This window comes from Prionailurus viverrinus, chromosome B2, assembly GCF_022837055.1.
Source record: "Prionailurus viverrinus isolate Anna chromosome B2, UM_Priviv_1.0, whole genome shotgun sequence".
Taxonomy (NCBI): Eukaryota; Metazoa; Chordata; class Mammalia; order Carnivora; family Felidae; genus Prionailurus; species Prionailurus viverrinus.
Window position 1 is genome coordinate 144,771,997 of NC_062565.1, and position 241,866 is coordinate 145,013,862.

The following is a 241,866-nucleotide window of genomic DNA, read 5'->3' on the forward strand; positions in this document are numbered from 1 at the left end:
GACACCAGATCTTCATACCGGGAACAAGAGGGCACCAGGTGAGAAGCAAGATGAGTGTCGTTTGCCAAGGAGAAATGATGTTGAAATGCACCATGAATTACTTAGAGTAAACAATCAGATAAAGAGAAGGTAAGACCTCAGATCACTTACAGCAACTGGTTGCCTGTCGTCCACACTTTCCCATGGGCTAGGAGCACAGGCACAAAGCCCACAGCACGGCTGCCGTAACACCCACCCTTGGCAGGTGACAGACCAGACTCCACAGCAAAGCCACAGGCAGCTGAGCCACCGGACGAGAGAAACCACAGAGGGATATGCGGGACCCAAGATAGAGCGAACTCAGAATTTACAATTTGAATCTGGTCTCTTGTGCACTTATCACTTCCTGGGGTGTTGGGGGGTTGCTTATACACTCACAAGTATGATAAGGGGCTAATCTGATCCTATGGTGAATGATCATTTAATCCACATAATCTGATGATTATTATAATTAATATCAGCACTATTTCTCAATCTGTTATCAGGTTCTTTTGCAATGTAAATAATTATTGTCCCCAGGCTGCTAACTTCTGGAGGCACGGAGGAAGGCTGGTTGTGTCTACACTAACTTTCCCAGCTCTCCCCACGGGAGGACAGGGACTGGTTCAGGTGGGCAGTTAGACTCCTACTCGGCAACAAGCCAGGCATTGGGTCCTTGAAGGACGACAGGGCAGAGCCAGGTGACCCATCAGCAAGGGAGAGGAGGGTCTCTGGTCTTGTGTCGTGCAGGATGGCTTTAACACTAGATGTCTGATACAGTGAAAAAGCAAGATGTGGCCCTGGGTCAGTGCTGCCCCTCGGGTAAGTTGAAGCCTACTCGAGACAAGGATGACTGAAGACAGATTATCTCACGGTGAGGCATGTTTTGTTTTCTCTCCGTGACTCACAGGGATAACGGCGGGAGGCCAGGTGGGGCCAGGAGGGGCGGGGCCACGTAGATCATGGTCCGGCCTTGCCCCAGGGCATCTGTGTCATCCAGGAAGGCTCCCAACTCGTGAACTGGCTACTGTACCCAAGTCGGAGAGCTGATGTGCAGGAACACACGGGACTACCTTGGGTGGTTCACACTGGTCCATGTTGATTCAAGAGACCTTCCTCACTCCGTCCCTCGCTTCTCCCTGTTCCCCTCCTCCTTGTCCCCCCACCTTATCTTGCACTTGCCGGGGTCTTCTGCAATTCCCTGCTGCCCATGTGCATCGCTGCCAGCTGGTTAGGCATTGGGTCCTGTGGCCAGCCATGGTGGCAAGAGATCCGCTTGACCCAGAACATCGGATGGAAAGGACCTCAGGCGACATCAGAATAGCACCGCGCTTAAATTCCCCGCAGACATCTGTCCCAGATAGTCACACACAAATGCTTCCTAGGTCAGATGAGCACAGTCTGTTGTTGGATGTCACAGATTGCTGGAAAGATCTCCCGCCTATTGTATCAGAACTTGTCTTCCAAAATCTCCCACACACTTGGACGTTGTTCTCCTTTTTTGGGGTCAGGTAGGTTAAGTTAAAACTTTCCTACACAGAACGTTAGATGTTGGGAGATGACTTTCTTTGACCTTGGCCTCTCTTCAGGAGTAGACCTTCCCATTCTGCCGGGACAGGAGTTCAGTTGTCCCCACCCCCGGGGACAGCCCTGACGTGCAAGATGGCTTCTTTCTTCCCTTAACGGGCTGCATCCAGGACCCCACACAGCACGCGGGTGGGGTGGTATGTGTGTGCCACACAGCCAGCTGGTTGCTTTCCAAGCACGGTTGGGGCCACGGCAGAGGAGGCCACTGCTTAATCAGCCCACTGTATTTACCTTCCTGCTGAGGCTGGAGGCCCAAGGGCTCGTGGCAGCTCTCTTGGAGCTCCCTTCAATAACGACATCTTTTCCTCTGTTTACTGGTTCTCTTTTCCCTACGAAAGGATGGCTCTGTGCTTATTACTTTTAAGCATGGAAGTCAGAGTCAGATGGTGTGAGATCAGGAGGTCTTTGCCAGGAGGGGGAGGCTTGAGCGTCACGTTGCTGGTTCTAAGTCCCCTCCCTCCGGTACCACCTTCTCTCTCCCATAATGTGTCCGCCTCCACACCCAGGCTGGTAGCTGTCGGCCTGGCCTCTGCACTTTAAAATACAAGACACCCCGGGGGGCCTGGGTGGCTCAGTTGGTTAAGAGTCTGACTCTTCATTTCAGTTCAGGTCATGATCTCACGGTTCATGAGTTCAAGCCCCAGGTGGGGCTCTGGACAGGGCAGATCCTGCTTGGGATTCTCTCCCTCCCCTCTCTCTCTGCCCCTAGTCTACTTGCTCTCTCTCTCTCAAAGTAAATAAACTTAAAAAAATAAAAATAACATACCATTTTATTTCTTATGTAAAATTAACTGCAGAGTATTGGGGCTTCAGTATCCAGAGCTCCTCGATTTAGCAGCTCAGCACGTCCAGTTCTGTTGGCCAAAGCAAACACCTGGTTGATATCCAAACACCATTTAAACTGTCGTGGGTGGTTAACCTCTCCAAGAGCCAGGAAAGAGTGAACTTGGTTGGACTGCTTTCTTCGGAGAGATAGTGAATCCAGGTGGCATAGAAGGAACACCCTTTAAGTGTTACCTGGAGAACTATTGGAGACTGAGAAGAGAAGAATCGTTGAGATTTTAATTTCTATGGGGCGCTTGGGTGGCTCAGTTGTGAAGCGTCTGACTTTGCCTCAGGTTTGTGAGTTCGAGCCCCGCGTCGGGCTCTGTGCTGACAGGTGGGAGCCTGGAGCCTGCTTCGGATTCTGTGTCTCCCTCTCTCTGCCCCCTCTCTCTCTTTCAAAAATGAATAAACGTTAAGAAAAATTTTTTAAAGATTTTCATTTCCATAATTCTCAGCTTTTATTATTTTTTAAAATTTAGGATTAGTGACCAGTTTCTTCCTTGACCAAGTTATTGTTGCTTAAAACCATTTATCCAAAGCACAGAGGATAACAGTGTTTACAACCTCTCATCTGCTTATGATGTGGCGCAGATGCACGAGGAAGGAGGGAAGGAGGGAAGGAAGGACAGAAGGAGGGAAGGAAGGAAGGAGGGAGGGAAGGAAGGAGAAAAGGAGGGAGGGAAGGAAGGAGGAAAGGAGAGAGGAAAAGAGGGAGGGAAGGAGGGAGGAAAGGAGGGAGGGAAGGAGGGAGAAGACGACTGACAACTGGTACACGTCTTTTCTGCTTCTTTGTCCTTTCTTGCTTCCTCTGCCTGCAGCATCCTGATGCTCTTGCCTCCACCGTGGACCATGAAATTGAAGGTGAGGATGCCTGACCCCAAACCAAAGGGGACAAATTCCATGGTGGCTTTGTGGCATAGAGCCTCCCTGCAGGTACTATGATGATTTCTTTTGGCTTTTTCATGAGAAAGTAACAAATGTCTATTTAAATCATTGTTAGTTTGGATCTATGTTACCTTGCAGTGGAACCTAATATTTTTAAAAAACATTTATTTATTTTGAGAGAGAGAGAGAGGGGGACAGCACATGAGCAGGGGAGGGAGAGAGAGAGGAAGAGAGAGAATCCCAAGCAAGTTCCATGCTGTAAACCCTGAGCTCAACACGGGGCTCTATCCCACAAACCATGAGATCATGACCCAAGCCAAAATCAAGAGTTGAACGCCTAACTGACGAGCCACCCAAGTGCCCTAGGAACCTAATCTTAACAGAAACTCCTATCACTTAGAAATTCCAGGGGTGCCTGGGTGGCGCAGTCGGTTAAGCGTCCGACTTCAGCCAGGTCACGATCTCGCGGTCCGGGAGTTCGAGCCCCGCGTCAGGCTCTGGGCTGATGGCTCAGAGCCTGGAGCCTGTTTCAGATTCTGTGTCTCCCTCTCTCTCTGCCCCTCCCCCGTTCATGCTCTGTCTCTCTCTGTCCCAAAAATAAATAAACGCTGAAAAAAAAGAAATTCCAGATGACTTGGCTACTCATTTATCATGTAAATACCAATTTGGCAGCCCACAGTACAAACGGCCATTTGAGAAAAAATTCTAAGCAGATATCAGAAGAATTCATTATACAGTTGGGGCAATAAAATCAAATTCCACTGGATTTTGAAGTTATAGAAGTGATTTGCTGACCCCTAAATTAGAGATATAAAAGTCAGTGCCCAGCTTGGGGGCCAAAAGGAACCCAGTGATCATTGTGTGGTATAATGAAACATGTACTAGACTAGAAAAGAATCTGTATTTTGTCTTAGATGGGCTATCTCACCCAGTTACTTTAAGCTAGTCAGTTAATGAGTCTCAATTTCCTCTTCCATAAATAGAAGAGAATGACCCAGATTCTCTAGGGTTCCTTTCACATGCCATAATTTAAGGACTTTGAGATTTGCTGGTGGTAAATCCAGTCTGTTATGTCATGCACAGATAGACTCATAAAACTTATTATGCTGGAGATCTATCATCACAGCATAAATAGATGTAAACATTTCCCTCTTTCTCTCAGACTTCCACTTTAGCATAGGCAGAGCCAAGTTGGTTCGTGTGAGGCGTATGGTTTCTGAATCAACGGCCACCCACGTCCTCTTGGTTTCCTTGGATTATCGGCCTGTCTAATTAAGAGAAAAACTATCCAGCATATCACTGATATAACCACTTCCTCTAGAAATTCTTCATTTTTTTTTTTTAAAGAAAGACAAATTCAACTGGAAGTCTAGGAAAGACCTGTGGACTTCCTGCTGAAACGAGCGACCATGGGAAGTTACTGAAGTGTTGTGTTTGTATCTGAGATTCCCTCAAGATCAGCTCTCAGAGTTTTAGTTTCTTTGATTCAGGAACAGTGAGAACAGAGAGCCTAAAGTCATAGTTTTCATAGGATTGGAAGTCAATTAAGGGACCAGCAAGCTGTATTTCATTTACCCAGAGCAAGCAAGAAAGGAATACGATGCGAAGCGTATAACTGAGATTTAAAGTTTTTAAAAATTTTACTTCTTTTCTTCATATTAATGGGTGACATAATTCATTCTTTAGGGAAAAGAATGAATTTGTTCTAAAAGCTAAAATGAACAAGGGTGGAAATGAACAAAAACCACCCAAATGAGAAGAAGCAAATGCTGTTTATTTGGCGCTTGATGGAACAAGGGAGTCAGGCACCATCACTTGTGTTTCGGCAGAGACTCAAAGGCAGGCAGGGTGGGAAGCTTCTCAGGGAAGAAAAGAATGGCTTTGGGTGCGTGGTGATGGAGGCTGTGGGCATGGGGCTGCTGGGGGCAGCCGACGAGGAGGGGGGCATCCATGGGATTGCTTAGGGGCGCAGAGTTGGCTTTTCTTGGCTGCTTATAAATGGGAAACAGGGTCAAAAATGAGGAAAAGCTGTCAATTATTAATCAGGTCCTGGCCATTTTAGTTTGATTGCTACAAGTGGTTATCTGGCTTTCTGGACTGATTGCTGCAGTCAGTCTGCGTGTTTACATCTTCTGTCTCTCACAAACTAGTCATTTGTTAGAATAAGCTTTAGCTGCTCTGTGCAAAGAAACCAAACTGGCATTGGCTGGGGAGACAGAACAATGTGATGGGTTGTAGTCACAGAAAATGATATGTGATATCATGTTTGGGGGTGTGATTCTCAGACCTCATCAGAAAAAATCACCAGGAAAAATACAGATCTCAGAGCAGAGCAACTTTCTTCTAGACTCTCCTAGGCTCTACGGCTCTGAGATTGTAATGGTGCAATCAACAATCCAATTTTCCTATTTCATGGAAGAAAAACAGCTCTATCAAAGTGAGGGGAGAAGTCTGGTAGGGATCCTTATTCTAGAAGATTCTCTAACCTTTTTTCCTTCAAATATTATTTCGTTTTTCTCCCCTTCAAACATTATTTCTGTTCCATTCTCCCAACTGGAGTCTTTTCATAAATAATTTGGAGTTTTTCATTCTTTATTCATTTAAAAAAAAAACTTTTGGTCTATTTTTTCCGTCTCCTTATTTCTCTATATTAAATTCTGCTTTGTTCTCTGAGATATTTTCAACTGATTAGTTTCCTCTTCTGCTGTATTTAGCCTACAGTTCAACTTGTGTACAGAATTTGATTTTAATGGCTGTTTGGTACCTTTTCAATCTCTTTGTTGTTTTTAAGGTAATTCTGCATTCTTACGTTACATATTCAACGATCCATATATTTACATATTCAAACTTTTAAAACCTACTCATTTGAAAATATTTTTCAGATTCCCTTATTTTTGTGTTTTTGGGAGTGAGTTATCTCCCATCTTTAGCTTTATTTTGGGAACTCAGTTTCAGCTGCTCATCACAAGTAGGGCTTAAGTCCCTGACTTCTGTTTTTCCTTAGGCAGTAATCTCCAGTGACAAGGGGTGGATGGCACCCCATGGGCTCAACTCATGTTGAAACTCAAGAGCCATTGCTCTGACTTAGAATTCCTTCTGCGGACTCAATCCTCTAGGGATATCCTTCTCTTGCTTTTGAGCTTGGCTTTCTATCTAACAATGCTTCTATCCAGCATTTCTCTGAGCAAGGAGCAGTGAGATCTGCTACCTCTGCCATATTGACCAGTGGCAACCGATACTTATGATGTGTCTGCTGTATATCTACTGTAGCTAGGTGCAGAGAATGAGAAATAAAGCATGGGCTTCTTCCTCAGGGCAAGTAGAGTCCAGAGAGCCAGACAGACCAATGAAACATTTATAATAAATACAAGAAGTCTAGTGGTGCAAGGGTCCTGACGTATACCAGGGTGGGGGGCATCTGACTCAGGCTTTAGGGGAAGGGTGCAGGTCAGCAAAGAAAACGCGTATTCTTCTAAACAAAGTCTCCATTGGCAAAGATGAACGTGAAAGGGAATTTGGTGGGGAAAACGCTTTTGGCTTTACTTTATTTTAGAATCTATGTGTGGGCCCAACACCCACAATCACACACGGAAGGTCTTGCCTCCCTAGATCCCACAGCCTAGATTTTCACAAGCTTCCTGTTTCTTTCAGCACCAAAGATGTTATTTGATGAATCATTTATTTGGCAGACATCGTCCCAACAACTATTAAGGTAACTTCCCCAAAGATTAATTTTACTGCTGGGATATAGATTATATCCTGGAAGACTTTGAATCATTGTCAGCAGTCATTGTAAATGTTTTTATTGGGAAGATATTCCCAATGACTAAGAAGCTTTATTCTGTTGTTGTTGTTGTTAAACATTAAAAAAGTGCTTATTAAGCACTTATTTTTGGTAATATGTGAAATTTATTACTTACATTGAAGATAATAATTTGGGACAATTTAAAAATAAGGGATCTGGAATGGAAGAAATACATTGAACTATCTGCTGAACCACAGGATGTTTGCCCTGGATATTACGTTGTTGAAAATTCAGTCCAAAATAGTTGTTATCAGGGTTTCTTAATCTAGCAGCATCCCTGGCGTCTTACCCACTAGATGCTCTTAGCATCACCCCGACTGTAAGTCATGACAAAATGTTTCAGACAGTGCTGTATGTCTCCAGAATCCCAAGTCTTTTTTTTTTTTATTTTTAATATTTTATTATTTTTGAGAGAGAGAGAGAGAGACATGGAATCTGAAGTAGGCTCCAGGCTCTGAGCTGTCAGCACAGAGTATGACACGGGGCTCGAACCCACAAACTGTGAGATCATAACCTGAGCCAGAGTCGGATGCTTAGCCAACTGAGCCACCCAGGCACCCCGAATCCCAATTCTTTATTTTGAGATAAGAAATGGAGACCAAGAGAGGGTAAGTGATGAGCCTTAAATTACACAGCCAGTTGGAAACAGACTGGGGGATAGCCACCCTGGTCTTCCTTTGTCTGTCCTCCAGCGGTTTCCACAGAAATCACAAGAGCTGTTGGCCAGTATTAGTTAATCAAGCATCCTGTTTGTATCAGAGCTCTGGTTCAGACCCTCAAAATAGCGTCGCTTCTACTGAAAAACTCAGGCTTGGCGAGCCATTTGAGTTGTCTACAATTCACTAAAGAACCAAGATTTTTGTGAAATTTCAATGATGCTCATTGATGTGATTCTACGTAACCAAGACGTTCCTTTCAAGGTCACGTTTTCTTTTTGAGAAAATATCTGTTCCCGCCTCCTTTACTTGTGAAAAAAACAAAGGCCTTGAGCCAGTCTCCGAGGCTTTCTGTATAATCTGATCATTCTCTGGGGTACCGGTGCCTGGGTGACCAAGATGGTTGCCAAACAGCAAATAAATCCTTACACAGCCTTTGTCCGTTTGATGATTCGTTGTAATATATGCAAAGTTAGAGTTTGCTTCATGAAAACACCTAGTTTTATTGGAGGTCATTTCTTCTCGTCAGTACATTCAGATGCCCAGGGGAAAAAGAAACCTAAATTCGTATTTTGAAGCCCTACGGTCCTGTCATTCGCCTCTTACTACCATATTGACAAATCAGTAAAGGAGACAGCAAAGGGTGAATGAAAGCAGGCTCCAGAATGTTCTGCTTTATCCTTGGAGATTTGGATCTCTGTGAACCAGCCCTCCCTGGTGCGTGAGAAGCCCCCTCACTAATAGGTTGCTCAGGGTCACTCGGCAGGCCTAGCTTGGACTCTGACACTGCAGCCCGTTGGCATCGACTCTAGAGGCCAGCGGCTGGAAACGACCACCAGCGATATTCTAGCTCCACTCCAATCTATGTCAGTGTGCCAGTGACAAAATTCACAACTTTTCCTCGGCGCTGCTGGGGATCTGTCTGGCAGGGCACATCCTCGCCGACAGCCAGTGCCAGTGGCCTCCGCAGCTGTTCCTTGCCCTTCGCTGAGATGGCCGGCAGCTCCGGGAGACAGCTCAGGAATGCCGCTGGCGTCATCAGGGGCTCAGCACCCTTACCTGCTTACGCTGCAATCTGCCAGCCGGTAAGAGGAACCGTGTCTCCAGACTGTGGGATGGACGCACCGCACCCGGCGATGAATTCCGCGCTGGCTTTGCGCAGAACCCGGGAACACTCGCAGTGCACCTGAAGTCTGGGGGTGGAAACAAAATCAGGCCGATGCTGCGTAGTCAGGACATCCATCTGGAGGCCCCACAGAGCCCTCACTCCTTTGCCCTGAATTACTACCTCTTCTGCGCTGTTGTGTCTCAGTCCAGGTAGACAAGGCCTATCTCCTGGTCTCTTTTCGAGCACAGCACATGTCCGACGTGGCAGCGTGGGAGAGCAGGAAGATCACCAGTTGAGTCTAAATGTCTGGATTCCATTCACGCTCTGACAGTGTTTACGAGCTGGCGTAAAAAGCTCGGTTGCTGGGGGCCGTGTTTCCTCTCAACTGGCTGCAGCTGTGGTTTCCCACTGCTTCGGAGAGTCGAGGGTGCTAGTTCACGGAGCTGTGCGCGTCCCCCTGAGAATCTGGCCACAGGGAAAGTCACTGACTAGGCTTCTGAAAATGTGGTTAGCTCAGACACTCCGGTTCCTGAGATTGTACTTTAGCTGCTTTCTTTGATGCCTGTTCGGGGTCACATCGCAAATTTCACGAAGAGCCCACACGGTTGTTCCACAGAGCCTTTCTGTTTGAACACGATATACGTATACGTATGTATATGTGTGTGTATATTGGTAGTGTAGAAACGTGAAAAATATGTTGTCATAACAACTTCATTGTGAACCAAGATGCAGAACACGCAAACATCTGTGGCACAATGATGTATTTTCTGGGCACTCATGAGCAGGACCCCTTCCCTGATTTCTGGGAAGGCACGGTGAGGACAGTGAGGCCCGACTGGTGACCTCTTTGAGACTCTGGAATTCTCCCTGCACGTCCATTGTGATGACGTGTCTTGGCTTGAACAGCACCTGATCAGATATCACTGAGGTCACTTAAAAATATTTGGAATCGGGCAGCCGGTCTCTGCCCCAGGAGAGAGGACAGCAGAGATCCAGAGACGTGCTGTGTGATGGCAATTTTCCCAAGGACTGAAGTGTTCTGTGCGTGTACCGTTCAGTCTGACAGCAAGTGGCCACGGGTAGCTCTTGAGCTTTGGGATGTGGCAAATGCAAGCGAAGTACCACACTTTAAATCTTACTTAAGTTTGGGGCACCTGGGTGGCGCAGTCGGTTAAGCGTCCGACTTCAGCCAGGTCACGATCTTGCGGTCCGTGAGTTCGAGCCCCGCGTCAGGCTCTGGGCTGATGGCTCGGAGCCTGGAGCCTGTTTCCGATTCTGTGTCTCCCTCTCTCTCTGCCCCTCCCCCGTTCATGCTCTGTCTCTCTCTGTCCCAAAAATAAAATAAAAACGTTGAAAAAAAAATTATAAAAAAAAAAATCTTACTTAAGTTTAGTTAATTTAAATTTAAAGTTACACAGACATGCGTGGTTAGCCACGAGCGTATTGGACATCAGTTTGAAGAACCTCTCCCGTGGGCTTCCCCAGGGGCTGTGGTGGCCAGCTGGGGCAAGCCTGGAGCTCTTTTCTTCCCCCTCTCTTTTTTAAGTTTATTTATTTTGAGAGAGAGAGAGAGAGAATCCGAGCTGTCAGCCCAGAGCCAGATGCAGGGCTCCGACTCACAACCCTGAGATCATGACCTGAGTCAAAACCAAGAGCTGGCTGCTTAACCGACTGAGCCACCCGGGCACCCCAAGCCTGGAGCTCTTAACTGAACACCCCAAGCCCTGGTCCTGCACTGAAGACGGCCGGCCGCTCCCGTGGATTGTGCGGGCTTCAGTCCGGGTGTCTGCTCACCCATCTGGGCTCCAATGTCTCACTCGCTCGGTCCCCCAGCGTCCATGCGCACACGCACACACACCATCCCGGTTACCGTGTGTGACCCCATGCATGTTGCGGGGTTGGTGGACCGCCGGCCTCACCACCGACTTTACTTTGACAGGAAGAGAATTTGCCTCGGCTCCCCTCTCCCCTCCATCCCCTGAAGAGAGCCCTTTAGTCTCCTCGAGGATCCGCAGCTCCACAGCACCTGCCAAGCAGCCTGAGTCTTCCAGCCCTTCCCCCTCAAAGGCAGCTGCTCTTACCCCCACGCTCCCTCTCTCAGCTGCTCCCATCCGGCCCCAGAGATGGTCTAGCTTATCTTTCTTTGAGGCTCCACTTATTGGTTTTACGTGGCGGAAGCCACGCGCGAATGAAGATTAAATTATATAATGCAGGGTCTCTCCAAATATATTCCTGCAAAGTACTGTGTTGGCCCAAACTGGATTCAGTTCAGCTGCAGCTAAAACCAGATTCGGTCTCTCACCAGAAAAGAGCTTCTCAATGTCAGACTTTTTCTCTAGCACATTTTTCCCCCCCTTGGGCTCATTTGGCTGCTACCAATTTTCAAGCAGGTAGCTAATCGAGTAGCAGATGAATTCGTTTTATTTTTAAGCTACAAATATTCCTATTAACAGCCTTTAAACAAAAAACCAAGTTCATATTTTCAACTTTTGTGGGAAAAAAATTGAAGCAGCCAAGCTTTGTAAGACGAGACACCTGAACCGTGGATTAATAGCAATTCCGTTCTTCCAGTGACTCAGGACAAAGACCTTGATTTCCAACCCAGCACAAAGGGATCCCGTTTCTCCTCTGAGGCTCTCCTCACTGACTCTAGAGTAAGACCTCCACAATCTCCCCTGCTCCCTGACTCTGGCACACTGGCCTCTTGCCTAAGGTACAGCCTCTCCTGCAGGACCCGCCTCCTCATAACCCCTCCTCACCTCCTTCAGGACTCAGCAGTGCTCACCTCATCAGAGCAGACACCCCAGCGCAGGGTGCAGACACACAGCTCTTGCTTTAGTTTTCCTTTCCAGCATTTTGCTCTCGAAAGCATATTTTACATAGTTCCTGTGTTTCGTCTCTATCTCCCCCATCACAGTGCAGGTTCCTCAGGTTGGGGATTTATGTCTCTCGTTCCCTGCTCTGTCACCTGCCCAGAAGAGCCTCCAGCACTGGCCCATACTCATGAATGAGTCTTCTCCAGTGTAGTACCCACATTCTGTACTTTGGTGTCGAAATTGGCGTGCTTTGAAATGACTGTCCCTAACATAGATACACAATTCAAACCTTGGTTCCAGCCCCCCTCCCGACCCTACAACCATGGAAGGAGTTTCTCAAACTTAACATTGTAGAATCTTCTTTCGTCTCTTTTCTTTTCTTTTCTTTTCTTTTCTTTTCTTTTCTTTTTTCTTTTCTTTTCTTTCTCTTTCTCTTTCTCTTTCCTTTCCTTTTTCTTTTCTTTCTTTCTTTCTTTCTTTCTTTCTTTCTTTCTAATTGGTGAACCATAAACTGCACATATCTCAAGTGTAAAATTTGATGTGTGCACCCATGAAACTATTACTACAGTCAAGATAATGAAAGCATCTCTCATCTCCCCAGATTTCCTCATGCCCTTTGTAATCGTCCCTAGTGGTCCAGCCCCAACCCATTCCACACAGCCCCCTATCTGCTGTCACTAGAGGCAGTCTACATTTTCTAGAGCTTTATGTAAATGAAATCACACATTCTGTTCTTTTTTCCAGCTTTGTTCACCCAGCATATTATTTTGAGAACTGTCTATGTTGTGTAGATCAGTACTTCTTTCCTTTTTCCTGCTGTTGATGGACAGCAGTCTTGGGTGATTTCCAGTCTGGGGTTATGACTAAGAAAGCTGTCATAAACAGTCATGCATGAGTCTTTGTGTGAACATGTGGCTTCATTTCTTCTGGGTAAATACGTAGGAAGGAGGTGGCTGGGTCATATATGCTTAACTTTTTAGGCAATTGCCAAACTGTGTTTCAAAGTAGTCATGGATCATTTGACATTCTCTCCGACAGTGAATGAGAGCTCCAGTTCCTCCACATCCTCACCCACACTTGGTGTGGTCAGGCTTCCTAATTTTAGTCATCTATGAGGATGTGTAGCAATATCTTAATGTGCTGTAAATTTGTATTTCTCTAATGATTTGAGGCTCTCTGAGTTACAATTGAGATATAATAAATTGTACATTGTTAAAGTGTACAGCTTAGTCTTTTTGTTTATTTGCCACCTATCGTCTCTTGTGAAGCATCTGTTCACGTGTTTTGCCCATCTCTTATTTGTTTTCTTATTATTAAGTTTTCAGAGTACTAGATGCGAGTCCTTCATCAGCTGTGATTCACAAATACTTTCTCCCAGGATGTGATCCATCTTCTCATTCTCTTAATAAAGTCTTTCAAAGAGCAGACATTTTTTTTTATAAAGTCCAATTTATTAATGTATTCTTTTAGAGATGGTGATTTTGATGTTATACCTAAGAAATATTTGCCCGACACTAGATCATAAAGATTTTCTCTTATGATTTCCTTTATGAGCCTTATAGTTTTAGGTTTCGGTCATGCATATATCTATATACCATATGATAATGTATACGTTGGATCTGTGATTCATTTTGAGCCAATTTTTATAGCAGGCATGAGATATGTATCAGAGTTAATTTTTTGGCATATGGATCTATCCTGTTGTTCCAACATCATTTGTTGAAAGGCTGTGCTTTCTCCCTTTAAATGCCTTTATACCTTTTCAAAATTCCTTGTTCATATATGTATGGGTCTATTTCTGTATTCTCCCATTGATCTATTTGTCTATTTTCATTCTGGTACCACACTGCCTTGATTACTGTAGCTTTATAATACATATTGAAATCAATATGTATTATATTATATTATAATTATATTAATAATATCAATACTAATTATATTATATTATGTAGTGTTAACTCTCCAACTTTGTTCTTTCTCAAAGTTGCTTTGCTTAATTCTAGGTCCTTTGAATTTTAGAATTATTTGCTTGTGGAATTCTACAGAAAAGACTTCTGGGATTTTGAATCTGTAGATCAGTTTAGCAAGAGTTAAATAACAGTATTGAACCTTCCGATATATGGAAATGGCATACCTCTTTTTTTATCTGGGTTTTCCTTAGTTTCTCTCAATCTTTTAATTTTTCAATATAAAGAGTTTGCATATCTTTTGTAAAAAATTTTCTAAGTGTTTTTCTTTCTAGTGTTATTTTTTTGGTGTTATTTTAAATGGTGTTTAACTTCAATTGTTGATTATTGCTAGTATATAAACACTTTTTGCATATTTAGCCTGTATCCTGCAACAGTGATAAACTCACATTAATTTTAGTCGCTTTTTGATTTTTGTAAACTCCTTTAGATATTCTACATAGATAATCAATTCTGCTGCGAATGAAAACAGTTTACTTTTTCCTTTTCAGCTTGAATGCCTTTTCTTTTTCTTGCTCAACTGAACTAGATAAAATCTACAGTACAATTTTGAATAGAAGTGGAGAGAGGAAATATCTTGTTACTAATCTTAGGGTTAAAGCAAGTAGTATTTCACCATTATTATTTTAACCATGGGTAACTCATAGATCCTCATTATTAGATTGAGGATGTTCGCTCTATTCCTAGTTCGCTGAGAGTTTTTATTTTTAATCACAAATGGGTGCTGGATTTTGTTAAATGATTTTCTGCTTCTATTGAGATGATAATACGGTTTTCCAATTTGAATTTGTGAAGATGGTAAATTACATTGAAAGCAAAATTAAACTTTTAGGACTACACCAAAATAAAAAGCTTTTGCACAGTGAAGGGAACCACCAACAAAACAAAAAGGCGATCTACTGAATGGGAGAAGATATGTGCAAATGATACAACAAATAAAGAGTTAATATTCAATTTATGAAGAATATATACAACTCAACACCAAAAAAACAATCTGATTTTAAAATGTACAGAGGACCTGAATAGATACTTTTTTTTCCCCAAAGGAATCATACAGATGGCCAACAGGCACTTGAAAGGATGCTCAACATCACTAATTATCAGAGAAATGCAAATTAAAGCCACAACAAGATATCGTTTTACACTTGTCAGAGTGCCTAAAATAAAAAACCCATGATTTTTGAATATTAAACCAACCAAGCATTCCTTGAGTAAGTCCTTCTTGGTCATGACATATTATCTTTTGGCTATACAGTTGAATTTGGATTATTAAAATTTTGTTTAGAATTTTTGCATCTATGTTTTTGAGGTATATTAATCTGTAGTTTTCTTTTCTCGTGATATCATTGTATGTGTTTAGTATTGGGGTAAAGCTGGTCCCATAGAATAGACTAGGAAGTACTGTTTTCCTTTCTCTTCAAAGTTCCGGAAAAATTTGTATAGAACTGATATTATTTCTTTCTTAAATATTCGGTAGAATTTTTCAATGAAGCCATCTGGATCTGGAATTTTCTTATTGAGAAGGTTTTAACTACAAGTTCAATTTTCTTAATAGATGTAAGGCTATTCAATTATCTACATCTTCTTAAATGAGTTTCGGTTTTATGTCTTTCAAGGAATTTATCCATGTCATCTAAGTTGTAGGATTCATAGGCAGGAATTTGTTCATAATATTTTCTTATTATTTTTTTAATGTCTGTGGATTCTATAGTGGTGCCACCTCTCTCATTGCTGATATTGGTAATTTGTGAATTTTCTTTCTTTTCTAGGTTACTGATCAGTCTGGTTAGAGGTTTATCAATTTTATTGATTTTTTTTTTTTTAAGAACCGGCTTTGGTTTCATTAATTTTCTCTATTCTTTTTACTGTTTTCTATTTCATTGCTTTTTTGTTCTTATTAACGGTATTTTCTTTCCTTGGCTTATTTTGGGTTTAGTTTGCTCTCCTTTTCCTACTCTCTTAAGATGGTATCTGAGGTTTTTGACTTGGGACCTTTTGTCCTTTCAAATAATAGGAACTCAGTGTTATAAATTTCCTTCTAAATACAGCTTTGGTGTTATTCCACAGAATTTGGTTTGTGATGTTTTAATTTTTATTCAATTCAAAGTTGTTTCTAATTTTCCTTTCAAGTTCCTGGCTGATCCATGGATTATTCAAAAATATTTGAATAATATTTAATTTATATAAATTTTAATATTATATTTTTATTTTAATATTTTAATTTAAAACATTTTAGTATTTTAATTTAAAACATTTTAATATTTTAATTTTAAATTTATTTAATTTAAAATACTACTTAATTTTCAAATATCTGAGGATTTTTCAGTGATGCCTCTGTTATTGATTTCCAATTTAATTTCACTGTGGTCAAAGAATATACTCTGTGTGACTTGACCCTTTTTAAATGTATTGAGACATATTTTATGGACTAGAATATGACTGTCTTGGTAAATGTTGTGTATACACTTGACAGGCATGTGTATTTTGCTGTTGTTGGGTAGAGTGTTCAATAAACGGCAATTTGGTCAACTTGGCTGGTCGTGTTTTCACGTCTCATATAGCCTTTCTTTCCTGACTGCTTGTTTAATTGATTGTCGAGAGAGTGATATTTAAATCTCTGACTATAATTATCAATTCATCCATTTCTCCTTCTATAGCTGTCAGGTTTTTATTCATGTTTTTCAAAGTTCTGTTGTCAGTTATACGAACTTTTAGGATTATTCTACCCTCTTGATAAATTAATCCTTTATCTTACTGAAATAACCTTTAATCTCTGGCAATATTATTTGCTCTATAGTTTACTTTGTTTGATATTAGTATCTACTCTAGCTTTCTTTTCACTAGGATTAGCAAGTCATATCATTTTCCATCCTTTGGTTTCACCTTCTTGTTTCTTTACATATAAAGTGGGTTTCTTGTAAGCAGAATTTAGTTGGATGTTGCTTCATTTATGCATTCTGACAACTTGTGCCTTTTAAAACTCTTAACTAAGATCTTTAGATCATTTATGTTTAATGTGATGATTTACATGGTTAGATTTAAGTCTATCATCTTGCTATTTACCTTTTTGTTCTTTTTTCCTATGTTCTTTCTTCTTTTGGATTGTTTATTATTGTTCCATTTAATCTCTTTTGTTGACTTCTTAGCTAAAACTTTTTGTTTTGCTATGTTAGTGGTTGCTTTAGAGTTTACAGTAAACATACTTCAAGAGATATTATGTGACTTCCATATAAGCATTTATATACAGTAGTAGAACTCTATTTTCCTCTTCTTGCTTTCATGGTATTGCTGACATACATTTTTACTAACCCCTTCCAAACATAAAATAACATAAAATAAAAATGTAAAATTAAAAAAGTCTTTTTGGTTATTGTTAAAAAGCTTTAAAAGTTAAAAAGATTTTTTTTGTTTTAAAAATTGAAAACTTAAGATTTAAAACATTTTTGCCTAAAAACTTAACTATTTTTTAGAATTTTTTTTTTTTCATTTTAAGTAATCTCTATGCCCAATGTCAGACTGAAACTCACACTCCAAGATCAAGAGTCATGTCCTCTTCCAACAGAGCCAGGCAGGTACCCCCAAAAGTGAGCTATTTTTTGTTTATTTTTTACTTTGTAAAATATTTATTTATTTTGAGAAAGAGTGTGTGTATGCACAAGTAGGGAAGGGGCAGAGAGAAAGAGGGAGAGAGATAGAATCTCAAGAAGATTCTGCACTGTCAGCAGAGAGCCCGGTGGGGGGCTCAAACTCACAAAGTGTGAGATCATAACCTGAGTTGAAATCAAGTGTTGGGAAAAAAAAATTAATCAAGTGTTGGATGCTCAACCGACTGAGCCACCTGGGTGCCCCAGCTATCTTTTAAACAGATTTAAGTGATAAAAAAAAGTCTGACATATTTACCAATGTAATAGCATTCCGGGTGCCTTTATTTCTTTCTGTAAATCAGTGGTTCTGGGCTGGATGTGATTCTCAACTGGGTGTGATTTTGCCCACTAGAGACATTTGGCAATCTCTGGATAAAGAATTGTCCAGTCCCAAACGTCACCAGTGCCAGGCTTGAAAAAATGCTGGTGTGAACCCCTATTTTCATTTGGTTTCACTTCCTTTAGCCTGAAGGGCTGCCTTTAACGTTTTTTATAATGGGGCTCTGCTGGCCTGGAATTCTTTCAACCTGGTTAGAATTTGGTTTTTATTTTGCCTTCAGTTTTGAAAAGTACTGGGTGTAGAATTTTAGATTAAGGTTTTTGTTTTTTTGTTTTGTTTTGTTTTTGTTTTTATAGTACTTTAAAGATATAGTCCACTATCTTATGTACATTGTTTCCAAAAAAAAAAAAAAAAATCTGCCTGTCATCTTATCTTTGCTCCTGTGTACTTAATGTGTCCTTTGGCTGCTCTTCAGATTTTATCAGTGGTTTGTGCGATTTGAATATGAAGTGCCTCTGTATGATTTTTAAATATTTCTCATTCTCGGGGCACGTTTTACTGTGGGGACAGGCACCTTTTCTGGTCCTGTGTGAGTGCTTGACCCTCTTCTCTCCAGCTCTCTCAGACAGTTCTTTCTCCTGCCTCAGAGTTTCCTCGTGTGCGTGTGCCCTACCTGCATTCTGCTGGATTCTTGAGGGGTTCCCTCCACAGCTCTCAGAAATTCTCCCTCCATGCAGCTCTCTCCTCTCTGGTGCTTTATTCTGCAGACTTGAGGTACCTTGATCTCTTACACTTTCAGCTCTGTGTTTTCAGTAGAGCTCTGTTTACCCAGGGAGTCCACTGGGCACTACCTCGATTCCCCATCCCTGTACCATGGTCTGGAGACTCTCACGACTATGAGCTGGGGTGATCAGAGGACTCACCTTGTCTATTTCCCAACTCCCTGGATGGCTGTCTTTCATTGTCTGGTGTCCACTGCCTTGAAAACTGCTGATTGATACATTTCATTTGGTGTTTCTAATTGTTTCAGGAGGCAGTCTGGTCTCTGTTACTCCTTGTTTGTCAGAAGCAGAAGACGCAAATGAACCAGTTTTTACTTTCTTCTTACAAACATGTATGCATGTGGCTATGATTTTACACTGTACGGTGTTTAATAGCTATCTTCTTAAGCAAAATCGATCCTAGTTTTATACTGGAACTGAACAGGAACTGAATAAATCATGGGTTTGTTTGCTAGGTAAATCACGCCTTGCAGGTACTGAATACCTTGGAGTCTTCCTGCCCTGGTAGATCCGCCTGTCACTGATATGCATTCAGAACCCTCTTATCGCTTGAAGGGAATTATTCCCTTCTCAGTGAAGGTCTTTGTTCCTATTAACTACCCACTTGAAGTCAGGTCAAGTTCACTCTTTTCAAATCTCAGGTTTTTTTTTTTTTTTTTAAGTTTATTTATTTTTGAGATAGAGAGACAGAGCATGAATGGGGGAGGGTCAGAGAGAGGGAGACACAGAACCCGAAACAGGCTCCAGGCTCTGAGCTGTCAGCACAGAGCCCAACATGGGGCTCGAACTCACGGACCGCGAGATCATGACCTGAGACGAAGTTGGCCGCCCAACCGACTGAGCCACCCAGGCGCCCCTCAAATCTCAGTTTTTGCTCCCTTGAGCATGTTACAAATTGACTTCTCCTAAAGGGATCAGAGCACATTTCTAGTTTTAAAAATCTAAGCCTAAAGTAATACAAGTTCTAAAAATGTATTTACCGTGATAAAATCCTCAGGCATGGAAATGCCTAGATATTATACATAAATGTTCCATAAGTAAATAGTTGGTAAGTAAATGGTAGGATCTCCACGCGTGGTGCTTCCGTGTCTCCAGAGGGTACATGGGCACAGAGATCTTAAAAGCAGAAATAAGAGCAGGACAGTCTATCCCAACACAGAAATAGCCTGTTCTCCGCAGAAATGACGAGCAAGGCAGAGTCAGTACGTTTTAGGAAGCTGCAAATTTGTGCCAATGATTTTTTTCCCCAGCTTATTTTTGGTCTTCTTATCTTAAGGAGTTTCAACTTACAAAGGCGATTAAAATTTAAGTAGATGTTTTCCTTTTATTTCTTCCATTGCTTTTATGTCTTATTGTTCTTTTGTTAGGGGTGTGCGATAAGAAAACAATATGATATTTTCCAAAATGTCAAGAAAGTTTCCCAGCACCTTCGCTTTAGAGACTCGTCCTCACTGATTTCTGATGCCATTTGTGTACAATATAGACGTCTTATATATACTATGATCTGTTCATGGACTCTCAGCTCTATTTCTTTTTCTGTCTTCTACGTCTATAATGCTACTCTAAATTCTAGAAAAGGTCTTCTGTAGAAAAGACCTGTACTATTCCTATTCACTGATTATTCTTACTCCTTCAATCTGTCTTCCACATACAATTTATGTTAGCTTTTTCAGGTTCAGGGCGGAGGAAGAAACATTAGCGACTTCCTTGTAACGAGCATCCAACACATCCTAGCGATGTTCCACTTTTAACGTTACCTGTATTTTTCTCAGCAAGTGATTTCATCATAACCCCCTTTTGTCTCAAAATGATGCGCTTTATTTCAAGGCAGAAGTGGAAAGGAAGGTTCCACTAGCTCCGCCAAGCTGCTCTTCTAGGCTGTTTTCTAAGTGAGCAGCCTATTGCACTGGCCACATCTCAGGGAGTGTCTGTAACGGCCAATACAAACAAACTGTGAACCTTCAAGGAGAAACTCACTGCTCTGGAGTCGCGTTTGTCTGGGGGTTTGAGGGGGGTGCTTGGAACTCAGGGCAGCTCCATAGGAATAGATACCCCGATGGACTCGTATCCTTAAAACCACTAAACATGCTTGAAACTAAACATGTCTGCAATCACATACCCTGGAAGACCTGGCTATTCAGATCCCCTGGAGGGAGCCAGCTATGCAAAGTGGTTTGCAAATCTCTCGTCCTGTTGTGGCTTCAAAGCCCTCTGAAAAAATTCCCTGGGGGAAGAAATGAGCTTGACCCCAAGGGTCAGGTGCAGCCAGGTTCCCCAGAGGCTGAGGACACTCAAGTTTTTGCAGCATAACCTCCAAAGTTCACAAAAAAGGGGCATGGGAACTGGATCTCTAGCTTCACAGAAAACATTCGTTAACTTCTTCAACGGATCCGGAGTGAGCTGCTATGTGCCCAAGACTTTGAGTTACAGAGAATGCAGAAGATCTGGTCCCAGTCTTCAGGGAAATCAGTACCCAAGTGTGGGCAGGAAGTCGGGAGGGACCTCCACATTCAACTGCAGGGGCTTGTTACTTTCACCTGTAAGTGTCAGGGACCGAGCCAGATGCCCAACGTGCGGAATAGTTAGAACGGAGTAGGTTGTCGGTGAGCACAGAGGCTCTTGTACATGCATGTCACATGGGGAAGTTATGACGGGTGAAAAACAGTGAGCTATTTCAGAACACCAGGGCTCGAATCTGTGCCCTTATCACCTCTGTGGTCTGGAACACCCCCAACGTCTCTTTCCCCACCTGAAAAATGGAAACAGTTGTATCTACGTCATAATGCTATGGAGACATTTATGGAGAAAATGTGTGTGTAAGATTTTTGTAAACAGAAAGTCCTCCACAAATATAGCTCTGGGTGGTAGGTCCTGGTAAGAAAGTTCACTTCAAATTCACCAACATTTGCTGTCACCGTGCTAATCCCAGAGCGCAGCTAATGGAACTCTACAACGAGCAATTGGTATCATGAACATGTGTGACAATTTGTTTTTCTAACCACAGGATAAGATTATGATTAAATACATGTTTATTTCACAAGCCTACAGGGCATGTATATATAACCTCTATTCTGCAGGCTAAATAAAAATCCCCCCCAAAGAGCCCACATCGAGGCGGGGGGAAACCTTTGATTTGGGGGTTCAGAGGGAAAAGTGATTATGTTGGTGGTTGGTGGGTGTCTGTAAAACCATATACAAACCACACGCATACATGCCAAGAGGCTTCAAAGTGGGTTATGTAAAGCAGGATGACTCAGGAAGACGTGCCCGGAGAGGTGGTTTTCTGGCATCGCTGAAAGGGGACAGAGCCAGGAGAGGAGGAAGCCTGAGACACACACGCTCCCGCTAGGAGCTTTTCTACTTTTTTCTTGGGGTAACAGAGCAAGCCCTAGGTACCCTAAGAAGGAGTCAGTGCCCTGGTGATGGATTCCTTCCATGGACATTCGAAAAACAGATTCTCCTTAAAGACACAGGTATGCAGCAATCCGGGCCATCATTGTCCTCATTTAGGAAGCCGGAAAAAAAAGTGTTTCTGATGAAAACAAAGACCCCGCAGTGTGATTATGAGCCACCACTGGCACGGAGCCCTTCCTACTTGCAAATCTGAAAACTTCACTAATGCGTTTCGTGGATTACCAGAGACCTGGGCTTCAGGGTTCAAAGTCAAGAATTGCCTCCTCATCTGGGGCCATTAGATCAGATTGTTCCAAGGCCTGTACCTCAAAATATTTTTGATGAGCGTGTTAATATTCCACATGAATGCGCAGGAACATCTAAAGTGTGGGCACTGATTTTATGTTAGTACGCCCGTCAAGTGTTTGTCGAATGCCCACGCCTCCTGTCTGCTCACCTTTCCCTGGATCGTGAACCGCGCAGGGATGATGCGCGCGCTCTGTCGCTAACACTGTGCCCGGAATACGGTAGGTTTCCATAAAGGGATGAATGAGTGCACGGGCCCCGAGCGTGAGAAGGATGGAGAAGAAACACAGGGCAAGTTCCCTGTCCGTCGTGAGCTGGTGAGGCCTGGGCGGGGTCTGTTAGGATAGCTTTGCGAGTGTGGTCCGGGCTGCTGGGTGAGCGGGGTGGGGCTCCCCAACCCCCCACTTTCCGCGGCGTGCTTGAGTGAGATGGTCACACTTGGCAGGGAGACTGCGCTCTGATCTGAAGCAGAGCTCCGAAGCTGTCCTCGTTCTGAGGGAGGCTGAGCCGTGGACTCCACCTTGTGGTGTTTGCAGAGTCCTCAGGAACGTGACAGGAAGCAAGCAGAGGACAGCTGCTGAGCCGGCCGCGTGGCACCAGGCCACTCAGGGACGCACTTCCCAGGGCCGGGGGGGCTGAGGATCCGTTGCTCCCAGGAGCTGTGGGCTCTCCTCCACCCATCTCCTGCTCACAGAGCGGTGTCCTTGGGGAGACGGTCAAACAGGACAGTGGCGCCTCCTGGGAAAATGCTGTCTGATGTCCTGGATGGTCCAGCTGTGGACCTGACAGCCGGGAGGGTGGCTCTTGTGTCCTTGCTTTCCCCGTGAGTAATCCGAGGTTCAGAGGAAAGTGCCCAGGGAGAAACCCGCCCCCAGACCCCGGCCCCCCAGCCCGCCCCCCCATCCCCGCCACACTAACACCGCCTCTCGCCTCCCGTTGGCATGGGGCTCTGCCATCAGCGGGCACGTTCGTGTGTGATCCACAACCTAGCTGGCCGTCCAGTGGAGACATAAGCAGGAGTGTCCTTGTCCGCGACACCGGGGAGGGGCTGGTCAGGTGAGGTCATCCAGCTAGTGAACCGCAGAGCTCTCTAGACCCGGCCAGGGCTCTCCCACGTTTGGTTTGAAGAATAATACAACAGGTAAGGGCGCCTGGGTGGCGCAGTCGGTTAAGCGTCCGACTTCAGCCAGGTCACGATCTCGCGGTCCGTGAGTTCGAGCCCCGCGTCAGGCTCTGGGCTGATGGCTCGGAGCCTGGAGCCTGTTTCTGATTCTGTGTCTCCCTCTCTCTCTGCCCCTCCCCCGTTCATGCTCTGTCTCTCTCTGTCCCAAAAATAAATAAACGTTGAAAAAAAAATTTTTTTTTAAAAAGAATGATACAACAGGTAAATGGTACAACTCGGTCCACTTAGCCGAGCTCTGCGGGGGAGTTCACTTCCGTCCACCTCAGGGTTTGCACATCCCATCAGAGTCTGGAAGAAGGAAAAGGGAAGATGTGCAGGTTTATTGGAGGCACTTCTTCTCCCCAAACGAAGTGCTATGTTCACCCACGCTGAATGAACAGTCCAACGCAACCCAAACAATGAAACTACACGTTTCCAAAGCCTGGTTTATTCAAAACCAAAACCAAAACCAAAAACCCACGTCTGTGTTTTCTTTGGGATGCTCCTTGCGGATGCAGTGTTACAGCATCTCAACTCCCTGTCGCGTCATGCTCACAGAGCTGTGGGAAGTGTTTGGCTTGCTGTGGAAATGCCTCCAATACTCAGATATCACCTCACGCCAGTCAGAGTGGCTCAAATGAACAAACCAGGAGACTGTAGATGCTGGAGAGGATGGAAGCGAATTAGATGGGACCAAAAAGTGCAGGGGAAAGAAATCTCAGTTGGTGGAGGGGAGGGAGGATGAAGTTGTCTTGAAGAGATCACAGAGCGATATACTGGACAAAAACACGATAAGAGCAAAGGTATAAACTTCAGGACGAGTGGAACCAGAATTGATGGCTGGATTGTGCTCTCTGGCCATTCCACCCCAAAGAGAAGGGGACTCTCTGTGTCATTTCACAAACACCCTGTTAGGAGAGAGGACTGCCCTGCCCCTCATCATTTACCAAGTCCGGGTTTACCTAAAATGAAGCAAGAGTTACTGTGGCTTTCAGCTGGAATTAAGAAAACTCAGGAAACACTCAACCCTATAAAAACATTTGTTTCAGAAGAGCAAAAGTCACCAAATCTTTTTTCAGGAAGAAGTGCAGAACAAGTCATAATGGATGTTTGCTTGGACTGGGAACACATGGGATGATCAGGGTGAAGGCTTTTGTGTGTGCGTGTGCACACACACACGCACACTCACACATAGTCATACTGATTTGGGCGGGATCCTGTCCTTCTCAAATTTGTATGCAGAAGGTCCTAACTCTTAGTACCTCGGAATGATTGTATTTGGAAGTACAGCCTTTATGTTATGTTATGTTATGTTATGTTATGTTATTTATTTTATGTTACTTTATTCTATTTTATTTTTTTATGTTTATTTATTTTTGAGAGAGAGAGAGAGCACAAGCAGGGAGGGGCAGAGAGAGAGGGAGACACAGAATCCAAAGCAGGCTCCAGGCTCCGAGCTGTCGGCTCAGAGCCTGACACGGGGCTCGAACCCACAAACTATGAGATCGTGACCTGAACCAAAGTTGGATGCTTCACCAACTGAGCCAGCCACCCAGGAGCCCTGGAAGCAGAGCCTTTAAAGAAGTAATTATGTTAGAATGAGTTTGTTAGGGCGGACCCTCATCCAATATGATCAGTTTTTTTATAAGGAGGAAATTTGGACACATACAGAGACGCTACGGATGCACACGTGTGTGAGGAGAGACCACGTGAGGGAGGACACGAAGGTGGCCACCTGCAAGTCCAGGAGAGCCCTCCGAGTGAAACCGACCCTCCCGACACCTTGATCCCGGACTTCTGACTTCCAGAGCTGTGAGAAAATAAGTCCACTGTTTAAGCCACCTAGCCTATGGGGTTTGGCAGCCCTTGGTGACTAATACACGCATTGTTTCACACCAAGTACAAGATAATGATGGCTTACAGTGCACATTAAAGTTTATTTATTTATTTTGAGAGAAAGGAAGAGAGAGGGAGGGAGGGAGGGGCACTGTCAGTGCAGAGTCCGACACGGGGCTGGAACCCACGATCCATGAGATCGCGACCTGCGCTGGAATCAAGAGTCAGACGCTCAACCGACTGAGCCGCCCAGGCGCCCCGCACATTTAAAATTTTTAATGCAGTGGGGTACCTGGGTGGCTCAGTCGGTTGAGCGTCTGACTTCAGCTCAGGTCATGATCTCACGGTTTGCAGTTTCGAGCCCCCCATCAGGCTCTGTGCTGACAGCTCGGAGCCCGGAGTCCGCTTCGGATTCTGTGTCTCCCTCTCTCTCTGCCCCTCCCCTGCTCATGCTCTGTCTCTCTCAAAAATAAACATTAAAAACTTTTTAAAAAATTTTTAATGTAGCCTTTCTCTTATTTTTATGCTTGACTCGTTCTTCTGCCTCTGCCCAAGGTCACCTGTGTACAACTCATCAGGTTGGAGTCCACATTTCTCTATATCATCATGTAATCAAAGAGGCATTTACCCACCCCCCCCCCAAACATGTATATATTATGTGAGGGCAGGTCATTGTTTCACACAATTAGGATCATATATCACACAGCTTTCAACATCTTGCTTTGCGTTACTCATTACGTATTTTACATTTTGAAACAATTTCAAACTTACAGAAAAGTTGCAAGTATAATACAAAGTACCTGTTTTTGTCGTTGTTTTTAAGCCCTGATGCACGCCCTGATGCACGTGGACCAAGGTGTAGACCTGATGCCTCATTACGTCTGATTACTTTGGTCTGTATTTCCTACACAAAGGTAGGCATCGTTAGCAGGAATATTACAGAAATGATGCTGGCTTTTCACGTGGAACCCCATAGGTGGTGCACAGTTTCATTTACCAATACTTGCGACGTTCACCTTGACAGCTTGATCAAGATGGTGTCTGCCTGTATTTTTTTTTTTTTTTTACCATACGGTTACTCTTTTTCCCTTTGTAATCAACGGTTTGTGGGAAGGCATCGTGACTCTCTGCAAATATCTTGTTCCTTGGCCGAATTTTTGTTTACGCGTTTATGCATATCACATGGAATCATACTTGGTTTTTGTATTTATAGGTTATAATCTATTAACTATCATTACGCGTTTTGATGCCCGTGTCCGTATCCTTTTGGTAAGTCCTATCACTATTCGAACACCTTCCTGCTCACCGACGCAAGAAGTTTCAGGCCCGTCTTGCATTTTCCCTGCCCCAGCATGGAATCTGCCATTTCTTCTTCTTTTTTTTTAATATGAAATTTATTGTCAAATTGGTTTCCATACAACACCCAGCGCTCATCCCAACAGGTGCCCTCCTCAATGCCCATCAGCCACTTTCCCCTCCCTCCCACCCATCAACCCTCAGTTTATTCTCAGTTTTTAAGAGTCTCCCTTCCTCTCTAACTTCCTCCCCCCCTTCCCCTCCACCATGGTCTTGTGTTAAGTTTCTCAGGATCCACATAAGAGTGAAAACATATGGTATCTGTCTTTCTTTGTATGACTTATTTCACTTAGCATAACACTCTCCGGTTCCATCCATGTGGCTGCAAAAGGCCACATTTCCTCTTTCTCATTGCCACGTAGTATTCCATTGTGTATATAAACCACATCTTCTTTATCCATTTGTCAGTTGATGTGCATTTAGGCTCTTTCCATAGTTTGGCTATTGTTGAAAGTGCTGCTATAAACATTGGGGTACAAGTGCCCCTATGCATCAGCACTCCTGTATCCCTTGGGTAAATTCCTAGCGGTGCTATTTCTGGGTCACAGGGTAGATCTGTTTTTCATTTTTTGAGGAACCTCCACACTGTTTTCCAGAGAAGCTGCACCAGTTTGCATTCCCACCAACCGTGCAAGAGGGTTCCCTTTTCTCCACATCCTCTCCAGCATCTATAGTCTCCTGACTTGTTCATCTTAGCCACTCTGACTGGCATAAGGTGATATCTCAGTGTGGTTTTGATTTGTATTTCCCTGATGAGGAGTGACGTTGAGCATCTTTTCATGTGCCTGTTGGCCATCCGGATGTCTTCTTTAGAGAAGTGTCTATTCATGTTCTCTGCCCATTTCTTCACTGGATTATTTGTTTTTCGGGTGTGGAGTTTGGTGAGTTCTTTATAGATTTTGGATACTAGCCCTTTGTCTAATACGTCATTTGCAAATATCTTTTCCCATTCCGTTGGTTGCCTTTTAGTTTTGTTGATTGTTTCCTTTGCAGTGCAGACACTTTTTATCCTCATGAAGTCCCAATAGTTCATTTTTGCTTTTAATTCCCTTGCCTTTGGAGATGTGTCAAGTAAGAAATTGCTGTGGCTGAAGTCAGAGAGGTTTTTTTCCTGCTTTCTCCTCTAGGGTTTTGATGGTTTCCTGTCTCACATTCAGGTCCTTCATCCATTTTGAGTTGATTTTTGTGAATGGTGTAAGAAAGTGGTCTAGTTTCATTCTTCTGCATGTTGCTGTCCAGTTTTCCCAGCATCATTTGTTAAAGAGACTGTCTTTTTCCATTGGATATTCTTTCCTGCTTTGTCAAAGGTTAGTTGGCCATACTTTTGTGGGTCCAATTCTGGAGTCTCTATTCTGTTCCATTGGTCTGTGTGTCTGTTTTTGTGCCAATACCGTGCTGTCTTGACGATTACAGCTTTGTAGTAGAGGCTAAAGCCTGGGATTGTGATGCCTCCCGCTTTGGTCTTCTTCTTCAATATTACTTTGGCTATTCGGGATCTTTTGTGGTTCCATACAAATTTTAGGATTGCTTGTTCTAGCTTCGAGAAGAATGCTGGTGCAGAATCTGCCACTTCTAAGGATCTTCTCCCCCAGTCAGCAGAGTTAGAGATTTTATATGCATGTTCACACACACACATATATTCACACATATGTGCACACACCCATATGTACCTACGCATACACACGTTAGAATATGTATATCCGTTCTTATATATTATGTATTATATACATACGATAATTGTGTATATTGGCAACCATGAACTCACATTGATGCCCCTGCTTCCAATTTAAAACTGCTGGGTTTATCCCAATTTTGGAGTGTTCTTATCTGTCAATCCCATCTCTCACAGGGAGGAATATGGCTCTATCATTCTTAACATGTCATGTGATGGATCCCCTAGCATACAAACAGCCTTCCATTGTGCCTTACATCCTCTCCCATGTGGATGCTCTCCTCACCTGCTGCCTGCACCCCACGTTATGCCCCTGCTCCCCCTCCCCCCTGCTGGGGCTCCAGCACCCACACGCTGGGCTGTTCCCCCAGGCAGAGTCCCTCTTAGCCCTCCTGGACCAGTCACCCCACGCTGGGACACCCCCCCCCCCCACCGTGAGCACCTTCTCACCCTTCTGGGGCTTTGAGACCCCAGGCCAGGCTCCCACACTGCAGGACCTGTCTTTGCTGAGCCTCTGACATCTTGCCAGGGTACCCCCTGGAAATGGACACTCTTCTCACTCCCTCAGGCTCTGACACATCCATTGGGCCACCCCCTTATGTTATGTTCTCACCCTCCTCTCTCTGCTCCGGGTCCCCTGTGCACGGACACTCTCCATGCTCTGTTCAGAATCTGACTTGTCCTACAAGGATGCCGTCCTCCCCTGACCAGGCCCCAACATCCCATGTGTGACTGCCCACCCTGCTTAGCCCCGCCAAAGACGTTAGGGCTGAGCTGTTCTGGAAAGGATGGGAAAGGCAAGGGAAGGGAGAGCCCCATCTTGCTACTCTCACTCAGCAAGACCTCCGGCAAATCATTCCCAGTCACTTCGCGGAGGTGGGCAGTCCCCCTTCCCAATAGCACACGCGTTCCACGGTGTGGGTACGTCACAACAGCTGCGTGTGTGCCCCTCGATGGCATTCTCGTCGTCTTCAGTGTGTTACCACCGTGAACAAAGCTGCAACAAACATCCTTGTATATGACTTAAGCGTTGGAATGTGCTTTTATTTCTATAGGACGAGATTTCTGGATCAAAGGTAAAGATTTTAATAATGTCTGGCGACCCTGTGACGGTGTCTGAGAAACTGAGATTTGGTTCTTCACGTGGGGAAATGGCAGTGCTGAGAGGCGTCTCAGATCCTTAGCAGCCATTGAGCCTTGGCAGGTGCATAAGCCTGAAGATGTTGAATCTTCTCCAGTAGCCATGCCAACCAAGGAAGGCTCCCTCTAATCCTTGTAGGTCCCCATTAGGGGGCAGAGTGCACCCCCTGCCCCCCAACGCTCAGCAGACTGTGATTTGAATGCTGACTGAATGCTGGGCTTGGAGCCAGGTACTGGGTGCTCACCGCCTACTGGGGAGGTCGACCAGCAAGCCAGTCCTTGTCCCCACATGTGCTAAGGCTATGGGGACACAGGACAGTGGTGGCTGGGATACAGTGCCAGCAGGGAGGCCCGCAAGGGCTTCCCAGAAGAGTGACGCGTGACCCTGGTCCTGAAGGTCGGGGAGCTACCAACTGGACAAAGGAGAGGCAGGGCGTGTCCCTCAGAGGAAACAGTGACAGGGAGTGGTGTCCCACTCGGGGAACAGGTGCACATCCTCCACTGAGGTTCCAGGGCCTCTGCCTCCTTCATATCTCGCTCCACTTGGCCCCGCTCCTCACCGACACTCAAATGGGTTCGGCCCAGCCTCACGTCCCCGCCGCCACACCCTCCCAGCCTTTCTTCCCAAACAACACCACTTCCCAAAGACTCGGTTCCCAGCTCACAGGTGAAGCCTTTCCTGGCTGCCGCAGGTCACGTTCTGGACCCCGGAACAGCGAACCCCGTGCCAGGCACTTTATCAAATCCTTGTGGGACTTATTGACGGGAACACTCCTGTGCTGCGAGGGGGGGTTGGGGTTCCTGCTCCCCAACTAGACAGCTCGGTGAGAGGACAGCCCTCACCCCGCACAGATGGGGCTCAGCTGGCTGGGTGCTGACGAGGAGCAGCCCGGGTCGGTAGTCCGTAGAGGCTTCACCCGCTGAGAGCCCTCCACACCGGTGGGAGGCTGGGCTGGGAGGCAGGTGCACAGTCCAGACCCTCCTCCGGCCTTTGCGGTTTGCAAAGCGGTCCAGTGTCCACCTTTCCATCCGAGGGCTGGGGGAGGGGGGCAATGGTGCAACCATGGAAAGAGGACAGCAGTTTTCCTTCACGGTTTCTCTTCCCACCAAGGCCCTGGCGAGCCGAGTAACCCGGGTCTCTCGTGAGCTAGGAGTTTAGCCTAAGGATTTGGCTCAGGGAACTTTCAGGTAGATCAGGAGCACGTTGTAAATACAGCTGGAGAGACGGCATGGCTCCGAACGGCCGAGTGGGGGAGGCCAGGCTCCTCTGGGTTCCGGAACCTTCCCTGTGCGGTGCAGGCAGCCGCTGTGCTTCCAACATCTCACGGTCATCTGACCAGTCGATGACCACCACTCACGCTGCTGAGACAGAGTCTATCCGGCAGTTTTGAGGTCTCCCCTTTGAAAGAGTTACTAAACTTGTCAGTAGAGCTGATCGTTCGAGGCCACTTTCTATGGTCAGTATTTTATAGTCTAAACAAAAGTTGCTCTTTGTCTCAAATTGAAATAACTAAAATAAAGTCCAGTTTGGTGGAAAAAGTCACAGTATATTAAGGAAGAAGCTGTTTATGCTAAGAAGTATGTGCACCAGGGGTCCTGTGGTTTGAAATAAGTGTGTTGGCCTGCTCCAGGGATTAATAGATGAGCTTCCTGAAATTATTAGACATCAAAGGCCTGTTCTGTCTAGAAGGCAGACCATTTGCAGATGCAAAGTGTGTGTGTGTGTGTGTGTGTGTGTGTGTGTGTTATGGAAGGGGCTGTGAGTTCAAGGATCCTGTCGAGGCCTTGCCTTTGAAATGGCAAGCTCAGAGAAGTTGGATCCATTCTGGGAAGAGGCAATTTGTAGGAAACTATTATGCCTGGTAGTCAATCTCTACAAGGACTACTAAACTTTATTTTTTTTAATGGGGGGGAGGGGCGGAGGAGAGAGAGAGAGAGAGAGAGAGAGAGAGAGAATCTTAAGCAGGTTCCATGCTCAGTGCAGAGCCTGATGCAGGGTTTGATCCCACGACCCTGGGATCATGACCTGAGCTGAAATCAAGACTCAGAGGCTCAACCAACTGAGCCACCCAGGTGCCTGCCCCCCCCCCTTTTTTTCCCGTGAGGACTCTATCGAAGAGGTATCACCTAGTTAGCTTCTGAAAACACCCAGTAGGGGTTAGGTTGGTGCATTGAAACCACTGATATTTCTCCCGGGAATCTGGACTCGTGATGGGAGAGTGGCGTGCCCGATGTTACCAACACTGGCAGTAAGAGACAGGCGGCTGGGTCCAGTCCCTGCTCTTTCCTGAACCAGCTTGGTGACCTTGGGTGTGTCACTTAGCCACCAAGACTTTTTTCAGTCCTAAATGTTCTGATGTATTCACCGTTTGGAGGTAGATAAGATGTACTGGGTAGAGAAAGACATTGCTGACGAGAACCAGAGAAATACATATTCATACAATTGTTGCTTTCCATCATGAGCTGGTCCCATTTCTCCGCATTAATGTCATCAGGCTGCACTTAGATGACAGTGACTGGAACAGAGGGAAGCAATGCCGGAAGGGTTTGCGATAAAAGGCAAGTCTTCACTTGGGAATTTAGAAGGAAGGGAGGAGCCTCGCCTGGGATGGGTGGGATGTTCCAGGCGGGGATTAGCTTGTCTGGTGGCTTGGAGGGGCAGCGGCTGGAAGGAAGAGTGGGTGCTAGGGTGTGAGTGACAAGAGGAAGATTGAGGGACCGAGATCGTGGTAAAAAGGCTTTAATTAATTTGCCGACATAGATACCACACAGACTTTTCGGCCACAAGAACAGTAGACTCAAAGGAGAAATCCACACTCTAACAGTTCCAATTGGTTGCGCTTTATGGACCAGGACGGTGCATTTAAAACCTGCGATGACTGACCCGGAGCTGCTGGCAAGACCCTCAAAAGCAGAGCACAAACCGAAGCACTGACAGCAACAAATTTTCTCCTCTTGCCCTGACTTCAAGCAAAAAGGACACGCGGAGACTAGACATTGCAGGAATCGCAGAATGTAGAAATGGAATAAATGTAGCTTTAAAAAATTTGAATGACATTATACTTTCGTATCTTACCCCCATTTTGACAGAAGTCAGCAAACGCCGTGGGAGGCCAGCACCGCGATGTAACTGACCCATTTTACAGACAAACCGAGCCTGGGAGAGAGAATCACGCACGATGTACCTTCGCTTTCATGGCCTCTCTGACTTGCAAAGCACTTGAGCAAGATCCCCGAAAAGAGAGGAAGGTTGTGTCTTGCTTTTAATTGCAGGGGGATCGTGGAGAGGGACTTGGCGAGAGACCTGGATTGTTTACTGCCTCGTTAGCTCTAAACCCTGAAGTATAGGATAAACTCAGAACCTTTAGCATCAGGACTGTATAATTATGGAAATGCGAGAGACCCACAGGTCCGGTTTGTCTCCCGCTCAACAGATGAGCCCACGGGGGCTGTGGATAGACGCTTGTGACTGGTTCAGCTTGGTGCCGGACGTGGAGCTCGGCGCAGGGAAAGCCGGGGGCCGTGTATTGGCCACCCAGGTACATTCCAGTGATCATGATTAGCGAGAGTGGGGAGGGAACTTTTCTATGTGAACCAGATGGGAACTTTTCTATGTGAACGTTTGTTGCAGGAACATGTTAAATAGGAGCTAATTTAAAACTGGTCCAGCGGCACACGGCTGTCTACCGAAGAACTCGAAAAGAAACCCCCCGCACTGTCAGTGTGCTCCCCTCCCTTTCTGATGGAGTTGGCTGAGGACTACCCTGAGCGGCACAAGGGAGCCTGGGCACCCTCTGGCTCACCTGCCATGGGCCCCCCGGGGAGGGGAGAAGGACCCTGGACAGTGGGGGCAGGCAGGTGGCTCCACCGGGGTGCCAGGCTGGATCGATGCCGGCTCAGCCAGCCGGACAACACAGTGGGGCTTTTGAGCTTTCACGAGCACAGAACCAGGACGATCATTCTAGGGCTCCCCCCACGGACTGGCCATTGTTACTCACACCACATGCCGCTAAAGGAGGCCCTGCCTTTAAAATAGGACTGCTTTAAAAATAGCAATCATACCCCGTGCCTGGAAAGTATCTCTGCTCTACCAGACACCGTCACATCGCCTTCTTATTTGATCCCCACAATGACCCAACAGAGGTGACAGGGTGCAGACGCTGTCCAGGAGAGAGACTCACTCATTTCTGGGCCAGGTATCTGGCAGGAGTTCAGCTAATGCTTGAATAAAGGAAGAAAGGATGGAAGGAAGGGAGGGAGGAGTAGAGGGTGCGAGTGGTGTCTTGAATTTACCGGGGAGGAAACAGCTCAGGGAGAAAGGGACTTACCCAATGTGACACCACTGATTGGCTGGGTGGGGGGGTGCTGTGGACCCCTGGGCTAGAGCTCTTCCTTCCCGGGACCCCTCCAGTGTCTCTCAGCTCTTTGCTGACAGGTGCAGTTGGGGTGATCTTTTCAAAGTGAATCAGCCCACGGGGTTCTAGGTCTTGGACTGATGGCTGTAAAGGGGGTCAGGCTATGCCTCTGTAAAGTGCCCAGGGGCCCAGCCGCCCCAGGAAGTGTCTGAGAGAGAGCAGCAGGGTGGCTCTGTGATGTGACCAGAGGATCTCGGGTTACGTCCACTCTATAACACAAGCTTGGTGCCTCTTGCCAACAGCTGCCCCTCTCCAGGCCACAGTTCTCTCAGGGATATAATCAGGGTCTTCCTGACCACCGGACTTTTTCCGTCTCCATCTTCTGCCTCTAAAGTCCATCCTGGGTGCCTTCCAGAAGTTTTCCACCTTGCTGATGCCTGAGACTCACTCTGCCCAGCCTCAGCCTCAGGGGAACATGGTGGGATGGGGGAGGTGCTGGGGAGAGAAGGCTGCAGGAGCCCTGGGGTGCATAGTGCCACCACCCCAGAAGTGCCCTGCTGTTCTCTCCTCCCCTGTGGCCTTGTTGGCACAGAAGAAGAGATTCTGCAGCCAACAATCAAATCAATGATCCCTTGATAAGAGTGTTTAGTGTTTTGCTTTGTCCTTTTGAGTAGAAAAATGTGATCCCTTATGACCTTATTCTTCAGTTTTATTTTAAATACTATCCTCTCAGAAATAATTCCACAGTACAGAATTTTCTCCTGGGACTCAAGATATGTGAGGAAAGAGGGGAAGGAGGGACGAAGGAAAGGAAATATCTAAAGCAAATGGAGAAGATACGTGCCGATAGTAACTGGGTCAGCCCTGAGTGTCTAATCGATGTAAATGAAATGTATTCATTCAATAAACCTCTCCTGGATGCAGGGCTCTGGATGGCATGTGGCAACCTTCACCCCTACGGAGCCATGAAGTCTTTAGCCAAACAATAACTTGCTTGTGAACAGAGCAGAATCTACGAGCCTGGCTGAGCAGTTGTTGGGGACGATGGAAGATGGTAGAAGGTGTCCAGTGACCAGAGTCAGGGGCCTCCAGCCAGCCAGAGGAGAGAGACCCACTGAACACCCCAGCTTTCAGCTCACATACAGGAAAGGTCACACTTACAAGCACAGCTACTCTGACTAGGGTAAGGGCTGCTCTAGACTCATCTGATGAAGCTTAAAATCAAGCCTCGTTAGAAGAGCCTGATGTGCCAATAAATCAACTGCCTGTTGGCACAAAAATAGATGATTCCTGGATGAAGACATTACAGTGTGGACTCTTAACAATGCAGCATTCATAATTCCAGCCTAAAATTGAAAATCGATGAGCGTGTGACAAGGAGAAAAATGTGACCCATAATCAAGATAAGAAAAATCAATAGAAAATTACCTTGAAATAACCCAAATGTGATAACGAGAAGGAGACAAGGAATTTTAAAGAGACTTATAAAGATATTAAGGAATTAAAGGCAGCAATGCCTACAATAAAAGGACAGTTATAATATTTCAGTAGAGTAGTGGAAACCGTAAAAAGAACGAAATGGACATTGTACAACTAAAAAGTAAAGTAACCAAAACAAAAATTGGATGGGCCTAACAGCAGGCTATGTATGACAAAATAAATGGTCAATAACCTTGCAGATTGATTAATGAAAACAATCAATTCTGAAAAACAAGAAGAAACGGTTTGAGAAGATATTGATCTGTGAGATGAGATCAAGCAATTTAAAGTATGTAACTGAAGTCCCAGAAGGAGAAAATTGGGGCAAAAAATATTACTTGAAAAACAAATGATTTAAATTTTTCCAAGTTTGATGAAAACCCATAACCTTATAGATCCAAACAGTTCACTGAACCTAAGATGAATATATACAAAGAAGCCCACACCTCGGCATGTCATAGTCACACTGCTGAAAATCAAAGAGAACAAGAAAATCTTGGAAATGGTAAAACAAACACAAAAAACAAGCAAGCTCACAATAACTATAAGGAAGCAAAAATATGAATAATGGCTGACTTCACGGCAGAAAACTTGGAGATGAGAATATGATGGAGCAGTGTCCGTAAAGTACAAAAAAGTACCTGTCAACCTAGTAGGAGTGAATGAGTTAAGACCCTTCAAAAATGGAGGAGACCTTTGCAGATGTCTGACAATTGACAGAATCTGTGGCCAGCAGATTCACATTATAAGAAATAAAACAAGTTCTTCAGTCTGAAGAGAATTGACCCCAAATGGGAATTTAGATCTACAGGGGAAGAAGAGAGAGACAGGAAGAGAGAAAGCACCAGGAATAGTAAATATGTGGGCAAATATAGAAGAGTACATAGTTTTTATTCTCTTAACTTTTTTTTTTTCAACATTTATTTATTTTTGGGACAGAGAGAGACAGAGCATGAACGGGGGAAGGGCAGAGAGAGAGGGAGACACAGAATCGGAAACAGGCTCCAGGCTCCGAGCCATCAGCCCAGAGCCTGACTCGGGGCTCGAACTCACGGACCGCGAGATCGTGACCTGGCTGAAGTCGGACGCTCAACCGACTGCGCCACCCAGGCGCCCCTATTCTCTTAACTTTTAAAAAAAGACTTAATATGTGTAACACTGTGTGTGTTGACAGAAGACCATGGGGGAAGGGAAGAGGAAAAATAGTTTCAAACACAGAGGGAGGCAGACCATAAGAGACTCTTAAATACAGAGAACAAATTGAGGGTTTATGGTGGGGCAGGGGGAGGGGGAAATGGGTGATGGGCATTGAGGAGGGCACTTGTTGGGATGGGCACTGGGGGTTGTATGGAAGCAATGAACCATGGGAATCTACCCCCAAAACCAAGAGCACACTGTATACACTGTATGTTAGCTAACTTGACAATAAATTATATTTCAAAATAAATAAATACAAATAAAGTAAAAAAAAAAGACAATATGTGTAACACTGTGCGTGAAGTACGTAGATATAATACATGTGGCAGCAGTAGAATCAAGAACAGTGGTAAATGGAACCATATTGCTGCAAGGTTCTTACACGTTCTGAGAAGTGGAGGGATATGAACTCTGAGTGGGTTGTGAGGAGTTTAGGATTTGTACAGGAATCCGTACGGGAACAGCAGAAGCATGAAATCCAACGCGGGACCTGACGGATGCTGAGCTGCGCTTCCTACGATGCCCCTTCGATGAGCTGTTGGCAAAGGTGAGCTATAAAGAGCCATTTTGCCCTCCCCCGCCTTGGGCAGCATGCAGGATATGACTGATCGATTGAAAAGTATAAAGGTCTGGCTCTTTTGGCCCAATCAGGACTACTCTGAAGAACCAGTGTATTTCTAGAAGTTTCTGTGGGGTCTTTCTGAGGCTAATGTTGGACCTGCGGGCAGGTCAACCTTTCCCTCTGCCCCATTCTCCTTTCTCTTCTGTTCCCCTGGCATGGCCCTCCAGGGCACTCCCGAACAAGCACTTCACATGCTAACCTCCATCTCAGAGACTTTCGCTGGGACCCAGTCTGCAACAATTGGCAGCAGGAATGTGCTGAGACAGCAGGCCAAAAGAAATGGAGTTTGGAGTGGGCACACTCACGAGTCAGGGTGGTAATGAGGACCCCGTCATAGCCCCTGGTAGAAGGCAATAGTCTAATGATTTCAACCTTCTCTGGTGGAGGACTGGGGTGGCAAAACAGGGGAAGAGATTGCTACAATATGGCTGGTGTGATCTATTGGGGTTTAAGCGAAGAATACCTCCTGAGGTTGCTTAACAAGCAACGGAAAGCTACCTTGGTCACATACCAACACGCTTTCCCCTGGTTCTCCTGCAGCAGGGGGGACACAAAGCTGAGGATGAGACCCAAACTGAATTGCCAGAGTAGCCAAGGCCCAGAGAAGGATAAATGGAAACCAAGGTAGGATGTAATGCCAGACTTGGGGACCTTATGGGAAAGAATACGACCGGGGCTCAGGGAACAGGGACAAGAAGTTAGTGTTCCTTCAAATACTTTAAAAACATTTTTGAGATAAAATTCACCATCATATGATTTAAAGTCCGTAATTCAGTGGTTTTTCATCTACTCAAAATGTGCAGCCATCATCACTACCTGATTCCAGAACATAGCCATCATGCCCAAAAGAAAGCGTGGGCTCCCCTATTTCCTCTTCCTCCCACACCCTGGACACCACCGATTTACCTCTTCTGGGTATTTCATATAAAGGGAGTCTTACAAAATGTAGCATTTTGTATCCAGCTTCTGTCCTGTAGCATAATGTTTTATAGGTTCATTCCTGTTGAGACACGTGTCACGTGACTAAAAATTACACGTATGTTTCCAAGAAGTTTACAGTTTTAGTCTCTGGTTCATTTTTTAAAAAGTTTTTAATGTTTATTCACATTTGAAAGACAGAGAGACACAGAGCATGAGCGGGAGAGGGGCAGAGAGAGGGAGACACAGAATCCGAAGCAGGCTCCAGGCTCTGAGCTGTCAGCACAGAGCTGGATGTGGGGCTCGAACCCACAAACCGTGAGTTCATGACCTGAGCCAAAACCAGTGGCTTAGCCAACTGAGCCACCCAGGCACCCCAGGTCTCTGATTCATTTTGAGTTCGTTTTGAGTTCGTTGTTCGATTGAGTTCGTGAAATGAGGACCCAAATTCACTCTTTTGCATGTGGATGTCCAGTTATTCTAGCACTGTTTATTGAAAGATTATTCTTTTCTCTTTTGAATGGTCTTGGCACCCTTGACAAAAGTCGGTTTACCAGATGTATGGGCTACTTTCTGGACTTGTAACTCTATTCCATTGGTTTATGCATTGATTCAAAGCCAGAACCACATTGTTGTTGTTTTTTTAAATTTTTTTCAATGTTTATTTCTTTTTGAGAGAGAGAGTGAGAGAGAGAGAGAGAATGAATGAGTGGGGGAAGGGCAGAGAAGACAGAGACACAGAATCTGAAATAGGCTCCAGGCTCTAAGCTGTTAGCACAGAGCTCGATGCGGGGCTCGAACTCATGAACCGCAAGATCATGAACTGAGTTGAAGTTGGTGGCTTAACGGACTGAGCCACCCGGGCGCCCCAGTAACACATTGTTTTAAAAACTGTAACTTTTTAATATATTTTGAAACTGGGAAGTGTGAGTCTACTACTGTGTGCCTCTTTTTTAAAGGTTCTTTTGGCTATTTGAGGTCACTTGCATTTCCACGTGAATTTTAGGATCATCCAGTCCATTTCTGCAAAAAACATATTGGACTTTTGATAAGGATTCAGTGGAATCTGTAGATCAATTTGGGGAATGTTGCCTTTCTAACGATATTAAGTCTTTCAATTCACAACAAGGGATGTGTTTCAATTGATTTAGTCCTCCTTTAATATCTTACATTAATGTTTTATTGTCCCTGGTGTACAAGTTTTGGACTTTCTTGATTAAATTTATTGCTAAGTGTTTTATTCTTTTTGCAGCTATTGTAAACACAATTTTGTAAACTTGAAATCTGGGCTGTTGATTGTTAGTGTATGGGAATACCACTGATAGTTGCATATTGTTCTTGTATCCTGCAACTTTTCTCAACTCATTTATTAGCTCTTAATTTATTTTTTTTACACGTGCCTGTAAATGTTTTTGACACTTACAGATAACGGCTTTAGCTCTAGGGGGGTTCCAAGTTAGGCACTATAAAGGCAAGCATTTTGAGCTGGCCTTCCAGGAATCCACCAGACTGACCAAAACAAATAATACAATTCTTTGTGAATGTTTGTCCTGCTCCTTCTGGACTGGTGGCAGGGATACAGGATGGGGTTTTCAAGGCTATCGCTGAGCTGGGGCATGGTGGATGGGATTAGGCTGAATCAAAAAGACACAAAGTTTGCTTTTCTTACAGAGATTCAACTGTTTTTCTTGTATATGTGTTCCCTCGGTTACTGCAAGCTTTTGGTTAGTTTTCAGAGTTCTGAAAAGCTGATTCTGTTAGTTTTTGCCAGTCTTTTTTCATTGCTTTTATGAGGGGATGGGCTTTTGGAGGTTTTTGCTCCACCATTTTTGCAGACTTCAAGCTCCCCACCTCCCCACCCCCATCTTGAATCTGGATTCCTGTGGATTCCTCCGAATTTCTCTGAGTCTAGGAAGTGGCTTATCCCTCCCTCTTATTTGCATACAGTGCAGAGGTCACTGCCTCACAAGACACCATGTGGCCCCTCAGCTCCACAGCCATGCCTAACCCCCCCACCCCCCCCCACCCCCGTCACCTCCTAACACCAGGTCTACAGCTAAGGTTACATTACAGGGATCCAGCCAAGGATGCACTGATCCTGACAAGGGAGGAAAGGAATTACCCCCAAGAAGAGTGATAATAAGCACTGTCCATGTGGGAGCTGGAAGGGGACACATAAGACTGGATTCTGTGGGTGCTGATTCGAACAAAGAGACCAAAACATAAGGTCAGATAAGGGAGAGTTCATTGATTTGAGAGCAGTTTTCCAGGTTATGAGATTTAAGACTCTGGCGAGGACCTCAGAACGTAGTGTGAACTCACTATTAGGGTGGCTCTCAGAAGCCCGGAAATAGTGCTGGCCCATGCCAGGTGAGGAAGAAATGCCAGAATTACCATGGTTGACAGTGGAGAAGATGAAAAGGCTCAGAGAAGTGGGCAGACTGGGCTGGAGAGACTCTGTAAGACCAGAAAACCCACTAACTGCAAATGTTCCATGGAAAGGCTTTGAGAATTCACCCAGGCCACGAGGAGTGCACTGGTGAGGGGCACCAGCATCACTGAGAACTTTGTGATGGATCTCTTCTGTAAGCCAGGGCCGATCAGGGAGAGGCTATGACAGAATTTGGCTCACTGATAGCAATGGGGTAGGACCCAAAACTTGAAAGCCGGTGGGGTAGTTACTCACCCAAAGCCAGATGGATGCAATTACCACAATAAATTGCAACATTGGAGGCTTGGTCAGGGGACCTGACTGCCCAAGAGTTACAGAGATGATTTATACGCTACAGCATTCTTGGGAGAAAACCAAACATGCTGCCAACAAGGGTACCACTCAATCTGTGCCAAGAAAAAAAATCACGAATGAATGATCAGGAGGTTGAGGGCAGTTGCTCTAATAAAGCATGATTCTTTAAGGAGCTGCTGAAGCTGAACCAACTTTTTGACCTGAAATTCATCTATTAAAAAATGATTGGGTATCCAGGAGGAGGGATTCTGTTATCTCACAGCAAGCATACGTGATAATGATTACCCCAGTCTTTCCCCAAAAGGACTTATGGCCATTTACTCAGGAAACCGTGCACTGGAAAAGAATACCCAATATTTCAAGGATTGTTGAACCTGGGGTCAAAGCTGACATAGATATGCAGGAATTCAAAACATTATCATGGCCCCTATGTTAGAGAGTGGACATATTGGGGGTGGGAAATAAATCGAGTCGTGGCCAAGATTAGGTTAACAGAGTCCAATGACCATTTCCCTGGTCCTCAAATAATTATATTTGGAATTGGACTGGACATTATAATTGGAATAGACATCCTCAATGGTTGGCTTGACCTCCACGTTAGGTCCTTGGACTATGGGGTAAGAGCCCAAGTAAAAGCCTCTGAAGTGCTCTCCTCCCCATCTTGTCTCCATGAAGACAATAAATAAAAAAACAATATTGTATCCTTGGGGGAGTGATGGAAATTAGTGTGCCCCTTAAAGATCTACAGGGTGTAGTGACAGTGTTTTCCAACATATCTTTACTTAATTGACCACTCTGGGCCCTGAAAAACCCACGTGAAGAAGAACAATAGACTACCACTAACTTAACTGAATGGTAGCCCGACTTACAGCTGCCATGCAAAATGTGCTATGTTTGTTAAAATTTGCTGGAACAAATTTACACAGCCGCAGGTGCATGGTGTATGGCCATTCATTTGGCAAATAGGTTCTTTTATGTCCTTTGCAGAAAAGAGGGTCGGGAAGATTTCGCATTCACATGAAATGGTCCATAGTCTTAATTTGCAGTTTGTCTCAGATCTATGCTAATTCTCTCACTCTGTCATAATCTACTCCCAGGAAATCTGGATGGTTTGAACATCCTGCACATTGATCTACTATGTCAATGGCATTGTGCTAATGTGGCTGGATGACAAAACCTCCCAAGCACGTTGGAAGTTTGGTAAGGCACATGTCTTCCAGAGGGCATCACATAAACCCCATGAAGATTCAGGGACTGGCCATATCAGTAAAATTTTTAGGGATCCAGTGGCCAGGGATATGCTGTAACATCCATCCCATCCAAAGAACAGGACAAATTACTGCATCTTACATCTCTCACCATAAAGGAAGAAGCATAATGTCAACCCCTATACTGGGTGGCACAAAATTGTCACGTTGCAGTGGTATCTTAAGCAGGAGAAGGCTTGGGAGGAGGTCCAGGCTTTGTCACGTGGGCCATACAACCTGGCTGATATTGTGGTATTACAGCTGTCAGTGGTGGGAAAAAGTGCCGTGTAGAATTTAAAACACACATCTTAATGGGATATCATAACACTGACCCCTAAGTTTCTGGGACTCAGTCATGCCATTTGCAATAAGAACTGGGTGAATTCTGGAAGACAACTGGCATGTTCTTAGCCCTGGACAAGGAGCCCTGACTGTGAGGTACGAAATGCTGGCATGACAACAATTGCCCACCACAAGCTTGGTTCCATCAGACCAACCAAGTCATGAGATCAGGTGGCGGGCCCTTGTGTGATGGAATTAATTCACTTGGGGTTGAACAGGAGCTGAGTCAGAAGGCATAAGCGAGCTCACAAGCGTGTGGCCATGTGACCCACCAATGTTGCACAGTGGCTGTCACTTGCCTTACATTTATGGCTCTAGGGAGCATCGTCAGTGGCCAGCCAGAAGTGGGAAAAGGCCCCAGTTTGATTTACGGGTAGGCTGGCCTGATGTGTGGATGAGTTGACAGGAACAGCCTCACCACCCCTCCCAGTGGTAGTTTGGAAGGCCATGGTGAGAACTTTAGGTAGTATACCTGGTCACCCAATTTTTATAGGACGGTAAGTGGCCTGAGTTAGAATACAAGCAGACACATGGGCAGTGGCAGATGACTTGGCTGACAGGTCAGTGAACAATTGGAAGACTGGGGACAGAGAGATCTGAAGCAGATGCGTGTGGATGCAGCTACAGGAGTGTGAATGTCTTCATATTGTATGTTTTATGCTCACTAGAAAGTATCCATCATGGAAGAGGGACCAGCAACCATAGAGAGGGAATGGCTAGGCCAAATGATACTAGCCAGCCTCTGTCAATGGCCGCTTCAGGGCCAGCTTACTTCCCTGTCCTATTTTTAGAGGACAAAGGGGGAAAAAATGACCCTTTCTTCATTTTTTTTTTTATCAAAACATACTTTTCCAGGTTCAGCGTGGTGGGCTGAATGGTAGCCCCCCCCCCAAAAAAAAAGATGCGTCCATATTCTACCCCTAGAAGCTGTCAATGCAACCTTATTTGGAAAGGGGGTCTTGGCAGAGATAATTAAGCTAAATATCTCAAGATGAGATCTTCCTGGATTATCTGGATGGGCCCGACATCCACAAAGTGTCCTTCTAAGAGACACACAGAGGAGAGTCTCACAGGGAGAAGGGGTGAAGGCTACGTTAAGATAGAGGCCGAGAATGGAAGGGGGCAGCCACGGCCAAGCAATGCCCGCAGCCATCAGAATATGGATATAGTAGGACTGGGTTCTTCCCTAATGCCTCAGGAGGGAGCATGGCTTGGCCATGCTTGATTTTGGACTTCCGGTCTCCAAAGCCATGAGAATACATTTCCGTTGTTTTGAGCCACACATTTTGTGGTAATTTGTTACAGCGGACATGAGAAACTGATACACGCCACTATAGGAACCGGGTCCTCTTTCCATTTAGCCTATACTCTTCACTTCTTTCCACCTCTGACTTTCAGCTCTGTCCAGGAGAGGTTAAAAGTCTTCTCGGGTCTTCCTTTGTGAGTGTACCTCAAAGCAGACTAATACAAATGTGAAATACCAATTCCTGGAGGTGGAATAAGAGAGTCCTCCTCATTTTCAAGTGCTAGCAGCCCACGGAAAGATTCCGTTGACAATGGACTTGCGAGGAGCTCACAGGAGAGTCGGCGAGATTTATTACCCACTTAGGAGTTGTTCATTTCATCGTCCACACTGGAGGTCTTCTCACTCTTGACAGAGGGTAGTGAAAAAGGTGGAACATTAGGGATGGAGGGATGCCAGTGCTTCTGTGGTGGAGCCGGGAGATGCTGTCCAGGATTCTAGGACAAGAAATAGAGATGCATTTTATTTAAATAGGGAAAACTATAAATTATTCTGTAGTCATAAAATACTTAGAGGATTACAGGAAAGGAATAGTTTATCTTTTGCAGAAGAGCGTCCATGGATACTGTCAAGACTGGCTAAACAAGAAATAGAAGCAGAGGCTTAGAGTTCTATGTGACAGTGGTCGTGTCCAGTAGGATTGAAAATGGAAATCATTAAAAAATGGTCAGCTTGGGGCGCCTGGGTGGCTCAGTCGGTTAAGCGTCCGACTTCAGCTCAGGTCACGATCTCGCGGTCCGCGAGTTCGAGCCCCGTGTCGGGCTCTGGGCGGATGGCTCAGAGCCTGGAGCCTGCTTCCGATTCTGTGTTTCCCTCTCTCTCTGCCCCTACCCCGTTCATGCTGTCTCTCTGTCTTAAAAATAAACATTAAAAAAAAATTTTTAAAAAAATGGTCAGCTCTGGGGGACGTGGAAGGGTCATGGGATGAGAGCTTGTTGTTTCCTCATAGTCCCTTCGGTATCATTCAATTTTTTTCATGTGCATGTATTATTTTAACTGAATTTTTTGAAATAAGCTATCCCAAAAGTAAAGTGTATGCTCAAGGTAGAAGTTGGGGAAGAGTGAAGAAGGTCAGACAGGGGAGGCAGTACAGTCATGAATCAGGCCCCCTGGCCCTCCCTCCCAGTCCTGGGTATCAGCTGCCTGCCCCCAGAAAGGACAACTTGTAATGGGCTCAAGAATTCTTGGAAGGTCTCCAGTGTCATAGAGCCCTGGTTGTACTTATTCCTGAGAACCCACATCTCATAAAGCCACCTTTCGCAGCACCAGGGCACATCTGTGAGAAGCCCAGGCTTGGATCACAAATCTGTGAAGACAGGAACAACGGGAAAATTCACCGATTGACGAAAGCAGCACTTGAATCATCTGGGATGCTTTTATAAAGGCATAGCTACGCTGCTCCTGAGTTCATTCGAGAAGGTACCACTAACATTAGTATCTGTAGCAAGGGGCATAGCATGTTGTCAGCGTTCAAGGGCTTGCAAGACACCAGAGTCCCGTGGATATTGTTGGCTTTGCGAGGGCTTTTAAATTTGCTCAGAAAAGAACAATTTCCATCTGGTCCCACCCAATTTTCTCTCTCCCCACTCCATTGAGAGTTGGTTTCAAAGATGGATTTGGGGACATAATTTTAATTCTTTGGGGGGCTATGTAACTGTACCTATCGAACACTCAAATGGATGGTCCTTTCCAGTAGAGCTGGAGAAGCCCATGCCTGGAAGTGCAAGGAGCTATCTGTTGTGCAACAGTTTTTGGGGTGGAGATTCTATTTTCTATATTCTTGGCCAAGTTAACTTGAGAGTTCAGGCAGTGGCCATTTACCAGGAGGGCCTTTTCTAAGACAGACTTGGGAGCCAACAGAGTGTGGATGACATCAGCAGTGATCCGTGAGCTTTTCTTGGGGCTCTACCCAAGCACCTAGTGGTCAAATGTCAATTATTTTGCAAATGTAGAGGCAGAAACTTGGGAAATCCATCGTGAGGTTGATAAAGATATAGAATAGACTAAGGTAAAAAGGACTTAGAACCCTGATTGCAGGCTTAGGAACCTGAGTCTGAATCCCAACTCTGTCTCCTACTGATGGATAATTTGTTCTTGTTTGAACTTCACTCTTTCTGAAGAGAAAAAGGCAGCATGACCAGGTGGGAAAACCATCAGGTTTAGAATTTGACAGGCTTGGGTTTTAATTCTGTCCTTGTTATGTTTTGGGTGAATTCACTCTCTCCGATCTCGGTTTTTCTCTGTGAAAAAATAGCATAACAGTTTAAATGAGACGAAGTGTGTGAAAAACGTCTGCAACATTCTAGTTTCTATTTCCCCAAAAGAGGTAAGAGCCTAGGAAGTATAAACAAACAAACAAACAAATAAAAATTCTGCCTCCCGAAATGAGGTAGGAGAAGGAGAAAGAACGGGTAAGAGTAAGAGAGGGACATATTTGGGGACATGAGGTGACGAGGCTCTGCGTTTCTCCTGGACTGAGCAAAACTAAGCACCCATTAACTTTGAGGCATTGTATATTTGGGGAACATTTGCTACTGCAGCTACAACTACTTTAATATGAATAACTGAAGTTATGGGGTGGTTACGATTGCCCAAGGAGAGTTTGTAGAAAGGGAGGAGTGCAATTTGTGGGGAACCCTGTGGTATGCCCACGTGGAGGGAGTGGACAGGAAGAAAGAACCCACCAGCCCAGAGGTCTGAGGAGTGGGCTTTGGGTCTCTCAGAACCCAAGGGAAGGAAGGGCTTCGGGAAAAAGGAAGAATTCAGTAACATTGAAGGTGACCAGGAAGTCTAAGAGGAACAGATTTCTTATCAATTGGGTTTAGCCCAAAAAAATTTTTTTTTAATTCCAGTGTAGTTAACATAGGGTGTTATCTCAGTTTCAGGTGTACAATACAGTGATTCAACACTTCCATATGTTAAGTGTTCTCTTAATCCCTGTCACCGATTTCTCCCATCCCCCTACCTACCTCCCCTCTGGTAATCATCTGTTTGTTCTCTATAATTAAGACTCTGTCTCTTTTTTTTTTTTAAGTTTTAATTTTATTATTTAAAAGAAACTTTTTAATGTTTATTTTTGAAAGAGAGAGATAGAGCATGAGCGGAAGAGGGGCAGAGAGAGAGGGAGACACAGAATCTGAAGCAGGTTCCAGGCTCTGAGCTGTCAGCCCAGAGCCTGATGCAGGGTTCAAAATCCACGAACCATGAGATCATGACCCGAGCTGAAGTCAGTTGCTTAACTGACTGAGCCACCCAGGCGCCCCAAGACTCTCTTTCTTGATTTGTCTCCCCTCCTCCAATGTGTTCATTTGTTTCATTTCTTAAATTCCACTTATGAGTGAACGCATAGGGTATTTGCCTTTCTCTGACTGGCTTATTTCGCTTAACGTTATACTTTCTAGATCTAGACATTAAGGTCCTTAATGATCTTGCCACGATGGTCTTAGTGGAGTAGTGAGTACAAGGGAAATTATAGCAGGGGAGGAGATGGTGTAACCAGAGAAGGGGTGGGCGGCACCCTGGACGGCTGTAGAAAGCTGGGTTTCTTCCTTCTTCCTCCTTTCTTTTCTTTCTTCTTCTTCTCCTTCCCTTTGTTCCTTCCCCTCTCCCTCCCTTCTTTTCCTTCTTTGAGTAGAGAGACGTAAGCATGCTTAAATAATAATGGAAAAAGAAATGGAAGACATAGGCGAACAATTTCCAAAACCCTTCTCTCCTGCCCGGATGACTTTCTCATATGACCGGCAAGTTGCCAATCAAACAGCTCCATGTGGATATTCTCTGGGTACCTGAAGTTCAACAAGCCCAAACTGATTTCCCCCTCTCCTCCTAGCTTTCTGCTTTTTGTAGGCTCCTGACTGACCCCACCAGCTATTCCCTGAGCTGCCACGTCAAGTACCTGTCGTCACCCTGGATTCCCAGTGGCATCCTACGATCCCCTCAACATCCCTCCCATCCATCAGTCTCCTTTGTCCCCACTGTCACTCCTAAGGGCAGCTAGGAAGTTGCCACTTCCTCTCCCTCCAGCCAAATGGCCACCTCGCCTCACATCTCATACCTCAAATCCTCAAAGGGATTTTCCTCGATTTAGCAACGTCACCTTTGGAAGGAATTTCTTCATTCTGAAACCCAGCTGTAGGAAGTTTTGCAGCTTTCCAATGTGACATGTGGCTTCCTCGTCATTGACTCTGTCCCTTCATCCTCCTCAGTCTGGCACGCCCTTTGCCCCCGGTATCAGACCCAGCTCGAGGGGTTGTCTGACTCCCAGGAAGAACTGGCCACCTCTGTTCCAGCCTCTGATCTGATGTCACATGCCCCTCACCCTTTCTACTGTAGAGAGTAAGCTCTTTAAAGAAAGGGATACTGTTTTATTAATCTCTGTACCTCCAGCACCTGGCCCGATAGCAGAACCCAGTGAATGAATGAATGAATGAATGAATGAATGAAAATGACGACAGGGCTAATTGTGATTTTGTGGAACTGAGTCCTCGTCACTTTTTGGGCTCAGTTCTCTAACTGAGTCATAGCACCAAGTCATATCATCACCATCCAGCCACACTTCTCTCAGCCACAGGAGACCATCACAGACATCAGAAGGCCATTTGTTGCATCGCATATGTTTCCCAAAATGTGCTGCCAGGACACCTCAGTCCTTTAAGATGATCTGTGATAGAAGGATTCCACGGTGAACATACGTTTCAAAAACAGTGTGTACCACATTGGGAATACACAACGCACTTCGAGGGCTCTGAGAAGTTTTACAGTAAAAAAGCAAAATTTGTTTCCAAAGTCTACCCAAACTTATTTGAATCCTTTCTTCCTTCAAATCACACCTTGGAGTTTTAATATATTTTAACGCTTGCCTAAGATAGTCTTACAACTTACTAACACATTGGGGTTATTCTAGTAACATCACACTTGAGTCCTATATGACTCCTATGCAATGATTTTTAGTGCCGTCTTCTGAAAACAAAATGGCACATGACAGTTTTTACAACTGTTCTCCAATGATAATGTATTTTGAGTTTATGGCATGTTTTAGAAATTAATGCTTATTCCTCAATTAAGGAAATTCTAAAAAAAGAAGAACAGGAAAGAGAAAAATCTATGCTTATCTGAAAGATTCCACTTATCTTACGAGGTATGCATTTGTTTTGTACAAGACTTTTTGTTCTTCCTAATGCCTTGGGGGATTAAATGAAATAAGATATATAAAGTTACTATTTTGATTTCTGATTTGAAATGTAAGTGGATTAAAGTCAGGTCCTGCTTCCTCTGGGGCTTCACTCCAGGCTCCGTAAAGAAAAGCAAGAACTATTTCGAACATGCTCTGGATGGTGAGTTTTAACCTAAATATTTCTCGTTTTTAAATTTGAGATTTCAGAAACTTATGGTCTATCTCCACATGTCTCCTAGACTGAAATCCATACTTCTTTCTGTTTAAAAGTTAAAAGGTACCTTGGGGCACCTGGGTGGCTCAGTCAGTTAAGCAGCCGACTCTTGATTTCAGCTCAAGTCAAGACCTCATGGTTCGTGATTTCAAGCCCTGCCTTGGGCTCTGGGGTGACAGCACGGAGCCTGCTTGGGATTCTGTCTCTCTCCCTCTTCCTCTGCCCCTCCCTCGCTAATGCGCACGCTCTCTCTCAAAATAAATAAATAAACTTAAAACAAAAAAGTTAAAAGTTTCATCATCATTTAAAATATGCACCTGTCTAGTTGATTTCTACAGGTGAGTTTGTACTGTGTTCAATGACCTTTCTTTAATGTCACAACACTTCAGACTGTCTGCTATGTGATGTTTAGGGAACTGCGTTGTGAGCAGGAAGCACTCATGCAGTTCGTTCACGCAACATCTGGAACATTTACCACCACTCCCATTCATGAGTATTCTTTTCCTGAAAGGATAGCACGAATCTCAAATCTTATCGCAGAGCTGGTATTGAAAAGCTCAATTTCTCGTTCTTTTCCAAGCCAAATCTCCTAAATATTTGGATGAACTAATACCATGAAGAAGGGACTTGCCATCTGAGAAACAGCACTTAGAATTATGATTCCCAGGCTATCTGCGTCATTTCTCATCTGAGTGAGGATTATGCTAATCACTTCAGGCAAACATCTGCAGAAAGCTGTTTGATGTTCTCTAATGGAGGTTTCACAGTCATAAAATATCCAAGTGGGAAGATTTCTTTCAAAATCAGTCAGTTTGTCTATCACTCTTTCTGGTGCATAAAATGCATTCCTTTCAACAAAGGTCTGCCGACCGCGCAAACTGAACATCTTTTAGATTTTGTCTAACACCTGCAAGGGCGATAAATCACCCAGTGCCCTGCCAAGTTTCCTCTGTAACTGGTGTTTTGGTGTTACCAGCTCATGACAGGCAGATCAGAAGCACATCAGAAAAACGTCAGTGGAACAATAATTAGCAACTGCGTCAGGCATCTGGGCCCATTTTGATAATGTGAGATCATGGCGTTCTTGCTCTTGGATGAACAGTGAAGAACGGGTTTCTGGACACCACAGAGGACTTAATTTATTTTTCTCACTTGTATAGAGGGGAAAGTGTTCTTAGACCCTGGCATTAAAAAAAAAAAAGCGTTTCAGAAAAATGAATATTCTGAACTACTAACCTTATGAGTCATTAAGTTCCCCTTAAAGTGACACAGAGATCCGATGGGTTGACTGTGGACTGTCTTGTGAAATGTCCAGCATTACATTGGGAAAGACATGCATGAGAAATACATAATGCAATCCTGGTTGTTAGGAAGACCAGGAAGACACTAATGACTCATACGGCACAATTAGAAAACATACTTCCTGCTAAGTGGTTTGTACTGGGGGTGAGTGGTGTGACATGGGCATAAATACCCAAGAGTTAAGAGAGACAAACGTAGGGAAGAGGCACAGGGGAGATGGGATTAAGTGCAACCTGGAAGTGGAGAGCAGTTCGGAAGAATAGTTAACATTGAACCCTTCTTTGCGTCAGATACTATGGTAAACAGTCAACCTAACAGTGTTTCATTTACTGCTCCCTTCGGTTCTCTGGGCTTAATACTGCTCTTTAGCCTCATTTCACTGAAGAAGAAACTGAGATTCGCTGGGGATCTGTGATGTGTCTGAGACGCCCGGCAAGTAAGTGATGGAGGAGGAAACCCAGATCTGTTTCCAGAAGTTCGCCACCTTGCTCCAGTAGCTGGCAGTGTTGTTGTAAGAGATGTGGGTCTAGCTATGAATACAGATACAAACATCTATATATGGATAGAAATGGATATGATGTCTATAAACAGCGCACCTTGCATATAAATACTGGATGTGTGTGTATATATATATATATATATATATATATATATATATATATTGGATGTGACTTAGGCAGCAGACAACAATAGGAGGGTATTGCAGATGCTAGAGAAGAATGACGCATAACTGTAGTCGTAGTTGGCATGAGTTTGAGGAGGGGTCAACGAGGATACTTCCCTGAATAGCTGAAAGGAGGGCTTACCTTGGGAAGGGTTAGATGAAAAGGGGTTGGCTTATGGAAGACCCAGTGGGCAGACCGGTGGGATAGCATGTGACAGGGAGCTGGTCTGGAGCTGAGATTCAGGGGTGTACTGGCTGCCCGAATAAATAACCACCCTAATTTGTGTGCTTTGACAGAGTGTTTAGGGACACATGCCCGGGCAAGTCCCCTGATCTGAGCCCAGGAGACCCGTGGCAAAGAGCTAGAACCCTGACTGTTTGGGGAGGGGGGTGAAATATACGCAGACCTGAGGGATAAACCAGAGGTGGGGAGCAGTGGGAACGTAGGGGCTGAGGCTCAAAGAGGTCCCGTCCAGTCCCCCCAACCCCCACTTAGGGTCCCCTAGGGAATCTGAATGAGTGCGGTGGATCTGTTCTTCCCTGGCATTGGCCAGCCTCCCAGGGGCACACGTCACCATTCTCCTTCTGTAGTTTCAAGCAAGGTGATCCCCGAGTGCATGCCAGTCACCCCACCTGGTCCCTGACCAGAGAAACATGATCTGATCTTGTTCTGGGGTACTGAGAAGACTTTCAAGCCAGATTTTTGACCACACACTCTTTTCTCTGTGTGCTCTGCCTTGAGAACCAAACACGTGTGAAAGATGCACTTTCTCCGTGCACAGGAGAAGCCCCACCCACACTATTGTGGGCTTAGAGATTCCTGGGAGGTACCAGAATGGGAAAGTTCCAAAACTGCCAATAAGGCCTGTGGGATACACATAAAGACAAGCCCCAGGGATTCCCAGGAATGCTTGGGTATGTGACCTTCTGCAGCAAGGGGGGCGGTTAAAGCTGCAGGGATTCACACAGCCATCCTGAAGTGCTGCATTGGTGAGCACAGGCTGAAGATACCCAGGAGAGCCAGCTTGTCAAATACACGCTGTTCTGGTGTGCTTCAGGTGTGTTACCGGATGTGCACACGAAACCCTATGCACCACGTGTGTAAGCAAGACCACAGGATCGCAAACACCAATGGCTGAAACGGTAAAAGAGTAGAAGAAACACACATACCTTTTTTTTTTTTTTTTTTTTTTTTTTTGGTTGTAGCCTTCTTATAAGACTTTGGCTTTGGAAAAACATAACTGATCACTGATCACCTAATGGTAAAACTTCTTTCTTTGTCCATCCAAAGATGAAAGCTTATTTCCAAGCAGAAGAAATTTATAGCTCCGTGTGTTCAGTTTCGCTTGTACTCTGTGCTAAACTCAAGGTCACACTCAAGACAGCACACACACAAAACAATCCTCAATTTACAGATGGGCAGGGCCCCAAGAGAACACTTGTAAATTGGTTCCTGGAACACTGGGGCATTTCCCCAAGGACACAATGGTAGGAAGGAGTGCTTCACCCTCGGGACAGTCTGGAAAACTCTAGTTAACCCCTTGAGAGCTGAGGCTGGTTCCAAGACTCACCAGGCACCTGGGAGAGAGAGGATGGAGCCAGGGAGGTGGGGCTGGGTTTGGAGTTCAGGGACCGTCCTGTCCTTGAAAGGAAGAACTCAATGCCACAATCATTTTGGCCACAAAATGTTCAGGACTGGTTGTCATGGCGATATATCAATACTTTTCTAAAAATAACTTTTTATTTTGAAATAGTTTAGGACTCACAAGAAGTTGTAAAAATAGTACAGAGAGTTTCTGTGCACCCTTCTCCCACTTTGTCCCATGATCATATCTTACATAACCCTGGTGTATTGTCAAAACCAGGAGCCTGATACAGTCACGATACTTTTTACCCAGTTAGGGAGCTTACTCAGACTTGCGCAGTTATCTTTTTTCCCCCCCACACACAAATATAATGCTTTAGGATTATTAGATCATTTTATTTCTCCAGTGTTACAGATGCTAAAAATCTTCACTTTTGCAACAAAATCTCCCATTCTTTACTATAAAAATTTTTAACTATCTTATTTGAATGAAGATTGAGTAGGCTTTCTATTCATGCAAATTACTTTAATTCTGACATCAAAAGGCAAAGATTTTTAAAGTTTCTGAAATATGCTATATTTGTAGTCAAAGGAACAACTTATGAAATGACAACTTTACAAGATAATGAGTCGACACTTGATAATAGTGTGGGCCGGCCTCCTGCTCCCACTGTGCCACGAACTAAGTGAAGTCCTTTTAGCTGAGTTACTTGATCTCTTTGGCCCTTAATTACTTGATTGCGAAATAAGGAAATCAGACTACATGACTTCTAAAATGTCTTTTCGTTAAAAAAGAAGTCCTACAATGGCTTTTGTCAGAAGTGTTGTACAGAGATCATTATAGAAAGCGTAAGATGCTTTTATTTAAAACAAACAAACCAAAAAATGATCCCAGGTCTAAAGCAAAAGCAAAAAACGTCTTGTACTTTCATGAAGGCCATGGGAAAAGTACAAAAGAGAATGCAAAGGCAGCATCAGTGGCCCTGCGGAGACCCACCCGCAGGTGGCCGGGAAGGCACAAATGGTCTGCACTCCCCAGAAGCCACTGAAACTCCTGTGACATTCAGACGGATGATGTTAGCCTTTCCGAGCCTGTGTTTCTTCTACTGTGCAAAAGGACCATATTCCCGGGGAGTGTGATTCTGAGGACCAGAAGGGAGGGAGTGAGTAAAGCACACAGGCGCCCCAAGCAGGGTCCATGAAGGTTACCGGACAGCCCGAGTGTCAGGGGTGAAGGGAATGTGCGAGACAGGCTGGGAGGAGGTTTTCATTTAGGGCATATGACTGAAAGGAGCAGTCGGCTTGTCTTTAGCTCAGTTACCTTCAGTGGAAGCCTCTGTTCTCTGAGGACACTTCAGGAGGAGAACCTGTTATGGGGCTCAGACGGATTTGTCGCCCCGGCCACTTCCCAAAGCATCGAGCTGAGCTGAGGAAGGTAACGCGGCTTCCCCCCATGATGCACAAGAGAGACTCATGGTCTCAGCATCCCTGAACTGGCAGAGAGGCAGAAGTGAGCAACACGGAGAGCTCTAATCTGTTTTTAGGACAAGTAAACACGTCCCACGTATTTTTATCTCACTGTACGTTTGGGGTTAGGATCTAGACTCTGGGTTCCGGAGTCTAAGATGTCTTACTATGAAAATGAAGCAAAGATTTATTATTCTCTCCCCATCTTGCTGCTTGTTCTCGTTTCCTGTCGTAAACATCTTCTCCGCTGCCTGGCCTTTTCTCCTAATATTTACAGTGGTGCCTCAAACATAAGCCTTCCAATGGCTGCACTCGAGATAAATGGTAAAATCATCCAGACCACGATTGATTCGATAAACTATAGAAAAAAATAAGACAGAAATATTTGTTTTGGCTGTCCCCGCAGCCATGTGTCACTGCTATTTACATCAAAATTGCATAATGGGCATTCTTTTGGTTTTTTTTTTATTTTTTTTAATGTTTTTATTTATTTTTGAAAGAGAGAGACAGAGCATGAGTGGGGGAGGAGCAGAGAGAGAGGGAGACACAGAACTCGAAGCAGGCTCCAGTCTCTGAGCCGTCAGCACAGAGCCTGATGTGGGGCTCGAACCCACAAACTGTGAGATCATGACCTGAGCCAAAGCTGGAGGCTCAACCGACTGAGCCAGCCAGGCGCCCCTCATAATGGACGTTCTTATACTCCTGATTCGATTACTTCAGCTCACATTTTAATGTTTTTAATTTTTCATTTCATTCTATTTTTTTTCCAGGCCACATTTTTAAAAGGTTTCCTTTGGAGTTTTTCAGATTCTTTCCCATTCTTATGTTAAGACACAGCTTTAAAAAATCTCGCAAAATTGAATATTCCATCTGTCAACCTGGTACCGCCTGCATTTGAAAGCCTGTGTTCATACATAGTCAAAAATCAACTCTGGAATATTTCATCATGTTTTCCACTTGGCTACACCTTCTCCAAAGATGGCTTTAAGTCTAAGTTCCTTGATATCTCAAGTACAGAGTGAGCATTGATTTCAAAAGGATAATGGTATCTATAATGTTCATACCTCTGCTTGTGTCCTGGTTACAATAAAGAATTTGCATGGAAATATATATATGTTATTATACAAAAAATTAGATTTCGCATAGGATGCACTGTTACAACTGATCTGTGAATTGCTTCCCCCTGTTTGCAATCAGGTAAGTGCAGAAATCGGGAGTAAGCCTTTAGAAACGTTTCTACAACCTGACATCACCATGAAGTGTGTGCCTTGTAGACGGGTCTCCTTGAATAGGATGTAGACCGGTTCTGATGCTGTTGAATTCACCTTGCTGTTGTATGTGTTGTGAACCTCAGGCTTTTTTCATGCCCAGTGAAACCAGGAATTGGTCTGCAATTGATAGAAAACAGGCAAACAAACACGTCTCTTTTACCACAGATTGGTTGGGAATCATTGATATCGAACGCAGTCTAACAGGTAGTGAGCATCATTCGATTTCAGTGACTATGTGTCTGTAACATAATTTTCTTTTCTTTTTTAGAGAGAGAGGGAGCATGAGAGAGCATGCAAGCCGGGGAGGGGCAGAGAGAGACTGAGAACGCCAAGCAGACTCCATGCTCACTGTGAGCCCGTCACAAGACTCGATCTCAGGACTGCGAGATCGTGACCTGAGCCAAAATCGAGAGTCGACACTTAACAGGCTGAGCCACCCAGGTGCCCCTATAACATAATTTTCAGTGAATGTGTTATTCTTCAGTCTTTATGTGCAATTAGTTGAGAGGTGACTCAAGTTTTAATTGATGCCTGCCTCTTTCCCAAGACTGCCTGCTCCCTTTCGAAGATTGCATTAATGGGACTTTGGCACGCTGGCACTGAGATTCAGAAAGAGTGCATCTCTGTTGAATGCTCTGCCCAGGGTAACTACTCCCAAACTATTGAAGGCACCTCACTAAAAGACAATTTCATCTACAATTGGGATCCGATAGCAGAAACCTCTGGGCAATATTTTAGCAATTAATAGCACAGTGGCCTTTCACCAAGACCTTTATAAATCCCCAAAGTCATAGATGCTCTGAGTGTTGGAGACCCAGAGGACAAATCATAGCAATTTGGCACTGATTGGGCTGCGTGGACCAATAGAAGCATGAAAACTCTCTTACACTCATCCTGCCCACCCCCCTTCTCCTCTATCTGACTTTACTAATCAATCGTGGCCTGCTTTGGACTCAACCTCAAAGTTACCCTCGATAAAGTTATCCTCCAGAGAGCTTCTGCCAAATCACAGGGTGGGACATAAGAAGGAATCCACTGGTCTAAACCATTTGCCATGAAAAGGCAAGAGTTGCAACACACTTCACCTTGCACTTGTTAGAAGAGCACAAACCCCACAAATATTGAAAGGGAAGTGGTGAAGGGCTTGCTACCGTAAACATTAGCAGAGTAAATAGAACTCCACAAGGCTCTTAAAAGCGTCACTAAGTTTTCCTACCTTGTCAAAAACCAACACTGGAATATTTCATCATGTTTTCTGCTTGGCTACACCTTCTCCAAAGATTACTTTAAGTCTTAGTTCCTTGATATTTCAAGTATAGAGTGAGCATTGATTTCAAAAGGATAATGGTATCTATAATGTTTCCCCCTCAAACCAGAAAGTTTCTTATAGGAAAGTCCAAATCGTAATCAACCAGCAAGAGAATGGGTCAGAAAAAGATAATGATGAATACTGGCCAATCTAAATCAATGTTAGGGTCCAGTGTTAGACCATGTAATAATGGAAGTGCCCTGTAGCATTTACTACATTCATATGCTAAACTAAAAAATAGTTACTCTGTGTCAGATATGGTAAGAATGAGAATGCTTGAAATATTCTTACCCATTAATTAAAAAACAAAAAAGGAAATATAATTCCTAATTTTTTCCTTAGGCTTGAATACATGCACCAGTCCACTTGCCCAATTTTTTTTTTCCAGTGGACCTTTTTGAGACATTTTGTTTCAAGATTTATTATTTATTCCCAAGCAAACTAATGTCTCTTGGTGCCTTACGAACAGCATAAATGTCATTAAGACATCTTTTGGTAACTCAGTATGTGGTGAATATACCCTAATACTTGGTATGTCAATTCCTAAATGCAATAAAAAATACCAGCTATAAAATTTTAGATGAATAAATCTGAAAAATTACCTTTTCAGAAAGAATAAAGTCAGTACGTTTTACAAAGGCCGAAGGTTGTGGGCCAATTGATTCTTGTTATTTCTATTCAGTTAATGATCATGGTATCTGCATCAGCACTGCCCAAGAGAACTTCATGTGGAGAATGGAAATGTTCTGTATCTGCTTAGTCAATATCTTAGCCATTAGCCACATTGACTAGTGTGCAACTTGAAACGTGGCTCATGAGGAACAGGATTCTTTATTTTACTAAATTTTAATTAAATTAAATTTAAACAGCCACATGTGCAGATATAAAATAGACATCAGTGTGTTGGGATAGAAACATGAATTGATATGGCTTTTCTCTCGAAGACCTACAAAGTAATGGGAGAAATAAAATGTGTACAGGATTTTACATCACAGTCCCAACTGAATTTTTATGGACCTTAATAAATATAAATTTTATATGGAAGAAAAAAGCCCCCAAATCACCAAGATAATTCTGAAGAGGCATAAGGTTAGGGAGTGGAGGTGGGATTTAATATCTCCCAGATATTAAGACTTTGTACAGAGCTATTGTAATTAACAAGTAAATATTGGTATGGAGCTAGTGCAGTAAAACAGAATGAAGAACCCAGAAACACATTCGTGAAGGATTTCTTTTCTTTTTTCTTTTTTTGCAAAAGACAAAAAGCAGAAGCTCTCAAGAAAATTGATAAACTTTACTACAGCTGAACTTAAACTTTTTATAGTCAGCAAGACACTATAAACAAAGTTAACAGACTGAGAGGACAGAACCCATACCACTGATAAAGGAGTAGAATACACAAATATACAAATAACTTCCTAAAAATTCAATAAGAAAACACAAGTAACAAAGAGAACACAGGTAGAGGATATGAAAAGAGGCCTCTCCTGGAAGATAAAACCCGAGTAATGAATAAGCATGAAGAATGTGTTCTGTTTGACCACATACAAATTAGAACAGTAAGACTGCATTTTATACCCAGAGTATCCGCTAGCGGGCTTGAGTTTAACAAAGCTGAGCCATAGCATGGACATGGATAACTTCATACATCATTTGCAGGATGCAAGGTGGGACCACCCCCCTAAGAGCTACCTGGCAATGTCTGGCAAACTCCAAATCCGTACACTCTGCAGCCCTGCTAATCTACTTCTAGGTACTTACTTTCCATCAATTCTTGTACAAAGTGCACAAGGAAGCATGCATAGCACATTCACTGCAACGTTACTTGTAATTGTGGAAAATTAAGAATGAGCTAAATGTCTCTCAGTAGGGGAATGGATAAATCATAGTATGGTCATTCAAAAGAATGATCCGTAGCAGCTGGAGTAAATGAGCTAGATCCATGTTTATCAAGGCTAATGGGTCTCAAAAATATAATGTGCGGTGAAAAAGAGAAGTGACAGAAAAATATGTGGAGTGTGGTACCACTTATGTAAATATCAAAGCACCCCACGTACTAGATATTGTTTGTACGTGATACTTGTGTATGAAAAGGATGAAAACTGGACGAGATGAAAATTAACAATTTCACAATAGCTACACCTGGGCACGACAGGTCTGTGCCTTCGGGGGAGTCTGGCCTTCCTCTGTCTGCTCCAGCCCCAGGGCCAAGGGGTAGTACCCACCGGAGGCCTATCACCACTTTGTCTCTCCAGTTCCCCCCTGCTCTGGGAGCCAGGAACCCAAGATTCTCTGCTCAAGGGTCCTGAGCCCGCTTCTTGGGTCTGGGTGGGCCTTCTCCCTTGGCCCACCTTCTGAAGAAATGGCCTGGTGGCTGCCTTGGGGAGGGAGGGAGGTGACAGGGAACAGGATCTGAAGGCTTATGAAGGAGACTTCAACTCTGTGTATGAATGTTAGTTCTTTATAATGATATACCTAAAACAAACATAACAACATGACATTTGCTAATTCTTGGGGTGGGTGGTATTTTTTTTCATTGCTCTTTTTTTAAAAAAACTTTTTTTTTGAGTTTATTTATTTATTTTGAGAGAGAGAGAGTATGTGAGCGGGGTTAGAGGCAGAGAGAGAGGGAGAGAGAGAAGCCCAAGCTGGCTCTGCACTGTCAGCACGGAGCCTGATGTGGGGCTTGATCCCATGAACTGTGAGATCATGACCTGAGCCAAAATCAAGACTCAGATGCTTAATTGACTGTGACACCCAGGCACCCCACTCATTGCTTTTTTAAATAGCTGACTCACATACAGCACTTATCATGTTTCAATTATTCTAAATGATTTGCATTAAAAACGAGAAGGTTCATTATTACTCAGTTTTATGGAAGACAACCAAATAACTTGCCCAAGGTCACTCATTGCAAAAAATAGAAGGGGATCTGAACCCAGTAGGGGTTCTGTGATCTTAGCAATATACTAGGTCTACTTAACTGTATACTTCATTAAAAACATTAAAATTAAAATACCAAGTATATACAAAGAAAAAGGTAGTGAAATTCCATGAGAAGTTTCTTGGATGTGTTAGGAGCACAAACCAAGAGGGCATTACTTGGGAAGGAAGGCAGTTGCTATGGTGGGAAAGGCTTCACGAACCTGGTGCCACCTTTTAGGCCAGGCCTTCCTGGGCAGTGGGCAGGGAGGGGCAGGAGAGTGAACCACCAGGAAGAGGGAACTTCGTGTATACCCGGCTGCAGGTGAGGAACCCCAGGGGCACTGCGGGCAGAACAAAGATGGCGGCGGAGAGGAAAGGAGACAATACCTGTGTGTGTATAGGGGGCTGTGTCAAGAAGCACCCAGTTACCAGCACCTACTATGAAGCAGGCACAGTTGTGGGTGGTGGCAACCTAGAGTGAACAAAACAGAAATTTCTGCTTTCATGGAACTTGCAGTCTAGCAGAGGATCACAAGTAAGATAAATGAACAGATGAGACACATGGTAAACAAAGGAATACGGATACGCATCGCAGGTGGATAAAGCAGGGAAGGGAGCCGCCAGAATGGATCGCCCGTGCGTGTGTCTTCGCGTGTGTTGGGTGGTGAGGGGAAGGCTGACCGGTGGGGGCGGAGTGAGCGGAGGTGACTTTTGAAGAAAGGCCTGCAAAAGGGAGGGGTGTTGAGATGATCCAGAGATTCATTCTGGGGTTGGGCCTTGGTTACACCAAAAGGGAGGTCAGGAGGAAGAGCTGGGGTGGGGGTAGGGGGTGACAGATTGAGTCTGGAGTCCAGGGAGCCAGTTAAAAATATGGGCTAGGGGGATGCCAGGGTGGCTCGGTCAGTTAAGCATCCGACTTTGGCTCAGGTCACGATCTCCCGGTTCCTGAGTTCCAGCCCCGTGTTGGGCGCTGTGCTGACAGCTCAGAGCCTGGAGCCTGCTTTGGATTCTGTGTCTCCCTCTCTCTCTTCCCCTCCCCTGCTCACACTCTGTCTGTCTGTCTGTCTCTCTCAAAAATAAATAAATGTTAAAAAAGGGCTTTTTGTTTGTTTGTTTTTGTTTTTTTAATATGGGCTACAGCCTGGAGCAGGAGACACGTGGACATAGAAATCATTGCTAACTCGGTGGTAGATCTGCTTTATTTAGTAGCCGAGGGCAAGGAAGGTGAGGACAATAAAAACCGCCCATCGGCGAGCCCCTGCTGTGTGGCCTGCACACTACCAGGTGCTCTATCCTACACAGTATCTGTCACCCTAAGGACATCCCTGCACCCTCCATAGCATTAATTCGACACAAATAACAGTAATAGCAGCCAACACATGAAAGGGTATGCTCTGTGCATCAGGTGCTTTTCTGGCACTTTATAGACCCCAGGAGGGTTTTAGCTTCGCTTGACGGATGAGAATACTGGGCCGGTCAATGAGTTGCCGAAGGTCAAGAGCTGGTGAGGGGATGAAGCGGGCTGCATAGAGGCAACCTGGCTTCCCGAGTCCTTGATCCGGAAGGAGAAAACGTGTCTGTGCTCTACCCGCTTCTGGGAGCTTCCAGAAGAGCAACACGAGGATACAAAGCTTTTCTGAGGATGGGGTGGGGTCTGGGGAGAAGAGCTAGAGAAATTCTGAGAAAACACATGGCCAGATAGGCTAGGCCAGGGCTGGGTGAGCGCCGTGGGCAGTGTGGACCGGTGCGGCGTGGTCAGCACCGCCCCAGGCTGCGACCCCGCGCGGGAAGACCCAGGAGGCACGGGTCACGGCAGCCCAGGGCCCAGGACGCCAGGGGCCAGTGCGGTCACAGTCCTGCGGACCTCCGGGCGCGAGTCAAGAAGGTAAAAACAACGCTCAAAGCAACCAACACCCTCTCCGGGCGCTTTCGGGCCAAGAGTAGGTCGCAAAGGCCCGGGCTTAAGGAGCCCCAAATGCAGCCCGAGGTCCTCTCCCACTTTGAACTTGCGGAACGCGAACGAGGCGCTTGGACTCCGTAGACCGCCCAGCTGCCTTTTTGAAAAAGTTGGACCATCTCCGAGATGTCGCCGAACTCGAATCCCGCCTGGAGCCGGCTCGGCGGCGGGTCGCGCGGGGCGGCCCCCGAGCGCCGAGGGCTTGGAAGGCCCGAGGGCGTCTCCCGGGGCACAGGCGCGGGACCCGGAGCGAGCGGCGTCCGTCCCCGCCCCACCACTCGTCCCCCACCTCCGACGCCGCCCTCGGGGGCCTCCGAGGGGCCGCGACCGAGACCGGAGGGTGACCCTGCAACTTCCTTCTGGAGCGCGACCCCGGGGCCGACCGCAGAGCAGGCTGCCGGCGGGGACCGAGCGGAGCACGGCGCCAGGCCGGAGGCGGCCGCGGCTGCCACTTGCGGTCCCGGTCCGGGCCCCCGGCGCGTCCCCGGGGAGCGCGGCCCGGGCGGGCGGGCGGGCGGGAGGCGGGGGCGGCGGGCGCGGCGCCCGGGGGCGTGAGGCGGGGAGCGCGGGGCGGGGTGAGGCGGCGGCCGGCGGCGGGGCGCGCGCTCACTCGGAGGCCGGGCGGCGGGCGGCAGGACGCGCCCGCGGGGTCGCGCACCATGTCCTCGTTCGACGAGGCGCTGCAGCGGGCCGGCGAGTTCGGGCGCTTCCAGCGGCGCGTGTTCCTGCTGCTGTGCCTGACGGGCGTCACCTTCGCCTTCCTCTTCGTCGGCGTGGTCTTCCTGGGCAGCCGGCCCGAGCGCTACTGGTGCCGCGGGCCGAGCGCCGCCGCGCTGGCCGAGCGCTGCGGCTGGAGCCCGGAGGAGGAGTGGAACCGCACGGCGCCCCCCGAGCGCGGCGGCGACGCCGGCTGCCGGCGCTACCTCCTGGAGGCGGCCAACGGCAGCGCGGCGGCGGCGGGCGCGCTCAGCTGCGCCGACCCGCTCGCCGCCTTCCCCAACCGCTCGGCGCCGCTCGTGCCCTGCCGGGGCGGCTGGCGGTACGTCCAGGCCCACTCCACCATCGTCAGCGAGGTACGGGCGTCGGGGCTCGCTCGGGGTGGGGGTGGGGGAGAAACCCCCGGCGGGACGGGACGCCGCGGGGAAGGGCCGCGGGGGCGCCGGCACCTGTTGGTTGCCTCGGCGGGGGGGGGAACCGACCGGGTTCATCCCGCGCTCGGAAGCGCTGCGTCCCGAGTGCCCGGGGAAATGCCTCTCGTGTGTGTCCCTCTGCGGGGGGAGTGGACGGGGGGTGGGGTGGGGGGAATGCTTGGGTTTCGGGAGGGAACGCAAGCCGGGACGGATGCTGAGTTGGGAGACGCTCCGCACGCCCCTCCTGGGGAATCCGAGCGGCCAGCGCGCGTCGCGTCGTCGCCCCCCGAGGGGTTTGCGCCGCGGGGGGCGATGTTGGGTCGGCTCGCGGCGGGGAAGCGCAGCCCCGCGGGGCGGGCGGCTCGCTGGGGGCAGGGCCCGAGTGCTTTGTGGTCTTCGGGGGGTCAGGGAAGGGCGAGACGGTGCCTGGTTGCCCGAACGATTACGTGAAGCGCGAGGGCACGAAGGTCAAGGCTCTCCCGGGTCGCGATTTTGGTAAAACCGCTTTGGGGGCAAAGAGCAACATCGGAGCGAAGTTGGGAGAGCTGAGGTTTTGAATTGAGAGTTTGGGGGCGCCTGGGGAAGGGCTCGGTTGGTTAAGGGTCTGACTTCAGCTGGAGTCGTGATCTCCCAGTCCGCGGGTTCCAGTCCGGCATCAGGGTCTGTGCTGCAGCTTGGAGCCTGGAGCCCGGAGCCTGCTTCGGACTGTGTCTCCCTCCCTCTCTGTCGTTTACCCCACTCATGCTCTGTCTCTCAAAAATGAATAAACGTTAAAAAAAAAGAGTTTTAATTCTTTCTTTCTTTCTTTTTTCCCCCTGCTAATAAATTACAGGAGGGCAGCAGAAGAGGCTTCAAGCCTTACGAAGCAGACCCCCTCCCACCTTCCTGGGAGTGGCTGCTTGGGCCAGGTGGGGGCAGTCCCCCCATTTCCCTAGGTGTGTTTGGGCATGCAGTGCATTGGGGGTTGTGTGGCCCCTCAGCCCTGGCTGCACGGCCGTTCCTACCCCGGGCTGGGAAGGCAGTTTGGCCGTCTTTATCTGCGGGGGGCTGCCTCTATGGGGGCTGGGTGGCAGGAACTAGCAGTTTCATTGAACTTCGTCTGCAATCCTAGGTCAATTTAATGTCTGAAAGAAACGATTGAATGTGCTCAGGCAAATTAGGAAAGAAAAACTTTTGTCTTTATTGTCATAAACATTTTAAAGCACCTGCATGAATAATGGAGAAAACACTAGATTCAGCTCTAGCAGTGTGTCACTGTTGATGGTATTCTTTGGTCTGGTGTCACTGGTGTTGGGGTGATTGATCTTTGAGTTCATGCATATTCTTTTTTTACAGTTTATTTCTTTTTTTAAATTTTTAACATTTATTTATTTTTGAGACAAAGAGACAGCGTGTGAGCAGGGGAGGGGCAGAGAGAGAGGGAGACACAGGCTCTGAAGCAGGCTCCAGGTTCTGAGCTGTCAGCCCAGAGCCCGATGCGGGGCTGGAACTCACGAACCGTGAGACTGACCTGAGCTGAAGTCGGACGCTTAACCAACTGAGCCACTCAGGGGCCCCAAAAATCTATTTCTCTATTTTGAGAGAAAGAGAGTGAGCAAGTGAGCGGGGGAGGGGCAGAGAAAGAGGGAGGGAGAGAGACTCCCAAGCAGGCTCTGCACTGGGAGCCATATGTGGGGCTTGAACTCCCGAGCCTTGAGCCGAAATCAAGAGTCCCACGCTTATCCGACTGAGCCACCCAGGTGCCCCCAGTTCACACATATTCTGTAGAGTGCCAAGTGTGTGTGGTCCCGTACTATGTGCTGTAGAACTCCTGGCAGCCCAGCCAGGCAGTGTGTGTGCGTGTGTTTGGGGTGATTTAATTTCTACCTAACCTGTGGGTGATGCTGATGACTGCTGTATAAACTATGGTGGCCTTGTGGTTAAGGATCTCATAGCTGAAATGGGCAGGGGGTGGACTTCAGTAGGACGGGGCATTGTCACTAGTACTTGCTTAGAGCCTTCACCTGGCTGCTCAGTGCCTACTTCCCAGGCAAATCGGAAGATACCATTTGGAGAGAGGACACCTGATTTGTGAAGACATATAAGCCTCAAATGAAGAATCAGATGAGCCTCTAAAGCTAAAGGCACACGCACTCAAGCGGGGTTTCTGTGAGCAGACGTGATCCCTAGGCATCGGAGAGAGGAGACGTAAAAATCTGTGAGTTGGTGCCCCAATGCTTTAGAAACATTTTGGGGTTCTGGAGTTGTTTCAAGCGATCTGGGCTTATTTCAAGGAGGGACAGGTAGTTTTATGAAGGTCAGTGGCTCCCCAAAGGTAGCGCGTGGCAGGTGGAAGGGCAGGAGACCCGGAGTGGCACTGTCTGCAGCGAGCTGGGTGGCTCGAGTGGATCGCTTAACCTCCCTGGGCTTAGCTTTCTCATCTGTAAAATTGGAGGTTGGATGATGTCCTACAGATGCCGTCCATCAGCGGTATCGCTGGATTGCTGCTCCGTGCGCTTAGAACAATGATAAAAATCTTCAAGGAAAAGTTGAATGGTAGTCAGCAGGCACTCCTTAAGGCCACCGACAAGTCTTTGAAGCATGTTGGAGAGTTTTGTTTTGTTTTCTTTTTAAGTCCCAGACTGTTTGCTTCTTCTGGCTTGTTTGCTTTTAATGTATTGATTCTTTTTTTTTTTTTTTTTTTTTTCAAGGTTTATTTTATTTTTGGGACAGAGAGAGACAGAGCATGAACGGGGGAGGGGCAGAGAGAGGGGGAGACACAGAATCGGAAACAGGCTCCAGGCTCTGAGCCATCAGCCCAGAGCCTGACGTGGGGCTCGAACTCGCGGACCACGAGATCGTGACCTGGCTGAAGTCGGACGCTTAACCGACTGCGCCACCCAGGCGCCCCTAATGTATTGATTCTTAAGAGGAACCCCCACCTCCCCCCCTTCCATTTAGGAAGGTCCGCCATTCAGAGTGACTCATTCGCTTTCAGAGTTCTGCCTGGCTGATATTTTGCTGCCTTGGGTTTTGAATAGGATCTGTTTAGCTTTTGTGCTTTCATATTCTGTCAGCATTCAAGGAACTATCCTTCTGTGTTTGGTTAACATGGTGTATCCAATGTGTTTTTGTAGGCTCAGAGTCTAACGTATTAATCGTGCAAAGAGGGTGAACTGCAAGAGTTTAGAAGGGAGAAGGGCAGACCAGACTCCCGGATGTCTCTATCTGGCTATTCTATTTCATCTTTGCACCCCTGTGAGGAGACATCGCTGTCCCGGCTTTGTTGAAGAGGTACCTGAGGTGGAAGGACCTGCCAGAGTCCCAGACCTTTTAAGTAGCCCAGTTGGGTTCAGATCTAAGGGTCGTGAATGTAAATCGTCCTCCTGTCCTCCATACGGCGTTTGAAGTCTTCGGGAAAGTCCAGGCAATTTGGACTTGGTTCTTGGAAAGGCTTCCCCTTTCTCCTCATCCCCGCCAACCACTCACACTTTAGAAGCTGCAGGAAATCCCGGGGGCCTCTTCGTGTTGACTTCATTCCTCGGGCCAACCTGCCATTGTATTTCATTGCCCGGTGGCAGGAACGGGGTCAGCCATACAGCCAGACCGGCGGATGAGAATGGCTGTCTCCTCTTGATGTGGACATTGCAGAATGGACATTGGCACCTCACCCACTGTCTTTCCATCTTTTGAAGCAGAACGGCTCCGGGGAGTGAAGTCAGAAGCCAAGGCCAAGTGCAGGGCCATTTAAATCCAGCTCCCTCAGTTACTTCTCTTGCTCAAGGCGAGGCAGTAGATTTTCCACCTGCATGTAGCTTTCTCAGCGCAGACTTTCTAAGTCTGAACCTTGGCCTTGTCTGCTTGTCAGACACTGGCCAGAATTAAGCATGATATAATGCAGAGAAGTCCGAGCCCCCTCCCCCCACCCCAATATTTCAATTCATTGCCTAGGGAGTGAGTCTTTGAAATGGATGTTAGGACTTTTAAATGCTTGCTTGTATACCATAAATGGGAGAAAGAAAGGAAGGAAGGAAGGAAGGAAGGAAGAAAGAAAAAAAGAAGTTCCCTCTAGGGTCTCACTAGGAACTGGGCTTCAGAGCACCTTTTAAAAATAGTCTGAATCATGCTTATTTTTCCTTTCCAGATCTTTTTTTTCCCACAATAAAAGTAAAGTCCGTTTGAGGGAAGTAGCCGGAGAGAGTGATGGCTGCTTTGATCTGTGGGGCTTCACATGTCTCTGCTTTGCCTCTTGAATGTCTGTCCCACGACATAAGGTCAACCCACAGACATCAGTGCCGCCAGCATCCTGGCCTCTCTGTTGTCAAGCATGGAATTGCGCTGCTGTGGAAACTGGAGAGAATCTGTCCAGGCCCACGTTTTGGTCTGTGCTCAGTCTCTGATTTGCTCTGGGTATTTGAGAAAGATCTTGCTTCTGTACTGTTTTTATTTCTAATATGATTTGGACCTCCTTTTTTTTTTTTTTTTTTGGCTATATCAACCTCACCAGGAGGACATCTGTTTTATTACTACTTTGAAGACCCAAATATGTGGCTGTTCATTTTCATTTCATTAATTTCTCCTCTTTATTATTTGTTCTTGTTTCTTGGATTTACTTTTGGTATGCTTCTTCCGATTTACGTTCGATCCATAGCTCAGTTATTTTCAGACTTTCTTCTTTTCTACTATAAATATTTAAAGTTATGGGGCGCCTGGGTGGCGCAGTTGGTTAAGCGTCCGACTTCAGCCAGGTCACGATCTCGCGGTCCGGGAGTTCGAGCCCCGCGTCGGGCTCTGGGCTGATGGCTCAGAGCCTGGAGCCTGTTTCCGATTCTGTGTCTCCCTCTCTCTCTGCCCCTCCCCCGTTCATGCTCTGTCTCTCTCTGTCCCAAAAATAAGTAAATGTTGAAAAAAAAAATTTTTAAAGTTATAGATTTCCTTCTATGTACTTTTTTGACTGTATCCGACAAGTTTTGAAAAGCTAATTTTAATATTTCATTCTCAGTATTTGTAATTTCCCTTATTGTTTTCTCTTTGGCCCATGATTTATTTAGAGGCTTGTTTTAAACTTTCAACTGTGTGCTGATGCTTTTATCTTTTAATTGTTGACTTTTAATTGTTGTTTAATTGTTTAACTTTGGAATGGTCGGAGAACAAGGTCTGTGTGACACGGCCTCTTTAGACTTTATCGAAACTTGCTTTTTGGCCTTTAAGAGGTCGATTTTCATAAATGTTCCCTGCGTGCTCCACAAGAATGTACAGTCTTGGGACACGTGGGTGGCTCAGTAGGTTGAGCGTCAGACTTCAGCTCAGGTCATGATCTTGCAGTTTGTGGGTTCGAGTCCCATGTCTGCGCTGACAGCATGGCTCCTGGAGCCTGCTTCAGATTCTGTGTCTCCCTCTCTCTCGGCCCCTGCCCCCCTCCCTTGTGCTCTGTCTCTCTCTCTCAAAAATGAATATAAAAAAAAAACAACAACGATGTACAGTCTTTAGCTGTTGGGTGCAGGGTTTATAGATGCCCCATATTTGAAGCTTGTCACTTACGCTGTTAAACTTTCCATTTGCTTGGTCTGTCAAAATTAACTCACAGGTATTGAAATTTGTCATTATGTTTGTGGGTTTGTCAGTTCCTCCCTATTTTTCCAGCAGACTTAAAAAGTCACATACATGCTGCAGTTTTATTAGATGTCTGTGTCTACAAATTTAGAATTTGCTTTTAACCTACATACTGAATTGAACCTTTTATAGGTGTAGGGACCCTAGCTAAAATCCATGCTGTATATTGTTTTAAGGTCTCTTTTGTTTGAGACTGATGTAGCTACTCCAGTTTTCTCTCAGTTAATATTTGCCTGCTGTATTTTATGTTATCTCTGACTTTCAAGCTTCCCATGTTCTGATATTTATGTGTATCTTTTACAAAATGCATATAACTTTATTTAGTTTTTAACTGCTATGCTTAGTCTCTTTATGTTCATTGTATTAATTGGTATATTTGAGCTTGTTATACTACACTGTTTTCTTCGTCTTGTTCTTTCTATGCTTTTTTCCTTCCTTTAAAAGATGATTTTTCAATTTGTTTTTCTTACTCTATTTTGTGCCTTCGTTTGTTTGGAATTTAGATTTTTTATTTCAATTCTTTCAGTGGTTACCCTTGACATTTTACTATGTTTCCTTCACAGAGCCTAAATTTAATACTGCAGACTTCTCCTCAACAAGTTAGGAATCCATTTATTTATTTATTTATTTTTATTTTTATTTTTGAGAGAGACAGAGAGAGAGAGAGAGAGAGCACACAAGCAGGGGAGGGGAGAGGGAGAGAGAGAATCTGCTATCAGCACAGAGCCCAATCCCATGACCCTGGGATCCATGACCTGAGCTGAAATCAAGAGTCAGACACTCAACCAACTGAGCCACCCGGGTGCCCTGAGAAGATTTTATTTTATTTTATTTTAATTTTTTTTTTAACGTTTATTTATTTTTGGGACAGAGAGAGACAGAGCATGAACGGGGGAGGGGCAGAGAGAGAGGGAGACACAGAATCGGAAACAGGCTCCAGGCTCTGAGCCATCAGCCCAGAGCCCGACGTGGGGCTCGAACTCACGGACCGCGAGATCGTGACCTGGCTGAAGTCGGACGCTTAACCAACTGCGCCACCCAGGTGCCCCAAGATTTTATTTTTAAGTAATCTCTGCACCCCACATGGGGCTCAAACCCACATCCCTGAGATCAAGAGTCACATGCTCCACTGACCAAGCCAGCCATTGTTCACCATTATTCTTGAAAGATGGTTTTGGTAGGAAAATAGTTCTGTGTTGCCAATTATTTTTCCTCAGTGCTCTGAAGTTGTTACTTCTGTCTTAAGGCTTTCATTTTGCTTTGGAGAAATCTGTTGACCATCTAACCATCCTTTTTCTCTCAGGTTGTATCTAAGTGGGTACTTCTTTTGTTTACCCAGATTGGTGTACGTTGCCTCTGAAAGGCATCTGGCATATAATAGGCACTCAGTAAATATTCATTAAATGAACCAATTGTTGTATTTCCTTCAACTGTGAATTTTGGTTCTTTTTAATAAGTCCTGGGTAACTCTCAGCCATTATCTCTTCAGTGTTACCTTTTCCATGCTCTGTTTTTTCCTTTTGGGATTCTAATTAGACATAAGTTGGACCTTCTTTTGCTGCCCTTCCTGAATCTTAACATTATCTCATATTTTCCATTTCCATACCTACATGTATGGCCTAGATATTGTTTCAGACCTACCTTCCAGAACACTGCCTTTCTATTCAGAGATTTGGAATCAAAGGACTGAGGTGGGGTTTGGGAATCTTCATTTTTCCCATGGAGGTGGTCCATGGAGACATGCTGAGTGTTTCTTTATGAGGAGCATGCCGAGAATATCATGAGAGGAACAGCCTTATGTGTGGTTGAAGCAAGTGCCATTCCTCCAGACACTCTGAGACCTTGGGACAAAAGCATCATCCCTTTCCCTGGCACGAGTCCCAGATTTTATCTGGTGAAAAGCCGCTGTTGTTCTGCAGAAGCTTGGGGCTCTCCAGAGATGGGCAACTGACAGCAAAATCCCATAACTGACTGGGCTGGGGTGCCCACAGCTGGACCACACTCCCTGCGAATTTTGGCAAACCTGAATAGAGCTCTGGGGAGAGGCAGGGGCACAACCGAATGGGATATCCAACAGATATGGCATTGATATTTACACTTTCTGATGTATCTTTGGGATTTGCTAGATCTGGGCCGAAATGCCAGCTCCTCTGTATTTCAACTTTGAGGGCAAGTCACAGAATCTGCCTCAGCCTTGGTGTCCTCAGCTCTAGAATGGGCGTAATAACACCTACCATGATCATGGGTAGGTGTTATTACCTACCAGTAGGAGGAGGAGGGAGAGAGAGAATTAGTGGTGTGCCAGATTTGACCCTGCAGCTATAGTTTGCTGAATCCTGGTCTAGCATAATACATCACTAATAAACTTGGCTTTAAATATAAAGAAAAAAATCTCTCAGACATTAATTTGCCCTTAGGGCAGACAATACCCTGTACTTTCCTCCTGGACACACACGAGATTGTATTTCCCAGCTTCCTTTGCAGCTAGTAGGTCATGGGACAGAGTTCTGGTCAGTGAAGATGGGAGAAGTGATATGTGACTCTGCCAGGCCTGGAGCCCGAATAACCTTTCTCCGGGTAATCCCCGTCTCTTCCTTGCTTCCCTCACCTTCCAGCAGAGAATGCTGATGCCCTAAAACATGGTGGAGTCCTTAGATGGAAGGAGATCCATCCTTGAAAGCCTGTGGGGAGGAAGTCTACATGGGAGTGTGAAATTAATGAGAAATAAACTTTCTTGTATTAAACCACTGATATTGGAGGGGCTGTTTGTTGCATCTCTTAATGTGAGCCTACCCTGACTAACACACCATTTGAGCATATTTTCTGTAGGTTGCACATCCCTGATTAAATGGTAGGGAAGCTTGTTCCTTCAAGACAGTCCTCCCCTTGGTCTTTGCACAAGGCCACCCTGTCCCTGCCTGTGGGCATCTAGAGCCCTACAGGCCCCTGGCCTCTCTAGCACCCAGTGCTCCAGCCGCCCAGCTGCCCTCTCCAGGGTCTAGAACGTGCTGTTTCCTTTTCTCAAAATACCTTTCTTCTTTTTCCATAAGGCTGTTCCATTTTTTATGCAGCTTGGAGTTACCTATTCCAGAAGTACCTTCCATAATTTCCACCTGCCCTCCACTCCCCACCCACACACACACCTGCCACTACCCTGGGGGGTATCTGGATTCCTTCCTCTGCCTCAACACCCTCATTGTATGCTAACTGTGCTCATCATTGCCTCCTTTGTCAGACTACAGGTTTCTTGAGGGCTGAGAACGTGTTCAGTAAATATATGTGATGAAATTACATGGTGTGTAATTTTTTTTTAAATTTATTTGTTTAAATTCAAGTTAGTTAACCTACAGTGTAGTTTTGGTTTCAGGAGTAGAATCCAGTGATTCATCACATACATTCAACACCCAGTGCTCATCACAAGTGCCCTCCTTAATACCCATCCCCCATTTAGCCCATCCCCCCCACCTCAATTTGTTCTCTGTATCTAAGAGCCTCTTATGGTTTGCCTCCCTCTCTGTTATTATCTTCTTTTTCCTTCCCTTCACTTCTGTTCATCTGTTTTGTTTCTTAAATTCCACATGTGAGTGAAATCATATGACATTTGTCTTTCTCTGCCTGACTTATTTGCTTAGCGTGATATACTCTAGTTCCATCCACGTTGTTGCAAATGGCAAGATTTCATTCTCTTTGATCACCAAGTAGTGTTCCATTTTATGTATGTGTATGTATGTATGTATGTGCGTGTGTGTGTACACACACACACACACGCACACACACACACACACACATCTTTATCCATTCATCCATCGATGGACATTTGGGCTCTTTCCATACTTTGGCTATTGTTGATAGTGTTGCTGTAAACGTTGGGGTGCACGTGCCCCTTCGAATCAGCACTTTCACATCCTTTGGATAAATACCTAGTAGTGCAAATGCTGGGTCACAGGGTAGTTCTATTTTTAATTTTTTGAGGGACCTCCATACTGTTTTCCAGAGCGCTGCACCAGTTTGCATTCCCACCAGCAGTCCAAGAGGGTTCCCCTTTCTCCATACCCTCGCCAACATCTCTTGTTGTCTGAGTTGTTCATTTTAGCCATTCTGACAGGTGTGAGGTGGTATCTCACTGTGGTAATTTTTGTGGCTAAATTAGTGAGTCAGTGAGAAAAGGGTTGAGTGGCAAATTTGACCCCTGTTACAATTTTGGTCAAGCCAACCCTGAAATTGACCTTCGTAGATTAACGTCAGCTCTTGTCCCCAAACAGGCTGCCCCTTGTTCTTTCTCTTTTACTTTAATTTTATGTTTTAATTTAGGGAAAATGGACATTTCAACAATTCCAATATGTTGAACGTGATGTATTTGGTATAATTTGAACGGCTGTGTTGTTGCACTTTCTTAGGCATTATTCAGTTTCTCTCCGCAGCGTCTTGTTTTCAGTGACAGTCTTACACAGATGTCAGTGGTTTTATTCCTGGGTACTTGTTGTCCTACTGATGGCACCGTACGGGCCTCCTCCTCACCCCATGAGGTCTGACGAGTCCTCAGGTGGCCACGGCCCTGCAGAAACTGCCCCCATCCCCACCCCGAGGCCGAGGGGTGACAGACCACACCCCTGTCCCCTGTCTGCACAAGGGTGCTGCCATCCTCAGAATCCTAATTTAGGGGATGTGACCTGAAACAGGAAAGGAACCAGGGAACAGAACTTCTGGCTCTTCGGGGCCATAATTGTTATGTGCTGACGTCCGCTGGGCAGAAAAGGCTATTTGTTCAGCTGTCCTGGCACACTTTTTGGCACATGTGCGTCTTCGACCTAGCCACGCTCCAGAAGCAGCTGCACACGGGCGCAGGGCCTGGCTCAGCGAGGGGCTTACGGGGGCCTGGCTCTCAACGGTTCAGAGACCCAGGGCTGAGCCCCCCAAAGCTGTGGAGAGGGCAGACACTGCCTACCTTTCAGAACCAAATAAAACCTTTCTAACACTCTTCCTCATCTTTCCCTTTCCTGAACCACAGCCAAGAAAGAAAGTTTATTTCTGTTCTATGAGGAAAGTTCTCTAAAGTTCCTGGTATCGCTTTTTAGAATGATAAATAATGGTTAATGCCATTGTGTCCGGGTGAGAGATCAGTGACGTGGCTTTTCAAGGATTGCTGGGTTCTAACTGTTCCATGCTTGTTTTTTTTTTAATTTTTTAATGTTTATTTATTTTTGAGAGAGACAGAGACAGTGCACGAGCAGGGGAGGGGCAGAGGGAGAGGGAGACACAGAATCCGAAGCAGGCTCCAGGCTCTAAACTGTCAGCACAGAGCCTGATGCGGGGCTCGAACTCACGAACCATGAGATCATGACCTGAACTGAAGTTGGACGCTTAACCGACTGAGCCCCCCCCCCCCCCCCCCGATGCCCCTAACCATTCCATGCTTGCAATAAAGCAAAGCAACTTTGGGGCTGGCTGTTGAGTAGTAATAGAGAAAAACAGCGAGGGATGCGGTTTAGGGCCTGATAAGAAGGTGAATAACGAATGTGATTTTAACAAATTCTTTAAAGTTAAGCTCTGCCGACAGTGTGGGCCCTGGGGCAGCACATCATTCAAAGTGTAAGATTGATTCAGTAATTTCACCTCAAAAGCTGTGTTCGGGAAAATTAAAAGTGAAAGTCAGGGAACGAGCATAGCGATTGTTGTTGAATAGTTTCTGAAAGCTTAGACCGTGGTCTCTGACGAATCAGAGAAGCAGACGGCATGGTAGGAGGAGAGCCTGGTCCAAGATGCAGAACCCCGTCACAGGTTTCTGTGAGCCACTGGGGGCAGCGGGCCACATCTGTGGACCTCTGTCAATCAATTGCCAGTGGATTTCCAAGGTTCCTCCGTGTCTGTCCTTCCACAACCAAATCCGTTATCAGGCTCCTGATGTATTTAATCCCTGACCCTGAGCTCAGCGTCGTCACATTCCAGTGTCTTGGAGTGAAGCTAACTTAAAGCCTACAGGTGTTAGTTTCTGGAAATCAGGATGGATTCCTCCCCAGGGCGCCTTTCTTTCGGGTGGGCTTGCTGTGTGCTGTGAGTGATGTCCACAGGAGCACAGGGGAATGGGGTCGATGGGTGTCCCTGCACCCTGCAGAAGGTGCCCGTCCTGCCTTCTTCAACATTGATTCTAGACCCCAGGGCCTCGTGGAGAATCTGAAAGGGACGTGCCACGGGCCACGCACACAACGAAAACTCCCAGGGGGAGGCAGGGGGGAGTGCAAGCCTAGACTTCAGAAACAAAGGTGATTATGATGCTGTCTGATCTGGTCTTGGGAGGCAGGTGACTCCTGCTTTGGGGCAGGAGCAGGGGAGATGACCAAGTGACAGGTGGGTCTCTGGCTTTCCATTTGAACGGCGGTGGCTGGGGCCGGGAGTTGAGACAGTAACATGGGAAAATGAACAAGAGCTTCACAAGCCTGTCCGTACTCACACCCTTTGGCCTCAGTGATCTGATCATTAACGTTCAGCCATGAAACTTAACATTGAATGTCTGTGCCAGAACACTGAAGTATTTTAAGCAATCCTGACAAGGTTGCGTCCGTTGAAGGGGCGTATAACGTTTCTTTTATGGGGTTTGTTAACTTACGCTGCACTGATTTGTAATAAAACCCAAAGGTGAGTGTGGGAGACCATGTTTTCTGGTTCCTTAGAATAGAGTTCAGAGACCCGCTTTGACAGGCTTCAAAACACCTGGGAAGTTAGACGCGCACTTCCTCACAGGTGCAGGTGATGGCAAAGCAGAGCTCACGGTGAGAGAGTTTCTTTTGTATCATCGGTCAGAATTGTTTAATTTCTCTTGACTTCGTAACGCAGAAATAGGCGTTTCACCTACAAGACCTACATTAGCATATCAGAATATGGGATGCAAGTTTCTTTGGTCTGGAACGAAAGTTGACTTCATTACTGCCGGTGTCACACGGGGGCGGCTTTGGAAAGTGGCGGTGTTCTGTGAAACGCCACCGGCACCGCGGTGCCCAGCACGAGAGACCCAAGTAAGGGCCGTGGTTAGGTGAAGCTAGACGAAGCCAGGGCCTTGGCGGGTCCCGCTGGCCACAGAAGAAGGAAGCGACACAGAAAAACCAGTCCTGACTCTAAGGCACCCGGGCCGGTGACAGTGTTGGGTCCCAGCGAAGTCCGACGGCTTTGAAAGTTTTTGCCGGTAGCGTTATCGGGTTTCTGGGGTCACCGCCCGTGTCCTCGTGAGCCAAGGAGGCTGAGGGGACTGCCCCCCCCCAGGGAAGACAGCGCTTCCCCAGGGCAGCCTGGACCCCCTCCCGGGCTCCTCTCCTACACGCTGTCCATCCTCCCTGCTCGACAGCGGCTCACGTCTCAGACGCCTTTTTCAGTTGTGGCTTAAGTCCCACGTACGCACAGGGTGGCTCTGATTTCAGGGGCTTCGGCCAACTGGAAGTGCCGTGCGGCCCAAGGCACAGGATGAAAGACAGCGTGTGTGTCTCCGTCCCCGGGGAAGGGACGCCACCAGCTGAGGCCTCGGAGACGTAAGCAGAAGGGAGAGGCGCCAGGGCCTCTGGTTCTGAAGACGGTGGCACATTTATACGGGGGAGGGGGAGGGGGGGGCAAGGGCATGGCGCTCACGGGCTGTACGTTCGATGCGGATGCTGTTCTAACCGCGACACTCGGGAGACACCTGTTCCCGTGCACTGTTCTCAAGCGCGTGGTTGGCAGCCGACGCGCATGGAAGCCACGGGGATAATTGAACGTATTAAATATCGAGGGCCGAGGCGAAAATTAGGGGGAAGCTCATTAAAACGAATGCGGCACCAACTTTTTAAAAAGTCAAAGAGGGAAAGGAATTTCGGGGTTTCTGTCATGGATGGGAGATTACTCCAGGATCCCGCCCCGCAGCAGTTCTCCGTGTCGCCGTGTCTGAGCAACTTGGGAATGGTGTGAGAGATTTCTCTGGGGGCCTCCTCTCCTCTGTCACCCCTGAGCCCCTGTAGGATTACGACGGCACCCCCTCCAGGGTGGACGACTTTAAATGAAAGCAGGTCAGGTGTGTTACCAAACCATATAGATGATTAGATAATGGCCATTTATGGTTGCAAAATGCTGTGAAGAAATGATCAGATTTCAGACCTGAACCGGTGCGGTGTGGCCTGTCTCTAAAGTTGAATTCGTGGCTAAGGATATAGGCTCATTGGTTGTGTGAAGATGGCAAGTTGCTCAGTTTGACATGTGTCTGGGCTTGGATTCTTTTTTTTTTTTTAATGTTTATTTATTTTTGAGAGAGAGAGAGCGAGTTGGGGAGGGGCAGAGAGAGAGAGGGAGACACAGAATCCAAAGCGGGCTCCGGGCTCCGAGCCGTCAGCACAGAGCCCGACACAGGGCTCGAACCCATAGACTGCGAGATCATGACCCGAGCTGAAGTCGGACGCTTAACGGATTGAGCCCCCCGAATACCCCCCAGGCTCAGATTCTTACAAATGGGAAAACTAGCCACTGAGAGGCCGGCACGGAGTGCTGGCCCTTGGGAAGTGCTGAGTGCCTGGCTCTGGTGGTAGTTGTTGATTATAGATATTCAGGAAGTCTACACAGAGAGGCAGCCTGGGTCTGGGAATTAGAGGAAATGGCAAACCCTGGGTCCGAGGAAAGCTTTTGTCTGGCAGACCACCAAGATTCCAGCAGTGAGGGACATGGCAGGGGTCCACCGTCTGGAGCTGGTGCAGCTGGGGCTTAGCAATAAAGACTGAGGAAAGATCCAGGATACGAGGTCAGAGCCACGAGCTTTGACAAAACTTCCCAAGGCTCCTTTCTCCAGCTGTGACCTCCCCCCGTCAGAGAGCTCCACTGATTCCCTTCGTCTCGCTCTTGTCACTAAAGGTGGCCTCCCAGGCCTGGGTGTGCCTGGTCTGGTCTGGGGGTGAGGAGCCCAAACTGGCTCAGGCCCCACGCTGTGTTCTGACCGCAGGCAGAGCAGAGCACCGCCAGGCTAGGGCCTTGGACTTCCCTGAAACTGGGGAAATCTCGGGGCGCTGCAGGCTGCGGGCGGAAAACCCGGCAGCAGGTAAAGATGTTTTTCTCAAGTTTCACGTAAAAGAGAGCTCTCCTGATTGAAGTTATGGCTGTTTTATACTCGCCGTGGTGGCACTGTGGGAGACAAGTGACGGTGTGAGTTGTCTGTTGGTTGGAACTGATGCGTTCTGTGTCCCCAGAGAGCAGGCTGCTGCCAGGAGAGCCCCTGGGGAGGGAAAGAGGACGGCCAGAGGCACACACTGAGGCCCTGCGACCCCCCCGAGTAGAATGTGCTTCTTCTCTGGCCAGTTGAGGTGGCAGCCTGGCGTCTGTCCACTTCCCTGGGCCCCCTGTGGCTCTGGGTGGGGGGTGGCTCACTGTCCGTGATCACTCGGAGCCACACACATGGCTCTGCCCGCTCCCTCCTGCGCTGGCTGCTCGTTGATGAAGGATTTTGGAAAGAAAAGGACTAAGGCATCACTATACCACGAAGCCCTCTCCGTTGCGTGTTTTCATGCACAACCCCCTGAAATCCTTCAGTAAATCAGGACGGCAAAGCTTCCCCAGAGGTGCTGTGTTGGGACGCACCGCTGTGGCTCATGCCAACTTTCTGGTCGGGTCAATAAGACACATTTGCCTCATGTTTGGGGGCCGTTTTCAAAGTCTAAATGATATCACAGTTTGCTTGTCCTGTCATGAGAAAGTGGCCTCAGAGAGAAAAGACCAAAAGGGTACCTCCCCAGCCCCCCTGCGGTCTGTGAAATGAGCACAGAGCAGTGATGGGGGGGCAGTAATCAGGAATATCGGGATTCAGGTTGAGTGAATTTGGCTAAATTGCTCTCTATATTAAGCAGTCCAGTCCCCTGACTTTGAATAGGCATGGACATTTAATCCATGAAAGTAGCTTAATCCCTGATAGGGACACAAAGCCGTGCTGTAATATACTACGTGTAACTATAACCTTACAGTTATTAATGCACATTACTGCTTGGAGACTTTTTTCCTTACTAAATTACCAGAAAACGTAGTAAACAGTCAACTCGTCTAATCCTCACGCACCCTGGGAGGCAGGTGCTCTTTTGTAGGGAAGGAAAGTAAGGTACAGAGAGATTAAGTAACTTGTCCCATGTCTGGATCACTAGGAAAGATTTTTTTTTTTTAATTTGAGAAAGAGAGAGAGAGAGCAAGGACGAGCGAGGGAGAGGGACAGACGGAGAAAGAGAGAGAATCCCAGGCAGGCCCCCTGCCCAGCATGGAGCCCGACGCCTATACACAGATTTGCACCTTAGAGACTAAATACGTCTCAAGTGTACAGATATCACCTGTGTCTTCGTCCCCTGTGACAGCTGGCCTGAGATGTCCCCGGAGCTGTCTACCCGCAGGGATCAGAGACCCTGGGATCATGACCAGACTCCAACTCAAGAGTCAGACACTCAACCCACTGAGCCACTCAGGTGCCAGGAAAAGATATTTTTTGATGTCTGAACCAATAAGAAGTTAATCGATGTCTCCAGAATCTAAACGGGGCTTCCGTGAATCAGTAAGACAAAGGTAACAGGCCTGGTGGGAGAAGTGACAAAGGATGGAGACAGCTTTCATGAAAGTAGACCCAAAAGGCCACTAAGCATAAGAAGCAATGCAGATCCATTCGTAATCAGAGAAATAAAAATGGAACCAAGATAGCGCTTCACACTCATTAGGCTGGTTAGAAACTACAAGCCCAGCAGTGCCAAGGGTTGGTAGGTGGCAGGATGCCTGCTGGAGGGCACGTGCAGCTGTTTTCCATCACAGTCTGGAACCGCGGATGCCCGTCAGCTGTCCCCGTACTGTGACCCAGCAATTCCACTCCTGTGCATTAAGTCCCAAAGGAAGCTCTCAAACCCATCCATCAGGAGGTAGGTATGTTCTCTGCAGCATTACCTGGGTGACAGAGAGTTGGAGGCAGTCTGGGAGAGAGGGAATGTCAGATGTGGTGCATACGCCCCATGCGGTTGTCAGAAATTGTGTGTTAGATGTTCATATGGCCTGATGGATGGTCCATAAAGCCTCGGGAAGAATAAAAAGTAAGAAGCAGAGTGAGGTATAGGATACAATACCATTTACATAACACTAAACATATGTGGACACAAAAGAATATAGATTCTATAAGAAGACGAGCAAAAAGAGACACCTTAACACATCAGTATAATTCCTTTGTGGGGACGGGATGGAAATAGGAATAGCGATAAAATAGAATCGATAAAAAAATAAGGTAGGGGTCTTGTATAACCAATGACTAGAATACATTATAATTCACCCAACCTTCTTCCATTGAGGTCAAAAGGGACAAGGGGGTAAAAAGAAAGAAATGGGTTTTTCTGCCAAAGACACTCAAGGGCCTTGTAAGATGTCTTAGAAATCACCCAGCCCCTGGTCTGTTAAAGGGATCAGCCTGTAACCTAGGAATATCGACAGGGTCTCACTAGGGTTCTTGCAAACTGTGTTCTTGCCAATCCTTGGCTTTGCAACGCCCGTCCCTTTCAGCAAAGTAATTTTACTTTTGTCAGTTTTATTTTGGTGTTAAGATTGTTCTGTTTTCTAAGAGGGGAGCTAGAGTTCTTCTAAAATAATATTTGAAAAAACACAGAATAAATATTCCCCAGGATCCCTTCCAGATCTAAAACTGTATATTTTTTTTAAATTTTTTTCAACGTTTATTTATTTTTGGGACAGAGAGAGACAGAGCATGAACGGGGGAGGGGCAGAGAGAGAGGGAGACACAGAATTGGAAACAGGCTCCAGGCTCTGAGCCATCAGCCCAGAGCCCGACGCGGGGCTCGAACCCATGGACCACGAGATCGTGACCTGGCTGAAGTCGGACGCTTAACTGACTGCGCCACCCAGGCGCCCCTAAAACTGTATATTTTAAACAAAACAACCATCTTGACTACCAGTGTTTTAAAACTTGGGAGCTTGAAATGTCAGGTCCACGTGTGAGTGTATATAAGAAATTTTCCTGGGAACGTGTTGGGAACTTGTCATTCCTAAATGCTCATTCAGCTTTTTTGTTAGCTTTCAGTACACCATGGAACATCATGTAAGTCTCTGTGTAGATTTGCACCTTAGAGACTGAATACATCTCAAGTGTATGGATACCACCTGTGTCTTTATCCCCTGTGACAGCTGGCCAGAGATGTCCCCGGAGCTGTCTACCTGCAGGGATCGGAGACAGCACTGCTGAAGGACAGAGACAGGTGATTTCAGGGGTCACTGGGGATGCTGTGCCCCAGATGCAGACCATTGCGGCACAAGTGGGTCTTTCCTGTACGTGTCACATGGAAGATGTCCCTCAGATTCCATCTCAGAAGTCTAATATAAAATGTATTAATTCAACCAAGTCCAGTAGTGCATTCCCAATATTGCTTTTTAATCCACAGTTTTTATTATGCTTTTCTGCGTTCTCGGATATAGAATTTCAGGCATTGCTTTTGTCTTTCAAGATCATATCATCTTCCTATTTGGGAAGCAGAGGTAGCAGATACTGTGCAGAATCTTCGGGGGCACTAGGTTCTTGAAGTCCTGCGACTGGGTAACTCCGCAGGTCTTCCAGAAACAGGATGCTGTAGTCTGTCATCACTGTCCTTTTCGATTTGCCCTCTTTCCTTGTCTTTTGGTTCTTCGGTGAGGTGCCGTCTTCACCTGGGTTCCCCAGACAGCAGAGCCTGAGACGAGGGTTTGTATATGTGCTATTTCGTGCCTTAGCACAGCCAGGAAACAGGGGTGGGGGCAGGGAGGGTGAAGAAGGGGAGAAGGAAGCAGGCGGCCTCACCATTACACCCTTCACGCCCCTGTGCACCCTGCCCCCGAGAATCAGGTGGAGGACGAGGGACAGAGAGCAGAGAGGGTGGAAAGGGGAAGAATTTATCCCCTGGCTCCCGCCTCCCTGAGGTCAAAGTTTCCCGCCCCAGGCATTAACTGGCTCATGCTTTCAGGTTATCCTGCAGAGGGCACGTGGGGCTCTGACGTAGTAGGAGGGGGAGGTGCAGGGCAAGGGCAGGAGGTCAGGAGCTGAGAAGAGGGGGGGCGAAGGGGGGGAGGGGGTGGGGTGGTAGGAGGGGTGGGGGAGGGGCGGCCTGCATATGGCGGTCAGAGCTCCCACAGGGCCAGGTCAGGAGGCAAGTGAGGAATAGTAGATGGGAGGACTTCAGAGACAGTCTGATACTGGGACCAGTAGATCACTAGCTCCTGCACAGACTGGATCTCACTGGATTTTTGCCTCTCTGTTCCCAAATGCCTCCAGGTGGTGGATCCCCTCCCACTGTGTTTTGCCCGGCTTCATGTCAGAGATGCCCTTGCCCCCTGCCTCCTTGCATGGGGCCGCCTTGAATCCCCAACTTGTCCTGTGGAGTTTTCCCCTTCCGATACTGTGTTCTGCATTCTAGCTCCCATTTTCTTTACGGCTCGCAGATGGGGCTCTCCATGGGGGACCAGCTGTCCCAGTTTGCCTGCTATTGAGGGGGTTTTCTGTGATGTAAGACACTCGGTGCCGGATCTGGGAGAGTCCTTGGCAAGCCGGTACTGTTGGTCACCTCGAGCACGCTACAAGCAGAAAAAGTGATTCACAAGATGTATAAAAAATGAAAATTTGTAAACAACTTGGTTGTGTATTAGAGGGGAATATGGTTAAATAAACATAGTGTACCCATTTGATATGATACGGCAGAGATGATAAAACCATGTTTACAGCATCGTAATGCAGACATGCTGGGGAGACAATATTAAGTTAAAACAAAGGGCTGGGCTATCAGTGTGTGCATATTGCACGATTGCAATCGTATGTTTATTTATTTTTTTAATGTTTATTTATTTTTGAGACCGAGAGAGAGCATGAATGGGGGAAGGGCAGAGAGAGAGGGAGACACAGAATCGGAAGCAGGCTCCAGGCTCTGAGCTGTCAGCACAGAGCCCAACGCGGGGCTCGAACTCACAAACTGCGAGATCATGACCTGAGCCGAAGTCGGACACTTAACCGACGGAGCCACCCAGGCGCCCCTGCAATCGTATGTTTAAAACCTTTGCGTGCAAAATTGGTTGTTGTAAAGCAGGGACCGCCTACACCAAGGCATTGAAAGGAGAGACCTTTTAGTTGCTGTTGCTTACATTTTTTTTCTTAATGGAGATCTTCTTTTGCCAAAGTCAGTGCTAAAATACAGGTAAGGCCATATTAACGTTGTGGTCATGCTGCACTTAAAATTGGTGAGCAGAGGGGCGCCTGCGTGGCTCAGTCAGTTGAACCTCTGGCTCTTGATCTCAGCTCAGGTCATGATCTCAGGGTCGTGAGACTGAGCCCCTAGTTGGGCTCTGCACTAAGCATGGAGCCTGCTTGGGATTCTCTCTCTCTCTCTCTCTCTCTCTCTCTCTCTCTCTCTCCCTCTCCCTTACCTGAGCTCTCTCTCTCTTTCTCTCTCAAAAACAAAATGAAATAAAATAAAACAAAATAAAATAAAGTAAAATAAAACAGAACGGATAAACAGAATGCGCATGGTTCGTTCAAAGTAACCGCAATTGTTGTGTTCACCTTGATAGGATTGCCAAGAAATCAGGCAAATCTACAAAAACTAGAGCGTGCAAATAAGACCAGGTTTTCAGCAGAGGAAAAAGCTCTCCGTAAGGCCCACTAATGCGAGGTTGTGAAATCCTATAGCTAGTGAAAGAACAGTATTGATAATTTCTTATCCAGCACAAGTACTTAATGGCCTACCCAAAAACCTCCAGAAAAGAGGGGGCTGTTCAGGGAAAATCACCTGGGGAGAAGGAGCCTCTAGCATCAAGGGTATCTAGTCTGGAAACTGTTATAGGTGACAAGATGCCTCTTCTTCAACCCAACGCAAGGTCAGAAAACAAAGCTGGACCTATAATTGCCTCGCTTGCTCTGAATAATCAAAAAGGCGATTTTGCTCCGCTTGGCAGGAATTAAGGGTTGAATCTGACCCGGCTTTAATAGCTAGAGTCAGTTTACATGTGTTAGAGACCGTATTACATTTTGCATTGTCCAGTTTATATTGTTTTACATTAGTGATTTTTTTTTAACTGTGTGATGAGATGCCCTCACGTGATTCATGAACCATTTATTTATGTGTTTGAGGTTGTGTACCAGGTGGGGTTGTTTTGATCACTGACTTTTATTTCAGTCATAAAAACGTAAGAGCTAGATATGTTCTGGGTACTTTGAATGTATTATATTAGCATCAAGATAGCCTTATGACAGAAGTCGTTGTTATTTTCCTGTTTTCCGAAGGATGGGACTGAGGCCGTGAAGATGGGCCACTGTGAGTTGCATTCCTTCTGAGGTCAGCCTCACCCAAGCCGATGACCTGTCTTTACCAACCTGACTCCAGAACAGTGGCTTTCAGAGTCTAGAACCACCTGGAAGGCGTGTGGGGATTGAGATCTCTGGGCCCCACCCCAGAGTTTCTGAGTCAGTCGGGCAGGGGTGGGCCCGAGAATCTGGATTCCCAACTGTTGCTGATGCTGTGGATCCTTGGGACCACACTTTGAGACCCACTTGGTCTAAAAGGAGGTTGGCTTTAGCTCATGAATTTTCATGAGGATGGTGACCGGCTAACCTTATACTTGAATGGAAAACAATGACTGTCTTCAAGTAAGGTTCATATGAGGTTTGGTTCTTCTTAAAAATGCAGCTACTACTCACTGATGTGCCTTCTTTCTCAGTCATAGTCTCTTTTAGCCCAATGTCGCCAGATGGGTCTTACACACACAGCATATTGGTCACAGCACGGTTCTATTTACAGAGCAACCAAGGCTCCCTTTTGTCTATGAAACGAAGTTCAGGTACCATCGTCTGGCATTGATCTCACGTGCCTGGAGCAGACTGTCCAATGAAATGGGACCTTCCTGTGCTCTGCCAGTGTGGTCCCCCCCACCAGTCACCCCTGAAAGCGCCACCGAGAGTCCTGTCAGCCCCTGGAATGTGGTTCTGGAGGGGCTGTCTATGGAGTGGCCAGGGTGTGCCAGGCACATCGTAGGTGCGGGGGCGCCCCCTACCTTGTGTTCTTCCAGCTTTCTGTCTCTGTTTCCTCCCCTCGAAGGCCTCCCGGGCCCCCCGGGACCATCTCTCCTCTTCCTTCTCATCCTGTTTAGATTCAGGCCCAGTTCTGCAGCCCGCATCTTGCACGGCTCTGCTCCCCTGCTCCACGCCTGCCTGGCCGGCTGAGCACGGTCCTCGCCGGTCCTTGGGCCTCCGTTGCTGGCGGGCAGCCTCTCTCCCTCCGGAGACTCCTTCTCCACCGTCTGTCCTCCCCACACCCACCCTTGACCTTTCCTCCTAGCAAGTCCCTTCACTTTCCACTGCCCAGACATAGAAGACTTGGAACAAGAAGCTTCTTGAGTGTCCTGCCACCTATAGGAACTTACCTGTGCCAGCTCCCATCCTAGCCGCCTGACGCCCCTCCCCACGGAAGGCTGTCCCCTCCGCCGTGCCCACTTCTGAGGTGATCGCCCCCTCCCCCGCTGCTCTGTCTCCTGGTGTCCTTTACTGACATCTTTCCCTATCCACGTTTAAAGGTGCTCAAGTGTATGTCATCTGTAGGACACCCTCCCTGATGCCCGAATATCTCTACAGCTGAGGTCCATGTTTCCCCCCCAGAAGCTCATTTCCTGAAAGGCCTCTCGCTCTAATTGCCCCCACGTTCTCACTCTCCTCTCCACCCACTGTGCTCTCTCCATCCTCACCATCCAGAATCTGCTCTTACCGGGGCCTCCGGAGACCCCGGGGGCTGCTGTTCATTCAAGCCTCATCCCTGGTCCCATGTATCCCCCAAAGTGTCACCTGTGCTTGAGGGAGGGGCATGATTCATACTGTTAGTGACCCTGCTGTCATAGGGACCTGTTCATATTTCACTGTTTTGCTCATCCTGTGCCCCCAGGCACCTCTGTCCCACCTCTGCCCGCTAAGCCCCCTGTCTGCTGAAGCCAACACACCCAAACAGATGGGTACAGCCGGGCGGACCCCCATCTGCTGGTTCCTGCACAATTGCAGGAACCGTGCTCCGAAATCTGGAGACATCTGCAGAAAATATTCAATCTAGTAGAAATAATTTAGATTAACTCTCCTGTAACCCATTATCTCCACCATTGCTGTTATTTCCAAGTGCCTGCTTGGAATGTAGATGCTCTTGGGAGATTTTCATATTGGTGATTTCATTTTCTCATTGTTCTTTATTTTTTCAGCCACGCTCTGTCTGGAAAGAGCCCAAGCCTCAATGCCTGACTTAGCATGTTGACAAATTATCCCTGACTGCCTGTGTTTACTTGTTTAACCTTTTCGACATGAGGCCAAAATCCATTAGCATTTCAAAAAATCTGGTAAATAATGCTGTTGTAGCGTGCTGACATTTTCCAGGCTATTACGAAACTCTTCCACTCAAGTAAGTCATGGGAACCAATATCGGAATTTACTACTTTGTGGAACCATTAGCAGAGCAATTCCAGTGACATGTGCTTGTAATTCTCATGGGCCACTTTATGGGTATTTTATCTCCATCTTTGAATCCTTAAGAGAACCAAATAAAATGCAAATAGCCTTACATGTGAGTCTTTTAGATTTTTTTTTTTTTTTTTAACATCAACCCTTAGAAATTTACTGGAAATTTTGGCAATTTGTATGTCACGTTAGAAATACAAGTGTATTTCATGGGAAGTTTTCCGAGCAGGCCCAACGGGGAGTGCTTGTCTCTGTTCCGTGATGCACAGCCTCAGATAGGAAGGCTCACAGGCTGGGATGACCCGATGGCCCGTGGCAGGAGCCATCGGGCAGTTAGTATCCATGCCAGCTGGGACGTCATCTGGGCCTGTCTGCTGACACAGTGGCACCTGACCTCTCCAGGTAGCTAGGGCTTCTCACTGGCAAGGCGGCCTCAGACTTCCCACGTGGCGGCTCACAACTCCTTGTGTGTCTAGCTCATACTGCTGATGGCCTCCCATGGAAGTCACGCTGTATCACTTCCGCCGCGTTCCGTGGGCTCCAGGAGAATCGCAAGCCCTGCCTGGATTCCAGGGAAGGAGAGTTCGATTCTGCCTCCTCGTGACAGCATGACAAGGTTGTGGGGTGGGAACTGGGGTCCAGCCGTCCTTAAGTAGGCCACAAGTCCTCGGGGGCCCCCCACCGTTGTGGTGCCCTTCTGGTCCCTTTTTAATAGTCATCCTGCATCGGTGGGCGTCCACGTGAATTTCTTCTTGTTGTAGCTGTCTTTCTAAGAACTGACCACTGAGGGCCGTGGATATGCAATGTCAGAACCAGGCATCGCCAGTGCTCTCACAGTATTATTTATCAAGCAAGGGGGAAGGGGGTAGGGGAAACATGGCATTGATACATACCGTTGATGGAATTATACTCTACTTTCTGACACTCAAATCACTAGTAAAAGTATTCATATCTTACTTGGTGGAGTATTTGACGGTGTTTAAAGGACATTCACATTAATTCCTTTAGTTGAGGCCGCATGAAAACAAACTTGATTAGAATCTGAAGACTTAAGTATGTCTGTTGTGTGAAACAACGTAATGGCTGACCCAGTGCTTCGGGAACCGTCTAGAGCTATGGAGAGGCCCCTTGCTATAAAGTCCCGCAGTCACGCTTTCTGGTGAGCTGCTTATATCCTGGAATCCTGCCCTGTGCTGCCCCTCCTGTGTCTCCTGGCTGACCCTGCCCGCTTTGCTCCTGCTCATCTCCATGTGTCCAAATGCAACCAGCTCTTCCAGGCCTGGCTCAGATCCTGCCTCCTGCAAGAGACCTTCCCTGATACGTGCGCAGCCGTGTGGTGTGGCAGGTGGATCCTCTGTGAATCCCAGGTGCTGCTGAAGTGTAGACGGAGTCGTGCGGCTGCCCAGCTTCGGAAGTCTGATCTGCACCTCAGGTCAAATGATTATCAACTTTACAGTCACAACAAGGAAACGTTTTCAGAGCTGTGCTCTCCAGCAGGAGTATTAGTCAATGATCCTATTGTCCCCGGACTTCCCTGAAGCTCTCGACCACAAATCCCGGCCAAAACTCTCCCAAGATTACGCGTTTCTCAAATCTCTTTCCTGATTCTAAGCAATTGGAAATGTTATCAAAATAAATCTGTTGTCAAGTCCCATTTATTCTTGCTTTCACATACAAACCACCAAGAGAACAAAAAAACAAAGTGGAAGCAAACACAAGACACAAAAGGGGCAGAGACCATCCGCAGAGGCTGCTGAGAAGCTCAGATTTGGCTCAGACATTTCCATTTGTTTGAATCAGATCTAACCTTGTGGGAATTCGTTGACTTAACACTGACAATAGCTTCTACTCTTCTCGCTGGTTTATCGAATGTTACGTTTCTCCTCTGAAACTTTTCATCGTATGTTTGTTTCCCTCCTAATCAAATAGTAGTTATTTTAAGGATATGAGTAACCTGGCGTTTCTGCCCTAACACTCATTCCACATTCACAGAATCAGAAAAACACCAGAACAGGAAAGCACGGACCTTCAAGACGGTGCAGTGTGTCTAACTGGATGTGTGAACAAAACTAAGGCCCAGGTGGTTCTAGAATGGTGTGTCCACGTCAGAAAGGTGGTAATAGGATTAGAATGCAGCTTTTTGATATTCATACCAAAATGCAATGATGTTTAGAAGTTTAAGAAAGACATGTATTGAACTGGGAAGATTCTAGATGTTTAAAATCCGTAAGTTACTTTTCATATTCTGGAGAAGTCAGTTTTTTTGTGGCGCTCTTGCTGGTGTTTCATCAGCTTGGCTGACTGTGTCATAAGAGTGTGTTCTTAGAAAACATAGGCTTTGGCAGACTTTAAAAGGGGTACGTGTTATGCCATGTTCAGACTAGATTATGAAAATCGTTGGCAACGGTGGTTTCCAAGTGGAGAAAACGTGTTGCCAATGATTCTGAAAGACAGAAACTAAAATCTAGTAAGATGTTATGGGTCTCCTCCTTCTCTACTCTGGAATTCCTCTGCAAGGAATGTCCGATGGACATAATATATATCAGGAGACCTTTGACGTATCAAAATGGAAGGTTTCTAAAAGGGATTGGAGTCTAGGTGTCCTGGGAGAGGCCTCAATAGTTAACAGGACCCAAATCACACACTCACATGGGAGGTGGGGAAGAGGGGTCTGTCTTTCTCTTTAAAGGACAGAAAATGTTATGTGTTTACTTTCCTCAAAAGGAATGGTTAAGCTCATTGTGGGATTTATTATTATTATCACTCTTTTGGTTTCTTCTATCCGTTTCACCCAGCCTATAATCAGATGGCTTATGACATCCTTCCTGTACATTCCATTGGCTCTTACAGCCCAGGAAGCTGTCCGAATATCACTGTGTCTGTATTTGAGAAAATTTCCAGTAGCAAAATATTCCTTGATTCTGTTTTCAAAATGCCAAGTAGATGTGACAGAACTTTTTATACCAGTAAAGGTCCCCAAGTCTCTTGCTGCATATTAGGTTAATTTGGTACTTTCCTTTTCCCAAACCAAGGAGTCCTAAAAGGCAGCCAAACTTCTATTAATTACGATTAGTTTTGAACCTTAGAATGTTTCTAAAGATAAATCTGATGTGTTTTTTCCCCTTTAGTACTTACAGTTATCAAATAGTTGACCTACTTTTGCACTAATTGTTGTGCGCTTTCAAATTCAAGTCAGCCCCCATGTGTAACGGCAGTCTGAGTCTAAGAAAGCAGAGCGATGACCCATGCTCGGTACGTGTCACTGTTTCTGAGTTGTATCTCATTTATGACCTGTGCTCACAAATCATATGCAGATAAATGCATCTAAAATGTACATGCTGACTATGTTACCTGTTTTTATTTTTCTATCATCTAGCCTGGATAGCCTTGTTTCCAAAACGTTGAGTCATTTTATATACATTGATCATGTCCTTTATTTTTTTCACACTTTTAAAAAAAGTTTATTTACTTATTTTGAAAGTGGGGGTGGGGAGAGCAGAGAGAGAGAGAGAGAGAGAGGAGAGAGAGAGAATCCCAAGCAGGCCCTGTGCTGTCAGTATGGAGCCCGATACGGGGCTCGAACTCACAAACTGTGAGATCATGACCTGAGCCGAAATCATGAGTTAGGTGCTTAACCACCCAGTGGCCCCTGATCATGTCCTTTAAATGTCTTCATATCTTGTAAATAGTTCAGAAGGTTATTCTCATGTAAGGGCTACAAAATCAATGCCACAAAAAACCTGTGATCACTTTCATTAACATTGAGGCTAATCTAGATAGATTCCACATTTAAAAAAAAACTGGGGTTGAAAAACTTTATGGGGAAAAATGGATTTCTGTGAAAAATCATGCATATTTTATTTTAGAAGGTCAATGTAAGAGTTTTACCAAAGATTCTGTAATATATATATGTATTATATGTATTATATATATAATATGTATTTTATATATATATAATATGTATTATACGTATATATAAATTAGCAAGTTGCTTTACATAGTATTTTTAATTTGTTTTATAATAAGTTGGAATATGGGAACATATTTGCTTATTGTAAGAATACAGTACGTAATACATATACAAAATATGTGTTAATTGACTGTTTATGTTATCAGTCAGTCTGATCAACAGTAGGCTGTTAGTAGTTCAGTTTTGGGGGGAGTCAAAAGTTACCCATGAATTTTTAACTGCACAGGGACTTGGTGCCCCTAACCCTGCATTGCTCAAGGGTCAACTGTATATTCAGATTCCAAGGGTCATGCTTTCTGTGGTTCTCTTGCTTCTGGGGAAGCTCACTCACTTAATTTGTAGCTGGTCTGCCAGTTCAAAGCTCTTGTCTCTTATGTCTTTAGCCAGGAGGGCTTTGGCTTTCTATCACCCAAGCTGTACATAGGTTGGGACATGCACTCAGTTAATAAATGAAAAAAAGTGAATCTGGATTTTTGTTTTCTAAGACAAACTAAGTTGGATAAAATTGGGTATTAGCATACTGTGGCTCTAATGGGGTAATACCTCCATGATAATATTGAATTTTCCACATGTAAAGACCACACAAAATGAGCTTTCAGGCTTTAAAATAATTGTAAAATGAACATTTTATTTCATGAAAAAGACAAGATAGCTACTACTGAAAAGAATACGTCCTTCATAATTTTTGATTTTAAAAAGTGTCTCCATTCTGCTGGACTCCATTAAGTTCCACTTAAATGAATTAAGTGCTATTGTCGTTATGTGCAATACTGGAATCATGGAGTAAGAGATTTCTGACCACCAGAGGACCAGGCTAAAAGAGGCAGCTGCCAGCTAGAAGACTGAGCTGTTATTAGCTGCCATACATCACAGGGATGTCAGACTTGGTAGTCTGAATCCAGATAAGGTAACTTTCTACCAGAACAAGGGCCTACAGTTATTAGAAGAGCACAACTGGGAGCACCTGGGTGTCTCAGTCGGTTGAGCCTCCGACTTCAGCTCAGGTCATGATCTCACAGTTCGTGGGTTGGAGTCCCACATTGGGCTCTGTGCTGACAGCTCGGAGGCTGGAGCCTGCCTCGGATTCTGTTTCTCCCTCTCTCTCTGCCCTTCCCCCACTTGTGCTCTCTTGCTCGCTCTCTCTCTCTCTCAAAAATGAATTAAAAAAAAAAAAGCACAACCGGAGTGAGAGAGGCTGAAGTGACGATTATCTGCCAGCTTTAGGCCCTGTCCTTTGACACCTCAAGCCAGTAAGACATGCAGAGCAACAGGAAAGGCGATCATGCCAGGGGTGGTTGGGGTGGAGAAGGGAAGCCAGTAGACTGACTCTGAGTGGTCCTGGGTGTTAGTAAGTAGTCAGACTTCAACGTGGCTGTTGTCAGTACGTTCAGGCAATTGTATGATGTTCAAAGAATTAAAGGAAAAATGGTCTTAATACCGAATGAGTAGATAATCTCAATAGAGAAATGGAAACAATTTTGAAAAAAAAGGAAATTCTAGAGCTGAAAGGTACAATAACTGAGATGACACAGTCACTAAATGGGCTCAGTAGGAGATTGGAGAGGGCAGAAGGAAGCATAAGTTATTTTGAAGGTAGATCAGTAGAGATGACCCAGTCCCAAGGAGAGAAAGGAAAAAGCTTGAACACAAACAGTGCCCCCAGAGACCTGAGGGATAATATCACAGGGTCCATGTACAAAATCCCAGTTCTGCCTGAGCGTTAGGCTGCAGACCAGCCAGGAACGGCAGTGAGCGAGAGCTGCATTCTGCCATGAAAACTCACTTCCCAGAACTGGATTTGCCAGAGGTAAGAGTGGGAACTTGCCTTAGGCATTAGGGCTTTAGCTCTACTTTGAGAGAGATTCTTGATCTGTGTTTTTGCATCTTTAATTATTGCTTACATTTCAAGTGAAACTAAATATTATTGAGAAACTTTTTTTTCCCTTAGGTAGTCTCCGTGCCCACCCTAGGGCTTGAACTCAGGACTCAGAACAAGAGTCACATGCTCGACCTACTGAGCCAGCCAGGTGCCCCTCTTGAAAGACTTTTAAGAAGACATTCTTCCCGCCCAACCCTCACTCATCTCTAATTCCCTTTTGAATTATCTCAAACATAATTGTCAGGAAGAGCTCCCCACTCGACCCCATACCAGCCTTTGATAGATAGTTGCTCCCAACTCTAGAGGCCCCTTCTCCATCCTTCCCCTTGCCATGGTTACATTATTCCCTCAGCCAGTCTTTCCCCAACCTTCTAATATATGGCTTTATATTCAGTATACAATTTTTCAGAGGTGGATGTAATTTTATGGTTTTCTTTTTCTTTTTCTTGAGAGAGAGAAAGAGAGAGAGAGAGAGAGCATGCATGAATGAGCGGGGAGGGGGGCAGACGGATAGCACGGAGCCCAACGCAGGACTCAATCCCATGACCCCAGGATTATGACCTGAACTGAAATCAAGAGTTGGATGCTTAACAGGCTGAGCCATCCAGGTGCCCCTAATTTTATGTTTTTCTAGTAAAATACATAAAAATAATACATACTCAATGGAGAGAAAATTAAGAAAGCACACAAAAACGTATGAAAACAAGATCACCTACCACCCAACCACTCAGAACTTCCCCCCCACCCCCCCGCCCCCAGGCCTGTCCAGACTTCTGACCTCCAGAGCTGTGGGACAATGAGCGGGTGTTGACCGAAGCTGCTAGGTCTGTGGTAATTTGTCACATAGCGGTTGAGGACCGAGGCCCTACGCAAAACTGATACAGGGCCCCCGCATTCTCTCAAGAAGCCCGTGGTGATAGCTTGGCTTCCCTGAAGGCGGCCAGTTGTACGCATCAGAGCATCCAGGTTGCAAACTTACTAACGCAAGCAGGATGTCAGAGTCCGTGTTTCTGAAGCTTGAGTGCGCGGCCGAATCCCCTGCAGGACTGGGTCCAACGCGGGTTTCTGGGCCCCACCCCAGAGTTTCTGATTCAGCAGGTCTATGGTAGACCCCAAGAACTTGTGTTTCTCATAAGCTCCCAGATGCTGCTGCTGCTGCTGGTCCAAACACTTTGAGAACCACTGTGTTAGGTCACTTAATACTAGAAAAAGAATGATTTACCAAGGTGCGGTGATTTTGTTCATCTTCCCGGAACATTCATTTTCAGGTGACCTACTGAAGTATCTGAGATTGTAGACGCATAATCTCGCTTGGTTAAGAAGTCACGGGACTTGGTTCTGTACCACTGAGCTTCAGCCATGAGCCATTTTGTTTAAACAGTCTTGTACCAGTATTGAGCTCCTTCTACCATTTTCTTGGAATAACTGACCGGACCAGTCGGTGAACAAGCATCTATCGAGTGTCTACAGAGTGTCGAGCAAGTAAACATTGATTCCATCATTTAATCCTCAGCTCAACCCGCCTCGGGCCATGTGGTGGCTTTGGTGAGGGAGGACAGAGCTCCTTGACTGACAGTTCCCATACCTGTTCACAGCACGTGGGGGGGGTGAGTCCCCAGAAGTCAGCCTGGCCTGTGTCCTGCATGTGGAGTCTGAGGCACTTTTCTGCAATTCTGCCAAGGGGCTCTTCTATTCCGTGGGTCTAGCAGGTCAGATACGTGTTCCTTTCTGACCATTCTTGCTCCCGGTGTTGAAGGTGCTCATACCCCGAGGGTCGGAGCCAGGCTGGAGGCTCAGTTCTTAAATCATGTCCCACCCTTTCTAGAAAGGGACGCATCTGGTAATTCCAGGTGTGTGGCCACAGGACCTGCTGGTAAGCCTGGCTCTGAGGATATACTCCTGAACCTGGTTGGAATTGGCTCCCTCAGGGAAGGCGCGAGAGTCCAGAGAGTGAAGTCTAAAATAGCTGCACCTGGATGAGACTTTGGATGGATCTTTCCTTCTGGATGCAATTGTACTCAATCAAGGTGGCAGCTAAGGATGCTTAACTCGTGGAAAATAGGAGCCTGGCACTATTTGCACCGAACTCACAACTCGCCTATTAGGATGTTTCATTCTGAATAGACCCCTCCACACAGAGTCGTGAATTTAAAACAGAGTAGTGCTTGTTGAAAGGATCATGAGCTGCTTTGTGAAGCATTCCTCTACCTGGGTTCCCTAAATAACAGAGCCTGGGACAAGAGCTTGCATACTGACTCTCCATCAGGAGCCGCAGCCCCAGCCAGGGAGGAGTGAAGGGGGGAAGCGAAGGAGGGAGGGCAAATCCAAGGGAATGGAGCCCCAGGCCGGCCACAGCTCCGCAGCAAACACTGCATGTGCTCGGCCTTCAGTGTCTCCCCTGAGGCCTCGTGGACCACCCACATCTCAGAGCAGCCACGGCAGGGTGGGACCCCTCCCTCCTCCCTCCTCACTCCTCCCTCCTCCCTCTTCCCGTCTCCCACCTCCCGTCAGTCAGTCTGAACCAAGAGGCCTCCGTTCCTTCTCCTGTCTGAGATGTCAAGCCCTCTCTGCCTGGGGAGCCAGCACGTTTGGCCGCCTGCACACAGAAGGCCTCCACACTGAGCCCCTCGGCCCAGGCAGCAGTGGTGGCTGCCCCCCCCAGTGAGAGAAGGATCCACGCTTTCTCCGGGGCCCTACACCAGCAAGATGGGCCACCGAGGGAAACGGAGCTGTGCAGATCCGGATCCAGGATCCAGCTCACCCATGCATCCCAAGGAGCTAGGACCAGGAAGGAAGAGCTGTCTTTTTTTTTTTTTTTTAATCCTTCATTTTATACAAAAATTTTGAAAATATCCTGATTGATACGTGTATTAGTTTCCCAGGGCGAGCATAACACATTAGTACCAAGTGGGTTGTATAAAACAGCAAAAATTCTTCTCTCGTGATTCTGGGGGCCAAAAGTCTGAAATCTGATGTCAGATGTTCCGGGCTGAGATATAGCCACCATCACCCCCCGCCCCCACTGAATTCATATGTGCCTCAGACTGTGACTGTATTTGGAGACAGAATCTTTAAGGGCAAAGCAAGCTGAAATGAAGCGATCAGGGTGGGCTCTCATCCAAATGGCAGGTGACCTTATTAGAAGAGGCGGTCAGGACACAGACACACAGAGGAGGCCGGCGCAAAGGTACGGGGAGAAGGTGGCCATCTACAAGTCAAGGAGCCGCCTCACCAGCCCTGTGGACACCGTGGTCTTACGCTTTCATTCTCCAGATTGGCGAGAAAATAAGTTTCTGCCATTTAGGCCCCCGTCTGAGCTACTCTGCCATGGCGGCCCTGGCAAGTGAACACACAGGTCTGCTTGGCCATCCTGAGCAGTGTCTGCCTATGCCTTCCCATGCTGTTCCCCCTGCGTGCGTCCATGTCTCTGTTTTCTCTCCATATAAGGACACCCGTCATTGGATTAGGGCCCGCTCTGGTCCAGTATGACGTCATTCCAACTAATTACACCTGCAAAGACCCCACTTCCAAATAAGATCACATTCTGAAGTTCCAGATAGGGAAAAACTGGGGAGGGGCCCTATTCAATCCGGTACAATATGCAAAAGTAGTGGAAAAGTGGCAAAAGTCCATTATCCCCCAGCAGGTGTTTACAGAGCTGAGAACCGGTGGGTTTCGACCTCAGCAGATCACTAGACTAGATTTCGACTGAATTGGTCTGGAGGGGCCTTAGACATTTTTTTTCAGTTGTCCCCAGTAATTCTAATGGGCAGCCAGTGTGGAAAAGCACATTTTAAGACCACTAGTAATGCTATGGATTATCGTCATTATCATTATCATTGTATCACTAATCCTAATGCAAGAGGTAGCATTTATCAGACATTTAAGATGTCTCAAGCATTGGGGGAAGTACTTTACATAGTTTATTTCGTTGGTATCATTAGTCCTGTCCTTAACCTCGTTTTATGGATGGGGACACAGAGGGTTGAAGATGTTAAGGCCACACACCTAGCAATGGTAGAGCAGACACCAGGCTGGCTGACCCCAGCTCCGCGGTTCCTCTGCCCTTAGATGTGCACACACACACCCAGAGCCTCTCGTCCTCCTCCTGTCTGTGGACATTCAGTCATTTAAAGAAATCATCAACATTTCAAGATAAGTAACAGCCTGTCTTCTCCACAAAAAGGCAGAACGGTTTGAGCTCCTAAGATTAGAGGGTGAGTTGCGACAACCAGGCATTATTACCATTGAGGTAAATTCGGTTTTGTATTTTTCTTTACTTCACAAGCCCAGACGAAAAGCCATGTACTGAAAGAACACCTACTCATTCTATCTTGAGGGCGATATGCTTAGCGGTACCTTAAAGCGTGGCCGTTATTAACCTTGGAGGACAGCTTAGGTGACAGCTTATATTAGCCTGTTAATCAAATTTGGTGCTTCCTCGTGCCAGACCCGTGGCAGATCGCAGGTTCCCCTCCGTCTCCTGGTCTTGCTCTCATCTCCCTGGAATCGTGTTCTGTCCTGGGACCAGGACATCTGTTCTGGGCCTTTCCATTTGTGACCTTGCAGCTTCTCCCTCTGTCCTCTAGAAGTTCCTCCTCCCTCTGTCCTGAATTCCCCTGATGTCTCTGGTTTCCTGAGAAAGAAACTCACTGTCCCACACCCTGGGCCCACCCTGGGCCCTGTTGGGTGGGACAGAGGCAGGTGGTTCCCAGCTTAGGATCTGAGCTCGGCACCCCCACGTGCTGCAGGCAGAGCTGAACCTCACCGGCATTCATGGCCCCTGCCCTGGGCTGGCCATCACTCTGCTCCAGTACCCTTCCTCTCTCCCATTTTTCCTGCTAAGCCCAGCTCATTGCCGAAGGATCTGTTACATCCCACCTTCTTCTGTAACTGACTGCTCTGGGCCCACCTGCCATTTCCTCTGCTGAGGCCCTCCTGCATTTTGTGGCCCATCACTCTCAGCCCTGATCTCAGTTGTTCCACAGCTGCTTCACCTATGTTGACCTTGGCTCTCCAACCTAGGTACTAAGCTCCTCACAGAGGCAGAGGCCAGGCTGAGCATGCCCCTGGAAGCTGCCTGGGTTTCTTGCAGCTGCAGTTAGTTCATTGTGATGGTTCGTACCTACCAGAAAAGCTTTCATTGTTCCATGTTAAGAGGCCTATATAGGCCAGCAGATCACGTGAAAGAAATGTTCATTATGACTAGAATTACTTCTGGTATCCTCCACCCTCATGGAGGCCCAGCCCACATTTTTCTCTTTACGATTACAATAGTTTTTAATCATTCTGTTAGGGTGGCTTGGTGTTGATTAGAAATGGAAACCACCCGGGGTGCCTGGGTGGCTCAGTGGGTTAAGCACCTGACTTCAGCTCAGGTCACTATCTCATGGTACGTGGGTTTGAGTCCTGCGTCCGGCTCGGAGCCTGGAGCCTGCTTCAGATTCTTTGTCTCCCTCTCTCTCTCTGTCCCTCCCTCACTCATGCTCTGTCTCTCTCAAGAATAAAATATTCTCTTTCAAGAATAAAAAAGAAAAAGAAAAAAAGAAATGGCACCCGCCCGTGGAGGTTGACATGTAATTGGCCAGGGCTACCTTTAGCCAGGGGCACCCCATACCTGATGTCAAATCAAAGGTACGTTTGATGTTTTTGTTAACACTGATGAAGAGTTTAGTGGCCACTGATTTTGAACAAAAAGTTGATTAGGAATGGCTCAACTTAGCACTCATCCTTAGAAAATGCAAACAGTGAGAGAAAGAAAGAAAGAAAGAAAGAAAGAAAGAAAGAAAGAAAGAGAAAGAAAAGAAAGAAAGAAAGAGAAGGAAAGAAAAGAAAGAAAGAAAAGAAAAAATCAAAACACAGGCACATATGTCTGGTCACTTGACATCAGAGACTTCCCTTTCTCCCACAACAGTACAAAGAGCTAATGAGGGCTCTTCCTCACGGACGTGACTGACGTCGGATGCTGTGATGGCCTCTAACCTTGACCCTCTTACATGACAGTTTGTTCTAGAGACATCTGCAGAAAAGCCAGCAGCTGGTCATCCAGATCCACTCTCTGTGGCTTAAGGAGCAGGCAGGCCCCCTCTGACTTTCTAAGTCTTTTGCATACCTGCATTATTTGTACCTAATTTGTTGCCTTTGACCTTTATATAGTGGAGATATTCTGTTGCTCTAGCCTTAAAGGGGACTTAGAAATCAAAACTGTAACAGGTATTGAATGGTAACTCGTCCCAGCATTTTATCATTGTAGCTGAAGTTAACAGAATGTCTATTTGGAGTGTAACAACGAGGAAATGCTAAGAAACATCCCTAGGTCTAGAAGCCCTTCAAAAGTATCTAATAAAGCTGGAGTTGTGCTTTCTGTGAAATGAAGCAATGTGATTCAACATTACATGAATAGTTATTTGAGTCCAAGGGGAGTAAGTTCTCTTTGTGTAAAGGTGATTTTGAAGGTTAGTAACTAACAGAATGGGTACACATGGATTTATGAGTATTTAAAAATAATTTTAAATGTCTTTGTGTGGACTCAAAAAATAAAAAAAAAGAAATGTCTCATTTGCTCTTGATAAATTGCCTTAGAAGAAAGACATAAACACGTGTGTCTTTGATTCAGACTTGGGTACATTTGACAAGAGGTAGGTTTTAGGTCTGTCTGGGAACTACAACAAACTTTCAGTACTTTATTTTAGGAAAAAGTCCTTGGCCTGCGAAGCTCATCAGCTTCCGTGCCTGCTGACCTCTCTTTAAACATGAAAACATATCACAGACCCAGAGCTGTTGTGGTAGCAGGCAGTGTGAGCTGAGAGCTGATGAGCAAGCGCCAGGCCCAGGAGGCAGGAGGCAGGCTGCCTCCTGAATGTATGAGTTAGAGTCAAAACCAAGCCCCCGAATGCGTGTCCCTGCTGTGTTGGTCCCCGTACTGGAAACACAAGTGTATGTGTGCTTGTGTGCATTTCCTAACAGGTACATGATTTAATTTATTTTGTACTTTTGAAAGATAGCAGGCTCCCATCATAAAAGCAGAAACCAGGTGAGGTATCTCAAGCAGGAAGGGATTTAGTAAAAGGATTTGGATTTGAGTTGCTTTGGAAGGGCTAGAAAAGCACAGACGGGAGAGATCAGGAAGGATAGCGCCTGAAGATCCCTTGCCCTGTGTGGGGCATTACAGTGCTCACAGTGCCCGTGGGCCCAGTGCCCCTTTGCTCCGACGTGGACAGGGCATGGTTAGAAATGCTGGCTGACTTCAGCCACCAACCCCTGTTGTCACTGCCACGGTTCGAGCTGGAGCTGCTGCCATATCCAGAAGCAGAAGCCCCACTACCTGTTTCCAGCCTTCTGATCTTGCACTTACCTCCCCCTTCCCCCACTGGCAGAACCAGAACTCGGAGCCTTGCTGGCAAGGTATTCTGGGAAAATGAAGTTTTCACACCTCCAGCCCCTGGGATGCAGAATAAAGCACAAAGAGCAGGCAACACGTAGCCCAGATGGCATCACAGTCCTTTAGAAAATGTCATCACAGAACTTTAACCACTTAGACATTTATTTTCAATTAAAGTATGAAGAACATTTATTTTGGGGTGCTTGGGTGACTCAGTCGGTTAAGCCTCCGATTTTGGCTCAGGTCATGATCTCACGGTTTGTGGGTTTGAGCCCCACGTGGGGCTCTGTGCTGACAGCTCAGAGCCTGGAGCCTCCTTCAGATTCTGTTTCCCTCTCTCTCTGTTTCTCTCTCAAAAAAAAAAAAAACATTAAAAAAAATTTTAAGGAAAAATATTTTAATACGAAATATGAAAAAACACTTTTTGATAGTTTCTCTTACGGGAGGGTGAAAAAGATCATCAGTTTTCTATTGGAGAATCTTTCGTGGATTTAAAGAATATTTGGGGAGCATTTTAGTTCGTGCAATTCAAAAGCGGCTGCACAAATTCGTTGGAAGGATAGCTCTTGCTGGGCCTTGCCGTGTCATCTGTGCAGAGCTTGCCTGCACCCCCAGCTAATCCCGGTACCTGCAGCACAGCTGGAGGAGGCGACTTGCGCTCTCGGGGAACTTAGATTTGACATTGGTTGCTACTTTTCCTGAAGCACGGTGTTTTCTCTGGCAGCTAAGTTGCCTGTTTGATATGCTTTTTTCCTTGTTGCGTTCTTTTCTTTGTTTTTATTTTTATTTTTTAATGAAGCAAATTGTTTAAAACGTTCCTTTTATTTTTGAGAGAGAGCATGTGCACACATGCACACACCGAGCAGAGGAGGGGCAGAGGGGGAGGATCCGAAGCGGGGCTTCAGGTTGTCCGCAGAGCCCCTTGTGGGCTCGAGCTCACAGACCGGGAGATCATGACCTGAGCGGAAGTTGGACGCTTAACTGACTGAGCCACCCAGGGGCCCCTTAAGTTTTTATTTTAATTCCCGTGTCGTTAATAGACAGTGTTATATTAGTTTCAGGTGCACAGTATAATGATTCAACAATTCCATGCATCGCTCAGTGCTCATCCTGACTCGTGCACTCCTTAATCCCCGTCCCTTACTTCACTCATTCCCCCACCCACCTCTCCTCTGGTACCATCAGGTTGTCCTCTGTAGGTAAGAGTCTGCTTCTTGGTTTCTCTCTCTCCCCCCACCTCTCTCTCTCTCTGTCCTGTTTCCTAAATTCCACATGCGTGAAATCATATGGTATTCGTCTTCCTCTGATTGACTGATTTCACTTAGCATTATACACTCTAGCTCCATCCATGTTGTTGCCAATGAAAGTATTTCCTTTTTTGTGGCTGAATAATATTCCACTGTATATATACTACATCTTCCTCATCCATTCATCTATACGTGGACACTTGGACTGCTTCCATTGTTTACCTGTTGTAAATAATGCTGCAAAACATAGGGTTGCGTGTATCCCTTTGAATTATGTTTTTGTATTTGGGAGGTAGATACCCAGTAGTGCGATTACTGGATCATAGGGTAGTTCTATTTTTAACTTGTTGAGGAACCTCCATACTGTTTTCCACAGTGGCCGCACCAGTTTGCATTCCCATCCAAAGTGTAAGAGGGTTCCTTTTTCTCCACATCCTCGCCGACACTTGTTTCTTGTGGTTTTGATTTTAGCCCTTCTGACCGGTGTGAGGTGATATCTCATTGTAGTTTTGATTTGCATTTCCCTGATGATGAGTGATGTTGAGCATCTTTTCGTGTGTCTGTTGGCCATCTGTTGTGTCTTCCTTGGAGAAATGTCTGTTCATGTCTTCTGCCAATTTTTAATTGGATTATTTGTTTTTTGGGCATTGAGTTGTATCAGTTCTTTATATATTTTGGATACTGCCATTTATCGGATATGTCATTTGCAAATATCTTCTCCCATTCAGTAGGTTGTCTTATAGTTTTGTTGATTGTTTCCTTCACTGTGCAGAAATTTTTATTTTGGTGAAGCCCCAATAGTTTATTTTTACTTTTGTTTCCCTTGCCTCAGGAGACCTATCTACAAAAATGTTGCTACGGCCAACATCAGAGAAATGACTGCCTGTACTCTCTTCTAGGATTTTCAGGGCTTCAAATACACGTTTAGGTCTTTCATCCATTTTGAATTTATTTCCGTGTGTTGTGGAAGAAAGTGGTCCATTTTCATTCTTCTGCATGCTGCTGTCCTCTAACTGCATTCTCTGCATAGTTAATTCCAGTGGGAAATTATTTCAGTTAATTTTAATCGTCTGCAAGTTTACTTATAGTCAAACTGCCATGCCTTGAGAAACTAGTACCTGAATGGATGATAAAACTCACTTTAAGTTACCAAAATTACTATCCTCTGCATAGATGGAAATCTTTTTACTTTTTAATCTCCATAAAGCTTCTCAGCAACTCTGTGACATGGGCCAGCTACCAATGCTCCCATTTTCTCCCCAGCTGTGTTAAGTGACAGGTCATTAGCTGTGGAACCAAGACAAGGAGTTGGGTTCCGTAAATAAATGTGACAGTTTGCTTATGAATATGTATTTATGAGCGATCCTCAAGCTGGGGTGGGCAAGCCATTTGGAGGTATGCAAAGCCATTCGTTCACAGGGTGGAGGGTCTGGATACGTTGAAGGGACTCCATTGTCAGAGCCTCGGCTCATGTAGGTCCAGAACGGATCTGCCTGAGAGTATGCATGTGATGAGGACGCGGGTCCTTTTTCCTAAATGTCCCTCTCCCACTTGGCTAAAGGAATCCTACCTCTCTCCCGTCTCGCTATGATGCACTGACTTGATGTTTTAAAACCTGTGGGGACATAGGGTAGATCAATTTTTAATTTTTTTGAGGAACCTCCACACTGTTTTCCAGAGTGGCTGCACCAGTTTGCATTCCCACCAATGTTTATAGCAGCACTTTCAACAATAGCCAAATTATGGAAAGAGCCTAAATGTCCATCGACTGATAAATGGATAAAGAAGTTGTGGTTTATATATACAATGGAATACTACTTGGCAGAGAAAGAATGAAATGTGGCCTTTTGTAGCCACGTGGATGGAACTGGAGAGTGTGATGCTAAGTGAAATAACTCATACAGAGAAAGACAGATACCTTATGTTTTCACTCTTATGTGGATCCTGAGAAACTTAACAGAAGATCATGGGGGAGGGGAAGGGGGAAAAAAAGTTAAAGAGGGAGGGAGGCAAACCATAAGAGACTCTTAAAAAGTGAGAATAAACTGAGGGTTGATGGGGGGTGGGAGGGAGAGGAAATTGGCTGATGGGCATTGGGGAGGGCACCTGTTGGGATGAGTGCTGGGTGTTGTATGGAAACCAATCTGACAATAAATTTCATATTTTTAAAAAATTTTTTTTTCAACGTTTATTTATTTTTTGGGACAGAGAGAGACAGAGCATGAACGGGGGAGGGGCAGAGAGAGAGGGAGACACAGAATCGGAAACAGGCTCCAGGCTCTGAGCCATCAGCCCAGAGCCCGACGCGGGGCTCGAACTCACGGACCGCGAGATCGTGACCTGGCTGAAGTCGGACGCTTAACCGACTGCGCCACCCAGGCGCCCCTAAATTTCATATTTTAAAAAAAACTGTGGGGAATGAAATAGTGGGACAGTTTGGGCTATTGGTTTTGGTATGAAGAAGATCATGAGGAAAGAAAATAACTGAGCCTAATGATTTGATTCAACAACTTTTGTAAGTGTGGCGGTCTCCTTTTCTTTCCTTGCAGCAAGAGCATAGGACTGAAAAGGGCATGTTGGTTAATAGGCAAGTAAAACTAATTTTGATGATAGATTGCTCTGTGAGTCTTGGCACGTAGCCGAGAGGGAGACAGAAGAATTGAGTAACATTGCTGTAACAAAACTCTCTCAGTTCTCAATAATTTATTTATACACATATGTTTTCCTGGCATGTATATTTATAAAAATGAAAAATGGAGCAGAATTGATGTTTAGCCATAACTGACTCTAGTAATAAACAGTGTTCTTCCACAGATGACATGAACTGGCTGGAAAACCCCAGGCTTTCTTAACATTCTTCTAGAAACAGAGAGCCGCATTTCCAACAAAATGTTACCCCTGTGCAGTAATTCTTTTTCAAGATTCCTACATTTTCTATTTGCATCTGTTGCAGTCTAGTAACTGTAATTATAACCCCATCAGAAAGGATGCAAATATTTCGAGACGTTGTCACAGGGAAAAATTTGTAATTAAATGTCAATTTATATATATATAGTTTTTACACACAGAAGTATCTGTGTGCCTCACGGCTGATGCAATACGCACTGACACAAAACACAATAAAATATGTTCTGCTTATGATACGAGGATGTAAGTATGTGGGAATGAAAACAAGAATTCAAAGAGAAAAAAAGATCGACTTCAGATTGAGACCACTGAGGAACTGGTTTTTACTGGGTGATGGTAGGTGTCCGGTGGCTTCGGTATTTAGACTGTTGGAGACAGTGGGGACATTTTTGCCAGTTATTGAAACTGACCGAAAAACAAAAACAAAAACAAAACCCGTACGTATCAATATAAAAATATGCATGTGAAACGTTTGAAAAATGTAAGGAGTGTTTGGGCAAAAATGTTTAACGATCACAGATCTAGACAGAAGACCAGATGTCTTGAGGATAAGCATGGTCACGTGACTCCCATGCATTTCCTTTGTTTTCCCAGTTTGACCTCGTGTGTGTCAATGCTTGGATGCTGGACCTCACACAAGCCGTCCTAAACCTGGGCTTCCTGGCCGGAGCCTTCACCTTGGGTTATGCGGCGGACAGGTAGGCACGAATATGACAGCCGTTGACATGATGCATAAGTGTGGGGATGAAAATATTTTATGTTAACATTAGGAAACAATTTTTGTTAAACTTGGGGGGGGAACCTTATTTTCTCTACCTGTGACATTCTCACTTGTTTGGTTAGACTAATTCTCTCCTTGTTGAACTGCGTCTCCTTACTCCTTGAACTGTACAAACGGATGGGACCACTCCCCGTGGATCTGAAAGCATCTTAGCAGAAACACCGGCAAGGCAGTAACTTCATCATGGGACAGACGGATAGCTGGCTGGACACTGCGGACAGAGTTGATTCCCTGTGCTTCCATAACTCACTGGTTGTGGTCTGGATTAATTTAGTCATAGAGTCGGCCCCTTCCCAATATGTTTCGGTTACATTTTTTAAAAGAAATCCTTGTATCTTATTCTACAAGTTAAAAACTCTGCAAGAAAAAAAAAACCACAGTTTTTCCAAAGACCTTTAAGAGAATTTTATCTATTATTTAACGTTCATAAAGATATAGATTAATGGCAGACATGGTGAGTATGTATACTGAACATAGTAATTTTTCTATTCAAACATTCCTGTTTCGGACATTATTGATGTTGGTTATTATATCCATGCCTAACTATTCCTTTATCCCAATTCTAACTATGAAAATACATGCAGTAATTTAATAATTCCTTCTATACCCCTTAGGACAGGGGTGGGAAAGCTTTGGCCATTGACCGTGTCTGGCTGGATATCGCTCTGGTCACTCTAAGCCCAGCCTTGATGGGTCCCTGTGACCCAGCACACAGTGCACAGTGCTTAAGGGTACTTCTTGGAGAACTGCCCAAAGCAATTAATTAGCTAATTGGAGACAATAAAATGCCCCAAATGCTTTAGCCAGTTGACAATCTGAATTTGGCCGGATCAGGACTTCAAAGTATAACCTTTGTTTTCTTTTTCTGCTCCTTCGTCTGTCTCTTATTTTTCTCCTGCGGCCCCCTGCCCCCGTCTTCTGCATGTGAGTTTCTCCTTAATCCTTGTGTCTGATGCTCTTTCCCTGTCTTTTATCCGTGTTTTTTCCTATGGTTTCCTCTTATAGCCCTTCCCATTCATCTTTCTTTTCTTAATCTCCCCACACATCACTTTCTCTCCTAGCTGCTATGGCTTAGAATTGAGTGATGTGTTTTCAACACGTATTTCGTCATTTTAGTTGTTACTCTTCCTGATTTAAACATCAGGTTTTGCTTCTCCTTCATGTTCTTCTCTCACAGTCAATAAACATAATCCCCAAACAAAAGAACTCAACTAAAGGAGGGGGGCTTTTCCTACCTGTGTTCCAGCAGGGGCCTGCGCACCTGTCCTCATTGATGATTCCATGCTTTGAAGAAGAAGACAGACCCATGAATGATTCTGCCTCACCACAGGGCCACCCGTCTGTCAGCTCCTTCTCTGCTTTTATATCGTTGAAGGAAAGGACCAGAAACAATTTAATAGGCCCCCAATCTACCAGAGGACAGTGTAGGAAGGACAGACGGTGAATTTTAAAACCTGAATAAGTGAGAACTACTTCTGTCTCTGCTCTGCTGACCAAAGCAGGACACTGCATGAGTGAATTTGGTGGGAATTTCTATGGGAGAATGTTTTTGAATCAAGTCTCATAAAGGTCATTGACGACAGACTTTCACCAGCCAGTAACCTGGCACAGTTGCACTGAACCATTTAGCATCAGAATCCCAGGGTATTGCCCACGACGGTAACCTGTGCCCTTTGCCTACGCCTTTAGTAACAGCTACGTAAACGGTGAGACTCAAATGCGAAACTTAAGAACAGCTCGCCCTGCTTGTGAACTTTAGAGTTTGTAAGCAGCTTTCACATCATCATCGCATTTGAGCCTGTACAACTTCACTGTAGAAAGGGAGGGGAGAAACAAGCAAACAAACAAAATCTGAATCTTGGTTCCCTTAAGAAACAGACCCAAGGTCGCATGGTTGGTGGATGATTGAGCCACGACTGAAGCCCGCTCCTGGGGCTTTCTCCCTTTCTCCTTCCAACTCCACCCACAAAAATGCTAGAAAGGTATCAAAGCTGGGCCACGGGGGCGACCGTATGTGACAGAGAGGGTCATCTTTTTGGAAACTGCAATCCCCCCAAAAATGCATTCTGTGCCTTGCGTTTTGTAATGCCATTTCAGGAACACATGTCCTTACTTGCCTGGTTTTGCTGCAAAACGAAACGCAGAATTCTCAGCCATCCTGTACACGGTAGTAATAATGCAGCGTCGAAAACAAAATTTCTGTCCTGAAGCCTCTTCTAACAACACTTACCGATAGTGCTTTTCACTGTGTCGGAGAAAATGCCAAAGGTGACTTCTTCCTCTCTCTTTCTCAAAAAGGTACGGCAGGATAGTCATTTACCTAATATCCTGCTTCGGTGTTGGCGTCACCGGTGTTGTGGTGGCGTTCGCACCAAATTTCCCTGTGTTTGTGACCTTCCGCTTCCTACAAGGTGTGTTTGGAAAGGGCACGTGGATGACCTGCTACGTGATCGGTAAGACACTGCTGCGCTCCGTGTCTCTTTGACGCCAGGGTCAGGTGTCTGGGCGGTGCCGGCCGCTGAGCCTCCTCGGGCTCGCATGATGAGGCTTCGCGGCTGCCACATGAATGATCTCTGCAAATAGGAAGGTCGCCGCGGTGAGACTCTGACTCTGGCAAAATGAACTTCTCATTTTTAGGTCCTGGCCACATACGGAATATCACAAAATACGGGGGTGAACCACGCTCTTGCAGATAACTGCTGTACTGTTATCACAAGTTATTGTTTGCCTTCTCGGAGATTGACGTTTATGAAAAACGTCAGCAATTCTTTGAAACCTTTTTAAAGCATTCCCTGTGCATTTCTGGGATATAGTTTGAGATGACACTCCTGTGTTCTCAAATATTTCTATATCTATTCCTTGTGTACAAGTGGAGAGCTTTTTACTGTGAAGGAGATGGGACCTAAAAACGAGAAGCTCATTTGTGAACCTTTGTTACTTCCGTAACCAGAAAGTCTGACCTTTCTAGAAAGAAAAACTTCCCTTTGCTGTTTGCTCCTTTTACTGAGAAAAGTCCTGGATGCGACTTGGGCTCTGTTGCCAGTGATGTCCAGACCAGTCACCTCCTCTAAGGGTCACGGTGGATTCGTGACCAGGGAGAGGCAAAAGCTTCTTTTACAGTATTGCTCCGGATCTTTAGGCTTCTAGTCCCTTCCATCACTGGTAGATAATCCTTCCCCAAGCGGTGCCCACCTTAAGGACCCTCTGAAGGTCTTTGTATGGGCCGGGAAGGAGAGAGAGTGTCAGGAAGTTGCCTGTCGCTGGCTGGGGAAGAAGGGATAACTTTGGCATATGAAGCATTTCTAAGGAGATCTAAGTGTAGGTGAATTTTCAAAGCTGCGATCTTAGGACACAACCAAGTAGCGTAATCCCAAAATGATCGGAATAGAATTAATGACAGATAGAAATGGATTCGATTGGGTGGAGAAGGATGCCAGCAGTAAAATTCCCCATGTGACTTTTAAAGAGATATCACCTACTTGGAAAGTCTGACACTGTGGAGAGGACCATCATGTAATAGAAACTATCTCGTGATCTTGAAAAATGTAGAGTCTAATGCTCATAAAGAATCTCCTAAAGAGACTATAATATGCACACCTTTAGAGATACCGTGATAGAAATCTAGCCAGTTTGTTTTACTTCTGTATTGATACCATAGTCATCATTTAAGCCTTCCTAAAATCAACAGATACATTTTTTTGTATAACAAGAAGAGTGCTGGGCTGTGGGTATAAGATGAGTGTGGCCAGTGCCTGCCAATAACTGGCAGAGAAGAGAGTGAGCAGAAAACCCAGCTCCAGCAGGCATGGAAGTTTTAGTGTCCTTAAGAATGCGGTGGTGTTGGGGCACCTGGGTGGCTCGGTTGGTTAGGCGTCCGACTCCAGTCACGATCTCACGGTTTGTGAGTTCGAGCCCCACGTCGGGCTCTGTGCTGACAGCTCAGAGCCTGGAGCCTGCTTGGGATTCTGTGTCTCCCTCTTCTCTCTGCCCCTCCCCCACTCATGCTGTCTCTATCTCTCACAAATAAATAAACTTTAAAAAATTAAAAAAGAAAGAGAATTCTGTGGTGTTCTAACAATGCCGATGGATATGACAGATGTAATGTCTCTGTGTGTTTATTTTGGAGCTCAACTTGAGCTTCCCTAACCTCTGTGTTTGTTTTCCTTCAGTAACAGAAATAGTAGGTTCAAAGCAAAGGAGAATTGTGGGGATAGTAGTCCAAATGTTCTTCACCCTTGGAATCATAATTCTCCCTGGAATTGCCTACTTTATCCCCAGTTGGCAAGGGATCCAGCTAGCCATAACGCTGCCCAGCTTTCTCTTCCTCCTTTATTACTGGTAAAGTGGTTCTGGTCATTATTGAATTTATTATTATTCCACAGAAATGTAGAATCTGCACTTTCTAAACCAACAGGAAAATGAAAGCAATTAAGGAGATTTTCTGACATCTCCAGAGTAGCCGTGGGCTTTGAGAATTTCTAGAGTGTTTGAGAATTTATAGAGAGTGGTCATTAATTGACTAATAGTTCTCATTAAAATAGATTAATAAAGTACCAAAACGCAAAGCTCCAGAGTATTAGTTATGTTTTGTTATTTTGCAATATTTTCACGAACACTGTAAGGTAACAAACCCTATCTGCCGATATTTCAACATGCAAATTAAATGCAACGAAATCGCTTTGCTTCCCTGTGTGTTCTATTACGCAAATTAACATTGTTCAGGAATCCTCTGAGGAATAAAAATGTTGAGAGCATCAGAAAATTAAGTTACCAGAAAGCTACAGGTGTATACATTTGATTCTTACTGAAGCGAATACATTTTGATCATTTCTCTAATTTAATTTTAATATATGGGGAAATCAGTTTACATACATGCCTAAGTGCCCATTGAATTCTTTTCATGTGTGTAATTTCAGTTCTTTTCATGTGTGTAATTTAGGACACTGTATTCTAAGGTAGCCTGGTCTTACAAGAACAATGTAATATTGATTGTTTTTATTATGACCAATGATCCAATTATCAAGTGAGCATTTTTTCCCTCCATTATAAGCTTTCCAAGATAATCTGTGTTTCAAAGAGCATGTTCTAAACTCTCAGAATCTCCTAAAGTTTTATCTAATTGCAAGCTCTATTTTACGAGGGAAAGTGAGGTTGTTAATTAACTGTTAAGGTTTTGAAATTCCTAGACATAACTCAACAAAGTCTTCTTGCCAGGGTGGTTCCTGAATCTCCTCGCTGGCTGATTACTCGGAAGAAAGGAGATAAAGCATTAAAAATTCTGAGGAACATTGCCAAATGCAATGGGAAGTATCTCTCACCAAATTACTCAGAGGTAATTTCATTTATTACTAGTAATAAATATTATTCAAGTGAGTGAATTAATTTGTCTCATTATCAAACATCCGACTAAATCATTTTTAGTTTGGCTTTAAAAAAGGAAAAAAAACGCCTTGGGGAGAATCACAAGGTGCATTAGAGAAGACACACTTGGAAGCTGTGACAGCATTAAGGTTGAGCCCAACTGGCCACTTAGTCCGTATTTTCATAGTTGCACCTTGTCACTTACATTATTAAACTTTACCTACCGTAGGCCCCGTACTATGAAATCATTCATTCATCTTTTTTTTTTTTTTTTTTTTTTTATGAAATTTATTGACAAATTGGTTTCCATACAACACCCAGTGCTCATCCCAAAAGGTGCCCTCCTCAATACCCATCACCCACCCTCTCCTCCCTCCCACCCCCCATCAACCCTCAGTTTGTTCTCAGTTTTTAAGTCTCTTATGCTTTGGCTCTCTCCCATTCTAACCTCTTTTTTTTTTTTTTTTTTTCCTTCCCCTCCCCCATGGGTTCCTGTGAAGTTTCTCAGGATCCACATAAGAGTGAAACCATATGGTATCTGTCTTTCTCTGTATGGCTTATTTCACTTAGCATCACACTCTCCAGTTCCATCCACGTTGCTACGAAAGGCCATATTTCATTTTTTCTCATTGCCACGTAATATTCCATTGTGTATATAAACCACAATTTCTTTATCCATTCATCAGTTGATGGACATTTAGGCTCTTTCCATAATTTGGCTATTGTTGAGAGTGCTGCTATGAACATTGGGGTACACGTGGCCCTATGCATCAGTGCTCCTGTATCCCTTGGATAAATTCCTAGCAGTGCTATTGCTGGGTCATAGGGTAGGTCTATTTTTAATTTTCTGAGGAACCTCCACACTGCTTTCCAGAGCGGAAATCATTCATTCATCTTAATTGCACAAACTAGAGATCTTTTCTTGACATTCAGTGTAGTCTAAAGATTTGTCTTTAAATTGAGTCTTGGAAATACTGTTTCTGCGAATCAGAGCTTGAGCAAGAATGTAGTTTTCAACCTTTAGACTTACACATGCTGGCTGGCCTACTCCTCCCTCCTTACCTCGTTCCCTTCCTCCCTTCTTTTTCTTCTTCCTTTGTCCAGCAAAGCCTTTTGGGGTGCTTCTGTATCATTACACTAAAAGAAATGGGGGGGACTAAAGCTTATTCTTTGCTCTTTGGAAGGTTCGATATGCCTCAGATATATTTGAAGCCACACCTGAATAATTAGAGAATAATATATAAAAAGATATGGCAATGTGGGCGCCCGGGTGGCTCAGTCAGTTGAGTGTCTGACATCAGCTCGGGTCATGATCTCTTGGTTTGTGGGTTTGAGCCCCATGTCGGGCTCTGTGCTGACAGCTCGGAGCCCGGAGCCTGCTTTGGATTCTGTGTCTCCTTCTCTCTGCCCCTCCCCTTCTCATGCTCTGTCTCTCTCTCAAAAATAAATAAGATTTTGAAAAAAAAAAAAAGACATGGCAATGCTTTACTACAGAGACTAAGTGAATATAGAATAACAGAAGATTTCTTATAAAGGGATGTGAGGGAAGAATTTTTGGAAGATACGAATCTTGAAGAATATTAGGTTGCTAACATTTTTTTTTTTTTGGTAGCACTCAGTTTCGATAGAACATTCTGATAGAAAACAGGCTTCGTTGGTTTTATTATCACCTCCCCAACCCCCCAGAACTTGGTCGGAGATATTTGGTTTTCTACCTTTTTCCTTCACTCTTATGTTCAGCAACAAGCAGGAGCCTCCATGTTTACAAAGGTTTCAGTTGACCAGTTGTCACTGGATTGTGATGATGTACCTGGGGGTTTACAGATCATACAATGTGTGGTAAAGATAAAAAGAAAAAAAATCTGTTTTAACTATTAAGTTTAAAGCGATCCTGGTTCTCTGAGCACCTTTGGGCTGTGTATTCCTTTTAGGGAAAAAGTATCCACTGCCTTCACACCTTGCTCTCATCCCATTAGCCTTGGCCTTCACAACAGGATCAAACGTATAATAATCTGCACTCAGTTTTAATAGTCCAATAAGTATTTTTACTCCTCGCTCAGCAGTATCCTGAAGACACTGCACACGTAGTCCTGGCGTTAAGCATTTGTCAGATCTACATCAAGGTTTTAAAAAAACAGAAAAAAAAAAAAAAAAAAGAAAGAAAGAAACCAGTGTGTTCTGATGGCTTCCAGGAGAAGGCACCACTTGACGAGGCATGTGATGTGTTATTGTGAGTACTGCTAAGAGGCCCCAGCTACTTCTGCACATCCTCGGGGGACCAGTTCAACGCTGCGCCCGTAGACCCACTGACCCACTTCTAATTCACAAACACTGTAGAGACATTTCCCCGGGGAAGTAGTCCAATGCTCTACATGGTTGTGCTTGTGGAAGGATCGTGAATGATGGATCCAGTGGCTTCCAAAACATGTTAACTCTGGTTTTAAGCAATGAGATGATCTCCATTTGAAAGTCAGGTTCGAAGCCAGACATGAGTCTCTCGAGGACTTTAGTGCCCCAGCCACCACTGTCTGATGATTATATATTGTGATTGGCTCATAAGCCTCTTCGGTCTTTAATCTATAGGTTCCTGTTCTTTTCTTTTCCTTGCAACCTTGGGAATAAAGAATGCTAGGGTTTTTTTTTTTTCTTTCTTCCTTTTTTTTTTTTTGTTTCTGTAGACTTTTCTGCAGTCTAAATTTTGTTGATTACATCCTTAGGATCCTTTAATATGGCCCTCTGTCTCTTGTGTTCCCTATCAGTTGGTAGGTAGATCTAGAGCTTAATTAAGTTTGGGTTTGATACTTTTGGCAATCCTACTTCGTAAGTGGTTTAGTACATTTCCATTAAGAGATAGCTCGTGTCTGCCTGTTTCTTCTTTTGTGATGTTAGCTGCCACTGATCGTTGTTGCCTAGATTTATGAATTTATCAGAGGTCGCAAGTGACAGTATTCCCATGTTATCATTATTATTTCATTTATTGCTGGAATACTTACATAAAGACTAACTTCTCCCATCAATCATTTGGTGACTCTGACATACAGGTCTTACACGAAAGGCAGGAAACATGTGTAATTCTTTCTTTTCAAAATAACAAGTCGGTTCACTGCATTCTGCAAAAGTTATCAGTGAATTGTGTGTTGTGGGGTTTTTAAAAAAAATTTTTAAGCCTCATTATTAACATCTGGGTTTTAACCTACTATGAGTCAGCCCTTCTCAGTTATTGTCATTATCCTGATTTGTGATTAGATTGCCCCATCTTTGGACAAACAAGGCTCATCTTTGTTGGTTCCGGGCTCCCTCTGCCATATTCTAGGAGTTTCAGAATGCCGCTTTGCTCATTAGTACGGTGACATTTTCCCAGGCTCATCTTGTGGTCTCTGGTCTCACTCTTAGAATCACCCACTTCTCAAAGGGTGCTTTGAGGCTTGAAACAAATGTCTTCAAACTGAACCTATCCATCCCCAACCTTTTAAAATTGTACAACGTAAGCAGAAAAGCAAAGTATTGTCTTCAAGAAGAGAAGGAATTGACATTTCAGTTTAAAACCCCTTGCTAATAGAGGAATTCAGTCAAATTATAGACCAAACTACAATTTTCTGTTTCAGAGATGTTAATGTTCCCACAAAGCATAACCATGTGCAAGATACAGTTTATAACACTCAGAAATACTGGCCAGTGGTGGAATTGCACTCAAGTGCATTGGCTTGAGCCCCAATGCCAAAAGCAAAGCAGGATCCTGTTATGGTTTCTGTGTAACCCTGTCAATTTCTCATGTTCTAGTGACTCAGATAACTAATTGCCCATGTCAATGTCCGGGTCACCTTGAAACCTGATGTTTACATAGTCACTTCAAACCTTCTGTGTCCTTTTGCTGCCTTAACTGGTATCCCTGCTCTCTGGATATAATCTCAAGGACGCCCCCATGGCCCAGGATCATAGCCTTTTCTCTTTCCACAGAACCTTTTTGTCAGTAAATCCCGACTTTAGGAAGAAGTTATTATCACGTAAATTACCGCATCCTCCAAGACCTCTCCAATCCCCACCTCATCCTAAGGGTGCACATCATTGATTGCAGTGAAGCTAGAATCAACTAGAAAGAATCTGCTTGACGCACATTGTCCGCAGGAGGACTGGCAGCTATGCTGTCTTCCTCAGCCACCCCCAAACCCCAGCCCGTGCCATCGCTGGCACCAAAGATCCTGGTCTGTTTTATGGGGATCAAAAAACCTAGCTTAAAACAATGCTCTGTATCACAGAAGAGATCCTGAAATTCACCACAAACTAGGATTACACCAACCCCCTGGGCTTTGTAAATGGAAGGGGAATATGGGAAGAAATAGGTAGGGTGGATTGAATTCCAGCATTCAACCAGGTGGGTTATTCTAAGGTTTGGCTGGGTAATAAACCATCACAGTTATATTTCACATGGATGTTGCTCATCTCATGGGCCAATAAATTCTGGCTCTCTGTCTCACTGGTCCCTAGGCTTCCATTTGCCAGAATTCCCAGCTGGCTTCTGACTTTGTTAAAGCCACAGCTGGAAGGTAGAAATACAGGTGATGAGAACATCAGGCTCTCTGGATATATGAACAGTGTAGTTATTTTTTATTTTATTTTTTTTTTCAACGTTTATTTATTTTTGGGACAGAGAGAGACAGAGCATGAACGGGCGAGGGGCAGAGAGAGAGGGAGACACAGAATCGGAAACAGGCTCCAGGCTCTGAGCCATCAGCCCAGAGCCCGACGCGGGGCTGGAACTCACGGACCGCGAGATCGTGACCTGGCTGAAGTCGGACGCTTAACCGACTGCGCCACCCAGGCGCCCCTGAACAGTGTAGTTGTTATTTACTGAAAAGAAAAGTCCAAAAATATAAACCCAATGCAGATGAGGCAGGTGGGTGGAACTTCTAGGAAGCTGAAGCAATGTAGAAAACGGAAATCAAAGACCCCCGTGGAGGGTCAGCGGAGGGGCTGAGTGTGGAACACGAGGCACTTAGCCAATGCAGGAGGACAGTTGGCTTAGACACTTACGTGGGTGCCTTTGTACTGTTTAAGGCACAGTTGAAGAAATTAAAACCAAATTCTTGGCAAGACCACGTAGGTATAGCCCAGGCACAGCAATGGCACAACAGCGTCTCCTAATGTCATTCGGGGCATCCACAGCCATCATCTGACCCGGGGAGCATGTCGGTGATAGAACTGTTTCCTGCCCTGGCCATGCCGGGCAGACTTCTCACACGTTGCGGTTAAATTTGGCATCAGTCTGACGTTACTTCCGACCTGTCACTTGGAGTGTGTTGTTTCTTGCCTCACGCCTAGTAAGTTACCAGTCGATCCGACTTTCCATTCTCGTACGGTAGGCACGCACCAGTACTGTGTGTGTGATTGAACGAGGCATCGAATGGCAATGCTGGTCTGAAGAGATGGCCATTGCCCTAAAAACTGAATGTGTGTCAAAACAGCTGAGAAAGCGAGCAAGTATTTAAGTGGGCTCAGGCTTAGGTAGTAGTAGGCTTGGTCTGTTGGTACGTAGTGGAGAGCTGGGCTTGTTGCTTAGTGGCCTTTTCTCATCACGAGGCGGTACTACTTGTGATAGACCGTGTTTTTGTTTCCAGCTCTTCACCTCTCTCTGTAAGAGGATGACACCCCCCCAACCTGTGGCCGTGTGACTGGCCGCAGTGCCTCCAGGCAGGCAGATATACTTCCCCACTGAGGCTTGGCCATCTGACTTGATGGCCCAAGGAACAGAAGTGGCCAGGTACCCGTTCAGAGCAGAAGCTGTAAAGGCAGCATGCATTTCTGACAGCTCTCTGGCTCTTTCCTTCCGCCACAAGGACAGCATATCCCAAACTGGTATTGTTCCTTTAGCGTGGTCTCAGAATGAGAAGAACCACAACTTGGAACAGAGCTGCAGAAGCTGACCTACAGCCACTACATGGAATACAGCCCAAACCCAACTGTTTCCTCAGTCAACTCCAGTCCGCTCAATGTGTCTTAGTGTGCTCTTGGAGATTTGAGGGTGTCTGTTATGGTGGCCAAACCTAACTGTAGCTGATCATAATAGCACTGTTTCAATTGCCAGAGTAGGGTTTAGTGATTCAACACATTTTTGGTTACCTGGGTGACGGTGGATTGTGGTAGTTTATTGTTTGAAATATTCATGTCCCGGCCCTCATTTCCATTGGATGAAAATACTTCCTGGTTCCATTGATATCGGGCATGGCAGCGTAACTGGCTTTGGTCTCGTGGCAGGTGAAATGTATGTCCTGCCCTTTGACTTTGGCCTTGATCACGCCTTGACCATGTGAGTTGCTTTGGCCAATGGCAGGTTACCTACCACCAGACGTGGTGCAGTAGGCTCTTGAGATGTGGGCTTGCTCTCTGCACTTCAGCCATCACCAGGAGAAGAATATTCCCAGGCTCCCCTCCTGGCCCCAGAGGAGGCTGAGAAGCATTTGGAGTAAGGCTTATTTTACCAAAACTTCCCAAACCTAGATCAGCAGTCTCTCAGCCAACTCACAGATGTGTGAGGTAAACAAATGCTTATTATTTTATGCCACTGAGATCGATGGTTGTTATGCAGCATTATTTAACCAATACGCTGGTTAAACAGCTTTTGGCGCTCGCCGACCCAGATCGTACAACTGCATAGGTAGCAGCTGTGGCTGTGGTTGTGCTTGCATTTTTTTCTAAAGGATTTTAAAAGCCCTTACCCTAAAGCTCCCTCTCCTCCCCTACTCCTCCACATCTTGTCTTTGTATGCGATATGCTCATGGAAAAGAGTATGTTGCAATTCTCGTTAACAAAGAGCTTCTAACAGCGTAGAACTGAATATTTGTCCATATTCATTAGCGATGTTGTTCTGTGTTGGCCCCCAAAACCAATAAGTCTTGATTGTAATTTCCCTATTTTGATGCTATGCTTATATAGTTCCTTGTTCACAGCTAACCTACAACTTACTAAAATACAAGTGCCAGATGTTATATTGATGCCCATTCGTGCATAAATACACTCGTGGGCAGTGTCCCTGGTGGCATGTTTACATAACATCAGGAGCTAATGCTTGAGCTTTCTGATCCCAAGCCTTTAGGCAGGTATATAAGAAATAGAAAATAGAAAAGATTAAGACCTCATTAGATAGTGTCAGGCTAAAGTTAAGATTACCTCAGTTACCAGAGTGATTTCCAACTCTTGATAGCTGCCATCTTACCTGTATTTTAACGAAGTATCACACAGACGCCAATATCACTACAGAAAGGGACTTTCCAGCCTTGGGAATGTCTGTTTATGACATTTCCTTTCAATGGGGGATTTTTATAAACGTAACTCTTGTTCTTCCAAAGAAGGAACCACACCAGGATTCTGGCTGTCATGAAGCCCATCTGGGCTGTGCGGAATTTCAGCCCAATTATTGTACTGTCTTTGTTAATGCTGTGTTTAATTACCATCTCAGGACTTGAAAACTCTTCCTGGAATTCAATTACAGAGAAAGTAATTCAGGCCCAAGCAGTGCCCAAGGCGGGGCTCCAGTCCACTTCCCATGTCAAGAGTGGGAAAGGCATGAGTCTAGAAAATAGTGAAGGATATCGGAAAGAAAGTCACCGGAAACTCATACACCACTTTCCCTTCACAGAATTCCAGCTTCATTCTTTGACCTCACACAGAACTAATGGTGCCAATCATACCAGCAAAGCCATCATCCTTAAAAATGGCATGTAAAAATTACTGGAATATGCGTGCCGCCATGTTAACTTTCATTTAGAATATTCTCGAATGCATAAAAAATAGCATATATGCCAGTAAAAATACTGGCATATAAAAATTACTGGAATATGCATGCTGCCATGTTAACTTTAATTTAAAATATTCTCGAATGCATAAAAAATAGCAGGACACTTTATATAGCTAACATAGAATGGACCTTTGGAGCTGAGAGTTAATTTAATAGTACTCTACCTAAATACATTTTCACAAATAGCCCGAGTTCAACGAATGACCTATATTTAAATGGGTTGTTTACTTGGTTCCCGTGTCTTTAACCCTTTCAAAATGTGACCGTATTGCACGAAGAGGGTAAAATGTTGCGTGAAGAAAACTAATGCCTGCAAAGGGGGAAAATGCTACAATAAAAACAGCCACAAAAAACAGTCCTGATGGACTTTTGAATCCAGAGTGAGCTCCTTCCCCCCGCCCCAAAGTGGGTGATTAAATTTTAAGCCCCTCCCACGAAAGGAAATTCTGCCTAAACTCTTTCCAGGTCGGTGGACTCTCGTTTAACCTATACAAATATTGATGGGAGGATGTTCCGGAGCGTCATATGGCTTTCATTGAGCTAGGAATCTGAGTGACATATCTCTTATGGAATGAGATCGCAGCTTTGGAGCAGATAAGGCAGATTTTTCAGGACGCCTCCCCAAAGAACAGCATCTCGAGTGGGGAACCCTGGAGAGACAGGGCCCCCCACCCCAGTTCCTCACGCCCAACTTCCAGACTCCCTCTAGAAATAACTGGGCCGTACACCTTTGTCAGAACCTTAACTGTTTCATTTAAATACAAGTAAAAGCTTGAAAAGCATCCGTCAGAAGTATGAAGGGAAAGCACGCAGCGTTACTGTTAACGTGCACTCCGGGTATTCGATCCTGCGCATCGGTCCTGGTGTCTCATGACATCACTGACGAGTAATGGGACCTGCAGGACCCAGGACAGCGGACTCAGGCGCCAGTAGGGTGACCAGTTGTCCGCGTTTGCCCAGAACTGGGGGGATTCCTGGGACGCAGGAAAGTCTGAGAAAGTCTCAGGCAAACTGGGACGGGCTGGTCAGTCCTCGCCCACCCGGCTGTGTCAGAGGGAGATACAAAGGTTTACGTACGTGGGCTTCACGTCTGCCTGCCTGCCTGACGCCACTAGAGGATGGGCTCCGAGTTTGCTCCTTGGACTGGTCCCAAAGTCAGATGCAGGCCACCACGCCCCAGGGCCCACCAGACCCCTCTCTTTCTAGCCGTCTCTTCTTCAATCCCTCGCTTCTTTTCTCTCTCTCTTTGTCTTCTTCTTTTTTTGTTTTTTAACTTTTACGGCCTTTATTTGAAGTTCCGACATGAAATGATACTCCTTTTTTAAAATAACACTTGACTGACATCTGATAAACACACAAAAAGCTGCACGTATTTGATTTATTCAGCTTGCTTACTCCCCTTTCTATTCTAGTTCTTATTTGGTCTTGAACCCTAGCCTATTTGGGGTGCCTGGGTGGCTCTGTTGGTTAAGCGTCCGACTCTTGGTTTCGGCTCAGGTCGCGATCTCACGTTTCATGGGTCGGAGCCTCACGTCGGGCTGTGTGCTGACACCTGGAGCCTGCTTGGGATTCTCTCTCTCTCTCTCTCTCTCTCTCTGTCTCTCTCTCTGCCCCTCCCCTGCTCACTCTGCACACATGCTGTCTCTCTCATGCTCAAAATAAATAAACGTAAAAAGAAAAAGTCTGATTTGAACCCTAGCCTATTTGAGGGCCTGACCCCTGCTTAATGTTTGCCCTCTCTCTTGAAAGGAGGAGCCTGTTGCTTATATATCTGCTCATCGGTTCTCTGAAAGCCACTTGCCACATTCTCTTGATGACCGGCACCTGCTCTTTCGAGAGACCGCTGCCGCTAAGAGCCCCCTCTGCAGACTCGTCCCAGACCACAGACAGCCGTGTGCTCACGCAAGACCCACGTGTGCCCTCCCTTGCACCGGCCTCTCCACCTGCAGGTCCTGGTCCCATTTGTGGCCAGGCACAGAGCCACGGCCCCTCCGTTCACACGTGGCCTGCTCTCCCTCCTGCTGAGACTCCAGCAAATCTCTGTGGGGGATGATGGAGGTGGGGGGCGCAGAGAGCTCCAAGCTCTGGTGACCTTCACAGTCATTTCAGCGGGTCATTCGTTGTTACATAATCTGGGAATCAGGGACCCCTCCCTTTTTCCTTCTCAAAGGCTGATCCTCACCCTGGAGAGTAATGGCCCTCCCCTTCCAGCCGCAGCATGCTGTAGGATGCAGAGGGGCACTTGCCTCTTTCTGCCGAGCCCAAGCCCTGGTGGCATGATGAACAGAATGAATTCAAACATAAAAGAAAATGAATAAGCCACACGGGCTTTTTCTATTCTGTTAATAACGGTAGCTCTCTTTTGTGGGCATTGTGAAAATGCTTAATTCAATTATTTTAATTCTGAATCCCGCTCTAATAGAATAGGGGAGTGGGTTTGCTCTTTCTTTTTCTTTTTCAAGCATTTGCCAAGAGAACGGCCCTCTAATACCGTCTTTGAAACGTTCACGCTCTGTGTGAGCGAGAAAGATGCTCGGCTTTTCGAAGCATTTTGTTCCTGCGCCATTTGGCCCAGTCTCGTGTTTTTGGCAAAACCAGTTTGTGCAATCCCAATTGCTGTGCTTCCCCGCTGTGAATAAATGAGAAAATACTAGCTCTTTGTGAACGCGCTCCCTGCTGCGAAGGCGATGAGGGGTACAATGTCCAGAGCCCTGTGTGTCCAGCTCCCTGGCAGGGATTCTGGGCGTTACTCCTAATCCAGAGCTGCCGTTGCCATGACGATACTGGCTGCTCGACCTTCATCCCACCAGGAAAGTTGCCTTTGTTCACGAAATAATCCTAAGAAAAGAGGTGCAGCGTGGGGAGCAGGTGAAATCATTCAGATTCTCCAAGGCCAAGTTGATGCTGGTGTATACAGACGAGCTCCATTGATGCAAATAAACACGGGAGGAAATTGTGTGAGAGTAAAGGAGAAAGCACACTAAGGTCCACTTGTTTTTTCCTTCGCTCGAGGCCCCATCCGGGAAAATGGTAGGAAAGATGTCAGGTGCTAGATCTTTCATGGGATCAACCCTCTCTTTCCTGAGAGGGCACCCAGATGGCTGGATGAAGAATATCGATTGTGTCGCCTTCCCAACGCTTCCTCATGTGGGTGCAGATGCAAAGGGGACTAGGCGCGCACAATCCAGAGATGGCTGGATGCCTTGTTTTGGAACCAAATAGTATGGACCTGTGCTGTTTTCTTTTTTCTTTGAATTTGATGCTGTTTAAAGGGAACCTGATTGGGAGGAAGCCTTCCTTCTCCACATAGTGAATGCACCCTTCTTGATGTGGCCGGGTGAAGGAGGGCTGAGAGTGAAGTCTTTATGTCCTTCCCAGGAGAAGAACCTGGGGAATGTTGGGGGGAATGGCCAGAACCGAGGACACTCTTTCTGCTAGAGGAAACTTTCATGTAAAAGCAAAATTTGTCACCTTCCCTAGTAACGGGCATGGAGGGCGACCAGACAGAAAATCCTGATGAGCAGGGTTGCTAACACACTGGTGTCTCCCAGCAGCTATAACTTCAGCCCCATGGCAGATGGGATAATCAGGTGGCAGTCTGCCCCAAGGGGCCACAGACCCTTGGGGACCATGGAAATTCTGCACGACTCCTCAAACCAACCAAGCCTTATCTGTAGAGTGAATTAATACACCTTGGATAAATACGTACTAATTTTTCAGATGAAGGCGGATGCAATTGTTCGTAATAATAACTAATGGGTTGAAAGATCTTATTGGGTTGGTAGTAAATCTATGTTGTTATGTGGCCTCAATGAACAGAAATTAAAAGCACAACTTCTATCATGTGGGCAGCCGTTATATTCTTTGACATCACCTGGAAGTCGTAATATTCGGGAGGGATAAGAGTCACTGATCTGTCAGCATAAGTAGGATTAGTCTCCATCTGCTGCAAAACTGTTGTCTGAGCTGTCACAGTTAAAGTTACATGATGTTCTCAGGAAGAGCTGAAGGACCTCTCACATCGTCTTCATAAACATGGACTCTTGACAGCTTCCAAGATTCATTCATTGTTTTGATTCAGTAAAGTAAACGCAAGTGCATCGTATTCTGCCCTTTCACTGACCTTGTGGACAAGTTCTACATGTTGAGTAGGAAGGGTTGAGTGACTCGGTGTACCGTTGCCTTGCTACCTCGAAAAGGTGAATCCTGGTTTTATTTTCTGCTCACATTTCAGAACCTACACACACAAATAGTTTAGATTTTGAGGAAGAATGAGGGAGGCTTACAGAATGAATGCTCGGCATGATTATTTTATTTAGAGTGCCGTAGAGTGTAAGTACGTCTCCTCCTGTTTCGATCATTATGTGTAGTCTCCAGGCATAAATAGTTGTCTTTGAGACCTTAGAGAAATTTTGCTAAAGATAGTTGAAGGGACGCTTGGGTGGCATCCAACTCTCGATTTCGGTCATGATCTCATGGTTCGTGAGTTTGAGCCCTGGGTCGGGCTCTACGCTGACAGCGTGGAGCCTGCTTGGGATTCTCTCTCTCCCTCTCTCTCTGTGCCCCTCCCACACTAGTGCTGTCTCTCAAAAATAAATAAACTTTAAAAAAAGACAGCTGAAGCATTCACTCTGCCATTTATGATCATTTACATGCTGTATTTATAGAGACTGCTCCAAAATTAGGGGATGGACTTTTTGATGGCAGTTGAGTGAACCGTAGGGTCTGCTTCATGTAGTATTTTTTACCCTATCCTTTCTTCCCAAGTTCTGTAAACTATTTGGTAGACTTTATTGCCTAAACATAACCAGCTTCTTAAGTTCAATAAGTCATTGATCGTTGCCATGGAGATATTTTTCACGTTACAGAGTGAAGCACAGAATATTTTATTTGGTGGCCACATGTTTAGAAAAACCATTTAAGTTTAATTGACATGAAGCTGCGCAGAAGCAAAAGGACACTGACTCACCCGGTGTAGCTGGTACTCATTGTCATTTGTGTATCTATTTAGTCGGCAAATAATTACCAAGCGCTGTGTTCAAAACATCTGCTTTTTAAACAACCTCCATGTAATATTCACTTTCAAAAAATGTTTCTTGACAGGCATTCAAGATGCATTTTTTCCAATTCTTTGTGGTTGCTTTTTTGTTTCTTTTGTCTTTTTGGAGCTGTTTTCAGTTTCCGTGACTGGTAATTCCTTATCTCTTCAACTATACTCGCTTTCATCATATAGGGATGTTGAATAGGGCTAAATCTAAATTCTTGTCAGTTACAGTTGAAGGACAGCTTAGCTTTCATGGGCAGTGTTTGGAAACCATTTCAGTGTTGTTGGTTTTTTTTTATTTATTGCATTTGTTTATAAATAGGAAGGTATTCTTATTGGATCTCAGTCAGTATAGCTGTGAATGATGAAAACGAACATATATATTTGGTGAAATATAATAAAACAATTCACAGTTCAAATTTTTTTTTTCAACATTTATTTATTTGTGGGACAGAGAGAGACAGAGCATGAACGGGGGAGGGGCAGAGAGAGAGGGAGACACAGAATCGGAAACAGGCTCCAGGCTCTGAGCCATCAGCCCAGAGCCTGACGCGGGGCTCGAACTCACGGAGCGCGAGATCGTGACCTGGCTGAAGTCGGACGCTTAACCGACTGCGCCACCCAGGCGCCCCCACAGTTCAAAATTAGGGTAAATCGTGTGCACAGGCTCACCTCGATGCACATTACCGTGGTCCAGAGTCAAGCCGTGAGACTAAACGTGCTTCATTATCAAAAACCTCCGGAAACAGAATTCCAGGGATGGCATCTGCCATCTGCTCGTGGCTTGTACATAGAAGCATCTCGTCCCTCTCTAAAGATTGTTCTGCATTGAACAATAAGGACATACCAATGAACAATAAGTAGGTGTATGGGAAAAAATTTTTCGCAAATCAAGGAAAGGGAGCAGCTTGCAAATTCTAGAACGCACCAAGGAGTGTGATATTTATGGAGGTACACTTCAACTAGCCTTTTGACTGTTCGGTTGTACTTGACCGTCGGCGGAAAAGTTTCTCCGCATCCGCCAACGCGAGCGAATAAACAGGAAATGAAGGGTTTTCTGAGGTACCGGAGGAAGGCAAGATTTGGAGGTTCCCCGTGGAGTGTAATGCTGGGTCCTGTGATGCAGGCAGGATTCGTGCCCTGAGTAATGCCAGATTGCTTTCCATGTACACCCATCGAGTGTCCAGGTGCCCACACACATTGGGTATTTTCCGATCTTCTAATTTTGGCCCGCCTCCTGAATGTTTGCAGTGGCACATCTCTGGTTACTAGTGAGATTCCGCATATCTTCAAGCACCTTACTCTGCCGTTTGGGTTCCTTCTCTGTGGGTTGCCTTGCCGTCTCCTTGCCCACGTGTGCTGGATTTTCTGGCATTTGCCTCCTTCAATTTATAGGATCTCCTCTCATATTCTAAAACCACCACCCCTTGTGGGTTTTCGACATTCCAAGTGTATTCTCCTCAATGTTTTAGTTACTTTTAACTTTGCCTACTTTTTTCTTCATTGAACAAAAATTCTTACAGCCTTAAGCTTCTTCGATACGGGCAAGTGAGTGTGTATTTTTGCGTATTGATTGTATTATAGGTTTCGTTTAAGAAATGTTCTTCTACATCCAAGGGCCGCAAAGATATTCCCCTATTAGCTATGGCTTTAGCTACCACAGTCATGCCAGGATTTTTCTGCCCCCACCATTCCGACTGAGAAGCAGTGATCCATCTTGATTTGTTTCAATGCCAAGCTGGTTGTTTTTTGTTTTTTCAGTTTTTTTGGTTTGTTTTTTTTTTTTTTTTTTTGAGCTCCAGCTGCTAAGCAAATTCATCATTTATCAAGTTCCTGTTTCAGAGTCTGAATTAGTTTCCAAGCCAAAGCCTGTCTCCTATTTTTAAGGAACCAAATAGCTGGTGACTTAAATATGTGCTTCTGTGCTGCAGACTTGAGCCAGGATCCAGACGGGTTGCAGGGTTGCAGATGTTATCAGTGACGGCATACTTACAAAGCTCCATATGATAAAGAAAGGGGTAATGAGTCACAGCATTTAGACCCCAGCTTTGTGTGCACTACCAAACAGTCATCTTCACCTTGTTGGCCTCAAAAGATGAATACGTGGGGCACCTGGGGGGCTCAGTCGGTTAGGGGGTCACCATCTCTTGGTCGTGAGATCGAGCCCCGCGTTGGGCTCCGCACGGTGGGCATGGAGCCTGCTTAAGATTCTCTCTCTCTCTCTCTCTCTCTCTCTCTCTGCCCCTCTCCTTCTTGCCCTTCTCTACAGCACCCTTTACAATTCTGTTCGTCCCGGGAATAAAGCAGAAGGGATATGATTGTTCCTCCAAATACTCAGCATTTCTTTATTTAAAAAAAAATTTTTTTTAACGTTTACTTATTTTTGAAAGAGAGAGAGACAGCGTGAGCGGGAGACAGAGAAGGGCAGAGAGGGAGACACAGAATCCAAAGCAGGCTCTAGGCTCCGAGCCATCAGTACAGAGCCCGACGCGGGACTTGAACTCACAGACTGTGAGATCATGACCTGAAGCTGAAGTCAAGACACTTAACTGATTGAGCCACCCAGGCGCCCCTCAGCATTTCTTTAAACAGTGAGATTTGCGGGGGCGCCTGGGTGGCTCAATCAGTTAAGCATCCGACTTTGCGGTCATGATCTCAAGGTCTGTGAGTTCGAGCCCCACATCGGGCTCTGTGCTGACGGCTCAGGGCCTGGAGCCTGCTTCGGATTCTGTGTCTCCCTCTCTCTCTGCCCGTCCCTCACTCATGCTCTGTCTCTCTCTCTGTCAAAAATAAATAAACATTAAAAAATTTTTTAAAGAATGAGATTTGCTCTCTGTGACAGTGATGCCCTGCCCTCCCTCTCTGTACCTTGTAAAGGGAGGTGATGTGTATGAGCACACTTCAGAAGTGTAAACAGGGATCATGATTTTTAGACCCACCAACACCTTCATGAGATCTACCTCGGGCTGAAATTTGATTTGTTAACGTTTTCTTTCCTTGGGCAGTTGCACAATTTCTTAGCTGAAAGCCTTCCACAGGATGGAAGTTCGCACCAGGGCCCTCTGCTTTGGTGTTACGCTTTCATGGTTTATTTCTGTGTTAAATTGATTAGTGCCTGTGAATTGAAAATGCAGTAGAAATGGTCCCCATTTCCTTTTAGGCGTTTTAACGGTGCGATTTTGTCAAAAGGGGTTATTACGAGAAGCAAAATCGTAAAGATTGCAAGTTTTCCAAATTTAAATCAGACAGGCTAAGTTTAATTCCAAATAGAAATTTAGTGTTTTGCATGGGAAATTCCCATCAGGAAGAAGGTGTGGCCCAGAGGTCTTTTGGGTAAACCTGAGAAATCTACAGACTCTTGGTCACTCAGGATAAGCTAGGCCTGTGTGTAACGTGCACTCCCCAAATCTCAGTGGCTGAAAACGATAAAGGGCTAAGTCTCGTCTGTGCCCGTAGGCTCACTGGGGGTTCCTCTCCTCGGAGCGGGGTTCTCCGCCTATAATCCAGGCTGTCCTAGCGGCTGCTGCCTGGACTATCAGAGGAAAGAGAATTCGAGGGGGTCTTACTTCAGCAGTGAAATGCTCACACGTCCTTGGCAGATTTGGGTAGCGGGCCCCCCCCCCCCCCCGCAGGCACAAAGGGCCAAGAAGTACAATCTTATCATGCCCCTGTAATGGGGTAAGGAGGGAGGGAGGGAAGCAAAATTATTTGGCAGACCAGTGCTAATAAGTACCACCAGAGGCCCCTTTTAAGATAGAAACAAATGATTAAGAGCACAGGATTCAGTTACCACTGACTCAGGAAGATGAATGCTTTTCAGTTCAAATGATTACTGCAAAGCGGGCTTCACCTTCTATAACTGGTAAAAACAATAAATAAATAAATTTGGTCGAAGTGTACCCATATTTTAAAAGTTGTGATGGAAAGACATAGTAGCAATTATGAAGACCCGTTTCCCGACAGAGAAACCCCAACTTCGGGGCACCCTGGGAGCAGACAGAGGGCCGTGCCCAAAGGAACAGACGTCAGGGACACAGGGTCAGGGGCAAGTGGAAGAGCCGCCAGGTGTCCCCCCCCCCCCCCCCCCGGCACAGCCGGCAGGTGGGAGCCAGTTCGGGGCAGGGATTCGCACAAAACGCCCTGAAGAGATGCCCGAGAACCAAGCGGAGGGGGAGCACCCGGGAATAGGCGGGGACCCCACCTGGGCTTGCAGAGAGGCTGGGAGGGGCCGGAGGACGGAAGAGAAGGGAGAGAGACCCCGTCCCTGGGGGGACATACAGGAGGCAGCTGACACCAACCTGCAGGTTCTGAGAATACCGTCCTGGACTCGCTCCATCACCGTGGCCCTGGGCACTTGTGTGGCAGAGCCTGTTGCCGCCTGGCTGTCCTTGGCCTGTCCAGAAAGGGCTGCCAACCCAGAGTCGGGGCAGGAGTCCTTTAGGCCCGCAGGCCCCAGCAGAAAGACACCTGCCAGGAATCTAACTGGGCAGAGTTGTCGTTTTACTGGAATCCTGCAAATACCTGAACATCTGGAAAAGAGAGCTGACGTGGGCAACAGCTCGCAGAACCTAGTGGAAAATACCACCCCCTGCCCCAGCTGATGAAGAGAAAGGCCGTCTCATGAGTTTCTATCTACCCTGTTATTAACACGCTAAAGAGTGTGTTCTTGTTAAAACCATGTCTGAAGCATTCAGAAGACTGAAAAGAAACGGTGATAAAAAGATTGATGAGTGGAAGAGTGTGGTTTGGCTTTCATTTGTGACATATCAGATGACTTTAACTCACTAGCTTTTTCCTTTCTCTTAAAAAAAAAGTCCTTGGCTAATCAGTGACTCATAGATACTCAATTTGTGGATTCATAGAATTAAAAATTTTGTGTATCCAAGCATGCTACTTTAGTATAAGACAATGGACGTCCTTTAAAACGTGATATTTAGAACTTTTCTGTTTCAGTGACTGTCACTGACGTTTGTAGGTGCTGTAGGAGAGTTGACGGACATGTTCAATTCAATCATTTTGGTGTCCCTGTGCCCCCCCTCCAAATTCTGAGCCTTTTGGGTTAGAGTTTTAGATCTGAGAGTGCCTTTTCTTCTTTCTCTCTCTTTCTCTTACTTTAACACACCCCCCCCCAAAAAACCTTCTTTCAGTTTGTTTTTTAAAAATGAAGAAATGTTCCAACACGTGACCCACAGCTGCAACCCGTTAACCTTTGCTAATATTGAGTCTGCACTTTGGATCCCTCGTGGGACCTCTAGATAGATGCGCTTTTGCTGTTCTAGGCAGTGTGCCTGCTTGGGGAATGGAGGGGAGGGGCTCTCTCCAGCCAGACTCAAACGGATGGAATAAATATCTTCTCTGCACGGCACCGTAACAGAAGACCTGGCTGGGCCCCAAGTGCTTGGGACCCACTCTGTCCAGTACAGCAGCCACTAGCCATGTGTAGTCATGGAGCTTTGCAATGTGGCTAATCTGAACCAAAATGAGCTGTAAAAGCAAGCTGAATGGTGAATTTCATAGAGCATGTAGAATATCTTGTTAACTTCATATTAATTACCTGTTGAAATGGTAACATGTTGGATAGATTGGATTAAGCGGAACATTTTATTAGAATTGATTTTGACTGTTTATTTTCACCCCTTTTAATGTGGCTTCTAGAAAATTGAAACTGAACTGTGTAAGTCGCACTATAATTTTGTGGGGTGGCTCCAGTCCAGGTGACTGAGATGTGTCTTTAACTACCTTAATAAGAGGCAAATGCTTGTCATCATTTTAATGTGGACTTTTCCTTTTACTGTGAACTCTGCATGGTAAATATTTAGTCTACTCTTATTTTTCTTAAAGTTTACTTATTTATTTTGAGAGTGAGAGAAAGAGCACACACACATGCACAAGTTGGGGAGGGACAGAGAGAGAGGATCCCAAGCAGGGTCTGAGCTGTCAGCACAGAGCCCGATGTGGGGCTCGAACCCATGAACAATGAGATCATGACCTGCTTCGAAGTCAGACGCTTAACTGATTGAGCCAACCCAGGCTCCCCTACGAACTCTTGTTTTAAAGTAGAATGAGGTTTTTAACAATTCCTGAAGCACTATGGGTTGTTTGACAAATTCTCTTTTGTGGATACCAGGTAGTGCTAAGCTGGCCTCGGCTTGCTAATGTTAAGTACTTACCCTTGGACCTTCTGGTGCCGGCCTTCATCTCACTGACGGGGGTGTGCACGAGGCAGGGGGCCAGGGGGTGAGGGCATGGGTGCCCAGCAGGCATCGGTGGACTTCCTCCCGCCCAGCCCCGCCTTCTGGCCCCTGCCGCTTGTGTGAGACACGTGTGGGCAATTGAACTTCGAAGGTGGCCCCTGGGCCTCCAAATCAGTGAACCCCAAATCCCCAGGCAATATTTTATTCTCACAGCTTTCTGAGTGAGTCAAGGCTTCTAGAGAACAGAGCTTTAGGGAACCAGCGACAACTGATTAAATTACAGGGTCTGGCTCAGGAACAGATAAAGCCTCCTTCTCATTGGTGGCTTCCTTTTCCTTGTGAAATATGGCAACTGATGAAGAATCCACCTGTTGAGAACAAGCAGATGACACTGCAAGGCTGGAGACACAGCCACCTGACATTGTCCCCGCCACCCCCACCCCTACCCTGGCCGGCCCTGCGAACGAGTTCTTTCCTCTGAAGCCTGGGGGGCGCTATTACTTATCAGCCTGGGGAGAGTAAACTCTAGGAGGCAGCCCTGAGGCGGGACAACTCACTGACTATCAGTGCTTCTCACACTAGTCTCCTTGGATGTTGTAAAAACGCAGATTCTGATTCCCTAATCTGGGTTGAGGCGTGCTGAACGAGCTCGCGGGTGATGGCCACACTGCCGATGCGCGGACCACACACACTTTGAGAAGCACGTTCGCGAAGCGTCATCTGCTTGTGTGGACATTCCCGAAAAATTATCCGGCCTGAGGCCTGGGAGATCAACATGTCAAACTGGCGTTAAATATACCTGGTAAACTTAAGAAAATCCAACATAAAAAGAAAGCCTCGAAAAAGGATTGACCATTCTTTTTACAAAGGGATTCACAACAGGGAACCTTTAAAAGCATCTCCCCTTAGGCATTGTGGCATCAGCTAGAGTTTACTAACTGAAAAGATAAAAAAGTGCCAAGGGAACTGTCATCTGGAAGTAAATATCTCTGAAATGTTATAAAAAAGCAATAGTAATGCTGATCACTTCCATTACTGAATGCTGTGTGTGTACCCTGTGTGTGTGTGTGTGTGTGTGTAAACAGATTATCTAATTGGATCTTCAAAATACTAGTAAAATGAGGGTTACTATCCTTACACTCCTGACCAGAGAAGTAAGGTCCATGGAGTTTAAGTAACATGTCAGGAAGAAAACATTCTGAGCAAAACACTGTGTCTCAGGCCTGATCCTGGCTGGTTGTCCTTTTTTTCTTTTTTTTTTTTTTAAGTGTTTTTAATGTGTATTTATATTTAGAGAGACACAGAGAGAGAGAGAGAGAGAGAGAGAGAGAGAGAGAGAGAGACTGTGCTTGAGTGGGGAAGGGGCAGAGAGACGGAGACAGAATCTGAAGTAGGCTCCAGGCTCTGAGCTGTCAGCATAGAACCTGATGCAGGGCTCGAACGCACGAGCAGCGGGATCGTGACCTGAGCTGAAGTTGGAGACTTAACCGACTGAGCCACCCAAGCACCCCTCGGCTGGTTGTCTTTCACATCAGGGGCACACTGACACCATATTTAGAACAGATGGCAATTTATAATGTCTTTCTCTTCCTCGGCAATTTAAATTAAAATGTCAACTTAAAGAATGGTTTCAGAAACGCACCAGGAAGGATTGTAAATACAGCTAGATTGATCAAAGAAAGATGAACAAAGTATACTTTCAGCGTAAGCTCAATCACTGGTAACGTAATGTAAAAGTCTTGGAAAAGCTAAAAGACCATTAATAGACAGGACAGATGGCACTCAGCTCAGTAAATACACATCAGGAAACCAACATGTGCAATCTACCTGTGAGCAACACCTTTTCCTATGAGTGACATCACTAGGCAACAAGAGTCCAAACACGCAAATGTTACCAAGAGCCTTTCCTGTCTTCCTTTACTCCGAACTGAAGCAGGCACATACCACTTACATGGCATAATCATACGACGAAATAGAATACCACGCTAGACACAAAAGATAACATTCTGTGTGGCTCCCTTTATATGAAATTCTAGAAAAGGCAAAACTGTTATGACAGAAAACAGATGAGGGGGTTCCAGGGGCTAAGAGTTGGGCGTGGGGAGAGGGTGACCGTAGAGTCAGGAGGAAACTTCCTGAGGGTAATGGAGACGTTCCATCTCACGGTGGCGACGGTGGAAGTAGGGATTTCTACAACTCAACCCATTAGTCGAAACTCACCGAAGTGTACCCTTGGAATTGCTGACTTCTATTGTATGAAAGTTCTGTGTCGATAAAGCGAATTAAAATACGTATATATGATAACCTAATATAGCCTTTCTACCCTTTTGTATCTGACTCAGAGTAAGTGAAATTCAGTAACCCTTTGGCAACAGAAAATAAACCCAGCTTAATTTCAAAGTAGAGACCTAGAAGTTGCTGTAAAAAAAAAAAAAAAAAGTAGCTGCAGCAGCCACTGAGAATGAGTTGCCAAGACTTTATTGGATGAATTCCATCCAAGATACTGCATTTAGTCTCTCAAGGTCTTTGGACACCCAGAAAGTGGGTCGTCTTTCAGAATATCTGCGTCACTATGGAGAACATGTCAGTAAATCAAAAACCAGCTGGATTTACTCTTAAATTGGCAAAATGCTCACTTGCTTGGAAGTACTATTAATCCCTTCCTTCACTGGACAGGGAAGATTGGTTTTATGGTCTTGATTACCTTCGGTTTTATCCATACTGCATGTTCTTTTGGTAGAGGGTACATATTAGGCATTAAACTTGTGCTTTGGGAAAGCAGGGATCATGTGACTGCTTGATTCTAAATCTTAAGAATTTGAAACTAAGATGAACACTGAATATTTTTACTAAGTTGGAATACAAAAGCAATTATTTTTAATTAGTTAACAGAGAATTATTTTGCCTAAAATATTCAATTATTAATGCCAAAGCATTGTTCTGCCCTGAATTCTCCAGATAATCCTGCTTTTGGCAACGAGTTACAGAAACCAACTTACATGGGCTTAGACAGGAAGCCCATTTCCTGGCTTGTGTATCAGGAATTCTAGAGTTACAGCCCCGTTCAGGGTTGGCTAGACCTGGGTCTCAACAGTCCCATCGAGCCATGGTTTCCTTCCTCTCTACCCTGCTGCCTGGATGGCTTCTCTTTACATTGGTTCCCTCCTGGGAACCATGGCTGCTAAGATCTGTTTGAGCCCACCATTTTCTCACTAATTTCCTGAGAATCCAGAGAGAAGATTCCTTCAGGAGCCTCTGGCTTAAGGTCAGTGAAGGACTTTCTGGAGGTCTTTTCTCATTGGTTCAAATTGGGTCACATGGCCATTTCTCATTGGTTCAGATCGGGTCACCTGCCCAGCCCCTTGTACAGAGGATGAAATTACCCTTTGGTAATCAGGTCTGCCCTACAACTGGAAACAGAATCAGCTCCCGTGAGAACACAAATGGATGAGGGGTGGTGGGGTGGGGGCAGTGGCAGCTCCATTAAGAAAGAGAAAGGGAGGGGTGCCTGGGTGGCGCAGTCGGTTAAGCGTCCGACTTCAGCCAGGTGACGATCTCACGGTCCAGGAGTTCGAGCCTCGCGTCAGGCTCTGGGCTGATGGCTCAGAGCCTGGAGCCTGTTTCCGATTCTGTGTCTGCCTCTCTCTCTGCCCCTCCCCCGTTCATGCTCTGTCTCTCTCTGTCCCAAAAATAAATAAACGTTGGGAAAAAAAAAAAAAAAAAAAGAAAGAGAAAGGGAGATTGACACTGAGTCAACAGTAAAAAACGTACATTAGGGTCTAATTTAAATCCGTTACTTTAAAGGGGAGCTGTATTTTTTTCTTTTTAGGAAAGTACTCTAGGTTTAAATTTTAATTTTAAGAGAATATTTGTAACAAAAAGGAAGAGAATAAAAACCACTACAATCCCACTACCCCGTAAGAACTATTAACGAGTGATACAAGCATATTTTTAAATAATAAAATATTGTACTTTGTATTCTGTAGACACAGTATAGCCTAATGGTTAGCAGTATACAGGCTTAGATGTTACCCTGCTATCTGTGTGTCGTCACTGAGTAAGCTACTTATCTTTCCTGTGCCTCAACTTCTTCTCTGTGATAGACATAAGAATAGTATCTATAATTTACTCTGGCAGTAACCCTGGAGCTCAGAGATCAGCAATCTACAGCCTGCGGGCCAGACCTGGCTTGCTGCCTGTTCTCATAAACAAAGTTTTACTGGGATCCAGTCACGGTCATCTGTTGGTGTTTCCATCTATGGCTGCTTTCACGCTACAATGGGAAGGTTAAGTCGTTCCGACAGAGACTATATATAGCGCACAGAACCAAAGGTATTTCTGATCTGGCCCTTTGCAGAAAAAGTTTGCCAACCTCTGGGTCAAACCATCAGACTTCTATTGTCTTGTCAAAATCTCACATGTCACAGTTCTGTGGTCATGCAGTAACTTAACCAGCCTGGAGATACGATCAAGAAAAAGTGACATCTGCAGAGCTTACACAAAGGCGAGGGATGATGCGAAGTTATTTTATCAGCTAGAAATAGTTAAGAACCGTGAGTAATTGAAAAATCTACCAAGGTGTTTAAATGCCAAATTATCTATCTGAATTGACCAGAGATCTTAAAATACGTGATACATGATTTCCCTTGAACTCTGGCGTGTTGACACTGGGACATGAATGAAAGTGAATTTGTATGGAGTCACAGCTCCAGGGAGAAAATAAGACTGAAGAGCAAATGAAAAAGAACCCATAACAAGTCGCTGCAGATGTTGCTGTAGAAAAGAAAAGATTGTCGCCCCCTGTGTGCTCTGGGTGAGCAGTGGTGGAGATGTGTGGATGGGAAGGGCTCCCCAGTCTGAATGAGCACAGTGAAGCCGACCCAAGCCTGAGGCTCGGAAGAGCCATAAGGGAAGAGAAAAGAATCACTGGAATAAGTGATACATCCGTGGGGGAACACCGCCCTCACCTTATGGGTCGTTTTGGTCTTGAATTTAAAGATCCTCAAGATTTAAATTATTTTAGTCACATCCAACTTTTCCAAAAAATAGTGTCTTAACTAAAGGCCGTTAGATTTTTGGCCAAATGTGTAATGTCCTTCTCTAAAAATGAAGTGACCATCAACTACAAAGAACTTTTCTAGAACAAAAAGCTTTTCATACATTCAGCAGTGCAGTGTGAGGATTAAGAATAAAGGATCTCCATCAACTGCTTGACTTCAAATCCTGGCTCAACCACCCTCCATTTAATCTTGAATGCCCTAAGGCTTGTTTGTTTTTTTTTTTTAATGTATTTACAAAACAGGATTGATAAAAAGGACTAACTTTAGAGAGTTTTGATGATAATCAAGTGAAATAATCCATGGAAAATAGCCCAGAATCTAACAAATACTACATGCTCCTTAGAAGTGAACCGTTTTGATGTGGACAAGATAGTTGTGGAAGACATTTGATAACCAACCATATAATGATATATTGTTGTAATATACTAAGTTCTTCCACTTTTGGTATTCCTGCTTTATTTTTGGACCAGCAACAGTGAAGATAGATTTTTAAAACCCTTTACTGGCGTCTTAGCATTTAGAAGAGCAGATCAGGGAACATTTTAATAAGCACGTTATTAGTTGAGTGTATAGGTCAACTTGCTGCTGAAATGGAGACCCAAAAAATAGAATGAGAAAGGAAGGAAGGTGCAAAGGAAAGGAGGGAGGCAGGAAGGGAAGAAGGAAGGAAGAAAGGAAGGAAGGTAGGAGGGAAGGAGGGAGGAAGGAAGGAGGGAGGGAGGGAGGAAGGAAGTAGGGAGGGAGGAGAGAGGGAGGGAGGGAGGGAGGAAGAAAGGAGGGAGGGAAGAGGGAGGAGGAAGGAAAGTAGGAAGGAGGGAAGGAAGGAGGGAGGAAGGAAGGAGGGAGGGAGGAAGGAAGTGAGGGAGGGAGGGAGGAGAGAGGGAGGGAGGGAGGAAGGAAGGAGGGAGGGAGGAGAGAGGGAGGGAGGGAGGAAGGAAGGAGGGAGGGAAGAGGGAGGAGGAAGGAAGGAAGGAAAGAAGGAAGGAAGGAAGGAGAAGGGAGGGAGAGAGGGAGAGGGAAGGAGGGAGGAAAGGGAGGGAGGAAGCAGGGAGGGATGGAGGGAGGAAGGAAGGAAGGAGGGAGGAGGGAAGGAAGGAAGGGAGGGAAGGAGGGAGGGAGGAAGGAAGGAAGGAACAAAGGAGGGAGGGAAGGAAGGAAGGAGGGAGGGAGGAAGGGAAGAAGGAAGGAAGGAAGGAAGGAAGGAAGGAAGGAAGGAGGAAAGGAAGGAGGGAGGGAGGAAGGAAGTAAGGAGGGAGGGAGGAAGGAAGTAAGGAGGGAGGGAGGAGTGAGGGAGGGAGGAAGGAGGGAGGGAAGAGGGAGGAGGAAGGAAGGAAGGAAGGAAGGAAGGAAGGAAGGAAAGAAGGAGAAGGGAGGGAGGAAGGAAGGAAGGAGGAAGGAAGGAAAGGAAGGAGGAGGGAAGGAGAGAGGGAGGAAGGAAGGAAGGAACAAAGGAGGGAGGGAAGGAAGGAAGGAGGGAGGGAGGAAGGGAAGAGGGAAGGAGGAGGGAGTGAAGGAGTGAGGGAGGGAGGGAGGAAAGAGGGAGGGAAGAGAAGGGTCTTTAACATTCCCACCCAGAGGTAAGCAGGCCCAGCAACGGAAGACAGTTCTGCTCCATGAGGGCCTCCAGGACCCAGGTTCCAGTTACCTTGTTTGTCCACTGTCAACTGCAGTAGGTTGTATCGTAGAAGCTGGTTCGCTAGTATCTTCTCCTTCTATCCCTTAGGAGAGGGAAGGCAGTGAAGGAAGAGCAAAGCCATCCTTTTCAAAGGATTGTATGTAGAGCTTAATTAAATACCTGGCTTCTATTCGCACGTCATTGCCGAGATTTTAGTCAAATAGCCACCCACAGTTGAAAAAGAGGCTAGAAAATGTGACTCTAGCTAGGCAGCCATATGCCCAACTAAAATTCAGTGGATTCTGTTATCAATCGGGAGGAGGAAAGAGTGGACAGTGGAATCCATTAACAGTCTTCCACGGGTATTGTCATGGAAACTAGTGTTGTTTCCCCCGAGCTATGACACTATTGATTGTAAAACCCATCATTTTATGTACCATTAAGTAAGAAAAAACATTCTATTAAACATATTGTTTTCTTATTAGCTCAGTTGTAGGACCCATCCCAATTTAAGAGGTGTTAAAATGTGAAAAACTTGTGTCTCGCTATAGAAGAAATACAGTATTGGAAAGACTGAGGAAGAGAAAGTGATCCAAAGACATTCATTTTTGCAGTCTGTGTGTGTGTGTGTGTGTGTGTGTGTGTGTGTGTGTGACTTTCCTTAGAGCAAGCCTTGACAGGAGATATCAAACTTTGTTTTCGCCATCAAGTGTAATGCTCGACTAGGTGATTAACAAAGTACTATCAGTGTGAGCGTGCTCTAAGTCAAATTCCTGTGACTGCTGGCAGAGAGACTTTTGTCTCAAAGTCTTGGGGGAAATTTTCCCTAAATCTCCGCTCAGTCTTGACCGGATGTGGAGTTGAGTAAGAAGATAGTAGGGGTCCTGTCTTTCCTAGTCGGGGCTCTCACTTAGTAGGACAAAGACTGAGGGCAGTATTCCGAGGGAACAGGCATGGCCTGGGCACTTGACTTCTGGCTTCACACTCAGTCATCACCCAAACGTTGGTTGACCGGCCACTTTGCTTGGTGCTACAACACGGCCCATGCCCTCCTGGAGCTCCAGAGCTCGGGGAGGGAGAAAGAGAAGTAGACGTGCAGATGAGACGCACAGATCGGGCGGCCTCAGAAAGGCCTCCCAGTGGAGCTGGAATCGCGACTGGGGAGGTCGAAGGGCAGAGGAGACAGAATGTGCAAGAGCATGGGAACTGTCGCCTGAGGGCATTCTGGTAGGATTCCTTTGGCATGCTAGACCGGAGCAGCCGTGGTGACCCAGGGTCTGCTGTTCAGCTTTGTTTCCCTTACAGTACCTTATACATGGTAGGCAAACAGCAGTATGTGTTTAATGCAGCTCAAGAAAAGACCCAACTTCTTGGACGGCCGACTAGAGATGAGCTGAATTTTCCTGGCTCCAAAAGATGCTGGATTCCAGGAAACGGACGGAAGCAAATTGATCTCTTTGGTGCAGTGCTTGCTGTTGAACTCGCTAGTATTTGGTGTGTTAACACCAGGTTGATATTCAACAAAGAAACACTTGTTTGGATCCCCCCTGCTTTTGCCACTTTCACGTTTATTTTCTCCAGTTTCATAAATGCACAAATGTATTTTACTTTAAAACACCCCGTTTTTCCTTGTTTAGTCAGATTAGAATTCAGTACTGCTGATACGTGCTTGAGTGTCAGTGTGGCAACCACATCTTGGTGAAATTGACCTTTTAACAAAGCGAGGGAATCAAAAGTCTTCATTCTCAGGTTTTCAGATGTAGTAAGTGGAAAGACCCTGGTCAGTTCAGTCAAATCATTTGACTCGGTGGCTTTGAACCTGGCCAGTGAAAATCTATAATGTGCAGGTGTTTCTTGCTGTATTTGCTACTGAAATCTGCTTCTCTCATATAGATCACTGTTACAGATGAGGAAGTTAGTAACCCATCCTTTTTAGATCTGGTGAGGACTCCCCAAATGAGGAAGTGCACACTTATTCTTATGTTTGCTTGGTAAGTCTGACTTGTGATGAGCTCAAAACCTTGTATCGAATTTACGACGCGTCCCCTTCTGCAGGTCAGGCTGAAGTTATGTCTTACTTGATCTCCATTGTCTCTCAATGTCGCCCCAGGTTCACAAGTGCCGTGGTTTATCAAGGACTCGTCATGCGCCTGGGGATTATAGGAGGCAACCTATATATCGACTTCTTCATCTCGGGAGTTGTGGAGTTGCCTGCAGCCCTCTTGATCTTACTGACCATTGAGCGTTTTGGACGCCGCCTTCCCTTTGCGGGAAGCAACATGGTGGCAGGCGTGGCCTGCCTTGTCACCGCATTCTTACCAGAAGGTAATGGGCCCCTGAATCTGTTGGGCACTCAAGGCCTTGAAGTAGTCTTAAATCAAAATAATCAAGAATGGGAGCCTCTTGTCCTCAGAAAACGTATCACTGCATCAAAATCTTAGCACCAGGCAAGCTGTAGTGATGGCACTCGATTTTCTGCTTGATCAGCGTAACGAGTTTGAGTATAGCGGTTGGTTCCATAGACTTTTCTGTTTTCTCCACTTCAGGTGCATTTATGGATGAAATAGATGTGCAAAATCTAGCTTGTAGCCATGTAACTTGCTTTTGATCGCCTTTATTTGACTTATTTTCATGATATCGCCGACCATGTTTTGCATATTTCCTGAGCTTCTGCCATATCACTGGCCCCATGCAAAGCACCAGGGTTACAAAAGGAGGAAAGGAAGACACTTCTGACTTCCAAAGGTTCACAACCTAGTAAGAGATGTAGATACCTTATTTTTAAATTTTTTTTCTTACAAGTTTTTATTCATATTCCAGTTAGTTAATGTATAGTGTAATAATCGCTCCAAGGGTAGAATTTAGTGATTCATCACTTACATGCAACACCCAGTGCTCATCACAACAAGTGCACTCCTGGGGCGCTTGGGTGGTTCAGTCAGTAGAGCGTCCGACTTCAGCTCAGGTCATGATCTCGCGGTTTGTGGGTTCGAGCCCCACATTGAGCTCTGTGCTGACAGTTCGGAGCCTGGAGCCCGTTTTGGATTGTGTCTCCTTCTCTCTCTGCCCCTCCTCTGCTCACGCTCTCTCTCTCTCTCTTAAAAATAAATTTAAAAATTAAAAAAAATTTTAAAAAGCAAATGCCCTCCCTAATACCCATCACCCATTGAATCCATCCGACCACCTGCCTACCTCCCCTCCGGCAACCCTCAGATTATTCTCTGTAGTTAAGAGTCTGTTTGTTCCTTGCCTCTCTTTCCCCCACGTTCATGTCTTACGTTTCTTAAATTGCACATGAGTGAAATCATGTGGTTTTTGTCTTTCTGACTGGCTTATTTCATTTAGCATAATATTCTCCAGCTCCTTCCACACGGTTGCATTTAAAATGGCAATATTTCATTCTTTTTATGACTGAGTAGTATCTCATTGCATATCTATACGATAGGTTCTTTATCCATTCATCATCAGTCAATGGACATTTGGGGTCGTTCCGTAACTTGGCTCTTGCTGATAATGCTGCTGTAAACACCGAGGTAATGTTGGGATATAGACACTTTAATGCTTTCACAACTCACTATAATACATGAAATAATGGAATTATTTACAGTTGACCTTTGACACAACGGTGGGGGCGCTGACTCCCTGCATGGTTGGAAATCTGAATATGACTTTTGACTCCCCCGAAACTTAACTGCTAATAGCCTTCTGTTGACCGGAAGCCTTACCAACAACAAAACAGTCAGTTAACACATATTTTGTATGCTGTATGTGTTATATTCTGTGTTCGTACAATCAAGTAAGCTAGAGAAAAGAAAATGTTATTAAGAAACTCATAAGGAAAAGAAAATACAGTTACAGTACAGCACTGTGAAAAGTGTCTGCTTGTGGGTGGACTCACGCAATTTAAACCTGTTGCTCCAGAGCCAACAATACAAGATTTAGGAAAATAAATCTCTCTGAAGGCTCTGACTGATTAAAAAAATAGACGCAAGCAGTGATATGCATGAAGTAGTCAGGAAAAGCTTCCGGAGGCGAGAACTCGGCACATACGAAGGAAAAGAAACGTACTAGACAGGGGCACCTGGCTCGCTCAGTCAGAGGAGCATGTGACTCTTGACCGCAGGGTCACGAGTTCGTACACATTGGGTGTAGACATTACTAAAAAAATAAATAAGCTTAAAAAAGGAAGAGAAAGGAAATGTAGTGGATAGAAGGGAAGGGTAGTGGAGATTGTCCACAGTAGGGCAGAGCTCTCAGAAGTATGAGCCATCTTCGGGAGTCCTGGGACCACACGTTCTCTGTTATTGCTGGAACATGCACGAAAAGGGGCCGAGGATACCTGCCACCAGCAGTGACTGGCCTCCCTGGCCGTGCCAGGAACTTGGGCATGGTCCCGCGAGCTTCCTGCTCGCCGCATCAGGTTGGATCTCTCCAGTGAGGAGAGAGATGCCGAGAGCAGGAGTTAAGGTTGTGGCAGGCGGCCCGGGGGGCACAGGGTGATTTCAGGGAGAAGTCAGAGTTCGTGGGAGGGCCCGAGGCCAGTGCACGCTGAGGAGGTGGCGGGTGACCCCAAGTGCACTGTTAACACAACCCGCGTTATCTCTGCCACAGGACACAGCAGACGCAGGACGGGGAAGCTTTTCAAAGCCCCACGGAATGCATAGGAATTAGAGCAAGTTCGTTCTTTCCATGTTCCGGGGTATGTGGGGTGGGGGATACTGAGAGGGCTGATTCTCTGGGAGCCCTTTTGTCGGCCCCAAAGAGTCTGTCTTTTCTTTTGAGAATCACTTGAGGGTCAAGAAAGAAGCTCCAGTATTGTGGAAGTGAAAATAGACATTTACAGATGAGTTTGTTAATTATATGAAGGTTTATGAAGTCCCCAAACCCTATTTAAATAAAATTACAGAAATGCCCCCCTTCAGACTAGAAAAGATGTAAAGTCTTCTGGGGCGCCTGGGTGGCTCAGTTGGTTAAGCGTCTGACTTTGGCTCAGGTCGTGATCTCACAGCTGGTGAGTTCAAGCTCCATGTCGGGCTGTGTGCCGACAGCTCGGAGCCTGGAGCCTGCTTCGGATTCTGTGTCTCCCTCTCTCTCTGCCCTCCCCCACTCACATTCTGTCTCTCTCTGTCTCTTAAAAATAAATAAACATTAAAAAAAATTTTTTTAAAAGATGTAAAGTCTTCTGATTGGAATGGTTGATGATAAACAGAACTGTTTATTTACACTGATCTCATTTTTGGTGAGTATACCAGATTCCTAGGGCTATAGTAACAAAGCACCACATCCCGGGTGGCTTGAAACAACAGAAACGTATTCTCTCACAGTCTCGGACACTGGAAATCTGAAATCCCGGTGTGGGCAGGCCCACACTCTCTCTGAAGGCTCTGGGCGAGAATCCTTCCCTGCCTCCTCCTAATTTCTGGCAGTTGTCAGGAATCTTGGGTGTTGCTTGACATCATTCCAATGTCCACCTCCACCCTCGTATGACTTTCTCTTCTTTATGTCATCTGCAAAGATCCATATAGAAATACAGTCACATTCTAGGTTCTGGGTGGACATGAACTCTAGGGGACACTATTCAACCCACTACACTGTATTCAAGCATTCTAACAGTCGAGGAATCTGTATAACTCATATTGGTCAATACATGTCTATTTAGTATCTTTTTTTTAAATGTTTATTTATTTCTGAGACAGAGAGAGACAGAGCATGAGTGGCAGAGGGGCAGAGAGAGAGGGAGACACAGAATCCGAAGCAGGCTTCAGGCTCCGAGCTGTCAGCACAGAGCCCGACACAGGGCTCAAACTCACAGACCGCGAGATCATGACCTGAGCCTAAGCCAGATGCTCAACCGACTGAGCCACCCAGGCGCCCCTATTTAGTATCTATTAATTGCCACCGCTAAATTAGGAGTGGGAACAGAGCCTGAACAAGATAGACGTAGCTCTTATCCTTGTGAACAACGCACAATTGAACTAGAAGGGGGACGAATGGGGAACATTGGAGACCTCGCTGTTGTTTCCCTTTTTGACACGGTATCATTTTGGATTTAGTTCCCTAGAGCGAAGTCTTCTGTCCTCATAGCACATGGAATAGGAATTAAGTATTTATTGCATATGAAATTAGGAAGGTGTGGAGAAAGGTTAATGACTTACAGGTGGCCCATCATTTCATGATACACTCTTTCCCTGGAAAATTCTCTCTGGCCCCGGACTGACTGGGCTCATTTGGATGGGTGCTGCATCCCGCACGATCCCAGAAAGCATTCTAAGCCATATGTCCACACCAACGTTGGAGGAACTAAATGTGTGGGAACGGAGCTATTTTGTAGAGAACACTCATCAATTGAAAACCATAAGGCAAGGAATAGACTTTTCTGTCTGGTCTGATCCGTCTTATTTTGAAGACATAATTTCCCGATGTCAGCCTTAGAATTGTTCTCAGCAGGACTGAAAAATAATTGCTTTTATTCTGGACACATCTGATGTGTACATTCACAGATTCAGCTGCTTTTATAAAAGCCTACGTCGGCCATGATTGACAAGAAGAGGTTCAAGCCCTAATGCTCCTTGTGAGCCCCAAATTTTAACAGAGGTTCCTCGCTGGAGTTGGCAGCCCTAACTTCTACTTAAGGGAGGTTTTGGACCTGGTTACTTGGGCTGCTGGATTAACATTAGAAAGACTCTTCCTCTCAGTCGTTCTTGACGTCATGAACAGGAGGAGGGCCCCTGCACTGAATGCTGATTAGCCTTTTAGAGGAATCAGCTCTAAAATTATCTCTTAGAGAACAATTTAACTGGCTTTGCCTCCACTGAGCACAACTTTTCATGGTCTAAAGAATGACGTTCTGGAAAAAGAAAGTCTTTCTGGCTGTCTCTTCACTTAAGGCACTCTGCTTTTGACCCAAATTTCTGAACTCTAATTGAAGTCTGAGAACTAGGTTTTCTTTATCCGTAGCTGTCTGCATCTTTCATTTGGGTTTGTTTAGGATGGGTACAAACCTAGCCCTTTTGGTAAGTAGTCTTTTTGAAAGGAGAATTCTGCCTTTTATTTCTCTTGAAGTGAGGAGTAAGCCAATACATCTTAATTTACATATCTCTATTACAAATTTTCACTACCGTTTTATTTCAGAACTCCAAGCAGATGGTACCGTCAGAGGAGATGTAAAATAGTGTTCATTTAAAATCCTGCATATCCTTTCTTCAAAAACTGAGGCATTATTCTCAGTAATCTCCAGTCCCTTGGCCAAATAAACGTCTATTCAGAGGGACCATCTTTCTCTGTGTTCTCAGGACTCCACGGAGCCTAGTTCCAGGGTCACTCCTCATTTTTAAGTTGTCTTGTGTGTTTTCTTGTCACTGTTCCTGAAAGGTGCCTGTTGCCTCTCTGAGACGAACTTCGAGCATTCCTGCGATGGATGATCAGAAGTCTCTGTTTGCATCCGTAATATCCACACATCATTTACACTTCCTGACAAATCGCTTTCACTTCACTTTTAAGTTCACGAACAGTGCAGTGCCCTTGGGACTTCTGTTTTATTACACGTTTCACCGAAATCTCTAGCTCAGGGTGGTTAGATAGTGGCCTCTGCTGCTCGGAACGAACTGAGAGTCTTTCGGGGTAAAGTCAGCATGTAGGAGAAACCATGTCTCCCCAAGGGTGGCCGCTTGACAGCATTTTCTCAACATACCGCTGAATTGACTTGTTATCTGTCTGTATTCACTGAGCTAACCACGTGTTGCGTGTGTGTGTGTGTGTGTGTGTGCGCGCGTGTGTGTGTGTGTTCGGTTTCTTGGGTTTCGTGTGGTTCTTTCTGGCAAACGGTGATAGCCTCACTCGTAAACTTAAATTGTCATGAAAGTTATCAGCGGGACTCACTTGTAGAGTAGTCTTGATTCAGTAGGAAAAAAAACCCTCTAACTTAAGAATTTAACCTGGATAATCAAGTCATTTCCACGGTAGCCGGCGACATTCTTTGCAGCCCGAGAACAGTGAGAGGTTGCCCGGTCGGGCTGGGACCCAGGGAATCTGGGCAAGGGCTCCCACTTTCCGTTCCCTGGCCCCTGGCGCTGTACCACCTGCTCATTGAAGGCTGGGGTGGAATGCATTTCCTAGTCCCCCTCTCTGGCCTTCATGAAGAGGCAAGGCCTAAATAAAACACATGTTTACCACTGCTCTGTGCCAGGGCACATGGCAGCCCAGCACATCAGCACAATCCTGATACTCCTCACCCCCTGATGTAACTGTTAGCGTGAGAGCTACAGGTGTCCTCATCTGGGAAAAACGTCAAGTACACCAGGACGTCCTCGGCCAGTTTGCGGTCAAAATGTAGTAACCCGGAGCCTCCCAGCAGTGATCTGGATTCTTAAACCGTCTTTCTCTGTGCTTGACATCCTAGGCAATGGTTTTATTTGGTCGGTTTTAGCTTTGTTGTTGTTGCTGTTGTCGTTGACTATTCTGTAGAGAAGACAATCTACCAAGCTCGATTCTTTTCTTTCATCCTCCACCTCCACACCTGCTTTTCTACTAAAAAAATCATGTGCTCGGGAATGAGCATTAATCCTTCTAGGAGACAAGAGGACCATTTAGTACTGAGTGAGCATGAATAAATATGAATATAAAAGGGAAGAATTTCATTTTCAAAGATGGAAGTCAGGATGTCCTTAGCTTTGCTTGGGAGAGCAGATACGTGCTTGTCCATCAGTCACATATCTCAGACCCGTGTCCACTAAGGACGGATGGCATGAGTCGCACAACTCTTTGTGTGTGTGTGTGTGTATGAATCTTGCTAATCATTCTTTTTTTAACATTTAAAAAATTTATATCCAAGTTAGTTAGCATATAGTGCAACAATGATTTCAGGAGTAGATTCCTTAGTGCCCCTTATCCATTTAGCCCATCCCCCCTCCCACACCTCCTCCAGTAACCCTCTATTTGTCCTCCATATTTAAGAGTCTCTTATGTTTTGTCCCCCTCCCTGTTTTTATATTATTTTTGCTTCCCTTCCCTTGTGTTCATCTGTTTTGTCTCTTAAAGTCCTCATATGAGTGAGGGCATACAATATTTGTCTTTCTCTGACTTACTAATTTCACTTATAATATAATACCCTCTAGTTCCATCCACGTAGCTGCAAATGGCAAGATTTCATTCTTTTTGATTGCCGAGTAATACTCCATTGTGTGTGTGTGTGTGTGTGTGTATATATATATATATATATATATATATATATATATATATACCACATCTTCTTTATCCATTCATCCATCGATGGACATTTGGGCTCTTTCCATACTTTGGCAATTGTTGATAGTGCTGCTATAAACATGGGGGTGCATGTGCCCCTTCAAAACAGCATACCTGTATCCTTTGGATAAATACCTAGTAGTGCAATTGTTGGGTCATAGGGTAGTTCTATTTTTAATTTTTTGAGGAGCCTCCATACTGTTTTCCAAAGTGGCTGCACCAGTTTGCATTCCCACCAGCAGTGCAAAAGAGATCCTCTCTCTCCGCATCCTCGCCAACATCTGTTGTTGCCTGAGTTGTTCATGTGAGCCATTCTGCCAGGTGTCAGGTGGTATCTCATTGTGGTTTTGATTTGTATTTCCCTGATGATGGCTGATGTTGAGCATTTTTTCATGTGTCGGCTGGCCATTTGGATGTCTTCTTTGGAGAAGTGTCTTTTCATGTCTTTTGCCCATTTCTTCATTGGATTATTTGTTTTTGGGGGTGTTGAATTTGATAAGTTCTTTATAGATTTTAGGTACTATCCCTTTATCTGATATGTCATTTGCAAATATCTTCTCCCATTCCGTCAGTTGCCTTTTAGTTTTGCTGATTGTTTCCTTCTCTGTGCAGAAGCTTTTTATTTTTTGAGTTCCCAGTAGTTCATTTTTGCTTTTGTTTCCCTTGCCTCTGGAGATGGCTTGAGTAAGAAGTTGCTGCGGCCAAGGTCAAAGAGGTTTTTTCCTGCTTTCTCCTCAAGGATTTTGATGGCTTCCTGTCTTACGTTTAGGTCTTTCATCCATTTTGAGTTTATTTTTGTATCTGGTGTAAGAAAGTGGCTCAGGTTCATTTTTCTGCATGTCGTTGTCCAGTTTTCCCAGCACCGTTTGCTGAAGAGACTGTCTTTATTCCATTGGATATTCTTTCTTGCTTTGTCAAGGATTAGTTGGCCATACATTTGTGGGTCCATTTCTGGGTTCTCTACTCTGTTCCATTGATCTGAGTGTCTGTTTTTGTGCAACTCTTAAGAAATTTAGAGCACTGACTTTTTTAGGGCAAAGATAGTTTACTCCCTCTTCTGTTAAAACTCAAAAGAAATAAAACATTTAATGAAGAACTTTGAGCTTTTTCCCCTAGTTACTTTGGAGGATAGGAGAATTTCCTCATATAACCAGTGCAGCCCCTAGAACAGTTCATTTTTAAATGAATGAACCAACTGATTTTTAAGAATCTGGCCTCTTCTAGATGATTTCTTGGGGAAGTAGCAAGATTGGGGATGGGGAAGACAATAAGAAATATACACCCTACCGATAACACAAGGCATAGATCTTCCCTTCTGAAGGTTCCAGTCTCCAAGCCTTTGCTACCCTCTAGAAAGCAACATTGGCTTCACATCCCGATTCTTTCTGGCCTTCTTGGAGCAGGTGTTCTGTGTGTTATCACTAAGGGGTGGGAACAGAGAGAGGGCAAATGGGCAATAGGCTGTGATAACGGTTCTCAAGGGCCCAAGTGAAGATCACCTTCCAGAAGGCCAGGGGACGCAGGCCCTCTAGGATGGCAGTGCCGGGAACGCTGTTTTCAATACAGTGGCTGCTGAACAAATCATTCTTGAATTGTATTTCCATCATCTAACCCTGCTCAGAAAGGCAACTAGCACACTAAATATGAGCTATCGTCCTGGTGGTTGTTGCTGCTAAAATTTGGTTACAATATGGGGCACCTGGGTGGCTTAGTCGGTTAGGCGTCCAACTTCCACTCAGGTCATGGTCTCACAGCTCGGGAGTTGGAGCCCCGCATCGGGCTCTGGGCTGACAGCTCAGAGCCTGGAGCCTGTTTTGGATTCTGTGTCTCCCTCTTTCTCTGCCCCTCCCCTGCTCATGCTCTGTCTCTCTCTCTCTCTCTCTCTCAAAAATAAATAAACACTTAAAAATAAATTTGGCTACAATATTAGAAGATATCTGTCATTTGTGCTTAAAATTATCAAAGACTTAGGGCTGGGGGAACACTAAACAAATGCCTTTCGTTGTTTTGTGATATTTCATTGAAAGCAAACCCCTAACTCTGCCCTTCCACATTTTCTATTTGCAGGAATACCGTGGTTGAGAACCACAGTGGCTACCCTGGGAAGACTAGGGATTACCATGGCCTTTGAAATTGTTTATTTGGTAAATTCAGAATTGTACCCAACAACATTACGGTAATTCCAACCTACATGTCCTGGTTTCTCCTAAGTGATTCTGCAGCCAAATGTTCTCACCTGAAACCCATGAAACAGTTTTCTTAACTTGATGATATATTAGCCCGGGCTGGAGGCAGCCGGTAAAGAAGATCCACTTTGAGCTATAGCTGCTTTCTGCATTGCTACCTTCCGCATCTCTTGACATAAATATTTCTCATATCAGTATCTTTATACACAGCGGTGGTTTTGTGGGATCAGAAAATCTGGGTAGCGTACTTGCTTAGATGTGGGTCAAAACTGCGCTCGGCATCACCCCGTTTAAAGGCTACGGCCTCTGTTCTGACCACATTCCACGTCTGGCAGCTGTGAGTGATTGAGGAAGGACAGAGTGAAGCAGCGTGCGTGGGCTGCACGTTGGCCTCCTTTCCTGGGGGAGTATTCACGGGCCTTCCTTACTGTCAAGTGAGGGTGCCGAGGTGATCCCTGAGCATTGCGGCGTGGGCTGGGCGGTGAGCCTCCGGTGGGAGAGTGATTTCCACCGGCGCTGTAGACCGCCTAGCTCCCCGGTGACTCGGCGTTTGCCCGATGTGAAATGGGGCAGAATGGAAGCGGCGTGCTTCAAAATAGGAGAGTAGGTCGCAGTTCTCAAAAGTCGAAAGCTACAGAAACGGAAAATATTACTAAGATTGCTTTGTTGCCTGTGTATCTGAACGTTTCCCTTGTCCTGACTACATTTAAATATTTTTGTCTCTAAAACAATGTTTGTTTTACTCTGCAGAAACTTCGGAGTTTCTCTCTGCTCGGGTTTATGTGATTTTGGGGGAATCATAGCCCCATTTCTGCTCTTCCGGCTGGCGGCCATTTGGTTAGAACTACCTCTTATCATCTTTGGTAAGGACTCCTTTCGTACGTGATTCCTAAATGCTTTTCATCTATATTCTTTGTATTTCATCTATAGTGATCACCAGGTTTGCTATTAATGAGATCATTCAATTTTTTTATGACAACTGCTTGAGTTTTGAGTGGCCAAACCGATTATAGTCCTATGGGAAACCTAAATGATTCCAATTTATTTTATACAAAAGTGTCGTGATGAGCCATTAGCTTTCTTTGCTTAAGTTCTGAGTTGCATACCAGTACTACAAAACTCTTGAAATTGGGGGGCCACACGACTAATTTTCAGGGGACCAGCTTGGACCTCCCGGCTGTTTCGGAACAAGCCTACAAACTAATTAGATTTTTAAATGTTCGATACCTATTACATATCGTATCTTCGTTTGCTCTGACGTGAAGCAGGCTGTGCGTGGAACCCCTTGCCCACGTACCGTAAGCTCTGCGATGACTCTCAAGTTCATGCCCTCCTTCCAACTCCAGTTTCCGCAGGCCTCCTGAGGGGACAGAAGCAAGGCACAGGGGCTGGGGGCGTAGGGTAATTCAGTCCAGTGCTTCTCAAGTGTTGTGCTCACCTTTCTGCCTGTGTCTCGTCCCTGCCTCGACTCTCTTCAGCAAGAAAGCACACAGGCCGGCCCCTTCCCACCTACCTTCCCTCCACCTCCACGTCCTCACTCCTGGTAGAGACTGTGTTCTACTTTGTGCTCAGCAGTTTAACTTGCAATGAAAATATTGAGTCCGTGGGGACATACATCCCGAATAATGCAAAATCCCTAACAGTGCTCACTAGCTAGGGGCAGGAAAGCTCCTAACCACGTGACAGCACCCAATTCAAGAAAAGATTATCGCAATTTATCTCATGGGGTCTGATGAACAAGCCCAGTGTTGACTCTGTGGCCAGCATGAAAAAGCAGAGCGTGCCTCTGCTCAGCCAAGACCAAATGGTCTGGGCTGGGGGTGGGGCGGCAGTCGTTCAAGGTCTGGGCCTGGCTTGCAGCCAAGTGCTGGGAAAGCCGGCCCTGATGCCCCCTTCCTGCCGAGTCTGGCTGGGGAGAGAGCCACACTTCCTTCCAAACCATCAGTCACAGCACAGTGTGCTAAATACTGAAAGCAGAGGGCGCAGGCAGGCGAGCGCGGGGTAGGGACACCTGACCCGCTGGAGTGGAGGAGGACGGAGGAGTGCATAGTTGAGATCGGAGAGGAGTAGAAATTACCTACGTGGGAAGCGTGGGCCTGGGCTCCAGGCAGTGGAAGGCCTAGCGGCCAAGGGTGAAGCTGTTGTCTGGGAAGCGGGGAAGTCAAAAGCAGACGCCAGATGTGGGGGGTTGGGGACGCCGGGTGGCAGGCTGGACCAGATCACAGTCATGAAGGGTATTCCTGGTCCCGCAAAGGTTTGCTCTTTATCCAAACAGCAGCGGAAGCTAGGAGATCTAAGCTGGGATTGACAGTGTTAGGTTTACATATTAGAAGCAGGACTCTGATGTGCAAATGGGCTGGAGGGAGGCCGTGCTGGTGGGGAGCCAGCTCCTCAGGGAAGGGATCATGCCTGGCGGCTGGGGGTTAAGGCCATGACACCAGGAGCACTGGGCGCAGAGAGATTCGAGAAATACGTCAGTAGTAAAACTGGCAAGGGGGCACCTGGGTGGCTCAGTCGGTTAAGTGTCTGACTCTTGGTTTGGGCTCAGGTCGTGATCTCATGGTTTGTGAGTTCAAGCCCCACGTCGGGCTCTGTGCTGACAGTGCGGAGCCTGCTTGGGATTCTCTCTCCCTCTCTCTCTGCCCCTCCCCTACTCGTGCTCTCTCCTCTCTCTTTCTCTCTCGCGATAAATAAACTTAAAAAGAAAGTGAAACTGGCAAGAGGGGTGACTGAGTGGGCTCCCCGGAGGGGCTCCCCAGGGGCAAAGGGAGGGGGGAAGGCCGAGCTCCTGGCTGGGAAAAGCGGAGACAGCCAGGCCTTCGTTGAGTGAACGTCAGAGGAGCTGGCCCACGGGACACCAAGGAACCTGTCTGGGTGTGGGTCGCAGCAAGTGCCTGCAAGAAAGCCAGTAGCCTTTGGGGCCGGTGCTCGGGAGAGAAGCGTGGCCCGGTGACAGAGATCGGGAGGCCATCTGAGTGTAGATAACCACCGACATGGGAGGGTCTGAGACCCCCACCCCAGGAATGGGACCAGGTGAGAGGAAAGGAGAGGGCCCGGGCAAGACAGAGCCCTGATGAGCGACAAAGCGTCCTGGGTGGCAAAGGGCCTGGAGGCCTCGAGGAGAGGAGGAGGGATGCGAGAGGGATGAAGAGGCCAGAGAGAAGCGGGGCCAGGGGAGGGCAGCGGCTTCACCAGCGGCCGGTGCTGCCGTGGGGCCCGACCAGTGGGCAAGGTGGGTCCGGAGCACGCAGGGCAGACCCCAGAGAGAGCGGGCGGTGGGGTGGGGGGGTGGCACAGGACGCCAGCCAGCACCTACCTGCCAAGGCCAGCTCTGAAGTTTTCAGGGATTTTTGAGCCCAGGGGTTAGCATAGCCATTGTTCAAACTTCCCTGTATCAAATCTATTAAAAACAGAGGAGATAATTACTCAAACCCCATCACTTCCTAGTTCACGTACATTTCCCTACTCTCTGTGTTCTTCGGGCCACTTTGGTCCGTCGTGTCCTTATGGGGGAGACGCGACATCACACGTTGTCACCGCCCCTCCCTTCCCACCGCCTGGATCCATGATATCGTGGCAGGACCTAGAGATGCCCGCGGTGGGGGTACTCACACCACGGAAATCCGCAGAGTCGGCGCTGTATTTTCGGGAGGGCCGGTTGCTAAACATTTACCGGCATATCCGTAGGACGTGAAGAGATGTGGAAAATAGGGGAGGATGGTGTTTCAAGAATTTCAGCTCTAAAGAACAGGAAAGGTGGGGACAGCAACTGGAGGATAACGCGAGGTTGGGAGAAGGGTCCCGAAAGAGGAGAGGCTGGCATAGGGTCCGTGCCTCCACCAGCCCATTGCAGACACTGGAGCCAGAGGGTTCGGCGCACAGTGAGAAGCCCAGAAAGACTCCAAGAGATGGCCATTGGGCTAAAGTGGGGACGGGTCCGACCGTGTAATGTGACCCAGTAAGGAAGGGGAGGGAGAGGAACCAGTAAAGCGCTTGGTGGGTAAAAGGAAGCTGAGAGGAGTCCTGTGAGAAGCAGGAGGTGAGGTCTTCTCTCTCACTTAGGCGCCCGATAAGTAATAGTGAAGTGAGCGAATGAACAGGTGTTTGCAAGAGTCCCGGGACGGTGGGACCGCACAGGGTCCAAGGAAGGAAGAGCACGTTTCGAAGGGTGGCAAAAGAGAACTGGAGAGCTGGGTGGGTAACCAGAGGGCTGCTGCCAGTAAGGGCTGGTTGAGGTTAGTTGGTTAGCTGGTTAAGGTTAAGCTCCAGGGTGAGCAGGGAGGGAGGCCACGGGCCAGCTGTGCGTTCCTCGTGTGCTGTCGCCTTTCTTTATTCCGTAGGTATCCTGGCATCTGTCTGCGGCGGGCTCGTGATGCTGTTGCCTGAAACCAAGGGTATCGCCTTGCCAGAAACAGTGGACGATGTAGAAAAACTTGGCAGGTATCGTATGAAATTCAGTGCACCTTAAATAAAAGCAACGTTTCAAACTACTAAGGGAAAAAAGGGTGTGGAGAAAATTGAACTCTCATGGGGGGAAATAATATCAATCTGTCATCTCACGTCCTAAGCAGAAGATTCAAAGTTGATTTGGAAGATTAATATAAAAAAAAAGCAAAACTCTGAAAGAATGTATATTATTTTTTAAGATGTGGTTATGAAGAGGGAAACATTGCTAAGGTGTTAAAACTCAGAAAAAAAATCTAAAGGAAGAGAATGGGTCATTTGGCAAAGCAGAAATAAATGTGCATCAGTAGGAAACTGATTGTGAGAATGGTAATATATTCGTGGTATGGCTTACTATATAGAGATGAAAAGAATTGAGATATATCTGTGTGGAATGACACGGTAAGATCTTCAAGATTGATTACAAAGTGAAAAGTTGCTGAACAATGTGTTTCAGTATTTTTTTTTTTAATTTTTTTAACGTTTATTTATTTTTGAGACAGAGAGAGACAGAGCATGAATGGGGGAGGGCCAGAGAGAGGGAGACACAGAATCTGAAACAGGCTCCGGGCTCTGAGCTGTCAGCACAGAGCCCGACGCGGGGCTCGAACTCACAAACTGTGAGATCATGACCTGAGCCGAAGTTGGCCGCTTTACCGACTGAGCCACCCAGGCGCCCCTGTTTCAGTATTTATTAAAAAATAAAACCAATAGCGAATCCTCTCTGGAGCTAGATGAGAAGACAGAAGATGGAAAGAGAGAGAAAGAGATAATGGATGGATGGATGGATGGATGGGTGGGTGGATGGATAAAAATAGATCGATAGAAGATGGAGAAGGAGAAAGAGAGATGAAGTTTTGGAGAAGGGCGTCTAACTGGTGTGTAGGGCAAGTATCTAACCGATACACAAACATGAAGAGTTATATCAAGAAAAATTCACACTACACTAATTCTTTCTAATTTCCTCTGCTGGAAATGTTTCATAATAAAAAGAGGAAGAGAGGATATGAAATATTAGAGTAAAATATTAGAATAGTAAAAATTAGTAAATTAGTAAAATTACTAACTAGTAAATTATTAATTAGTAATTTACTAATTAGTAAATTAGTAAAATATTAGAATAAAAGATCTAATATAGTAATGTAGACCCTCTTGGGATAGCAATGAATTGGGAAGAAGACTTCACTTTTACACTCTGTAGACTTTTTTTTTTACATGTTTTATTTATTTTTGAGAGACAAATAGAGACAGAGCACAAGTGGGGGAGGGGCAGAGAGAGAGGGAGACACAGAATCCGAAGTGGGCTCCAGGCTTCGAGCTGTCAGCACAGAGCCCGACGCGGGGCTCGAACTCATGGACCGTGAGATCATGACCTGAGCCGAAGTCAGACGCCCAACTGACTGAGCCACCCAGGAGCCCCATACACTCTGTAGACTTTTGTATTATTTGATTAATTCTCTCATTACAACACATGGCCTTGTATTATTTGCATAGTTAAAAAACAATTTAACTGCTGATTTTTAAAAGAAAACCAGCCTTCTAAATAACGGCCTGGAAATTAAGTATGTGGCTCTCTCAACTTAAAAAAAAAATTTGCACCAAAAATATTTATAAGAAGACCGAAGTGTTAATAACCTCATGGCAGTTCTTTTCCTCACTTGTAGATTAGGAAGAGATTAGAAGGCGGCATTTTTTTTTTTTTTAATTTTTTTTTTCAATGTTTATTTATTTTTGGGACAGAGAGAGGTAGAGCATGAACGGGGGAGGGGCAGAGAGAGAGGGAGACACAGAATCGGAAACAGGCTCCAGGCTCTGAGCCATCAGCCCAGAGCCCGACGCGGGGCTCGAACTCCCGGACCGCGAGATCGTGACCTGGCTGAAGTCGGACGCTTAACCGACTGCGCCACCCAGGCGCCCCTAGAAGGCGGCATTTTTTAAGTACCAGTGTGACGGATGGTTTCACACATGCCATTTCATTTAATAGTCAAAATGATTTTATGCAATTGCGGTTCTTATCCTCACTCATTTCAGTGCTAGGAAATCTATGCTTAGAAAGGTTCACAGCTTTGGGGCACCTGGGTGGCTCAGTCGGTTAAGCGTCCGACTTTGGCTCAGGTCAGCAACCATTGCTAAGTGTCTCCTGAGTATGTTACCAAACCTCTAAAACTTATACAATGATTTCATTGGATTTTATCACCCTGTTTCTTGATGCTATTTTGAAACATAAGATTGATTCATCATCTCAGAACTTTCCTAAGGAAAGCTCATCAGTGTGTGTAAAATAAAACCATCAGCTCGTATCGCAGTAACTGACTTATAACAGTCAGAGAACAGGTGGGCATTTGCCTCGGGAAGTAATCCAAACAGATTCTTACACTTGTTTGGAAATGAAGTGACGAGTAATGACTTACTTCTCACCCAAAAGCTCCACCTATTTTTCACCCTTAGAGCAATGATACCTGAAATTTGGAGTGAGGTCGAAGATTCTCTTTGAGATGCTGCCATTTTGCAAATCAAAATTAAGAAATTTATAAAAGGTGTTAAACTGTGTGAAATCCTCTTGAGCCCGATACCATCGTAAGGTCCTGCTTTATCCAAAAGAGAGAAACATTTTGCTAACTGTGTCTTTCTAGACAATTGCTTGGTTTGTATCAGAGTTCAGGGACCAGGTCAGGGTGGGTGGCGTCCTAGTCCTGTCACATAAAGAACTTACATGCACATTAACCCTGCCTAGGGTCTGAAAGCAGGTTTTAAAAAATGAGCCTGGTGACAGTTTTTTTGTCACCTTTGAATTGGGCTTTTATGAGATGTTACACGTCCGTGTGTTTGATCAAAACCAACTATAATGTTGAGCAAGAAAACTTTGTTGTAGCTTGTTGTATAATAGTTCATAAGGACTTTCTCTTCTCTCCTTGTTTTGTTAGTCCATATTCCTACAAATGTGGCAGGAAAAAGAAAACCCAAGTTTGCAGCTCGCACCTTTGAGGCCCCCCTACCAAAGACAGAAGGGAGGGGCTCTCTAGGTCGATGTCTCTCAAGGAACCGATGTGCCTTGCACACACGTGCGTGTTGTCCATTTTAGCCACATTATGCCGCGCGGCTCTAAGTGTTCGTCATGCTGTACAAAGACATTCAAACTGCCCAGAGTATATTTATATGATGTCGGATGAATTGGGATTTATGGCGCTAGGGAACTCTCTGGGCGCACAGAGTATGCGGCTGGTTTAGCCAAGAGCCTGTTGCACATACAGCGCCCCCCGCCCCAGTTTTTGTCTCAAGTTGGGGCAGCAGGTCTGACCCAGTTATAGAGGGACGAGAGAAACCCTCACCAAGTTCTCACGACTGCTTGCTCCATCAAAGATGAAGGACGTGCAAACCAGGGATCGGGGAAAAGTGTCCAGAGCGGGTTCATCAAATCTGATCGACGAACGAAAGCTCCGAGCTGAGCGTTCTGAAGATTCCAGGGAGGATGAAGATTTGGAAATCCTGCCTGTGAAGAGACTGAATCTAAGGCCCCTGGGCCACGTGGTACTGAGGCTTTCCTTTCTCTTCTTGTTTTGCCCTGTGGAAGCCACTGTAGCATCTGGGCCTGCGGGCATGCTCGGGCCTTGTTCCGTGATCATGAACAAATCTGCTGTACAATTTGAGGATTTGACCCTATTGTTTTCTTAAATCAGGTTTGGGCCTCAGAAGATAGAGCCACATACTCAGTTCGGTACTGAACAAAATCCATGGGTTCTGACTTCATGGGTCTTAAGATTTTAATCTTGAAGGGATATTTATCGTATATCTTGTGAGTTCAGTTCTATGATGCCGCCCATGGTCAAGGGTGAAAACCATGGACTGTTCTCATTCAACCTTGACACGTTTAACCTGTCTTGGGAAGCAGCTTACACTTTAATTTAAAAGTAAGGTCAATTTATATCCATGTTTAAAAGAATTGGGAGAAGCTTTAGAAGTGATGTCATAGACACTAATAAGGGATTTGATCTTTCTTCTTTTGTTACTGAGACTTTTGAAATGCAGAGCTTAAATACATATCTGTTACCTTTTCCTGCTGTTCTGCTTTGTATGTTATATTCGTGGTATTTCCGATTCAGTATATATCTTACGCAGCAGTTTTTCATGAGTTATTTTGTGTGGACAGACAAAACGAGCACCGAGGAGAGTCTTGCCAACAAAGAAGACAATTCTTTGTGAGCACATGACAATAGGTACGGGGTGTGGGCTAATCGTAAAATAAGTTTTGTAATCCTCCAGCACAACAGGACTGAATATGAATGTTTTATTTTCCCATGAAATAAACACCGCTCTTTGGGGACTTCATGCTGCCGTCACCCTGTATCCGTCCACACTTGCAGGGTCGCTGTTTTCGCACTTCTCTATGCTGGAAGATGACTATTCCTCCTCGATACTCTCACCTTTGAATTGCATCTTGAGTTGCTATTTTGGTTCTGGTCACAATAAAAAAGTGTTTAATTGTCAAGAACAATCCAGGTTTGTTCTCGGTCTTCCTTTTGCGCACGCGTCACTGGAAAACACCGTTCCCGCGTGACAGTACAGGCTGTCTGGGCAGACAATTAGGGATTGAAATTAAGTGCTCTACCTTCAGTCTGCGGTCGTGGATCTTGGTACCATTCCTAGATTCAAATGTAACCCAGAATAGCACGCAGGCTCCCTACGGGTCTTGTATTACACTGCCATTGCCCGGTTCCCTTCACCGTGCACAAGTCTCCGCCCGGTGTCCGCTGTGCTCAGCTAACGTCAAGTTGTCAGTAACGGATTTCATCCCCAAGAATAGAATTTGTTCTCATGACTCCCCATACATGCTGCAGCTTTGAAAACATCCATCGCGGTGCCAGAAATAAAGACGTGTGTCAACCCGTCTTTTGTAGACATGATAAACATATGGGCGGCTTACTAGGACTTCTCTGCTCTCTTCTCTATGATCTTACGGGCTTCTTTGTCCTTTATGCAACGACTCCTTATGAGAAAGAGAGAGATCACCTAAGTCTGGCAGAGTCACACTATTTAAAATGGGTAGGATAAACGAAGAACAAGAAAACAATGAAGCTCAAAAAAGTTAAAGGAAGTACAGAGTTTATTTTCAACAAATGTTATAAATGTGTTACTTTTTTTATTACAGAATCCAGCAGTCCACGGACAGGAACAATTTATCCACGATAATACTAAAACATGTTGAGGTTTAGCAGCGGGCGGTGTGAGTACAGTGTGTTGGTCTGATTACTGTCAATCATTTCTGAGCGTGCTCAATTCCCCACCCGCGTTCCAGCTTCTAGATGTGCTGACGCCTCGCTCTGTCTCCCATCCAATTAATTGTTTCTCATTATCCCTTCAATCCAAGGAACAAACCTTGAAACACGAACATAGACACCGGGCTTATTGGGGCGGGCACAGCCAAGACCCCAAGAAGTGACTCCTTGTAAAATGTACTTGTCCTTCTCGAAGCAGACCAGAGGCCCTCCGCTGTCACCCTGGGCAGAGAGAGAAAAGAACCACGAGAGGATTAAACCGGCACCCTTTTATTATGGGATGTCACCCCTCTGTTACCCAAATGTATGTTTTCCCAGTACTTGAACATTCTTGTGCAATTAGAAAGAAACTTATTAATGTGTTGAGTAGCTTCAGTACCCAACAAGGGCTGAAGTGCTTCGGTACTTAACAGGGTACATTTAGCAAAACCACACCGTTTGGTGTTCCTGGGGGAGAAGTCCCTTGTGAAGAGTGGTCTCATCCCTTCGTGCCTTGGGGTTTCCCTTAGGCAGAGTAAACCCCAGAATAATTGCAAAGGGGGCAGAGTTGGTCTTTTCCCCATACCCTCCCTTGCTTCCCTGCTAGTAAGGCCACCACCCGAGTCCCATGTTCCAACACGGTCCCCAGGTGTGTGGGGCTCTGGCAGTGATGATACTTTACGACCCCCTTACAACCCATCTGGAACTCAGGGCCGGAGAAATCCCCTCAGATGATCTCAGTCCGCATTCAGGGCCAGACCTAAAATGTTTCTGGGTAGCACATGGACGTGGCCTTCAATGGACAAAGGCTTCCTGGATTTGCCACTTGGGGGCAGAGGTATCTAAGAGGCCGACGCAGGACGGCAGAAGACCGGACTTTGTCCTTTACCTGACAACTGTCAGTGCCTCCGGCCAAATTCCCAGCACAAAGCTCTGTGGATTTGACTCTTCCGTTGAGATACTCGTAGCGATTGCACACCTTATTTTCAATCACCGGTAGCTGGGCTTCCTTGAGGAGACCAGCGCCAAAGGTCCCTGTGTTTAAAAAGATGAAGGAAATGGCCACCAGATCCCAAATATGCCCCCAAGGAAACTTCCGGCACAACAGAGCAACAGTGGCAGGTCTCTTGTTTGACCGTGAGGTTGTATAAAGAAGTCAGTTCCCGGGGCGCCTGGGTGGCCCAGTGGGTTAGGAGTCCGACTTCCACTCAGGTCGTGATCTCGCGGTTCGGGAGTTCGAGTCCTGCGTCGGGCTCTGTGCCGACAGCTCAGAGCCTGGAGCCTGCTTCGAATTCTGTGTCCCCCTCTCTCCCTGCCCCTCCTCTGCTCACATCCTCTCTCTCAAAATACAAATTAAAAGAAGTCAGTTCCTAATACTACTGGAATTCTTCTCTTTCTTTCTACCCCTTAAAGGTATAAATATTATATATGATTTCATGTTCCCAAGACCTGGATTTAAAAATCTGGGTTTCTTTGTGGCATTTTGGGGTTCATGTTGTTATGTTTCTTTGGTTCTTTTTTTTAACTCTAAAGAAATATTTTTTAATATGTAAAGAGAGATTGAGAAATACAGGTGTTACTATATCATATATTCACTTTCAGTCTTTTTTAGATGCTTGTTTCTTTTTTACTACTTATATCATATTTCATGACTTTATACGCTGGTTGATTTCACACAATCTTATATAATAAGGGCTTTTTTTTGGATACTACAATCTTTGTAATTAGTGGGTTGTGTTTTTTTTGAGAGAGAGCGAGTGAGAGCTCACACGAACAGGGGAGGGGCAGAGGGAGAGGGAGAGGGAATCTTAAGCAGGCTCCATGTTCTGCGAGAAGCCAAATGTGAGGCTGGATCTCACAACCGTAAGATCATGACCTGAGCCAAAATCCGGAGTCTGATGGTCAATGAGCCATCCAGGTGCCCGTAGTTAATATCTCGATGGGGGTGACTGCTTCATGGGTGGGCGGTTTCCTTTTAAGGTGAGGAAAGTGTTCCGGAAATAGTCGTGGTTGCACAGCATTGCGAATGTACTAAGTGCTACTGAGTCGTACTCTTCAAAATAATTAAAATAGTGAACTTTATGTCATATATACTTTACCGCAATATAAAAAAAAAAGGCCGCCTTTTACCGGAATAAACTTTTTCAGGCACAAGCTCGTTCGGTGGTGTATCTCATTTAATCCTTACCATAGTCACACGAAATAGGCACTTTTGTCAATTCTATTGCACAGTGAAGGAAACTGAGGCTGGGAGAGGGTGTGTAGTTTGCCCAAGATCACCCAGCAAGTCAGTGGAGGAACTGGGATTTGAAGTTGGGTCTGTGACAGCATTGCCCAAATTCTTCACACCCGTGTTTCTGGGCTCCTACAGTGGTTTCCAACTGTCCACATCTTTGTTCATGCATGTTATTTATATTCCTTAATATTTTCTTACCCTGGTTCCCGGAAATTATATACATGTGTTTATGGCTCCCGGTTAACGTTGCCAAATTATTTTCTAAAAGTGTATGACAGGACGCGATTTCACCAGAAAAAAAGGGCACTTCACCCTACACTTCTGAGTATTTAATATTTTTTAAAATATTTGCTAATATAATAGGTGAAAATTGTCCTGGTTTGTTTCCTAGTGTTCACTTCTTTTCCAGTTAGGAAGAGTAAATATTCTCCCATGTGCTTGTCTTACTCGTATTTCTTTTGTAAAAAACTGCTTTTTTTTTTTTTTTTTTTCTACTTTGGCAAATTGAAGTGGAACATTTGCAAAACAGCCAGAGGAAACGCTGCTTTTCCAGATAGACACACCCGGGCATGTGTTTTCAGAAATAACCCAGTTTTCGAATCTCGCAAGCCCGGCTTTCACGTGCCTCGCAAAAAAGCGTTGCTAGCGTGGAACAGCCAAGAGACGGGGTGCTACTCCTTCTCCAAAGACTTTGAATACACTCGGACGGTCGTGTTGAGTTTGGAATACCTACGCTGGATCTGGAGTTGACAGGAGCGTGGACGGGGACCGCCATCTGGGAAGGAGAGGCTTGACCCAGCTCTGGCTGGGCAGAGCCACCGTGGAAGAAGGGCCCGAGGAGGCTTCGGGTGGGGTGCACTACTTGAATTGAGTACTCGTGGGGAGGGACCAGCCTTCTCAAATATCCTGCTGAAAACTGATTTATTCAAGTGTCTTGCCCTTGTATCTGCTTTCTGAGCAAGGCCCGTCCTGATGCTGGTGACAAAATCCCCCACTAGCTGGCGGGGAAATTGGTGTGGTCTGTGCAGAAGTGCTGCCATCGTGTGGCCACAGTAGAGATGGCATTGCTGAGGGCCGGGAGGCTGGAGTGTCCTAGATAGGGGCGCCCTGATAGGGGCTGTGGGGAGGAAGAGGCAGCAGCCCCAGAAGCACTCTGCCGATGAAGGACTAACCGGAACGAGCCCCTTGCCTGAATGCTTACCTTGCTTTGAAATAGCAAGTCAGGGAAAGTCCGGAGACTGAAAGGGAGAACGGGAGAGTTTTGACTTCACGCCGAGAAGCTGAGAACACTGATCTAACGTTACTCCTGACATAAGAAAAGTGGTAAACAGGCCTGACTCCTGTTTCGTGACTCCTCCTGGTTCACTGAGTACACGGAGAATCGTCTTCCCACTCGACCTGGGGGTGAGGCCAGGGTAGATGGAGGCACCTACCACAGGATGGCAGTTAGAAAATTGTGGATGGTGGCCATGTCCAGTGCTCCGTGCACCCCTCCCATCGTTGCCCCCACCATGGCCCTGCAGCCCGTTTTCTAGCTGAGGAAACAGGTTCAAAAAGAGCCTGCAGCCGATAGGTGGGAGTCGGGGTTCTGACTCAGAACCCCCCTTGCCCGCCCTTTGTGCACGCGGCTCCCAGGGGGCCGCCCTGTGCCTTCTCGGAACCTCAGATCCCTCGTTTCCAAAATGGAAACAAAAAATATTGAACTCACAGGGGTTTGGGATGTTTAAATTTTTTTAAATGCAAAACAGCGGAGTAGACTGTCACATCCACAGCGACGCTTCATTTGGGAAGCTTTCCCTTTAACTTCTCAGTGCTCACAGCCTCCAAAGCACGGAACGTAGGGGACGCGCGACATTCAGGAGGTGGGGTTTCACAAATGTAATTAAAGTGCAGAAAGAAGGAAGGCAGATTTGAAGTGACCAAGGCCAGTCATTTTTAACCTTTTTTCCCCCCAAACCACAAAACCTTGCTTAAACGAAAGCTAATAACAAAATACTGTGTGAAACACAATTCGAAAACGCGGGTTTTACAGGTGAGGGCTTCCAGGCCAAGTGGTACAAGGAGGCAAGGTGATTTGTCCAGTTTGCCCAGCGGGCGGCAGAACGAGATCTACCCTCCGGAGCCCCTGACCCCCATTCTGGAGCCCTCACCAACGCTTGGAGAAATCGAGGCAGCGATCTAAGGCATTCTTACAATGTTTTGAGGCCCGAGTCGGACGAATATAATCCCTATCAGGGCCTACTGCCAAGAGAAGATGGGGCCCCCCAAATGCAGCACGAATGCTGATACAGGATCGTGCATAAGCATTTCCTCTTTCACGCACACCCCATCAACCAACAGCGAACGCCACCGTAGGGCTGGGACCTTCCTTCCTTTCCCCCAGCTGTCAGTCTGTCCCACCACCAACAGCCTCTCCACGCCTACGAATGCATGTGGGGATCTGGGGAGATGAGCTTAACGTAATTTTTGTTGTTGTGTCGTGCCATGTTAGGGAGCTCAGTGTGGCTAACTTCACATGAAGAATAATCAAACACCCTTAATGTTTAGGTCTACTTCAAAACCCTACTTACCTGGGGATGGGATATCAACGTTGCATGTATGGGCCAAGAGACTCAGTCCCAAGAGGGACTACTCCGTCCCTCGCCCACGTCCCTCGACGATGAATTATGGAGACTTAGGCGGGAACCAAGACAAAGTCAGGAAGGGTGGACCCTCAGGAAAAGTGGTAGGAATTTGCACAAATGGTCGTTTTCTCCTGTAGGCTACAGGTCTACACCAATTCCTTGTGTGAGTTTGGGAATTTCTCTCACCTTGGGTGTCTCCCCAGCCAGTGATGTAACATAATGTCCGGTCAGCAACCACATAATTTGGGGGTGGCAGACAAGCTGGGATCACTTTGGAGGTGATGACGGCGGATCTGAAAGAAAAACATCAAAAGTTACATCGGACTGCCTCGCCAGGATTCTTGTGCCACTCCTCTGTTGGTCACTCACAACAAGATGCCATCGGCCCAAAGCCCCCAGAATCCTCTGAGCTGGTATTTCCCTGCTCCACTGACACAGTACGATGCAGAAAACACCTTTTCTCCTTGTGCTGGCCTGGCCCATCCTGGCTCACCCCACGCTGTCTGGAATCCACCAGATACGGTACATGTGTTCTCTGGGCCTTGTTGCCCGGCCCAAATGCGCCTATTCTCAAAATAGCTGTCCGATCAGCCTTCTCCATTGGCACCAGTTTCCAAATATCACTCACTTTAAGTAACATAAGCAGATTTATCGTTTCGTCAGACTTAACAAAATTCTATCTCAACAGGGAAAATAAAACCAAAGACAGGGAAGGGCGCCTGGGTGGCTCCATCGGTTAAGCATCCGACTTCGACTCGGGTCATGATCTCACAGTTCGCGCGTTCGGGTGAGCTTGAGCCCCGCTTTGGGCAAAAACATGAGCTCCGCTTCGGGTGAGCCCTGCTTCTCTCCCACTCGCTCTCTGCCCCTCACTCACTTTCGCCCTCTCTTTCTCTCTCTCTCCCAAAAAAGCAAAAGCAAAAACAAAAACATAGATAGGAGGAAGAGGAACTTGCATTTGTGAATTGTGTGTGTATGTGTTTGTGTGTGGGTCTATATTGTAGCTTTTTGAAAAAACTATTTACTTGGGGTGGGGGAGAGCACAAGCGGGGGCGGGGCAGAGAGAGGGAGACAGGGGATCTGAAGTGGGCTCCGCACGGATAGCAGTGACCGACACGTGGGGCTCGAACTCACAAACTGCGAGATCGTGACCTGAGCCAAAGTCGGATGCTCAACCCACTGAGCCATCTAGGCGCCCCTATATTGTAGCTTTTGAAGTGCTTTGAAACATGTGGTTTCGTTTGGTTTCCCCCAAACAAATTATTGTTTTGAGAGGAGAACGGTCAACCTGGAAGAATTGAATACTTCTCTGATTATGGATGTATGTTAGCTGAATGGCCAACGTTAAGTGAGAGTTCATGCACTTCGTATTTCAACTCACTCCTTTTCCACACAAGGAAACCGAATCCTGGTGCCTCTTTTCAATTGTTAGTCTCAAGTTAGCTAACATACAGTGTAGTCTTGGTTTCAGGAGTAGATTCCTGTGATTCATCACTTACATACAACACCCAGTGCTCATCCCAACAAGTGCCCTCCTTAATGCCCATCACCCAATTTCCCTTCCTCCCGCCCCCCCATCAACCCTCAGTTTGTTCTCTGTATTTAAGAGCCTCTTAGGGTTTGCCTCCCTCTCTGTTTTTATCTCCCCTTCCCCTGTGATCATCTGTTAAGTTTCTCAAATTCCACCTACGAGTGAAATCCTGTGATATCTGTCTGATGCCTTTTTTCAAGAGCACAGCTAATGTGTGGCAGAATGGGACCGAACCCAGGTTTTCTCTGTTCCCCAAAGCCTTTGTATCTTTCATGTCCTAGACGGTGTCTCCCCCCACCACACACACACACACATACGCACAACTCTGTTATGCTCATGAAACCCGGGCATAAACAAATGTTATCCCTGATCTTGGGGTGAAAACCAAGAGTGAGTTGGTACCTGCTTAGCTTCAGCAAGGCAATATCTGCACGTGTGGGCTCCAAGAACAGTTTGGATACCTCTATGTCCTGAACATCCGTTTCAAGATTTAGTTCTCGGTGTGCGCCCAGGATGACCTTATACGCTGCAGGCCTTGAGGATCTAGGAAAGGTGGTGACATTTGGAGCAAAGTCATGTGCCAGCCCCTTCATCAGGTGGCCTTCTGAGTCATAAACATGGCGTCTTCTCCCCACCTCGCTACCCACAGTCAGCGACCTCCAAGTGGCAAGAGAGAAAGCTCACCGTTTACTTGAATCTGGTCACTAAGGAATGTTCTCGAGCTGCTTTTGACCTGACCACAGAAGAAGAATGGACAGATACCCATGTCGGGAGAACCTGGGAGGACCCGTGTCTGTCACAGTGAGGAGGCCTGTTCTACCATGGACCCAGGCCTACATACCCACCCTCCCTAGAAATATTCCCCTTCTCTCTCATCCAGTGGCCCTGGAAATTCTGATTCAACCTTCACATCCATTCCCTGGTCCCTAGTGTCACTGCCATAAAAAGAAGGAAGGAAGGAAGGAAGGAAGGAAGGAAGGAAGGAAGGAGAAAAGGAGGGAGGGATGGAGAAAAGACGGAGGGAAGGAGGAAAGAAAGGAGGGAGAGAGGGAGAAAAGAAGGGGCAGAGAGAGAAAGAAAGGAGGGAGGAAATCAGGAAAGGAGAGGGGGAGAGAGGCAGAGAGTTTTTAAGACAAGTCTTCATGTTCCCCAGACATACCTCTCCAAGCAGTGGGCAGCTGTCAACACCCACTCTGGGGCTATTAAAGTCCCTCCACAGAAGTGCTGTCCAAATCTATAAGGAAAATTGCCAGAATTTTAGTTCAAATCAGATGATATGTTCTACAGAAAGCCCGAAAGAAGTATTCACTCAATTTTAACAAAGTTGATGCTCCCATAGGAAAAGGCTACCAGCCTATCATCAGGATGGCAAGAACTTTGAGTTGTGCTTCAGTAGTGTATTTTCCAGAAGGTCTCATCCTCACCACGCTTTAGCTGGCAGGGGGAGACCCAGGCACAACCGGTCCACAGGAGAACAAAGCCATGGGGCTGCAACAGGAAGTCCACACCTGTGGCTTAGACTTGTTGGCCCCGGATTCCAACAGAAGTGACCAGCCAAAGGTCCTACCCTTGAGGCCTCTTTTATTTCTTTATGGCAAGACCTATGCAAGACCTGAACCAAATGTGACCCCGAATAGCTGTGATTTGTGGGAATCTGCTCATATTTACCCTTTGGGTGTCAGCCACTCCATCGTAATGAAAGGGATACAAATTGTAAGTGCCTGAATAATCAGTCAGGAAATAGACCACAGCACAGTTGGGGAAAGAAAGAACTTGAAATGTGTGAAAGGTGAGGGTTTGTATAGCAAGGAGTTAATAAATGATAAGGTGAAGAGAAGAAAAGCCAACTCAACAAAAGAATGAAATACACTGAAGTCGAGTTTAGTGGTGGCATCTCCCAAATATAGGGAAGGAAGGCAATTGAGAACAACAACCGAATGCAGAAGTGTTGCCCTGGTGTCGAAACAAGATGACAGAGCAACACAGAAAACAGATCAGCCTGTTTCACACGTGCGCTTTATAAGAGGCATCCAGGAAAATCGAACTTATTAAAAGCCCATGCCACTGAAACAGTCACCCGAACCTTCTGGGTTCCATAGGACCAGAACTGATCACTCTTGAATTATGGTGCTCCTGAACTTAGAGTGAAGACATGGGATGTGCTTGTGAATGAATGGCTGAGCACCCTTTGATTAAATTCAAGAATTCACAAAAGTGTAAAAAAAAAAAAAGGGTATTGGTCAAAAATTATAGATAACTTTGTCCATGCCTCCCTCAACGTAACACATTTCTAAAAATACCCCCTGCCCTTTGTCTTCCAAAGAGACAATAGACATTGATAAAAACCCTCCAGGCATCTCCAATACTTTGCCAGAAATATCGGAATTTGGTGTAAGTTGCTACATCCGTAGAGTTTGACGATAGATGCCCAGATCAAGGAAAATATTCCAATTCTGGCTATTTTCAAAGTAGAGAACCTAGAAAAATATAATTTTATTTTTGTAGTTTTCCTTCCTCCTAAGAATATAGAGGCAGGTACTGATAACTTAAGCTCTGTGAATTCAGTGTGAAATGAGAAAGGTTTTGCAGGGCTTACCTAGAAGAATGGAACTAATCGTTTCTGGAAATGTTGTTACCTTGTTCTAAGACTGACTTGCCAGGGCCAAGAATGTGGGTTGGCCACACATCCACCTACAACCCTTCCAGGACATTTCTTCGGCTCCACCTGGGGCTTCCCACAATCAAATGAAGCGGACGCTGTGGCACAAAGTGGAGAAGAGAGTCACATGTAAAGAAGCGAAATGAAAGGCAGCCATTGCGTCACACAACCCCAGAGAGATCAATGGGTCATGGTCAAAGCACTAAGGTTTTGACATCTCGAAGCCCAAACTGAACAGCAAAGTCACAAGCATCTTTTGGGATATTTTTTCCCCCTTGACCTCAAAAGTGGCAGTAGACAACACAGAACCTTCTCCTTTCAGGAAAATGTAAGTGCTCTTGTATTATTTTGGAGGTAGGGATTAAGCAGAGTTAGGTGTTACAGTGAGAGTTTGCTGAGGGCGCCATGACACAAATGTTATTCTGACTTGATGGGATTTATCTAGATTCTCATCTCCATCATCATCTCCCTCTTCTTCTTCCTCTTTCTCCTTCTCTGTCTCCTTCTTCTTCTTCTTCTTCTTCTTCCTCTGTGCCATCTGAACCACACAAAGTTTACTGAAAACCATAGTTGTCATGTCCATTGAAAGGCACGATGGGTATTTTTTTTTATGTGAAACTCTGTGTGTACATACATGTACCCGTGTGTGTGTGTGTGTGTGTGTGTGTGTACAGTTGTATGCAACAAAGCGAACTGTCCTAAACACCTCTCAGCCAGCCTCGGGACAGGGCTTCCAGAAGCTTCCAAAGACTAACCCAATGCCCTGGGGATGACTTACAGCCACTTGCCCTATTCTCTATTGCCCTCCTACCTTTCCCCCTAGGCAATAAGGGCAGTGCTCCTTCCTTGGTACCACCCACTAATGCCTAAAACAGCTCTAGCCTCCAAAAGGCCAGAGCATCTGGTGGTGGCCAAGGGCTGCACCTGTGAAGTTACTGCACTTCTCCTCCATGGGCATTGAGGAGCATCATCCCAGGCACAGCTGTGGAGCCCATGACAGGCATGTCATGCTGATAAGACAACTTAAAGGCCATCCTGCCAAGCGAGCGGCCTGTCCAGCACGGAGAGCCTGGGCCGTAAGAGGCGGCCAGGTATTCCAGAAGGGGCAGGGCTGATGATCAGGAGTGACCCGCTGAAGGGAAGGCAGTAACCCCATTCAGAGACTTCCAGATGAAGGGGCCGCCAAGAGAGCTTCTGCAGAACAGAGAGAACACCCACTCGAGGAAGATTCAGCTATGAACTCCCCCCAAATCCAGACAGCAGAATAACAGCAGCCGAGCGCAAACTTGCCCGTCACCCTGGCCGCTCCTTCTACCCCGCGGCTCTACCCAGGAGGGCCCCAGGTGCAAAGCCTGGCCAAGTGGCTCCCGTGCTCTTCACCTGTGCTCCCGACTGCCCCCCAACCGCCTCTGCGTGCTGGTCTTCAGTGATTCTGCAGTCAGAGCTTCTCCCTCCCCAGCACTAGTCCCTCCACCAGGCAGACACAATCAGACACAATCAGACACAATCAGACACGATCAGACACAATCACATGTAACCAAGCCGAGCAAAGGGGAGGTCCAGCCTGGTTTTCTGTAACCGGCACGAATTCTGTGTGCAAAGACAGGTCTGCAGGAGATGACACAGGGTCCAAATCAAAGAGGCTGACGTTGTTCTCCAGACCTTCCCATGGATCTGTTATTCCAAATTTTCTCCTTTCCCTGATCCAAGCTTCTGGCTCCCTGGAAAACCTCAGGGAAACGAGGAAAGAATCCAGACAAGCTTTCTCTAAGTTATGTGGCTAATGTGTGGGTAATGAATAGTAATCTGAGGAGAAAGGAGATTTGGGGCTTGGTAAAAATCTACATTACTTCTCATTGAATTCTTAGGATGACAGTTTATAGGTTTGCAACGTACATGGTATGCTTAGCTGGGTCATGTTGTTCGTATGTTTTTTCTTACTTCTCAGCCACTGAGAGAGAAGAGTCACCTGTCTGGGGACTGGACTTAAATTTGCTTTTCAGGCAGCCCAAGCGGGACATGGAGAATTCAGTGAGACCATCCTGAGGCTGATCGGATCACCTCTAAGTTTGCTCTTTGCGAAGATGGTGTATTTACTTTGTTTAGGTGTCAGGGAAGGGGACTCCTTAACAAATGGGGCCACCAGGAGGACAGATTCAAGAGGACCAGGATGAAGAGAGGGCAGCCCACCCGACGCACTCAGCTCAGAGCCTTCCTTTTGCAAATCTGTATCGGGGAGATGATGCTGCATTTATCCGAGAAGTCATCCCCTTCCAGAAAGGCAAGCAACTTACCACACTGAGGGACATCACAGTAGTCAAAAAGTTTCCTTGGACTCATCGTGTAGCACCAAGGACCATTGACATCACCATCGGGATTGCGGCAGTACTGAAAACAAAAGGCAGGTGTATGGAGGGCTGGGCACAGCAGGGCAGAGAAGGTATTCAGACAGACATTTCACTGCTGTCATTAGAAGCTGCATAGTGGGGCGCCTGGGTGGCTCAGTCGGTTAATCGTCCAACTTCGCTTCAGGTCATGATCTATCAGCTCAAGAGTTCAAGCCCCGCCTCGGGCTCTCTGCTGTCAGCCCACAGCCCACTTCAGATCCTCAGTCCCCCTCTCTCTGCCCCTCCCCCGCTCAATCTCTCTGACTCTCTCAAAATAAACACACTTAAAAAAAAGATAAAAGGTAGTGTTCCTAGTTTATTGCAGTAGGGGGCAAGGTTATTTTTTTAGGATATTATAAAGCTTCTGACTCAGTTTGACATCAGTCAAGCCCCCTGTGAGTGGATAGAACCCCCGAGGGGCTAAGGTAGAGGTGCTATAGGTTTTTCTCTTTAAAAAAAAATTTTTTTACATTTATTTATTTTTTGAGAGACATAGATAGGGCACAAGTTGGGCAGGGGCAGAGCGACAAGGAGACACGGAATCCGAAGCAGTCTCCATGCTCCGAGCTGTCAGCCCAGAGCCCGACGTGGGGCTCGGACCCACGAACTGTGAGATCATGACCTGAGCTGAAGTCGGACGCTTAACCGACTGAGCCACCCAGGCGCCCTGGGGTGCTATAGGTTTTCCTTAATGTTTATTTTATTTTTGAGAGTGAGGGAGCACACATGAGCAGAGGAGGGGCAGAGAGAGGGGGATAGCAGATCCAACTTGGGCTCTGTGCTGACAGCAGCCCGTCCGATGTGGGGCTCAAAGTCATGAATTGTGAGATCATGACCTGAGCCAAAGTCAGACGCTCAACTGGCTGAGCCCCCCAGGTGCCCTGGGTAGAGGTGATAGAAAGGGGCCGCCCCTCCAGCAGCCTGTGTCAGCGGACCTCTTAGAGACCAAGCAGTAGCAAAAGTGGACCGTGGGACACGACTGACTCATCCCTAGGTTCACCTCTGCGGTGTCCTCCCCAGTGACGCCCATCTGCTCTTGTTCCAGAAACTGTTCTTGGCAACCATGCACATTCCAACAGGGTCAAGCCACAGGAAGGCGATGTCTTTCTTTTCCTGTCCTGTATAGACCCCCCACATAAACCACCCCACAGAGTGGGTGAGACTAGGAAAAACCCTACCGCGTGGAGTCCTAATGGACCATCCACATTTTTTTCTAGAAAAATTTGACTAAAATGTCACATAAGTCACCCTTGACCACCAGAATGTAGAAGACAAATGCTAGAAAGTAGAAACAGCCCACAATGTTAAAGGTCACAGGCGAAGTGAGGGGCCTGAGCCCAGTGGCCACAAGCCCGGAGGTCCGCTTGCCCTTGGAAAGGGTCGTTGCCACGTGCTGATGCCAGTTACATGGAGGCTGAGTTCCTGAGGTCTCTCCTAATGCTCTCTGCCACCCCCGAGGACCTGTCCAGCTGCCTTGCTGTACCACAGGACCAATCCTCTTTGCAAAGATTGGTCAGCAGAAGGCCAAATAGAGTCCAAATCAAAGTGGCTTACGTTTTTTTCCAGACCTGACTGTGGATTTGTCACAGGAGTGAAAATACCGTGTCTGTGGGGCTCCTGGGCTCCCCACTCCTGGCAGGGGATGCCCGAAACGGTGGTTGCCCTCTTGCCCCGGTATCCTTTGCCATTCCCGAACATGCAGTCTGTAGGGAAAAGAAAATGGGGGGGGGGGGGGTGATATGTCCTGCGCGGTTCCGGGATGGCAAGGAAGATATACAGCCTGCGCGGATTCTCTGACGACAGATCCTGCGGTCACATTCTCAGGGCCCTGGAATGCTGACAATCCCAGTGAGCGCTGACTACTTTAAAATGTTACTGGAAACGCTACTGCCTGGGAAATAATCACAAGCCAAGATGTTAGCATGGGAATTTTGGCTAGGACACTAGGTCAATTTCGTAACAAGGGGAGTTTTAGCACGTGGAGGGTTGACAAGACGCAGGTAGTTCTGTGAGCCGTCAGGCGACCCTTGGGCACCCCATTCTCATCAAGGGTGGATAAAAAGAGTGCGGACTGAAAAGGATTTTATAAACAAGTCTATCTTGGCTGGAGCTGTGCTGTGAGTTCCCACCCTCTGCGGTGAAAGGGTTCCTAAAGAAATGACTTGGGGCCTCTTCCTCAAGCCCATCTTCAACTCGAGCCTCGGGAAAGGGAGCTTCCACAAGACACCCCCCCCCCCCACCGAGAACATGATACATACCCCATAGGGGGACCCAGGGCACCAGTGCTCTGATGGCCATTTGGAAAATACAAAAAACAAAAGCTGGGCCAGCTAGCTTCTCTGCCAGGAAGGGGGGCCATCTGGGAAGGCTAGAACCTCGGTGTTTGCCAGGACCAGGGGAGGGGAGTTACCCCGCGTACCAAAGGTGAGGCAGGCATGAGGGAGACCCATGGGGGGGTCATCTCAAGTACTATCTAGGAGGGATATGCAGACGGGCACAGAGCCTAGGGTGTCACCGAGAGAGAGGAAAGAGAGATGCACTCAGCCTGGTCAAGGGAACAGGAGGTGAGCATTTCAGAGGAACCAAGCCCATCTCAGCAAGGAGAGGGGTCTCAACTTCCAACAAAGTTCTTGTTTTAGTCATTACCCTCTGGAGGTGTTTGAGTTACCTGAATGTGGCCAGATGGGCCCTGCACCCCTGAGTCTCCATGCTGGGGCCGAGGGGAGACAAGCCCAGAAGCAGGTGCTAAGCGCTCAGAGCTACATACACTCCCAGGGCCAGGGAAGCACAGGGGAGCGTGATTATTTTCCTTGGATGACAATCACAACCCTGTGTTCGGGCCCAGGCACCCCGCAAGCCACATATCCACCTTCCCAGGTTTGTGTCAGGGAGCCTCACCCAACTGCCTTCCGAGCCTTCCTAACTCAGTACATTCAAACCCGAATTAATCATTTCTACTTCTCCATGGAGGAGGTGAGCGTTGGGTGTTCCAGCAGATTCCATCCTGGCCAGTACTGCCATGGTCAGCCCCTCAGTCTCCTCGGGCTCACATTTCATCCATCCCTCACCACCAATTGGTTTGCAAGTCCTTAAAACGTGGCCCACCCACGTCACACGGGCAGTAGCGGCTGTGGCCTCCGGTGGCCGACCGTCAGCCGGGGCTCAGTTGCCTGTAGCAATAAAGCCCTTCCAAGAGACGTCCCACCTCGCATCCTCCCGATGCCCAGGTGTGTGGACGTCAGGGCACGGACTTCTCACCTGACTCGGAAGGGTCCTCTGCACTCGGAACCTGGGAAACAGTCGGGGACTTGGTGGCACTCTCTTCTCTGTCTGGACATTTTTTCAGGTTACAGAATTCCCAGCGGACACTGGGGTCGGTGGTGTAACACCAAGGGCTCTTGTCGGCGTCTGGGTTCCTGCAGTAGTTCATGGTCAGGCCGCTGTGGAGTCCACAATACAGGGCGTGAGAGGTGGAGAATCTTCTGGGGCCCTCCCAGACTTTTGTTATAACAGACTGATTGATAGTAAGTGACTTTGAAATCGTTCCCTTACCTGTACCTCAGTGCCAATTGCTATTATAATCATGACAAGCACAGATGGTTCTCAACTTCTAAACAACGGGGTACATTTAAAGCACAGCTTATAGGGGCGCCTGGGGGCTCAGTCAGTTAAGCACCCAACTCTGGGTTTTGGCTCAGGTCACCTTCTTGTGGTTTCATGAGTTCGAGCCCAGTGTTGGGCAGAGGCTGCTTGGGAGTCTCTCACTCTCTCTCTATCCCCCTTCCCCACTCATGCCGTCTCTATCTCTCTCAAAATAAATAAACTTAAAAAAATGTTTTTAAACCATAGCTTATAATTTTTACTTTAATAATACAGTTTATATGCACTTCATATAAATAATTTTTTTTAATTTTTTTTTCAACGTTTATTTATTTTGGGGACAGAGAGAGACAGAGCATGAACGGGGGAGGGGCAGAGAGAGAGGGAGACACAGAATCGGAAACAGGCTCCAGGCTCCGAGCCATCAGCCCAGAGCCTGACGCGGGGCTCGAACTCACGGACCGCGAGATCGTGACCTGGCTGAAGTCGGACGCTTAACCGACTGTGCCACCCAGGCGCCCCTATATGCACTTCATATAAAAACAGATAATACCTAAATGTGTAAAAGAAAGTACCTGAATGTCTTCCTTTCCCTGGGAATGTTATATACATTTCCCCAGGGATAACCAATACTGATTTTAAAGCAGATGTTTTAGATTTTTTTTTTCTTATGCACATACAAATATATCTCTATCTCTATCTGATGAATACACAGAGCTATGTAAGTAGGAACTGAATATTTCCCCTAAGGAGTGACGTCGTGACCACACTCCCAGGCCAGCCCCCTCCATTGACTGGTTCACCATGTTGCTAAAATGCTGTGCACTTAGCATGAAAACACTGTAAATAGCCTCTCAGGTAGATCTCGTGGGCTTGGGCTTTGAAAGATTAAGAAAAGCTCGCCTGGAAAACTAGCTCCCAGGCAGAATGTGTTTCTCTAAAGGATGCCTTCTGGGGAAATGCAGGGGTGGGGGCAGGCGGATTGGGGACTCCCTCCCTGAAGCCACATTGGATGGAGGGAGGCAGACGATGCTAAAGCGGGGGTGAAAGGAGATGTGAGGGTGCAGCAGCGGGGCTGAGGGCTTACGGGAGAGTCAGAGACTACTGGGAAAGAGGCACAGCAGGTGAGGAACCTGGGAACACTGGGCAGTGCGGTCCCTGCCGCCCCCTCCCCCCCCCCCCCAAACTGCCCCAGCCTCTGGGATTTCTCAGCTTTGCAATCCTCTTTCGAGTTCAGACCCACAACCTGCTGAGAAAGCTGAAACATACTATGAATTATGGGAATCCAGCACTATGTCTGTGGACACTACAGGCAAGTGACTGTCACGGGGCCTGGCCAACAATCCGAGGAAGCCCTTCAGAGAGGCCCCCAAGCAACTGGATGTGTCAAAAGTTCTACCTTTTGAAATGGGGCCCTGATCTCTTTCTTCTTTAGAATCGAGGTATACTTAATACAGAGCGAAATGCATAGACCTTCAAGGGAGTTTGATGAGTTTTGTTGACCACATATACCTGTATAACCCACGGGATTATACGGGATTATACGGGATTCCCATCCCCCCAGAAATCGGGTCAGCGTTCAATGTATCTCTGCTGCCCCTCTGGGGGAGGAAATACTATTGATTTCTCTCACCATAAACCTGATTTGCCTCTTCCAGAACCTCATAAAAACGGACTCATGGTACGTACGTTTCTGTGTCTGGCTTCTTTCCTCAGGATGATTTTTTGGAGCTATTTAAGAGTATCGGTGGCTTGTTCCCTTTTATTGTTGAATGATATCCATTGTATGAATATACCACCAATTACTGATTCCTTTTCTTATTGCTGGGCAGACTGATTTCCACATGAAATGATTGTACATTTCCTACTCTACCCAGAACACGGGGCGGCGGGTAGAGTTGTTCTGCAACCTTGGCCCCACTGATTGTTGTCGGTCTTTCCTCTTTTCAGTAACAGCCACTGCCATTGGTTATTGTGGTTACAATTCTTATTTCCTCGATGGCTAAGTTATTGAGCATTTTTTTAGGTACTTAATGGCCGTTTGTGTATCTTCCCTGTGGAATGCCTAATGAACTCATCTGTCCATTTTTATTAGGTTGTTTGTTTCTGTATTAGCAAGTAGGAAGAATATGTATATATTCTGGATATAAGCCATGCGGCAGATATATGAATTGAGAGTATTTTTCTCTCAGTCTGTGATTTACCTTTTTTTTTTTAAACAATGACTTTCGGTGAGCAGGAGTTTTCATTTTGTTAAAGTCCAAAATATACATTCTTTTTTCTTTTATTCTGCCTTTCAGGTCCTGTCTAAAAAAGATTTTCCCTTCCCTAAGGATATGAAAATATTCTGGAAGCTTTATATTTCAGCTTAGGTTTTAGCCTGCACCTTCAGATCTAAGAGTTTTCTCTAATTTGAGGTAAGAAGAGTCAAGGTTTGGGTTGTTTGGTTTTGTTTTTCCACCTGGATATCCAGTTGCTCGAGAATGATTTTGGAAAAGACTTCCCTTCTGTACTGCTTTGCTTTGCCATCATATCGAGAATCAATGGACCATGTGTATGTGGGTCTGGTTCTGGACCGTCCTTTTTTCTATTTGTATACCTTTCTGCCATTACCACTGTGTCTTGATTACTGTACTTTGATAGTAAATCTTTAAATCAGGGTGGGTATGTCTTCCAACTTTGTTCTTCTTCTATAGATCATTTTGCTGATTCTAGGTCCCTTGCCTACAGATTTTGTCTCTTTTTCAAAAAAAAAAAAAGCTGCAGGAATTTTGCTTGAATGTAGGATGAATCCAAAGATCAGTTTGGTGAGAACTGATACTGACTCTTGTAATCCATAACATAGTATATCTATATTTAGATCTTTTAAATTTTTCTCAACATTTTGTAGTAAGCAGTATGTAGTTCTTGTACACACTTTGTTAAATTTATTATTAAATATTTTGTTTTTGATGCCATCGTCAGTGACATTGTTTTAAAATCTTTCTTTTCCAATTGGTTATTTCTAGTGTATAGAAATACAATGGATTTTTTGAATATTGATATTGTATATACTTTTGTATATTTCGACTTTGAAAAGCTCACTTTTGTCCTTAGGACTCTGTATTATTAATCAAGTTTTCTGTGAATAAAGATAGGTTTACTGATTCCTTTCTAAACTTTAGCCTCTTTATTTCTTTTTCTTGTCCCAGTCTTATAGAGAGAGCATTAATCTTTACCCATTAATATATTAGCTGGAGGTTTTTTGTAGATGGCCTTGATCAAATTGACGACATTTCCTTCTATTCTCAGTTTGCTAAAACTTTTTTTATCATATGAATGTTAAATTTTGTCTAATTTTGTTCTACATCTATTGATAACATCATATGATATATCACTTTTATTCTGTTGACACGTTGATTCGTTTGGTTGTTTGCAAATGTTAAACCAATCCTGCACTCAAATTACTTATTTTTTGTTAAGTCTTTTGTCTATGTTCACAACAGATCATGTTCTGTAGTTTCTAGCAATAGTCTTATCTACTTTTTGTATCTCAGTTTTTTGGGCCTCACAAATTGAATTGATAAGTATTCCCTCCTCCACCGTTTTCTGTAAGAGATGATAAAGGATCAGTATTATTTCTCCTTAAATATTTGATAAAATTTTGAAATTCTACTTATGATTCATTGAGCTTCTTAAACCTATGAGTTTATAATTTTCTTCATATTGGGAAAAATTTCAGCCATCATTACTTCAAGTATTTTTTCTGTTTCAGTATCTCTTTCCTCTCTTTCTGGGACTTGATTTACACATATATTGGAACTTTTGATATTTTTCTAGAGATCCTTATTTCCTTTATTTTCTTTCAGTCTTTTTTTTTTTTTTTTGACTTTGTGCTTCAGGGTGTATAGCTTCTACTGCATTGTTTTCAAGCTAAGATTTTCTTCTGTAATGTCTAACCTGATGGTGAGGTCATCCACTATACTTTTTATTTGATGTATATATATTTTTTTAATCCTGCCTTTTCCATTTGGTTCTTTTATAGTTTTCCTTTATCTTTAGAATATCTACTTTTCTCTTTTATATTCATACTTTCTTTTAAATTCTTAAACACAATTATAATATCTTTTTAAAATTTATCTATTTCTGGGTCTGCTTGTATTGACTGATTTTTCTCTTGGCTCTGGATTACATTTAATGATCTCTGCATGTCTGGTAATTTTTAAATTTATGCCAGACATTACTGGATGCCACATTACTGAGTGACTGGATTTTGTCGTTTTCTTCTAAAGAGAGTTGAGTTTACTTGTGGCAAGTAGTTAATTACATAGAGATTATTTTGATCCTTTTAAGATTGCTTTCAGGCTTTGCTGGGGTGTTTCTAGAATAGCCTTTATTTTAAGAATACACTAAGTCTACTCCTAAAGTGTGACTTTTCTATAGTCTTGACTAAATGTTCACGGTGTCCCATGAGGTCTCCCCTCTCTGGCTACTCAGGATCTCAAATCTCTGAACACAGAATTTCCCAATGCTGTGTGAGTTCTGTAATCTCCATTTATCTCACCACTCCCTGGTAGTTGTTCTTTCTTCAGTAGTTGTTCTTTGTCCTGCAAACTTTGTGGAATCTTTTCCTGTGCAGGTGCACCTTTTTATTCAGCCAAAGATTTCAGGAGATCTGTGCATATTCTTTCGGCTCCTTCTCTTCGTGGATCCTTCCTCATTATTCCCCAGCCTACAAAATCCCTGCAGCTTCAGTAATCCTATAACTAACTTACTACCTACTAATTTATTTCCCTTTCTAATAGTTCTCACTCCTGTGACACCTTTTGTCCATCATGTGAAAATAGTTTTTCCTTACATTTTCTAAACATTTACAGCAGAAATGCTTGTTTTTGTCCCTCTACCTGTTTTGCTTATTGGTATCTGTATACTCCCTGACTTTCATCTGCTCTTCTGCTTTTGCTCTTCATGTCCTGGCAACCTACCCCTGCAGACCACTTGTGCTCAGGAGCCGTGTGTCAGTACAACTTAAGTGATATATATTACATTTTATGTATATTTGAATATACATATATATATATATATATATATATATTATATTTGTGATCCAATGATAAACATAAAGTCCACTTCAGAGGTTGCAGTTTGGAATGACAAAACTCCATAGTTGAAAGATTTCATTGATCTTTAGCAGGGGTTATAGAATGGTTCTGTTTCTAAGTTTTTGGTCATGTGCTCTCCTGAGCTTTCTGCTGGTGTGACTGTAACACTCTATACATCTTCCTTTTCTTTCACAAAACTACTCAGGAAAGATAGCCAGTTTGTAACGTCTCTACCTCCAGAGCTTTTGCTCAAAGGCAAGGTGCCTAAGACATTTTGCCTCACATTCTGGAGCCAGGGTGTGAAAGAGAAATTTGGTTCTAAGAAGTTAGCTTAAAGCATGGGCCTTCTAACCGAAATTTAGTTTGGCTATTGTTCCTCTCGTGGTTAAAATTAAAGACATACGCGTCTGGGTAGCGTTCTGGGGTCTTCACGTGTCGGTGTGGTACCATAGATGACCAAGGTTGACACTTCTTTCCTGTGATAGTAGTAGATGATGTGCCTCGATAACTCTGTCCGTTGCCTCGGTAGCACTCCTGGACCACAGGAGTTTGTTCAGGTGGTACTGAAACTGAAATAGAAGAAATCAACTAAGTAATGACTAGAACAGAGATATGTGAAGCAATTCATGACACAAACAGAACAGTAGTCTCTTGAAATCAACTTTGTTTTCTTTTCCATATTGGCAGTCAGATGGACTTGTAAAGAAAACAATAGATCCATCACACTGTAGAATTTTAATCATGTACTTTCTTTTGTAAATATTTAATTTAAAATTCAGGAAAAAAACAAATGGGTCAGAGTACTTTACTTGGAAATTGCACTCATGTGCAAGTTCTTTTTCTTGGATGTCCACTGGGTGCTCATGAGAATAGATGGGTAGGAGCCCAGAGGCACATTCAATAGTGTAAGCTGCACATGATGATTGGCTTCCAGTGGGGGCAGAAATGAAATCCTTGTGTGTGTGTGTGTGTGTGTGTGTGTGTGTGTGTGTGTTTCCCCAGACCTTTTGCTTACACAAAGCCAAAGCCTTAATCTGATGGGAGATGGGGCAGGAAATAGTTCTGCACCCAAGAGTGCAGGCAAAATGTCCATTGCTTCTCAAGGAGGGATAGAGGTAAAGATCTATTCCCCTGGAAAAGGGACAGGGAATTCTCCAGTGCTCAGAATCCTTCACTGACCCAGAGCAGAAGTCTGGTACTCTTCCACTTAAGATCCACCACAGATACAAGTTGGAATTTAGTTCCATGGAAAGAAGGAGCAAGAACATTAAGAAAACACTACCTTTAAAGCCCAAGTGCACAGAGTCCCTCTAAGACTGAGGGTAGATCAGGAAGATAGAGAATGCCTACCTCCACCAAAAGCTTAGCATTGAGTAACAAGAAATAGCAGTCTATCACTAAAATCAGGTTTAGAGCAAGAGCCCTCTGTGATGCAAGCATGTAGTGACTGTTAAAAACTAAGACCGGATTAGGAATCCTAAGAAAACTCTTGAGCACCCCCAAACTTTACTGTAAGGAATGTGAAGGAATGTGACGGGGATATGAGGAATGTGAAACCTGCTTAAAGTAAAAGCAGCAACGACAACTCAAATTCTGTTCATCTTCTGATTAGATTGACTCAGTTACCCACACAAGATGCTTACAGAAGGAGGGTGTCCATTTCAAAGTGTAAGTACTATTTACTGCCATCGCTACTATTCTTCTACACATAATGTCCCACATTTGATAAAAAATAACAAGGCACACTAAAAAAGCCAGTAATAAAGAAATTAATAGAGCCAGACTCAGAGATGACCAGAGCAGACTATCAGAGATTGTGAGGTAGCTATGATTAATATGCTAAAGTATCTCATAGGAAAGGTGAACGAGATATATGAATAGGTGAAGAATTTCAGCAGAGATAGAAAGGATAAAATGCAAATGATAGAAATTTAAAAAACATGATATTAGAGATGAAGAATTCCTTTGATGGGCTGATCTGCAGACTAGACACAACTGAAAAGAGAATCAGAGAACTTGAAAATAGGTTAATAGAAATGATCTAAACTGGGGCTCCTGGTGGTTCAGATGGTTAAGTGTCTCACTTGGGCTCAGATCATCATCTCACAGTTCATGAGTTTGAGCCTCACATCAGGCTCACTGCTGTGAGCACAGAGCCCACTTCAGATCCTCTGTCCTCCTTCTCTCTCTCTGCCCCTCCCCCAGTCATTCTCCCTCAAATACATAAATTAAAACTTAAAAAAGAGGAATTGTCTAAACTGACAAAGAGAGAAAAAAGTGGAAGGGAAAAGAAGAATATATAAGAGGTATGAGGTAATATGAAAGGGTAATTAGAGGGGCGCCTGGGTGGCGCAGTCGGTTAAGCGTCCGACTTCAGCCAGGTCACGATCTCGCACTCCGTGAGTTCGAGCCCCGCATCAGGCTCTGGGCTGATGGCTCGGAGCCTGGAGCTTGTTTCCGATTCTGTGTCTCCCTCTCTCTCTGCCCCTCCCCCGTTCATGCTCTGTCTCTCTCTGTACCAAAATAAATAAATAAATGGTGAAAAAAAAATTAAAAAAAAAAAAAAAAAGAAAGGGTAATTAGAGGCTAAAAAAGGAAAACAGAAAGAGAGAGAGCAGGAAAAAAATATTTTCATAATAATGTCTAAGAATTTTATAAGAGTGATGAAAATCATCAATCCACACATACAGGAAGCTCAGAGAACCTCAAGCAGGATAGATACAAAATGTAAATAAATGGACAACACATGTGGACATACCACAATGAAACTGCTGAAAACCAAAGATGAGACAAAATCTTGAAGGCAGCCAGAGAAAAAAGAAGTATGAAATACTTAGGAACAAAGATAAGATTTCTGGTCAGAAGCTATTCTAAACAGAATATCATGAAAGTAGTGAAAAAAAAATTAGCCTAGAATTCTACACCCAACAAAATTATTTTTTCAACTGAAGGCAAAATGGAGACTTTTTAAGACATACAAAAGCTGAAAGACTTCATTAGCAGCAGATCTGTACTACAAAAAATGTTAAAGGTTAAGTTTTTTTTTACAGAAGAAATAGGCTACCAGATAGAAATTTGAATCTTCAAAAAGAAATGAAGAACATAAGCACTTTAATTTATAATCACTTTAAAAGGTGACTATTCGGGCAAAAATAGTATCAATATATTGTGAGATTTATAACATAGTAGAAGTAAGCCCTTTGGGAACAGTAGCACAACACTGCAGGGAGGAAGTGGAAATACAGTGTTCTAAGATTCTTGCATTTCAAATATAGGAGACTAATATCATTTGAGGGTGGAACGTGATAAGTTAGAGATGGACATTGTAGATATTGGAAAAAAATAGTAAAAACATTAAAATTGGTTTAACTAATCAGCACATAGCGGTGATAAAAGAGAATCAAAAATATTGAGTGAACACAGAGGCAGAGGAAGATTGAAAAAAATAACAAAAATCAAACAGGACAAGTAGAAACAACTTTTAAATCCAACCATATTAACAATTATATTAGGGGCACCTGGGTGGCTCGGTTGGTCAAGCGTCCGACTTCGGCTCGGGTCATGATTTCACGGTTCATGAGTCCAAGCCCTGTGTCAGGCTCTGGGCTGACAGCTCGGAGCCTGGAGCCTGCCTCAGATTCTGTGTCTCCCTCTCTCTCTGCCCCTCCCCTGATCTCTCTCATTTTCTCTCTCTCTCTCTCTCTCTCTCTCAAAAGCAAATAAAAACATTTAAAAAATTAAAAATAAATAAGAATAAAAATAAAGCAATTACATTAAATGCAAATGCTAAACATCTCAGTTAAAAGGCTGAGAGAAAAGAGGTATCATACAAACAATAGTGAAAATGGGGCTGTAAGGGCTGTATTCCTACAAGTAAAAGCAGACTGAAGCGGGCAGTCTTTCCAAAGATAAGGGGAGACGTTACATAATGATGAATGGGTCATTTCTTCAAGAAGACATGAACAATCCTAAATGTATATATGCCTAACAAAGAGTTCCAGAATAGATAAAGCAAACACAAGACCAAGAAGATATGGACGAATCCATAGCTCAAGTTGGAGACATCACCATTCATCTCTCAGAAATCTATAGAACATTGATAAAAACAAAAATTAGGAAGGATTCAGAAGAGCGAAACAACACTAACCCACCCGTCCTAACTGGCCTTCGTAGAACACTACCCGACAACAGCAGAGCTACCTGCTTTTCAAGAGCACGGGGCACGTTCACCAAGACAACCATATTCTCGACCTTAAAACAAGCCTCAACAAATTCAAAATTATTGAAATCATACAGCATGCTCTCTGAACAGACCAGAAGGAAACTATAAACAAAGCTACCGTGCCCTGTGGCACCACTGAAGTGGAAAAACCCAGAATGCCTCGGGGCCCTCGGTAAGCTCTCATTCCCCTTCCTTACCTGGGGCGTCCAAATGTTCTGAGGACAGTGGCGAGGACTCACAGGATGGGATCTGACAGTATTCCCACCTCACTTCGCTGTTGGTCGTATAGCACCACGGAGTTGTTTCTCCATCAGGGTTGCGACAGTAGTTTTCATCCAAATTTCTGAAAAAGAAGTGATTGGGAATCCAGCTTTTCAAAAAGGCTCAATACATAATGGTGCATGCATGCTTGTTGATGGTGATATTGGAGATGCACCCAGCTAATTCTCCAGAATGACACAAATCAAGTAACAGGCGGAAACTTAAGCACAGAGGGATTCCGCAGGATCCGCAGAATTATGGCACCGATGCTTCTCACTGGCAAATGATGGGACTATACGCCTCAACTGTGGATAGTGAAGCAAAATAGGTCTTTTGCTGTGGGCTGGGTGCTATGCTCAACGTGGAAAACACAGTGGGTATTTTCCAGACCGTTTCTGCCTCAAGAAGGATACATCATAGCTGTAGAATTTAAGTGTTCTCAAACCTTACTGTGCATTTAGTGGAGAGCTTTCCAAAATACACTGTCGGGACCCACTTCCGAGTTTCTGATTTAGTGGATCTGGACAGGGCTCAAGAATCTGCATTTGGAACAAATTCTGATGATGCCAGTGCTGCTGGTCTGGGGAACCACACTTAAAGAACGAGCGTTAGAGGAAAGGCAGTGTGAAATTTCACTTCCTTGTGTATGACTTGGCCAGTTCTCATTCGAGAATACTTTAATGTTGGTTCCTCTCGTAACAAAGCCAAGGCCGAGTCAGTGGGATTTCACATTCCATTCAGCAGACAGGGATTGAGACCAGAGGCGGACTTACTTGCAAGGGAAGTTTTCAGGGGTCCTGTTGTGCTTGTGAGGGGTCTGTTCGCTCCAGCGCTGACAAGTGTGTCCGGATACGGTGAGGGACACCTTCCCTCGGTAGTTTTCACCTTTGCCTTTCAGACACTCATACGTTGGACCAGGAGTTGGGGGTGGTGTTGCTTGAATGGAGGTAATAAATTACTATGAGTATTTTAAAAATAAAGAATGCACAGATGGATATTGTAAGAGGGATGGAGACAGGGAGAATCAGCCTGTCTTCGGCTCATCCTCTCTTGGAATCTGGCATTTGAAAGTTGTCATCATTTTCAAAAGAAGTTGACTTGGTAGAGTTTATTAGATCATCTAATGAGGAACTCTTCCCAAGACAAGACCCTTGGAGTGGATGTTTCTTTTTATATTTTCTCTGCTCAGTTCATTCATGGTAAGAGTCACATATACCAATGATACAACTTCCTTTGCAATGAATAAATTATTCACTGAGTAAACATAACTGGAGAACACCCAGCATTCTATAAAGCCAAACAACAAGGAGCCCATTGAAAGAAGGCAAAAATTACTTCCAAGGAAAAGCGTATGCATACGGAAATCAAGAAATTCTTGAGAGGAAAAAAAAAAGATGACAAAATAACTGATATTCATAAAGGAGAGCACCTGATAACCTTCAGAGTCCCAAAGCACGATTGTCAGATCAAAGAACAGGAAGCCACCATCAAGGTCTCCTGCATCTTTTTTAATCTTCGATGACTGTCCTTGTCTAAATGTTTAGTCCTCTGTTACAGGTTCTCCCAGAAGGAAAACATAAAATTGTTTCTTCCAAGTCATTCCTGCCAAGTCTTCCCCTGAATACTATCTTTCTGCTGCTCTCTCACAAGTTTGGCTTACTGAAAAACTGCGCATCCAGAGAGATCGCTTTGTTTACAAAGCAACAGTCACGAGGAACTCGGATTGATTTGAAACCCATGTATCAGAAAGCATGGGTCTGTTGCCCTTATGCACTAGAGAAAAGTAGGATAGCAGAGATACTTCCCCCAAACCTACATTGAACTGTACTTGGAAGAGGCAAGAAAAACAACAACGAAAACATAATCAGTAGAGGCTCTGATCAATTACCTACAGTCATCAATAAATTGTTTTAAAAGAACAATTATATCCCACGGGACCTATAAGGCACGTTTTAGGCACAGCGCTCGAGCCTGATGCAAGGTTTCTGTTTGTTTTTGTTTGTTTGTTTGTTGTTGTTTGCTTGTTTTGTTTTGTTTGTTTGTTTCTATTTCAAGGGCTTAACAGGTGAGGATCCCTGAGGACCGGGCAGGAGCCATACTTACTACAGCGCGGGATGTTACAGAACTCCCAGCGTTTGTTGGGATCTGTGGTGAAACACCACGGGCGGGGCTCCCCATCAGGGTTACGGCAGTAATTCATCTTCAGGTTCTTGTTTGGAAATCTGAAGGGGTAAGAAGGATTTTAATAGCACTGAGCATTTACATTTATGGGTGAGAACCACTTCAAATGAGCAAATATTGAGCATCTGCTGTGTGCTAGGCACAGTCAGGCACCCAAGGAAATGACTGGATGAGAGCTGTCCTCAAAGAGGTAACTATCTCATTAGAAAGATTAGCTCACTATTCCAAGGGCTGTTTTTCTAACAGTGTATATATGCAAAAATCACAGGCCTTCATCATTTTGGCCATCTGGAAAATTAATGTAGGCAAACTCCAGTTATTCAGCTGCAAATGATAGCCATTTGAAAATACAAAGTACTCACTGACCAGGGATGGTCATCTAAGACACTGTATAGTCAAGAAGTTGGCATCTTCATAACTTAAAGGAATGGTCCTTCTGGTCTACCAGGTTCTGGTCCTGTTAGCCTTTAAGCTTATAGAAACTGGAAGGGAGAAGGTATACTCCTGAAGCACTTGGCCGAATAGTGCCCCAGGGACCTCTGCAGGGACCTAGTGACGGAGACTGTGAGATGCACGGCAAGCCTGTGGCCATTTGGGCTTATTTCACGTCCCTGTCTGAAGCTGTGAATATTCAGAGGCTTAAACAAGCCTCTTCTAGTCTCTGGAAAGTGAATTTATCCAGTCTGGGCCTTGAGGCCTTTATCGTATTTCTCCTTTGAAGGCAAATGACAACGGCTGTGCTTTAAGCGAGCCCTGTGGAATGGGATGTATAGAAATTCAGGGGAGTTGTTTAGTCCCATTTCCTATGAGTTTTATAAGGCCCATTACGAGGCATTTTCCAGTACAATTAGTGTGAGAAGGAAGACCCAGAAAACCTTACTCTAGGAATCATCACTACTTTCCAGATCATGGATTCTTATTCCTATTATAAATTCATGATCCCCTCTGAAACTCTGGTGGAAGTTGAAAATCCTCACCCCAGAAAAATGCACTGATATAAATACACATAAAACGATGGGGGATTCACAATCCCTAAGGCCCGTCTGTAGATCATACATTAGGAAGCCTTGAATCTCATCAGTATAAAGGAAAAGGAAAGGAATAAAGAGAGGAGGGAAATACTTGGAAAATACACAAGTGAGATGTATCTGTATTTCTCACAATTCAATGTGCATATGAATCAGCCAGGAAGCTGGTTATAATGCAAATTCAGATTCAGAAGGTCAGAGATTCTCCATTTCCAACAAACTCTCAGATGATATCACTCCTCCCTGCACCACATTTTGAGTAGCAAGAAATTATACCTCAGTTGCAATGGTGCCGGAGGATACACACTTCCAAATTCAAAACATCAGATGTGTTCTCTTCCTGAGGCATGCGAAAACATCTAAATAACATTAAACGCTCCCTAGAGGTGCAGAGTTGTAAACGTCGAATTGCTTTTCCAGTAAGACTTACTTAGAAGGAATATATCCGTGAGCATGTGGGGTTTGAGAGTTCCAGGACTGGCATTCGATTCCAGAGATGGTCTTGGAAATTTTGCCCTCATAGTTTTCCCCACTGCAGTGCATACATTCATCTGGGCAGAATGGAGAAGGAGGAAAGGAATGAAGGAAGAAACGGAAATGGAGGAATCAAAAAAGAGTAAAAACTAGCAATGCCTCAAATACCACTAGCTACTTGTTCCTTTGCATTTTCCAACAATCACTTGACAATGAAATTGCTGCAAGCACTCTTCTAATACACTCTAAAACGTCATTCTCTCCTTCAGAGTAAAATTCATGTATTTCGGTCAATACCCCCTCAACTATTATACTCATGACCACGTCCAGAAATTCCGTAACACCCTGTTCCTCAAACTGGGATCCACTGGCCCTTGGTGGGTGGGAAGGGTATGGGGAGAAGGTGCACGTATCCCCAGAAATCTGTAAGTTCTCTACGAAGATTTTTAAATACTTGATGTCTTCATTTCAATAACAGTCTTTAGAAATTTCTAGGAAGTTATTCTGATCATGTGGATGACGGCCAGTGAGTTGGATTTTAGTGCTTGAGTTTTTGTTGGTGCTCAAGGCCTCCCCAGAGACCAATATTCACCTAAAGTGACAGGGCTTCTCTTTTTATATTATAGCAGTAGCCCCTCCTTATCCGTGGCTTTGTCTTCTGTGCTTCAGTTACCTGTGGTGAACCGCAGCCCGGAAGCAGATGATCTGACCTATCGTCAGAGGGTCGACAGTAGCCCAAGGTTACATCACAATGCCTACGACATTTCCCCTTGCTTCGTCTCATCTTGTAGGCATGTTATCATCTCACGTCACCACCAGAAGGGAGGATATGGTACAATAAGATATGGAGGTGGGGAGGCCGCATTCACGTAACTTTGATTACAGTTATTGTGTATAGTGTATTGTCATAATCACCCCCCTTTATTATCACTTATTGTTGTTCATCTCTTACTACGCCCTATTTATAATTAAACTTTATTGTATGTAGGTACAGGGAAAAAGACAGTACATACAGGGTTCTGTACTGTCTACAGTTTCAGGCATCCACAGTGGGGCTTGGAACGTATCCCCTGCGGATAAGACGGGGTTGGGGGGGGGGGCACTCCTATACTGAGAAGCAAGACTGCTTGTTTTTTGCACTCCTACATTATTTAAAAACTGAAACTTTGGTCTGGAGTTCTTTTTTTTTTTCCTCCCATTTACATTTTCTTTCTTTCTTTCTTTTTGGAATTATTGGAATAACATGGTGCAGTGGAAGAATCTAGGATTTTAATTTTTACGGAATGATAACGAAACCAGAGGCGGACTTGATACAAAACTGATGCTTTCATGTCATTTAAGGGCCAAATGACCTCATGACATCATATACCAGTAAGGCATCTCTGTGGTTGGAACGAAGACGGGAGAAGTGAGCTGTCGCACGGTGCATATACAATCCACACTGCCACACAAATTCCGCCCTCATCCATTCCCCTTTTGCACCGATAAATGTGGCAGAAAATAGGAAACGAAGAAAAGTTTTTCAATAGGAGGTTCTTAAAGTTTTTAGCATTTACTCTCAAGGTATGCTATTCAACTGGTTGGTCCTTAAAGATAGCGGATTGCTGGTTTAAAAACCCGGGTTGATGCTTGGCTTTGACCAAACAGCAAAGTCTACCGCGTTAAATGAATACATGTATTTGGATTTTACTGATGTTGTGGTTCTAACGATTTGATCGCAAATCTGTTTTTGGCTTTATCCTGTGTAAGAGCTTTAAGCGTAAGAAATGGTATCTAGGAGGGGCGCCTGGGTGGCTCAGTCGGTTAAGCGTCCGACTTCAGCTCAGGTCATGATCTCACAGTCTGTGAGTTCAAGCCCCGTGTCAGGCTCTGGCCTGACAGCTCAGAGCCTGGAGCCTGCTTCGGATCCTGTGTCTCCCTCTCTCTCTGCCCCTCCCCTGCTCATGCTCTGTTTCTCTCTGTCTCAAAAATAAGCAAAAACATTTTTAAAAATTAAAAAAAAAAAGAAATGGTATCTAGGGGCATCTGGGTGGTTCAGGCGGTTAAGCATCCGACTCTTGGTTTCAGCTCAGGTCATGATCTCATGATTCATGAGATCAAGCCCCACGTCAGGCTCTGCACTGACAGTGCGGAGCCTGCTTGGGATTCTCTCTCTCCCCCTCCCCCTCTGCTTGCTCACACTCTCTATATCTCAAAATAAATAAATAAACTTAAAAAAAGAAATTGTATCTAGAATTTACATCTACTTTGATACTTGTACATATTGAAACAACATTTAAATAAAAATAATTGAGGCCAATAAATAGGGATGAGTCTGAGCAAATTTTTGGTCTTTTCCCAGAGGTAAACACATTACTCAATTTTGTCAAACATGCCACTAATTGATTGTTAATAATATCCCTGTATGGAATCGCTCTACAGCACGTTACAGATAGATGGCAGATGTGAGAACATTTTCTAGAGCTGCTCCTGACCTTCACACTCAGGAATGTCGCAGTAGTCGAACCTCTTGTTTGGGTCTGTGGTGTAGCACCAGGGTCCGTCCTCGTCATTGTCAGGGTTCCTGCAGTAATTCTCCTCCAGCCCCTCCGCAGGGTACTTATCAGGTGAATAGCTGTAAAGCGTGGGAAAGAATCCCCGTGACTATACAGCTGACCCTTGAACAACACAGTTTGAACTGCGTGGGTCCACTTACATGCAGATGGTTTTCAATAAACACAGCACAGTACTGGAATGGACTTTCTCTTCCCTATGATTGTCTTCGTAACATTTTCTTTTCTCTAGCCCACTTTATTGTGACAATACAGTCTCTAATATGTGAAACATTCAAAATGTGTGTTACTTGGCCCTTTATGCTATCAGTAAGGCTTCCAGTGAACAGTAGGCTATTTGTAGTTAAGTTTGGGGGGAGTCAAAAGCTATACATGGGTTGTCAACTGCGCAGGGGGCCAGTGGCCCTCATCCTGTGTTGTTCTAGGGTCAGATGTATTTTATAATTTGGCGGGGAGGGGAGTGAAGGCGAGAATGCGGGCAGGGAGGGGCAGAGGGAGATGGAGAGAGAGAATCCCAAGCAGGCTCCGTGCCCGGCACAGAGCCCAGTGAAGGGCTCAGTTTCACAACCACGAGATCACGACCTGAGCCAAAATCAAGAGTCAGATGCCTAACCAGCTGAGCCACCCAGGTGCCCCAGGGGTCAAATGTGTTTTAAAAGTCCGTATGCTGTTAGGAAGGCAGAATGAGATGCCATTCCCATCTGAGGTTCAAGGTTCTGTCATCCAAATGCATTTCCGCTATGTGCTTCAGCATTTGTGTTGTCTGATTTCCAATGCTCTACTGTTAGACTGCTTCAGCATAGTAGCTAATATTACCATTATTATGATATTGACAGGTGAGTCTCAGAAGTAGAGCCAAAGTGTTTTTATGCACAGTCAGTAGAAATATAAAGACCTCAAAAGCCTGCCAAATTCTTGATTCCTTCCAAACACCTGCTTTCTTCAGGTAACCTTCACTCTGTGAAAATAGTGGTAGTTAATGCCATTTCTGTCTGTGTGAACAATGCACCAGGCAATACTGAAATCCTCCTCTACATTCTCTCATTTAGCTTTAATAAAACCCCTAAAGGGAAACATATTATCCCTATTGTGCAGATGAGAAAACTGAGGCACAGCAACGTCAAACAAAATACATCTTGCCTCAGTGTGAACACCTAATTAACTAGCATCTCAAGTTCAAATCAACCCGTCTGATTCCAAATGTGTGGGGGTGGGTAAAGTTAAGCTCATTTCCAGCTCTAGAAATTAGATGCTGTGTCGAGATAAAAATTAGATCAAAAGCCCAAGACTTAGAGTCTAAATGGCAGATTTCATTTCTGTTCTTCTATGTACCTGTTTTTGATAAAGTGCCTCCCGGGGCCTCAGTTTCCTCATCTGCTAGGGTCAAGATGGCCTAGATTATCTCTAAAGCCCCTGACACTCCGTGACTTTGCCTTTTGGTTTGATCGTTTTTCCTCTATAAGCCATATGTCTTGGGAATATTATATCTGCCAATGGAATTTTTTGGGGGAGGTGGGCGGTCATATACACTAAATTCTACTTGATAAGCACTGTCACTAAGAATTGGTGAGAATTGTTACTGTTCATGCCACCTAATGCCATACTGGGGAAAGCAGAAAAAGAATGACACTAAAATAATAATAGGCAAGTTGCAGGATAATCAGTTTTTCGTTTATGTTCTATTTGCTACTTTGTGATGTTGAGGTCAACACGTGGGGAGGGTTCTCACTTGATATGTTTGGGTTAGACTAATCCTGCCCTAAACAGGATCATCTGTGCTCTTTTCTGAGTCACCTGGGATTCGTGGTTTGTTCTTTTCCACTAGGCATCCTTCCACGTTCCAGGTCTTCCAAAACAGTACACACACAAGAGCAAATGGAACCCTTCTCTGCTTTTGTGCTATAAATAGCCGACCCGTTCCACATCAACCTCAATAAGGCTCTCTCCAGACCGGTTTATTCGCATATTCTGTTTGATTTAGAAGTAATGGCGGCAGGGGGTGGGGGAGCGGGTGCTACGCCTGGGTGGCTCAGTCGGTTAAGTGTCGGACTTTGGCTCAGGTCATGATCTCACGGTTCATGGGTTCGAGCCCCGTGTCAGGCTCCATACTGGTACAGAGCCTGCTTGGGATTCTCACTCTCTCGTCTCTCTCTACCCCTCCCCGTTCATGCTTTCTCCCTCTCTCTCTCTCTCTCTCTCTCTCTCTCAAGATAAATAAATAAACTTAAAAAAAAAGTAATGGGGATCATTGTAAATATCACAGGGGAACACAGTGATGAGAGTCTTACTTAGGTTTGTGCGGAGCATTGTCACTCCATTTTTGACAGGTGACACCATTCTTCGTTTTGGACATTGTCCCCCTGTAGCTCTTCCCGTTTCCAATCTTGCACTCTGAAAGATAGACTGAAGGGGGATCCACACAGCGGTCAAGACCTCCGCAAGAACCACCACCAAGAAGCCCTGTGCTGCTTAGTCATATGGAAAAAATTCACGTTCGAGACACCATTTTCCTACTCCTTGGAAAGACCATGTTGTGCATTTTACATCTGTGTGAGAGCTGCAGTTCACCAAGCTGTTTGGCGCTTTGGTTTATTCAAAGCCACAGCCCCTCTGTGTACCAGGTACCAGGCTGGGTGCTGGAGACACATGGAGAGGAGAACAGAGGCCCTACCCTCATGGAGCTTCCAGTCTAGGGAAGGCAGAGGGGCTGGTTACAGAAAGTAATCAAGGTCACAGATCATGAAATGAGATAACCTCACGGTCACACATGGAACAGACAGGACAAATAACATGAGGAGCGAGTCAAAGGGAATGGGGAGGGGGCTTTTCAGAGGTGGAAAGAGATCCAAGCCACTTCTGTTTTTTGAGGCTCCCAGTATTTTAGATATGGAAAAAAAATGCCAAACAGTTATACGCTTGAGAATTCACAGTAGACACTCTCAACTAGCCTCCATTTAACCAACTCACTGGTCAGCCAGTAGTAGTCTCCAGCCCATTTTTAGAACGCACTGTCAGATGCCCACCTGTGTTCTCCATGTGATAAGGTGGGCACCTGTGGCTGGCGGGCCGCTTTCCAGTGTGCCCACCCACTTCTGTTCCCACCACTTGGATTTTACACTTAGAAGAGTCAACTATTTTCATCATTAAACTTCTGATACAGCTGTATTTGGTTTAAGATGATCTAAACTGAGAAATGAATGTGGAAAAAAATCAAAGATGAATTAAAAAAAAAAGCTAAGACAAATGCTTTTAAGAACTCGAAAGACTCGAATCGTCTTTAAAAAGGCTATCAAACCCACTGAGGGCAATCCATTCATACTGTTGGCTATATAATTTTGGGTGGGAAATCCTAAAAACACAAAGGTATTTTACAGTCAGACTGATTAACAGATGTCTCTAGACCTTGCTTCACTTCAAAGAGATGAAAGGCACTTATCCTGGACGGTGCGCTTAGAGCGGAGTTTGCGCAGGAAATGACCTGCTAATTGCTATTGGTGGCCCCACATTCAAAGAAAAAAGCTTCCACTCTTCATCAAAAGGTGTCAATATGAATTGTGTTTTCTTTAAAAATACAAAATACATACGGTCTATTTGTGTCATCTTTTACGACGTCCTGCCAAGGTTTTAAATTAATTTGATCAATTATCTGGGGCAAGTACTTCTAACACACCCATAGCAAACAAATGCTTTTAACTCAAGTTCGTGTATGAAGACTCCAAATATATCTTCATTTGATAAGCTATGGCAGTAGACATACTTCAGGGATCAAAAGTATAAACTGAAGGCACTTTGGAGGCCCAGGGGTCCCGGGAGACTTTTCAAAGAAGGTGATGCTTGAGCCGAGACGCGGGAGGTGAGAAGGGTCCGGCCGCGGAAAGAACAGAAGAGGGCCTCAGCATGGGGGTGTGTGCCTGGCATGTGGGAGGAACAGATACAAGCCCGGAGCAGAAAGGCCTAGTGAACCAGCAAATGGGGTGGGCTTAAATAGTACAGGTTCCAGTCGTAGTAGGTTAAGTATTTGGATTTTATTCTAAAGGCATGAAGAGTAGCAAGCAGGGAAGTTACAGGCCACCTGCGGCCATGGCCTGGCCAGTGATAGTGATGGCTTAGACCCAGGTGGTGGCGGTGACCGTGGTGGGGAGGGGCAGACGTAAATGGGATCTGACATGGAGTATTCCCAGAAAAACTCAGGCAGGGAATTTAGCAGTGGGTCGATGTGCTACAGTAAAGAAACAAGCACCACAAAATGACTTGACTTTTGACTTTTTACCTCTCTTCTGTTTGTATGTACCCACTAGAGTTTATATAACCTTTTGCTCCTTTCCATCACCTTGAAAACAAGCCACTATTCAACTACTCATGCTAAGCCTAGCGATCACCCCCAAGCTCCTTCTGGTTAACAATTTACGAAGGATTTATTTAAATGTTAGCATTTTGCAGGGAAAATCCTACTGGTCTCTTTTTTTAAAAAATCTACTAGGTAACCCTATATAGCTCACCCTGCACTGACTGGTAAAAATGAATAACTTCAACAGATAAACTTCAGATTGACTCTGCACTTGAATCTTGAGAATTAGAGATAAACATGGGGCGCCTGGGTGGCTCAGTCAGTTGAGCATCCGAATTCAGCTCAGGTCCTGATCTCACTGTCCGTGAGTTCGAGCCCCACGTCGGGCTCTGTGCTGACAGCTCAGAGCCGGGAGCCTGTTTCGGATTCTGTGTCTCCCTCTCTCTCTGCCCCTCCCCCACTCATGCTCTGTCTCTCTGTCTCTCTCTCTCTCTGTCAAAAATAAACATTAAAAAAAATTTTTTTAAAGAATTAGAGATAAATAATGGTAAGAAAGGGAGTGTAGTAGGCATACAGCTAATTAAACCTCAGAAGATGAACCGAGGCACAGAAGTAATCCTAACCTAAGGAAATACTTCAAAAAATCTTATTTAGAGTTTTGTGGTGAGATTAGAGAGAAATGTTGCAGGTCATTGTCAATAACGCACGATAGAGGATGTTTCTTGTTGTCTTTCACACCTGTGACATAGTATATTTAGAGAGCTACGTTGTTATTATAAATAGTCTTACTCCTAGCCAACCAGAGAGTACGGAGTAGCTTTTAAAATGTCACACAATCACTGAAATCTTCAGGCATACTTAATGGGATTTGGCATATCTAAAAGGACATACAATTTTCATAGGAGTCTAGCCCATCTGTTATCCTAAACAATGGGATTCTTGATCCAGGATTTTCAAGGAAATTATGGAAAAGCAACAGGGGTTGCACATCTTCAAAAGATCATATTTCTGAGCCTGAGGTAAATACAGACTGTGACATAAAACATCTGTAAAGTTAAAAATGAAAATATGTTGTCTGTATACAAATGTTACCGAAGATTTAAGGCACCTCAGTTTTTCTATTTCCCTAGGCTTCGGTCCAGAAGCCAGGGCCCGAGGACCATGGTCCCTGCAGAATAAAAAGTCACAATCATAAGGAACATTTAGACTCCCCTCTCCTCAAAGTTGAATATCTTATTTTCGGGGTTATAGAGGTAGAAGTGATTTTGTCAGTTCAATTCCTTCATTTTCAAATCAACAAAAATGAAATCTAAAGGGGGAAATAATATGTACTCAATATATAATATAATATATATCAATACATATTGGATTCGTGACCAAATCTTACCGTGCGTCTGAACTCAATTTCCCTGTGTGATAGTGTCTCCATTCTCTGGTCTAGCTGCTAAAGGACAGATATAAAAGAGGAAGTGGTGGGGGGGGGGGGGGGGAGGAGGGGAGGGGGGAAGATGTGGGGAGGAAAAGAAGGACAGGAACAGGAGGAAGAAAACATTGTACTCACTCTTCTTTTCAAATAAAACCACATCTCTCATCCTGAAGACAGCCGAATTCTTGCTGTTTTCAGCCATGATCACACAATGTTGCTCTTTGCTGTGATACTGGAATGACCTGCAGAAGAAAATCAGGAAACACAACAAATGCTTTCCCCTATTAAAGGAAAGCAAACCTGTGTTAATAAATAAGAGACTCAAAAGGCAATTGTATCTCTTGATGGGTCACGGAGCTCAGAATGTTTCCTTTCCATTGAATTTGGTGCAGTTATCAGTCAAGCGCTGTGAAAGGACACATCCTCGTGGTAATTATTCTTGTGGTCTTCCACCTTTGCCTTCTCCCCCTCCAAAGTTTCTCTTTCTGTTTCAACTTCTCTGCTTCTCTGCTCTCTCTTCACTTTTCTTTTCTTTTTTTTTTTTTTAGTTCAGTGCTAGAATATTTGCTTTTATGTTGAAAGAACCAAAGAACCAACTCAGATTTCTCTTTCCAGGAGGGTCTATGTGACTTCTGGACTCCCAGAATTTTCCCTTGACTTGACTTCTGCCTCTACATTTCCCCTCTTCTCCCTTCACCTCAACCGCCTTGCCCATCGCCATGGTCTTGCCGTGGACATTCAGTCTGGCATTCAAAGCCATCCACAGCTGTCTTTCCAACTCCATTTTCTCCATGAGCCCTTCTTTAGCCTCTCACTGTCCTGTTCACAGGGCCACGAGGCTCCCTGAGCCTGAATGCCTCCTGCCTCGTCAGTATATCTCACGCCTCCTTCCAAGCCCCGTCCTCCCCAGGCTTTCTCCAGCCTTCTCGCCCCTTAGGAGTTTTCTCTGCATCTTCATAAAGCACCCATTGATTATGTCACTTACGGACACCTCAAATTGCCTGTGTTCTTAAACAATTTTTACATTTTATCCAGTGTCTGTGAGTACACCATAAAAAGAAAAAGGCAAACACTGCATGTTCAACTATACAGAGAGTTATCACATACTGATACAGATCATATATATCATATATGCCGGTGACACAGATCATATATATCATACACCCTGGATCACTGTATCTGTGCTTCTTGGCTCCTTAGGCACAGGGCACTTCCAGTCACGTGATGCTCATTAAATATTTACTGACGAGGATGTCAAAAAACCAGAGCTCAGAACAACAGCTGGTGATGTCGTGGGTAAAAATAACATCCTTCGGGGGCAGTTTTCTAAAACGGATGCGAGTCAACTTTGACAAGGAACTGTTCACATGGCTTCAGATCCAGAGTGCAAATACACTCCAGTCCCACGAAACTCCTCTTTTCTCTCAAATGCTATTTTTGCTAAGAAATCCCTGGGGCGCCTGGGTGGCGCAGTCGGTTAAGCGTCCGACTTCAGCCAGGTCACGATCTCGCGGTCTGTGAGTTCGAGCCCCGCGTCGGGCTCTGGGCTGATGGCTCAGAGCCTGGAGCCTGTTTCCGATTCTGTGTCTCCCTCTCTCTCTGTCCCTCCCCCATTCATGCTCTGTCTCTCTCTGTCCCAAAAATAAATAAGCGTTGAAAAAAAAAAATTAAAAAAAAAAAAAAAAAAAGAAATCCCTGAGCAAATTTCTCGCTATCAAAACAATAGGGTCTCAAACAGCAAAATCTCTGCACGTGAGCAGTGACGAGGGAAATACCTGCAAATGAATCCTGTTTCCTCCTCACATCGTGCTGCACATTCTTCTATGCTTCCTGCTGACAGTTGCTTCTTAGTGAGGCTTACCAGAGAAGCCCCCTGGGTATTTACATAGTCATCCAGGGGGTCTCCATGACCTACGAATGGAAGATAAAGGTGGGATAATTGGTAAGATTCATCAACACCATGGTTCAATTATCATGACTTCATAATCATCTATTTGCTTTGCATCAACCAAATAAAACTTGCTGCTTTCTTGGAAAGCAGACAGGTGTCATGAATAAGAATGTTTAGTCAGGAAAACAGTTCCATCATTGGGTTGCATTCTATTAAAAGATCAACCGGACCAATTGGTTAATTAAGATTAGAATTATTGGGGCGCCTGGGTGGTTCAGTCAGTTGAGCCACCGACTTCGGCTCAGGTCATGATCTCACGGTTCGTGAGTTCGAGCCCCACATCGGGCTCTGTGCTGACAGCTCACAGCCTGGAGCCTGCTTCTGATTCTGTGTCTCCCTTTCTCTCTGCCCCTCCCCCACGTGCGCTCTGTCTCTCTCCGCCTCTCCAAAATAAAGAAAACTAATTTAAAAAATTAAAAAGAAAAGATTAGAATTATTTAACAACTTCTGTTGCTACATTAATGAGCATGAAACCTTAAATAAGAAAAATTCAATTTGTTTGCTATGGATTGCCACACCATGATAGAACAGTAAGAGACCACCAGTGGCCACTATGTTAGCAATTACTAATGTTGATTTGTCCTTCGCTGGATGTGAACCCAACTTGGAGGCCATTCCTTGATTTCCAACACTATAAACTTTGGTTGCGACTCTGTTACTTAAACTGATGAGACAGACATTCTTGAATGGTTCCACGTTAGCAAGTTGATGATTTTAATAAAGAAGGTTTGAACTATGTCTCAACTACCACACAAGGTCATTTTTATACTGGGCTTAATACAGTGACACCTCACTCTTAATTAAAGAGAAATCATTTTTTCCCCACAATGATGACAAGTATCTGGCATTTCTGAGGAAATTATAAAAAAGCAGATCCTGGGACGAACACTGGCCTTGATTTTTCTAGAAGATAAAATCTGAAGCAAAGAATCTGTCCCAGGGTTGCTCTGCCCTTGCCACCTCAGAGAGTGTTCCCACAGGAGCTACAGGAGTGTTCTCTGTCTCGAGGCCTCCAGGCAGCGCTGAACTGGCTTTGATACCTTGACTCCCCACCCAGAGACGACGGCCTCCCCACTTTTTGCTTTTGGTGTGGAACCCTAGTGATGTTCCCAGGGTGACAGGCTGGAAGAGGTTAATAAAACGAAGACAGCAAAGTTACCTAAAGTTTGCCTAAATGGGATTAGGCAACATGGCGGCCTTGACCGCCTGGAGGGGAGTGGTGAGGACAGAAGCCAGGCTGAGCGGGTTGAAAACTGACAGGAGCCCTGGAGCCTCAAGAGCAGGCAAGTCTTCAGAAGCCTGGCTGTGAAAGCAGCTTTTCCCAGAGGGCATGTGCCCTCACGGAATTTTTGTTTAAGCTGAGACATTCTAGAGCTTGTTTAGATGCTAATAAAAATTATCCACTAGGAAGTACCGTTAGAGGTCAGCCCCTCATTCTCTGAAAGGCCCTCCCTGCCCACCTTGGAGAGACCTGGGGCACAGAGGCAATGCACTCTAGCAGGTGGAGACAAGCCATTTTCCGGAGGCCACCCTCCCTTCCTTCTGGTATTTGCTTTCCCCAATTTAGGATACTCTAAACTGGAAAGTGGCAATGGAACAGGAAGTTAGCTGATGTAATTTACATTTAATGCACCAGAAAGCACTGGAAAAATGTTTCAAAGGATTATGGAGAAGCAGAGATTTTAGACCCATATCCGTGCCTTCATCCTGCATTTCCCCCCAATTTGAGCTTTCATTTCCAAGAAAAGGTGTGCTTGGCTGAATTCTATAGATGGGGATGTGATTTTAAAAAACAAATATGGCGATCACAGTAACTCTGGAAAGCATATCCTATAAAGACATAAACTTTCTGAAGAGTTCTCAGAAAGTTGAGAAGGCTGGGGTGTATGAATGATACCAAGACAAGAAAATTTCCATTTATATTACCCATTAATTAAGTGACCTTTAATTGTGTTGTTATATTTCATAGCAAAAAGCTGCTGAGACCACCTGAGGAGTTGATATCTCAAAGCAATATCCCAAAAGAGATCAGTTTTTTCTTTCTCACTTGAAAAGTTTTCCCACGTTATTTTCTTTAACTGCAGGGCTATATAGCAGTGGGGCGTAATACAATTTATTGGTTGACCAAGAAATATTAAACACATCTTTTTAGTCAGAAAAGTATGTTTATATTCTAGGCCAAATGTAGATGTATATTGCCACCAAAGCAAATGTATTGTGTTAATAATGTGGTGGGGGTTTTTTTGTTGTTGTTGTTCAATCACTGTAACGCGTATGCATACACCCGTGCTCGTGTGTTTGAAACGAAAGTCTTAGTGGTTTATTAAACCACCAAGAATGGCTGTAAGAGGATATTTTTTCCCTCTCCCCAGTCATGTCTGTGCCCTGGAAAGATGAAACACATCCATGGAAACAGAGTAAATGCCTTCCTTTCAAAAAGAGCCTATGAAAGTCTCCCCCTGCCAGGTTGACAAAAACTTATGTTTATTCTATTGCAGAAGAGTTTGCTCTCCCATTCTGATGTGACCCACTGTATTGGTTCATGGTGTTCTGGATCCTGTTTTCCGTAGGCTAACACAAAAGACACAGACCTGCACCCCCACACAGGACCGTTGCCCACAAAAAATCGCTGTGTTCAATCTTCTGTATTTCTTTGGTATTTCTTTAAACGGATCTGCTAACTTCAAGTACATTTAACTCTAAAGTACAACCTACAGTGGGGTGCCTGCCTGAGGAGCTCAGTTGGTTAAGCGTCCCACTTCGGCTCAGGTCATGATCTCACAGCTCGTGGGTTCGAGCCCCACGTCGGGCTCTGTGCTGACAGCTCGGAGCCTGGAGCCTGCTTCAGATTCTGTGTCTCCCTCTCTCTCTGTTCCTCCTCCACTCACTCTGTCTCCCTCTCTCAAAAATATATAGACATTAAAAAAATTTAAAGTACAGCCTATAAAATTTTATCCAGCAGAATTTAAAAATCGAATTTCAAGTATCTATGCATTGTTTATATGAAGAATTACCATCATAATTTTATTTATATGAAATGTCTAAAATCGGCAACTCAGACAGAAAGTAGATTGTCAATTGCCAGGGGCTGGGTAGGAATGGAGGTAGAGGGATGGGATGGGGAGAGGGACTAGGGGTGACAGCCAAGGGGCCTGGAGTTTCTCTCTGGGATAATGGAAATGTCCAAAAATGTATTGTGGTGATGGTTGCACAACTCTGAATATTCTGAAAACCACTGGATTGTATGCTTTAAATGGGCAAATTGTATGTGAATTGTAATTCAATAAAGCTGTCCAAAAAAAAACCCCAAACCTACAAGGACATGCTTAGAATATTTTAAAGACAGTTTAAACAAAGTTGAAAAGTGAGAAGAGCACCAGATTCCTTCTGGAAAAGCCTTGGTTTAAATTCTGGTTTCTTCGCTTCCTGGATTTGGGAGTCGGGTCAAAAGAGAAGTGACATAATTTCCCTAAGTGTGGATTTCCTCTTCTGTCAAATGGGGATGCATATACTACCCTATCATACCACCCGAATAAGCTAGTAGTATCTAAGGACACACACACACACACACACACACACACACACACACGTGTGTGTGTGTGTGTGTATCTATAAAAACGTGCTTGGTCTACCTCAAGCGCTACGTGAGTATCTGTTAAATTTCCCCATGCACACATCATTCTGCACATCGATGGCCGTGATTTCTCCACGCATAAGAAGCAAACTTACACGTGTGGAAGGCTGTCTTAAAGCCGAAGCAGGCAGAGAACTGGTGACGACCACCACAGAATGGTCAAAGAACACAGTCAAAGAGATAGTTCACCGCTTACATTTAAAAGTGAAGAGAATACAGGACACTAACAAAAATGATCTCAATCAAGCTGAGGGCCTGGCGAGGGGGCCCACAACTTTGGGGGTCTTTCGCCTCCGTGGGCTATTATTTCCACTCTAGCAACCATCACTGAGGTGCAATCTTTTATTTTTAAAAATTTTTTAACGTTTGTTTTTTGAGAGACAGAGAGAGAGTGAGGGAGGGGAAGGGAGAGAGGGAGTCACAGAATCGGAGGCAGGCTCCAGGCTCCGAGCTGTCAGCACAGAGCCCGATGCGGGGCTTGAACTCACGAGCCGTGAGTTCATGACCTGAGCCGAAGTCGGATGCTTCACTGACTGAGCCACTCAGGCGCCCCGAGGTACAATCTTTTAGATTTAAAAAGTCATTCATTATTTCCTCTGCCCACTGGTCTTTAGCATTCGCAGAGAAATGAAAGTTAGTTCTTAGAGAACTCTTCAACCTTGCACGTAGGTTTTGGTTTGGGACTCTCATGAATCAAAAGCTAAATTAAACAGGTTGCTCAGAAAGCCGTCATGCGATCTATCTTTAGGACATTGCTAGGAAAACCATTTTAATTAAAGTAAAACAAACACACCCTCTGTCTTACCTGATTTCAGAAATAAAAGAAGTAGAAGGATGACTTCCTTGTGTTCCATTTTGGGACCGGCCAGCAGTGCCCAGAAACCTGGGTGTCCCAATCCCGAGATGTTGTTGACTTACAGGAGAGAAAACGCATCCACAAACAAGATAATCGCCTGGAGTTAATTATTCTCTGAGACGCCCATCGCCACTGTGCTCCGAAGGGTTCAAACATTACCTCGGGCCGGAGCACCTTACAATGTTTGAGAGCCAAGTGTGCAATAGATGCTGGGAAGTGGTGAAAGCCGTCCTCCCCTCCTCCCCCCTTCCCCCCCTCCCACCGCCCCAGGCTGCCTTCTTATCTCCCGACCCCTGTCCTCTCCCCACCAAGCCTACCATCTTCCCCGTTCCCTCCGGTTTCCTCCCCACTTTCCTTCCCTGGCTTTGAGTAAAATGGGAGGCAAAAAGAAAGACAGACAATCATGCTAATTGCCAACCTCTGCTGAGAACTCTCCTAGGCCAGTCACTCTCCTAAGAGGTACATACGCACAGTTTCACTCACCCTTCAAAACAAGCAATATCAACACCCCCTCTTTAGAGGAGGGGACCCAGGCTCAGAAAGTTTAATTTTCTCAAGGTTATTTAGCTGCCAACGGTTGAGGCTAATAGACCCAGACCGTGTAGGCCTTAGATTATAAGCATAAGCTAGGGCATTGGCATTCATATTCCCACGGCCTACCAAACAATATGGAAATTACTACGAAAGTTAAAATATTTTCTTATCAAAATTTCTTTACGCCCCCTGGACTCACATGCTTTCCATGATTATAAATTATGCTATAAAAACATTCGTCTTTTCCCCCAAAGACATTCACAGTGCCTCTCCGTCTCTCTCTGCCCCTCCCCCACTCGTGAACTGTCTGTCTCTGTCTCCCTCTCAAATATAAATAAATATTAAAAAAAATTTTTTTTAAACCCCTCCTATTTCAGCGTTCACCAATATTTAGGAGGAGTGGAATGGATTCTATTTTAATTGTGAAATAAGAACTCCAGGCTATGAAATCCCTTTCTGTAAATTAGCAAAGTGTAGAGGTCGTCACCAAACTGTCTTGGGTGGAACCTCTTGCTAAATTCCCTGGGACCCAAGTCCTCTGTGGAACTCCCCGGAACAAAACGTGCTGGAGAATAAGAAGGCAGACTATTGTGAGCGGCAGGGAGGACCTGATCACATTTCCCGGTTTTCTACCTCCTCCTGGCTTTCTTCTCTCCCCAAACTCTTCTGTCCCCCTCACCCCTCCCTGTCCCCAAGTGGCCTGGGGACACAGTGTGGAGGCAAGTGGAGGAGTCAGAACTGGGCAGACTGTTTTTCTTAAAAATGTTCCAAAAGTCTTTTAGGGGGATTATGTTGATGTGTTTGAGAAAGTTCTTTGGGGAAAAAAACCAGACTTTTCTGGTACATAATGTTTCCAGTATGCATTTATTTCCATTTAAAATATTTTAGTTTTGGGGCACCCGGGTGGTTCAGTCGGTTAAGCCTCCAGCTCTTGATTTCAGCTCAGGTCATGATCTCATGGTTCATGAAATCAAGCCCATCAGGCTCTGTGCTGACAGAGAGGAACCTGCTTGGGATTCTCTCTTTCTCTCTCTCTCTCTCTCCCTTCCCCCACTCATGCTCTCTGTCTCTGTCTCTGTCTCAAATAAATAGATAAACATTTTTTTAACTTAATATTTTACTACTGCTTTATGGATAAAGCATCAGGAACAATGTCATGAAGAAATTCTATATCCATGTAATTTTCCCTTTCCTGTTTGATTTTTTTAATTTGGGTGGTGGTGGTATGCCTTTTGTCCCCTTTCCTCCTGGAAGCTTCTTGAATGATTTGATTCCACACCTGTTATTTTGTAAATCAGGTTGCCCTCCTATGGTCTTCTGCCTATACATTCTTCCTCACCTTCATAATGTATCAGCATCATGAGAGCTCAGATAAACATGAAGCAGGGTTTTGTGAATGGGCCATCAGATATTGTAGTGTGTAAAGAGCAAAAAGGAATGTATTGCTCAGGTGTGTACCAGACTGAAGGCATAGAGACTTCCGTTATGGCATGGCATGGTCCTCCATGATTTAGCTCCACAGGCACAGCGTAAGCATAAAGCAATGGACTATTCTAGAGAGTTCACAGGAGTCTCACACCAGCACTCTTAGAAGGATGTTGGGCGGGGTTTTCGCTCAGAGCTGCAAAGACAATTAATTCAAAATAAGTCATTTTCAACTTGAAAGAATGGCAAAAACTGAGGAAAGAGATAAAAGAAAGAGATCATCTCTCTATACTTTCAGCAGGTTGAGTACATTCTGAGATGTGCATTCTTATTGAGTTCAAGTCATTAAGTATTTTTTAAAGTTTTTAAAAAAAATTTTAACTATTTTGAGAGAGAGTGTGTGTGAGCAGGGAAGGGGCAGAGAGGGAAAGAGAGAGAATCACAAGCAGGCCCCGCACGGCCAGCACAGAGCCCGATGCGGGGCTCGAACCCACGAACCAAACCCACGAACCGTGAGATCGTGACTTTAGCTGAAACCAAGAGTCAGGTGCTGAACCGACTGAGCCACTCAGGCGCCCCCAATTCATCAAATATTTACTGACCACCTACTGTGTGTTGGGCTCCTTTAAGATTACATGAAAGGTACAAATCACAGTCCCTACCCAAAGGAACTCCAGGAAACTTCTGCATCTAAGAGTTGTGAAGACTTCTGCTATACTTGTAGCCAACGACAAGGACATCAAAGTTAGACGGAAGATGAATCTAATTTCCTTAGCTCTGCAGCACGGGGCCTGCCACCAAGATCCATTCAGGTTCCCTTCCGAAGAGGAGAATTAGCACCTTCCCTTCAGGCATTACAGTGGCAAATTCCTTGCAAGAACCCGAGAGGTAAGTTATGAACACGAGGCCAGGTCAACCTCACCAGGAGAGTGAGGCAGTTTCCCCTTCGGTGGCACCTGCCCCCACTTTGCCTAAAGTGGAAGCTGTGGCCAGCTCACAACTTCCCAGGGACTTGCTTTCACATTGCTTGGGCCTTGTGTTGCTGGCCTGACATTTGCACAGGGCACCTTTCTCTACTGACTCTCCCCCTTCCTCCAGCCCCGGTAGGGTTCCTTCCAGTCCAGGCTCTGCCCCCTGGGAACTGTCATTCTAAGACACCTCATTTCTTTACCATGACCATTCTCTGAGTATCCCCAATAAGACCATATATTTCAAAATGAAACTAGCAACAATTAATTAATCCAGTAAGGGTTCAAACAAAGTATACCTTCCTTGTTGCAAAGGTTCTAGGCACGTTTTTCTTTGCCCTGCATGTCAATTTGCAGAGTGCTTTTACTGTGTTATTTTATTAGGACATATGACCTAGGAAACATGTCCTCATTAACCGGAAGGTGGCTTTCATTTCTTTAATCCGACCTTTCTTTCAAATCTGTTAGCCTTTGTTCCTTAGTCTCTGGCACTATGGAATGAGATACGTATCAGCTCCCGTAAAGAGATAACAGGGCTGCTCAGTTAGCTCAGGGGTTAAAATGTAACCAGTCCAGGAGCACTTTCTAAGTAAGATCTGACTGACTAATTCAGTGTTCAGCAAGGCAATATTTTCTTAATTGAGTTGTGTTTGCAGAAATCAAGATGTTTATTCATTTTTGGAAAAACAAAATTAGCCTTCATTGGGATACCTTTTCATTAGATTTTTATCCGCCTAAAAAAAAATATTAGCAGAGAAGAAATTTACCAGCTCACACTGAGTCAGCACTAGGACTCCCCCGAGATCCAGGCAAACATCCTTTCTGTTCTGAGATCCAGAGTCACCACATATAAAACAAAGAGAGAAGCCAAATCATTCTTTCCATCTTTAAAATTCATTATTCTCTAAGCTAATTATGACAAAATCTTTCTTCATAGTACTTGGAAGACACAAAACATGTACATAACATAAAAATGTTTTAAGAAAAAATGAGTCTATATCAAAACTGGTGAAATCTGAGCTACGTCCGTGGACTAGTTCATTACGCTGGACCAAGAGCAGTTTCCCAGTATTGACAATGAACTTCAGTTATGCAAGTTTTTACCCTTGGAGGAGCTGGGTGCTGGGTAATGGCGATACCAAATCTCTCAGCATTGTTTTTGTAGCTTATTGTATGTTTATAATGACTTCCAGCTAAAAAGCAAAAATATATATCTATATATGCATATATGTTTATATGTTTATATATTTGTGTATATTTGGTTACATGTGTACATATTTGGCTATGTGTGTATATGTATTTACATATATGTGTATATATATTTGGTTACTTGTGTATATATTTTTGGGTACATGTGTATGTATATTTGGAGATATATATATATATATATATATATATATATATATTTGGACATACATGTATATATTTAAGAGGACCCAGGATGAGGTAAATGCTTCCATAATATTTAAAAGAACTACCAAAATATTGAATCAGCATGCAGGACTCAGCCTTTGGCTGATTTCTGTGAGCGCAGGGGAAGTGTGAGTGGAATGGGAGAGGCCCCCTCCCCCACCTCCACTGCCCCCTCTTCCAAGGCCAAGACGACTATTAAGGTCTGGTGGAGCTACCCGGCAGCAGGAGCCCCCACACACGGGTTTGGAATCCGGAGGCTGGAGGAGTCCCACCTCTCAGACACCCAACACCTCTGCACACAGGTAAAACACCACCCAAACCGAGCGGGCCCCACATGATGACGCCTCCCTCGTCTCCCACTCAGCCACACCAACTCCACAGTCCAGCGGAAGTGTGGGAAGGTCCCTGAGTGAAGCAGGAGGGTGGGGTGGAGGCCGGGGTTTGTGCCGGGTGCAGCCCTCCTGGGTAGAGCCTCTCTGGTGTCTACAGTGTTTAGCTCCGTGCTGGGAGCTGGGCAGACGAGTGGGTAAGACCCGATTCCCACTCTCAGGGAGTTTCCCCCCTGATGGACACGGGGCTGCTGTGGATCCGTAAGTTGGGCTGTCAGGTGGCATGGTGAGTGCTCAGCCCTGCTGAGGCCCAGGCTACACGGAGCAGGCAGAGCGACACCTGGCTTGTCTTGAGAAGTGAGCACACACTTCCCCGAGGAAGTGACATTGAGCAGAGCCCTAGAAGACAAGTGGGAGGGATGAGAAGCAAGAAGGAACAGACGTGCAAAGTCCCGGAGGCAAGAGGTCCGGGCCACTGAAAGGCATTCAGGCTGAAACGGGGAACCGGTGGCTGATTGAGGGGGGTCCAGTCTTGCTGGCCTCTTACACTGCGGCAGGGGGTTCTTTAACCGACAGACAGCAGGGACCACGGAAGGGTTTTAGATTGGAAGAGTGGCACCCTCCTTCTGCCTGCAGAGTGGGAGGGGATTGTAAGAAGCAGGGGGGAAGGAGGGGAGGACACAGGGGTCTCAAAGAAGGCAGCGGAGAAAGAGAACAGTGACGACATTAGGGAGATGATTAGAAAGCAGAATTGATAGGGTTTGGTGACTGACTGACTCTGGGGATGGAACCAAGGCTCGTGCCCGCCCTTCTGTCCTGGGCACCTGGCAGTGGTATAGTTCATTGAGAAGGAACACAGAGCCGGGAGGGAATAAGACGAGTCTGTTTGGAGACGTTGTGTTTGGGAACTAGTGAAAGTCCACGGGGAAACTTCCAGAAGTAACTGGATATTTGGGCCGAAGGCAGGTGTTGTCAAATATAGCCCTTGGGGCCGCCTCCTGTTTTAATAAATCCTGTTACATTGGCAAACAGCCACACCCACCAACTGACTACTGGCTACTGCTACATTTGCAGGACAACGTCGAGCTGAGGTGGACAGAGGTGGTGAGATGTCCAGCAGGTGCATAAAATATTTACTGTCTGGCCCTAGAGTCTAGGAAAGAGGTGTGGGCTGGAGATGTAGAATCTGGGATTGCAGCAGGACCATGGCATTGAAATGAGAGTAGGGTGAGGGTGCCCTGACAGAAGAAAGAGGGACCACGGGAGGTCCCAGAGAAAGAGACGCCCCTCCAGGTTACGGGGACCAGTTAGCTGGAGAGAAGAACTGACTGGAGGTTCAGAGAAGCCAAGGGAAGCCAGGGCTTTAAAGCTGGGCGTCTCAACAATGCCAATCTCAAAAGGGTCTGGCCTCCCACAAAAGTTCACCCTGTCCACTGCTATCACCAAATATATAAGAAACCTAGGAAAATAGCATATTTTTATTAAATTCACGAGCCACCTCTGTAATGCTCTTTCCCTAACCTTTTTGGCTAATTTTTTATTGAATCTTCATCTAACAATGGTTTTGTAACATCAGATCCCATGAGAGAATGGAAAAATAATTCATTCTTTCCCTTACATTTTATTATTGATAGACTGTAAAAGTTTCAGCTTCCATAGCTTATTATTCATAATAAAAGATAAATTTTCAGGATAATAGTCACATCTAGGAAAGCCACTGTCAAACTGTTTTTTTAGAAAGTTTTTTTTTTTAATATTCATTTATTTTGAGAGAGAGAGTGAGCATGAGCAGGGGAGGAGCAGAGAGAGGAGAGAGAGAATCCCAAGCAAGTGCTACCCTGTCAGCACAGAGCCCGACGCGGGGCTCGAATTCACAAACCGTGAGATCATGACCTGAGCCAAAACCAAGAGTCCGATGCTCAACCGATTGAGCCACCCAGGTGCCCCATCTGTTGAACTATTCTTATGTCTGAGCTGTAAAGTTTGGAATAATTCCCACAGACTCTCTTCTAACTTTGTACATTTCAAATCCACATGCCATATAGCGCATTGTCATGATACGATCTGTAGTCCTACACATTCCTGTCACACCCCCAAACCGGGACAGCGGTTGTTAGAAATATTGTGGAAGCTATTTACAGTAGTAACTTACACAGAAGTGAATCCACAGCACATAAATACACCACACTGAGCCCAAGTTAAATGAACCCCAACTCAATTTGCCTTTAGCTGAATCCTCAAAATGCCCACACCTACTCTAATGCCACTTGCAGAGACAGAGGGGAAGTCAGGGTGGAAAGACACAGAAATTTTAACCAATTGTGGCTAAAATATCTTACCTTTGTAAATCTTACAAAAGCATATGATCACATTGGACACATTGCTGGGGCCCCTGCAGGGCCTCCAAGGGGCCTGTTAAAATTGTTTATTGCGATGGAATGAATCACCCCTAAACGTGGTGATCCATTTCATAGCAATAAGAACAATTATTTTATCATATCCTACAACTGTGTAAGTTGACTGGGCTTAGCCTGGTGGTTCTCTCACTTAGGGTCACTCCGATGTTGCAGTCAGAGGGTGGTGAGGGCTGGATTCCTCTCAAAGGTGTCTTGTCACTGGAACCTCAGCTGGGACTACAGGCCAGAACACCTGTAGCTTCTCCATGTATCCTGGGCTTCCTCGCCGTGTGGCAGCTGGGTTCCAAGAGAATCTGGCAGAAGTTATAGCTTCTTTGAGACCTAGCTCGGAAAGTATACGCATCATGGTCACAGGCCTGCCCGGACTCAAAAGGAGAATACGTAGGGCCTACCTGTCGGTGGGAAGACTGTTGGCCTCACTCTGTAAGAAGAGCATACGTGATGGGCAGTCCTATTGCCGCCATCTTGGAAAAAAACACAATCTGCTGCAGGGGACCCTGCAGCCTCAGCTTTATTGGTTTCACTGTACATCTGGATCTATTGACATGTGTTTCATAATTCAGCTCTTTCTATAGCTTAACAAAAGTACTTTGCTAAAACGCTTCCCTCTCCCACCTAGACACGGATCAGATTCTTACAGTTTGCCCAAAGAGCTTCAAGCACATCTGCTTCCAAAGAAAGTAGAGCCAGAGATTTGTTCTCACCCACGTTCCGCTACTGGTGTCAAAGCACCTCAATATCAGTGCGCCTTTGTTAGGTAAAGGAGCTTGTTCATCTATCCTCAGTGGCTCACAGGCAATTAACTCCAAATTGTCATTGCACACAGAGAGGGAGGTTTTGGCTTATTGGAAGGATACCATCTCCCACCCGTTACGTTCATTCAGGGATATAACAACACAAAGTTTCTTGGGGGGTCCAAAGTGTTCCAATCTTCAGTTATCATAAACACGAAATCTTTTTGCAAAGCATATTCAAGTACGTGTTTTTTGGTTCTATGGTGTCAGGATGCGAATGGACTTCTGGCATTAGTGCCTTATTCTGTCTTGAACCAGAAGTCCCTCCAATTTGACATCATGGTATTGGGGTAGACTTCTGGTATAAGGTCCTTTTCCCCTTCATGGTACATTCTCTCCCAGGAAGCCTGAGTGGTTTTCCACAAGTTGGTCACCTCTTTACATCCTTGAACGTCAACAGGCATTAGAGTGTGGACATCCCAGTAGTTTTCTCCCAGGTGGCTCCTCTGTCCCCAGGCCAATCGGGGAGGTGAAGACAGGGTAAGAGGGTCCTCCCAGCTCTGCATTTGTACTCAAGCCCCAGCTGTAGATCAGTTGGGGGACACTCCGACTCTCTTCCTCAGTGCTGTAGGAGCTCCAATTCCTACTCGACCGAAATGTCCCTTTATAAGGATAAGGACTGAAAAATGTTTGTTGAGCTCAGCCACGAGGGGGGCAGCAGACAGGGGGGAGGGGGCGCCAGGCCACAGCTGAAGCGTCGGTGGCAGATAAAATGGAAACAACGTGCAGACAGCTCTTTCAGGAAGTGGGTCCGTGAGGGAGTAGAGGGAAGATATAGAGTCGGGGCTGGAGGGAGTGTGGGGCAAAGGCCACATTGTGGGGTTGATGGGAGAGCGCATGGGTGATGAGGAGGCCAGAGCAGAGGACACTGACTTGAGGTACCAGAGGAGGCCGCGAGCCAAGCACCAGGAGAGGGAGAACCCTTCTCTGCTGACAGGGAGTATGCAGTTTCCCCGAGGAAACTGAGTGAGCCCCTTCAGGGTTCTATTTTGTCCCCAGAGCAAAGGCGGCACGAGGGTACAGGCAGGAGATGAGAGGAGGTAAGGGTGTTTTGAGCCAGTCCGTGAGCCTCCTCACGGAGACTGGGAGGAGCCCCAGGACTGGCTGCCCAGAGAGGTGGCCTGGACTCTGGAGCCTGCGACCCCTCTGGCCTTTCGGGAGAATGAAGCATAGCCTGTTCGGATCACATCTTCGTGGGTGCCCTGGCCCAGGGGGCAGGCTCCCAGCACCTTCATCCCTGCCGGAAACATCTCCCAGGCCTGAGCTGCTCCGACTGAGTCTGGGTTGGAGGGGTGGAGACAGCTCAGAGGGAAGAGTGACAGTGAATGTGGTTCTGTGTGGCTGGCGAAAGTGACAATACTCCGGTTTGCTAGTGACTATACTTTTAAAAGTTGTACTTGCTGGGGTGCCAGGGTGGCTCAGTTGGTTAAGCCTCTGACTTCAGCTCAGGTCGTGATCTTCGGGTTCGTCGGTTCGAGCCTTGCATTGGGCTCTAAGCTAATAGCACAGAGCCCACTTCAGATCCTCTGTTCCCCTCCTGCCCCTCCCCCGCTTATGAACACACACACACACACACACACACACACACTCTCTCTCTCTCTCTCTCTCTCTCTCTCTCAAAAAAATAAATGAATATCGGGGCGCCTGGGTGGCTCAGTCGGCTAAGCGTCCCACTCTGGCTCAGGTCATGATCTCACAGTTTGTGGGTTCCAGCCATCGTCAGGCTCTGTGCTGACAGCTCAGGGCCCAGAGCCAGCTTCGGATTCTGTGTCTCCCTCTCTCTGCCCCTCCCCCGCTCGTGCTCTGTCTCTCTCTGTCTCTCAAAAGTGAATAAACACTAACAAATATTTTTAAATAAATAAAATGAATGAACGTTAAAAAATAAAATAAAAATTTGTAACTGGCTCTCATCAGGAATCATTTTACCTGCCTGGCTTTTGAAAGTCATGGTTAGACCAAGAGCATGGGGGGAGGATGCTAAGAGTGGAAAATCAGAATGGGGTCAGATGACTGGAGGGGGTGCTTGATAAATATTATACATTTTAACCTAAAGGCTGTGACTTAAGGTAGGGTATACTACAAACTGGGGAGCTCCGGGTTCCTTGAAAAAGAATAAGTTGTCATGTGTGAAGACAAGAAGGTAGGGCCCTCCCTTTTCTAGGATCATCTGACCTTCACAAAAGAGTAGTTTCTCTGGTGCTTAGTCTTAGAGCACGGAAACAGAAAGTAGTTCCCTGGACTTTTATTTACTTATTTTTTTTATTTTTTTTTTCAACGTTTATTTATTTTTGGGACAGAGAGAGACAGAGCATGAACGGGGGAGGGGCAGAGAGAGAGGGAGACACAGAATCGGAAACAGGCTCCAGGCTCTGAGCCATCAGCCCAGAGCCCGACGCGGGGCTCGAACTCACGGACCGCGAGATCGTGACCTGGCTGAAGTCGGACGCTTAACCGACTGCGCCCCCCAGGCGCCCCTCCCTGGACTTTTAAAAACCCTCTTCTGAATCATTCCAGCCTGGCCTCCTGAGTCCCGAAGGGCGCCCGGAGAGTAAAAGGCATCTGCCAAGTCTGCGTTCCAGTTCAGTAACGGGTGTGCATATCGTCCTGAAAAGGTACACAGACGGGATGGGTACCCGATATCTCACTGCCGGCCTCCTGCCACGCGTCTCTAGCCCCGTTCCTTCCAGAATCTTTTCCCATCAGCAAGGAGTGCCAGACTGTTGCAAATATTGTTCAGTTTTATTTGATCAACTTCTCAAAACCAAGCGGCATATCCGAATAATTGCCGGAGCTAAAAGGTTACTGTGTTTGGTTTCTCTGACAAGACCCTCCACCCACCCAGGCCATAATCGCTGGTCATCACCAGCAAAAGTCCTCAAGGCCCTTCAGACTCAGACAAAGTGCTATACACAGTCACTGACCTTCGTGTCACAGAGTTCAGACACTGGCAATTTGCTAAGAATTAACCTTCTGCTAAGTAAATGGATGGAAAAGTGAAATGAGACAAAGACGTGAATATTACCTCAGGGGACAATTAAGCATTGGTGGTTAGTCTAAACATAGCCTTTCAAAAAATTTATTTGGGAAATTTATTTGGGTGGCTCAGTCAGTTAAGCATTTGACACTGGATCTTTGGCTCAGGTCATGAACTCACGGGTTCGTGGGCTCGACCCCCGCATCGGGCTCTGTGCTGACAGCTCAGAGTCTCCTTGGGACTCTCTCTCTTCCTCTCTCTGCCCTGCCCCCTCTCTCAAAATAAATAAAAATTAAACAAAAAAATTTGTTTTACTATTAGCTATCACTTACTGTAGGCTTGTCCACTCTGCACTGGGCACAATCAACTCTACGAATTAAGTACAACGTCACATCACGAAATAATCACCATATCCTTTGCTATTATAACCATTGCCATTTTATAGCTCAGGAGATTGAAACTCACTTGTCCAGTGTTATGCCAGTGCAAATTGGCCACCTTCCTACCCAAATATCTGGGTTTCAAGTGACTGCTTTTTTAAAAATTTTTTTAGTTTTTAAAAAAAAATTTTTTTAACGTTTATTTATTTTTGAGACAGAGAGAGACAGAGCATGAACGGGGGAGGGTCAGAGAGAGAGAGAGAGAGAGGGAGACACAGGATCTGACACAGGCTCTAGGCTCTGAGCTGTCAGCAGAGACCAACACGGGGCTCCAACTCACAGACCGTGAAATCATGACCTGAGCCGAAGTCGGCCGCTCAACCGACTGAGCCACCCAGGCGCCCCTCAAGTGACTGCTATTAACTAGTGCATTGCAACTTGGGAAAAGAAGGAACAGCAGTGGTAACAAAAAGGATAATAGCACCACTTGATTGAGTACTGGCTATGTACTAGGCTCCACCCTAAACACTTTACATACATTATATCCACTTACCCTTCATCCTGATCCTAAGAAGGAGGCACTGTTATTATCATTTGCATTTTGCTGGCCGGGGCATGAGGAGAGGTTCATAACGGGTCCAGTGTCACACAGCTAGTGAGGCTGGTTGGGGTAGGGACTGGCAGGGCATTGAATGCCCCAGCCAGACCCTTCAGCCTCACTGCTGCAGAAAGCCTCCAGCTTCTCATTATCCACCAAAGTTATCAACCATTGCATCAACCATAAATAAGCATTTATGGAGCGCCTGCTGCATTTGCAGCAATGAGGCAAAGCCAAGGACAGGTAGACAAAGCAGAATCCAAATCAGAGGCCACTGCCTAAAGGGTGCTGCTTAGACCAACTTACTCTGGGGCCACTGCCCCGGGACTATCGGCTCAGGTCTGCACATTTTAATATCTTGCACTGAGTTTGCCTCTTGGTTGTGCAGAGTTCGGTTTGCTTCCTGCTTTGGGGATGGACATCGCCAAGCTGAGTTGAACTCCTGCAGGAAACACACGCCTCATTTTAGTTCTCTTTTATATCCCCAAACCTGCAGAGGGCGTCTTGGTGCTCAAGTAGAAACCTGTTCAGTCGAATGGAACGTTCCTTTTCAAATCGCCTTCCTGATTGATTGTTCAAATGCGTTTAAGGGCATCAGTTCGATGCGGCCAACAACTCCCAGGCAGGGAATCGGCACAGCCAACATTTGCTTCTTGAAGAAAACTTCTTCGTAAGCCCGATTTTGCAGAGGCTTGCTCGCTGGAGAGACGGTAAACCAGAGGAGATAAAGTAGATTATGTTACGTGCTCAATGTGGAAAGTTGGCTTCCCGCTAGGGCTTGGAGTTTCCAGCGACGCAGCCCTGAAACCGCCTCTTCTGCGGCGATCCCAGCGCCTGGGGCCACCGCTCTGACGCAGGGAGGCTTAACTCCGGCCCACGCGGCAGGCGGCCTTTACTCTGGACGTGCCTTGGAGGTGCTCCGCTTTTCTGGAACGCTGCTGAGCAAAGCGCGCGCCGACCCGGGCCGGCAGGGGGCGGCAGATGCCGCCGCTTTGCGCGGCGGAGGCTGAGCGTCGCGCCTCCCGGGTCGGAGTCTCCGGGTCACCGAACCTGTCGCAGGTTTTAGCCTCAGCGACTCCGCCGGCAGATGGGTCACATCCCTTCGGAGGCTGCAGACCCCGCTGGGGGGGGGGGGGGGGGGGAGGCGGGGCGGAGGGGTGCTGGTGCGGGCCCGGGGCCGTTCCCGTGCACGGTTAGTGCCTGGGACCAGGGCGGAAGCCCCCGGGGAGGACCGGGGGAGCGGGCGGGGCGCAGCTGCGCGCGTTCTGGCCGAGTGACGCGCCGGCGGCGGGAAGCAAAGGTAGGAGCCCTCCTCCATCCCGCGCCCGGGGATGGGCTCCGTCCAAGGGCTGGCCCAGCGTCCGCCGCCCGGGATGGGCCTGCGCACAATCCGCGTGGAAGAGGAGGAGTGGAATTTCCACCCGGCACGTGCGTGGATGCGTAGCCTTGACGCTCTAGACGCCGAAGCCTGCGCTGAGAAACGGTGCGCGTAGGCGGTGTTTGGAGGCGCCCTGCCTTTCCAGGTTTCAAAATACCCTTTTGATGAAGGCAGCGACTGGGGAGGGTAGGTTAGGGAGGAAGGGGCAGGGAGTTCGCACCTGTGTTTTTTGGCCGGAGAAATTCCAACACCGGACAAGCCAGTTCTGCTCCTTCTCCTTAACGTGCCCAGTGTGACTTTGGTAAGCTTCCTTCCACAGATCGGCCTTGTTTTGTGGGACAGACGGGTTCCTAGAAAGCTATGCAAAACAATGTTCCTTTATGGAATCTGATGGAAGTAGCTTACCACAGGGCATATTGATCCCAGGTAACACGGGTTTATATACCCTTAATTAAATATGGATAATTATATGTTCCGTCTGCCTCATGTTATATAGAAGTACCGATGAGATGATCTTTTCTAAGTGATACTGAGACTTGTGAGCTGGTTACTTCAAGGCTATATAGTGGGGGCTGGGGGGCTTACTGTTTTCTCTTTACATCTCTACCCTCTTATTTCCAGAAGAGGGAATAAAGGACAAACCCTTTTACTTAGATCAGTTTAACGTTTATCCCCCACTATTCTGAAGCTTGGGCTTCAATTAATATAAGTAGAGTAAAATTAACACCCTAAAGCTAGCTGATACACTTAACAATCAGAAAACGTTGCGATTTCTAAAAATTTTATTTCCTCTAGTAATTTAACCCATATGATGTACATGTGTATGCGTGTATAAGCAGCTAGATATCTTTATAAGAAAAAGTGTGTTATCCGTTGTACTAAGTCTATACTTTTATTGCTCCTCACTAAACCCTTTTTAAATGAAAAAAAAAGTGACTTCTAAAGATCTGTGAAATAAGCAACAGGAACAAAAGCATTGCATGTTTTTGTGATTTCATAAGCACACTGAAAAACCGAAAGCAATAATCTGTACTGCTTGTTAAGCGTGAGGTTGCCATTATCGGCAGTCAGTAATAAAAATGCAGTTAAATGCAGGAGACCCAATCCACATTCTCTCAGTGTGATACCTTGGAAATGACTCTTTTGAACAGATTTTTCTGGCTTTCTTTGTTATTTATCTTTCTTACAAAAGTAGAAAACAGGTATAAAAAATTGCATTTAGGAAAGTAAATTGCATAAAGGAAACTTAAATGCGATCACAGCATCCTCATAGAAGGCGAGCAAAAAATGTTGTCAGTAATAAGGACCACTTGTGCTGGACCAGTCATCCCTCAGTCTCTCTTGTAGAGGACAGTCTTCCAGAGATGTCTGCAAGCATCGCCCAGGGCTACCAGTCTCCTGAGTCCCTCATCACCATTCCTTGAATATGCACCACCTTAGAAAAGACCAAGGCCTCCAGGTATGTTCCAGAGAACTAAGACAGAGCCCCATGGGCCCACTGTTACGCATCCCTTGATCAGAATGCCGGATTTCTATGAATTCTGCAGACATTTTTTAAAAGACCCTTCGTTTTAAGCTAGTAGCTCAGCAGTCGTGTGTGTGTGTGTGTGTGTGTGTGTGTAAACCGTCCTTCAGGTAGCTTTCCATCCTGGATTGTGAAGCTGATTATAGAGTTCATTAACATATGTTAATTTAAGAAATGTTAGCTATACAGAAAAGTACAGATTGAACAAATACCAAAGCAATTTACCAGCTTTCCCACAACCTGGAATGAATAATTGTGAACCTTTCGTCCTTTGAGCATTATTCTTTAAAAAAACAAAAGATGATGGTTTCCTGTGTCACATTCAGGTCCTTTATCCATTTTGAGTTTATTTTTGTGAATGGTGTGAGAAAGTGGTCTAGTTTCATTCTTCTGCATGTTGCTGTCCAGTTCTCCCAGCACCATTTGTTAAAGAGACTATCTTTTTTCCATTGGATGTTCTTTCCTGCTTTGTCAAAGATTAGTTGGCCATACTTTTGTGGGTCTAGTTCTGGGGTTTCTATTCTATTCCGTTGGTCTGTGTGTCTGTTTTTGTGCCAATACCATGCTGTCTTGATGATGACAGCTTTGTAGTAGAGGCTAAAGTCTGGGATTGTGATGCCTCCTTCTTTGGTCTTCTTCAAAATTACTTTGGCTATTCGGGGCCTTTTGTGGTGATGGGTATTGAGGAGGGCACCTTTTGGGATGAGCACTGGGTGTTGTATGGAAACCAATTTGACAATAAATTTCATATTAAAAAAAATAAAAAATTAAAAAAACAAAAGATGAAATTCTCTCTAGTCCCCTCGTGGGTCCTCGGGCCCTGCTCTCATCCTGTCCATAACCCAAGCCCCACGAGGCTGTCATGATGCAGTGTGCACCCATCCAATCTATTTTGGCATTAAACATTTTCTTTTAATCTAGTTATTAAAAGCTCAACTTTGATATGTGCACGTGGAGAGCCAAAAAGTTCTGAGAAGCACCTACAATTCCCTCATCCCAAAGGAAACCACTTTGAACTCCTTAAACGGATTCTATGGGCATTTACCTTCTGCTGTCTAAATAACATTCCAATCCTAGTACTTCTAGATTTTTTTTTCAGCTATAATCATTATCTTTTGAGTTCTCAGTTTGCAACATTAGGATTGAGCTCCCTTTAACTCACCTGTCAACATTACACCACATACACACACACACACACACACACACACACGTCCTTTCTCATATGCTCCCAATATAATAGATAATTACGTTCTAATTTTGGTTATGTAAATCTTCAGTGTTCAGATCTTTAATGAGTAGGAAAATGCTGTTTATAACTGAGTCATGTAGTATACTTTTACATTTCTCGCTAGAATTCGTAATTTTCGTAAGCTTTTCATGGATTTTCACTAATTCCCACCCCAAATTCTCTACCAGTTTTACAAATCTTTTTTGTATACACCCGGATCTATTAGGCAGTCTAGTGATTTTCTGCTCTTAGGGATCTCTTCTCTGGACCTTCTGTCTTGCTCCCACCTGGCCTGGGTTCACGTCAGACCTGATGCACACTTGTCATGTGATCCCCATGTCTTGTCATCTACCAGATCCCTTAGCCTCCTTGATTTGACCCCCTGATTCCTGGATCTCACATCTCTTTCCTTTTTTAATTTATTACTTCTTCATTTTATTGGAGGAAATCCTTAGAAAAGATACGTGAATTTTTTTTAATGGAGGTAAAATTCATGTAACAGAATTAAACATCTTAGAGTGAAAAATTCATTGTCATTTAGGACATCTCTAATGCTGTGCAGCCATTCCCTCTACCTAGTTCTAAAATATTACCATCACCCCAAAATAATGCCCTGTACTCACTCCCTTTCCCCTTCACCCAGCCTTAGCAATGAGCAACCACTTAGCATGTTTTCCAGGGTCAGCCATATTGTAGCATGTATGGGTACTTCATTCCTTCTTGTGGCTTAATAATATTCTATTGTGTATATATACCACAGTTTGTTGATTCATTTACCCACTGACAAACATCTGGGTTGTTTCCACCTTTTAGCGATTGCTATGAATATTTGTGCTCAAGTATTTGTTCGAGTACCTGTTGTCAGTTATTTGGGCTGTATACCTAAGAGTGGAATTGCCGAATGATATGGTAATTCTATTTAACATTTTGAGAAGCTGCCAAACTATTTTTCATGGCAGCTGAACCATCTTACATTCCTGCCAGCAATGAACAAGAGTTCTAACTTCTCTATATTCTCACTAGTGCTTGTTATTTTCCATTTTCTTAAGTTATACGCATCGTAGTGGGTGTGAAGTCGTATTTCATTGTGATTTTGATTTGAATTTCCTTCATGACTAATGATGTGAACATCATTTCATGTACTTGTTCGCTATTTGTATATCTTTGGAGAACTGTCTATTCAAATCCTGTGCCTATTTTTTAAGTTGGGTTGTTTGTCTTTTTGTTGTTGAGTTGTAAAAGTTCTTTATATATTATAGATACTAGGCCTTTATCAGATATATCACTTGTAAATGTTCCCTCCCATTTTGTAGGTTGCTTTTTGCCTTGTGGATAATGTTCTTTGATGCACAATATTTTTTAATCTTGAAGAAGTCCAACTTATCTAGTTTTCTTTTGTTGTTTTTTAGTGTCATGTCTAAGAATCCTTTGTCAAATTTAAAGCCATGGAGATTTGCCCCTGTTTTCTTCTAGAAGTGTTATGGTTTAGGTCTTATATTTAGGTTGTTTGTCCATTTTGAGCTAATCTGTGTGCATGGTGTGAGGTAGGGGTCCAACTTGGTGCTTTTGTGTATGGCTGTCCAGTTGTTGAAGTGACTGTCCTTTCCCAATGGAATGTCTTTGAACTCTAACTGAAAATCAGTTGACTCAATAGATCTTTTAATATCTTCTATGTCTGAAAATGTCTTGACCCTACCTTTACACCTACTTGACAATTTGGGTGGATAAAAATTTCATATTTCCCCCCAGAATTATATTCCTGGTCCCACAGTTGCTGTGAGATGCCTAATGCCATTCTCATTCTTCATGCCTCACATGTAACCTATATTTTCTCTCTGGTAGTTTTTAGGATATTTTTTAATCTCCAGTATTCAAGTACTTCATGTGGGTTTATTTTTTGAGTGGGCTGTTTCAAAGTGCAAAGTCATGTCCTTCAGTTCTGGGGATTTTTCTTTGTCTTCATTACACACACACACACACACACACACACACACGCGCGTACGTTATTTTACTTTTAGATTGTTCGTGGATAAACACACAGACATTATAACATTTCAGTGACATATACACATATTTTGATATTTTGCCCCAGGAAAAAAGGATGCTCTTTTAGATAACCATAATATCCTTTCAGCATACTTGTAAAAATTAAAAATAATTCCTAATGTTACTTAATACCCTGTCTTGTTTTTTAAAATATTACCTGTCTCAGGACCTCAATGATCTTGCCATTCTCTATGTGGCCACAGTTCAAGCCATTGCTTTGGGGACCCACCTCTTTATAGAGACCTTGGGGGTGGCAGGGCACTGTATCAGCGCTGTTTCCCTGTGTGGAGACCTGAGCAGGAATCCCCTTTTGTGCAGGTGCACGTGGACATTACAGGCATGCCTGTGGTCCTGTCGCAAGAGGTGAAGTCTGTTCTTGTGGGCGCTGTTATTCTGGGTGCCGGTGCCTCTGGGGATTTCACTTCTGTACCGGAGGCAATGGCTAGAATGAGCAAAGTTGGGAAAGTCGTGTTTCCTAGACTGGAGGATAAAAGATACTATGACAAGAAATATGAAGTATTCCTGAAGCTGGTTGAGCACCGGAAAGAATATGCAGCAATCATGCAAGGAGACTTAACAGATCCTGCAGGGGCCAGTGCCAGAAGGTTCGGGGACATTCCATTAGGGACCTCTGTCTTCTTATCTTATATTCAAGACCCTTTAGGTATCACTCTATCATTTCTGTATCATCTTTCAATAAAGACAACTGAGATGTGTGCAAAAGATAAATAAATAAATAATAACAATAAAAATACTACTGCACCTCCCAATTCTGTTCTTCTTCCAAATCATTGATAAAAGCATTGCATTGAATGGAGCCAATGACAAAGCCTTGTGACAGGTTCCTAGAAACCAGTCTTCAGGTGGGTAGTAATCTGTCCTTACAGAATGTGGGGCTATTTACTTAATTTAATTTAACATGCTATAATTTCAGCTTGCCTTGATTTTTTTCTGAGCCATCACCTGTTTCCTTCTAAGTGCTCAGGAAGGCGTACAACAGCCAGTGTTTGTTGTCATTATCATTAATAAGCTGAATCATCAGAATTAGTGAATGGTTTCTAGCTTTGACCCCTTTGGGGGAACTTTCTTCTGAAATCTACGTAGACACCAATCTCAGCCCTTGACCTCCAATAATGGTCCATAAAAAAGAACGTAGAATCCTAAATAATAGAGCATCTGGGGTTTTTTTTAATTATAAACAAAGATTTTAATCCAGTCTTCCCCTCCTAACATGCACACACACACACACACACACACACACACACACACACACAAATCTTGAACACAAAGAAGAACCAACTGTTACTTGTATGCAGAGTCATCTGATAGTTTAAAAATGTATGTTAATAATGAATCTCTACACTTTATTTAATTTCTAAGATAGCTTTGGAGAAAATAGAAATATTGTGTATTCTGGCCAGTGGGCTAAAATCTATACCTGCATTTAGAAGTCTTGCTTGCAAGATACCACAACCTATTTCCCAGATCCCAAAGAATCTCTGTACCTTTGGAATCTCCTCATGGGAGGTCACCCAAGAAAGTGGTAGACTCCCTTCTTTGGCCCATCTGGGACTGCGCTGATTTGGATGGCTCTCTTCCTCAGGCCAATCGCATAAGGGAAGAATGGAATATGTTGGAATAAATAAATAAGCAAACCTCTGACATTAAAAAAAAAAGCATCTGTCTTGAGAAATATTTGTCTTTTGAATGTTTTATGTTAGAAATCAAAAGTTATAGGAAAGCAAAGATTAAAACGGAAGTCAATGAAATACTGGTTACTCTTTCATGGATTCATGCCACAAGTGTATATGGATTGTGCACCATGTCTTGGGCCCCGGGGTGCACTTAAAACAATGAACAAGTTAGCGTGGGCATTGTATACCCTGAGCCTATGGGTAAGAGGGAGATACAGACAGAGAAAGGCAATTACAATCTATGATAAAACCCATGATGAGGAAGTACAGGGTGTTATGGTATCCATAGGAGGCAGTGAATCCAAAATAGGTGGAGCGTAGGGTAGCCAGAGAGACTTCTGGAGTCCTTTCTGCGCAGGGATCTGAAGGAAGAATGAGGTAAAGACGGTGGATTGAGAACATGGGGGTGGAAGGAATAGTCTTCTAGGCAGAGAGAATAATATCCACCAAGGTCTGGGGCTAATGGAGAGCCATGCACATTGAAGGAAATAAACACAAAGCATGGTGCCTATGAGGTGGGAATCATCAAACAAATGAGGCTGGAGAAGTGAGTCAAGATCGGATTGTGGGGGGTTCTTTACAAAATACCGGAAACTGACATACTGGATTACATGTCCACAGTGTGATGCTGCAGGTAAGCGATTGGTTAGGAGACTTTTGAAGAATGACAGCGGCCCGAGTGAGGACAGGGGTGGCTGGCACCTAGGGAACTGAATGGCTGGGGATGGACCTGATTTTCTTCTTGAGGCTCAAAATGAGCCACGTGCATTTTTGCGTAGCTGTTCTATGTCCAGCGGGCAGGGGTTCTGGAGAAGCTCCAGATGTGGATGCAGCCAGGGATGACCCAGAGACAGAGAAGAGTGTGAGTCAAAGTCTATGGGGGACACGGTAGCGTTTCCTCCACCCAGATTCTCACAGAATTCCCAGCATTCCACCCTTCGACCCAGGTGGGAGGTCAGAGGTTTATCTCTGCAGAGGGAAGGGCCCAAAGATCGGCCTCTCTGCACTGACGTCGGGGCTCACCCCAAGAGGAATGGGACTCCCTACCAGAGCTCCTTCAGGGACAAGATCTGGGTTGGTTTTTGTGGGTGGGAGGCAAGCTCAGGGAGAGTGTTCTGTGTGACATCTGGTTGATTGGACGCTAGGACTGAGTAATGGGTCAGAGAACTGAAAGAATCGGGGTACTTCAGGCTGACTGTCTGAAGCCTACTGTTGGTAGCGGTCCTACTAGAAAAGCCATGAAATCCTATCATCTGAATTAGACCAGCCATGTGGCCAGATCTTGAAGTTGAAAATGGAAAGCAACCTAAAAATGGTCGGCTCACTCACTAGGTACGTGTAGACCCTAACTTTTGTTGGCCTTTGCTTGTTCGTTCTTGTCTTTGGTTTGGGATCTCCTATTTTTCGACTCATTTGTCCTGCTGTGTTAATCACCTCTATTCTGCCGCTGACCGTTTCAAGGAGGGATTCTGTGGCGTTGACTCAGGCAGCCTCATCCTCACTAAACCCTTTTCCCCGATTGTACTTTATCGCCTCTGTGAGCTCCTCATCTTCCGGGGCTCCTTCTGATAGACCTCCTCTCTGCGACAGAACTTAACATTCGCTCCATTAGAATCAAGAGGTGTAACAAGTTATGACAGTTTATTTCTCCTTTGGCTATTTTGTCTTTAGAAAAACCTCCCTATTTACTGTCTTTAAAGTGATTTATGAGTGACTGCTTTGTTTCTACTCCCCCAGGACACCCTGGCTTGTTTATTTTATTCTTCTTTTATCAAAATACCTTGAACTGTTCCCCACATGGACTTTTCATTTAGGTATCATTTATGCTTCTGTCTTTCCTGGACTACTTTTCCATGTGACCTTTTGACAGTCTTTCCAGAAAGATTTTCTTTCAATATGTGCTCAATATGGCCTCTTGTTCCCTTGTAGATATTTTTTTTTTGCTACCTCTATTTCGCCTCATTTTCCCCCTCTGCTATATAGAAGGGAAAGTTTTGCTGATAAAAGGGGACCTTAAAATAAAATGAACAATCAAAGGAACTTGGCCTTCCCCATTCAATCAGAAAATTGAGGGCAGCAAATTCTCTGAAGGTGTATAGAAAATGCCACTGGGGAGCTGTTCATATACTTCTGATTAGAGATTTGAGGCTTTACTGCCATTTAAACTATTGACTGACTGCTTTGCCTATTTGGGTCAACATAACTACCAGTATGTTTTGAATATTAGAATTTTCTGTGACCTTAAGTATGCATTGGAGCAAGTATTGAAATCCTATGTAATGTAAGTCAGTCAGAGAGACAAAAACCATATGATTTCACTCAAATTTTAGAAACAAAACAAACAAGCCAAGGAAAAAAGACAGTGAGAGAGAGAGACAAAGCAAGAAACAAAACTCTTAACTACAGAGAACACACCGAGGAACACCAGAGAGCAGGTGGGCGGGGACATGGGTGGAACAGGTGATGGGGATTAAGGAGCTCACCTGTCATGATGAGCACCAAGTGACATCTGGAATTGGTGACTCACTATATTGTACACCTGAAATTAATACAACACCGCTAACTACTGGAATGAAAACCAAAACAATTTAAAAAATCAAACTGGAAAGGAAACAGTAAAATTGTTCTCACATGCTTCGAAAACAACAACAATCCACGTGTAATCTGTCAGATGTTTCACCAGTGCATTTGCCAAAGCAGAAGAACTTGATGGCACTAGCCTATGTTCAGGCCGCGTTATGTCTCACTTTGCGTGGACCTCCAGATCCGAGATCACTTACAACTGTGTCGACGTGCCAGTATCCCGGGGAAAGGTAAAAACTTACATCACTATTTCTAATACATGACTGTTACAGATCAGATAATAGGATTTTTCTTTCATTCACGTCTTTAATGAAACCATTACTCCTCGCATCATCAGCTTTGACACTAGGCAGAAAGGGAGGACTCGACATCACAGGTAGAAACTCCCTCAGTGGTTGATATACCTTATTTGTTCTCAGGAATCTGAACATCTAAAATTCTCGGATTGTTCCCAGTTTTTACTTTAATGGGTTGAATAGTTATTGCCTGGTAGTTATGGCATAAATAAGTATAGTTTCAATTTCTGTTCGTTAGCCAGGCTGTGAAAATGATGACTTAAATCTGAGAGATACTTCTACAGCTGCTTTTGATTGTGGCCTTCTGACTAATTGTGTCATGACTACGTGGTGTCTTAATTTTGGGAAGAATGTTAATTCACAGATACAAGACTAACTAAAGTGGAAAGACACATCTGTGGAGCATCATGGTATATTCTTTCTGACATATAAATAAAGTTTTACATTACGCTGTGATTATACCTACAGTGGCATATCCAGAAGCCCTCCATGGACGATTTTTTACCTCAGCCATTTTTGTATTTTGTTTGAAAGGAAAATACTAACAAAATTGCAAAAATAGTTATTCCTGTTATTTAATGACCCTAGCCAAAGTAACTAAGAAATAAGCTGATGATACCCAAAATTGTACTGCAAATATCTCTTCCCCCACTTATCTCATACCATTCCTACAACACGTATACGTACCCGGGTCCCTCCTCTGTCCTCCCACCAACGCTTTCCTTGAGACAAAAGAACCATCCTCAATTAATCTACAACAAAGGAGGTAAGAATGTACAACAGGGAAAACATAGTCCCTTCAATAGATGGGGCTGGGAAAACTGGACAGCTACATGCAAAAGAACGAAACTGGACTACTTTTTAGAGCATACACAAAAATAAACTCAGAATGGATTTAAAGACCTGAAAGCATAAAACTCCTAGAAGAAAACATAGGCAGTAGTCTCTTTAACATCAGCCTTAGCAACGTTTGTCTAGATAGGTCTCCTCAGGTAAGGGAAACAAAAGCAAAACTAAATTATCAGGACTACACCAAAATAAAATCTTCTGCACAATGAAGGAGACCGTCAACAAAATGAAAAGTCAAACCCACTGAATGGGAGAAGACATTTGTAAGTGACATATCCAATAGGGGTTCATATCCAAAATATATAAAGAACTTCTACAACTCAATACCAAAAATACAAATACTCTGATTGAAAAGTGGGCAGAAGATCTGAATAGACATTTTCTCCAATGAAGACACACAGATAGCCAACACATACGTGAAAAGATGCTCATCGTTACTAATAATCGGGGAAATGCAAATAAAAACCACAGTGAGATATCCGCTTACACCTGTCAGAATGTCTACTATCAAAAAGACGAGAAACAACAAATGTTGGCAAGGGTGTGGAGACAAAGGAACCCTTGTGCGCTATTGGTGGGGATGTAAATTGACAGAGCCATTGTGGAAAACAGGATGGAGTTTCCTTAAAAAATTAAAGATAGAGGGGCGCCTGGGTGGCGCAGTCGGTTAAGCGTCCGACTTCAGCCAGGTCACGATCTCGCGGTCCGTGAGTTCGAGCCCCACGTCAGGCTCTGGGCTAACGGCTCAGAGCCTGGAGCCTGTTTCCGATTCTGTGTCTCCGTCTCTCTCTGCCCCTCCCCCGTTCATGCTCTGTCTCTCTCTGTCCCAAAAATAAATAAACGTTGAAAAAAGAATAAAAAAAAAAAAAATTAAAGATAGAAATACCATACCGTCCAGTGATTCCGCTATTGGGTATTTACCCAGAGAAAATGAAAACACTAAATTGAAGAGATGCATTCACCCCTGTGCGTAGTGTAGCATTAGTTACAGTAGCCAAGATACGGAAGCAACCTAAGTGTCCATCCATAGACGAATGGATACGCACCAACATACCAGCACCCTTCATGTTTGAAGGCAGAAAGCCTTTTCACCAAAGCCCTATTTTTAGATTAGTTCTGCACCAGCCTATACTGTTTCCTTTTTGTAAGTTGAAAGCAACACTCCGCCTGAAAACCGTTTTGAAAATGTGTTGGAGCCTTCTTGGGAATAACCCAGTGGTTTTGCCGAGCCCCCGGCCCACCTTTTTTTCAAGGTTACGGAAGTACAAAGAGTAGATTCAGTTTGTTACCTAAAGGATGTGCTTGGAGGAAACGAAAGTTACTTCTAGTTAGCGAGTTCTTTGCTATTCGGGTAACAACAATTTGTCACAATTTGACAAGATACACTTTTTAAATACGGGGTTGGAAAGGAGGGTACAGATCGCTCTAGGCGGGAAGGAGAGGTTCTCATGGAAGCAGATAATGTGTTGTGATATGATATTTTACTCCACACCCATATTGTAAACAAACACCACCGGAATATGGTATGTAAACCCTCCACTCCCTCACTGGGGCTGATGTGAAAGCATGTGTGCTGTGTTAAGAAAACCAGTGTATATGTTTGCATTTGGAGGGATTGGCTGGTCATTTTCTTCTCCACACTGACTGTACAGTTCGCAGTTTGAAGTTCAGGTTACTTCTGGTTGGAGCACGGTCCATTTTCATTTATAAAATTTGCAGATGATCAGTCGGTAGTTCACTCTTTTTGGTAATCATTTCAAAGTCTAGCTGGCCTCGGCTTTCTGTCTAAACACTTTCCGAGGTTGCTTTCCTTCCAGTGCCCTCCTTCAATGTCCCCACAGTGTTTACAAGATTTGGAAGATAGGTAACCCTACTCGGAGAAGGGAGGGCAAAGGTGTTTCATTTTGGTTACCTGCTGTTTTGGATGGTGACCTCTCCAGGCAGTGTGTCACTTAAGGAGCCCTGCCCAGGAGCCAGTCTCTAGCCAGTTTGTTAATCTCACACTATTGGAGAAACCACTAGGCTGTGACCCGGGACTAGTGCTGTGCTAGTTTTTAGCACTTATAATTCAGCTGTGTACATATGGACATCTCTTCGGTAATAAAACAGTGGGAACCATTGTCTTTTGATAACGTAGACAGCTTTTAGGTGTTGCTATGTGTCTTACCAAAACCAGTAACTCTGAGGAAGCTTAAACCAATTATTCCACTTTTGGAAAACCAAAACCCCATTATTTTACTTCCACATGTAATACTGTCACCTTGGGCTGCCATTGGGCCGAGTGCCGCCCACGAGTGATGCAAGCATTGTGGCATTAACAAACACATACTGACGTCCTGCTGTGTGTCAGGACCGTGCTGGGTGCTAAGTGTGCAAAGGTGAGCAGGGCAATCCCTGTCCCCCAGGAGGTTGAGAGCTAGGGAGGGAAATTGAGCCAGGGGCGAATGACTGTAATTCCGCGTGGACCATGCCGGTTTTATGTGACACGGAGAAGCGTCCCTAACTGCGCTTTCGGGAAGAGGCAGCCAGGAAGGCCTCCTGACGAAGGATGCTTGGATTGAGTCAGGGAGGATGAACATCAGCCTGTCTCCAACCAGAGTGGGAGGCGGTGTGGGAGGGGACGGCAGTGACGGCGGAGATGTCCCGTGAGTCACAACAAAGAACAGTCTGCATTCTGAGGCGGGCGTTGTTGGCATATACGGTGAAGGAGAACAGAGGCAAGGAGGAAGCTGGAAAACGAGGCCAGACTGACTCCTGAGCACTCCGGGGCCGTGTGGATAAGTTTGGGCTTCATCCTTCGTTAGCCAACAGGGAGCCATCGAGAGTTTTCAGTGGGGGAAGTCACGTGGTCAGAGTTGCACGTTAGGCAGTTTAATTGAAAGAGGACAGAACTGACAGCAAGACGGAACCCCAGGAGGGGAGCTGTGAGACTCTGCTGGTAGTTGGGGTAAGACGTGGACCAGACGGTGTTAGGGCTGGAGGAGGGAGGCAGCCTCAAGAACGATAAGCTTCTGACCAACAGAACGTGACGATTTCCTGGATAGGAGGCCGAGGGAGCAAGAGAAGTCCAGGTGACTCCCAGCATCCTAGCTCAGGAGTCCGGATGGATGGCAAGATCGAGAATAAAATAGAGTCTGTTTTGGGGGCAAGGGATGGGTGAGGCTTTCTCTACACCTGCCACGTGACCAAGTACACACACACACACACACACACACACACACACACACACGAGTTTTAAATCTGTCTTGTTCCCACAGTGCCCGTGCTTCCCCTATGGGAACAAAACCGTGCTTCATTTTTAGTACTTGTTTAATTGTCTTCCTCACTGGACCGCAGGCTCCTGAGGACAGGGATCGTGCTGGCCTTCTTCACGATCATTCTGCCGTTAGCAGGCTGCCTGGCACAGGGGAGGCTTCTGTATGAAAGGAGTGTGAGTTGTTTTCAGATCATCATTAACTGTCCGCCGTACATTTTCAGTCAGGTTTCTGCAGTAATTTTTTTCCGGTTTATTTCTTTATTTTGAGAGAGAGACAGCATGAAGGGAGGGGGGAAGGGCAGAGAGAGAGGGAGAGAGAGGAGAGAGAATCCTCAGCAGGCTCTGTGCTACCAGTACAAAGCCCGATGCGGGGCTTGAACCCACAAAAGCGTGAGACCATGACCTGAACTGAAATCAAGAGTCAGACGCTTAACCGACTGAGCCACCCAAGCGTCCCTTTACAGTATTTTGTTTTTAATGACAGCCCTGTGGGACTTGTTAGTTGGTAAAGAGACTGGAGCTACCCACCTCACTGAGCCTGGGGTCCAGCCCCAGCCCTGCCCTTGGCAGCTTTGTGATCCAGGGCGAGGGGCATCCCCTCTCTTGGGTATTGTTTCTTCCTGAAGCTACTAGGGGATTTGGACACGCATGACTGATGAACTCCTGCCCACTCCTACTGCTTTGCAAGTAAGGGAGACCTTTTATTGGACTGGTTAAAAAGAGAAAAATAGAAACGCATTGAACCCTTTGCTGAGCGGAAAAAGAAAAAAACCCTCAGGAAAACAGAAAGCTCACCCTGTGAGTACACTTGACATTAAACTTTTCATTCTTTCCCAATTTTTTTGTTGGAGGTGGCCTTACTAAATCAGAGAGAAATCAACTGTGTGATATCTGTTCTGTGACCACGAGCTGTAGTCGTTGTCCTAAGGTTTTATGGTGCCAGCGGTCGATCAAGTCAAGGGATGGTTTCAGCGACGCCGTCCGTGTTCATGGTGTGCCAGCCTGTGCCTGAGCCCCCCTCGTAGCTCCGTGTGCACTGGAGGCTCCCTTTGTCGCCAATGTCTCCCTCTGTCCCTAAGAGCCCTGCATTGATTCCGCTTCTAAATGGCTTCCCCTTCTTGCAAAGCATCATTATACTGCGTAGGAAAGAATGTGAACTCAGAGGCGTCTTTGTCCAAGAAAACTTTGAAGGCACATTTCTTGAACTGTTGAGACATTCAGCAGACAGTAGCTCCTTTCCTCATGGATGCATGTGTTTGACTCTGGCAGGAACCTTTGACATATTTTTCCATAGTTTCATTTATTGGGACTTCCTAGGGACATTTGACTTTGGAAGGTTACACCAGATGCGAAAGTATGTGTTATTCTTGCAGGGTTTTAAACAAGCTTGAAAAAACCCATTTGTTTTTACGCGATGTATTTGATAATAACCTTATTTGATAATAACCTTCTTAAGACAGCTGTGGGTGGACGTTGCTTACGTGGGAACGTGTGCTGGGGTGATGTGCGTGGTTTCTGCGAATCAAATCCTACTAGGCGAGATGGCTAGTTAGAGGCGTTTGTCGTTTTGTCACAGTCCTTTTTTTAAAAATTTTTTTTTTCAACGTTTATTTATTTTTGGGACAGAGAGAGACAGAGCATGAACGGGGGAGGGGCAGAGAGAGAGGGAGACACAGAATCGGAAACAGGCTCCAGGCTCTGAGCCATCAGCCCAGAGCCCGACGCGGGGCTCGAACTCCCGGACCGCGAGATCGTGACCTGGCTGAAGTCGGACGCTTAACCGACTGCGCCACCCAGGCACCCCGTCACAGTCCTTTTTAAAGGTCTCAGTGTTTGTTGCCTCAGGAAAATGTGCACGATGACACTTGGTATTGTTGTGAACATTAGAGACAATGTATATAAAGCGCCTGGTCCACAGTGGCGGTTACTGCATGAGCAGAATAGTCACGAGCTTCATGTCATTCTTTGGAGCCATCCTGGAGACCGCCTCAGCTGTCCCAGTGACTTAAGGCTTCTGAGAAAGCAAACAAACGGATTTCCCACTGGAAGCCCTTAGCCCACCACACCCCTCAGGAGGCCCCTTGGGGACTGGAGCAGTGCACGGCATCGAAGCTATGCACCCGTACTGTTGTTCTAGAACAGAAAACCAGTGAAGGAACGGATGCCGCCCGCTTGCCCCGGAGGAAGCAAAAGCTTCCTTTCGTTGGCTTCGTGCTTCCAGCCGTTCACAAGCGCGCGGTACCTTTGCTGTGTGAGAGTTAAGGCAACGACAGTCGCACTTACGCCCGAGTTCCCAACAGCTGCCTGTGGGTCCGAGGTGTCCTGAACTCCATGTAAGTGTTCTTTTCACCATTCGCAGCTGTCCCGCATTTCTGCAATGAATATTTGAATGCTTTTTACGCACCAGACACTGTTCTAGGAATACGGTGGTGCGTCTGTCCTCGTAGGAGAAAAGGACAATAAATAATCAGCAAGAAGAGGTGCCACATGCCCGGTAGACATTCCTGCTCTATAGAGGAAAGAGGAAGGGGGAGAGGCATCAGGTGTCCTGTCTGACGTTGGGCAACCAGGTGAAGCCTCGCAGGGAAGGTGGCATTTTGGGCAGGGACCAAAGCGAGCCTGCAGACATCTGCCCAGTGTTGCAGTGAGGGAGGAGCAGGTGCAGAGCCCCTGAGGCAGGGCCAGGTTTGGATACTGGAAGCGTGGCAAGGAGGCCAGAGGGGCTGGAAGAGGTGAGAGAGCTGGCAGACGGCCAGGCCATGGTAGAACTTTCCAGGCTATCGTAGAACCTTGACTTGCGCTCCAAGTGAGATGCAAGGAGAGTGGGATTGAGGGATAGGGGTTCATTCTGCTGCTGTGTCGAGAAGACTGAAGGGAGACCAGGGGAGCCAGGGGAGCAGATCTCTCAACAGACTCACCTGGGAGCTGTCGCAGCAGAGGTACGGAGAGTGGTTCCATTCTGGATGTACCATGCAGGTAGAACTGGGAAAATCTTGCTGAACGTTTGGAAATAGGGTTCGAGGGAAATTAGAGAATTCTAAGCTTTTGGCTTGAGCCGCCGGGAGAGTGGGGTTTCTGTATCCTCAAAAGGGAGATGTTGCAGGCAGAGCGGGTTTTTGTAGGTGTGATTGTTTCTTTGAAGGATGCAAGAGAAATCAGGAGTTCGATGTAGGACGTGTGAAGTTTATTAGCTATCCAAGTGGAGATGTCCAGGAGGCACGTTCACTAGCGAGAGTCTGACAGGAGCCGGGGGCCTGTTCTGGGTTGGAGACATGCATTTGGATACATCAGTGCAGAGATGCTGTTTAAACTCATGAAAGTGGATGGAATTATCTGGAGAGTGGGTCTAAACAAGGAAGTGGCCACAGTCAGAGACCTGTAGCAGTCCAACATTTGCCAGTTAGTGGATAGCAAGGGACCAGCAAAGGAACATGAGAAAGTGTGACCCGAGGGGAGGGGAAGCAGAGAGAGAGATGATGTCCAGGAGGCCTGGGTGGGGTCACCTCTGTCAGGGGCTTCCAATAGGTCAGGTGTTGGGAGGTCTGAGACACGAACAATTCTAGCAATGTGCAGGTAGCTTCAATGGGCTGACCGTTCTTTCTCTTTCTCGGTGTCAAAAGTAGTGTTAAAACACAGTAATAATGGCAGAAGCTTGGTCTTTTTATTTTTGCATTGCAATTTTTTAAAAATTTGACTTATAGAAATACATGCTCGATGTAAAAACTTAGGAGTATGAAAAGCAAAGAGAAACCAAAAAAAAAAACCAAAAACTTGCCCACAATCCAACCATTCACAGTTTTTTAATGCATTTCCCCCTCTATTTGAGACCATATTATGAATACATATTTGTGAGTATGTGTAATTTTCTTTTATAAGCTTAATATTGCATCATATATTCCCAGGCCATTGAAAGTGCTGTGTAAACATTATTTTTGGTGACTGGACTGCACAATACCTTACTCTAGATCCTAATTTAATTATTCCATTACTTCTGGACATTTAAGTTTTCCAGTTTCTACCACTATAAATATCATTGAAAATAACATCTTAGTTTTCATTGGAGGTTAATTCTTAGGATAGCTTAGCCACAAGTGATACAAGTCAAGAGTCAAGGGTAGGAGCATTTTAGGGCACTCACTGACTTTTGAGAAAGTTTGTAGGAATATACACACCCATCCGAAATGAGTGAGAGATGCTTTTTACCACTCCCTTCAGGCAGTGAGTGCTATCAATTATGTTCAAATACATTTTTTCTAATTATTAAAGCAGTGCCCTTTACTGAAGAAAACTTGAATAATCAGAAGTGAATAGAGAATTTTAAAATAAAAAATAAAATTTTAATACTTTTTTACATGTGTATTTATTTATTTTCAGAAAGAGGGAAGAGCAGAGAGAGAGAGAGAGAGAGAGAGGGAGAGAGAAACCCAAGAGGCTCTATGCTATGAGTGCAGAGGTGGGCTCCCAAATCACAAACCGTGAGATCATGACCTGAGCTGAAATCAAGAGTTGGATGCTGATCCGACTGGGCCACCCAGGCGTCCCAAAATATTAATACATTCGGTGTTGTCTTTCTGCTTACTTAGTTACAAATTAGAATCATACCATCTGTGTATACACACACACACACACACACACACACACACACACACACACACAGTATGTGTATGTATTTGTCTTCTTGATATTACTTTATGAATCTTTTCCATTTCATTATTCCATATTCTCATATGTGGCTTTTAATGACTGTGTAGTCTTTCTTTTCTTTTCTTTTGTGTGTATGTGTGTGTGTGTGTGTGTGTGTGTGTGTGTGTGTGTGTGAAATTTATTGTCAAATTGGTTTCCATACAACACCCAGTGCTCATCCCAACAGGTGCCTTCCTCAATGCCCATCACCCACCCTCGCCTCCCTCTCACCCCCCGACCGCATAGTGTTTCATCTCATGGGTGTGCTCTAATTTATTTGCTTTTCTCTGATTGCTGGGTGTCTGTATCAGTTTTTCAGCATCATATATAATGCTTGTGTGGAAATCACTGCATACTGCAGTATAAGTTTCTAGAAATGGAGTTGTAAGGCCAAAAGTGAATATGTATTTAAATGTCCCTCCAGAAAGACCGTTCCAGTTTTTGCTCCTCTTGGCTTTGTGAAAGAGGAATGCTTATTTTACTGTGGCTTCACCAACATTATGTATTGGTCATTTTTCTTTCTTTTTTTCTTTCTTTCTTCTTTCTTTCTTTCTTTCTTTCTTTCTTTCTTTCTTTTCTTTCTTCCCTTTTCTTTCTTTCTTCTTTCTTTCTTTCTTTCTTTCTTTCTTTCTTTCTTTCTTTCTTTCTTTCACAATAGAGTTAAAATTGCCAATGATGTTTGCAATTTTTTCGTGAGCTTGTTATGGCTTTGTAGGCCTTTTGTTCGTGTCTTTTGTCAGTTTACCTGTTGAAGTCTTCTATTTTTGTTAGTTACTTGATCAAGCCACCAGTGCAGTAAGAATATTGATATTTTGTCATATTGGGGTAAATATTTTCCTCAACTATTTACATTTTGGTTTTATGATGGCATTACATGATCTATAGAGTTTTAACATTTTATGTGGTCAAATTGACCTGTATTTTCCTTTTCTTTTAAATATAAAAAATTGTTTGCCATCTGAAAGTAATATCTATCTGTAGGTGTATACAGGTTAACTCAAGATTTCTAAGTTTTAAGTGTTTTGAAGTTATTTATTATTATGTATAGTTAAAGATAAGGCCCTTAACTGCCCTTTTCCCCCCAAAAGTAACCAAATCTCTTCACCCATGTCAGAAATTTCTACTGTATGTTCCACATTCAGCCTCGCTTTGAACACTTCTAGACAAAGGCAACATGAATAGTAAATAATCTGTGTAAATAGTTTTAGTAGCTTAGGGTTTTTTGGTCTCAAATCTCCTTTCACATAATTTCTGTATCAGTTAGGATATGATAGGATATGCTGCAGTAATAAACAGCCCACATCTCTTCTATGCCTTGTCTGGAAGTGACACCTGTCACTGCCACCCATACCCCACTGACCAGAGCTGCTCACGTGGTGCTACCTAACTGCACGGGGGCAAGGAAGGCCCAGAAGCAAATAGAATGCCTAGGGGAAACCCCTCCTTTTGTCTCAGCTTCCTGCCGCTGGTTCTGGTGTTGGCCTTAAGAACGCAGAGTAAGGCTTTTCCACACATGCTTTCAAATATTTGAAAAGAGCAGTCACATTACTCTGCCTCATGTATATAGATCCCCATATGCACACCCCCGTGCCCTTTACAGTCTTCTGGTTTTTAGAAAACAAACCCTAGGGGCGCCTGGGTGGCACAGTTGGTTAAACGTCCGACTTCAGCCAGGTCAAGATCTCGCGGTCCGTGAGTTCGAGACCCGCGTCGGGCTCTGGGCTGATGGCTCAGAGCCTGGAGCCTGTTTCCGATTCTGTGTCTCCCTCTCTCTCTGCCCCTCCCCCGTTCATGCTCTGTCTCTCTCTGTCCCAAAAATAAATAAAAAACGTTGAAAAAAAAATTTTTTTGAGAAAACAAACCCTAATCTTTTGGTCTCTCTTTCTTTTTTTTCTTTTTCTTTTTTGATTTATTTTTTTAATTTACATCGAAGTTAGCATATGGTGCAACAATGATTTCAGGAGTAGATTCCTTAGTGCCCCTTACTCATTTAGCCCATCCCCCCTCCCACAACCCCTCCAGGAACCCTCTGTTTGTTCTCCATATTTAAGAGTCTCTTATGTTTTGCCCCCCTCCCTGGTTTTATATTATTTTTGCTTCCCTTCCCTTGTATTCATCTGTTTTGTACCTTAAAGTACTCCTATGAGTGAAGTCATATGATATTTATCTTTCTCTGACCGACTAATTTCACTTAGCATAATACCCTGTGGTTCCATCCATGTGGTTGCAGAAGGCAAGATTTCATTCTTTTTGATTGCTGAGTAATACTCTATTGTATATGTATACCACATCTTCTTTATCCATTCATCCATCAATGGACATTTGGGCTCTTTCCATACTTTAGCTATTGTTGATAACACTGCTATAAACATTGGGGTACCTGTGTCCCTTCAAAACAGCATACCTGTATCCCTTGGATAAATACCTAGTAGTGCAATTGCTGGGTTGTAGGGTAGTTCTATTTTTAATTTTTTGAGGAAATCAGACTGTTTTGCAAAGTTGCTGCACCAGTTTGCATTTCCATCAGCAGTACAAAAGAGATCCTCTCTCTCCGCATCCTCGCCAACATCTGTTGTTGCCGGAGTTGTTAATGTGAGCCATTCTGTCAGGTGTCAGGTGGTATCTCATTGTGGTTTTGATTTGTATTTCCCTGATGATGAGTGATGTTGAGCATTTTCTCATGTGTCGGTTGGCCATCTGAATGTCTTCTTTGGAGAAGTGTCTATTCATGTCTTTTGCCCATTTCTTCACTGGATTATTTGGTTTTTGGGTGTTGAGTTTGATAAGTTCTTTATAGGTTTTGGATACTACCCCTTTATCTGATATGTCATTTGCAGATATCTTCTCCCATTCCGTCAGTTGCCTTTTAGTTTTACTGATTGTTTCCTTCTCTGTGCAGAAGCTTTTTATTTTGATGAGGTCCCAATAGTTCATTTTTGCTTTTGTTTCCCTTGCCTCCAGAGACATGTTGAGTAAGAAGTTGCTGTGGGCAAGATCAAAGAGGTTTGTGCCTGCTTTCTCCTTGAGGATTTTGATGGCTTCCTGTCTTACATTGAGGTCTTTCATCCATTTTGAGTTTATTTTTGTGTCTGGTGTAAGAAAGTGATCCAGGTTCATTTTTCTGCATGTCATTGTCCAGTTTTCGCAGCACCACTTGCTGAGGAGACTCTCTTTATTCCATTGGATATTCTTTCCTGCTTTGTCAAAGATTAGTTGGCCATAGGTGTGTGGGTTCTCTATTCTGTTCCATTGGTCTGAGTGTCTGTTTTTGTCCATGGTCTTTCTTTCCATGACTTAGTTTCTTATCCCCTTGTCAGCCCAGTTACTCTTTTCCTGATATTTCTCTGCCTCATTAATGTCACTTAATAGTACCTAAAACGTCTTTGTATTTAAAGAGATGTTTATAATATTTATTTTCTGTTTCATTCAATCCGGCCTTGTATTCTTGAAGGCAGGGCGTGTATCTTCTTCTTCTTGATATCCTCTGCACACACCTTCCTTCCCAGCATGGCGCGTGGCCGCCCAGATGGCTGCATGGATTGTAGACTTGTATTTCTCATTGATTCAAGGCCAATTTGAGAAGCTGTATCCTGGAGCCGTGACCAATAATCAGTTCATAAAAATACTGTAACTGTCTTATGATATGATTGCTCAAGCCACGCAGTCACATCCAGGGTCTGTGTTTCAGCTCTTCAGTGCTTTCTGCTGCTACCTGCTTTCCCATCAGTCTAGTGAGCCCTGGGCTGCGGGAAGTAGACAGCGTAGGAGGACAATGTTCCTGAACTGATAATGGGCGTGGAAGTCTTCAGTCTCTGCTGATTTAGAATGGGGACAGGGGGGGCACCTGGGTGGCGCAGTCGGTTAAGCGTCCGACTTCAGCCAGGTCACGATCTCGCGGTCCGTGAGTTCGAGCCCCGCGTCAGGCTCTGGGCTGATGGCTCAGAGCCTGGAGCCTGTTTCTGATTCTGTGTCTCCCTCTCTCTGCCCCTCCCCCGTTCATGCTCTGTCTCTCTCTGTCCCAAAAATAAACATTGAAAAAAAAAAATTAAAAAAAAAAAAAAAAGAATGGGGACAGGAATGGACTCCTGGCGGCTCTATTCTCCAACTCCTCATAGGATGCTTAGATGGGAGAAGTTGCCTCAATCCGTCTTGTGCTCCCTGAACCTAAAAGCTTTCCTCTTTGCCACCCTAGTCCCGCCCCCAGGGGCTTCACTGTCCCACAGAGGCAGAGAGTGACAAAGGGCCAGAGGGCTCTGCAGGACCTCTTCACAATGCTTCTGACGGGAAGGTTAACGGTGGTGACATTTGAGAAGGTTTATGGAACAATGCACAGTGGACTTCTGTATTACCTATGACCTATGCTTTATTTGTGTTCAAAACCTGTTTAAAATGCTAAGTAGAAAATACCTGTACCTTACAACCCATAAGTGCCATGCTAAAGACCTGTGTGGTTGCTGGTCATGTGTGCGATAGCTGGTCACACGTGCGGCAACTAGTCACACACGTGATTACTAGTCATAACGTGTATGATGGATCCTTGTCTGGATCCAGAGACATGAGTTGTTCAGACAGTCCAGATTCAAACTTTTGTCGGGACACTCATGGATATTAAAGCTTAAACTTAACGTGTTCTTTAACGTACCTAGGAGTTTCCAAATACACTTTCAGCCCCTGCCGTCTCCTGACCTCCCTCACCTTCATGATTGAATATGAAGAGCCTATTTTTCCGGACTGAGGCCACAAAGCCTCTCTTGAACCCAGTGAAATCGGACCCATATCCAACTGCCACTCATTAAATGCGTGATAAGCAAATCTGAAAAAGTCAACAATTCCATGTGCCACCCTAAAGGTATTTTCCAGCGTTATTCCCAAAACATGTTTTTATTCCAAGTACTGTGAGCAGGCCTCGCAATTAACTAATTTCCAGCCAAGTCTGAAATATCAAAGGTTGCTCCCCAGAGATGGCAGAGTGTAAAAGAATGGGGGCTCTTGTTTTAAAATTCAGCTGTGTTGATTTTTACAATTTCAGGACTGGAAAACGGCCAAAAGACTGGATTAACCTTCTTTTCAATCTTTCCTAAGAATTCTCTTCTTTCTAGGATGCCAATCAGATTCCAAGAACTCATGCTAATTCTGTTGTGCCTGAGGGAGGCACGCTGCTGTCAGTAGGGTTAACTGCAATGCCCAGGGGTGAGGGATGGAAAGAGCCAAAGTCAACTGTTTAACCCAAGCGGGAGGCATCTGTTTCACCTGGTGTCACAGTCAAGTTCAGGACCACCCTGAAAAGAGGAAGGAAGTTCCAACATGCAACCGCTGCTTGGGGCTAAGCCCCCGACTGCTTGGTTTTCAGCCCATTCTCTTGACATTTTGGTTCCTGTTACCCGGGCCTTCAGATTTATAGGTTGGAATCCTAATAGCTATGGCGTTGTGTCTCCATTCCCACCTCTGGACCCTTCTCGCGTCCGGCCAGAGGACTCTGTCCCCCGCGTGGCCCAGCTCTGAGGACAGGCTCTTCGGGGCTGTGCTTCTCAGGGTTAAAATGCTTGCTCTCATCACTTAGAACATTGCAGAGAAAACTCAGATACAAGACATTTATGATATGATTTAAGCCAATTTGAATATACCTTAAGAAAAGGCGCACTGTTTTAAGTACAAAAACTGAAATCTATTGAGAAATGGTGTTAGTAAACTTTTGTATGCAAATTCACAATATGTAAAGATGCAAATAGAATTTTGCAATGACAGTGGTGCGGCATACAATCTTTTTTTTTTTTTTTTTTTTTTTCAGCACAACTATAGGCCCAGATTTCAAACAGAGTAGAGGTTGGGATCATGCACACACTACAAATCGGTAAATCTTTAAAGGTAATCGAATCCCCCCAGCCCCCAAAAAGTAGTCTCTTACATTCATTTTTTTGGTAGCAATATTAAATCCGGTAAAGACTGTATTTATCTGGCCATAATTAAAAGTCTATATATAAACAAAGACATTTCCATAAAAGACAACCGTCAAAACATATGAAACCTCTAAAATGTTGATATAATGGAAACCCCTCTCCAGTATTTGCTAAATACATGTTTTTCCTCTCCTGACATCAGGTAAACAACTCCAGTTGCTTACGTCTGGGTTTAACATTACAAGACCTGGAGTCAAAGTACCAAAACACAGTCACCTCTGATCTTCTCTGGATTCATGGGTTATTTTTAAGATAAATACTAACTATATAACACATTAAGGTCAAAACGCTGTATCTGGTTAACTAATTATTTGGGATATACAATCTCCCACATGTTAGAAGGCGATAAAAAATGATTATCAACTTCCCCTACTCAAGAATGCCAGATAACTCGGGGCGCCTGGGTGGCGCAGTTGGTTAAGCGTCCGACTTCAGCCAGGTCACGATCTCGCGATCCGTGAGTTCGAGCCCCACGTCGGGCTCTGGGCTGATGGCTCAGAGCCTGGAGCCTGTTTCCGATTCTGTGTCTCCCTCTCTCTCTGCCCCTCCCCCGTTCATGCTCTGTCTCTCTCTGTCCCAAAAAAAAACCAAAACAAACAAACAAAAAAACGTTGAAAAAAAAGAATGCCAGATAACTTAAGCAGGTAGGTACCCCTCCCCCCACGAGGGTGGCACATGGTGACTTCTTTCCAAAGAGCAGAGAATGGAAGGGGGAAAAGAGAAACTTTACAGTGGGGAGGCCTGATGAACACGAGTGAGGTGGTCAAGGTCAACGTCAACAGTGATAAGGCCCCTTGGTATGATGTGAAGAGAAGGGCACTTCATCTGTGGTCTTCCTCCTTCACATCCATAAGTGTGGTCTCACTGTGGGGAAAATGTCAGACAGACCCCAGTTGGTGGATTTCCTGCAAAATACCTGACCACTACTCGAAACCGTCATCAGAAACAAGGAAAGTGAGGAATTGTTCCAGCCATAAGGTACCCAAGGACATGTGAGGACCAAAGGTAATATAGTATCCAGGATGGGATCCTGGAATGGAAAAAGGACATTAGGAAATCTGAATAAAGTATGAGCTTTAGTTAATAATAATGCATCAATGTTTGTTCATTATTTGTGACAGACATACAATACTGATGTAAGATGTGAGTGAAGAGGGGAAAATAGGTTTGGGGGATATGGCAGCTCTGTATTATCTTCACAACTTTTCTGTTAAGTCCAAAACTATTTTAAAATAAAAATTAATTTACAAACGGCCATTAACAGACCACCCAAAGGAGCCAGTATGGCTTTCTTTACTATCTGTTGTGCCATTTAACAATCTGATTCCAAGCCACCCCTGCTTCGGTGCTCTCACTCAGATTCCCTACCTGGTGACCTTTCTCTGGACCTTCCTTGAGGACCAAAGCATCTCCTAAAACATCTTTTATGTTGTTCTGCATATCTGGCACCAGGCCTGAAGCTTGCTCGAGTCATTGGAATCCGTGTCCAGCCCAGAACAGAGTCCTATGCAGGTGCAGTAGAAGACATTAGCCTTCTCGACACCTGCCTCGTATCTGTCTTTTGTGCCTTATGTGTCTCCCTGTGGTTTTTCAGCACAGAAGTTGTAAATTCCAGACACCAGCTCCGCGTGCCAGCCACAGCGATACCAGCCTTGCAGTCCGGAGGCAAAGTGGGGGAAGCTTCACAGGGGTCAGCCCCAGAGAGGGCAGTAGGGGCCGGTGGACAGGTCCACTGTTGGGTAGTCACGTGGTGGCAGCAGCATCGTTGGCCAACCAGTTCTGTAGCAAGCTTTGTTCCCAGACATGAAGCCCTCAACCTGGTCCTTCAGCCTTCCTGGCAATACTGAAGCCACATGGCGTTGCATAAAATTGTCTCTTGAAAAAGGACACACACGCATAAGACTGCACAGATCTTAAGAGTATACTTTGATGGATTTTCACGAAGGGGATCAATCCTTACCAGCATTCATATCAATAAACAAAGCCCTAGAAACCCTTCATTTCCCGTCAGGTGCCTTGGCAGTCACTGGTGCCCCTAGAAGGAAATCACTATCCTGACTTCTCACACCGTTCATTAGTTTTGCCTGTGTTTCGAATGTTAAGAAGGTGGAATCGTATAGCGCTCTGTGGTGTTGGGCTTCTTCATTTTGCAGTTGAGAAGCCTCCGTGTTCCATGTTGTTGTCGGTCATTCACTCTCATTCAGATGCTGTTTCCCACTGGAGGAATATACGTATCACAATCCCTGTGTCCATTCCACTGGGCACGGACATGTGGCTTGGGTCCAGACGTGGCTCCTACGAATAGCGCTGTCGTGAACATTGTTGTACATGTCTTGGAGGCCAGTATTTAAAGAAAAATATGTTTTCTGTTTTGCCTATGTCAGTTAAAATGAGCTTTCATAGTTTTTAACCAGAAGCTCTGAGGGGGGCCTGGGTGGCTCAATCAGTTAAGCATCCGACTCTCGATTTTGGCTCAGGTCATGATTCTCACTGTTCTCGAAATCGAGCCTCACATCAGGCTCTGCACTGTCAGACTCTCTCTGGGACTCTCTCCCTCTCTCTCTCTCAAAATAAACAAGTTAATTTTTAAAAAAGAGCTCTGATATCCAGAAACATCAGTGTTGTTACATCTCCAGATGCTCTGGCCATTTCAAAGCTGAAAAGCTAAAGACGCTTCGGACAGTGAAGGTAGAGTGACACGGTGGTGTTAAATGTGAGGATTCTTTTTATGATGACAGTTCCGGAGCATGATCTATTGTTTGTGTTTTAAGTTTTATTTTAATTCCAGCATAGTTACATACAGTATAATGTTAATGTTGGAGGTGCCATATAGTGATTCAACAGTTGCATACGTCACTGAGTGATCCTCATGACAAGTGCCTTCCTTAATCCCCATCACCTATTTCCCCGATCCCCTCCCCTCTGGTAACCATCAGTGTGTTCTCTATAGTCGAGTCTGTGTCTTGCTTTGTCTCTCTGCCTCTGATTTTTTTCCCTTTGTTCATTTGTTTTGTCTAAAGTGCTATCCTTATATTTAAACTTTGATATTGATTTTAAAGATCATTTTGTGTCTGCTCCTGCTTTTTTCTTTTTTAATATTTACTTCTTTTTAAGAGGAAGAGAAAGAGAGTGTAGGGGAGGGGCAGAGAGAGAGGGAGACAGAGAATCCCAAGCAGGCTCCAAGCTGTCAGCACAGAGCCTGATGTGGGGCTCGAACTCACGAATCACGAGATCATGACCTACACCAAAGTCAGATGCTTAACCAACTGAGCTGCCCAGGCGCCCCTGCTCATGCTTTTTTTTTTTTTTTATCTTACAAAGTTTTTTGGCCAAAAGCAATACATTTCTACCTTGATCAGATGATGCCAGTCTTTAACAGGATAAAAAAAGTTACAAACAGCCGTGTTCTTTACCCATCTCTACTCAAGAAACTGTATGTGTTCCTGTTCCAGTGTCCATCAGATCAACACTGGACATTGTACCACATTTTACATTCACTTTGTTGTGAATCTGAAACAATCGGGTGTGAGTCTTAAAAATAGTGTATGTCTTGAAGAGCTTAACCCAATGTCATATTGCTATGATTAATTAAACTGATATTTGCATTATAAAGAAATACTGGAGTAAGCTGTGAGAGCACTTTTAAAACAAGGTGCAATTGGGCCAGTACCTTCATTTCCTTTGGCTCAGCTTGAAAGACGTAAGAGAAAAGAATCAGAGTAGCAGACTGGCTCAGGGAGGTAGCGATTGCATTTTGTTGGTGGTGACAAGAATCGTTCATACGGTAGATTAAAACGGATTATTTTAAGGGCGTGGTCTTTTTCCAAGTAATAAGTGCCCACGTTGTTATAACCCAGCGATTTGTTATGAATGATTTTTAGTGCTGTCAAGACACTGAAGTTGAGTTATTGTTTATTCGTATCGCTGCAGGTCAGGTCTGCAAGGAAACAGCTGTATTGTATAATTTGTTAGCAGGTAGATTAGAATGATGTTAATACTTAGCTCTTCCTCTGTGTGTTTTATAGTGGAAAGAACTTCGGAGTCAAATATACATGGATTCATATCCTGGTTCATTGGCTTTGTGACCTTGAGTCACGTAGTGACGTAGGTAATGTCTCCCAAGCCTCAGGTCCTAAAAATGAAAATGGGTTAGTGAAACACTTATTTCCGGGGTGTTCGGAAGGCTTAGATGAAATAATGCATATAAAATGCCTACACCGTGCTTAGCGTGAAGTAGCTAATAAATACTAATTTCAGCAGCAAATTCTACTGGATTTAATTAATTTATTTTTTCGATATTCATCTTCTTTCTCCGCTTCAGACATCTCCCTTAACTTAATTCCTAGATGTTTCTTCGTCGATTAGCATATTACGTGATTTTACTTGTCTGTACTGGGCAAAGCAAACCTTCAGGTGTCATCCCTGACCACACCTCTTAGGGATCCTACCCCCTCATGGGTCCTTGCTGGTGCCACATCACTCCCATCCCACTCCGCCCTCGAAGCCACAAACAATTGGGCCACAGTTGGGCATCCGACTCAAGATAAACAAATCCGTGAGCTGGCCAGTGACAAATGGTCTTCAAAATTGGGTTGGGCCAAAACAGTGATGTCTGTAGGGAATATGAATGGGTGAATGCTGGGGTAGCAGCTGAAAGGATGTCATGAGTGAGAGTCAGGGCCATGCGGTCTGAGACTGTAAGAGAGAAAAGCTGTGATTAGTAGAGGAAGCGGCCAGGAGACAGAACGGCGGGAGAGCCGGGAGAGGCCAAGCCCGCGTGGGCCCTGCATCAGTCCCCGGGCCTGTTTCGTACCTCAGGTTCCATTTCCATTTTCCTTGTGTCCTTACGATAAGCCCCACTTTTCCTGAGTTGATTAAAGCATGCTTCTGTTCCTTGCAGCCAAAACAATCTGAATAGAAACTCTCTGCTGGGCATACAGAAAACACAGCCCTCCAGTGAAAACTATAACTCGCTCGTGCCAGGTCTCCCGGGAACCTTCAAAATCACTGGCTTTGAGGGGGTAATTAAGGACACTATAGCATGAAGAATGAGGTGTCTGTCATTTAAAGGTTAGGCTTAAGACCATGGTATTTTTAGAATCAGATATAATGTCAGAATGGAGAATAGGGAGGGGGTTGAGCCAGTGACCCCGCACGGATTCCTGATGAATGAGCTTCAGTAAGCCATGTCTCTACCTACCTGCCTGTGTGGTCACAGGGAGAGAACATGGAGAACCTGGGCTGAGCGATGGTGGCTGAGCGAATGCATAACAACGTTACGTGGCAGTGAGTCTCCGACATTCATTTGAGATCAGTCTATGTCAGGGCCAGATGTTGGGGGGAGGACGGGAAAGTGACAGCACTGAACAAAACACGAGTGCCTTTTGCTCGTGTGTTTGCTAACAGCCCATGTGCCAAATTTGATGAAATGCATTCGTGAGCCCCTGCCAGACGTTCAAGAAAGCAGCTGTGAGTTCTCATCCTGTGAACTCGATGAGCCACCCGAACAATTTAGCTGATGGTGCTGAGTATCAGTTTATGCTGAGACAGGGTGTGGGCTGCCTCCTTCCGTGGGCCATTTGCCTTTTGGACAGCTCGCGGGAACACGTGTAGAGATACAGAGGGCATGTAGGGCATTTTACGAGAAGCAGGAGTCTGCAGTCAACGCTGACACATTTATGCAT

At 45.2% G+C, this 241,866-nt stretch overlaps 2 protein-coding genes, 1 long non-coding RNA gene and 1 pseudogene across 5 annotated transcripts; 2 read left to right on the forward strand and 2 right to left on the reverse strand.

The window, feature by feature from the left end:
• The first annotated feature begins 61,914 nt into the window (after nt 1-61,914).
• On the forward strand, nt 61,915-155,104 carry SLC22A3 (solute carrier family 22 member 3). Of its 2 annotated transcripts, XM_047858490.1 has the most exons (13): nt 61,915-62,387; nt 80,079-80,103; nt 80,190-80,260; nt 103,488-103,591; nt 105,973-106,127; nt 107,844-108,012; nt 108,889-109,006; nt 136,634-136,731; nt 136,851-137,065; nt 146,051-146,159; nt 146,920-147,032; nt 150,510-150,609; nt 153,537-155,104. In XM_047858490.1, the coding sequence occupies exons 1-13, from the start codon at nt 61,974-61,976 to the stop codon at nt 153,595-153,597; spliced, it is 1,752 nt and encodes a 583-aa protein (XP_047714446.1). In that variant the 5' UTR covers nt 61,915-61,973; the 3' UTR covers nt 153,598-155,104. The 2 variants fall into 2 exon arrangements, with proteins under 2 accessions (XP_047714446.1, XP_047714447.1); XM_047858491.1 differs by lacking the exons at nt 80,079-80,103; nt 80,190-80,260.
• Nucleotides 155,105-155,695: 591 nt separating this feature from the next.
• On the reverse strand, nt 155,696-198,888 carry PLG (plasminogen). Of its 2 annotated transcripts, XM_047860704.1 has the most exons (19): nt 198,805-198,888; nt 194,190-194,325; nt 192,550-192,656; nt 188,989-189,103; nt 186,623-186,762; nt 184,105-184,225; nt 182,569-182,687; nt 181,239-181,401; nt 180,402-180,547; nt 176,386-176,551; nt 170,560-170,741; nt 168,856-169,004; nt 167,209-167,302; nt 164,892-165,012; nt 163,415-163,489; nt 162,658-162,798; nt 160,911-161,017; nt 156,754-156,899; nt 155,696-156,107 (listed from the first exon to the last, which is right to left on the reverse strand). In XM_047860704.1, the coding sequence occupies exons 1-19, from the start codon at nt 198,851-198,853 to the stop codon at nt 155,946-155,948; spliced, it is 2,439 nt and encodes an 812-aa protein (XP_047716660.1). In that variant the 5' UTR covers nt 198,854-198,888; the 3' UTR covers nt 155,696-155,945. The 2 variants fall into 2 exon arrangements, with proteins under 2 accessions (XP_047716660.1, XP_047716661.1); XM_047860705.1 differs by lacking the exons at nt 192,550-192,656; nt 194,190-194,325; nt 198,805-198,888 and adding an exon at nt 192,376-192,418.
• A 1,558-nt stretch (nt 198,889-200,446) lies between these two features.
• LOC125166707 (uncharacterized) lies at nt 200,447-211,730 on the reverse strand. The gene is made up of 3 exons (XR_007152506.1): nt 210,643-211,730; nt 202,550-202,609; nt 200,447-201,010 (listed from the first exon to the last, which is right to left on the reverse strand). It is a non-coding gene; the product is annotated as an uncharacterized LOC125166707 (long non-coding RNA).
• Nucleotides 211,731-216,982: 5,252 nt separating this feature from the next.
• On the forward strand, nt 216,983-217,931 carry LOC125166519 (FGGY carbohydrate kinase domain-containing protein-like; annotated as a pseudogene).
• Nucleotides 217,932-241,866: the final 23,935 nt, after the last annotated feature.

What these genes read in the sequence shown, in the direction of transcription:
- SLC22A3 (XM_047858490.1), top strand. Translation starts at nt 61,974, where the DNA reads ATGTCCTCGTTCGACGAGGCGCTGCAGCGGGCCGGCGAGTTCGGGCGC. An exon ending in CTGCTGAAGGACAGAGACAG is followed by an intron (nt 80,261 to 103,487) that starts GTGATTTCAGGG and finishes TTGTTTTCCCAG; the next exon opens with TTTGACCTCGTGTGTGTCAA. An exon ending in ACTACCTCTTATCATCTTTG is followed by an intron (nt 147,033 to 150,509) that starts GTAAGGACTCCT and finishes TTTATTCCGTAG; the next exon opens with GTATCCTGGCATCTGTCTGC.
- PLG (XM_047860704.1), bottom strand. Translation starts at nt 198,853, where the DNA reads ATGGAACACAAGGAAGTCATCCTTCTACTTCTTTTATTTCTGAAATCA. An exon ending in GAAACAGGATTCATTTGCAG is followed by an intron (nt 192,657 to 194,189) that starts GTATTTCCCTCG and finishes TTTCTTCTGCAG; the next exon opens with GTCATTCCAGTATCACAGCA. An exon ending in GAGGCACTGACAGTTGTCAG is followed by an intron (nt 156,108 to 156,753) that starts GTAAAGGACAAA and finishes CTCTCTGCCCAG; the next exon opens with GGTGACAGCGGAGGGCCTCT.